We start from the raw sequence: 224,266 nt of genomic DNA, 5'->3' as shown, positions 1-224,266 counted from the left end.
TTTACATTATCCAATCAGCGCAGCCAGTGTCAGACTGTGCAGGTACACACACCCCGGTACCCTTACTGCAGACTGCTAGCAGTTCATTCTTACCTTCTAGAAGGAATAATAAAGGAATGGCCTAGCACACAGTCATAAGAATAGATGCTCCAAAATTGTTATTACATGGGGAATGCAAGCAGTTACTAAATCAGACATCTCAGCAGAGGTGACAGGTCCTCTGTAAGATCAGTTTAGCATTTTGCTTCATCTGCTGCTTGTAGGATCATTGGGAGGGACAGAAATAGGAAGAGGGCACACAATATATGGGGGATTGTTATGTACTTCCATCAAATGAAATAATGGTAATATAACAGTATGTTCTCATAGTTTGTAATAAACACCGTCTAGTACAGAGCCAGTGCAGTTATCACTTCAAACAAGGTCCTAAGTTCTAAGATCAAAAGTCAAATGTCAGAAATTCATTAGTAAAACGAAGCACAGTCTATAAGTGCATGGAAAGCAAGGAAACGTTTCCTTCTAACAACCGTCCACAGTTTGCTGTACCTCTGATCTGATTGTGAGCTGCTTTTTAGACAATGTACAGTTTTATGAATGCTGTTATATTTTTCCTACATATGCTCATGTAATAATAAATACAATAAAAATTCTGACAATAAGCAATAGAAATGAGCGAGAGTGAAGAACTTTGTTTCCACCGGTGCCTAACAGATGTCTGCGGTATTTATGACCTTGATTGATTTTTTTATTTTTATGTTTATAAATGATGATCAATCAAAACTGTTCTTCATCACATCATTGCAGCATTAGAAACTATTACATACATGCAAAATTATTTCCGTAGTTACAAACATCTTTACATGTATGTTTTTATGTAAATGTTAATATAACTACTGTGCTGAGGCTATGCTAGCACTGGGCACAAGACTTGGATTATTGGTTCAGTGCACTGGTTGACCACCTCCTTCCACTGCATCCTCGGGTCACAGAAACAGTTGACTGTAATTAAGGGAGATAAAACTATCAGCTACCTGCTCCGCCATTCATTTTCATAGGCTACAGGCCACTTTGTGCCTACATTCTATGAGACGCTAGGACACGACTCCTCTGGAGGATGGTGCAATGACGCTACTGCATGGTCGGCGCACTCAGCGATCCTGTCCCAGACTCTTATACCTGCAGAGCTAAAGAGAGTGACCAACATAGTTCATAATGGGAACAGGGCTAAGTGACTTTTAGTTTATTTTTTTTATTAGGGCACTATACATACAGTATAAGGGTAATGGTAAAGTGGACACCATTACTGAGTGGGAGACACAAAGGGGGCAACAACCTAACTGGAGGCACTAATGTACACCATAGTTGAAAAGAAGGGAACTAAGGAATCACCATTACCGAGTGGGAGGCACAAAGCGGACTCTATTATTGAGTAGGGGCTTCATTACTGAGTAAGGCCCACTAATGGCGTACCATTACCGAGTGGGAGGCACAAAGCGGACTCTATTATTGAGTAGGGGCTTCATTACTGAGTAAGGCCCACTAATGGCGTACCATTACCGAGTGGGAGGCACAAAGCGGACTCTATTATAGAGTAGGAGCTTCATTACTGAGTAAGGCCCACTATTGGCGTACCATTACCGAGTGGGAGGCACAAAGCGGACTCTATTATTGAGTAGGGGCTTTATTACTGAGTAAGGCCCACTAATGGCGTACCATTACCGAGTGGGAGGCACAAAGCGGACTCTATTATTGAGTAGGGGTTTCATTACTGAGTAAGGCCCACTAATGGTGTACCATTACCAAGTGGGAGGCACAAAGCGGACTCTATTATTGAGTAGGGGCTTCATTACTGAGTAAGGCCCACTAATAGCGTACCATTACCGAGTGGGAGGCACAAAGCGGACTCTATTATAGAGTAGGAGCTTCATTACTGAGTAAGGCCCACTAATGGCGTACCATTACCGAGTGGGAGGCACAAAGCGGACTCTATTATTGAGTAGGGGCTTCATTACTGAGTAAGGCCCACTAATGGCGTACCATTACCGAGTGGGAGGCACAAAGCGGACTCTATTATTGAGTAGGGGCTTCATTACTGAGTAAGGCCCACTAATGGCGTACCATTACCGAGTGGGAGGCACAAAGCGGACTCTATTATTGAGTAGGGGCTTCATTACTGAGTAAGGCCCACTAATGGTGTACCATTACCGAGTGGGAGGCACAAAACGGACTCTATTATTGAGTAGGGGTTTCATTACTGAGTAAGGCCCACTAATGGTGTACCATTACCAAGTGGGAGGCACAAAGCGGACTCTATATTTGGTAGGGGCTTCATTACTGAGTAAGGCCCACTAATGGTGTACCATTACCTTGTGAGATAACACAATTGAGGAGATTTAAATCTCCCCCATATCTTCTGATCCTTAATACTACTATTCGCCCGTTAGATACCTGTGCAGTTATCTTAAAGCCAGGTCACATGATTTTAATCCTATCCAGCTCTCCTATAGATCATAGGACTAAAATGGGCCATCTACTACAGAGATGAGCGAAGTTTTGAAAAATTTGATTTGGCAGTTTTGCCGAATTTTGACAACAAATGTGAACCGCTTTCCATTGTATGGAATGCGTGCAATGATGGGAAATGGTGATTGCATTGCCCCCCTTCATTTAACCCCTCAAATGCCACGTTCATGCTGATTGCGGCATCTGTGGCTCACATTCAGCTGCTCAGGGGTTAAAAAAAATTGTACTCACCTCATCCACTTGATCGCGGAGGCTGCCCGTTCCCATCTTGATTGATGAAAACATGCCAAAGGACCTGCAGCGAGCATGATGACATCACCACTTGATCATGCTGGGGCTCCACACGGTGATGTCATCAGTGATGAGATCACGACGCGCCCAGTGTGATCACATGGTGAGGTCATCGCACTTGCTGCAGGTCTGGAGCTTTTTTTTTTTTACTTTCAGCCAGTATTTTAGGAAAAATTGATTTGTTACCACAAAGTGTGAGGAAATTCAGCTTCATGGTGAATCAAATTTTTCCACTTCAGATACTTAAATTCATTTAACACTAGCTACTACTATATAATAAAGGTCTATGAGCAAAATTGTAAATAGATGCAAGCTAGAAGATTCTTCAACATCCTATTCTCTAAACTAATAAATGAATAAACAAATGTACCTGTAAGGCCTTGATCATACACTCATTTGCCAGCCAAAACCTGCCAGCAGCTGTGCCCAATCTGCTGTCTAATGTTTTCAATGGGAGGCTGCACTGTACAGTAGTTCATGTGGCTGTGGTTTATAGCCGAGACTGTGCCAAGAAAGTACATGTCCTTTCTTGGTACAGTGTCCCAATGGTTGTCCATGCACAGTTTAGCGCCATTTAAATGGGCTAAACCACAAGTGGGTCCACAGCACTGGAACTGCGTCAGAAACTGAAGGGTTAAAAAAAAAAGTCAATAGTCGCTGGAAAACTGATGCACGACTGATCAGGGCAGTAATCTTACCAAGCAGTTCAAATCCAAACAATCCACTAAACTGACCAATCATAACCATCTTATGCTAGCTATGTGATATTTTGCCAAAATAGCCTGTTGTTGAAGGGGTTTTCCAGTACTTCTATCCATTTTTATTTCACTCAAACCCAGGGGCATAGACCTTACAGGGAAATTTCCCGGTGGGCCGATGCCCAGGGGGACACCTGAGCCCTCCCCACGGCCGGCCAGTGGAAGTTTTTGGGGATGTATTTTGTGATGGACTGTGCTATTTGGCTCTGTTGGGGTTGTAGAAATGTGCCACAATATTGTATTGATGGCCCTGCCTTCCATCAATTTGCACCCGACTAAGAAACTTTTAGTATTTTTTTAGTATGTTTTCCAGGGCCTCTTTATGTTTCCAGTCCATCCTTGCTCAAACCCTAATTAAAATCACATGTACATGTCTCCCAACTACCATTTTATTACTGATCTTCCATCATGAGCTGCTGTGGGCCCTGATGTTTTCAAATCACTGGAACGAGCAGCAATGAGCCAAAACTACTTCTCCTCTAAAGTTACCTGCCTACAATGTACATGTCATCAATGATGATGGAAAGGGGTAGTGCGTAAGAATGCTAAAAAAGACCAGGCGGATGGCGCCAAAAACCCTTGTAAACGGATAAGGGATAAAAATGGATCCCTTTAATGGAAACTAAGGATCCTGTGATGTTAACACACTTAGAAAAAGTGTGTGCCCACAGAGTGTGTAAAATCAGATCACATATAAAATCATAATATAGATAAAAAAATATATAAAAAATATATTAATGATGACTCACTTCACCCAGGAGGGTAATGTGGGATAAAGCTCAAGACCTCCTGTGCCTGGGTCGCCCATAGAGATGCCAGAATCGGACCGAAACATACTCAGGAGTCTTTTTCCTTTTTCTTTCCTTTTATTCCAAAGCCAAGGTGGGGGGAGTGGACAGCTCAATGCGTTTCGGGGCCTCTAAATGGATCCCCTTCATCAGGAGCAGATTAGGTGGGGGTGGGGGGGTTTCTAGGTGCAAGGAATGGGACCAAGACTAGGATCTTTAGATGTCAAGGGCTCATCTCTCTGGTTCTGATAACAGAAGCCTTTTAACCGCTGCATGACAATTTTTCTTTGGTGCCACATTAAAAACAACCACTCTAGGTTTGTGTTCCTTATTTTTTTAAGTTTATTTTCACTAAACAATGAAAATTGCATAAGACAATTAATGAACTTTTTCGCTTAAACTAGTAGAAATAGATAAAAAGTGTTATACCACTTCTTTGTCATTGCAATACGACAGTCCCCTGCTATTGGTCTCATCATAGGCATAATGGTCATCATAAGATACACCCATAAATATATACAGGGAACAGGCAACTGTGATTTTAAAATTAACATAATGCTTCTGTATTTATAACGTTATGCCTGACGAAGAGGGCAATTCGCCCTTGAAAGAAGTTACTTTATCTTACCAACAAAGATCACAACAAAGAACACATCATGATCACATTGTGGATTCTTGAAAAATAAACCAGATAGTTGGGAAGACACTGCCACGTATGTTTTGCTTTTTACACTTGGATCCTCCCGGTGTCCCACTTCTGAAGATCCACGGCAGTGCGGCCAGTGTAGAACAGTGGCTGCTGTCACAAGCCCCGACTGGAATATTAAGATGAAATTAAGCTTTCAAAGTGTTTTGGCTCCCACAACACCATAAGGTGAGTAGATCACTGTTTGTCTCTGCTGTCCTTTTACATGATCCACTTTCTCTCTCTAGCAGATTAAAGTAGAAATCTACAATTTGTTTTGCTCACTATAGTTAGCACCTACTTGCCACATTTAACGCCTTTCTTTGTAGCCTCCAAGAGTTTACTAACTGACCAGAAATTTGTGGAACATCTCTGTACACCCTTCTTTAAGGTTCACACAAATCTAAAGTTCTGCCTTGACACTATCTATCTCAAAACAATTTCTCTTATTTCTCCAGACTATGCTTATCATTGAAAAATCTAGCTCTGTGTGAGCATTGATGCATGGAATGGAGAATATTCAGACATTCCCAATGTCTTGAGGGGCTCCTCAGCCTTGGCGTCTGCCCTCAATGTGCCACCACTCTTCCCCTACTGAATATTACCATTCTGCTACTCCGAATGCCAACACTCTGCCCCTAGGAATGCCACCACTCTGCCCCCCCCCCCACACTCTATCTAAATGTCACCACACGCTCTGCCCTTCTAAATCCCACCACTACCTGCTTTAATTGGGCCCAGCTGCTGCTTCTTTTCTGTTACTTTCAGTCAGTCACTAGAGCAGTGATGGTGAACCTTTTACAGACCGAGTGCCCAAACTGCAACCCAAAGCCCACTTATTTATAGCAAAGTGCCAACACGCCAATTTACCCTGAATACTACAGTTCAATATAGTATATCTGCCATGTACTTTATCATTTAGCTATAATAGCCTGCCTACATTCAGTGCGCTGCCTGTGCCGTTCATAGTGTGCTCTGCACTGATGAAAGGCAGGAAAAGTCTAAGGCAGATTGGTGCACCATAGACTTTTTTCAGGGTGCAGGTGCCCACAGAAAGGGCTCTGAGTGTCACCTCTGGCACCCGTGCCATAGGTCCGCCACCAGTGCACTAGAGCAATATCCTGCTCTGTGACTGGCTGAGTGTGATGATACAAGCCGTTCACTCACTGCTGGATTGGCTTAGTAAGTCTGCTGTGAGTGAACAGCTTGTGCAATGTCCCACTACGGCAGGGAGTCACTGCAAACAGGTTTTTTCTGTGTGTTTCCTGTATTTGGCATGCATTTTCTGTGTAAAAGGCAGATAACAGTTAATAGTTAGTAACTTGATGAGCAAAGCGAGCTTGTGATGCTATATCCGAAGTCACTTTGTTCAAAACTTCGAATTAATACTGTAAGGAGATTTGTCTCCTTACGGTATTACTAGCCTATGTGTGGTCCCATGGTTTGAGCCATCAGAGAGGCCTGTACTTTTTCCTATAGTGTGCAAGCATGACCACCACTAATCGATTGCAGGGTGGTCATAACCAGTGGCGGAAATATCACCTATGCAGCTGGTTCAGCTGCACAGGGGCCCAGAGAGGGAGGGGGTCCTTCCCAGCGCCAGCAGAGGTGTTTTTTTCTTTTATTATTTTTTTCTGCAGTGAATCTGCTGCCAGTTTTGCCTATACTCCATAGCTGAAGGGCTTGCAATGACATCATAGTCATGTGACCTTTTCAAGACTGGAAGTGGTTTTAGGACCTGTGATGAGGTCACCATCATGTGACCAGTGCAGAAAAAGGCAGCGCTCAGCAGTGGTGACTTTTAATGCCAAGGAATAAATGTAAGCGCCAAAGGAATGCTGGGAGATGTGGTTCTCCCCATTATACCTCCTCCCTGCTTAGTGGAAGGGAAATATGTATTTTAACTGGGACTGTATGTTAGAGGGGCTAAAGGGAGGGGACGGCTGTTAGTTACATGGGACTGTACGTTACAGAAGATTGGGGGGAGATGACTGGTGTTATTTACATGGGACTGGATATTATAGAGGACTGGAGAGTAAGGAGTGATGTTATTTACATGGGACTATGTGTTGGAGGGGCTAAAGGAGGGGATTTAAGTTATTTACATGGGACTGTATCATATAGAAGACTGGTGGGAGAGCACTGGTATTATTTACATTGGACTGTATCATATAGAAGACTGGTGGAGAGGACTGGTGTTATTTACATGGGGCTGCATGGTATAGAAGACTGGGAAGAGAGGACAGGCATTATAATTTATGGGGGCACTACAAAGAGGATTATTATTCCAGGGGGTATGGCAGGAGGTATTATAATTACAGTGGGCACTGCAGGGAACATGGGCAGTGGTGGCGGGCATCACTACTAATGGACGGGCTTTAGCACTGCCTTAGCCTGTAAAGCCACCCACCAGTGCCGGTGACGTCACCTGGAATACTGCTAGGGCTGTAAACAAAACAGCCCTTGCCCTACGCTTTACAGCTCAGGCCAAGGGAGAGCATCGGAGCATGAAATTTCAGAGGGGCTGAGTGGGGAGAGAAGGGGATATGTCCAGGTTCAGCTCTGAACTCAGACAACTGCTTTAAAGGGCATCTGTCAGCAGTTTTGTACCTATGAAACTGGCTGATCTGTTACATGTGCGCTTGGCAGCTGAAGGCATCTGTGTTGGTCACATGTTCATATGTGCCTGTATTGCTGAGAAGAATGATGTTATAATTTTTTGCAAATGAGCCTCCTTTTTCTTTGCAACTGCCACTCCCTGCCTAATTTGACAGGGCCTGGCAGTGAAAATGTAATTATAACTGGCCATGTCAAAGTGCAGAGGGTGCAGCAGTTACAGAGAGAGCGGAGCCTCTAGGAGTAATTCTGGACATAACTACTGTGAAGAGGGCACATATCTGGACATAACTATTGTGAAGGGGGCACATATTTGAACATAATTACTGTGATAGGCACGTATCTGGGCATAACTACTGTGAAGGGGGCACATATCTGGGCATAACTACTGTGAAAGGGGCACATATGTGGGCATAGCTACTGTAAAGGGGGCACATCTGGGCATAACTACTGTGAAAGGGGCACATATGTGGGCATAGCTACTGTAAAGGGGACACATATCTGGGCATAACTACTGTGAAGGGGACACATCTGGTCATAACTACTGTTAAGGGGGCACATATCTTTATAGCTACTGTGAAGGGGGCACAGTGTGGGCATTAATACTATGTGCAGGTAAAAAGGGTGAATAATTACTATCTGGGGGCATTAAGGGGACTGGTTGGTCAGAGTTAGAGGCGTGACCTAGTATGAAAAAATTATAATTACTCTTACCGGTAATTTGATTTTCAGGAGTCCATGACAGCACCATGAGAGAGGGTCCGCCTCCCAGGACAGGAAACCCACAGGTATAAAAAGGAGGAGCCTCTCCTTTCCGCTTGCTTGACTGAAGGCATATGCTCTCTCCACGTTTAATTATATTCCTTTCTCTTTCTCTCTCTTTTTTTTTTTTGCACACCTCGTGACCATACCCAAGAACTATCACTAACACCGAAGTAAAAAAGGAAGAGGAAATTTAGGGGTGCTGTCATGGACTCCTGAAAATCAAATTACCGGAAAGAGTAATTAGCATTTTTCCCTATCGTCCATGACCGCACCAGGAGAGATCCCAGAGAAAATCTAGGGTGGGACTACGACCTGGAGAACCTTACGACCAAAGGACAAGTCAGAAGAAGAAGAAAGATCCAATCTATAGTGCCTATAGAAGGAGATGACCAAGTTGCGGCTTTGCAGATGTCTTGGATTGAAGCTTCTGCTCTCTCTGTCAAAGAAGTTGCCACCGCTCTTGTTTAGTGAGCCGACCATCCTCGGGGAACCGGCTTCTGTAGGGAAACATAAAAAGCTAAACAGATAGCCTGCCTTATCGACCTGGTTAAGGAACCTTTGCTAGCTGATTTCCCTCTATTAGGGCCTGCAAACTATATAAACAACGAGGTTGTCTCTTTCCACTCCTTGGTAGCCTCTAAATAAGCCAACACACATCTCCTAATGCAGCGACCGAAACGCAGGGGCAATATGTGAGTGTTGGTTGGAAAATGGGGTAGTAGTAGTTTTACTCACTGTTCTCTGAATCTTTTGCCAAATGGTAGACAAAGACGAGGAAAATCTCTCCTCCTTAGGCAAACCAGAGGGAGCCCCTCCCGAGAATGTCCCAAACTGCGGATGGAACCCATATGCACCAAAGAATGGTGACTTATCAGAAGATTCCTGACGACGGTTGTTCAGAGCAAACTCAGCAAGAGGGAGAAATGAACACCAATCCTCCTGGTTCTCTGCCACAAAACAGCGCAAATATGTCTCTAGATTCTGGTTGACGCGTTCAGTCTGACCATTCGACTGCAGGTGAAAAGCAGAAGAGAAGGACAGCCGAACCCCCAGGCAAGAACAGAAAGCCTTCCAGAATCTGGACACAAACTGCGTGCCTCTATCCGAAACAATATCCAAGGGAATGCCATGCAATTTAACAATATGGTCGACAAAAGCTTGCGCCAACGTTTTAGCACTGGGTAAACCAGGGAAGGGTACGAAATGAGCCATCTTGCTAAAACGGTCCACCACCACCAGGATCACCGACTTCCCTGAGGAACGAGGAAGATCCGTGATAAAGTCCATGGAGAGGTGTGTCCAAGGACGGGAAGGTATGGGTAACGGGAGAAGGGGACCTGAAGGCCGTGAACGAGGGACCTTAGCGCGAGCGCACGTCTCACAAGCAGCCACAAAACCCTCCACCGACTTGGACGAAGAGCCGGCCACCAAAATCTCCGAGCAATGAGATCTACCGTGGCTCTACTCCCGGGGTGACCAGCAAGAACAGTATCATGATGCTCCTTGAAGAGTTTGTGACGTAACTCAGGAGGCACAAACAACTTCCCAGGAGGACAACGGGCAGGTACCTCATTCTGGGCAGCCTGGACCTCGGCCTCCAAATCAGAATACAGAGCAGAAACAACCACCCCCTCCGCCAAAATGGGACCCGGGTCCTCAGAGTTTCCTCCTCCCGGAAAACAGCGAGAGAGAGCATCAGCCTTCACATTTTTGATCCCAGGGCGGAATGTAATGACAAAATTGAATCTGGAGAAGAACAGAGACCATCTGGCCTGTCTCAGATTCATACGCCTGGCCGACTCCAAGTACGCCAGATTCTTATGGTCGGTAAAAACGGTCATAGGGTGCCTGGCCCCCTCCAACCAATGGCGCCATTCCTCGAAAGCCAACTTGATGGCCAACAACTCCCTATTTCCCACATCATAGTTTCTCTCTGCCGGGGAGAGTTTTTTAGAGAAAAAGGGTCGCCACTTGGCAGGAGAAGGGCCCTGGGACAAAACTGCACCCACACCCACCTCGGAAGCATCCACCTCAACAATAAAAGGTAAGGAAACATCGGGATGCACCAAGACGGGAGCGGACGCAAAACTCTCTTTAATCTTAGAAAAAGCTGCAAGCGCCTCCGCCGACCAAGAGGAAAAATCCGCCCCCTTTTTTGTCATGTCAGTGAGGGGTTTGACAACAGAGGAATAATTCAAAATGAACTTTCTGTAATAGTTCGCAAAACCCAGAAAGTGCATCAATGCCTTCTGATTCTCAGGAAGCTCCCACTCCAGCACAGCACGGACCTTCTCCGGATCCATGCGAAAACCAGAAGCAGAGAGGAGAAAACCCAGAAATTGAATCTCCGATACCATAAAAACACATTTCTCCAGCTTGGCGTACAATTTATTTTCCCGCAGAATCCGCAGAACCTGAAAAAGATGGGTCTGAACATCAGGGGAAAAAATCAAAATATCATCAAGATACACCAATACAAATTTCCCCATTAAATGATAGAAAATACTGTTAACAAAATGCTGAAAGACGGCCGGAGCATTCATTAGGCCGAAAGGCATAACGAGATTCCCAAAATGCCCGTTAGGGGTATTAAAGGCCGTTTTCCATTCATCCCCCTCTCTGACCCTGACCAGGTTGTACGCGCCTCTCAAATCCAATTTGGAAAAAACCTTGGCCCCAACAATTTGGTTGAAGAGGTCCGGAATCAGAGGAAGGGGATAGGGATCGCGAATCGTGATACGGTTCAGCTCCCTAAAATCCAGGCAAGGGCTCAGAGAGCCATCTTTCTTTTTAACAAAAAAAAAAACAGCGGCAACAGGTGATTTTGAGGGACGAATATGCCCCTTATCGAGACTCTCAGAGATATAAGTTTGCATCGCGATTCTTTCCGGTTGTGAGAGATTGTAGAGGCGTGCTTTTGGCAGCTTGGCGCCGGGAATGAGGTTAATGGGACAGCCAAATCCCGGTGAGGAGGTAGCTCCTGAACACCGCTCTCGGAAAACACGTCCGAGAAATCAGAGAGAAATGATGGCACCGTTTTAGTAGACACCTCTGCAAAAATCGCTGTGAGACAATTCTCTCTACAAAACTCACTCCACTCATTTATTTGCCTTCCTTGCCAATCAATAGTGGGGTTATCATAGAAAGAAAAAGGTAAGCAGGCACACTCTATTTGGGTTCTAATAAATATTTATTTTGAATTAATAATCAGATGTTGGGTAATTAGTGTTTAGGTATACTGTATGTGGTTGTAAGAGTAGTATATGGGTATTATCACTCTATAGTGAGTACCCTAGAAACAAAGTAGCATGAAAAGATTTTTCCATACAATAATAAAGTTCAGATAAAAGGTCTAGAATAAAAAGGCTGCAATAAAAAACGGCTGCAATAAAAAAACTGCTGCAATAAAAAAGTTGGAATGAACGATGAGTCTGTTAGGTCTTTCAAGTGCTATTTTCTTTATCACAGTGGCCGCTGTTCAAAGGATAAAAACAAACTAAGTACAGTTGGTGGGGATATCCTGAATGCTGTGATATTCTTTTGTGGAGATAGTTCATCGATAGATAGTGATGCTGCTTAATCCAGGGTAAGTACTGCGCTGTATCAATATGTTTCTATGTCATTCACATGTATGTATGGTTGCGATACAAGCTGTAGAAGGAAGCGGAGCTCTGTGCCTGGGTGCGGCATCCCGCACTGTCTCTGGCCACAGAGATCACTTACCCTTCCTAGCGCTGGTACTGTTTTCTTCTGCTCCTGGTCGGCACTTCCTGGGAGTGCCGACCAGGAGCAGAAGAAAACAGTACCAGCGCTAGGAAGGGTAAGTGATCTCTGTGGCCAGAGACAGTGCGGGACGCCGCACCCAGGTACAGAGCTCCGCTTCCTTCTACAGCTTGTATCGCAACCATACATACATGTGAATGACATAGAAACATATTGATACAGCGCAGTACTTACCCTGGATTAAGCGGCATCACTATCTATTGATGAACTATCTCCACAAAAGAATATCACAGCATTCAGGATATCCCCACCAACTGTACTTAGTTTGTTTTTATCCTTTGAACAGCGGCCACTGTGATAAAGAAAATAGCACTTGAAAGACCTAACAGACTCATCGTTCATTCCAACTTTTTTATTGCAGCAGTTTTTTTTATTGCAGCCAGTTTTTATTGCAGCCTTTTTATTCTAGACCTTTTATCTGAACTTTATTATTGTATGGAAAAATCTTTTCATGCTACTTTGTTTCTAGGGTACTCACTATAGAGTGATAATACCCATATACTACTCTTACAACCACATATACCTAAACACTAATTACCCAACATCTGATTATTAATTCAAAATAAATATTTATTAGAACCCAAATAGAGTGTGCCTGCTTACCTTTTTCTTTCTATGATTACATGCCCCTGACTGGGTGAGTCAGTTCAAGCAGCTTGCACCTCTAACATTTACCCAAGTAGTAGAGCCGTCTATTCTATCCTATCTGTCCAATAGTGGGGTTATGTCTAGTGAGCCAGGGTAACCCCAAAACTAGAGGAGAAGGCAATCCGTTAAGGACAAAACAAGATATATCCTCCACATGAGTGTCACCTACCGCTAACCGGATATTGTGAACAATGCCCTTTAGGGATCTCTGTGAGAGTGGAGCAGAGTCAATAGCAAAAACAGGTATATCCTTTTCTAATGTGCAAACCTGAAAACCATGCATGGCTACAAATTGAGTATCAATAAGATTGACGGCCGCTCCACTATCGACAAAAATTTCACAAGAAATGACTTTGCTCCCTAGCGCTACCCTGGCAGAAAGGAGAAAACGGGAACTGCAGGTCAGAGGAAAAGCATAAATTCCTACATCAACTTTGCCCAAAGTAGCAGATGAAGCAGAGTTTGATGATTTACCTTTTGAGGTTTTTCTCTTATTATAACTCTTAGTACAGTTCAAGAATTTCCTAGACGGACAAACATTTGCCAAATGACCTATGCCCCCACAACAAAAACACACCATTCTCTGGGGACTAAATCCTCTTTTATCAGGGGCAAGTCGACCTAGCTGCATGGGCTCCTCCGCAGAGGGAACCGAGAGAGGATGAGGCCCCTGCACACTGAATGAGTCCTCACCACTGCCCCTAGACTGACAATGGCTGGACAGAGAGGTCTCGTTTCTTTCTCTTAGACACCTGTCAAGGCGTACCGCCAATGACATGGCAGACTCTAAGGACGTTGGTCTCTCATGGAAAGCAAACGCATCTTTCAATCTCTCTGAGAGACCATGAGAGAACTGACTCCGGAGTGCAGCATCATTCCAACCTGAATCAGCTGCCCATCTCCAAAATTCAGAACAATAAAGCTCCGCAGACAGTTTGTTCTGGCATAAAAAACGTAAGTTAGATTCGGCCAGAGCAACACAATCCGAGTCATCATATATCTGCCCCAGGGCCACAAAAATTTTTCCACAGATCGAAGGGAGGGATCCCCCGATGGCAACGAAAAAGCCCAAGTCTGAGCATTACCCCTGAGCAGGGAGATGACAATCCTTACCCTCTGTTCCTCATTACCAGAGGAATGGGGACACAAGCAAAAATGGAGTTTGCATGCCTCTCTGAAACAAACAAAATTCTCACTGCCCCCGGAGAACGTTTCCGGAAGTGAGACCTTTGGCTCGCAACAGACTCCATGGGCCGGAGCAGAGCCCAATGCTTGAAGCTGAGTCATAGATTGACGGAGATCCGCTACCTCCAAAAAAAGACCCTGCATGCGGTCCACCAGGTCAGAAAGCAGATCCATGTCAAAAAAGGACGGTTAGGTGGATTATAATGTCACGACTGTAAGTGAGCAACAAGAGCCTACACAGTGAATAGCAACTGACCGGACCCAAACTAGGGAGGATAAAGGGTGACCCCTGTCAGACCCTAAAAGCTCTCCCTAAGCTGCTAAGCACATGTCCAGATCCAGATGGTGGATCGAGACATGCCCGCGTACCTAAGGCTGATGACCATTGAAACCCCTACAATAGTGGAAGGGGCACGGCCACCGGTGCCCTGCTCAGTATATGGACGGAACCGGGGTCGCCTCGGATCCAGTCAGCAAACAAACAGAAACACACAATGTCTGAACACTTAACTGAAGGAGCTGCAGCTGCAGTGAAAACAGATCCAAAGTCAGCAGACAATATCCGAAGTACTTGCTTCAGCAGAACACAGATCCAGTGAAAAGGTATCACACAGGTGAAGATACTCAAGCGAGAGATACAGCTCAAATGAAAAGTATAATCCGCACCTCTACAAAGGAGGAGGGGTGATTTAAAGGCAGCGAAATCAAACACAGGAGGGACAGCTGGGAGGAAGGAAACAGAAAGTAAAGACCTCATCACAGGGGTGGAGAAACAGGGCAGAGGGAACTCCTCCAAGCTCTAGTAGTGACATCATCACAGGGGTGGAGAAACAGAGCTGTGAGAACGTCTCAAAGCTCTGGTAGTGATATCCGGCCTGCTCTTTCCCGGTCCGAAAAGATCAGGGCCTTGAGGACTGCCTCATAGAACTGGAGGAATTTCCCTGTGTTGCCAGCGCACTGGAACAGTACAAAAGAGTTGTACATGGCAACCTGCACCAAGTAGACCGCAACTTTTTTGTACCATGTCCACATTTTTCGCATGGCGTTATATGGCTTGAGGACTTGATCAGAGAGATCAACTCCTCCCATATACCGATTGTAGTCGACGATACAATCGGGCTTCAGTACCGTTGCCGTGGTACCTCGCACAGGGACAGGGATGATGCCGTTACCGTGAATTGTGGACAGTACAAGGACATCCCTCTTGTCCTTATATCTGACCAGCAGCAGGTTTCCACTGGTAAGGGCACGGTTCTCACCCCTGGGGATAGGTACCTGGAGGGGGTGGGCAGGGAGGCCGCGTAGATTTTTCAGCACGGTCCCACAAGCGGACATGGATCTGGCGGCGAGGGACTTGAACAAGGGGATACTAGTATAAAAGTTATCCATGTAAGGGTGGTAACTCTTATCTAGCAGTGGGTGCATAAGCTTCCCGCTAACACCCAAGCTTCCCGCTAACACCCAACATTCTGGGGGTTGAATACGAGAATTTCACTCTCGTACACACGAAACTTGTAAATGTACCCTGAGGTACTCTCACAAAGTTTGTATAGCTTCACGCCATACCTTGCCCGCTTTGAGAGAACATATTGGCAGAAAATGAGTCTCCCTTTGAACGCAATGAGAGACTCATCAACCGCGACCTCCCTTCCAGGTACGTAGGCCTCCAAAAATTTGGCCCTGAAGTGATCGATGTCTGGCCTGATTTTGTACAGGCGGTCATAGGCAGGATCACCTCGGGGGGAGGGGAGGACATGCTGCATTAACTGAATAATGCAGGCATTTCCGAATGACCTCAAACCGGGAGCGTGTCATGTCCGTACTGTAGAGTGGGGTCTGGTAGAGGACGTCCCCACTCCAGTACAGCCTGGCACTAGGTTTTTTGACTAGGCCCATGTGCAGCACGAGGCCCCAAAATGTCCTAATCTTGGCTGCACTGACCGGGGTCCAGCCACCGGGCCTAGCCAAAAATGAGCCCGGGTTTTGGGCGACGAACTGTTGGGCGTACAGGTTAGTCTGCTCCACCATTAGATTTACCAGTTGGTCACTGAAAAAAATGACAAAATAAAGTCGCATTCAGTGAAGCCCACTGTGTAAATCTGGATTCCTGGTTGTACAACAAAATCAGGAACCACGGCCTCAAATCGCTCTGGGGTACACCAGCCAAGTTCACCTGCAGGGGCCTCAGGTGGACTGACCTGGTGGACCGGAAAAACTAGTACGAGCCCCAGAGCTGCTCGTACTAGGGTTGGCCACAGGGTCCCTAGCATGGGGGTCCCCTCGATCCGCCGTGGATGCTCATCATTGCTTGATGATGCGGAGGACGCAGATGACAAAAGGAACGTGGGGTCATCCTCGTCCTCACTAGGGTTCTCGGACTCAGAGGCAAGGAGGGCGTATGCCTCCTCGGCCGAGAACGTCCGGTGGGCCATAGGGGAGTGTGTGTTTGCGTGTGTGTGTGCGTGTAAATCTTTATTAGGTGTGCATGTGTGTGATGGCACGGGTCTTCCGGGACTTTTCCCTAAACCTAACAGGGGAAAATAACAAAACAAAAAAATTTTTTAAAAAAAGAGCCCAACAAAATGTGAAAAAGAACAAAAAAAATTCTAACTCGCTGATCAGCCGTCTGAAGCTGATCAGCGGTGGGGTGGGCGATGCACTAACAGTGGCCGGACACTAAAGAGCGCCGGCCACTGTCAGCGTACGCAAAAAAAAAGCTTGCGCCTCCCAAAAAAAAGGGTGAAGGAGCAAGGGGGCAAGCTGCAGCACCCCAGGGGGGGGGGGGGTCTAGGGTCACACAGCTGTGCTGTGGACCTCAGACACCCTAAGAGGATGATGCAACAGTAAAGGGTGATTCTTCTGCAATTGTAGACTCAATACAATGGCGACAAAGTAGCTTAGTATAGGCGTGAGCTAACTTTGCTTTACACAATCCACATTCTTTTTGTTTTAGAGGATGCCTTTTTAGGTTTATCCTGAAAAACAACAAACTGCCATAAGCCTATACTCATAGAACAGCACATATCATAGACCAACCAGGCTGATCCTCCAATTATCATAATAAGACCCCTTCCCGGCTTAGCGTGCCGCATGGGAGCCTGTCTCAACCACCGGAGATGCAATAGCGGGCAGTTCTGCTACCCGGTTAGTAACCCAGTGTGAGGGAAGAGCGAGGACAATTATGGCAGAGATGGAGTCTGGAAGCTGATCGCGCTCACAGTGGCTCAGCCTAGTACAGATGCCTTATTTAACAGTATAGAGCTCGCGTCCTTGCGTCTTCTGGGTGTGTGGAGCGGGGAATTCACCTGGCGCACTTCCCCCCCAGCTGAATAAAACTGTGCAAGGAGAAACTACTCCCCTCTATGACACACACCTGTAGGATCCACTTCCTAGGACAGGAAACCACTGAGGAAGGGAAAGGCTCCTCCTTTTTTACACCTGTGGGTTTCCTGTCCTGGGAGGCGGACCCTCTCTCATGGTGCTGTCATAGACTATAGGGAAAAAATATATATACATATACTGTAAACAGATTGACCCATATTCATAAGATGCTTTTTATTTGCACGTATATATTTATATCTGTATGTGTGGTTTGGTGGGGGGGCAGGTACATTACCTTCACAGGGGCACTCTGCTGTCTGTATCCACCCCTGGTAATAACCATGGTAACGAGCAGTGTATAATGTGATGGAAAAATGAATCCAGCCAGCAAAGAATGCAATATGGACAATCACAATACATTAGTAAGTGCCTTGTATTAACGTTCTCTATTCGCTGAAATGAGACAACCCCTTTAAGGTCAGAATGGCCAACCTGTACTGAATTCAATGCTGGGCATCAACCTCTGTGTGCTATCAACTACTTTAATCCAGGCTGTTAAATTATCTGGTTATTAGTGGATAGATCCCTCATGGAAATCTGTCTGACATTTACATTAGTAAAAGTAGCGTAATGCTAAATTAGTTCTTTATGCACTGTATCCCCATCTAGTGGTGACATCAGGAAGTACAACCATTTACAGCAAAATCACTGGTGACAGGAGGGGAAAGGAAATGCTGACGTAGCCCAGCAGATTGTAGGCCAGTGAGGGAGTAACTGTCCTGTATTCTTGCATTCTCCCAGCCTCCTCTGTCTGAAGAGGAAAACACCATCCAGTGGCTTCCATTTTACAGCCCTGCAGACGTGATTGGTAAATTAACTATTACTGATAATTGTATTTGCTGTATCACATACCCAACTGCATGAAGAAGATATGCTTGTGGTTGTAACACTGTGAAGGCTTCTGCGGTTTCCAGTTCCCAGTTTGTATTATGTGTCTGGATTATTTCCAAGTATTAAGTTTGAAATTTAGTTTTAGTCTACTTTCACACTGGCGTTTTGGCTTTCCGTTTCTGAGATCCGTTCAGGGCTCTCACAAGCGGTCCAAAACGGATCAGTTTGGATTCTAATGCATTCTGAATGGAAAAGGATCCGCTCAGAATGCCTGTTTGCCTCCGATCAGTCTTCATTCCGCCCTGGAGACGGGCACCAAAACACTGCCTGCAGCGTTTTGCTGTCCGCTTGCCGAAACTGAGCCAAACAGATCCGTCCTGACACACAATGTAAGTCAATGGGGACGGACCCGTTTCCTATGACACAATCTGGTACAATAGAAAACAGATCCGTCCTGCATTGACTTTCAATGGTGTTCAAGACGGATCCGTCTTGGCTATGTTAAAGATAATACAAACGGATCCGTTCAGAACGGATGCAGACGGCTATATTATCTGAACGGATCCCTCCATGACGGATCCGCACAAAATGCGAGTGTGAAAGTAGCCTTAAATGGGTCTTATACTTAGAGTTGATACCAAATTTTTTATTCGATTTCGATACCATAAAAAAGTATTGCGATGCTGGATACCATTCGGTACCATGCGTAAAAAGTAAAACACCAAAAAAGCAACGTGCATTCCGCATTTTTAAAAATGGCGAATTGCGCCGTTTTTATTTAAATTTTTTTTCTGTTCCGGCGTTCACCGCAGATTTTTTTAAATATTTTAATACTTTGGACTTTTCGGACGTGGCGATATGTTTATTTATTTATTGTTTATATATAAAATTGGGAAAGGGGGGATTTATACTTTGGTGTTTGTCTGTTTGTAATTTTTATTTTTTTACTTTTTATTTAATAACCATTTCCCCCTTAGGGGCCAGAGCCTGGGATCTTTTAATCCCTTGTCCTATTCACCCTAATAGAGCTCTATCAGGGTGAATAGGACTTCACACACTCCCTGCTGCCCTTTGCTTTGTGCACACGGCAGCAGGGAGCTGACTATGGCAGCCAGGGCTTTAGTAGTGTTCTGGCTGCCATGGTAACCGATCGTAGCCCCAGGATTACACTGCTGGGGCTCTGATCAGAAACTGCCACTGCCACCAATGAGGAGGAGGGGAGGGGACCCTGTGGCCACTGCAACCAATGATTTTAATACTAGGGGGGTTGAGGGGGGCGGGCGCACTGCGCCACCGATGATAATTAACCTTTAATACAGGAGGCAGTTAACCTTTAATACAGGCGGCAGTTAAGCCCTCAGGTGCTGCACCTGAGGGGTTAACTGCCGCTGATCGCAGCTCCCTGTCAGAGGCAGGGTGCCGGCTATGTGATTCTGCTTCCGGCACCTGCCTCCTGTATGAAAAGTTAAAGACGACCTTTAAGTTAGCAGGCTACATACAGCGGCGCCCAGGGATCTACCTGCGCTTACTATTATTCCTGCACGCCGCTCTTTTCACCGCTGTGGCCCGGTACCGTCTCCTGCTCTGTATGCTAATTACTACTATCGGAGCGATGGGGAGGAGACATCAGCTTCTCTCCTGGGCGTTCCTTCTCCCTGACTGTGACGTTCTGCGCTGCGATTGGACAGCGCTACAGCCAGGGAGAAGGAACAGGACACTGTAACGGGGGCACAGCGGGCGAACGGAGCGGCACCCAGGAATAATAGTAAGTGCAGGGAGAGCCCTGGGAGCCGCTCTATGTAGCCTGGTAACTTAACAACATCCGAACCCATGAAAAGTCCTGCTATCATTGGTGGCGCAGTGCGCCCGCCCCTCCTCTGCCCCTCTCTCTTCTTATTGGCAGCGCGGCACAGGGAGGAGGGAGAGACTGCTTCCTTCTCTCCTGTGCTCCTGAGGGAATATGAGCGCGCTGGCAGCAGTGCGCTCATGTTCTGTGATACTAGACTGCGCAACAGCGCAGCCTAGTATCGAGAAAATGGAAATCCCGGTATCATATCGATACCGGGACAAAAGTATCGATTGGGTATCGAAATTTCGATACCCGCAACAACCCTACTTATACTACATGGTTTCATATGCAACGCTTTCTAGGATTTAGCACACTATAGTGGAGATTGCAGGGGGGGGGGTATTTTTTCAATAATGAGCTACAAGAGACAGTAATCACTAAATAATTTTGCTATTTGCTTATTACTGCAGTCATTGCTTGTTACCCCCGACTGGCAGATCTCTGATTCGATGAGAAGATGTGGCAGCGACTAACAAAAATGTTCTAGTCAGGCTGAAACATTTGATCAAGGGAAAACAAATGATTTATCCTCATTCAATCGCTGCATACTATTACAGGCAAGGATATGTTCTCAAATTCGAACGATTATACAATAATTCACCCGATAAATGGCTCCTTCTAATCCACTAAGGCCGCATTCACACAACTGTTTGACGAATATTCCTGTTTTAAGGACCACAAACTGTGGCTCTGCCAAACACGGGCACCGTCTATGTGCACTCTACATAGCGGTGCGGACCCATTGACTTCAACTCGTCTGCCATCCGCACGATGCAGCCAAAGACAGGACATGTCCTAACTTTTGCAGCACAGAGGCACTGACCCAGGAGCACACCAAAGTCAATTGGTCCACACCCCAATGAAGGGTGCATATGGCCGGTGCCCATGTTTTGCGGATCTGCAGTTTGCTGTATGCAAAACAGCCGCGGCCGTCACACAGTTGTGTTAATGCAGCCCAACATGGGTTGAACATCACAGCAGTCCTTAGACTGGGTTCACATCTGCGGTGGAGGTTTCATTAGCGGTCTCCACCACAGAGTCAAATATAAATGCCGGCGCATAACAGAAGCCTTACAACCTCCTTTATATTCACTGGAGTCCATTGTGCGACCATTGGAGTCTGTTGCTGGATCCAACATTTTTGTTTTTCTTTTATGTGTTTTTTTTTTCTTCTGATTTTCTGTTCCTACCCAAGAACCGCAGATGTGAACCTAAACGATGCTTCTTACCTAACCCCCTTCCCATTCAGTCTCTATACAGACAAAACTGAGAAAGGAACCATGCATTAGAAAGTTGCATAGCTCCTAATTCTAGCTGTAAATTTATAGCTGTGATGTGGATTGAGCCGCATGTTGGGAAACAATGCTGCTGCTCACTGACAGTAGGCATCAGGTGACCAAACCACTACCACAAGAGCATATACAATACAGTTGCAAGAAAAAGTATGTGAACCCTTTGGAATGATATAGATTTCTGCACAAATTGGTCATAAAATGTGATCTGATCTTCATCTAAGTCACAACATAAACAATCACAGTCTGCTTAAACTAATAACACACAAAGAAATAAATGTTACCATGTTTTTATTGAACACACCATGTAATCATTCACAGTGCAGGTGGAAAAAGTATATGAACCTCTAGACTAATGACATCTCCAAGAGCTAATTGAAGTGAGGTGTTAGCCAACTGGAGTCCAATCAATGAGATGAGATTGGAGGTGTTGGTTACAGCTGTCCTGCCCTATAAAAAACACACACACCAGTTCTGGGTTTGCTTTTCACAAGAAGCATTGCCTGATGTGAATGATGCCTAGCACAAAAAAGCTCTCGGAAGACCTACGATTAAGAATTGTTGACTTGCATTAAGCTGGAAAGGGTTATAAAAGTATCTCCAAAAGCCTTGCTGTTCAGTCCACGGTAAGACAAATTGTCTATAAATGGAGAAAGTTCAGCACTGCTGCTACTCTCTCTAGGTGTCACGAGGGTGTCAAGAGCCACGTCTGACTCCGTTTTACCTGGGGTCAGGAAGTCGCAGCGGGCGGCTGCGCGCGCTCTATGTCTAAAGATCGCACTCCTTATATTCCCCTCTCCCACTTCACTGGTTGCTAGATATAGAGCTGTGTCGCTGTTATTCCTGGTTGTCGTACCAGAGCATTACCCTCTGGATCCCTGTTGGTCTTTTGTTGTACGCTGTTGTCGCCCACCTGGGATTATATGTTTCGTCAGTATTGTCTGTCCTATGTGCTATGGGTAACCAGGTTGGGCCGGAACCCAAGGTTGTTCTTCCTGACAGATTTTATGGGGGAAGAGACAAATTTGTAACGTTCGGTGAGGCCTGTAAGTTATATTTTAGGCTGCGCCCCTACTCCTCCGGTAATGAAGATCAGCGGGTGGGGGTTGTTATTTCCCTGCTTCAGGGGGACCCGCAATCCTGGAAGTTTTCTTTACCCACTGATTCTCCGGCTCTCCGGTCTGTGGAGGAATTTTTTGGGGCTTTGGGTCTCATATATGATGACCTTGACCGAGTCACCCTGGCTGAGTCGAAGTTACGGAGACTCCTACAGGGAGAGCGGCCAGCAGAGGAGTATTGCTCAGAGTTCCGTAGGTGGGCTACAGATACCCAGTGGAACGATCCATCTCTCAGGAGTCAGTTTTGCTTTGGGTTATCCAAAAGGGTTAAGGATGCGCTTGCGCTGTATGAGACCCCCTTTTCCCTTGATGCTGTTATGTCCCTTTCTATCAGAATAGATAGACGTCTTAGGGACAGATTGAAAGATCCTGAGCAATTATTAACCCTTCCCAAGCAGCAGTTAGTCTGTACGGACCTAGACGAGCCGATGCAGCTAGGAGGAACTACTCGTCAGGACCGTCCTCCTGAGGCTCGCCATAGGCGTGGGGTTTGTTTTTTCTGTGGGGGGAGGGGTCATTTCATTAATGTCTGTCCTTTCATACTCAAAAACAAAAGACCGTCGGAAAACTACTAACCCCAGGCTGTGTGGAGGATGTCAGCCGGGGGGTATACGTTTCCTCCATACGAACATCTCAATTTGTGTTGCCAGCGGTTTTTGTTTTTGGTGTTAAAACGGAGACTATTTCTTTCTTTCTAGACAGTGGAGCTGGAGTAAATTTGATAGATGCCCAGTTTGCCTAGACTATGGGTTTGTCTTTCTGTACGCTACAGAGACCTATTCCCATTTTCGCTATTGACTCTGCTCCTCTTTCTCAGAGAAACCTTACTCACATTGTCCATAACTTACACCTTCGGGTAGGGGACCACCATAACGAGTGTCTATCATGTTATGTTCTGGAGGGCCTTCCCTCTCCTGTGGTATTGGGTCTTTCCTGGTTGGTAGCGCACAATCCAGTGGTGGATTGGCAGGCCAGGGAGATATTGGAGTGGAGTGAGCATTGCAGAGAAAATTGTTTAAATAGCAATTGCTTAGTCGCCTCTATAGCTAATCTACATACATTTGTTTCGGACTTTGAGGACGTTTTCTCTGAAAAGGGATGTCATAAGTCCTTACCGTCCTTATGATTGCCCGGTTAACCTGATTCCCGGTGCAAAATTACCCAAGACCAGGTTATATAATCTTTCGGGTCCCGAGAGACAAGCCATGAAAGATTATATCTCCGAGAGCTTGACTAAGGGACACATCAGACCCTCTTCATCACCCCTGGCTGCAGGGTTTTTCTTTGTTAAAAAGAAAGATGGGGGGCCTGCGTCCTTGCCTAGATTTCCGCGAACTAAACCGGATAACCCATACCCTCTTCCTCTCATTCCTGACCTGTTTTAATCAGATTGCGGGTTCTAAGTGGTTCTCCAAACTTGATCTTAGGGGAGCCTACAATCTGATTTGTATCAAGGAAGGAGATGAGTTGAAGACAGCCTTTAACACCCCGGAGGGGCATTATAAAAATCTAGTCATGCCTTTCGGTCTGACCAATGCTCCCGCTGTCTTCCAACATTTCGTTAATTATATTTTTAGTCATCTTATCGGCAGGTTTGTGGTGATATACCTAGATGATATTTTAATTTACTCGTCTGATCTGAAGACACACGAGGTACATGTCAGACAGGTACTGAAGGTTCTACGGACGAATAAATCATATGCTAAAATTGAAAAGTGTGTTTTCGCCGTTCAGGAAATACAGTTATACAGTAATCTATTATCTGCTTCAGGTTTCCGTATGGATCCTAGGAAAGTCCAGGCAATTTTAAATTAGGATCTTCCTGAGAACCTTAAAGCACTGCAACGGTTCTTGGGTTTCGCAAATTTCTATAGAAAATTCATTAAAAATTATTCTGTGATTGTCAAACCCCTTACTGACATGACTAGGAAGGGGACTGATTTTTCTATATGGTCTGACGCCGCCAAAATGGCATTTTCCTCTCTAAAAGAGAGGTTTACCGCGGCACCTGTACTAATCCAACCTGATGTCTCCCAGTCTTTTTTTGTTGAAGTAGATGTGTCAGAGGTGGGAGTGGGGGTTGTACTGTCTCAGGGTCCGTCTCCTGGCAAATGGCTTTTCTAAAAAACTATCTGCAGCGGAGAAGAACTATGATATTGGCAATAGGGAACTTATTAATATTAAACTAGCGTTTTAAGAATGGCGTCACTTTTTAGAGGGGGCAATCCACCCCGTCACGGTGATTACGGACCACAAAAACCTTCTGTACCTCGAATCAGCTAAGCGTCTCACCCCTAGACAAGCTAGGTGGTCTCTATTTTTTAACAGGTTTAACTTTTTAATCACCTATCATCCTGGGGAAAAAAATACCAAGGCAGACGCATTATCTCGTAGTTTCCCTGGAGGGGGTAATGTGGGTGATCCGGTACCCATTCTACAAAGAGGAGTGGCTGTCTCTGCTGTACACTCTGTTCTGGAGGGGAAGGTGTTATGGGCCCAGGGGGACACCCCGGTCTCTTGTCCCTCAGAGAAATGGTTTGTACCATTAAACCTGCGTCTCGAATTATTAAAGGAACATCATAATTCGACACTTGCTGGGCACCCGGGTAGTAAAGCAACCTTGGAGCTATTGTCTCGTCGTTTTTGGTGGCCAAGGTTGCGTCAGGATGTAATGGATTTTGTCTCTACTTGTTCTACTTGTGCACGCATTAAAGTCTCTCATACACGACCTGCAGGGTCTTTATTGCCACTTGTCATTCCCAATAGGCCATGGACACATCTGTCAATGGATTTCATCACTGACTTACCTTTGTCTGCGGGTAAAACAGTTATCTTGGTAGTAGTGGACAGGTTTAGCAAAATGGTACACTTCATTGCGTTACCCGCACTACCTAATGCTAAGACTCTTGCTCAGGTATTCATCAGTGAAATCGTGAAGCTTCACGGGGTCCCTTCCGATGTTGTTTCGGATCGGGGAACCCAGTTTATTTGTAAGTTTTGGAAAGCTTTTTGTTCCCGTTTGGGGGTACACTTGTCCTTTTCCTCAGCTTTCCATCCTCAGTCGAATGGACAGACTGAGCGTACCAACCAAAACCTTGAGACATACCTAAGGTGTTTTGTGTCTGAAAACCAAGAGGTGTGGTCGTCATATTTACCGTTAGCTGAGTTTGCTATAAATAATCGCCGTCAGGAATCCAGCAAGTCACCATTTCTTGGTGCATATGGTTTTTATCCCCAATTCTGTACTTTCAAAGAGGGGGGTATTCTGGGGTTCCCAAAGAGGAACGGTTTTCGTCATCTCTTTCATCTGTATGGCAGAAAGTGCAAGCTAACTTGAAAAATATGGGAGGTAAATATAAATGCATGGCTGATAAGAAACGGTCACCAGGTCCGGACCTAGGAGTGAATGAATATGTGTGGTTATCTACTAGGAATATTAAGTTAAAGGTTCCCTCTTGGAAACTGGGTTCATTGGTCCTTACAAAATAGTAGCCATCATTAACCCCCTGGATTTTCGCCTGGAGCTACCTCAAGCTCTTAGAATCCATAACGTCTTCCATAAGTCGTTACTCAAAAAGTATATTCCACCTCTAGAACCGTCACCGCTGCCACCCTCTCCTGTTATTGTTGATGGTAATCTAGAGTTTCAAATATCCAAAATTGCATCCCTTTAAATCCCCTCCCATACTGCATCACTTTGTGGTTTATACAACTTCCTGGAGTGTGTACATGCTGGATGCTACAACTGATGCTTCTACAGATAAGTCTGTTCATTTATTTGTGTTTTCCTGTTTGCTTGATCCTAGGTGACCCTGACTCCCTCCATATTAAGTGTAGGGAGCCGGTGGTCATGTCCCCTCACTATAATAGGGTGTTCAGGTGTCATACAGTCGAGGCACGAGGGCATGAAATTTTCTATCATAGAGATCTTTGCATGGGCTGAGAAGACAGGGAGAGTTTCAGGGCTTAAATAGGGGTCACCCTTTTGTTCCTTAGTTTCGGTTCAAGCCAGTCGGATCCTTATTTGTAACTTCTTGTTTTCTGTTACACCATCCGTGACAACAGGACAGGAGAAGTGGTACTGTGCAGAGTCCATATATACAGAATAAGAGCAGATACTGAGGAACTATTTTTAATTTTATACAAAAATACAAAAATTTTGCCATAAAATTTCCAAACAAGATATAAAACAAGTATATACACTTACCCTACTGGCCCAGATCATTCATACCTACTAAAAAGAGAAAATGAAACCTAGCCTAACGTAAACATCCGATCCGGCTGAACCCCGACTATATACAAATTTATACAAATTGTTTCTAACAGAAAATAAATGACAACTTGTCACAATAAATAATCAAAATAACCCCAACAATTTTTTTTCCTATATATATATATATATTTTTTTTTATATATATATATATATATATATATATATCCTTTTTTTTTTTTTTTGTTATACACACACATATATGAGAAAAAACAAACCTATACTAACCCTACCAATCTATCTATCCCATCACCTTCACCCTCACCCAGGGCCAACCTCCGCCTTTTGTCCCTCCATGAGGCCAGCCCTTCCTCCACCACCCACACCCAGCCCCTCGCCTCATGTCCTCCTATGTCCGCATAGTCCAGGGCTGGATGCAGGTCTCCCCACAGGAAAAAAATAATAATATATAATATGAACCCCACCCTATCCCACCCAACCTTACTACACCCCACTTACCCTATCATACAATATATACATCTTATAACAACCATATCAATCTATACAAACCAATATTAAAATCCACCCGAAGGCCCAAGTTCAGTCATTTGCAAACCTTTCTTCAAAAACTCATCTTAAATACAAAACAAAAACCTAATGTGAAAGCCTCAGCCCAACACTAGGAAAAGTGCTACTGAGGCTAAGGCACATCAAAGGTGAAGCCTCTCCAGAGGTAAGAGACCCCATCCGTACCCACCTTCTCGCACTCAAGAGAGCGAACCTTCGCCAGGTCACCTAGAATGTTCCTACACACCTCTTCCACAGGGAGGACTTTCTGATGGGTTGAAACTAAACACCGTGCGTTCCATGTGAAGTACCTGACCACTATGCTAACTACAAAAGCTGTGCATGGGTCCCTTCTTCCCAAACCTTTGAATGCTCCATAAGCCCATTCCGCATAGGAGAGGTTGGCTAGCCTAGGCCAGCCAATGGATGCGCCCACCCGTTTGTATACCTCTGTATTAAACTGAAGCAGGAAGTGCTCCATACTTTCCAGTATGTCGCCACACTCCTCCCGGGGACAACCCCTTTCATCAGAGTTCCTATACCTCAAGTTGCCCCTTACATACAGCTTCCCGTGAAAGCAGCGCCAAGCCAAGTCCAAAAACTTCAAGGGGATCCTTGCCGAATTTAACAACTGTAAACCCCTGTCTAGATCCCGGCTTGGGCAATCCTTAAGGGCCAGGGGCTTTTGGAAGTGGGTCAACAAGACCCTCTCGTCAAGGGATCTCCTTGACTGGGTCTTGATTTCCCTCACTCCCAAACCCCACCGGCGGATCGCCTTCAGAATCGGGGTGACATAAGCCGGAAGATATCCGTGAGGTGTACGCAAATGCTTCACTTGCCCTCCTGTCTCCCACTCCTGGAAGAAAGGCCGAAACCAACCCCTGCAAGAGACTACCCACGGAGGAGCCCTCTCTTTCCAGAGGTTTGCCAGGTTGAGCTTAACAAATATGTTCACAAGGAACACCACTGGGTTGACCATACCCAACCCCCCTAATCTCCTCGTACGGTATGTCACCTCTCTCTTGACTAGGTTCAGCCTATTCCCCTATGACAGTTGAAAGAACAGACTGTAAACCCGAGTCCAGAGAGGTTCTGGCAAGACACATACACTGGCCAAATAGATAAGCAAAGGGAGAAGGTAAGTCTTGATCAGGTTCACCCTTTCCCTGAGGGTCAAAGACCAACCCTTCCACTGGTCAACCTTCAGAGCGGCAATCGTGAGCCTGCTGTCCCAATTTTGGGTGGGATAATCCCCATGGCCGAATTGAACGCCTAGGACTTTGGCTGACGACTGGGTGTCCGGGAGACCGAAAGATGGATCACCCCCTCCCAGCCAGAGACTCTCACACTTATCCCGGTTAATCACGGACCCGGAGACTTCCGAGTAGCGTTCTACCTCCGACATCACGTATTCCGCCTCCCCTCCCGAGGACACGAAAACAGTGACATCATCGGCATACGCCACCACCCTCAGAGTGACTTCTGGCTCCTCCAGATTCATCCTGACTCCCGGCAACGGTCCTCGATCAATCCTCCTAATAAAAGGATCAATCGCAAAAATGTATAAGAGCGGGCTCAATGGACAACCCTGGCAAACTACAGACCCGACCTCAAAAAGGGCTGCCAGACCAACCGTTCACCAGCGGGAAACTCTCTGCCCCTGCATACAAGATCTTTAACCAATCGACAAACCTCCCCGGCAGGCCATATTTCAGAAGGACTGCCCAGAGGTACTCATGGTCAACCCGATCAAAAGCCTTTGCCTGATCTAAAGCCAGCATGTACCCCTTCCAGTTACCCGCCTTACTCTGCTCCACTGCCTCTCGGACACCGAGCACAGCACTAAACGTGCTTCGGCCTGGAACTGAGCAATGTTGGGATTCCGAAAGGAGCCGGGGCGCAAACTGCACCAACTGATTAAACAGTATCTTGGCCAGGATCTTTCTGTCCGTATTGAGAAGCGCTATGGGACGCCAATTCTCAATACGGCTCGGATCTTTACCCTTTGATATAAGCATCAGAGCTGACCTCCTCATTGACTTTGGCAGAGCACCCGAGGAAAGGCACTCATTGAATACCTTAGTCAAGAGGGGAACCAAGGAGTCCTTAAAGGTCTTATAAAACTCGGATGTTAAGCCATCCGGGCCTGGCGACTTCTTTAGGGCAAGCCCTTCGATCACCAGGCTGACTTCCTCTTCTCTGAGTTCTTCTATCAAAACGCCAAGAGAGTGGTCTACTCTTGACTCAGGGATGGTTTCAGCCAGGAAAGCCGAAATCCTGTCCCGATTCAGATCCTTCTTCCTCAAGAGGCACGAGTAGAAGGACTTGACGATTTCCAAGATCCCTGATCTGGACCTATCCAGAGATCCCGTACCATCGACCAGTCCTGTCACCAACTTACTTTTCACTGACATCTTACAGTTTCTGTAAGGGTCAGGCGAGCGGTACTTCTCGAAATCCCTCTCAAAAACCAAAGATGCGTGCCTATCATACTGGCACCTCTTAAGCAAAGATTTCACCCTGGAGATATCCTCTCGGCTACCTCCAGTCAAGACCAGTTGTTCGAGTTTCCTCCTCAGACCCTGATACAAGCGGTACCTGTCCAGGGACCTGAGACTCGAGAGCTGGCGGAAGAATTTTGCCACCCGATCTTTAAATATCTCCCACCACTCAGACTTAGTGTCACAAAGATCCAGCAACTCTACCTGACTCTGAAGGAAGTCCTTAAAGGATTGTCTCACCTCTGCTTCCTCCAGGAGGGCCGAATTTAGCTTCCAATAGCCTCTTCCCATTTGGGGGGATTCTGCAACATTCAAAGAGAACATAATTAGACAGTGATCAGATAATTCCACCTCTACCACCTCTAAAGGTAAAAAAGTAGTCTCCTCCTTTAAATAAAACCTGTATATTCTAGACCTAATCTGACTACCTCTATAATAAGTGAAACCACCGTGGCCTGGGGTGTGCCTAATGTGGACATCCACCAGGCGAGCCTCGCTAGCTATGCTATTCGGGGATACACTATCATAAGCCAGCCGGTTTCTGGCGCCTCCCCGGTCTTGGACCTTGTGACTGTATTAAAGTCCCCGCCGACTCGTAAAAAGGAAAGGTTTGATCCTCATAAAGAGACGCTTCCGATCCCACCTGGTTTGGGGACCATAGATGTATATCAGACGAAGCTCTTGACCCTTCATGAGGACATCTAAAATCAAACACCTCCCCATTTCTAACTCAATCACTCGTCGGCTTTCTACTGGTGCGGTAAAAAGAACCTCTACTCCGCTATACGGCTCAGCCGCAAGAGACCAATATGATGGACCACACCTCCACTCCTTTTTTGCTTTGTACACAGCCGCCAAATCTGGCAGCCTGGTCTCTTGCAAAAATAAAATGTCAGCTTCAACCCGGCTGAGAAAATCAAAGGCTGCAAACCTAGCTGCATCCGATTTAATACTGGCGACATTAATGGTCGCCAGCATCAACGGAGAGAGTGCCGCCATATAGAGTGATTAAATTAGACGCCCTTCTTCCTTCCCTTCCCCTTCTTGTTCTTCTTCTTACCCCTCTTGGGGCTACCCCCTAAGGTGGCACGATCTCTTTTGAGAGAGACAGTGGTGTCCATCTCATTAGTCACCACTGCCTCCCCCTTCGCACCACCCTTGTCATTCCCATTCCCAGTGTCTGGACCCGCCCCACCTCCCGAAGACCTTGCATCCTCACCGGAGGGAGGCGCGGGCCCTTCCAGAGGCTCCTTCTCTTGCTCCTCCGGCTCCCCACCTTCAACCTCCTCCCCGGAAGAAGAGGAGGCGGAGATCTCATCCAAGGTGAGGTACCGGTTGGAAAGATCCAGGGGAAGAGAGTCAGGATTAGAGAGGTCCAGGGGGGAGCTGGCTTTGCCTTCCACAGGCACTCTAGTCGGGCTAGATCTTTTTTTGGTTAGATGTTTCCTTCTTGTTCTTTTAGACTCTGTCTCACTCTCCTCTGTTGCACTCTCGTAGCAAGAGGACAGAGTCACCTTGGAACGGTCTAGTCTCCTGAGTTCCTCATTCACCTCGATATCCCCCAGGGTCTCAGCTCTAGGAGAGGCATTCTCTTGGGAGGGCACAGGCATCACCCCAGGACACGGTTCCACCTGCCCCCTCTCCATTTGACACCTCTCCCTCCGTCTCTGCTGGGACGGGCTTTCTTTTCTCTTCATCGACCCCACTGCCCTGTCGCCTTCGCCAGCACTCGCCTCGGCAGTGGGGGCCTCCCGGCTCGCCTCCGCGCGTGCACGAGCCACGTTGGCGACAGAGCGAGGGCAACGACTGAACGGGTGCCCTAGCTCACCACACAGGTTGCATCTAATCTGCCCACAAGATGCAGCTAGATGGCCTTCACCCCCGCACAACGTGCACCTCTGCACTCGGCAGCTGGCGCTGAAGTGCGAAGGGCTGCCGCACTTGTAACACAGCTTAAGCTGCCCCCTGTAGAACACTATGATCCTATCCCGACCAAGGAAAGCAGATGACGGTATGTGGGAAACCGACCCCCCTGAATGTTTCAACTTAATCAGAAACGTCCAGGCACCCGACCAGATGCCAAACTCATCCAGGTTCTTGCTAGGAAGACCCTGGACGTCCCCGTACCTGCTCAACCAGGTTAAGATCTCAACACAAGAAAGTGACTCATTACGGGTCAGAACGGTCACTTTCTTGACTTCATTCTGGCGGGTTATCGCTTGCACAAAAAAACCCTGCCAGTCCGGCTGGTCTTTTGCCAGTTCATACCCAGACCAGAAAAGTTCAAGACCCTCTGGCCGGGCAAAACTGACATCAAACTCCCGGGTGCCATACGGATGTATCAGGGCAAAGATGTCACATGCCCTGATGCCCATCCGAGAGAGAAGCTCTGCCACCCTCTTCCTGGTAGGGCACGCCAGGGCCGGTTGTGGGTGAGGACCAGGTGGTCTCGCCCCCGCCTTGCTCTCAGAAGGCACGCAGGCCATGTCTGTCTATCCAGAAGGATAGATCCACCTGCTGCCCCCCTACTGTAATGGAATTCTCCCCTCTCCTAAGAGCCTCTAGAAGTTGCCGCTGCAAGTTACCGTCACCAGACATTGGTAATGGGGAGGACAATGGGGACCGCCCCTCCCCCCCTGCGCCGGCGACCACACCAGCATAACTTCTGCCAGGCGTAACCGATGCAGGAGGGGCAGCCGGACCGGGCCCACCCCCACCCCCACCAGACCTATCTACAGCAGGTGTCACTCCAGACCCCTCTGAAGGGGCCACATGAGGCGCACCGGCCACTTGTACAGTGGCCGGCCGACCTCCAACATTCACCCCTCCATCAGGGCCCGGGGCAACACCACTAACATAAACTGCATTTACACAAGTGACCACTTCTTCAGTGGCCACTACCGCACTCTCCCCTCCCCCCCACACACACACTGCTGGGCCAGAGGGGACAGAGGTCACTTTATTCGTTTTGTCCAGCATTTCCTTGCTGGACACATTTTTAACAGTCTTTCCTGATTTTTCGGGCCGGCGGGCTGTAGAACTACTGGTCCCAGCCACGCCGGCCTTATCCACTTGATGGACAGTGCAGGAGGGAGGGGCGGTGCGCACCACACTCGCATCAGGACCGCCCCCTCCCTCTCTGCCTACACACACACAGCTCTGAGCTCCTTTGTGGATATCTGAAGCCCCACCCCTTCCACCCCTGACCACTCCCACTGCGCCCCTACTCCCCGCCATCAAAACAATACCAGCGGAAGGGACCGAAGCGGAGAAGGCCGGGGCAGAGGAGACTGGAACCCCGGCAAGGACTTGGGCATGGGAGGGGCAGAGGCAGCCACCTCGCACCCCCCCCCCCCCTGCAACTCCGGATCGGGACACCTCTGTACCCGCGGCCGCACCCCCTCCACCCAAAGCCCACAGAATAATAGCAGATACTGAGAATTACACCCAGTATACAGGACAGGAGAAGTGGTACTGTGCAGTGGCCATATATACAGAATATGAGCAGATACTGAGAATTACACCCAGTATACAGGGCAGGAGAAGTGGTACTGTGCAGTGTCCATATATATAGAATAATAGCAGATACTGAGAATTACACCCAGTATACGGGACAGGAGAAGTGGTACTGTGCAGTGTCCATATATACAGGATAAGAGCAGACAGTGAGAATTACACCCAGTATACAGGACAGGTGAAGTGAGATTGTAAATGCCTTCCATAATTTTAAGACTATTTAATTTTGTTTTTGCAGATGCAACTATGGACCAATCTATAGCCATCCAAGATACATTGGACAAAGAAGAGAATTGCACTGTAGTATCCTTTTTAGTACCATATCCTTAATGCTTTTGTCTTTACCACCTCAGGCACACTGCCTTGTCACAGGACTGTGTTGTACAAATCTGTAATTCAGCAGACATACCTTCTATGAGCCCATACTGTATCACGGTGTGGCTCTGATTTTAAGTGGCGACACATGGGTCCAGGGGCGTAGCTATAGGGGGTGCAGAGGTAGCAGTCGCTACCGGGCCCAGGAGCCTGAAGGGGCCCAAAAACCCTTGTGCCACATAAGACACTGGCATTATAGAAAGTGCATGCTGGTCAATTTACACCTCTGGCTGGAGGGAAGGGGTTAGGTCAAGAATTTAGATTGAGGGGGTGCCCTTTCAATGTTTGCTTCTGGTAGCAGGAAGGCTATGTGCTCCCCTGCCCCTTGCCAACAAGCACTGAGGGAAGGGGGGCCCAAGCTGAACTCTGGCACTAGGGCCCATGAGCCTTTAGCTACGCCCCTGCATGGGTCCCTTGATTTAAAAAAAAATCATGTCTCACTCCATTGCAAGCCGTATTAAAGAGAATTTGGTTCCTCGTGTTTGACCTGTAAGGACCCTGTGTGACACCATACATAGTTTGTGCATATAGCTTTGCCATAAGCATGATGAGCCTTTAGAAGAATGAAAGGGAACATTCTTTAACATTTGCTTCCCCCAAGTTTGAACACTTCAGTAACACAATGAACAACAGTAAAATAACAGATCTGGAATAGTTTTACAACACAAGACTATGTACTGAGGTGGGGTCTCTATACACTGGGTGGGGTCTCTGGGGTTTACACGACACAATCTCTGTACTTAACTATAACAACACAGTCACTGATATCTTTATTATACTGTTGTTACACCAAGTGCCTCCTGCTTTTTGCAGAACTCCTCTGCTTCTCACACTAACTGCTTCTCTCCCGGTAGTCGCTGGCAGTGATGGCCAGTTTGCCGTGTTTGCCCGCGAACACATGCGGGCTGCCATCTTAAATCACAAGTCCGGCGATGCGCAGGTAAGCCCTTACCTGTGCCTGCGCCGCGAGCCGGTCTGAAACAAATGCGGTCACCGGGAGCAGGCAGTTCCGAAAACAGCCGCCGGGGGCCTTCATCGGGCTGTTCTTGGAAGTGCCTGCTCCCGGTGACCGCATTTGTTTCAGACCGGCTCGTGGTGCAGGCACGGGTAAGAGCATACCTGTGCCTCGCTGGACTTGTAAGTCAAGATGGCAGCCTGCATGTGTTCGCGGGCAAACACGGCGAACTGGCCATCACTGGTCTCTGGCTCTCTGATCTGCTGTAATTTCCTGATTGATCTTGGGTTGATAAAACACACATGCAAGCTCCACTGCTCTGAAGTTAGAGCTATGTTAGAGCTAGAGAGCTACCGCTGTCGGTCACTGGCTACGTTTTCTTGTTCACTTTCCTGCTCTGCACCACACTTTCCTCTGCTCTGCTTGGCACACGCACAGCATGCAGGATCCTACCTAACATGAGTCTTTGTCAACTTCCTGTGCTTAACAAATCTCCTGCACCGGAAACCAGCTTGTCTCAGGTCATGGCTGTTGAATTAGGCTACAGAAAAATCTTACTTATCATTACCTTTTCTGATTTAATTTTAGAAAACAGAACTAGAAGCGACCAGTCAGCATCTTACTCACATAGCCACATCAGTCAAAGACTCGTTTTATGAAACAGACCCAAAGTCCAGACAGTAAAAATTTCATAAAAAAAGCTTTTTACACTTCTAACTAGATGCACATGTATGTTCACATGCTCACATAAATCAGGACTGTTAATGTCGCCCATTTCTTGCATTGATCTCTGCTGTTACATTGCAAGGTTTTAGGGCACGTACTACTCATTTACCCATATTTTCTTGATTGTGGCTTTTCATGTGTAGACAAACACTGCATCCATTGCAGACATGGTCCCAAGGATCACCAATCAGTCACCAAATTAAGCAGAGAGCACAACTTCCGTATTTTTTTCTGTCCAGTTTCAATTCCTTCTTGATGGTGAGACTCACATAGCATGCTAGACTATACTATTCAGTATAAAAAAAAGAAAAAAAAACCACAAAAAAAGAAAAAAGAAAAAACTCAGAAAAATTATAGCCCCATTATGGGTAAATGGATCTGTCAGGATCCATTAAGGTAAGTTACAAAAAAGGATTTTAAGTGTCATCCTTTATATGCTAAGTGCTGTAAAAATGCATTATGCCACTGTTAACAAAGCCTAAGGTATAGCCTATATTAGATTGACTTACAGGAAACCACTTTAAATATCCAGGTGCAAAACATATTTTTTTGCGTCCGTTGCCAGTGATCACTCATACCCAGTAGCGCAGTCCCTTTGCCCAGGTCCTCTTGTACATGAGCAGCAGCAGTGTCGGACTGGAGTGCTTTTGGCCGACCAGAGGAAATTATTGTCAGGGTCCCATCCACTCATGAATGATAGTGACAAGTGACTAAATTAATAGTGGCAAGTGACTGTTTCCAAAGACAGCTCCAAATGGGAATGTTCTCCTGGACCTTTGGGACCCACTATGGCTTAGTAGAATGGGCCCACTGAAGGATCTTCTGGTACTCTGGTTGGCCAATCCAACCCTGAGCAACAGAATGAGAATCGTCCCACTTTTAGCAACTTCTACTCAACAACACTGAACACATTAGGTATCAAAATAAAACCACCATTGGTGCCATAACCCATACATAACAGCAAAATCTAATGTTTCTGATTTAAAAATTGTTATGTTTTGTGTGATCTAAATGTATGGCCACTCATGCAGTTTTTGGAGCCAAAACCAGGAGTAGATTTAAAAAAAATGAATACCTCACCTATTATGAGCCACACCTCATTTTGTCTTCAAAAACTGCATCAGAAAATCTGATTCCTCCTTACAGAGGAATGTAGTTTTTAAAGGGGTATTCGCATCTTCTAGGGTATGCCATCAATGTCCGATAGGTGTGGGTCCCACCTCTGGGACCCACTCCTATTTCCAGAACAGGGTCCCTAAAGTGAAGGAGAGCACACTTTGCATATGTGGCTTTCTCGTCATTTACTGCTATGGGGCTTCCGAAAGTAGCTGAGCAAGTGTGCTCTGCTCTCTTTAGAACTTCCACAGTGGTGAATGGACGGTGGCTGTGCATGCACGGCTGCTCTTTCTTCACTTCAGGGGTCCCATTCTGGAGACAGGAGTAGGTCCTGTAACTGTCTGACATTGATGGCATATTCTAATAATATGCCATCAGTGTCCCAAATTGGAGTACCCCGAGGGCCAACAGACCATTGACCCTGCAGGGAAATTTCCCAGTGGGCCGATGCTCAGTGGGCCGCCTGAGTCCTCCTCACACCACTGGATACATAACGATCAGATGATCTCAGCATTAATTAATGCTAGGAACATCAGGTGGTCATTGATGTCTCTGGGCCTGTGGCCACAGGTTCCCCTCCTGATTTCAACTGTATGGCCATCTTTAGGACAGCAATACTGTATAATATTGCAGCGGAGGCAGTAGTATTTGGTGCTGCACTGTGATATTTGGTTCTGCTGGGGCGATATTTTGTGCTGCACTATGGTATTGCTGGCCCCGTCTACTTGTATTGTCCTGCCTAGTTCTGTTTTCCCTGCCTACTTATGTTGCCCCACCTTCTTTCAACTTGGACCCGCCTACAACATGTGGCCCCTTTAAGGGTTTTTTCCTGGGCCACTTTAAGTTCCCAATCTGTCCCTGAATACCCCTTTAATTGTGAGAAAACCCTATTAATAATAAAAGCAGTCTCTAGTTTGAGAGCTACTAGTCCAGACTTAGATGATGCCATATCAGATATGGCTTTCTTCTCACAAGACTAACAAAAATCCCCATTATAATCCTTGATTCCTTCTATCATGCGGTGCAAGGAGTCTTAATTAACCCTCACAGCAAAGAAAGTAGACTTGTTGGACTGGTGGAAAGCAAAGAGACAGCAGCGTAAGTATAAAAAAAACACATTTATGGGGAAAATTTTAATGAGAAGATTTTTTTTATTTTTTTTTTGCAAAAGTTTGTGTTGGTGTAAGTTGTGCCAAATTTATCAAATGTTGAATGGACCAATAACAAAAATCCCTTAGGATGGGTGTTGGGTTATTATAACAAATATACAATTGCTCCTTATGGCCATCTAATCCTACCCAACTTGTATTCCATAATTCAGAGGATGCAATCATCATTGACTTGTGATCAATATAAATGTGTGTGGAGAAGAAGGGAAAAGTGCTTAAAGACTCACAGGGCTGCTGACTGGTTATTCTATAATGGAATCTATTACTTGTGCTCATATAACATCATTAGTAGATTCTCATAGATTCTATTGGGATTGTTTTTCCCTTCATTCGTAATAAGTCCAGATGAATTTGCTGGGATCTTTTATGCCTATTTGCTTAAGATATCTACTATGATGTGTCCCTATCCATTTTGTGCGCTTGATTCTATGAATGTGTTTCTACAGTCCACAAATTCACAAGACCTCAGCAGCTCAGTGTGGTAAAATCCAGGTACAGTTACCACCCCAACATGTTAAGCCGGTTGGTTCACAGCGTCATCAGGTGTTCTGAGGCAATGCCATGGTAGAACTAACTTCAGGGACTTTTATAACCTATGGTCTGAGGATCATCTGAGACACTATCAAAGACTACACTAAGACCACCTTCCAATGATCTGATGCCACTTCATCTACTACATCATTGGCTCATCACGCCGCATCATCGGTCGTATGTTCTTCGTGTTTGGTAAATTTGGCGTATCTGTAAACATGACACTTTTGCAGTTTTCTACTCCAAGCCCTACTGCAGTAAGATTGCACCTTTTTAAAAAGTGGAAGTCCATAAATCTGAAGTGAAACAAATAAACATAGCTTACCACACAAATTTCCCGTCCATTTTTCAAAACTGGAGTAAAGGGAGTAAAAATTTTAACATTTTACAGTTATCAAAAATGACAAAAGCACCACGTCAATTAAAATCCTCACCTCAAGAAACTTTCAAAGACCTGTGGCTCTATGACCTTTAGTGGTTTAACATGGAAATTTTGTTTTGTTCTGACCTGAGAAAATGTCATTTTGGAAATGTCCACCAACAACTTCCATGTGTAAAGCTACTCGGAAACACTAAAGGGCAGTTCAGTTTCCATGGCTCAATAGGGCAGGTGATTGCCGGGAAGAAAGTATTTCGTCCTGACAATTGCCTGCTCATCAGTGGAGGTGAAGCGCTGCATTTACATGCAGTGATCCCCTCCACTGTATGGGGATGAGTGATGGCTACATTGTTTCTGGGCAGCAGAGTGCGGTTTAGACAGCACAATCTGCTTTCCAGAAACAATGATTTAGGTGTCCGCATGAAAGATTGCTTCACCTGATGAACGTGTGTTTCACTCGTTCATCGGGTGACCGATGGCACATTTATGTAGGCAGATTATTGCAAGCGTTCATCCTAGATAATCTGCCCAGCAATCTGGCAGTGTAAATCCATCTTTAATTACTTTTCTAATACAGTAAAACAACTCTTTTCACTTGATTGACAGGGCCAGGGCAACACTGCTCTCCTCCCGCCGGCCGTGTCTGCCGTGTAAATCTCGTGCCGTTCAGTATTCGGCGCAGATGCTGTGAGGAAGTCATCAGTCGCCGAGCATCCTTCCCTCACTGCGCCTGCGCCGAATACTGAACGGCGTGAGATTTACACTGCAGACACGGCCGGCGGGAGGAGAGCAGCGCTGCCCTGGCCCTGTCAATCAAGAGAAGAAGGGCGTGAAAAGAGGTGGACAAACAGAGCCTCTAGGAGCAGCAGCAACACTCCCCCCCCGCTCCTAGATTCTAATTAGCATATTGTAAACGTTTGTTTTTCTCAATAAAGGCTTTAGGCAGTGAGATGGCACTAATATAGTTATGTTCAGCTTACATTAGTGCATCGTTAGTGTCAGCTGCCTATGCCGCCGCTGCGATCCTCTCCATTGGGGACTCCAAGATGGCACATGCCTCGGGATGTGTAAAAACTCAAGTTCTCGCGAATCTCGAAAGAACTTGAGCTCCTTCTCCCTGGCTAAGAGCGCGGCGCTCTGATTGATGCGCTCTTACCCAGGGAGAAGAAAACCGGGCCCTGTACAAATTCTAGTCACCGCCTACTCGAACCGAATTGCCTCATTAGCATATGAGGCGCCAGAACTACCAGAGACCACAGCAGACGAAAGGGGGGTCATCTAAAAAAATTATAATCAGAAATACATCACTAGGGGCCGCACTGTTAGTTAATGTAACTGTTTCTCTACATGTTTTTTGGTGAAAGTTCCTCTTTAATACCAATTTTTCAGGTGACAGGAACCCTTTAATAATCATGTTATAAATGCCATTTGTTGACATCAACCGACATCTGCAAATTGTTCTTTGCTTGTCCTCACAGAGTGTTTTTATACAAGCACAGAAGAATGGCTATATGTGCGGAGGATGTATTGCTGGATACAATCATCCCACTGGCTAAAGGGATTACCATGGAAGAAGGTAAACTAAGTTGCAGGATGAGTCTTTCCAACTAGAATAGCCCACCAAGGCATCAAGCCCTATGTCCCACTTGGCCATCGGGGACTAGACAGTGCTGCTTGTATCTATTCATAGGAACAGTATGTACCTCTGTGTTCCAGTGAGCTAAACACTATGGGGGTCATTTATTATTCAGAAATATGCCTATATTAGGCGTATTTCTGGTGCAGATTGCGACTTTTTCCCGCTCACGCCAGGTCTAAAAAAGTGAGCATGGCATGAGCAGGGAGGGGAATGGGCCGTCTCATGAAAATGGTCTAAATGTAAGACAGCCAGGAAGCTGTCTTACATTTAGGATTGGCGCTGGATGCGCTGACGTTATGTAGAGGCCTGCCTACAAATTCTATGTGAAAAGGAACATTACATACAGTACAGACCAAAAGTTTGGACACACCTTCTCATTCAAAGAGTTTTCTTTATTTTCATGACTATGAAAATTGTAGATTCACACTGAAGGCATCAAAACTATGAATTAACACATGTGGAATTATATACATAACAAAAAAGTGTGAAACAACTAAAAATATGTCATATTCTAGGTTCGCACACTCTTGGAATTCTCTTGATGAGCTTTAAGAGGTAATCACCTGAAATGGTCTTCCAACAGTCTTGAAGGAGTTCCCAGAGATGCTTAGCACTCGTTTGCCTTCATTCTGCGGTCCAGCTCACCCCAAACCATCTCGATTGGGTTCAGGTCCGGTGACTGTGGAGGCCAGGTCATCTGGCTCAGCACCCCATCACTCTCCTTCATGGTCAAATAGCCCTTACACAGCCTGGAGGTGTGTTTGGGGTCATTGTCCTGTTGAAAAATAAATGATGGTCCAACTAAACGCAAACCGGATGGAATAGCATGCCGCTGCAAGATGCTGTGGTAGCCATGCTGGTTCAGTATGCCTTCAATTTTGAATAAATCCCCAACAGTGTCACCAGCAAAGCACCCCCACACCATCACACCTCCTCCTCCATGCTTCACGGTGGGAACCAGGCATGTAGAGTCCATCCGTTCACCTTTTCTGCGTCGCACAAAGACACAGTGGTTGGAACCAAAGATCTCAAATTTGGACTCATCAGACTAAAGCACAGATTTCCACTGGTCTAATGTCCATTCCTTGTGTTCTTTAGCCCAAACAAGTCTCTTCTGCTTGTTGACTGTCCTTAGCAGTGGTTTCCTAGCAGACATTCTACCACGAAGGCCTGATTCACACAGTCTCCTCTTAACAGTTGTTCTAGAGATGGGTCTGCTGCTAGAACTCTGTGTGGCATTGACCTGGTCTCTAATCTGAGCTGCTGTTAACCTGCGATTTCTGAGGCTGGTGACTCGGATGAACTTATCCTCCGCAGCAGAGGTGACTCGTGGTCTTCCTTTCCTGGGGCGGTCCGCATGTGAGCCAGTTTATTTGTAGCGCTTGATGGTTTTTGTGACTGCACTTGGGGACACTTTCAAAGTTTTCCCAATTTTTCGGACTGACTGACCTTCATTTCTCAAAGTAATGATGGCCACTCGTTTTTCTTTACTTAGCTGCTTTTTTCTTGCCATAATACAAATTCTAACAGTCTATTCAGTAGGACTATCAGCTGTGTATCCACCTGACTTCTCCACAACGCAACTGATGGTCCCAACCCCATTTATAAGGCAAGAAATCCCACTTATTAAACCTGACAGGGCACACCTGTGAAGTGAAAACCATTTCAGGTGACTACCTCCTGAAGCTCATCAAGAGAATGCCAAGAGTGTGCAAAGCAGTAATCAAAGCAAAAGGTGGCTACTTTGAAGAACCTAGAATATGACATATTTTCAGTTGTTTCACACTTTTTTGTTACGTATATAATTCCACATGTGTTAATTCATAGTTTTGATGCCTTCAGTGTAAATCTACAATTTTCATAGTCATGAAAATAAAGAAAACTCTTTAAATGAGAAGGTGTGTCCAAACTTTTGGTCTGTACTGTATATCTGCCTCAAATTCAATGTATCTCCAGTTATTTGTGGGGAAGATAAAAGACTGCTGCTAGAGATTAACTGCAGTTTCTTACAGGGGTTGTTCAATCTGACATTTATGGCTTATCCACAGGATGTGTTCAATAGGAGTAGTTGGTCCTGCTCTCATCTCCAGAACAGGAGTCCATTGTGCGCAGCCTGGAATGGAGAGGTGGCAATGCATGCAAGGCTCTTTCCATTCACTTCAATAGTATTTCCAAAGATGCTATTGAAGTGAATAGAGAGAGCCTCGTATGCATTGCCACCTCTTCATTCCTGGCCTGGTGCAACGAGGTATTGCTCTGGAGATAGATCGTATCATCCAATAGAAATGACCCTTTTGTCTGTAAATCGTTATCATTTCCGATATTATATTGCAGTTGTCTACTGCTGCCAGCAGGTGGCAGATATAATATACACATTACAGTTACCAAATTTCTTACCTTTGAATCTTTGGCTTAATTTGTAGTGACACCACATGAAAACTTCCATGTCATTGGTAAGCAATTTGATTTTCTTGTATCAATGTCATTTTAAGCTTAGAATACAGAGATCACTTTGAACTGATTGTGTGGAAAGCGAAATGATTTATTTTTATGTGGGGGCTTTAGCTGTATTATAAGAGTTATGATACATACACACATATGAGTGTGAGCGTTATAAAGCCCATAATGGAGTAGCCCTCACTATAGATTTACTAGACAGAAACAAAACAATATATGCTGCAGTACCTTTTGGTGCTTGGACCTCAAACTGGATGGTGCCATGGTTTTGGTATTTTATGACATGTCTGAGTATGAGCTATGGATGGTGAATGAGAATTAAAAAAGTAGACATCATGGTGTTCTGCGGAACTGAAATACTAAGGACGGTCTCCTATTGTTGATCTCCGTGATGTTCAACCACTTTACCAGCCAGCAGATGTCTGGAGATGCATCATCATCATGCAGAAGAATGTGAGCAGCGTTCATGGCCTGAGCAAACTTTTGTGAACTAACCCACTATATTCCTATTGGATCTGCGTTAGAACTAAACTGGTATTGGAGTCTGAGGAATTTTGTATATTCACTTTAAACACCACCACTCATGGTGATGTGGAATGTAGCAAATGGAAATTCCCAGCTTATGTGCCTCAACGATTTGTAAAAGGGTTGAAAATACCCTCTCCCCTCTTACAAGAAAAATAAGTCATTTACTGAGTTCCCCTCCTGTAATTTACCATTGGTAAAACCACCTAATTTGAACTGAATAACTATTTTTGAGGACATGCCAGCATTGCAAATGTTTATGCATGCTATTATATCTCCCTGAATTTAAAGATGCCATGTAAACTGCTGATGGTATGTAATGTATGATATATTATGCAGTATGCCTCTAAGCACCTGGAGTATGTCAGCTAAGTAACCAGATGTGATGTGCACTACTGTGGGTGAAATGTCCCGTGAGCCCTGAGGCATGGCAGGGTTACTGCACTACATACATATATTCAATGTACAGCACCTTAACTAGCCTATATTCAGATAAATAGAAACTATTATTAAAGATTATTAAAGAAACTCCCCAGTTTATTATTATAGACATGATCAGATAGCTAAGATGACTTCTAGGTGTGGAGGAAAACTAGCCAGTATTCTCTTCTCCCCAGGAACTACCTTCTCAAAGTTGCTGCAGGGACCCCCATATTCCATCATCTGGTAGCATCTTGCAGCTGTGTGAGCAGGTAACATTTGAATGTATCCGTAAGGATACAAACCCCGATATTTATTACCCTGATTCAACAGTTTACATAAACACCCCATATTTGGTCGTAAACTGTTGTATGTGCACACAGCAACGCTCAGAAAGCAAGGAGTGTCATATAGGGCATATTTTGCTGGAATGGTCTTTGGGTGACATGTTGCATTTGAAAACACCCTGAAGGTCCCCTACAGTGGAAAACCCCCAAAAGTGACCACATTTTGGAAACTACACCACCCAAAAAAAAATTAAGGAGTGTAGTAAGCACTTTGACCCAACAGATGGTTCATAGAATTTATAACACTCAGGGGCAGATTGGCCATAGACCTTACAGGGAAATTTCCCGGTAGACCAATGCCCAGGGGGCCGTCTGAGACCTCCTGATGGCCGGCCAGTCGAAGTTTGTGGGGATGTATTTTTTACTGCTGGCGGCAGTATTATGTGATGGACTGTGGTATTTGGCTCTGTTGGGTTGGTATAATGTGCCACAATATGGTATTGCTGGCCCTGCCTTCCATCAATTTGGACCCGACTACAAAACGGGGCCACTTTTAGTATATTTTCCAGGGCCACTTTAAGTTCCCAGTCCGCCCCTGATAACACTTGGTTGTGAAAATTAAAAATGGCATTTCTTTTTTACAAGAAAATAGTGCTTTAAGCCTAAACTTTCTTTTTCACAAGGGATAATAGGAGAAAATCACCCCACAATTTGCTACTGTCATGGTTTGGAGTTTCTTGCCACTGGTGACTTACCTGCTGTTCCACTCAGCTTCCTCTCCTTGCTGTTAGGCCTGCAGAGATTCCTACACTTCCACATTTAAAAAAAATAAATTATGTTTTTGTGTTGCCATTTTCTTAGAGACATATTTTTGTATTTTTAGACGATGGTCTTGTGTGAGGGCTCATTTTTTGCAGGATGAGGGGATGTTTTCATTGGTAACATTTTAGAGTACATATGACTTTTGACTGCTTGATATTATGATTTTTGGGAGGTGAGGTGACAAAAAAAAATCTGTTTTGGCTTTTTTTTTTACAGCGTTCACCTAATGGGGTAGATCATGTGATATTTTTGTAGAGCCAGTCGTTATGGACACAGTGATACCAAATATGTATATTTTAAATTTTTGTTAAGTTTTACACAACAAGAGCATTTTTGAAATAAAATGGTTGGACTGCCATTTTCTTTGAGATGCATTTTTTGTATATTTTTGATATTTTTGCCAGATGAGGTGATGTTTTCATTGGGAACATTTTGAGTACATATGACTTTTTGATCACTTGATAGTATGTTTTTTTTTGGGTGGGGGGGTGAGGTGATTATAAAATACATGTTTTGGCATTATTTTCTTATTTTATTTTTGTTTACATCGTTCTTCTGATGGGGTAGATCATGGGATATTTTTATAGAGCTAGTCGTTACGGATACGACAATACTAAATATGTCTATTTTTTTTCTATGTTTAACAATTTTTTAATTACTTAATTGTGGAAAAGGGTGCTTTTTTTTACAACTGAAAATTTTATTATTTTTTTAAACACATTTTTTTTTTCACTTTTATTTTACACTTTGTGTCCCCCAAAAGATCATACAATACCTCTGGGTACATATCACATAATATTTTTTTTTTACTATTGATTTCTCCTGTAACTGGGGCTGACATAGTAGCCCTAGTTACAAGGGGAATACAGCCCCCAGAGAGGCTGTACAGACTCAATGCAGGGCTGATCAAGTTCTAAGAAAGACCCAAGAACTACTGCAGTCTCCAGGTGACCGCCCGGACAGAACAGGAAGCTGAATGCATAGCACACGTTCAGCACTGTGTAAGGCGTTTTTAAAACATCCATTCAGAGACAAATCCCGACCCTCAGGACGTTTATAGTCAATGGGTGGTCAGCAAGAGGTTAAAAAAAAGTTGCGCCCTCACTACAGTAAAAGGATGGAGGAGGAAAACTGAATAGCTTTTCTAGACAAAGAGGATCCTTTATTAAGCTGAAATATGCCTATATTAGGAATATTTCAGGCGTAGATTGCGTCTTAATAAATATGCCCCAAAATGTTAGGTTTAAGGATAAGACAAATTTATCAAACAACATTTGATAAATGTGGAATAAAGTACTCCAATGCAGACTCAAGCAAAACTGACTTCAAATATACCGTACTCCTCGTGATAAATTCCCCCCAATGTCAACATTTCTGAAATCTCAATAGCATATGGAGGATATTATAGTTTAGCACTTCCAAAACTAAAATAACAAAAGTAGCTAATTGATATTAAGTATTTGGCTATATACTTCAACAGAAGACTATACTATAAAATTAATTCAGAGCCCCAAACTTAAAAAGGTAGTAGCAAGTTTATGTTATCCCATATCCACAGGAGAATGATTGGAGCGGCAGTGCTCATGGATGGCCTGCAGCTCCATCACAACAGGGGAACCTGCCCCCCGTTTTCATGATCAGTGGGGGTCCCAGCGTTCGAACCCTAAGCAATCAGCTAGTTCTCTCTTATTCTGTGGATAGGAGATAACTTATAAACTTGGCACAACCCCTTTGATATAGCCCCAGTCCATATACCAAAATTAAATCAGACCTCATTCCAGACCTCTAAATTAATCTAGAACACAGATTACACTCCACAATTTACATAGTTGCTATGTAGTTGTAAAACAGCTATGTTTACATTTACTAGAAGTACTGGTAGTGCTTACTGAATAATGTCATTTCTACTCCCGTCTCAGACAAAGTAAGATAACAAGTATTTTCACTTCATTTTTATTCATTGATATAAATAAATCTGGGAGTGACAGCGTTGGAATTTAATATTATGTGATTTAGTCTTTAAGATATTTTTGACATAAGTGAAGCTTAGGCTGGGTCAGCTTTTGCCACAACAGACGTCTCCTAGCTAAAAATTGTAGCATTGCAATGCTACTATAATGCAACATAATAAAAGTGAGCTAGACTGCAATCTTTGGACATGCAAAGTGTGCCACAGCCAATGCTGCCATGTAGCCCAAGCCTTAGAGGGGTTGTCTAATGAAAAGTATTATATTTTTTTCAAACCAGCACTTGGATCTGAATACTTGTCACGAACGCTCCCGTGCCAGGTGCCAGGAGATCAGAGAGACTGGCAACACATGGGTTAATCTGTGTTCCTTGTTCCTTGTGGATCATTTGTGTGTCCTCTTGTTCCTTGTGGATCATTTGTGTCTGTGTTCTTTTGAAAATGACCACACTTCTTGCAGGTGTTGTTGGGTTGGTTATTTGACTCCCCCTTTTTATTACTGCTTACCCCTTCTGGGGGGTGCGGTTTATAGCTTCAGTTTATGGACTCTGGCTTAGCTAGTTGTTGGATCTCGGCTGAGATTCTGGCGTTGCCTTTGCTCCAGGTGAAGTTAAGTGTCATCTTTCCTTTTATATTTTATTTGTTGTATTTCCCTGTCTTTTGTATCTAGGCCTGAGGGAGACTCCTGTTCATCCTTCTGGTGGAGGAATAGGTTGTCTCAAATCCTGTCAATATTCCAGGGCTCTACAGGGTGTGTTAGGGCTCTAGGTTCCTGTGTATGGACTTTCCTACCATCGAGGTCAGTTCATACTGTTAGTGAGTCAGGACTTGGATTAGGGTTGTTCTAGGAGGTGACCTTCTCCTTTACCCTAGTTTCCAGGCCTAGTGAGTTTCCCACCCACACCGCATCCGTGACAATACTTTTGTAATGAAAAATTTAATAAAGCCATTGAGTTATTCAATAAAAGTTATCTGTATAGCTCCAACTACTGTTCTTTTCCTTATTTATCTGTCCACCTTTGTAACATCACCGAGGTGCCACCAGCTACATCTAGCCAGCTACATCTAGAAGCTATGACAGTTATAGGGAGAGAGCTGTAGTGGAAAGGACACACCCTCTACTCTATTATAGTGAGCGAGATGCAGCACCTTGAGCTGTAATAGAAAGAGTCCTACAGCCCTCTTGGAAAAGACACACCCCTGAGCTGCCAGTTTAAAGAAAATCTTGAAAGACAAATTGGAGCAATAAATAAGGAGATAACTGGATCCAATGGATAGACTGCCATGTACTATATGTTTGATTTTAATGTGTTAATCATGGCATAACCCCTTTAAAGGCATACTTCAATATAAATTTGAATTCCACAGTGTAATTATTTATTAGGGAGTCTGTTGGTCAGATGTTGGGTCTACTTTTTAGGAGCTAAGGATGCAGCTCTCTTGTGACAATGCCGGATCCTCATTCTTGTGGAGATGCAGCACTGTCATCCACAACAAATAAAAGACCACATTAGGCCCTGGGTGCCAGGGCTGGCCCTACTTTGTAGGTAAGTTTTCTTTTAATTCCACTTGTTGTTGAATAACCAGAGAAAGGCCAGTCTTTCTTTAAAGGGATTATCCCATGATTAATGTAAAAAATGAAAAATCAGACACCATATAGTACATAATCTTTTTCTAACAAAGGTAGAACCACCCTGTACTGCAGAACCAGGCCTAGATTTATATCAAGCTGGCCGCTCAAGGGGAGTGTCTTTTCTGCTACATCTCAGTAGACGCAGAAGAAAGAAATCAGATCCAGGTGCTAGTTTGAAAACTATTAAGTATTTTTTGTGAGACAACCACTTTAAGGCATGAATAAGTCATGTAAGGTGAACTTTTTGTGTAATGTTGAGTACAAACAGTGGCAGTAATATCTGTAATAAAAATTGTATCTTCTACCTTTTCACTTATGCTTCAGGCTCTGACATCATGGTGAGAATAAAGACTCCAGAGACTATTCTTGAGATTCAACTTCCATTTGGTTCCCACACACAAGAATTTCTACATAAAGTCAGCCAGTCACTTCAGGGTAAGTTGTATTACGGAGGGTTATGGATCCTTCTCCCATACCATGTAGATTGTAAGCCCTCACGGGGAGGGCCCTCTCTCCTTCTGTACCAGTTTGTAACTCGTCTTGTTCATGCTTGGTGCAATTGTCTGCATTATGTATTTATACCCCTTTTCATATGTACAGCGTTATGGAATAAATAATAATAATAGTAAAGGAAAATCCATTCAGTAATTATATAGAGTATTGTATACCTATTATTTTTATCAACTTGATGTTGCCTAGTCATTCTTTTTTTTTACATATTTGATCAGACAAATTAAGCATATTTAGCCACAGTTACCACTATTACCAGGGGTGAAACGCCACAGTAGTAGCCATAGCCAGGCATGGGATTTAGCCAGTTCCCTCCAGTTAGATCCAGTTGTTAAAATTATAACTGGATTGGAGAGCCGCGTTACCAGCTGTGTTCCGATCCGGTGCTCTGGCGGGAACAGGGCAGCTGGAGATGATCATTTCCATTGCTTCGCGCACCGTTGATAGTTTAGCTCCTTAGTTGGGTGGTATATGTGTGTATTGTATACATGGTGTATTTATGTATGTGCAGGGCCGTCTTTACCAAGGGGCAAAAGGGGCAGCTGCCCCGGGCCCAGTTGCTCCTGGGGGGCCCAAGGCAGCTGCCTCTTGAGCCCTGCTAGCCACTACCCCGGGTGTCAGGCTGTCAGCTACACAGGGGGTGCTGCCATGCCATGCCTGCCGGCAATGAGTCCAGGCATCGTACTGTGTTAGAGCTGTGATCTAGGACCTGAGATGACATCATCACCATGTGACCAGTAACCTAGCAATATTACTGGTCACATGGCTATGAGGTCATCACAAGTCCTACCAGGAGTGTTGCAGGAGAAGTTTGCCTTAACTGTGGAGCTTTTTTTGTGAAGATGACATCAGAAAAAGGTAACAGGGGCTGTTATGCTAATATACTGTAAACTACTGTATAGTGGGGTGCTGTATACTGTGTGGGAGCCTGTATACTGTGTGTGGGGGGGTTGTATACTGTGGGGGGGGGCTGTATACTGTGGGGGGGGCTGAATACTGTGTGGGGGGCTGTACAGTGTGGGGGGGCCTGTATAGTGTGGGGGGGGGGGCTGTATACTGTGGGGGGGCCTGTATAGTGTGGGGGGCTGTATACTGTGTGGGGGGCTGTATACTGTGGGGGGCTGTATACTGTGGGGGGCCTGTATAGTGGTGGGGGGCCTGTATAGTGTGGGGGGCTGTATACTGTATACTGTGGGTGCTGTATATTGTGGACTGCTATACTGCTGTACTGTATACTGTGGGGGTCTGTATACTGTATACTGTGGGTGCTGTATAGTGTGGAGTGCTATACTGCTGTACTGTATAGTGTGGGGGGGCTGTATCGTGTATAGTTTGGGGTGCTGTATACGGTGAGGTGCTATACTGCTCTACTGTATACTGTGAGGTGTTGTATACTGTGGGGTGCTGTATACTGTGGGCTGCTATACTGCTCTACTATATACTGTGGGGTACTGTATAGTGTGGGGTGCTATACTGCATGCTGTGTGGTGCTGTATACTATAGGGTGCTATACTGCATACTGTGGGGTGCTGGGGTGCACTGTAACACTAGGGTGAGCCGAGCCCTGGTCTCCTTCCTGCAGAGCGGTGCCCACTTCCAGCCCAGAGCACTGATCCTGAGCCTGGAGTCTTCAGAACTGGAAGTATTTACAGTCATTCACTGTACTCTACCAGATGTGTGGATTTTTTGTGTGTGTGTTGTGGTGGAGGGCGTGATTGCCTGCTAAGGTGCGGGAAGGCGGGATCCAGGGGGCCCAAGTAAATTTTTGCCCAGGGTCCAATCAATATTTAAGACGGCCCTGTGTATGTGTACCATGTATATTGTGTATTTATGTGTATGTGTGTTGTATATATACGATATGGTGTATGTACAGTCAGGTCCATAAATATTGGGACATCAACACAATTCTAACATTTTTGGCTCTATACACCACCAGATTGGATTTGAGATGAAACAAACAAGATGTGCTTTACCTGTACACTGTCAGCTTTTTTTTTGAGGGTATTTACATCCAAATCAGGTGAACGGTGTAGGAATTACAACAGTTTGCATATGTGCCTCCCACTTGTTAAGGGACCAAAAGTAATGGGACAATTGGCTTCTCAGCTGTTCCATGGCCAGGTGTGTGTTATTCCCTCATTATCCCAATTACAATGAGCAGATAAAAGGTCCAGAGTTTATTTCAAGTGTGCCATTTGCATTTGGAATCTGTTGCTGTCAACTCTCAAGATGAGATCCAAAGAGCTGTCACTATCAGTGAAGCAAGCCATCATTAGGCTGAAAAAACACAACAAACCCATCAGAGAGATAGCAAAAACATTAGGCCTGGCCAAAACAACTGACCTGAATCCGATTGAGCATGCATTTCAATTGCTGAAGACAAAACTGAAGGGAAAATGCCCCAAGAACAAGCAGGAACTGAAGACAGTTGCAGTAGAGGCCTGGCAGAGCATCACCAGGGATGAAACCCAGCGTCTGGTGATGTCTATGCATTCCAGACTTCAGGCTGTAATTGACTGCAAAGGATTTGCAACCAAGTATTAAAAAGTGAAATGATTTATGATTATTATTCTATCCTGTTACTTTTGGTCCCTTAACAAGTGGGAGGCACATATGCAAACTGTTGTAATTCCTACACCGTTCACCTGATTTGGGTGTAAGTACCATCAAATTAAAGCTGACAGTCTGCTGTTAAAGCACAACTTAGTTTCATTTCAAATCCACTGTGGTGGTGTATAGAGCCAAAAATGTTAGAATTGTGTTGTGTTGTGCTTTTTCATAAGTGTAAACATTTATATGACAGTTGATGTCCCAATATTTATGGACCTGACTGTATATGTGAATGTGTCGCGATGCCGCTTGTCCAACGTTAAGTAGGAAACCTGTTGTTAATCCCAACCCTGACCATAGTGGCTGCTATTTGGCCTATAGTGGCAGGGAGCCCAGGCCTCCCCTGACAGACTGTATATACCTCCTCTGCAGAGATTGCTCTGTTAATGGCTGAGCTGAAGGACTTGTGATGATGACACCATCATACGATCAGTGCAGGTGGGGGCAGAGCTGAGCAGTGGAGAGAAGTGGTGGGGATGGATGGACACAGCGGGGATGGACCTGTGATGATGTTATGTTACATGAGGGGGTTGAACTTTGTGTGGAGAAAACAGTGGGGAAGCATGGATTCAGTGTGAGAGCCAGGTAAATGCTGGGAGTTGTAGTTCTCTCATATCTCCTACCTGTAATATCCTTTGAAATCACATAATAATAGGCTAGACATGCTGGGACTTCTAGTCTTCTCCTCTTATGCCTCGTCCCTGTAATGTCCTCTTTCTCTTCTGTAGTCTTACTCCCTTGTCCTGTAATGTCCAATAGAAAATTCTTGGAGGCAGCAAGAAAATGAGTTCAATATGACAAGTACTGTAGGTGCCAAGTTTGGTGAATAAAGCAGTGATTTATGTAGTAGATTTGGCTGATGCTGTTATATAGGTTATGGTTTAAATTCTGTGTGTTGTATCGTCACTCACTGTCCTGGGTGTGATGTCCTCCTTTTGGGGGTTATAAAAGTAGCTACCCTACTGCCAGTACACACACACAGTAATAATGACTACTGTGTGTGCACCCAAGCAAGGCTCTGGCCATAGGTGTGATACAGTGACATTGCTTGCTGGACTGAGTAGAAGAGCACATACCCCAGGCCTGTCCTCATCCTAGCAGGTGCGATTACATCACCGCATCACGCCTGCTGGGGAGAGCAGGATGTGCTTTGTTCATCAGGGGAATGGGGCTAGGTGAGGGTTAATGATTTTTATTTTATTTACACCACTGGTGGCCTTCTCTTATATAAGGGGAGCACGACTGTGACGGTGGACTATGGAGTCATAACTGCTATGTGGGGGCACTAACAGGGCATTCTACTGTGTGGGGGTACTAACTGGGCATAACTACTGTATGGGGGCAATAAGGGGGTATAATTAGTTAGGGGGCACTAATAGGACATGATTACTGTGTGGGGGCATAACAAGTGTGGGTTGTCTTCACCAATCGTGAAAGAGGGGGTTTCTGGGAAGTTGCTTGGGGGGGGGGGGGGGGGTTGCTATGGAACCCAGTCTTTTGTAGTTACATTCCTAGCTATTACTATGGTACAAAGTGTTTTCTTCATATGTTTGTTAGATATGTAAGTGGTTTGCCATAAACAAGTCTGTAGGTGTTTCCTAATGTAGCCTTCCACATTCAGTTGCTGCCAGTTAGATTACATTCCTGAATCTGTTAGGGTACTTTCACACTTGCGGCAGGACGGATCCGACAGGCTGTTCACCATGTCGGATCCGTCATGCAGCTATTTCGCCGTGCTGCCGGACCGCCACTCCGTCCCCATTGACTATAATGGGGACGGGGGCGGAGCTCCGGCGCAGCACGGCGGTGCACGGCGAAAGGCCGCCGGACTAAAATTACTGCATGTCAGGCTTTTTAGTCCGGCGGCTTTCGCCGTGGACCGCCGTGCTGCGCCGGAGCTCCGCTCCCGTCCCCATTATAGTCAATGGGGACGGAGCGGCGGTCCGGCGGCACGGCGAAATAGCCGCAGGACGGATCCGACATGGTGAACAGCCTGTCGGATCCGTCCTGCCGCAAGTGTGAAAGTACCCTAACCCATATCAGTTAACTAAAAGCTAGCCTTATTCCACAGCTTAAAAGCCCATCAAACCAACTAGTTTAAGAAAGATAGGTCAAAGATCTTGGATGTGTGTAGGGACTTCCAGACTCTTGTTTGATGACAGATGTCTGGGGACTGGCCATAGGTTTCAGCAGATCCATGTTCTCCACACAAGATGAGCCAGAGGTGCCCAGCTATGTCTTAGTTCTTTCTACATTTGAAACCAACATGAATGCTCAGCGAAATGTGAAGGTTAAGGGCTCTTTCAGACAAGCATGTCCTTTGCGGAAATCAAGCTCCGTGTGTGAGCATGATTTCCTGTTAAGGACAATGCACATTTTGCAGGCGCGCACAGCTTTATACTGATTTATAATGCTGTGTGTCTCTGCCTGACCTTACTGCTACAGAATTATACTGACAGCATTAGGTTAGTATGATTCTGTAGAAGTAAGGTCATGCAGGGACACACAGTATCATAAATCAGTACAATGGCATGTGCTCCAGTTAAATGAGCAGTATCCAAAACAGGGAATCGTGCTCACACGAAGCGTGATTTCCGCACAGGACACACTCGTCTAAAAGAGCCCTTATGAGCATTTTCACATTCAGCCAATAGCTACAGTATATTATGTGTGTAGCCAACTTTAGTGCTCCCTCGTCTATGCAATTTTTTTTTAGCATTTTTAAACAACCATAAAAATGCAATGAATTGCAAGCATTTTTGTGACATTGTTTCAAGTTGTTTTCAGATGTATTTTCTATTTTGTAGATATTTTTTTCTGGTGCTTTTTTTACCTTCCTTTGGGAAAAATGCTTTGGAAAGAAAATGCCACTGACCCTAAAAACACCACAGAACAAAATGCTAAGTACAGTATGTTGACTTTTCAATACTTCACTATAGATGTAAAATAACATTTGGTTGCAGCAATTTTGACAAACAAAATGACACCCATGAAATACCACGAGAAGCAGAAGCAGCCTGAGGCTAAAATATACTATTTCATTGTGCTTTATCCCTCACAACTCTTTTTAAAACTTTTTTACTCACCTATCTGGAGGACTTTCTTTCCTATCTGTGGGTGGGCAGCAGCTCATCAAGCACCTGAGTTTCCCAGCATGCATTGCAATTTGCTCGTTAACACCTGAATAGAAAAAAGTCCTTCACATACAGAGCCAGAGATACTTATGGTATCTAATGCCCCCACAATTTCCTTCTCCACTGTCTAGAGACATATGTAGCTTAAAGCAATGTTCCTCAACTCCAGTCCTCAGGGCCCACCTGCCGGTCATGTTTTCAGGATTTCCTTAGTACCAAGCAGGTGATATAATTAGTGTCCATGCATCAGGACTTACCACAGGTATTCATTCTGTGGGATATTCTCAAATCATGACAAGCAGGTGGGCCGTGAGGACTGGAGTTGAGGAACACTGGCTTAAAGGATAACTGTCACATTTAGACCCTAATTTCAATGTTCATATATGTAGTTACTAATAACAGGATATTCCAGAATCAGTTACTATTAGACTGATTTGCGCCATATTTAATAAGATTCAGCCCTTAGCAACCAGTCTGCATAAAACTGCAATTTCACTAATCAGTTAAGATGGCCGCCACTGCCCTCAACCTGAGGCTAATCCCGCCTGCCCTCAGTAGCCAGTAACAATAGCCCCCCAAAAGTGTCCGTAACCAGAGCCCCCTTCCCCTAAAGGGTTAATCTCCTGCAGCACAAAGGGGTCCTCTTACCACATGTTGCTTTCACTGAGCAGACGGCAGATCTCCCTTCCCTGGTCTGCGCTGCTTCAACCCTGCATTCTCCAGCTCTGCTGAGTGAGGGAGCGTCTGCCAAGCGCAGGGACAGGGAGAAGTGCACACAGCCCAGGCACTGTTATCAGCTGCTGGGGAGGACCTGGCTTTAATCATTTACACACAGTCCCTGGCTGTCAGTAATGTGACCTTGCACGCAGCGTCCTCCGTCCTTACAGATAGACGGACCATGCCTAGCCACCTTATTTTAAGCACAGGTAAAAGTAGGCAGTACAGGAAACAAAACTGTGGAATTAAGGGGTAATTGAATACACAGTGAAAAGTTGAAATAGGGCCACCAAGGAGATATTAATCACCACAATCCAATACTTCAAAAAATATATATACGACAGTTATCCTTTAATTATTCTATGAATTTAGAAGTACGGATGAATGATTAAAAGACATCTGGGCCAATTCCTCTGCTTCTCTATGAGATCACTACAACAGCTTTCAGGAGAAGGAGGGAGTAGGGAAGCTACTAAGCATGTTAGTCTACCTCTGACGGCAGGAGAAGGTGGACCACTAGGATAGACTGCAGGGGGCGCTACCATTTGCTATATTAAGCTTGAGCCATATTCTTCAATAGGCATGTAACCTGATAAATAATATAGCTCATTGCTGCACTGATCCAGAGACTGACGCACAGCTCCTTCAGAAAACTTCCCTCAATATTTCTAGAAAGGATTTGTACAAGCATCTTCAGTGCGTTACGGTCTAGTCTGTTATAAAAATCATTGCTTGTACCCATGTTATCTTAACATCTGCTACTATTTTTGGAGCTGGCAGTCAAAGGTCAGAAATTTCCTTATTAGTTAGGATGGGTGGCCTCAGCTTTATTCCCAAGCTCCCGGGAGGGAGGAACTTCTAAATCTCTTGTGGAAGGTTTTGTAGTAGCTTGAGGAATGCAAAGTGTAACCCTTTCATTGCACACCAAGACTAGTACAACGCACTGCAAATAAATGGTTGTGTGAACACGATATATGGAAAGCTTTTTCTAGCCGGGCTGGGTTTTTGTGTTATTCAGGGTTAAATGCTTTGTAGCTAACATAATATATATATATATATATATATACAGGGGCGTAGCTAATGGCTCATGGGCCCTGGTGCAAGAGTTCAGCTTGGGGCCCCTTTCCCTCAGGAGCAGGGAAGCACAAGGCCTTCGTGCTGCCCGAGGCAAAAATTGAAACGGCACCCCCTTGAGCCAGAGATGTAACTTGACCAGCATGCACTTTCTATAATACTGGTGTCTTCTTATGCACCACGAGGGTCTTTGGGCCCCCTCAGGCTCCTGGGCCTGGTAGCGACTGCTACCTCTGCACCCCCTATAGCTACGCCCCTGTATATATATATATATATATATATATATAAAAAGATTCTAACAATCTACCTAAAGTGCCTTTTACATGGATATCACACCACATGTGGTATTTAACATCACCAAACATAGATAAATGAATATTTCTTATACAGTTTCATATATCTGTCATTTACTGAAAAAAGAGGGTTTCATCCTTTTTTCTTGCGTACAGTATCAAAAAGTGCAACATTTTAATACAGTTGATGCAACTGGATCCCATGCGTCAGCGATTCTCCTAGTGAGTACATATGAAGGTACTCTACAGATGTGTTGGCATTCATGCCTTAAAGGGGTTGTGCAGTGAAAATATATTAATGTTCTATCCTCGGGATAGGTCACCAATTTCAGATCGGCCATCGGGGAGAGACAAGGTGGCTTCTGGCACCCCAGCTGATCAGCTGCTCATTAGGCAGCAGCGCTCATGGGAGCACTGCTTCTGCTTCAAAATGAACCATGGGTCATTTCATTAGAAGCGGCTGCACAGTGTTATTACAACTGCTCATCCCAATTGCTTGAGACAATGCGCAAGTGGAAGCAGCGTTCACATGAACACCGCTAACCCATCAAACAGCTGATCAATGGGGTGGTGGGATTTGGACTGCCGCCGATCTAATATAGATGACCTATTCTGAGGAGTAGTATTGCTCCTGCCAAGTCGGGATTGCTCATTTCTATGTTCATACTTTCCCTGTTGACCAGGTGTGTGCTAGCAAAGCCCCACTGTAATACACTGAGAGGACTCATGAGCCACGAGCACATAATGGAGAGGACTTATGGAACACGTGCTCATGAGTCCTCTCTGTGTATTACAGAAGTACAAAGGTGAAATGGGAGGAGTACGATCATAAAGATTAGCAGCTCTGAGTCGACTCAGCAACGACAGTATGTAGAAGTGCTCCTAAAAGCATCTCAGGTGATATACTCCCTTTGAAGGTGTTTCTGGGACTGGACAACAGTTACTTAGGGGCCTGAAAATGTTGTACAAGTTAAATTTAAAAAGAGAAGTGGCAGGTGAGGTTTAACACTGACAAATGTAAGGTTATGCACATGGGAAGGAATAATGCAAGTCACCTGTACATACTAAATGGTAATACACTGGGTGACACTGACATGGACAAGGACCTTGGAATTTTATTGAACAGTAAACTAAGCTGTAAAAACCAGTGTCAGGCAGCTGCTGCCAAGGCCAATAAGATAATGGGTTGCATCAAAATAGGCATAGATGCCCGTGATGAGAACATAGTGCGGGCCGGTAGGTGACCACGGAGCCATGAGTAATAGCAAGCACTTCACTCCCGCTCCGTGTTCACATGACACAAACTTATTTTTTTGTGTCGAATTACTCGATTTAATCGAGTAATCGTTTCAGTCCTAGCTTGGATAAGTGATCATCTCACAATGGTTGCCTTAGATATGGGGAAATATGTAAATAATCACTTTCTTTTTATTATGGAGAAAAAGGACTATTGTTTGGGGGTATGTTTGTCATTGCATTAGCCTAGCTGATTACGATTGTTCAGGCATGTTCACAGCAGTGCTACTCATTTCTATTAGAGTAGCAGAACAACAAAAATAACAGAAATGCTGCTGGATTCGGCACATAACTGAAATAGAGTAGAATAGAACCAATTGACTATAATGGGGTCTATTTGTTTTCCGTTCACTAATGAAGAACTTTCATGCATGCAGTACTTTTTGTCCGCTCTTTTTGGAAGAATCTGTGATGAAGGCTCCAAATGGAGCCTCTGAAGAAAATGTGAACATGCCCTTAATTTTCATACCGTATATTGTAAAAGGGTTGTGTTATTATTTAGAACTGCTGTAATCCTCACATTTAGAGCTTATCAATGCCAATAATGTCTGGTGGAGGGCCGAGCGCCAAAACCACCTGTGCATACTCTGCTTTTTACTCATTTTTGATAGACTTTAATGGAGAGGAAACAAACATGAGCAGCCATCTCACTAAAGAGAATGGGGGACAGGGCATCCATCTTCTTTTGCTACACAACAGGTAAAAATATCCTCTAGTGTTTCTTAAAGGGGTTGTCCAAGTTATTTTTTGTTCTTTGTATATTTTTGACTAAGCAAATGTAATGGGTTTTCAATTGACTTACTTCATCTACAGTGGCCCTGTTCTCCTTAGTTGAGTGTCACATGACCTATAATATCAGCTTCTTATTCTGCTCTGAGGGAGCAGGTCTGCCTCTGTGCAGGGAACATCACTGTGAAGGCTGTGCTGGTTGGAGTGACAAGCCACGCCCTTGCACTGCCCGATCCACTGGCTGAGCTGGCTGCCCTGTGTCTCCCCTTCCTACTGGATTCTTCTGGAAAGTTTAACTCACTCTACCATCAGCAGCACAGACTCCGGGTTGGAGGCTCTGCCTCGGGTACTGAGCAGCTGCAGGGTTTCCTCTTCTCCAGGCACTGAGGAGATAAATGCTGTGCACAGGATCTCCTCTCCCTCCTTACCCTGCAATCGCAGAGCTGACATAGACTGGAGGAGTTCTCTCATCTGTACTCTTCTGCTGGCTGTAAGGAAGATCCTGTGTGTATCAGCAATGTCATTGTACTTTCCATCTGGGACTTACAGTCTCACACATACACGAGTATCCCAGCTGTCAGACTGCAGACAGGGCAGCACTTTTATTCCCTCCCTTTGCAGAGCAGGGGTAGGAGAGAGGCAGTCTTTGTTGACACCCACAAATATTCATGAGGAAAACCTCAGAGATTGTTGCTACATGCCCCTACAGCTCTGCAACTGCATGTCAACAATGGGCCAGAACAGAACTAGGTACATGAGTAAATATTTTTTTTTCTTAAAATTGCTCATCTTATTTATATATTTCTGACCATCAGATTTACAGTGTTTTTTATTTTTTTTATTTTTTACATAACTTGGAAAACCCCTTTAAAGGGGTTGTCTCATGCGAGTCATTGGTGGCATATTGCTAGGATATGTATGGACCAATAAAGGACCGCGATTTTGCATAAGTGGAGAGTGCCGCTTCTTTCTTTCTTTCTTTCTTCTTATGGAATTAAATATGGATGTAATGGCTGAACACCACCAATGATCACAGGCCCAGAGGCCACTCCAGATGGATTGTTGTGGTGAGAATCGACAGTGGTTAACTTTTTTTCTTTATTTTGAGCACAATATTGGTAGGATATGCCACCAATGTCAGATAGGTGTGGGATTCAGAGGTGGGACCGTTGAAGGCTGCCCTCTATTCATGAGGGTGGGCACTCATGCATGGTGTGCTCTCCTTCACTTTCAGGGGTCCATCATGGAGATAGGTGCGGGTCTCAGAGTTGGGCCAGCATAGACTTCTATTATGACGGAATGCAATATGGAATGCCTGTTATAGAATTCCGTTATGGTCCGAACTGAACGCTGAACTTGCAGATTGCAGGTTAGCTCAAAACTAGACACAACCCCTTTAAGCATAAAAGGCAAATAGAAAGCAGACTCCATAATAAATAAATATAAATCGGAAGCACCATTTACAGAAATCCTTATATCGTTCTGTAAATTAAGTGCTTTAATAATTTCAGTACTGTTGGTGCGGTGGTATAGAAATGCAGGGGTTTTTCCAGGGCGTAGATCTTCATGTTCTACAAGTGCTTGTGGAGTTCTTGAGTAGCTGAGAGGTTAATAGCGTCCTGACTATCTGCAGCAGTTTCCTTTTATTTATCTTCTCTGAGACAGGAGGGTACTGAGCAGTCTCTGTGAAAGTTGTGTACAGTCAAGTGCATACTGTCTTTGCTTTTACGCCCTGGCCCCTAAAAATTGGGGGCCTATTTGAACCTTATGATTTTTTGGTGAAGGCAAGAAAAGTTTTACTTTTACCACAGCTTATGATTTTATAAATCGATCCTGGATTTTTCAACATGGATACAGGTTGGACATCTTCTGAGAGCGTTAAGACCCTTCACGGTAAGTGGAAATGCTATGTACAGTCAGACATTTGAATTACCTACCGTATATGTTTCTGAATATGAAATGCTAGCAAGGGTGTCAAATAAATACCAGTGACACATGGCTGCTAATGTGGTATAGTTAAAGCTATGATTAAAAAACTGTTAAAAATGATTCAAACAAAAGAGTGGAGGATGAGAAAGATCCCATGTATATAACCTGATTACAACCCCCTTGTTAGTAGCTAGCTGCTCTCTCTTTGAACGTCCATGCAATGTTATTTTACCTACAGCATTTTTAGTGGCTGCTTCTCAACAGTAGTATGCCCGTGATCCAAATATCTTTAGGGAAGCAGCTTCAGAACAAAGGTTGTTAAGTATTCATCATTTCTCTTTTCCTGCCTGCAGGCTTAAACCTCCTCAGTCAAAAAAACTGTGCAAGAATATTCCCAAAAATTGGATAAATGTGTGTTGGTAGTGGGGTCATTTTCTCTACAGAAATTCTGTCACTGCCCACACTGGTCTCCACTCCCTGGTCCACTGCCAGGAAATGGCTTGGAGTGTCAAGCACCAGCTGATGCAGTGCAGGTCAGAAGATTTGGTCAAATATAGACATCTCAGAACCCTTATTACTAGGGAAAGGCAAGATTGTCCCCTCTTATTTGTTTGGGTTAGCGATGGAACTGCTGGCAATATGACAATCTGGGCATATACGTGGAATTCCTACAGAAAAAGTCTCATAATATGCTGAGTATACCTTGGTGTATTTTGCGGATAATGGTCCTTCCCTGGCTTTAGTTTTGGCTCTAGTAAAAGATTTCAGATCCTTTTCAGGTATAATTTATCCCCTTTTTGTCAGAGGACTTGTATTTTTAAGGGATTATTTTGAATTTCCACTAATTCTGTCCCCCAATGATATTAAGGGAACCGGATGCATGTGCAAATGACGGTCAGTTTTGATGTTGTAAAATTTGGTGTCAGTGGTTGGATCCATTCATCGGTATGAAGATATTGCTTCTTCTGGGGTAGGTGGACAATTGCATATGTATGACAGTCAGTTGTGATGCATGCTTTACCTGTTGAAAAAATAAATCACACTGACTGGCTTTACTTAGTCCCTGGTTTCCTTTAGTGGCCTTTCGGTCCGTGTCCTGTAAACTTCTTTATGGACAAATGGAGTCAATGACTGGCCTCAGCAGTCACGTGTCCCTTTTAAATCTTTTTGTACACTCCTCAACATTGAATTTGCAACACCAAGAAGGAAAAGTCCTGGAATTATGGAAATCACAGCATTGATAGACATGTTAATGATTTGCAAACGATAAAAAAATGGAAACAAACTATTTGAAACATCTCAGTTTATTCAGTATCGAGTATGAGAGCGGCGCGCCACACACAGAAATACTTTACAGGGCGTTCCCTATGTGGCCTCCAGGCCAATCTCTGGCTATCATTGAATCTTAGACAAAAGCGGGACTCATTGCTGACAAGAACAAACCTCCTTTCCAGCCTCCATTGCAGTTTTGCTGTGCACCATGATAGTCTTTGAAAGCGGTGGTGTGAAGTCAATGGAATATCTGTAGCTAGATGTCTGGCTCATAGCCTAATGTTGTACACATGCCTTCTGATGGTTTCTGTTCTGATGGTTTGTGTATACACTGTTTGCCGCCCTAGGCTTGCGCTGTGACATCCAATTTCACTTGCAGGACAGAATGTATCACTGTGTTCCATTCTTCTAATGAGATGATCCAATCACCTCTTGCGCACCTCTTGTTGATATTCCAGTGTGCCGTTCTCGCAACCACTTGGACACTAAACGTTAAACAGTGCTAACATCCTGGCCTGGGCACATAGCGATCTGCGATAAACCAAAGTCTCTCAGTTTGTGACAAGTGGCAATAACTGTTGGCATGAGCATCAACTGTTGGCATGAGCATCAACAATCATCCCACCACTAGATCCAATTTTTGAGGTTTCATGTGGCTAAAAAAACATTTCTTTCAATACTGCTTTATGCCCCTCCCACATGCCTCATCCAGTTTTTCCACCTAATACAAAATGTGTGAACAACCATATACATAGGAGAAAACCACACAAAAATTCAATTTATGTCCGACATTAAGCCACTAGCTTCCCTAGCAACTGGGGTGAAGGTCTATTGCTGTCACGGACGTTCCCGCGACAGGTGGCAGGATATCGGTGAGACTGGCAACACGTGGTTTGATCTGACAGGTTTTCCCTGTGGATCAATTGGTGTCTGTGTTGTTTCTGGTATGGCCACAGGTGTGCCTCAGGTGTTGCTAATGTGGTCATTTAACCTTCCTTATTTCTAGTTGCTACTCCCACAATGCTGTGTGGTTTATAGCTTCAGTTTCAGTTTTGGTTTGCTGGTGTGTGGAATTCTGTGCTTCCATTGCTCCTTTGAAGTTAAGTCTTTAATTTCCCTTTTGTATTTTGTTTGGGTTCTGTGTGTTGCATTTCCCTATTGTTTGTATCAGACCTGAGGGAGACTTCTGTTTGTCCTTTTGGAGGAACAGGTAGTCTTGTCCCTGCCATTAGTACCAGGATCATATAGGGCTAGATAGGACTCTAGGTATTCCTGTGTATGAACACACCCACCTCTGGGGTCTGTTTATACTGATAGTCAGTCAGGATTTTGATTAGGGTTTTACTAGGAGGTGTCCATCTTCCTTCCCTAGTTCTCAGGCCTGATTCCCTGTTCCCCCCTTCCCTCTTATGCTCGGTGTGGTGTTTCCCTCCCACACCGAAGCGTTACAATTGCCTAGCACCACACTCTGGTTGACATACAAACTGCTGTTATTCCTAGAACTCGTGAATATAGCTTGCTTCTCTTGATCTTTCACCAGACTGGGAGAGCGATATGAGAAGATCACACCCTTCATAGGCTGGTGCTACACATTAGACAGATTCTTTTTCCACATTTTTTTCTGCAATTTTAGAACTGTGGCAAGTCCACTGCAGTCTGTATGAAAACCACAGGAAAAATGTTTTGTGTATACCCAGCTTTCTAGGGAAAGAACAGTTTCTGACATATAGGCATACATTAAAAATGTCACATGCTCACAATTTATGGATGTACTATATTTATATAAAGAGTAAAAGTACGGCTGATTGACATTGGTAGAGCTATTAGCAGAACATATTACTTGATTCATAAATGACACATTTGTTATCTTGACTAGGAAGGCTTCCTGGACTCTCATCTCCACAGTTCATCTGGCTGCGCAAGTATTGGCAAAGAAGCCTTCCAAACCTTAGCAGCTTCTTCTTGAACAGTGTGACTCTGACAGATAATCTTGAAGAAAACAATGTCTCCATAGATCTAAGAACATCTGAGAAAGGTTTGTTATGACTCTGATTTGGAAATATTTTATGTGGAACTAATATCTAGAACTATAATACAGTGATCCCTCAAGATACAGTGGCCTCAGGATACAATATTTTCTGACCCATCCTAAGTTGAAACTAGACTCAACATACAATGCCTCAGACTCAGACCCAACCAATTAAGGCTACTTTTCTGGTAAAATAGCTGTATTAGATGCTAGTTAGCAGCTTTTCCTGACCGTTATATGTAAGGACTTGTTTTATCTGTCTTAGCTATCTGCTTATTTGTATTAAATCTTCATTTTATCTTATCTTGGATGATATTTTGGGGCTTTGGAACCAATTACTCAATATACAATGGTCTTCCTGGAACCAATTAATATTGTAACTTGAGGGACCACTGTAATGAATTACGAGTATACTGAGCAGTAGTCTGTATTAAGGGATACTCTACCGCCCAGTCTGAACAGAAACAACTGCACAATGGGTGGTACAATTGTCAAAGCCACATATGATGGCCAGTAAGTATCATGCATGGGTTCTGTTGTAATTAATGTGACCCATGCAAGTAGTTGCCTTGGCATGCAGTTGTGTCTCTCCATGTTAAAGGGATTCTGTCACCTCCCCTAAGGCAAAAAACGATTTAAAAGCAGCCATGCAGCACAGCTTACCTGGATTAGGCTGTGCTGTTCTATCTTGAAATCCGTCCAGCAGTTACTTCAAAAAACGAGTTTGATCAATAAGGAAATGCGTCCTGAAGGTGCCCAGAGGGGCGTTTTTTTCTTCTGAGAGAGCCCAGTACCGCCCCTCTTTCAGTGCCCAGCCCGCCTTCCTAGTACTTTCTAACCGCCGCCCCCAGCCTGCCACAGCCTCTCCTGCCTCTCCTCCCCCTCCCTCACGCCGAACGAAGTCTCGCACAGGCGCAGTAACCACTGAGGGCTGCGCCTGTGCGATCATCAGGAGACTGAGGGCGGCAGCTTCATCTTCGTCACTGGGCATGCGCCGAGCCCAGTGACGTCCGATATTAGCTCTTTCCCTCAGTCAGTCTTGTAGGAAGCGCAGAGGATTGCCGATCGCTGCTGCACCCTGCGCTTTCTCCAGTCTGCCTGCCACAGTGAAGACGGCCAGCGATTTCTTTCCCCACCCTCCCTTCAGGAAAGAAATAAGTATTTGTTGGGGCGAATTAGGTCTTATTATATTAAGTAAAGGCAGGCAGACTGGAGAAAGCGCAGGGTGCATCAGCCGATCGGCAATCCTCTGCGCTTCCTACCAGGCTGACTGAGGGAAAGAGCTAACATCGGACGTCACTGGGCTCGGCGCATGCCCAGTGACGAAGATGAAGCTGCCGCCCTCAGTCTCCTGATGATCGCACAGGCGCAGCCCTCAGTGGTTACTGCGCCTGTGCGAGACTTCGTTCGGCGTGAGGGAGGGGGAGGAGAGGCAGGAGAGGCTGTGGCAGGCTGGGGGCGGCGGTTAGAAAGTACTAGGAAGGCGGGCTGGGCACTGAAAGAGGGGCGGTACTGGGCTCTCTCAGAAGAAAAAAACGCCCCTCTGGGCACCTTCAGGACGCATTTCCTTATTGATCAAACTCGTTTTTTGAAGTAACTGCTGGACGGATTTCAAGATAGAACAGCACAGCCTAATCCAGGTAAGCTGTGCTGCATGGCTGCTTTTAAATCGTTTTTTGCCTTAGGGGAGGTGACAGAATCCCTTTAAGGTCAGATCGGGTGAGAGAGTAAGTGCAATTTTATGGTGTTGACCAGGTGTACTCCCTAAGCTGCTGCTGCACACTCGCCTGTAGGGTTACCAAGCAACTGACTGATGCCCAAACGATATTGTCCACAGGTCCTGCTAATTAGACTAGTACCAGTGCATGATATTTGCTGGGCATCCCTTTTTCCTTGGCAACCCGACCGATCAGCATGTAGTAGCATTATTTCACAACCGTTGACAGATGGTACGAGAGAGTAGAACTGCGAAGCAGCACTCCAGTATCCAGCACAAAATGGGCAGAGCTGTGTAGTTCTGCCGTTGGAACTACTACAGAACAGCCGATCAGCGGGCATGCAGGGTTTTAGACCACCACTGAGTAGATATTGATGGCCTATCTGGAGGCTACTCTGTCAATATGAAAGTACCAGAAAACCCCTTAAAAGACTTATGCACATGACCATATTTCAGTATGGGTCCTTATTGTACTTTTATATGCTTTCCAAAGATCTGTACAGTGGGGAAAAAAAGTATTTAGTCAGCCACCAATTGTGCAAGTTCTCCCACTAAAAAGATGAGAGAGGCCTGTCATTTTCATCATAGGTACACCTCAACTATGAGAGACAGAATGGGGGGAAAGAATACAGGAAATCATATTGTAGGATTTCTAAAGAATTAATTGTTAAATTCCTCAGTAAAATAAGTATTTGCTCACCTACAAACAAGCAAGATTTCTGGCTCTCATAGACCTGTAACTTCTTTGAGAGGCTCCTCTGTCCTCCACTCGTTGCCTGTATTAATGTCACCTGTTTGAAGTCACACTCCAAACTCTACTATGGCCAAGACCAAAGAGCTGTCGAAGGACACCAGAAACAAAATTGTAGACCTGCACCAGGCTGGGAAGACTGAATCTGCAATAGGCAAGCAGCTTGGTGTAAAATCAACTGTGGGAGCAATTATTAGAAAATGGAAGACATATAAGACCACTGATAATCTCCCTCGATCTGGGACTCTATGCAAGATCTCACCCCGTGGGATCAAAATGATCACAAGAACGGTGAGCAAAAATCCCGGAACCACACGGGGGGACCTAGTGAATGACCTGCAGAGAGCTGGGACCAAAGTAACAAAGGATACCATTAGTAACACACTACGCCGCCAGGGACTCAAATCCTGCAGTTCCAGATGTGTCCCCCTGCTTAAGCCAATACATATCCGGGCCCGTCTGAAGTTTGCTAGAGAGCATTTGGATGATCCAGAAGCGCATTGGGAGAATGTCATATGGTCAGATGAAACCTTGGTAAAAACTCAACTCGTCGTGTTTGGAGGGGAAAGAATGCTGAGTTGCATCCAAAGAACACCATACCTACTGTAAAGCATGGGGGTGGAAACATCATGCTTTGGGGCTGTTTTTCTGCAAAGGGACCAGAATTGAGATTAACTTTTGTTATTGACCAAATACTTATTTTCCCCCATAATTAGCAAATACATTAATTAAAAATCAGACTGTGATTTTCTGGATTTTTTTTTCTCATTAGGTCATAGTTGAGGTATACCTATGATGAAAACTACAGGCCTCTCTCATCTTTTTAAGTGGGAGAACATGCACAATTGGTGGCTGACTAAATACATTTTTGCCCCATTGTATCAGTTTTAACACGGGTCATATGGCCTCTGCAGCCAATGACTGGCCACAGCAGTTAGTTCACTGGTCATCTGAAGCATGGGTGACTCATGACCCCTGTCAAAATGGGTGTTGATGCAGGGACCTGAAGAGCTTGGGGAGCAGCGATGGAGCTGGAACCCAGTCAAGGGGATCAAGTATGATTACCACCATGGGTCTGGCCACGCTGGTGGGGGGGGGTCCTGTTACAAAGGCCCCGGGGTGAACAACCCCTTTAAAGTGACAGGGGGTTGGCAGGGCCGTATCAGCCATGAGCCAAAATGAGAATCTCGCCTCAGGTGGCGGCTGACCTGCCTCTAAGGGGGCAGCAGTTTACGACTCGGCACAGGAGCCTTAGGCCAGACACACGCAAGCGAGTTGAATGCATGTGTCTTCAGGATAGGTCATCAGTATGTGATCGGTGGGGGTTGGACACCCGGGACCCCACCAATCAGCTGTTTGAGAAGGCAGCAGTGCTCGCAGTAGCTCAGCGACCTTCTCTCTGCTTTTCCTAGGCTGAATGGGGCTGAGGACTAGGAGCAGCTCAGCCCCATTCAAGTGAATGAAGCTGAGCAACACCAAGCACGGCCACTATACAATGTACCGCACTGTGCTTGGTGAGCTGTGAGCACCGTTGCTTTCTCAAACAGCTGGTTGGTGGGTGTCCTGGATGTCAGATACTGATGCCCTATCCAGAGGATAAGTCATCAGTAAAAAAAATCCTGGAAAACCCTTTTAATTCACTCCCATCGCTGGGGTTCTTCAAACCTGTTACTGAATAGAAATGACTGCAATGATTGCATGTTGGGGTTCCCTGGGGCGCCTACAAAAAAGTTAAAAAAAAAAGTTTTAATAATATGAAAAAATATATATAAAAAATTCAAATCATCCCCTTTCCACAAAAAAATAAATAATCATAGGCACTACTGTGTCCGAAAATTCCCGTACTATTAAAAGTGTTCAGGGCTGAACCTGGATATAAGCTCTTCTTCATTCATTGACTACATATGAGTGGAGCATCGGAGCATTTGCCATACTATAGTATATCCTAAGGCAGTGCTATAGACCGCCCACCTGTGTCAGTGACATCACCGGCTCACTGCTAGGCGGAAGGCTCCACTGAGCATAGTGCTGGAAGCACAAACACAGCTCCGATGTGGGGATGTAGTCAATGAATGAAGAACAGCTTATATCCAGACGAGACAGAGGGGATATGATAGAAAGTTTTAAATACATAAAGGGAATCAACAAGGTAAAAGAGGAGAGAATATTTAAAAGAAGAAAAACTGCTACAAGAGGACATAGTTTTAAATTAGAGGGGCAAAGGTTTAAAAGTAATATCAGGAAGTATTACTTTACTGAGAGAGTAGTGGATGCATGGAATAGCCTTCCTGCAGAAGTGGTAGCTGCAAATACAGTGAAGGAGTTTAAGCATGCATGGGATAGGCATAAGGCCATCCTTCATATAAGATAGGGCCTGGGGCTATCCATAGTAATTAGTATATTGGGCAGACTAGATGGGCCAAATGGTTCTTATCTGCCGACACATTCTTTGTTTCTATGTTGTGAATGGCGTAGTGGAAATAAAATCTAAATGGCTGATTTGCCTTTTTTTTCGTCGATTTAATTGAATAAAAAGTTTTAAAAGTCCAAAATGGTATCAATAAAAACTACAGATCTTCCCCAAAAAATAAGTCCTCACACAGCTCCGTTATATAAGTTATGGGGGTCAGAATATGGTGATGAAAAAGATTTTATTAATTTTTTCAGTTTTAACTCATTTTTTTCAGTATTAATGATGTAAAACGGGTCAGTTTTACTGCATAGCGAGCGTCATAAACACAAAATTAAGACAACTGTGTGGAATTGTGTTTTTTTTTCCCCCTTTTGAGTTTTTTTTCCCAGCTTCCCACTATATTAGTATTCCGTTAGAAAATACTTGTCTGTCAAAAAGCAAGCTCTACGCTACGTGAGTGGAGGGGGTTAAAAAGCACACTGGTTTGCTGCGGCTTCTTCTCCAGGTTGACCTCCTTCTACACACAGCAGTAATGGCTGTAGGTCTTCTCCAGGTTGACCTCCTTCTACACACAGCAGAAAGGCTGTAGGTCTTCTCCAGGTTGACCTCCTTCTACACACAGCAGTAATGGCTGTAGGTCTTCTCCAGGTTGACCTCCTTCTACACACAGCAGTAATGGCTGTAGGTCTTCTCCAGGTTGACCTCCTTCTACACACAGCAGTAATGGCTGTAGGTCTTCTCCAGGTTGACCTCCTTCTACACACAGCAGTAATGGCTGTAGGTCTTCTTCAGGTTGACCTTCTTCTACACACAGTAGTAATGGCTGTAGGTCTTCTCCAGGTTGACCTCCTTCTACACACAGTAGTAATGGCTGTAGGTCTTCTCCAGGTTGACCTCCTTCTACACACAGCAGTAATGGCTGTAGGTCTTCTCCAGGTTGACCTCCTTCTACACACAGTAGTAATGGCTGTAGGTCTTCTCCAGGTTGACCTCCTTCTACACACAGTAGTAATGGCTGTAGGTCTTCTCCAGGTTGACCTCCTTCTACACACAGCAGTAATGGCTGTAGGTCTTCTTCAGGTTGACCTCCTTCTACACACAGTAGTAATGGCTGTAGGTCTTCTCCAGGTTGACCTCCTTCTAAACACAGCAGTAATGGCTGTAGGTCTTCTTCAGGTTGACCTTCTTCTACACACAGTAGTAATGGCTGTAGGTCTTCTCCAGGTTGACCTCCTTCTACACACAGTAGTAATGGCTGTAGGTCTTCTCCAGGTTGACCTCCTTCTACACACAGCAGTAATGGCTGTAGGTCTTCTCCAGGTTGACCTCCTTCTACACACAGTAGTAATGGCTGTAGGTCTTCTCCAGGTTGACCTCCTTCTACACACAGTAGTAATGGCTGTAGGTCTTCTCCAGGTTGACCTCCTTCTACACACAGCAGTAATGGCTGTAGGTCTTCTTCAGGTTGACCTCCTTCTACACACAGTAGTAATGGCTGTAGGTCTTCTCCAGGTTGACCTCCTTCTACACACAGCAGTAATGGCTGTAGGTCTTCTTCAGGTTGACCTTCTTCTACACACAGTAGTAATGGCTGTAGGTCTTCTCCAGGTTGACCTCCTTCTACACACAGTAGTAATGGCTGTAGGTCTTCTCCAGGTTGACCTCCTTCTACACACAGCAGTAATGGCTGTAGGTCTTCTCCAGGTTGACCTCCTTCTACACACAGTAGTAATGGCTGTAGGTCTTCTCCAGGTTGACCTCCTTCTACACACAGTAGTAATGGCTGTAGGTCTTCTCCAGGTTGACCTCCTTCTACACACAGCAGTAATGGCTGTAGGTCTTCTTCAGGTTGACCTCCTTCTACACACAGTAGTAATGGCTGTAGGTCTTCTCCAGGTTGACCTCCTTCTACACACAGCAGTAATGGCTGTAGGTCACAGGTGTTATTTCGCCAGCACACGCGGAATGTCACAGCAGCGGACGTGTATGTGCTGCGGTTCTGAGCGTCGCCGTCTGCCCTTCCACCGCCTCACCACAAACCTCCCCTTGCTCTGAGCGCGTCGAGCCTCTGTCGCGAGGAGCAGGTGTAATTGGCTGGCGCCTGCAGTGGGCGGAGTCAGACGGTGTGCGGGCGCGGATTGGGCGGATAGGGGTGCTGCGGTAGCGATGGGTGACAGGCAGGGCACACTGACAGCCAGGCAGGAAGAGCCCGGGAGATGTGCGCAGCCCGGGGGACGGAGCTCGGCGCTAAAGGTAGCGGAGCAGAGATGACCGTGTCGCCGGTTTCCCGCTGACGTGAGCTGTGTGGGTTAGGTTTAGTGCTGTGTAATTGGCAGGAGTTATACAGACTGTGCTGGTGGCCGGGGGAGTCCATTACCGCCGTGTTCTTATTACCTGGAGGACATTTTACTGTTTTCATTTAGATTTTTCCAGTCAGGCTTGTGAGCAGTGCTGTGTACTGTGCACTGGCTGCTTCTCACACACAGTGGTGTCTAGGGCGTTGTTCACATTGGCGTTCTTATTCCTGTCAGTGGTGCACGCTAGATTTGGTGCTGCTTTCTTATATTGTGGCAGTAGTGCCCAGCAGAAAAAACCCTGATTAGCGTGGTGTGGTGAGCCTGGTGATTTGGCGTCAATGCATAACATGGGGCAGATTTACTACCGGGGTGGCACCAATACAAGCATTGTGGCTACTTTCACATTAGCGTTAAGATTGTCCGGCGGTGGAACAGCCTGCCGGATCCATACGTGTGCCTCCCTGATGCCCGCACGGCCGCCGCTGCATCGCCCTGGCCTTCCTAGCATCGCAGGGGACGCTGGAGCGGCTGGTAAGCGTCACCACCTGCTATTGGCGGCTCCCCCCGTTGCCTGATGTTTTGATCCGCGTGACAGGGACATGCAGCCGCCGCTATGCGGGTATCAGAAGCTACGCAGCAGCTGGGGAGCGAAAGAAGTACAATCTATGTGAATGGCCTGGGCATTTAGGGGGTTGGATGACCCCTTTTAAGGGATAGTCCAGTTTTGGGATGAAAGTGTACAACCCTTTGGATCAAACTGCAATGAAGTGTCTATAGGTCAGCAGCGGTGAACAGGAAGCGCACGCTATCTCCTCATACAGCACCCCGCTCATCTGATAGGTCATCAATAGCCAGGAGAACCCCTTTAAGTGAATGGGACGAGCAGCTATAATTACTACATTGTAGACAGCGTGCAGGTAAACATTGAAGAGGGCACAACACTCGCGCAGTGCCCATCCTGGCATGTGCTCTCGATCTCCTGAGTAAATACCGCTCTGACCATGTGTGTGGTTGCACAGTGACGTATGAGATTTGTACAGCTGTCAGTCAAGGTCGAGGAGGTGGCACCTACTCAGGAGCATGTGCCAGCTCATTTACATAAAGAATAAACTTCTTTTTTTTGGCAGCCGTGGCAGTTATGGTTCTATATGTATTTAAAGGGATATTCCGGGAGGTAAAAGTTATCCCCTATCCACAGGATAAGGAAAAGCTATCAGATCGGTGGGGGTCCTACTGCTGGGCCCCTCACCGATCACAAAAACGGGTGCCCCGTACCCCTTGCAGTCCCCCTGCTGCTCCCCTGAAATGACTGGAGCGGTTGGTCACATATGCTCGTGCCTGCTAGCTTCATTTCTGTAGGAGTTTCGGGGATAGGAGAACGCTGTACTTGGCTATCTCCAGAACTGCCATAGAAATTAATGGAGTGACTACATGCATGTGCGACCGGCTGCTCCAGTCATTTCAGGGGGGCAGCAGGGGTATGGGGCCCCTGTTCTTGCAGTCGGTGGGGGTCCCAGTGGTAGTTTAGAGGATAACTTTTAACTACTGGAATACCACTTTAAGTGCACCAGGTTGTGATATTAATGGCCATATACTTCATTACAGATCTTGATTAATGGCCATTCTGGAAAACTCCTTTTAGGGTCCATTCACACATCCGTGTGTGTTTTACGGATCCGCAAAACACGGACAGCGGCAATGTGCGCTCTGCATTTTGCAGACCGCACATTGCCGGCACTAAGAGAATATGCCTATTCTTTTCAGCTATTGCGGACAAGAATAGGACATGTTCTATTTTTCCCAGAATTGGAAATGCTGACCCGGAAGTGCGGGGCCGTGCGGCTCCATAGAAATGTATGGGTCTGCAATTCTGTTCCGCAAAATGCGGAATGGAATTGCGGATGTGTGAATGGACCCTTATTTAGTAGGAACTCATTTCCAGGAGAGGTTGCCCTCAGGGTACGGCCACACAGTCGGGTTTCTGCATGCAGTTTTGGAAGCTAGGATCAGGACTGGATTATAAAAGGAGAGCAGGTATACAGGACAGAAACTACGTCTCCTAGCAACCAGGTCACATCCGGATACAATGCGTTTTTCACTGAAGCCCCTTTCACTTCTATGGAGCCAGGGCTGCGTGAAAAAAGCGGAATTTAGAACATGGTTATAAGGGAAAATAATAGCATTCTTAATACAGAATGCTTAGTAAAATGGGGCTGGAGGGGTTAAAAAAACAACAACATTTACTCACCTTAAAGGGAACCTGTCACCGGGATTTTGTGTATAGAGCTGAGGACATGGGTTGCTAGATGGCCACTAGCACATCCGCAATACCCCGTCCCCATAGCTCTGTGTGCTTTTATTGTGTCAAAAAACGATTTGATACATATGCAAATTAACCTGAGAAGAGTCCTGTCCCTGACTCATCTCGCCTACAGGACTCATCTCAGGTTAATTTGCATATGTATCAAATCGTTATTTTTACACAATAAAAGCACACAGAGCTATGGGGACTGGATATTGTGGATGTGCTAGCGGCCATCTAGCAACCCATGTCCTCAGCTCTGTAACCCAAATCTCGGTGACAGGTTCCCTTTAATCCACTTGTTCACGCAGCCCGGCTTCTCTTCTTTCTTCAGGACCTGGGTAAAGGACCTTTGATGACATCACCACACTCATCACATGGTCCATCACATGATCCATCACCATGGTGATGGATCATATGATGGACCATGTGATGAGCGCAGTGACATCACCACAGGTCCTTTTCCTCCTGCACAGCAAAGAAGAAGACAGAAGAGAAGCCGGGAAGTGGATTAAGGCGAGTTAAATTTAATTATAATTTTTTTTTATCCCCTCCAGCCCTATTTTACTAAGAATTCTGTATTAAGAATGCTATTATTTTCCCTTATAACCATGTTATAAGGGAAAATAATAATGATCGGGTCCCCATCCCGATCGTTTCCTAGCAACCATGCGTGAAAATTGCACCGCATCCTCACTTGCTTGCGGGTGCTTGCGATTTTCACGCAGCCCCATCCACTTCTATAGGGCCTGCGTTGCGTGAAAAACGCACAAAAGAGGAGCAAGAGTTACATAGCATCATAAATCAATATAATGGTATCCCTGGCAGTGCTGGGAGGTCAGGCCGGGTGCCTCACTGCAAGTCCACAGCGTGACACTAGCTCATCTGCAAGGGGCCTTAAATGTGCAACCAAACGGCGTGGTTGTACAAGCCGCAGCGGGCTCTAATTAGACTAATGAAGACCGCTTTGTTTAATCGGCGTGCATTGTTAATGACCACAGGGTATTAGGCCTCGTGCACACAAGCATTGACCGTGTGCCCACTGTCCGTAAACACAGACCCATTCACTTGAATAGGGTCCACACTGCTGAAAAGTGGTGCATGCTCTACTTTTTTGCGGTGTAGAGGCACTGCCAGAAAACCCACGAAAGGGCTTCTGATCCGTGCTTCCGTTCTTACGGATTGCAGACCCAGTCAAGTGAATGGGTCCGCATCCGTGGTACCATGTGCACATGGCCGATGCCCGTCTATTGCAGACCTGCTGTTTGCGGGCCACAATACGGGCACGGACCTGCTATGGTCATGTGCATGAGGCCATAAAGGATAACTGTCACACTTAGACCCTAATTTCAATTTTCATATATGTAGTTACTAATAACATGATATTCCAGAATCAGTTACTATTAGACTGACTTAACCCATATTTAACCGCCTCCGGACCACCTAACGCAGATGTGCGGTCCGGAGGCGGCGGCCCTGCGCAGAGTCACGCATATATGCGTCATCTCGCGAGGGCCGGGATTTCCTGTGAACGCGCGCACACAGGAACGGAAGGTAAGCGAGTGGATCTCCAGCCTGCCAGCGGCGATCGCTCGCTGGCAGGCTGGAGATCTGATTTTTTTAACCCCTAACAGGTATATTAGACGCTGTTTTGATAACAGCGTCTAATATACCTGCTACCTGGTCCTAGAGTTGTTGCGATACCAATTTTTTGATTCGGTTTCGATACCATGAAAAAGTATTGCGATACTCGATACCATTCGATACCACGCGAAAAAAATAAACAAAAAAAGCCACGTGCATTCCTCATTTTTAAAAATGGCGAATCGCGCAGTTTTTATTTTATTTTTTCTGTTCCGGCATTCACCGCCTAGATTTTTTTAATATATTTTAATAGTTTGGACTTTTCTGACGTGGCGATGTAATGTGTTTATTATTTATATATTTTATATGTGAAATTGGGAAAAGGGGGTGATTTATACTTCATATTTTAGTGTTTTTTGTTTGTTTTTTTTACACTTTTTATTTAATAACTATTTCCCCCTTAGGGGCTAGAACCTGGGATCTTTCATCCCTTGTCCTATTCACCCTGATAGATCTCTATCAGGGTGAATAGGACTCCACACTGTCCCTGCTGCTCTGTGCTTTGTGCACACAGCATCAGAGATGTTACCATGGCAACCAGGGCTTCTGTAGCGTCCTGGCTGCCATGGTAACCGATCGGAGCCCCAGGCTTACACAGCTGGGGCTACGATCAGAAGCTGCCACTGCACCACCAATGAGGGGGGGGGGGGAGAGGTCCCTGTGGCCACTGCCACCAATGATTTTAATACTGGGGGGTTGATAGGGGCCGGCGCACTGTGCCACCAATGATTTTAATGGGATGGGTGGGTTGAGGGGGGGGGGGGGCAATGATAACTACCTCTTTATACAGGAGGCGGGTACTGGCAGATCAGCGGCAGTTAACTGCCGCTGATCGCAGCTCCCTGTCAGGGGCAGGGTGCCGGCAATGCGATTCTGCTGCCGGCACCCGCCTCCTGTATGTGTTAAAGACTGACTACTGTATATGAGTCCAGACTTTCACTATCAGGCCACACAGAGCGGCGCCCAGCAATGTCTCAGCACTCACCATTAGTCCTGGGCGCCGCTCCGTTCGCCTGCAGTGCCCCATTACTGTCTCCTCTCCTGCTCCACATGCTGCTGATTACTATCGGAGCGATGGGAGGAGACATCAGATTCACTAGTGGGCGTTCCTTCTCCCTGGCTGTAGCGCTGTCCAATCGCAGCGCAGGGAGAAGGAACGCCCACTAGTGAAGCTGATGTCTCCTCCCATCGCTCCGATAGTAATCAGCAGCATGTGGAGCAGGAGAGGAGACAGTAATGGGGCACTGCAGGCGAACGGAGCGGCGCCCAGGACTAATGGTGAGTGCTCGGACATCGCTGGGCGCCGCCTCCGATTCTGCTGCCGGCACCCGCCTCCTGTATGTGTTAAAGACTGACTACTGTATATGAGTCCAGACTTTCACTATCAGGCCACACAGAGCAATGTCTCAGCACTCACCATTAGTCCTGGGCGCCGCTCCGTTCGCCTGCAGTGCCCCATTACTGTCTCCTCTCCTGCTCCACATGCTGCTGATTACTATCGGAGCGATGGGAGGAGACATCAGATTCACTAGTGGGCGTTCCTTCTCCCTGGCTGTAGCGCTGTCCAATCGCAGCGCAGGGAGAAGGAACGCCCACTAGTGAAGCTGATGTCTCCTCCCATCGCTCCGATAGTAATCAGCAGCATGTGGAGCAGGAGAGGAGACAGTAATGGGGCACTGCAGGCGAACGGAGCGGCGCCCAGGACTAATGGTGAGTGCTCGGACATCGCTGGGCGCCGCCTCCGATTCTGCTGCCGGCACCCGCCTCCTGTATGTGTTAAAGACTGACTACTGTATATGAGTCCAGACTTTCACTATCAGGCCACACAGAGCGGCGCCCAGCAATGTCTCAGCACTCACCATTAGTCCTGGGCGCCGCTCCGTTCGCCTGCAGTGCCCCATTACTGTCTCCTCTCCTGCTCCACATGCTGCTGATTACTATCGGAGCGATGGGAGGAGACATCAGATTCACTAGTGGGCGTTCCTTCTCCCTGGCTGTAGCGCTGTCCAATCGCAGCGCAGGGAGAAGGAACGCCCACTAGTGAAGCTGATGTCTCCTCCCATCGCTCCGATAGTAATCAGCAGCATGTGGAGCAGGAGAGGAGACAGTAATGGGGCACTGCAGGCGAACGGAGCGGCGCCCAGGACTAATGGTGAGTGCTCGGACATCGCTGGGCGCCGCTCTGTGTGGAAATAATCCTATCATTGGTGGCGCAGTGCGCCCGCCCCTCCTCCGCCCCTCTCTTCTCATTGCCGCCCCTCCTCCGCCCCTCGCTTCTCATTGGTGGCAGCGGCAGCAGCACAGGGGGAGGGAGGACAGCTTCCTTCTCCCCGTGCTGCTAAGAGAACATGAGCGCGCCGATAGCAGCGCGCTCATGTTCAGAGATACTAGACTGCGCAGAAGTCCAGTATCGAAAAAACGGAAATCCCGGTATCGTATCGATACCGGGACAAAAGTATTGATTGGGTATCGAAATTTCGATACCCGCAACAACCCTACCTGGTCCTCTGGTGGTCCCTTTTGTTAGGATCGACCACCAGAGGACACAGGTAGGTCAGTAAAGTCGCACCAAACACCACACTACACTACACCCCCCCCGTCACTTATTAACCCCTGATCACCCCATATAAACTCCCTGATCACCCCGCTGTCATTGATCACCCCCCTGTCAGGCTCCGTTCAGACGTCCGTATGATTTTTACGGATCCACGGATACATGGATCGGATCTGCAAAACACATGCGGACGTCTGAATGGAGCCTTACAGGGGGGTGATCAATGACAGGCGGGTGATCACCCATATAGATTCCCTGATCACCCCCTGTCATTGATCACCCCCCTGTAAGGCTCCATTCAGACGTCCGCATGTGTTTTGCGGATCCAATCCCTGGATCCGTAAAAATCATACGGACGTCTGAATGGAGCCTTACAGGGGGGTGATCACCCATATACACTCCCTGATCACCCCCTGTCATTGATAACCCCCCTGTAAGGCTCCATTCAGACGTCCGCATGTGTTTTGCGGATCCGATCCATGTATCCATGGATCCGTAAAAATCATACGGACGTCTGAATGGAGCCTTACAGAGGGGGTGATCAATGACAGGGGGGTGATCACCCCCCCTGTAAGGCTCCATTCAGACGTCCACATGTGTTTTGCGGATCCGATCCATGGATCCGTAAAAATCATACGGACGTCTGAATGGAGCCTTACAGAGGGGGTGATCAATGACAGGGGGGTGATCACCCTGATCACCCCCCTGTAAGGCTCCATTCAGACGTCCACATGTGTTTTGCGGATCCGATCCATGGATCCGTAAAAATCATACGGATGTCTGAATGGAGCCTTACAGGGGGGGTGATCACCCATATACACTCCCTGATCACCCCCTGTCATTGATCTCCCCCCTGTAAGGCTCCATTCAGACGTCTGCATGTGTTTTGCGGATCCGATCCATGGATCCGTAAAAATCATACGGACGTCTTAATGGAGCCTTACCAGGGGGGTGATCAGGGAGTCTATATGGGTGATCACCCCCCCTGTCATTGATCACCCCCCTGTAAGGCTCCATTCAGACGTCCGTATGATTTTTACGGATCCATGGATACATGGATCGGATCCGCAAAACACATGCGGACGTCCATTCAGACATTTTTTTGGCCCAAGTTAGCGGAAATATGTATATTTTTTTGTTTGTTTTTTCTTACAAAGTCTCATATTCCACTAACTTGTGTCAAAAAATAAAATCTCACATGGACTCACCATACCCCTCACGGAATCCAAATGCGTAAACATTTTTAGACATTTATATTCCAGACTTCTTCTCACGCTTTAGGGCCCCTAAAAAGCCAGGGCAGTATAAATACCCCACATGTGACCCCATTTCGGAAAGAAGACACCCCAAGGTATTCCGTGAGGGGCATATTGAGTCCATGAAAGATTGAAATTTTTGTCCTAAGTTAGCGGAAAGTGAGACTTTGTGAGAAAAAAACAAAAAAAATCAATTTCCGCTAACTTATGCAAAAAAAATAAAAAATTCTATGAACTCGCCAGGCCCCTCATTGAATACCTTGGGGTGTCTTCTTTCCAAAGTGGGGTCACATGTGGGGTATTTATACTGCCCTGGCTTTTTAGGGGCCCGAAAGTGTGAGAAGAAGTCTGGGATCCAAATGTCTAAAAATGCCCCCCATAAAGGAATTTGGGCCGCTTTGCGCATCTAGGCTGCAAAAAAGTGTCACACATGTGGTATCGCCGTACTCGGGAGAAGTTGGGGAATGTGTTTTGGGGTGTCATTTTACATATACCCATGCTGGGTGAGATAAATATCTTGGTCAAATGCCAACTTTGTTTAAAAAAATGGGAAAAGTTATCTTTTGCCAAGATATTTCTCTCACCCAGCATGGTTATATGTAAAATGACACCCCAAAACACATTCCCCAACTTCTCCTGAGTACGGCGATACCAGATGTGTGACACTTTTTTGCAGCCAAGGTGGGCAATGGGGCACATATTCCAAAGAGCACCTTTCGGATTTCACCGGCCATTTTTTACAGATTTTGATTGCAAGGTACTTCTCACACATTTGGGCCCCTAAATTGCCAGGGCAGTATAACTACGCCACAAGTGACCTCATTTTGGAAAGAAGACACCCCAAGGTATTCCGAGAGGGGCACGGCGAGTTCCTAGAATTTTTTTTTTTTTTGTCACAAGTTAGTGGAATATGATTTTTCTTTTTTTTTCTTTTTTCCTTACAAAGTCTCATATTCCACTAACTTGCGACAAAAAATAAAAAATTCTAGGAACTCGCCATGCCCCTCACGGAATACCTTGGGGTGTCTTCTTTCCAAAATGGGGTCACTTGTGGCGTAGTTATACTGCCGTGGCAATTTAGGGGCCCAAATGTGTGAGAAGTACTTTGCAATCAAAATGTGTAAAAAATGGCCTGCGAAATCCGAAAGGTGCACTTTGGAATATGTGCCCCTTTGCCCACCTTGGCTGCAAAAAAGTGTCACACATCTGGTATCGCCGTACTCAGGAGAAGTTGGGGAATGTGTTTTGGGGTGTCATTTTACATATACCCATGCTGGGTGAGAAAAATATCTTGGTCAAATGCCAACTTTGTATAAAAAAATTGGAAAAGTTGTCTTTTGCCAAGATATTTCTCTCACCCAGCATGGGTATATGGGAACACATTCACAGAACACAGCATGGGAACACATTCCCCAACTTCTCTTGAGTACGGCGATACCAGATGTGTGACACTTTTTTGCAGCCAAGGTGGGCAAAGGGGCACATATTCCAAAGTGCACCTTTCGGATTCCGCAGGCCATTTTTTACACATTTTGATTGCAAAGTACTTCTCACACATTTGGGCCCCTAAATTGCCAGGGCAGTATAACTACCCCACAAGTGACCCCATTTTGGAAAGAAGACACCCCAAGGTATTCCGTGAGGGGCATGGCGAGTTCCTAGTATTTTCTTATTTTTTGTCGCAAGTTAGTGGAATATGAGACTTTGTACGAAAAAAAAATAATTAAAATAAAATCATCATTTTCCGCTAACTTGTGACAAAAAATAAAAAGTTCTATGAACTCACTATGCCCATCAGCGAATACCTTAGGGTGTCTACTTTCCGAAATGGGGTCATTTGTGGGGGTTTTCTACTGTTTGGGCATTGTAGAACCTCAGGAATCATGACAGGTGCTCAGAAAGTCAGAGCTGCTTCAAAAAGCGGAAATTCACATTTTTGTACCATAGTTTGTAAACGCTATAACTTTTACCCAAACCATTTTTTATTTTTTTTTAATCAAAGACATGTAGAACAATAAATTTAGCGAAAAATTTAAATATGGATGTCGTTTTTTTTGCAAAATTTTACAGCTGAAAGTGAAAAATGTCATTTTTTTGCAAAAAAAATCGTTAAATTTCGTTTAATAACAAAAAAAGTAAAAATGTCAGCAGCAATAAAATACCACCAAATGAAAGCTCTATTAGTGAGAAGAAAAGGAGGTAAAATTCATTTGGGTGGTAAGTTGCATGACCGAGCGATAAACGGTGAAAGTAGTGTAGTGCACAAGTGTAAAAAGTGGCCTGGTCATTAAGGGGGTTTTAGCTAGCGGGGCTGAAGTGGTTAATAAGATTCAGCCCTTAGCAACCAGTCTGCATAAAACTGCAATTTCACTATTCAGTTAAGATGGCCGCCACTGCCCTCACCCTGAGGCTAATCCCGCCTGCCCTCACTAGCCAGTAACAATAGCCCCCCAAAAGTGTCAGTAACCACAGCCCTCCCCCCTAAAGGGTTAATCTCCGGCAGCACACAGGGGTCCTCTTACCACATGTTGCTTTCATTTATACACTGAGCAGATGGCTGATCTCCCTTCCCTGCTCTGCGCTGCTTCAACTCTGCATTCTCCAGCTCTGCTGAGTGAGGGAGCGTCTGCCAAGCGCAGGGACAGGGAGAAGTGCACACAGCCCAGGCACTGTTATCAGCTGCTGGGGAGGACCTGGCTTTAATCATTTACTTACAGTCCCTGGCTGTCAGTAATCTGACCTTGCAGGCTGCGTCCTCCATCCTTTAACACATAGATGGACCATGCCTAGCAACCTGATTTTAAGCACAGGTAAAAGTAGGCAGTACAGGGAACAAAAATGTGGAATTAAGGGGTAATTGAATACACAGTAAAAAATTGAAATAGGGCCACCAAGGAGATATTAATCACCACAATCCAATACTCCAAAAAATATATTACGACAGTTATCCTTTAAAGGTGCCATTAACGACGCAGACCGACTAAACTGTGCCGTCTTCATTAGTTTACTTACCATGTGGTACTCGTCCACAGCTCAGCCGCATCAAATACGAGCGCGCTGTGTGGTCTTAGCTTTAGCCATACGTTGGGGAGATTTATCAAACTGGTGTAAAGGAAAACTGGCTTAGTTGCCCATAGCAACCAATCAGATTCCACCTTTAATTTTCTCAGGAGCTCTGAAACATGAAAGGTGAAATCTGATTGGTTGCTATGGGCAACTAAGCCAGTTTTATTTTACACCAGTCCTGATAAATCTCCCCCGTTATGTTCAGCCATAACTGAAGTATTCAGCTTTTGTATAAAGTTTTGATCAGTCTCTCACCCCTCAACTTTCAGTTGATTAGCAGTCCCTTAGGGTGCGGCCACACGTAGCGATTCCGCTGCAGATTTTCAACATCTGAAATGTAAAACCTGCAGAATGAGGCCTAGTTCACACCAGTGAGTTCTATCAGTGATTGTGAGCCAAGACTAGGAGTGGAGCCTCCTCAAAGATGAGGTATAAGGGAAAGGGCTGCACCTGGTTTTGGCTCAGAATCACTGATGGAAGTCGCTGACCAAATCGCTGACGTGTGAGCGAGGCCTAAATTGACATGCTGTGGATTTAATACCCACAGGGCAAGTCAGTTTAGACCGCGAGCGGTCCGTGGTATCCGGGCCTGGCATCCTGCTGAGAGCAGGAGCGCAGGGCGTCATTGGTTGCTATGACGCCGTGCGCTTCAAGCTGCCGCTGCACTACAGTAATACACTCGTATATATCTACTGTAGTGCAGCGGCGTCAAAAAGCGCACCGCGTCATAGCAACCAATGACGCCCTGCGCTCCTGCTCTCAGCAGGATGCCAGGCCGGCATACCACGGACCGCTCACGGCCGTGTGCATTCGGCCTTACACTGCAGGTTTTCTCCACATCGCGTGGATGATATTTCATCCATCAGTCTCAGAATGTACACCAGGTCCTACTGTAACTGCTTGTCCTCTTCACCTACCAGAAGTGGCATCCCATAGATGTGGCTTCACCCACAGTCCCTGCCACTTATTGTCTGAGGGCTCATGCACACGACTGTATGTATTAATACAGATCCACAAAAAAACCAGATGACATCTGTTGCATCGTTTTTTTTCGTGGACCCATTGTAACAATGCCTTTTCTTGTCAACATAACTGCCAACAATAGGACATGCAGACATACGGACACAGTCATTTCTTATTTTATTTTATTTTTTATCAAGCCCCTTTGAAATGAATGGTTCTGTATATGGACCTGTACAAAACTGAAGAAAAATGAGTTTGTGCATGAGCCCTAATAGGTAGCCAATATGGTGAGCTCTCACTAGAAATAATTCCTCACAGAATCTGCATGTAAAAATGTGTCTTAATTCTTAGCTGTGGATTTGCCTTTTCAGGTTTTGGGGGTCATTTATCAAAGTCCTTTTTTTTTTTTTTTTACAGGCCGTGCGACAATGACAATATTCAGTCGCATGGCTGTGTTTGACAGGACGAGGATATGTCTGGGGGCCAGGCCGGGACCCCTGCCCTGGTAAATTTATATTTATGCCTGGAAACACCTGGAAATGTTGGCAAAAAACTACAATGATGCTGTGCACGTCGGGCACTCAGATCATATGAGTGTGGGAAAATAGGCCCGCGGGCGGCCCAGCGCGCTCATTATCACAGTAACCTATGATGCTGTGCACTCCCCTGCACAGGATCGATGCCGCTCTAGGATATGTCTCAGAGGGCATACGCAGGGCTGTGGAGTCGGTAGATAAATGCTCCGACTCCTCCGTTTTTGGTACTTCCGACTCAGACTCCTCTGTATTTAATATGCGAATGTATTTTATACATTCCTTGAAGGAAAGAAAGGCAACATACATGTCATTACCACAGAACTACTGGCGAGGAAGCTGCTGCCTTCTCCTTTGTGTGCTGATCTTCTGCTGAAGATAGGGCAGTGGGAGGATCCAAGAAGGGGCAGGGGAAGGGGCATTTATTGTAAAACATGATTTCCCTAGTAGAATCCCATAGTCATGTTTAAAGTTTAAGCTAACAATCTGAGTTTACAAGCTTTTATAGCCTTAGCGGAATGACAGCAGTTTTTAAAATGGTTTACAGCTTCAGTCTTGAGCTATTGACTATCCATTCCCTTCACTTATACAAGTGTCTAGTCCTGCAAAAAACATATTTACTTAATCAGTTATCAGTGAGAGGCTAGGTTAACCGTGGGCGTTGCGTTCCCTGGAACAGCGGAACACAACACAATGGAAACTATAAGTATTGCCGCTCCTTAACTGTGCATTGCGTGCCATATAGTGAAGCATATGAAAAGCATGCTTCTTCATGGTCACTTAACGTGTTCGTTTTGCGGTAACGGTAGAGAAGTACCGTATTTTTCGCAAAAGTGGGGGAAAAATAGCAGTGCGTCTTATGGGGCAAATGCTGCGACCGTCCGGTGAATAGGCTGAGAGGGAGGAGGGGCTGGGGGCCAGCATCTGTTTCTGTAATCGCAGCGGGGCCCGGTGCAGTCACTGCATTCTACTACACCGGGCCCCGCTCACTGTAGTATACGGTAATCATATCTAACTTGTGGGTATTGTTAAAGTATTCCAATCATCTTAAACCTAGCGCTGTACTACTTACTACTAACTTCTTGGCAGTCAGGAGGCCGGGTGGGCGCTCGTAGCGTAGCTCACTACGTCACACGCCTGCTCCGTCCACTTTATAAATGAAGCAGGCACCGGGCCCCGCTGCCATTACAGAAACAGATGCCAGCCCCCATTCACTACACAAGGACACTGTTATGGGGGGGGATCTGTGGATGATGCATAAAATAAGATGCTGTATATGTGTAAAAAAAACTGTAATACTCATCCAGCCCCATTCCCCCTGATGAAGAGGCCACATCCTGCTCTTCCCAGCACATACATTGTGGTTATGGCGGTAGTTCCACCCCTTGTTCCGGTGCTGAGTTCTAGAAGTGGAGGTACAATGAAACTGCTGATCACACCCCTGCCACATTCACTAACATTTAAAGCTGATGTTTTTACTGCAAAAAAACACCACTAAAAGTGCGGGAAAACACCAGGAAAAAAAAACCATGTAAAAGTTCCCTAATAGAGAGAGGACGCAATAAATGCTCCATATGGAATACAGTTACTTACTATAACAGGTTTATCAGGAGAGGTAATCCACTTTAAGCCCCCTGCCGCTCCAGCAGTGACACTCTGGCATGTATACTTCAGTGATTCATTCCCTGTAGGCTGTTTTCTTTTTACTTTGGGGTTTATAGTCTTTGCTTTGTGATACTATGTATTGTTAGGCAAGCTCCACAAGCTGAACACATAAAACCGCGTTGTTTGTGTTTAGGTTTCCTCCATGTTTTCTGATTAAGTACGTTACTTTATATCCAGTACATGTGCCTCATGGAGTTGTCACAATTGCTGTAAAAAAGTCATACCTCATCAATTCCCTGCCGTTGCGATGTTTTTCAGTTCCCAGTTTCCTGGCCGCTATCAGTATGCAGAAAATAACTACTCAGCCGATTACAGCAGCATAGCCCATATTAGTCAGGAAAGCCGGGTTCACACCCCCGTTTCATTTTCCATTCTTCTGATCCGTCGATTTGGCATCCATATGATTTTTTTATTTTTTTTTCTAGCGGAGTATGAGCCCGATCAGCTGGACAACCCCTTTAAAACTTGTTTGTCAGCAAACCTTCAGCACGCTCTATTAGACGCTCCTCCAGAGCTCATATGCAGTTGTTCTCGCCCTGGCAGACTAAGGGAAATAAGCAGCTAGCTACATATTGCGCTTGGCAAATTTCCTTGTTTGCCGGGGGTACTTGGAGCTGGATAAAGTCGCGTTGAGGGCAATGGAGGTTATTTACGAAGACCGGCTTTTTACGCCAGTCTTAGAATTTACCCTGCGCTGCAATAAGATTCTGCTAGTTTATGACTAGGTGTGCGCCTGGTCATAAATTAGGCGAACCTAAGGCAGTCCGTGCACCTGGAGAAAAAACTACTCCAGCCCTGGCTGAAGTAGTTTATTGCCAACATTTATGGCTGTTTCCAGGTGTAAGACGTGTGCTGACCGGGCCCGTGCTGCTGACCACAAATTGTGGTCCGCAATGCATGGGCACCGACCGTAGGGCAGCTGCATGCGAATCGCGGACCCATTCACTTGAATGGGGTCCACGATCCACAACCTACGGTCCGTGCATGCACTTCTTTTTTGTGGTGTTGAGGCACGGAGAGAAAAAACACTTCCGCACCGCATCTGAATTCTTCCAGAAACAGCTCCACTCCTGTCCGTAGGTCATGTGTGGTATTGCAGCTCAGCCTCTTTCCTTTGAATGGCGGTGATCTGCAATACTAGACACAACCCATGAAGAGGTGTGGTGTTGATTTAGGAAGAAAGCAGCCATGTTTTTCTGTCCGTGACAACCCTTATTAAAGGGGTATTCTGGTTAGAGTAAGTATTCCTGTGGATAGGGGATAACTTAAATAAAATTGGTGGGGGTCCTACCGCTGGGCCCCACAACAGATCACGAGGACCCCCTGCAGCTCCATTAATTGTACGGGCTTGCGATCGGTGGGGGGGCCCCAGAAGGATAGCGGCTAAGATAATCTAACCAGAATTAGGCTGATATAGCTATTCTTAGACCGTTGTTGTGTTCCGTTCTGCAAAATGGGGTTCCGTGATCCGTTTCCGTGTGTCTTCCTTTATTTTTGGAGGACCACCAGACATAAAGGAATGTAAAATAAAGTCTCACAGGTTTGCCATGCAAATGATAGGAAAAAAACTGACGCGGACGTGGATGACAATCTTGTGTGCCATTGACTTGAATGGGTCCGCGAACCATTTTCCGCAAAAATAATAGGACAGGTTATATTTTTTTGACGGACTGGAACCACTGATCACAGACGCGGATGGAAAACGGTGCATTAGCCGAGTTTTCAACTGACCCGTTGAAAATCAATGGGTCCGCAGAAAATCACAAAAAACGGCGCAACGGACACGGAATAAAACAACGGTTGTGTGCATGAGGCCTTACCCGTACAACTGATAGTTACCTGTGACTACGGTTTTAGTATAGTGTGACTATATTATTTTTGTCCTCACAGAAAAGTTGGGGACAGACAAGCCAGCTATCGGGCTACGAGACGTCAGTGTGGGGGGAAGGGACATGTATGTATTTTATTTGACTTGTGATGTTTTCCTATGCGTTTTGTTCTCCACATCCAGTCGTGGTACTTTCCATGGTGCTTGTAGTTGTCTTTCCACATACACCTTGTCTACCACCACTGATGTCTTTTCCATGCCTCTGTTAGCTGAAGGATTTCTTCTAGTAAATGATGCGTAGAAGACTTGAAGACGTGTACTAAATGAGACATACTAGAATCCTGTTCTGAGGAGGTTGAGGCTTTGCCTTCCAGCAGAAGCATTGGCGGATACCTGAAACCAAATCTACATATATAAATGGCTGTAGAGCATCCTTAGGCCTCATTCCCATTTCCGTCTTTGTTTGATGTCTGAGAAAAAAATCTGTATGTGTTTGGTCCGTGTGTCCGTTTTTAGCCCTTTGTGTGTCATCTGTATTCCACAGACACTGCTCAGCTGGAAATTATGTTTCAGAGCATCTCCTATTAGTGGTCAGTGAAAAACAGACAAATACGGATGCCATCTGTGTGGTGTCCATGTTTTTTCACGGACCCATAGACTATAATGGGCGTGTTTGGTCCACATCACAGACAAAAGTAGTGCGTGTGTCTCAGATTTTTTTTTTCCCACAGAACCACGATCAGTAAAAAAAAAATGACTGTTGTGTGAACGGACACATTAAAATCAATGGGTATGTGTGCCGTCCGTGGAAAACGGACATGTAAATAAGGCCTTAGGAAGGACATTATTCAATATATTACCCACAGGACTGCTGTCACACGATGCAGATTTTCTGCATGGACGTCCACACACGGTACGCGCTGTTATTCAGGGTTTTTAGTTCTAATTCCCACATTCTGCCTCGGGGCTACAGAGGCCGCACATTTCGCTACTCAATGCATATCCAGAGCAGCTCCAGTCTTCACAGATGACATGCTAGAAATGGTCCTCAGCATCCAACACCAAATCGTTTCTTTTTTTTAATTTTTTTTTATGGTCTTTAGAGCTAAAAAGAGAGATTTTTTGTTTCTTATTATTGGCCATACATATTAGATCAATAGGCCTGCACATATTCCTCTTAAAGGGGTTGTCTCACTTCAGCAAGTGGCATTTATCATGTAGATAAGGTTAACACAAGGCACTTACTAATGTATTGTGATTGTCCATATTGCTTCCTTTGCTGAGTTGGTTAATTTTTCTATCACATTATACACTGCTCACATCCTGGGGTTACAATCACCCTGCAACCCAGTAGTAGTGGTCGTGCTTGCACATATAGGAAAAATCATCAGCCTCTCTGGTGCCTTGGATTGTAGGAGTGCACATTAGCTGGCGCTTTTTCCTATAGTGTGCAAGCATGACCACCACTACTGGATTGCACGGTGGTCGTAATCCCTGTATACAAGGAGTGTATAATGTGATAGAAAACGAATGAAGCTAGCAGAGTAAGCAATATGGACAATACCATACAATACGGCGATACCAGATGTGTGACACTTTTTTGCTGCCAAGGTGGGCAAAGGGGCACATATTCCAAAGTGCACCTTTTGGATTTCACCGGTCATTTTTTACACATTTTGATTGCAAAGTTCTTCTCACACATTTGGGCCCCTAAATTGCCAGGGCAGTATAACTACGCCACAAGTGACCCCATTTTGGAAAGAAGACACCCCAAGGTATTCCGTAAGGGGCATGGCGAGTTCCTAGAATTTTTTATTTTTTGTCGCAAGTTAGTGGAATATGAGACTTTGTAAGAAAAAAATAAAAAAATAAAATCATCATCATTTTCCGCTAACTTGTGACAAAAAATAAAAAGTTCTATGAACTCACTATGCCCATCAGCGAATACCTTAGGGTGTCTACTTTCCGAAATGGGGTCATTTGTGGGGGTTTTCTACTGTTTGGGCATTGTAGAACCTCAATAATCATGACAGGTCAAAAAGCGGAAATTCACATTTTTGTACCATAGTTTGTAAACGCTATAACTTTTACCCAAACCATTTTTTTTTTTGCCCAAACATTTTTTTTTTTATCAAAGACATGTAGAACAATAAATTTGGCGAAAAATTTATATATGGATGTCGGGTTTTTTTGCAAACTTTTACAGCTGAAAGTGAAAAATGTCATTTTTTTGCAAAAAAATCGTTACATTTTGATTAATAACAAAAAAAGTAAAAATGTCAGCAGCAATAAAATACCACCAAATGAAAGCTCCATTAGTGAGAAGAAAAGGAGGTAAAATTCATTTGGGTGGTAAGTTGCATGACCGAGCGATAAACGGTGAAAGGAGTGTAGTGCCGAAGTGTAAAAAGTGCTCTGGTCATGAAGGGGGTTTCACCTAGCGGGGCTGAAGTGGTTAATCAGCTGAGCCGGGACTCGGACCCCTGCTGATGTGATAATGATGATAAATCATAATTATATTCTTCCGAATAACCCCTTTAATTTCCTCCATAGAAGACAGCCAATCAGTATCCCAATAATTGATCAGTCTGTAATCACATTAGCAGGAAATGAACTTCCATAGGTGGGGCTGTCTGGTGAACCTGACACCTTTTTGTTTATTGCTGCTTCATGCAAATAAGAAAGGGGTGGGTGATATGGCTGTAAAGGTTTCCTTCAGTGCCAGTCTGGCCTGCAGGGCATCATGTTCATTGCACATTCAAGGCCTTTCTGTTCCTTCACAGAGCACAGCGCTGAATACCTCCAGCAGAATGGGCCGTGGCTGAGGACTTCCCAGAAACAAGACCCTTCACGCTCTCCGCACTCTCTACCCAGGTAAAGGACATTTTTGGATTTTTATTTATTTTTGCATATTTAGTACATTACTTATTTTGTGCAATTATTGATCGCGCAACACTGCATTAACAATCGCTCTCTTCAGAGCTGAACTCCTCAGGCATTCCTTGCCGGATCAGTGTACAGTTATACAGGAAGAAATAACTGCCTCCCTGTCTGTCGAGATTGGCGTCTGCTTTAAGTTTTCATGTTGGTTTACTCAGGATTGATTCAAAACATGCAAAGAATGATAAAGTTGCTGAACTAGTTGTATAGACTTGATGGTTGGTGTAAACACATGCTGCTGAAACTTCACTCAAGCAACGTTTGCCTCCTTTTTTATGTTTATCAATTGCTTCTTCTTTAAACAGTTAAGACTATGAACATACGGGCACTCTGCATTTATCTCTGCAGGGATGTTTCTGAGATGGCAGCTGCACGATGGCACGTCAGTGAGAGCGGGCTCTGCACAGGAAAAGCAGAGACAGTTCTTACAGCCCCTGCCTTCCCCATCACTGTGCATACAGATGATGAGATAAGGGTACTTTCACACTTGCGTTATTCTTTTCCAGTATTGAGTTCTGTCCTAGGGGCTCAATACCGGAAAAGAACTGATCAGTCTTATCCTAATGCATTCTGAATGGAGAGCAATCAGTTCAGGATGCATCAGTTCAGTCCATCTTACGTTTTTTGGCTGGAGAAAATACCGCAGCATGCTGCAGTTTTATCTCCAGCCAAAAATCCTGATCACTTGCCAGATCTGGCATTAATTTCCATTGAAATGTATTAATGCCCTAAGTGTTCCAGAAAAACGGATCTGGTTTTGCAGTCTGTGCAGACCTTTACAGGGTTTCTACCACCTAGTTTTCACATAATTAACTTTCAGACACTAGCGATCCGCTAGTGTCTGCTCTGCCAAGCAATCCTAATATAATAGCTTTTGGGGCAGCCGTTTTGCTAAAAAAAGAACTTAAATTGATATGCTACTGACCCTCTAGGTGCTATGGAGGCGTCATTAGCACCTAGAGGATCGGTCTACCTTCACAAGATGCCTCCGCCCAGCGCGTCCCTCCAGCCCGCCCATCTCCTCCGTAATGCGATCAAGCGGACGACTTCTCGCGCATGCGCCGTGCGCGTCTGTATTCGGCGCATGCGCAGTTAATGTCCGACCGCTTCCCTGCTCAGACATCTCCACTGCGCCTGCGCCGATGGAGCACTATGACGTCATCGGCGCAGGCGCTGTGGAGATGTCTGAGCAGGGAAGCGGTCGGACATTAACTGCGCATGCGCCGAATACAGACGCGCATGCGCGAGAAGTCGTCCGCTTGATCGCATTACGGAGGCATCTTGTGAAGGTAGACCGATCCTCTAGGTGCTAATGACGCCCCCATAGCACCTAGAGGGCCATTAGCATATCAATATAAGTTCTTTTTTTAGCGAAACGGCTGCCCCAAAAGCTATTATATTAGGATTGTTTGGCAGAGCAGACACTAGCAGATCGCTAGTGTCTGAAAGCTAAATATGTGAAAACGAAGTGGTAGAAACCCTTTAAAAAAGAGACAAAAATAAATACCAGATCTGTTTTTCCAGATGACAACCAGAAAGATGGATCTGGTATTGCAATGCATTTGTGAGACGGATCCGCATCAGGATCCATCTCGCAAATGCGTCCGGATTGCCGGAACTGCCTGCTGGAATTCTCTGCCGCAAGTGTGAAAGTACCCTAGGATAGATAAGATGCCTTTATTGTCACTGTACAATACAATGCACAATACAATGAAATGTTGCTTCGAGCAATCCTAGATGCCATGGACAGAGGAATTATTATATATTATAAATATAAAAAAAAATATATATATATATATATATATATATATATATATATATATATATATATATATATATATATATAGAAACAAAATGCGGGTCTCAGCAGCACAAGACAAAAAACCGGTGCACGTCCTCACAGCCGTGGGCTCAGGCGGCTATATATAGATGAGCATCAAAAGGATAAGGCAGCACTCCAGGTAAAGTGAAAAAAGGTGGATCTTTATTCCCTCTGCTCCACCTTTTTTCACTTTACCTGGAGTGCTGCCTTATCCTTTTGATGCTCATCTATATATAGCCGCCTGAGCCCACGGCTGTGAGGACGTGCACCGGTTTTTTGTCTTGTGCTGCTGAGACCCGCATTTTGTTTCTATATATATATATATATATATATATATATAGAAACAAAATGCGGGTCTCAGCAGCACAAGACAAAAAACCGGTGCACGTCCTCACAGCCGTGGGCTCAGGCGGCTATATATAGATGAGCATCAAAAGGATAAGGCAGCACTCCAGGTAAAGTGAAAAAAGGTGGAGCAGAGGGAATAAAGATCCACCTTTTTTCACTTTACCTGGAGTGCTGCCTTATCCTTTTGATGCATATATATATATATAATATATATATATATATATATATATATACATACACACAGTACAGACCAAAAGTTTGGACACACCTTCTTATTCAAAGAGTTTTCTTTATTTTCATGACTATGAAAATTGAAGATTCACACTGAAGGCATCAAAACTATGAATTAACACATGTGGAATTATATACATAACAAAAAAGTGAAACAACTGAAAATGTCATATTCTAGGTTCTTCAAAGTAGCCACCTTTTGCTTTGATTACTGCTTTGCACACTCTTGGAATTCTCTTGATGAGCTTCAAGAGGTAGTCACCTGAAATGGTTTTCACTTCACAGGTGTGCCCTGTCAGGTTTAATAAGTGGGATTTCTTGCCTTATAAATGGGGTTGGGACCATCAGTTGCGTTGTGGAGAAGTCAGGTGGATACACAGCTGATAGTCCTACTGAATAGACTGTTAGAATTTGTATTATGGCAAGAAAAAAGCAGCTAACAGTCTATTCAGTAGGACTATCAGCTGTGTATCCACCTGACTTCTCCACAACGCAACTGATGGTCCCAACCCTGCCCAATGGGCATTGCAAATGTGAAGGAGGCCCAATGGGCATTACTAGCACAGAGGGCAATACTACTATTAAGGGGGGCATAATGGAGATTTCTACAATGGAGGGGGCACAATGGGCATTATTACTGTGAAGGGGCACAATGGGCATTATTACTGTGAAGGGGCACAATGGGCATTATTACTGTGAAGGGGCACAATGGGCATTATTACTGTGAAGGGGCACAATGGGCATTATTACTGTGAGGGGGCACAATGGGCATTATTACTGTGAGGGGGCACAATGGTCATTATTACTTTGAAGGGGGCACAATGGTCATTATTACTTTGAAGGGGGCACAATGGGCATTAATTTGAAGGGGGCACAGTGGGCATTATTACTACGAAGGGGACACAATGGAGATTATTACTGTAAAAGGGGCACAATTGGAATTATTACTGTGAAGGGGGCACAAAGAGGGCATTACTACTGTGAGGGGGCACTTAGGGTATTCATACTCTGTGGGGAGGAACTAAGGAGGCATTGCAATGTGTCAGGGGCACCCTGCTGTGATGGTGCTCTTAGGGGTATCATATTGTCTGAGGGGCATTAAAGGGGCATCGTTATTGTAAGGGGGCACTGAAAGGATATTCTTAGTGTTTGGTGGGCAGAAAGGAGATTAGGTGGGCTTGGAGGTGTGGATTATTGTAAAAAAAGAATAATGCAGCGCTACACGCCAATGGTGTTGTCCCTCCTTTTATATTTTTTTGTTTTACAATTCGGACCTTCATCCTATAGCAGACTCGAGTATGTTGACCTTTAAAAAAGTACTTGAGTACCCCTGCCCTATATTATATATCCCCTGTATTTTTTATTTTATTTTCTCGCCCAATTTCCTTGGGGGACACAGAAGACCTTGGGTATAGCTCATCTCCATAGGAGGCGTGACACTAAGTGAGAACTGTTAAGCCCCTCCTCACAGCTATACCCTCAGCCTGGAGAGAGAGACTGCCAGTTTTTTGCTTAGTGTCCAAGGAGGCAAGACACTCCCTGCTCTGCAGGGCTGTTTTTCTCCTGTTTGGTTTTTTAGTTTTGATTTTTGCTTTGTTTTTTTCTTCAGATCATCAGGGACAACAGAGACGCACTAGACCTCTCTGTTTCTCCCGGGGTCGAGCTGCGCCAGTGCCGGTCATCCGCACTGCTGCCTCCCCCACAGAAGGCAAGGTGGACCAGGGCAGCCCAGCTCTCCTGCATCCCGCCAGCGCAAGGGTCGTCCGCACGCCAAGTCCCTCTTCCAGCGTCCTGCCACTACGGTGCCAGTAGCTGAAGGGGCGACCCTGCTGGAACGGACCGAGGGTGAAGACGGCTGTGGTAAGAGAGAGGCTTCTCCAGCCCTACGTTCCCCTCAGTCCCTCCCCGGTCTCCTGCGTGCTGGACCCCCATACTGGTCCCTGCTGGACCTAGGCTGGCCCCTGAGGTTCCCAATAATCATATAGCCCCACACCACCACCATACTGGTGACCGCGGGGCGACTATACACTGCCCCTCCATAGGGCATTGCACATGGAGGAGTTCTGCTTTAGGGCCGGAGACCCGCTCCTAGCTGCCCCTGACACAGGGGTTATGCCGGCCCTCCCCCTTACCGGTCGCAGATTAAGTGCAGGGGGCCCGCGCTGGCTGCCCTGTCCCTCCTCCACGGGCGCCTGGTCCGTTAGGGCAGGGGGTGCAGTGCTGGACTTCAGGTCCCCCCCCCCCCCGGCATGTTGCGCTCCTCGGCTGCGGTTCTGGCCAGCTACATGTTCCCCTTCTAGGCGAACCCTTGCCATCTTCCGGGATACGGCGCTGACCAAAGGTAGGCGGAACGTCGCCTTTCCAGTTACAGGCTGGCCATGTGCATGACCCCCTTCTTAGGCGGAGTGCTACATTCACCGGATCGGTGCTGCCAATGTGCTCGCCCCCCTTTCATAGGCGGAATGCTGCGCTCTCACTGGATTTAATGCCGGACAGGTGCATGACCCCCTTCTGGGGCAGAATAATTGCACTCTCACCGGATACGGTGCTGGCCATGTGCATGACCCCCCTTCTTGAAGAGCGCGGCACTCTCGCTGGATTCCTGCCGGCCATGTGCACGACCCCCCTTCTTGCGGAGCGCGGCATTCTCGCTGGATTCCTGCCGGCCATGTGTGTAACCCCCTTCTATGGCGGTACGCTGCACTCTCACTGGGTTCGCTGTCGGCCATGGGTATGAAACATGTGCACGTCCCCCTTCCATACGCGGAACACTGCACTCACTGGATTCACTGCCGGCCATGTGCACGTCCCCCTTCCATAAGCGGAACGCTGCACTCTCACTGGATTCGCTGCCAGCCTTGTGCATTACTCCCTTCCATAAGCGGTAGGCTGCACTCTCATTGGTTTTGCTGCCGGCCTTGAGCATGCCTCCTTCTCTCCGGCGGCATACATACTCTTCCTGGCTGGGGTTGTTCTCTCGCGGTAGGTTGCTGGCCACGTGCTTGACCCCCTTCCATGGCGGGGTGCTTGCACTCTCACCGGATCCGCTGCCAGCCATATGCATGGCCCCCCCCCCCTTCCTTGGGCGGTGTACCGCACTCTCGCTGGCTTTGCTGCCGGCGTGGGCATGCCTCCTCTCCTCAGGCGACATACATGCACCTTCACTGACGGTGTTTGTTCTTGCGCCAGTACGTTGCTGGCCATGTGCATGGCCCCATCCGTGGCGGGTTGCTCGCGCTCTCCTGGGATGCGATGCTGCCGTGTGCGGTTCATTGCACCCTCACCGAATACGTTGCTGGCCAGGAGCATGGCCCTCTAAACATGGGTGCGCTGCTTGCACTCCTTTTGGAAACGGTGCTGGCCTTGTGCATGACCACTTCGCATTCCATGGGCGGTATTTTGCGCGCTCATGAGATTCACGGCTGTCCTTCTGTATGCTGTACTGGACGTTCCCCTTTCATTGGCGAACTACTCGTTGCACTCTCACAAAATTCGGTATTGGGTGGATTATTGCACAATCATTTGGTGCTAGGATAATCCTGTGCATACCCTTCCCCCTTCACTAGGTCCTTTTGGTGCGGGCCTTTGCACTCTTGCCGTCTGCAGAGTTTGCCAGGTGCCTTTCTCTCCCCTTTTCCGGGCGGACTGCTTGCGTTCCATAGCATGCCTCCTGTACTAGCCTTGTGCATAACTCCCTTTCGGGTTGCACTTTGCACTTCCATGGATACTGTGGGATGCTGTGGCTGTGCGCTCTGTGCGTTGTTTGGGCCGTGTTTGCCTTCTCCTCCAGTGGGTGGGTTGGCCTTCTCGCTGCCTGCGGTTTCCTAGTACGTATGCCTCCCTTCCTCCTGCGACATACTTTTTTCTCTTGGGGTGAGGCTGATTGTCGCTAGCTTTGCACTCTTTTCTGAGGAGGTCATTCTGTCCACCTGTATGAGCCTAAGGTGTTGTCCAACACACAACAATTGAATGCCCAATGTATTCACCGCTGTATACCTTGTATATATGTAGACGGGCTCTGCTGGCTCGCTACTGCACCGAGCTGGGTGGCACTCATTCTCTGGTGTGGTCCCGTTGTGACTGCACCAGCCATGTTCATTGGCCCTTCCACCTGGGGAGTGTTCGGGGTCCCTTGATGCGTACCCGTTCATCCTCCCGTGACATTGCTTCCCCGCGCAAGCAGTCGGGGTCGAGAGTGTTGTCTTTGGCGCCTTCTGCACTTCAATCTGATCTGCTACCAGGAACTGACCGCTCCTCTCGGGTAGGTCACCCAACTTCTCTTGGGTGCTCGTCTATCCAGGTCTGAGGGACCTCCACTTTGGGTTCTTCAGGGTATTCGCCTTCTGCGAGGCGATGTGCAGGTCGTCTCACAGGGTAGCCGGTATTCGGCTTTTGGACTGTCCTGTGGCTTCCCTGTTTACCATTCCTCCTTTCGGTTTGGAGGGTGTTATGCCGGCCTCTGTCTCGGCTGCTTCTCCTCGCCGGCTCGGTTTTTTTGGCTTCCTCTCTGAAGTTTGTCACTCCGAGGTGGCTTCTGCAGCGGCCAGGCCTCAGAGGCTGTTTCGTCATTGCCCCCTCCCCCTCGGGGGTGAGCATGGTTGTTCACTTGGATGTTTCTGGCGTTACTTGTGGTCTCGTACCGTCTCCCTCGTTTTCGCTGGCAGTACTAGCTGTGTGCCTGTTGCCGGGCCTATTGCATTCTGTCCTCCCGCTGGGTGCAGATTGCCTTTCCATTCTGGGCATATGGTCCTGCTGGACTTACCTTTTCGGTAACTTGGGAGGACTACCCTTCGGTCACGTTGGTCCTTTGATCCCACCAGGACTGTAGAACTCCTTCCTGTGGTGGCTACGTCGACTTGGCCTGTCTTGTCCTGGCATCTGTTGGCTGCTGGGCGGACCCTTCCGGTTTCTTCCGTCTGTCCTTCTGCTCCCCCACTCCGGTTGGATACGGGACTATGTTGTTCAGGGGCCGACGAGACAGTTTTTTTTTTCCGACCCTTGGGCCATGTTACTGGTCTGCGCCTGATCACATTGGGTTTTCTCCCGCTTGCCAGGCGATTCCTGCGAGCGCGCTAGTGTTCGCTCCCGACTGTGCTTCGTCCAGGTTCGGTTGTCGGACTTGGGGTTCTTGCCTGGGTTTGTGGTGAGCGGGGCATTCCCCCACTCTGCTTTTCTCTCCCTTTGGTTCTGTCTTTCTCTAGTCCGGCCTGACCCTGGGACTGGGACTCTGTTACTTGAAGTGTCAAGTGTCGGCGCTGTCCTTCCCCTTGCAGCGTTTTTTCTGGCCCTCCTGGGCCTGTCATGACCTTCTTCCACAGAGTGGCTCTTTGGTTCCTCTGTACCGTTCCCTGGTACCGTCCTGGGAATTACACACTGAGCTCTTGGCGCTCCACTCTTTCCCTTGGTGCCGTTGTAGAAGTTCTCCCTACTCCTTCTGTCCTGTACAGTTGTGTTTGCTGTTGCCATCATGTCTGGCGGGTGCCTGAGGGGTGGCCCTTCGTGTTCTGTGCCTTCTGTCCTTTTCCAGGACAGGGCTGTTTCTCCATCCCGTCCTTTCCTTCTGAGGGTGGTATCTGCCTTCTTATCTACGAGGCTTGGTCATCCCCTTCCCGTCTCCGGGAACGGGCGCTTCACCGCTTGGAGATTGTTTGTTTGGGTTTGCAGTTGTTCCTTGGAGATCTCCGACTCTAGTCGGCGTTCGGTCTCTTGTGTTTCCGGGATGTCCTCGCAAAGGGTTGACGGCCTCCAGGGTGGCTTTCCTTCGCTCTCTGAGTGTCTATTGCTGTGGTTACCGCACCACGGGCAGGGTTCTGCTTTTGGTGTCACCGTTCATTTCACCAGAGTGGTCGGTGCCTCCTGGGCCGGAGGCATAAGGCTTCGGCCATGCATTTGTGCAAGGCGGTCACTGGTCTTCCTTGCACACCTTACCAAGTTCTACAGGGTGCGCACTGGGGCTTCGGCGTATGCTGCCTTGGGCCGCCTGGTCTGCAGGCGGCGGTTTCTTGATGCCTTCGGGTGCCTTGCCTTGGTGCTGTGGTCCCTCCCCTCTTGGACTGCTATTGAACGTCCCAAGGTCTTGTGTGTCCCCCAAGGAAATTGGGCGAGAAAACGAGATTTTTGTATAACTTACCAGTAAAATCTCTTTCTCGCTCTTTCCTTGGGGGACACAGCACCCACCCATTCTTTGTTTTTCTCTGCACGGTTTCCGAGTTTGTTTTACCCGTTGGGTAGTTGGCTTGTTGGTTCCACTTTTGGACTTTGCCTTTTCTCACTGCTTGGACACGCAACTGGCAGTCTCTCTCTCCAGGCTGAGGGTATAGCTGTGGAGGAGGGGCTTAACAGTTCTCACTTAGTGTCACGCCTCCTATGGAGATGAGCTATACCCAAGGTCTTCTGTGTCCCCCAAGGAAAGAGCGAGAAAGAGATTTTACTGGTAAGTTATACAAAAATCTCGTTTTTTTACATTTTCCCTGGCATAAATCATAAAAGCAAAAAAAATACTAAAATAAAAATGGTGTAAAAAAAAAATAATTTTAAAAACATTTCAGCTTTCGATACTGCATGAATTAAATTAAAACGAAAATGTGTTTGGTCAGGATGCGGCCTTGTTACCTTTCTCAGTTTTTTTTCTTAAAGGGTTTCTACCACCAGATTTTGAGATTTTTCGCTGACTAACACTAGCGATCTGCTAGTGTCTGCACTACCTAAGGCCTCTTTCACACGGGCGTCATGTTTTTTGCCCGGATAAGAGGCGGGTGCGTTGCGGGAAAGTGCGCGATTTTTCCGCGCGAGTGCAAAACATTGTAATGCGTTTTGCACTCGCGTGAGAAAAATCGCGCATGTTTGGTACCCAAACCCGAACTTCTTCACAGAAGTTCGGGCTTGGGATTGATGTTCTGAAGATTGTATTATTTTCCCTTATAACATGGTTATAAGGGAAAATAATAGCATTCTGACTACAGAATGCATAGTATAATAGTGCTGGAAGGGTTAAAAAAATAAAAAAGTTAACTTACCTTCTCCTCTTGTTAGCGTCTGTTCTTTGCTAGCTGTGGGCTGAATGACCTGTGGTGACGTCAGATCACATGCTCCAATCACATGGTCCATCACCATGGTGATGGAGCATGTGATCTGACATCACCACAGGTCCTTTAGCCCAAGCCCACAGCTAGCAAAGAACAGACCGGGAACTACGCGAACAAGAGGAGAAGGTGAGTCAACTTTTTTATTTTTTTTAACCCTTCCAGCACTATTATACTATGCATTCTGTAGTCAGAATGCTATTATTTTCCCTTATAACCATGTTATAAGGGAAAATAATACAGTGAATAGACTGTCACCTAGAACCCATGCGTGAAAATCGCACCGATTTTCTTGCAACCCCATTCATATCTATGGGGCCTGCGTTGCGTGGATTATTGCACTGCAACGCACAAAGAGGGGCATGCTGCGATTTTCACGCAACGCATAAGTGATGCGTGAAAATCACCGCTCATGTGAACAGCCCCATAGAAATGAATGGGTCAGGATTCAGTGCGGGTGCAATGCGTTCAACTCGCGCATCGCACCCGCGCGGAATACTCGCTCGTGTGAAAGGGGCCTAACAGTGCTCTTGTATCACCTTTTGTCTGCTGCCGTTAAGCTTAAAAACATACTTTTATTGATATGCAAATGAGCCTCTAGGTGCTATGGGGGCGTCTTTTCAGCACCTAAAGGCTCCGTCTACTCACTACTTCTGCCGTCCACCGCGTCCCTCCAGCCCACCCCGCTCCTCTTGATTGACAGCCAACCTCGCTCCATCTCAAATTCCAGCACCTGCGCCTTTGTGCTTCTGTATTCGGCGCAGGCGCAGTGACTGTCGGACCGCAGTGAAGATGCCGTTGCAGGGAGCGGTCTGACATTCACTGCACCTGCGCCGAATACAGAAGCGCAAGGCGCAGGTGCTGGAATTTGAGATGGAGCGAGGTTGGCCGTCAATCAAGAGGAGCGGGGCGGGCTGGAAGGACGTGGTGGGCGGCAGAAATAGTGAGTAGACGGAGCCTCTAGGTGCTGAAAAGACGCCCCACATAGCACCTAGAGGCTCATTTGCATATCAATAAAAGTATGTTTTTAAGCTTAACGTCAGCAGACAAAAGGTGATACAAGAGCACTGTTAGGCCCCTTTCACACGGGCGTTGCGGAAAAATGTGCGGGTGCGTTGCGGAAACACCCGCGATTTTTCCGCGCGAGTGCAAAACATTGTAATGCGTTTTGCACTCGCGTGAGCAAAATCGCGCATGTTTGGTACCCAAACCCGAACTTCTTCACAGAAGTTCGGGCTTGGGATTGATGTTCTGAAGATTCTATTATTTTCCCTTATAACATGGTTATAAGGGAAAATAATAGCATTCTGAATACAGAATGCTTAGTATAATAGCGCTGGAAGGGTTAAAAAAAAAATAAAAACGTTAACTCACCTTATCCCCATGATCGTGTAGTTCCCGGTCGGTCTCTTCTTTAGCTGTGGGCTTGGGCTGAATGACCTTTGGTGATGTCAGATCACATGCTCCAATCACATGGTCCATCACCGTGGTGATGGAGCATGTGATCTGACGTCACCACAGGTCCTTTAGTCACAGCTAAAGAAGAGACCGGCCGGGAACTAGGCGATCATGGGGATAAGGTGAGTTAACTTTTTTATTTTTTTTAACCCTCCCAGCACTATTATACTATGCATTCTGTATTCAGAATGCTATTATTTTCCCTTATAACCATGTTATAAGGGAAAATAATACAGTGAATAGACTGTCACCTAGCAACCGTGCGTGAAAATCGCACCGCATCCGCACTTGCTTGCGGATGCTTGCGATTTTCACGCAACCCCATTCATTTCTATGGGGCCTGCGTTACGTGAAAAACGCAGAATATAGAACATGCTGCGATTTTCACGCAACGCATAAGTGATGCGTGAAAATCACCGCTCATGTGAACAGCCCCATAGAAATGAATGGGTCAGGATTCAGTGCGGGTGCAATGCGTTCAACTCACGCATCGCACCCGCACGGAAATCTCGCCCGTGTGAAAGGGGCCTTAGGTAGTGCAGACACTAGCAGATCGCTAGTGTCAGTCAGCGAAAATTCTCAAAATCTGGTGGTAGAAACCCGTTAAAGACATAGCTATAAGGAACTAGAGTAGAGGATGTGGATAAAACCTTGAAAGGTGAGGCAGGTTGTGAGTTTCAGATCAATATTCAGCACTGGGATCCTGCAGTCCTGGAAAGCAAATGTTACCCACAGTTAGAAGTCTGGCAGACTTCACAGATTATTTGCATTGCAGATCACTGGTCTTAAGGGCAAACCCTAGTTAAACAAATGCTAAAGCAGAGTACATAAGGTGTGTATTGGTGTCTGGGATGATTGATATTTAAATGACCAGCTCTTTCTGTGGCCACATATCACTGCACATGAATACAGTGTAATAAAAAGGTAATGTACAGATGCACATGGGGCCTCAAAACTGTATTGATTATCAATCAGATCTTTTAAAGACCGCTTTGGTTTGTAAAAGAAGGTAACAATAGTACATCTGACTACTGCAATGTCACTTCAGCAAGTGGCATTTATCATGTAGAGAATAGGCAAAATGGACAATTATAATACATTAGTGAGTGTCTTCTATTATTTTGTCTACATAATAAATGCCATTTGCTGAAGTGAGACAGACCCTTAAATTGATTTACAATATTCCATAACACATGGAATACATTTAGGCCAAGTGTTCTTGTTTGTACCACTGACAAATTGTAGTTTGTGTTAGGCTCTGTATAACAGGCTTAAGTCATGAGCTGATGTAACCAGATTACCGGCAGTTTAGCTATGGAGTGACCGGGGAGAGGTATAATATTCGTACGTCTGGGCTCTTATGCACTGGCCTCGTTACACAGGCCGATGTCAACTAAATGAGGAAGTGTCCTATTACACCTACAGATTTGGCAGGCGATTGTCTGGAGGGAAGCGTTCCTTCCCGGCAATCGCCTGCTCGTCAGTGGAGAGGACCTCTGCTACTACATGCAGCAATCTCTTCCTCAGTATGGAGCAAGCGATCGCTAATGCCATCGCTGTTTGCCGGAAGGCAGCAGAGTGCTGATTACACGGCACAATCTGCCGCCGACTAAGGATGATTTTTTAAACATGTTGAAAGACTCTGGTTACCCAGTGAATGAGGTAATCTGGTAATCAGCAGCAATATTACACTGCCACACCATCGTACGAACGCTTGTTAGCGATGATCTTAGCAATTATCTGGAGGTGTAATAGGACCTAAAGGAATGATCTTTCCTCCCTCATTCAGTCCTGTTGATTGTCCGCAGTACATCCCTGATTACAACAGCGATGAAAAATGCCCATCAGCTATGAATGAGCGTTTGCTGCAGCTGTGTATAGAACAGGTAATACAAGTAGAGAAGGACGGGGAGAATTAAGATTAATTATACCATTTTATTTATCTTCATCATGCTGAGACGTTTCAAATACATTTTTTCCATGGAAATCCCTTTATCTGGATCCAGTGGATTTTGACTTGATCTAATGACAGTCTTTGTCGAGTAGTCCCTCGATGTTTCTGTGATCAGTAGGACAAGAATGGACTGAAAGACGTTGTAATCCCCAGTTATTTTTGAATGTTCTTGTCTTGTACACACCTCTTAGGTTTTCTACATGAAAGAAATGAGCATCAGCTAAAATAGAAGCCAGTCTGATGGTGCTTGTGGCTTCATCAGAGCTAGAATTGTATTCTTAGGGTGGGTTCACATCCCATACGTTTAGTGTAAACCTCAGACTGATGCCGTACAGTGGCATCCATTCACCATAGAGTTCCTTTGTAAAAAAAAAAAATTATGAAATGTTTTTTTTTTTTTTTAAACCAGACTTTGCAGGATGCAAGAATGTGCGGTGTTATCCTTTTTGTCTCTAACGTATATGTCAAATGGAGGCATAAAATGTGATGTGAACCCACCCTTAGGCTACTTTCACACTGGCGTTTTGGCTTTCCGTTTGTGAGGTCCGTTCAGGACTCTCTCACAAGCGGTCCAAAACGGATCCGTTTTGCCCTAATGCATTCTGAATGGAAAAGGATCCCCTCAGAATGCATGAGTTTGCCTCCGATCCGTCTCCATTCTGCTCTGGAGGCAGACACCATAACCCTGCTTGTAGCGTTTTTTTGTCCGTCTGACGAAACTGAGCCAAACGGATCCTGGCACACAATGTAAGTCAATGAGGACGGATCCGTTTTCTCTGACACAATCTGGCACAATATAAAACAGATCAGTATCCCATTGACTTTCAATGGAGTTCATGACGGATCCGTCTTGGCTATGTTACAGATAATACAAACGGATCCGTTCAGGACAGATGCATGCGGTTGTATTATTGTAACAAATCTGTTTGTTTTTGCAGATTCATGACGGATCCGCCCAAAAAGCGAGTGTGAAAGTAGCCTTATTTGTACTAGCTTTCATACATTTCGTTGTCTGAATTCTACCAATGACGTTATCCCTCGTGTTTAATCTTTTCTATTTACAGACTCCATAAAACGAAATCGGACATTACCAACATGGTTCGAACAGCAGATGTGATCTCTACTAACAAAGTAGGAATGCTACCTTTTCCCAAATTTGGGCTCCGAGATAATTTAATAAAGTCTGAACTCTTGAAGAAAGAACCGACCTACACATCCATTCAAGACTTCAGGTACTGTAACATTAAAAAAAGTTCTGTCAGACAATACAAAAAAACCTGAAAATGAGCGTTGATAGTTCTCCAGTAATTCCAAAGTGCCCTGTATAGCGTATAGTGCCTTCTAGAACTTTTGTTACCTCTGGTGTTAATTCCAGCGTCCATGGCCAGAGACCATGTAAAACTATTGACTTCAATATGCATTACAGATAGTGACACAGTCCCCAAGGCCTGTCCCCAAGGGGGCACGTTTTATTAGAAATTTAAATCAAAATGTTTCACCCTAAAAGACAGATATTTCTCTATCATAAGATATATGATATACTACACTTAACAAGATCTTAAAAATGTTTATCCTCAGGTTTTTTGTTGGAACATACAACGTCAATGGGCAGTCCCCAAAAGAGAATTTACAACCCTGGTTCAGTATTGATCCCAAACCCCCCGATGTGTATTGTATTGGGTATGTAAATATGTATATTTATATCATTAGTCGGTATCTGAATTTGCTTGGTATTGCAGCTTAGCCACATTCACTTTGATGGGACTGAGCTGCACCTAGACCATGTGACCCATGAATGTGATGTTGCTGTTCTAGGAAGAGCCCGCATTAGCAGGGGGGCCGTGAGTTGGACCCCCACAATCAGGTATTGGTGACCTATCATAAACATAGGTCATTAATTTTAAAGACCATGACAACCCCTTTAAGATAGTAAATGTTGTGCTGCCTGTCGTACCTAATGCTGGTAAATGTGGTTGCACAGAAATGTGGTTGCACATTTTCATCTCATGTTGCATGAATACAAATGCCGTTTAGCCCTACACTATATCTGGACTTGCTTATAGACTTGATTAAAGGGATTGTCTGAGTTCAACAAAAATATATATACAAAAACATATAGGTCACCTCTGCAGCCAATCACTGACTTCAGCAGCGACATCCCATGTACTTCTGAGGACAGAGATTAGCTGCATAGTGACCTGTGTGTGTCAAATGTAACCACTGCAGCCAGAAAGATGACATCAGCGGTGGAGGGGGACCAGAGCACATTGTCTGAGTGACAGATAGTGTAGTCACTCAGCTTTCCTGGACTCCTGCATTAGTCTATAAGTAGGTTATAGATTTGAGATGAATTTAGCTTGTATTTATTTGTTGCATTACCTACCAGATAGTTCTAAAAGCAATGATCAAATGCAAAGCAGCTTAATCTCCTAATTAAAACTTTATATTAAAATATATTCTTTATTTTCTGATAGTATATATTTTTTTCATTTTCTGTATGTGATTATGGGAGCAGACATCTAACCTGAGCTGTGAACAGCAGTTCAGAGATTTATTTTCCATCAGCTATGGAACAGTGTGGTAGACATGCTCTGTGACCTGTGCAGGGAGGGGGAGAAGGTGAGCTGTCCCTATCACCTTCTGTTAGTGGTGTGATCCCATTATCGTTCTCTGGCTAAATGTACCCATTTGCTTCAGTTTTTCAAAATCTTCTTTCAATATCTGTAGAATGCGACATAAACATAAAAAAAACCATGAAATCTTAATTTAACCATTTGTTCATTGTCTGACAGTACACACCCTTTTTCCGTGTAATCTCTACATGCTAGTCTTTAACTGTAATTGTTTTTGTAATATGAAAGTCAAAGCTTCCTTTCCCTCCCAGATTTCAAGAGCTTGACTTAAGCAAGGAAGCATTTTTCTTCAATGATACACCCAAAGAAGAAGAATGGTTTAAAGCAGTTTCCGAGGGGCTACACCCAGGAGCCAAATATGCAAAGGTACAAGAAATTATATATCTATATATATATTTCAATTTGTATGCGTGTGTGTGTTAGTTTCTCAGTGTTTCTCAAATAACAGTGTCCGTCATCCACAGATCCCCGTGTTGTAAATTGATCCACATTTCTTTCTTTTTTTATTCTCTTATACGTTAATAAGGAAACAGTGTTATGCAGAGGTGTACTTATTAATTATAACAATTTTATAGACAAATTATACTATTTACAGTCGCGCGGGGGGCGCGAAATGTTTTCTTCTTCCTAGGGGGGGCATGACAGAAAATAATTGAGAAGCACTGGTTTATCTACAGTACGTTGTTTTTAAAAGTGTTGAGAGAAAAAGGTTGGTTAAGTGAGTGGCATCTTAAATTTCAAGAGGATGTGACCCAGTTTATGCAAATTATTGGGGTGTGCCAGACTTTCAGTTGCATAAGGGAAAGGAATGTGTCTAGTGAGCTGTGCCAGGTGCATTCTGCCATTTTGATTTGTTGCAATGGTTAAAGAGGCTGTCCGAGCTCTATATATTGATGATCTATCCTTAGGATACCTCATCAATATCTGATCGGTAGGGGATTGACCCCCCCCCCCCCAACCCCCCGATCAGCTGCGTGCACCACAAATAACACTGGGGGAAGCAAACAGCTCCATCCACTGTGCTGCCGACATGCGGATTACTGCAGCCCCGCTCCCATTCATATTTTCTCATAACTATGTGTTGTGCTGTTCCTCTACTATGGGTCCTGAATGTTTATGTATAAATAAAAAAATGGGAGAATGCCATTCCCATTCTCAAAGGGGTGTGTCCCTGTACAGCCTGATACTGTACCACCCACATCTAAACAAAATTATTCATACATTTTTAAGTGGAATGAGTGAGAAATGGGACAAAAAAGAGTTCTAAGAAAAGATGCCACAAAATTGTTATTTTATGGAAAGTATTTGCTAAAACAGACCAGTCGAGGGATGCCTGGCTCTCTAACGTCCACAATCAGTCCCCTGTTTTTTAGCGTGTTTCTAATACAAATAAGAACTGAAAGGGAAGGATCTGGAAATGTTCCTAAAAGCAATGTGTTCCTTCCAATCCTTATTGTTTCTGTAGATTAAGTTGATCCGACTCGTAGGAATAATGCTGCTGCTGTATGTCAGGAAGGATCTGGCAGGTCATGTCTCGGAGGTGGAAGCAGAGACTGTGGGCACAGGAATCATGGGAAGGATGGTGAGTTTATAGCAGATGGAAAGTAGGTTTTTTTTCTTCTTGTTTCAGTATTGGGATTATACCATTGAGCTGGGGCTTCCCTAGCAGACCTTCAGTTATATATGCAAGTCTTAAATACATAAATCTGTATTTTAATCTTATAAATCCTCTTATATTACAAAGTATAATAGCAGTAGTTTCAGGCATAACACACAGTATATGTTTTATTACATTACTAAATGCTGTCTGCTGATGGCAAGTGGCTGTGCGATCAGCACATCTGGGGAACCTGTCGCATTTTGTAGGGAGTGTCCAAACCGGACAACCTATTTAAGAGCGCACGTATATAGTCACAGTAGCAATGTAATGTCACCTTTTTTATTTAAATTAATTCAAAAAACAGTTTGTTAGTTTAAGGTGGCCCTGTCAGCATGATCAAACTTACTAATCAGGCAGACTGCCTGGACAGGTTAATCAGGTTAAAGGAACCTGTCTTCAACTTTATGCTGACCTCACTGGGGACATCATATAATAGTGACAGAAATGCTGATTTCAGCGGTGTGTCACTCATGAGCTAAAAGTAAGTGGTTGCTGAGAACCAGCATCATAATCACTGCAGCCCAGGCCTTGAGAAGAGTCAGATATATTTGAGAAGAGTCCTGGTTATTCATAATCTCCTGCTCTCCCGTCCATCTGCTGATGTTTGGCAGTTCTCTCCTAGAGAGAAAAGGAGAAAACTAGGTAGAAGACTGTCAGTCATCAGCAGGTGGGCAGGAATTCACGAATAACCAGGACTCTTCTCAGGTGGCTATATTTTATAGCTATTAATATATATATCTGCGTTCCTCAGTAAACAGCACCAGATGTGTAGCTCAGGTCCCGACTTTTGGAGGCAGTACGCAGGGTGCAAAAGATAGGGCAGGATGAGATATCTTGGCCTGGCTATTAGATGTCAGGGTGGGAATTACATAGCTACAGTGTGGCCCTCGGTGCTCCAACTAAGCAATTTGCATATATATATAGATAGATATATATATCCATAGAAAAAGTCAGGCAGCACTCCCTTGACGTGCAGCTGTAGCTGTAAGGTGCCCGCGGTGGTCCCTCGATTTAGGACGTAAACAGCAAACAAAATCCGCAGCACTCCTTGAAGTATAAAAAATTTGTAATTTTATTCACACAATAATTTTGACATGTGTGAATAAAATTACAATTTTTTTTATACTTCAAGGAGTGCTGCGGATTTTGTTTGCTATATATATATATATATATATATATATATATATATATATATACACACACTGAACAAAAATATAAATGCAACACTTGGTTTTGCTTCCATTTTGCATGAGCTGAACTCGAAGATCTGAAGCATTTTCTACATACACAAGACCCATTACTCTCAAATATTGTTCACAAATCTGTGTTAGTGAGCACTTTGAGATAATCCATCCCACCTCACAGGTGTGGCATATTAAGGTGCTGATTATACAACATGAATATTGCACAGGTGTGCCTTAGACTTCCCATAATAAAAGGCCACTCTGAAATGTGCACAGTTTTGCCTTACTGGTGGGGGGAGGAGTCAGAAAACCAGTCAGTATCTGGTGTGGCCACCATTTGCCTCACGCAGTGCAACACATCTCTGTTGCATAGAGTTGATCAGGTTGCTGATTGTGGCCTGTGGAATGTTGGTCCACTCCTCTTCAATAGCTGTGCAAAGTTGCAGAATATTAGCAGGAACTGGAACACACTGTCGTATACGCCGATCCAGAGCATCCCAAACAGGCTCAATGGGCGACATGTCCGGTGAGTATGCTGGCCATGCAAGAACTGGGATGTTTCTAGCTTCCAGAAATTGTGTACAGATCCTTGCAATATGGGGCCGTGCATTATCATGCTGCAACATGAGGTGATGGTCGTGGATGAATGGCACAACAATGGCCCTGAGGATCTCGTCACGGTATCGCTGTGCATTCAAAATGAATGCCATCAATAAAATACACCTGTGTTCGTTGTCCATAACATACGCCTGCCCATACCATAACCCCACCGCCACCATGGGCCACTTGATCCACAACGTTGACACCAGCAACTGCTCACCCACACGACGCCACACACGCTGTCTGCCATCTGCCCTGAACAGTGAAAACCGGGACTCATCCGTGAACCGAACTCCTCTCCAACGTGCCAGATGCCATCGAATGTGAGCATTTGCCCACTTAAGTTGGTTATGACGACACACTGCAGTCAGGTCCAGACCCCGATGAGGAGGACTAGCATACAGATAAGCTTCCCTGAGACAGTTTATGACCGTTTGTGCAGAATTTTTTTGGTTATGCAAACTGATTGTTGCTGCAGCTGTCCGGGTGGCTGGTCTCGTACAATCATGGAGGTTAACATGCTGGATGTGGAGGTCCTGGGCTGGTGTGGTTACACGTAGTCTGCGGTTGTGAGGCCGGTTGGATGTACTGCCAAATTCTCTGAAACACCTTTGGAGATGGCTTATGGTAGAGAAATGAACATTCATTGCACGGGCAACAGCTCTGGTAGACATTCCTGCAGTCAGCATGCCAATTGCACGCTCCCTCAAATGTTGCGACATCTGTGGCATTGTGCCATGTGATCAAACTGCACATTTCAGAGTGGTCTTTTATTCTTTTATTGTGGGCAGTCTAAGGTTCACCTGTGCAATATTCATACTGTCTAATCAGCACCTTGATATACCACACCTGTGAGGTGCGATGGATTATCTCAGTAAAGGAGAAGTGCTCACTAACACAGATTTAGACAGATTTGTGAACAATATTTGAGAGTAATGTGTCTTTTGTGTATGTAGAAAATGTTTCAGATCTTTGAGTTCAGCTCATGCAAAATGGGAGCAAAACCGAAAGTGTTGCGTTTATATTTTTGTTCAGTGTGTGTGTGTGTGTGTGTGTGTGTGTGTATATATATATATATATATATATATATATATATATATATATATATATATATATATTAAATGTGTGTGTGTGTGTGTGTGTAAAGCCTCATGCACATGGCCCGTATTGCAGACTGCAAACAGCAGGCCCGCAATATGCGTGCACTGGCCGTGTGCTCCCCACTTCACGGATGTGGACCCATTCCCTTAAATGGGTCGGCAATCCGGACCTGTGAAACGGAGGTATGGAACCCCACGGAAACACTACGGAGTGCTTCCGTAGTGTTTCTGTCCGTGCCTTCGCACCTCAAAAAAGGTTGAACTTGTTCTATTTTTTTACAGTTCGGACGGATCAAGTTAAATGGGTCTGGATCTGGTACGGCAGCTGCACGGATGGTGCCCGTGTATTGGGGACCACAAATTGCTGCCCCCAATGCACGGAATGGCCGCATAACGGCCGTGTGCAAGATGCTTAAAAGTAATTTCTCTGCATTAGTGATACACATAAAAGAAAGAAATATATCATTTTTATCAGCCCAACTACTATCCTGCTTTTAGTAGGGTTAATCATGCTGACAGGGCCTCTTTAATCATTTGCCTCAATCTGTTTTCTGTGGCTCCCCCTGCAGGGTAACAAAGGAGGTGTGGCAGTTCGTTTCCGCTTCCATAACACTCACATTTGTGTTGTTAACTCCCATCTGGCTGCTCATGTTGATGACTATGAGAGGAGGAACCAGGACTTCAGAGACATCTGCTCCAGGATGCTATTTCCGCAGGTGGACCCAACACTTCCCCCACTGACTATTCACAAGCATGAGTACGTCTCCCACTTATAACTTTACTTCTAGTGGTGATGTTTAGTTATTACAGCAAAAATTAAAAACTGTGTTCTGACTGGTTGAGCAGTTGGAACCAATCATATTCGATTAGACAAAATGGTTATTTTTAATGGTAAAATTATTTGGCTGGTTAATATTAATTATTAAATTAGTGGCCTGCTCTAGTACCTAAAAGGTTCACTAAGTGCACTATAACATGTACGGCAACTTGAAACCTCTGACTGCAACTTGAAACCTTTGACAGTACAGTGCAGTTGAATAATTGGCAGTAAAATATCTGTAGTTAGCACGGCTCTGACACGGATGTATAATAGCACTATTAAATGTTGTAGTCACTGAGAAGTAGCGCGTAGGTGTAACTGAAACTAAAAATGACAGCAAATAGCGATATAAGCACACATGTGTTTTCTGTGCAGGACATTACGGCACCACAGCTGCTATGTGTGACACCATGGCTAGCAGGTACACGGGTTACCCGAGCAAATGTCTGCAAATGGCAGGTTGTGCTGTAGTGTTACTGGACCCCAACACTGTTGCCTCACATTCTGTAAAAGGTGTTGAATAAGGTTTCAGCGCATTGTTTTTTTTAAAGGGATCTGTCACCAGTGACCTCTCTATCCAGCTGTCTGCATAGACACATAGCTGTGGTTCACCTGATTAACACGCTGTTGCTCTGAGGCTCAGTTTCCAAGTTATACTGTTTCTTAATATGCACATTAGGCCTTTGGTGCAATGAGGCTTGACCATTGCTGTTGTTGCACCCATGCCCGCTTCTTTCTGCAGCCAGTCCTTTCGTGGCTGCTTTGCCACTGCCTGGCCCTGTCAATCAAAACTGCTAAATAGCATCCTGCAAGTATCTTGTATATGTTTTGGAATTGCCCCAAATTAGAAAGATACTGGAAGGACGTGGTCAGACTCATTAATTCTGTATACAGTGAGTTAACACCCCCCTTTATGCATTCTTGGCTAGAAACAGATCTTGGGATATGTGAAGGGGAAAAGATAGCCACAGCTAGGCTGCCCTATATGGCTCAAAAAGTAATTGTGCAGCGATGAAAAACCTCCATCCATACAGGAATTTATATGCAAAGTGAACTTGAAAAGAAATACTACATTATAGTGCAAATGGCTGGATACTTCAGTTTAGCCCTTATGCTTCTAATTTCTAATAACTACTGAATGATTTGACTAGTTCAAGTCTCGTTTAGTACTTTTTTACTGAAGAACTCTGGCACAACCCATAACTTGGGAACGGAGCCTCGGATTAACAAAAGAGAGACTGTGCTTTAGTCGGGTGAACCACAGATATGCGTCCATGTAGACAGTTGGATAGGGAGGACACTGGTGACAGATTAGTCACTGATGTCAGGAGGCACTGCAGGCAGGGCATTGGTGTCTGCCTTGCCTCCCTTGCAACGTCTTCAGTGGTCAATACTAAACTTCAAGTGACAGATCTGACATGCTAAGGGCTCATTCAGACGGCCGTATGCTGTCCGCAAAAATGCAGATCCGTTTTTTTTGCGGACAGTTCGGCATGTCCACAAAAAAACGGATTGCATTCCGTTTTTTTGCAGATCCATAGACTTTAATAGGGCCGTGTCCTGATTTTCACTGACAAGTATAGGACATGTTTCATTTTTTTTTTTTAGCTGAGCCGTGCAATGGAAGAAAAGGGCCCCATAGAAGTGAATAGGATAGCATCTAATCTGAAAAAAATAAAATATATAAGGATCCGCATTTTTGCGGGCAGCATACAGCCGTCTGAATGAGCCCTTAAAGTCTGTGATGGCTAACCTCCGGCACTCCAAGATTTTCTCAGAACTCCATAGAAATGAATAGAGAATGCTGGGAGTTGTAGTTTCACCACAGCTGGAGTGCCGGAGGTTAGCCATCACTGTCCTAAGTCACTGGAGCATCACACTAATTTTGCCCTTATTTTGCAGAGTTAAGGAATTGTGCATTTCACTTAAAGGGGTTGTCCCATCTCGCTAAGTTGCTTTCACTCGGTTCTTTTTAGTGTAATAATAATCTTGCCCTAGACATGTTATTTTCACCATAGCTTTCTTCTCTCCCTATTCATAATTTTTGGTTCCCTTTGTTTATTGCTCGTTGTCAGGGGTTACGGCCACCGTTGCAATACTGCATCGGTGGTTGCGCTTTCATAGTGTCTTTGTTACCTTATTCTTGCCTGTGCTGGCCAGGACCACAGGAGCAGGCACAGCATCTCCCGACCTAGCAGTATACAATCGAACAGAATGCACAGTACCTGGACAGACCAGGACACACAAATGTTTGTATTGCTTTATTGTCAAAATGCATCAATAAAAAAGATTGAACCATAAAGCAATGCAGAGTACAGGCAAGTGACGGCAGCAGAAGTTCACTTGCTTGTACTATCAAAGTTCCCACACAAAGCACAGAAAGTGGCGCGGAAAGGAGGCGAGAATGAGAGACGGAACAACCCCTTTAATTATTGGAATTACAATTACAAATATGGCACCGTACATGTGTTTTACAGTGTTGTATTATGGCTTGGAGACCTAAACTACAGATTAAAGGAAGTTGAGATGGAGAGAGCGAAGAAACTCATTGAATCCAAGGACTACCAGACACTCTACAATTTTGATCAGGTATGAGTTGCAAAATGTCTTCCCTAGTTCGTAGCCCCTTTAATGCCATGTTAGCAACCACTGCATGGAGAGGAAAGTGGTTGGCATAGCAGTCAAGGACCTAAAAGAGCCCTGCAGGCTGGAATGCATGTGAATAACCAAATAAACTAATACATTAGCTTTAAACAAATTTCCCTTTATGACCTAAAAACAAATGATCTAAATACAAAGTTGGTGATCAGGGTTTCATTCAATAATAGTATAGAGAGGGGGGGGGGGGGGGGGCATATCCAAAATGCACAATAAAGACCACCCCAAGTGGGGAACAGAAAGTTAAAAAAAATATATGGATGAATAAATAACGCAGAGAAAGTGCACCATAGTACACAAGTTCCCACATTAATATCTGACCATCAGATGACCACCTCCACTGACTCCAAGGTGTTGGTGGGAGAGCACAACATTCTCAGCAGCCAGTCTCATTTGCACACACACTGTAATGTTTCCAGAAAGAGGAAAATTTACACGCCTCTAGTCAGTGAGTGCAGTGGGCAAACCTTTTTCTCCAAAAGTGGCACTGCCACTAGCAAGCCTGTCAGCTCTAGCATCTGGAAGGCATAGAGGGTGCACGACTATTGTACAGTCCGCATCACTACGGGGAGCCTGGATGATAATCGCACAACAGTGGCCATCTCCCAAAGGAGATTGTATATAATGAATGTATTGAGACAAATTTATACCAATGTATTTTATTACAAAAGGGCTAAATTGACAGGATAATGGGAATAGATATAGCTAGTGGAAATGAAGTCCCACCATAATGGGAAAAAAAAAAAGCACACGCATTTCATTACTGTAAAACATGGCAAATATTAAAAATTTGGCAATTTGGCACCACTAAGCATTGAAATGTACAACAAATTAAATAAAAAATATCTATTATATAAAATGACGTTTTTTTTTGTAGACTTGGTCATTAGTACAAAAGAGCAAAGTGTACAATTAAAGGGGTTTTCTGGGAGTACAATACTGAGGTGAGGACCTATCCCCAGGCTCTAATTCCCATCACCCCCACTGTTCAGCTGTTTGAAGAGACCTCGACCGCCTTACAACATACCAGGCACAGTGCCGTCCATTGTATGCTTCATATGTAAATGCTTATGCCCATTCACCTGAGTGACATAGGCCATGTGACGGACGTGACATCACTGGCTGAGGAAGGTGACAGTGCTCATTGGACCTCCACAGCCTCGGGGTGCCAGGAGTCGGATAGGTCATAAATACTATACTCCTGGAAACCCCTTTAATCAAAGTGCTAACTGCAATGAAAGGTGTAAATGGTGAACTGAAAAAAATGTGATGTCATATTAAATACTAATATGTGAAACAAATAATAAAGATCTAAAAGTATAAATTTGAAACTTGATAATATATTATCATTTTACAAGAAAAATGTGAAAATAATGAAACACATGGCATGCACTGAAAGTGACATGCGGTACATTCAGAGAATGTAGGTAAGGGGGGAATAAGGTTTTTTTGTATACAGTCTGTGCCCGTTTTTTTTAAGATAATCTGTACACTTTCCAAGGTGTAGGAAATGCTGTAGTGTTCTGAGATCTGATCATCATATCTTCTGTTTAGCTGAAACAGCAGATGGAGGCAAAGACAGTGTTTGATGGCTTCACAGAGGGAGAAATACAGTTTCAGCCTACTTACAAGTATGACACTGGCTCTGATGAATGGGATACAAGGTAGGCGATGGAAAGTGGATTAAGAATAAGAAAAAAGGTAGTGATGTCACATACTTTGTTTTTAGATTGCTGAAAAAGAAATTCAGTCAGCATTTTGTGCGGTTTCAGATGGCCATTCCAATTTCCATCTGCAATACATGGTAGAAAGTGGACGCTCCATTGCGTCCGTGTATTTTTCCAGACCCAGTCACGTAAATGAATGAGTCTTGGACAGAAAACGGACAAGAATGCTGCATACAACTAGTTTCTCTGCATGGACTACTGGTCCAGGACAGAAGTGTCAATTGCACCATGTACTTTATATGTATATGTACTGTGCAAGTGCAGTCCAGATAGCACACAGACGGAAAATATCATCGTTTGAATCCTTTCCCTCCTGAAGCATGTATGGCATTCACACAAGATATGGTAGAAATTCTCCGTGTTGAGGCGCCACCCCCAGTGTTATGGAAAGCCACAAAAGCAGTCTCAATCTCCCTATATGGGCCCTCGCCTTGCAAGCAGACATGGTATATGCTGTAGATATGCTATAAATGCTTCAGATGGGAATACCTATTTTGGAGGAGTTGGCTCACAGTTACGCTTTTTTAATTGGGGGCAGCATGCTGTGTCCACCAGTAGCAGTAGGCTATGGTGATGTTTTCATCCCAAGGGACATGATGTCCATGGCTGCTATTGGATGATACTGCATCATGATGTTACATATCACAGAAGCTTTAAAGGAACCTGTCAGCAGATTTTTACTTCTGAAACTGGCTGATCCATTACACGTGCACTTGGCAGCTGAAGACATCTGTGTTGGTCCCAAGTTCGTATGTGCCCACATTGCTGAGAAATGATGTTTTATATATGCATATTAACCTCTAGGAGCAACGGGGGCGTAGCTGTTACACCTAGAGGCTCTACTCTCTGCAACTGCTGCACCCTCTGTGCTTTGAGAGGGAAAACACCACACCTGGTCCCGTCAATCAAAGAGCATAGCAATTACAGAGAGAGCAGAGCCTCTAGGTGTAACAGCAACGCCCCTGTTGCTCTTAGAGGTTAATATGCATATATAAAACATCATTTCTCAGCAATGCAGGCACATATGAACTTGGGACCAACACAGATGCCTTCAGCTGCCAAGTGCACATGTAATGGATCAGCCAGTTTCATAGGAACAAATCTGCTGACAGATGCCCTTTTAAGAAGTGTGTGTTATTCTCATAGATTATTACTAGACACTGAACTCCACTTTATATTTTGGGTAAACAGAGGACCAGACATGTTAAAATCCAACCAGTACAACATTGACAGGAAGACTTAAGTGGGCACATAGGCTGTCCCCATTCATATATATCTAATAAATATGTCCAGCTTTAGACACACAACATGTAGTTATTAGATTGATTGGAATTTAATGCTGTGCAATTCACAGTATGCGAAAATTCATTATAAATGAGATAAGATCCACAGTTTTAGAGGAACATATCAAACCTGGTTATTTTCTCCTTTTTTTTTTTTTTCTTAGAGGCTCTTTGAAACGTTAAAGGGGTTGTCTGGGTTCAGCTCTGAACTCCTTCACCCCTCCAGCCCTTCTGAGTTGACAGAGGGCTTGTTCTTCATATCTGGTGACGTATCAGTATTTCTCACAGTCTAGGTTTCCACCGAGCAGTGAGCCAGATGACGTCACCGACACTAATGGGCGGTCTTTAGCGCTGTCTTAGCCTTTAAAACACCCTAGGGCAGAGCTGAAGACCACCCATTAATGCCGGTGACGTCACCGGGAACACTGCTAGGCAGAAGCCTCCACCTAGCAGTGTAAAATGTAAACAAAACAGGCCTTGCCCTGTGTGATGCAGCGCAAGGGCGAGCATCAGAGCATGAAATGCTCAGATGCTTCACTCAGAGGGGCTTGAGGGGTGAAGCAGGGGTTATGTCGTGACAACCCCTTTAAAGCAGTGATCTGCGATACTCTGCTTTTCTTTTGCACCCGTGTTGATTGAATTTGCTGTGAATTACATAATTTTATATATCTCCTCAGTTTACACGATAGATTTGTCCTTAAAGTCTGTCAATATGTATCCAATATAATTATGTAATTGTATTATGTCACAAATCCCGCACCAAAATGTTTGCCCTGAAAGACCATTGTTGAGCGGCTTCCTGTGCGGTTGGAGGAAGTACACACAGGGTAGAAAAGTTTTGCTTGGTCACTTTCCCACTGATTTTCTTTTTTTTTTTTCTTTTCTTTTATGCTTCTTACTGTTCCACCCAAATAACATTTTTAAATTGATAATTTTGGCTAATGCATCAAAAGTCAGTATTACTGTTTTTTCAAACCTGCTCTGGAAAAGTGTAATGAGCCCCAATATCTTCAGAGCATTGTGGGAGTCTCTCACAGATATCTTCAGGACACCAAGTTTTAGGTCCAAACGTGGTGCTTTATTGCGGCACATCCACGTAAACAAACAATAATACAAAATAATAAACACTCGCCCGGCTGGGCTCTAACTAAACAAACAGATCCCTGACTCACCTAAGTCGCAGTTCACATGCTGTGAACCCATGCTGCTTTGTCAGCCAATGTCCCACAGCCTCCTGGCTGTACAGAGCACAGTTCGCCCACTGTCTCCAGTTCACTGTTTCTTGTGGGGGATTGGGGCTTAGTGGTCCGTCTGACTATAGCCCTGCGACCCTCCCAGGCGTCGCTTTGTCCCCCAACTCCAGGCTATCTCCCAGCCTTGTGGTCCCTCAGCCTTGCCCAGCTGAGACCACACAGACAAAGCCTCCAGGCCTCTATCCACAGGTGACACACTCCCCCCTTGCTGACACTCTGGGAGGTGCTTTATGCCAGGCTGAGTACCTCCAGCTGGTCTCACCTGTGGTGGAACAGGGTGTGGACCACACTATCCACCCCTTCCTTGCCTCCAACCTGCGTGAGACCTGTCACTGTCTCACAGCATTAATAGTTTCAAAATGCACAACCTCTGATATCATTCAAGAACATGAAGTACATTATAAAAGGCTGCAATCATTATATATTAGACAGTCACTTGCTTTGTAATTAAATTGAGCTGCAGTGTAAAGCTTTAAAGGAAGCCATTTGCCTGACACTCCTCTAAAAAGCCACTAAACAAAGAACAAAGACCAATTAACAAAACATAACCTAATCTCCTTATGTGTTTTTGTTATTTACTCTTGTTTTGGCAGATATCACAATGGCAGACCATGAGAAATGCAATAGAAAAGCAGTGGTTTGTCCTCTGCCATTTCTTATAGCCTCTGCCCCTTCCGATGTTAGTGTGTGTGAGATGGGCAGTGGGGAGTCAGTCAAGAGACTGGCAGAGGAGAAATGAGGAGAGAGGTGGATTAACCAGACAGCAGAGTTGTGATTAGATTGGAGGGGAGCAAGAGTGCTGGATGGGAGGCCACACAGGAGGATGTTGCAGTAGTCCAGGCAGGAGATGATGAGGACATGCACTAGTATTTTAGTTGACTCGGGTGAGGAAGGCGCGAATACGAGAGGTGTTCCTAAGTTGGAAACGACAGGTGGAGCTGAGGGATTGGTCATTCAAGGTCGCGGGATAGCTGAGTATCACGTTATGTGGAGTTGTCATAGGGACTGCTAAATACTAAGTGTACCAGCTTTGCTTTTCAGGGTCCTGGGAAAGCTGGGTTACCACTATGTGGAACTATAATAGACCGCAGAATATTAAATCTACTAAGACGATTCACCCTTTTCACTTCTAAATAGTGCCACAGGTAGGCAGGTTGGGTTCTGGGAAAATTGTATTACTATTATGTGGAACTGTAATAGACTATGGAATACAATATTTACCAACATAAATCCTGTTCCCCATTCCTAAATAGTGCCATAGCTTGACAGAATTGCTTTCTTGGGGTTCTGGTAAAGCTGGATTTTTACCATATGGAACTGTAATAAAGAATGCAAAATACAAAATCTAACGGGACAAATTCTCCTCCTCACTCCTAAATAGTGCCATAACTTAGCAGATTTGCCTTCCAGGGTCCTGGAAAAGGTGGGTTAATTATGTAAGGGTACCATTATCTGGATAGTGTGTACAGATCCACAAAATCTTGTAATCTAGCTTTCCCACACTGATGGATGTCAGATTTGACTTGACAGACAATGAGAAATCCTTCCAGCCTATATAGGCTAACTTGACATTTAGGCACCTGGGAAAGCTGGGCAGCACTTTTAGACCTCTTTCAGATTGCGTTGCATTATTTTTATTTATTTTTTTAACCCCTCCAGCGCTATTTTACTATGCATTCTGTATTCAGAATGCTATTATTTTCCCTTATAACCATGTAATAAGGGAAAATAATAATGATCGGGTCTCCATCCCGTTCGTCTCCTAGTAACTGTGCGTGAAAATCGCACCGCATCCGCACTTGCTTGCGGATGCTTGGGATTTTCACGCAACCCCATTAATTTCTATGGGGCCTGCGTTATGTGAAAAACGCACAAAATAGAGCATGCTGCGATTTTCATGCAACGCACAAGTAATGCGTGAAAATCACCGCTCAGGTGAACAGCCCCATAGAAATGAATGGGTCCGGATTCAGTGCAGGTGCAATGCGTTCAACTCGCGCATCGCATCCGCGCTGAATACTCGCCCGTGTGAAAGGGGCCTTACTGTACTGTCTAGTATCCCTGCACACACAGGAGGAGAGAAAGAAGCTGTAAGAAGCTACTAAGTTTCCAGGGCTTTTACAGTGCTCCATACATGGCGGGTGCTGGCTGTATCATACAGCCGGCATCTCCCCGCACTGACAGGAAGCGGAGATAGCGCCACAATCGATGCTGATTGCGGCACCTGTGAGTGAAGGCAGAGGGATGCGGCTCCCTCTGCCTTCTGAATGGAGCCCCGGCAGTGAAATTGTGGGTTCCGATCGGTTGTCATGGCAGCCTGGATGCTGCTGAAGAGATCCAGGCCTGCCATTGTGTTCTCAATACTGAGCTATGCATGGCATAGCTCAGAATGGACAGTGTGAAAATCCTATTCACCCTATTAGAGATCTATTGGGATGGATAGGAGAGGGGATCAAAAGATCCCATGTACTAGGTAGAGCGATATAGAAAATAAATTATGGCTGTCAAAATATGGCAAAGGAGGTTTTATACAATGTAAGTCAATGGGAACGGATCCGCTTGAAGATGTCACCCTATGGCTCAATCTTCAAGCGGATCCGTCCCCCATTGACTTTACATTGAAAGTCTGAACGGATCCGCTCAGGCTGCTTTCACACTTAGAATTTTTTCTAAGTTATTAATGCAGACGGATCCGTACTGAACGGAGCCTCCGTCTGCATTAATATGATCGGATCCGTTCAGAACGGATCCGATCAAGCGCAAGTGTGAAAGTAGCCTAACGCAGTTGGTGCTTTACCCATATCCAGACAGGTTCATCTTACAGATCCCATTAGGCGTCTCTCCATATGGACTACTTCTAATCCTGTGGCTTACCTCTGGATTTTTGGTTGCCTTGTGATTGTACTTGTGTTTAATTGATATCAATGCGTTGTCTTTTTTTTTTTTTTCTCCTTGTAGTGAAAAATGCCGTGCCCCTGCCTGGTGCGATCGCATTCTCTGGAAAGGCAAACATGTAACACAGCTAGATTATCAAAGCGTCATGAGTCTAAAAACAAGTGACCATAAACCAGTCAGCTCGGTTTTTAATATTGGGGTAAGTCATTTGTGTACAGTGTGCTACATCCCATTCACTTCTGTGGGACAGTTGCCAAAATCCTCATACAGGTAAAAAGATTGTCTCATCTTAAAGGGGTTGTGTGAGCTAAAAAAAAAAAAAGGAAAGGGAAAAAAAACTCAGGAAGTGAGTGGTTTAAAATAGCAATACAATCCCTTCTTCCTGCACTGTGCTCCTGTCCTCCCTGCTGCTGTTCGTTTTCCTGGCTGCAGCAGTACGTTCCATGCACACAGGTCACCTCTGCAGCCAATCGCTAGCCTCAGCAGTGATGTCCCTTATATTACTGAGGCTATTGATTGGCTGCACGATTACCTATACTCACGGAACGTCACTACTGTAGCCAGGAATATGAGGTCAGTGGTGGGGAGGACCAAACTGCAGGCTTGAAGAAGCAGAAAGAAGGGAGAAAGGGAAGGGGGCTATTTATTTTATACTATTTATAGGGGCGGACATATTTTTCATTTAACTCAGAAAGCACCATGCTGCTTAGTCTACACTCTGCTTTTTCTGTAGGCCAGATGGATCACTGTGTATGCCACTTCATTCTAGTGATTTAGTGAAAGTCACAACAGACGGACACTGATATGCCGAAATTAGTCCTAGGACGTCTGCTCTGTAAGAAAAACATACCACCGGCCTTTAATAGACCAAATGGAGAACATGCGCATGGCTTCCTCCCCATTGTATTCTATGAGACTTACAGAAACAGCCGATCAGAGATGGGACAACATTTATGGCATATTCTATGGAAATACTGTGAAACTCTGACATCGGAAATCCCATTTAGCACATTTTTGGACAGCAAATGTTCGTTCTTTTACTTATTTTTTTATTGATCCATCTGAACCAAAAGGGGAGTTTTATGAAGTATGAGGAAATGCAAAGTAGCAACCAGGCAAATTGTAGCTGAAATTGAAGGACCTTGGTTAGCATCTCTATACATGTCCGGTTCACTACTAATAAATATGTGAAGTAATATACTGAAATGTAATAATTTACTAAATATAAAATACTATTTATTATACTATTTGCTATAATATGCAAAAATTATAGTATATAATTATTCTATCATAGATTATTATTAGAGAAACATAATCAGTATATTTATGACTTATATCTGGGCAGATAAAAGTGGTTAATGAAGAGCTGTATAGAAAAACGTTTGAAGAAATAGTCCGTTCTTTGGACAAGATGGAAAATGACTGCATTCCTTCAGCTACGCTATCTCAGCGAGAGGTATAGTTGTCGGCAACATTGTGCTTTTGTTTGTTAAAATGGGACCCCTCAAAAGGACTTCATCTATTGTTGGTTTTTCATATGCTTTTGGACCATGTTCAGATGTGGTAGGTTTGTGGCAGATTTTTGGTGTGGTTCCTGCACTATAAATCTGTGACAACTGCAAAAAAAAAACATCAACATGTGGTGAAATGTTTTGTGCAGCATTAAAGACCATGGACACCTTCAGGGAATTTTTATATGATTTGTATTTTACTTATTTTGGGCTAAAAATAATTTCTCCAATGGGTCTGATAAGAATATGGCTTCAGTAAGGCCCCTTTCACACGAGCGAGTATTCCGCGCGGGTGCGATGCGTGAGTTGAACGCATTGCACCCGCACTGAATCCTGACCCATTCATTTCTATGGGGCTGTTCACATGAGCGGTGATTTTCACGCATCACTTATGCGTTGCGTGAAAATCGCAGCATGCTCCTCTTTGTGCGTTGCGGTGCGATAATCCACGCAACGCAGGCCCCATAGAAGTGAATGGGGTTGCGTGAAAATCGCAAGCATCCGCAAGCAAGTGCGGATGCGGTGCGATTTTCACGCATGGGTTCTAGGTGACAGTCTATTCACTGTATTATTTTCCCTTATAACATGGTTATAAGGTAAAATAATAGCATTCTGACTACAGAATGCATAGTATAATAGTGCTGGAAGGGTTAAAAAAATAAAAAAGTTAACTCGCCTTATCCTCTTGTTCGCGTAGTTCGTTCCCGGTCTGTAGTTTGCTAGCTGTGGGCTTGGGCTAAAGGACCTTTGATGACGTCAGATCACATGCTCCATCACCACGGTGATGGACCATGTGATTGGAGCATGTGATCTGACGTCATCAAAGGTCCTTTAGCCCAAGCCCACAGCTAGCAAACTACAGACCGGGAACGAACTACGCGAACAAGAGGATAAGGTGAGTTAACTTTTTTATTTTTTTAACCCTTCCAGCACTATTATACTATGTATTCTGTTGTCAGAATGCTATTATTTTCCCTTATAACCATGTTATAAGGGAAAATAATACAATCTTCAGAACATCAATCCCAAGCCCGAACTTCTGTGAAGAAGTTCGGGTTTGGGTACCAAACATGCGTGATTTTTCTCACGCGAGTGCAAAACGCATGACAATGTTTTGCACTCGCGCGGGAAAATTGCGCATTTTACCGCAACGCACCCGGCTCTTATCCGGGCAAAAAACATGACGCCCGTGTGAAAGAGGCCTAAGGGTACTTTCACACTTGCGTTGTTTGATTCCGGCAGGCAGTTCCGTTGCCTGAACTGACTGCCTGATCAGGCAAACTGTATGCAAACGGATGTCATTTTTTCTGACTGATCAGGCATTTTTCTGACTGATCAGGATCCTGATCAGTCAGAAAAATGCCTGATCAGTCAGAAAAATGCATAGCAATACCGGATCCGTTTTTCCGGTGTCATCAGGCAAAACGGATCCGTTTTTTTTTTTTTTTTTTTTTTTCATTTTTAAAGGTCTGCGCATGCGCAGACCGGAAGGACGGATCCGGCATTCAGGCAAGTCTTCAGTTTTTTTCGCCGGAGATAAAACCGTAGCATGCTACGGTTTTCTCTTTTGCCTGATCAGTCAAAACGACTGAACTGAAGACCTCCTGATGCAAACTGAACGGATTACTCTCCATTCAGAATGCATGGGGATATGCCTGATCAGTTATTTTCCGGTATAGAGCCCCTGTGACGGAACTCTATGCCGGAAAAGAAAAACGCAAGTGTGAAAGTACCCTCAGTGTTTTGAGGTCAGGAGATCAGGGATGAGAGCTGCACATGAGCTATAAGATGACTGGATTCAATGAGAACAGAAACTGACAGCTTGTAAACAGACAGATTTTTATATATTTTTTTTTAAAGGATATGGACACCTTTTTGTAAAAAAAAAAAAATAATAATAATTTTTACACTAATTTATTTTGAGTTTACAGAGAATCCGTTATCTGGCAGATTTTCTGTAACTCCTCCTGTGTGCACACAGGAGCGCTCACGGTCTCCCTCTCCCCACAGCAGTTCTATCTGTGTAATGGACATGTAGCAGAGCTGTGTGTGCAATGTGTATATAGTAAACTATCTGTGTAATGGGCATGTGGTAGAGCTGTGTATGTAATATGTATATAGTAGTGTCAGGTGGGCGTTGTGTATGGCAGCATCAAGTGGGCACTGTGTATGGCAGCATCAGGTGGGCACCGATGTTGGCCATTTAACCGCTTCCATGCCGCGGTCCTTAGGGACCACTGCATGGAGGGGAAAACCATCGGGCCGCTGCTCTGCTGTGGCAGTGGCCCGATGCTTGAAGGGTAAACTGAGGGAGGGAGCTCCCTCCCCCATTTGGCTGCTGCGCTGCTGTGGCAGCATCCCTATAGTTACCATGGCAACCGGATGCCTTCACAGTCATCCGGATTGCCATGGTATAGCTAAGCCTGATCGGGCTTACTGTGAATGACAATACACTGCAGTACACTATACAGTGTATTGTAGAGGCATCAGACCCACTGGAACTTGTCTCAGAACCAAGTGGGTCTCAGTAAAAAAAAGTGAAAAAAAAATTTACTTCTTCCTATATCCGCACATAGAATTGGTTAAAAATGTAAAAAATACAAAATACTAAGCATGTTTGGTATCGCCGCGTCAGTAAAGGCCTGATCTATAAAAGGATCATGTACTTTTACCGCATGGTGAACGCCATAAAATAAATAAATAAATGGTATAAAAAGTGATCAAAAGAGTCATATGCCCCCCAAAATAGTACCAATCAAACCATCATCTCATCCCGCAAAAAGTGAGCCCCTACCTAAGACAATTGCCCAAAAAATAAAAAAGATATGGCTTTCAGAAAATGGAGACACTAAAACATGATTTTTTTGTTTCAAAAATGCTTTTATTGTGTAAAACCAAATTATATTTAAAAAAAAAACAGACATATTAGGTATCTCCGCTTCCGTAACAACCTGTTCTATAAAAATATCACATGCGCTAACCCGTCTGGTGAATGCCGTAAAAAAAAAAAAAATAAATGTGGCAAAAAAGCAATTTTTTTTATCACCTGACATCACAAAAAGTATAATACCAAGCGATCAAAAAGTCATGTGTGCCCCAAAATGGTACCAATCAAACCATCATCTCATCCCGCAAAAAATGAGATCCTACCTATAAATGGCTTTCAGAAAATAGAAACCTAAAAACATGATTTTTTTTCCCACAAAATTTTTTATTGTGTAAATCCAAAATAAAATTAATCAAATAGACATATTAGGTATCGCCGCATTGTTACGACCTGCTCTATAAAAATATCCCGTCAGCTACTTTGTCAGGTGAACATTGTAAACAAAACAAAAAATAGAAACTGCCAGAACAGCGATTTTTAGGTTACCTTTCCTCACAAAAAGAGTATGTATGTGTGTGTGTATAAATATATATATATATATATATTTTTACACACACACACACACAATGCACAACTACCTCTAGCAAAAGATTTATATACTGCAGGAATAACCCTAATATATATATAAGAAAAGAAGCAGCACACAAAAAGTATATATGGGTGCAAAAATCCTCCTAAGGGACCTGAGACCAAGGCCCCAAGTGTAGATAAAAGGCAAAAGAGAAGGCAGCACTCCAAGTAGTGAAAAAAGTGGACGGTTTATTCACCCAACCAGCAGCCAAATATCAATATGACGGTGCAGGCCAATGTATCCGGCAACAAATCCAGAACAGTTTAAGAATTTTAAAAAATGGCATCACTCTCACAAAAAATGAGTGAAAAGAAAAACATTTTATTCACCCCTGTGGTCGCAACTAGGGATGAGCGAACTTGTGTTTCAAGTTTGGCGTACAAGGTTCAGGTTTGGGTTATGTAAGAATTCCGTTATGGATTCTGCAACCACGGGCCATAACTAAGGGTCCATTCACACGTCTGCACAATGGGTCCGGATCCGTTCTGCAATTTTACGGAAGGGGTGCAGACCCATTCATTTTCAATGGGGCCACAAAAGATGCGGACAGCACACAGTGTGCTGTCCACATCTGCACTTCCATTCCGCGGCTCCGCAAAAAAAAATTTGAGGATGTCCTATTCTTGTCCGCATTACGGACAAGGAGAGTACTGTGCTATTAGGGGCCAGCTGTTCCATTCCGCAAAATACGGAATGCACATGGATGTCATCCGGATTTTTTGCAGATCTGTTTTTTGCAAACCGCAAAATACATACAGTGGTGTGCAAGAGGCCTAATACATATGCTATTTTTGCCATGCAGTTCTTGGCTGCCTGGCAAAACCCACGGCACAAGCACATCATGTGATTACACACTGGCATTAGAGTTCCATACGGCTTATATTTTTAGTTGCATTTACTACTGAAATTGCACCTGCTTAGGAGGCTTTTGCGCCTCATTCACCTATTTAGATTTTTTAGACTAATTCAGATTTCTAACCTTTACCACATTGTTCTGACCTATTTATGTAGATGTGCCTGAGTTATTGTGCCTGAATTTGTTGCAAAACCCATCTCATTTCCACTCCACTTCAGGGCTGGAGTACCAGCAGTATTCTTTATCTGTTTTCAGTGCTGACTTTTTTTGCAATAAATGTCGCACTTTTCAAGAGACATGCAACTATTTTTTCTTGCGCAAATAAATTAGACAAGTGAATATGAAACTGACAAACAGCTACCAGAAGTCAGACTAAGGCCGAATGCACACGGCCGTGTTCCGTGGCCGAGAGCAGTCCGTGGTATGCCGGGCTGGATTTCTGTTCAGAGCAGGAGCGCACAGCGTCATTGGTCGCTATGACGCCGTGCGCTTCATGTCGCCGCTGCACTACAGTAATACGGCCTAATAAAAATACACCTAGTCTAATTCACCAACAGCTGTGTGACTTTTAATATATACTCTGCAAAAGCCTGACAACCTAATGAAATACACCAGTCTAGTTTTACAGCTAAAAATAGGCGAGCTTGATAAATGGGCCCCATTATATTTTTCCAAACTTTGCCATGGATAGCTTAATGATAAATACAATAGAAATATACTGTACATATACTAAAGTGAATGAAGTCTGCCTCTTCATTGGGTGTATGGACACAAGCTCCAGCTGGTAAACAGCCAGTTGTCAATGTATCCATAAGTTTCTAGTAGGGATAACCGAGGAATGGCACAATGCAGAGGGGTAAGATTCTCTAGCAGTGTTATATTATAGGGAATACAAGCATTTAGTTAGACAAGTCAGAAGAGGCCAGAGACCGGTCCTGTTTAAATACAGAATATAATTCCAGGCTGTGAATGGTTGGTGGTACTTGTAGATTTATATTATATATGTTGTGTTTGTCCTCTATTCTATAACCAAACAGAGTTTTAGATGTTTGCGATAAAGGAAGCTACAAATGCTGATGTGTTGTCTACTCCACAGTTTCACTTCAAGGATGTAAAGTACATGCAGCTGCAAGTCCAGACATTCACTATTCACAATGATGGACAGGTGGCGTGTCAGTATGAATTCATCAGTAAGCTGGATGAGCCATCGTATAGCAAACAATGGCTCAGAGCGAATCCAAGCAAAGGGTTTCTTACACCAGGTACATGCACGTTCCACTACTTGCTGACACACCCAGTGTTCATGTTCTTCCCACAAGTTAATATGGGTTTGTTTGTTTTTATGTAATTTGTGCATAATTAAATGCACTTTGTGATAATCTTTTTTTTTTTCTAGACCTGTTTTAATTTTATAATATTTTTCGTCCTATTAAGGGAATTCTTTTTTACATCTATACTTATGAGCATACTCCTATGTGCTATTTCATCATGCTCTGTCTAACAATAATACAAGCTAATCTTAGAGCAACAGTTAGTGTGCCCCAACAGCAGGCTTATTACCTTGGCTCCTTGGATTTGATTGCAGGGGGGTCCTCTAGACATGATCAAGTCATTGGGTAACCCCCGTTGAGAGACCCAATTGATTATGCCGCTGATTAAATAGCAGGCATCAGAGGCTCCTTTGAGCCTGGCTATGCAGCAGGAAGCCAGAATCTGGTAACTCATGGAGCAGGGGAGAACAGGGAGTCCCCCCTAAACAATAGTAGACTGAGGACTTTCCGTGGTCAGAAGATCGTGAGGTGTTAATTACAGATAGAAGGACACACAGCATGGGAGTCTGCTATATGCGGTAACTTTGTAATGAGGAAGAATCAATTAATACACTCAGGCCCCTTTTACACGGGCGAGAATTCCGCATGGGTGCAGTGCGTGAGGTGAATGCATTGCACCCGCACTAAATCCGGACCCATCACTTTTGCATTGCGTGAAAATCGCAGCATGTTCTATATTAAGCATTTTTGCCGCAACTCGGGCCCCATAGAAATGAATAGGGCTGCGTGAAAATCGCAAGCATCTGCAAGCAAGTGCGGATGCGGTGTGATTTTCACGCATGGTTGCTAGAAGATGATAGGGATGAGCAACCCCGGACCCCATTAATGTAAATTCACTTTATTATTTTCCTTTATAAAATGGTTATAAGGGAAAATAATAGCATTCTTAATACAGAATGCTTAGTAAAATAGGGATGGAGGGGTTAAAAAATTAAAGCAATTAACTCACCTCATCCACTTGTTCACGCAGCCGGCAGTCTTCTTCCTTCTTCTTTCAGGACCTACAAAAGGACCTTTTGATAATCCTTCTATCTTCATTAAGCAAGACCTGTGCTGACGTCATCAAAGGTCCTTTTGCAGGTCCTGAAAGAAGACTATGCCGGCTGCGCAAACAAGTGGATGAGGTAAGTTAATTGCTTTTATTTTTGAACCACTCAATCGACATTTTAGTAAGCATTCTGTATTAAGAATAAAATTATTTTCCTTTATAACCATGTTATACGGGAAAATAATAAAATCTACACAACACCTAACCCAAACCCAAACTTCAGTGAAGAAGTTCGGGTCTGGGTACCACATTCAGTTTTTTATCACGCGCGTGCAAAACTCATTGCACCCGCGCGATAAAAACTGAACAACACCATCGCAGTCAAAACTGACTGCAATTGCGTGCGCACTTGCGCAGGTTTCCCGCAATGCACACGCGACGCATCCAGAGCAAATCTGGGACGCCCGTGTGAAAGAAGCCTTAGGGAGTCATTTTCCATCCCCTGTGCATCAGAAAACTGATACATTTCATGGTTGCACAAAAGTTTGTGACTTTTTGGGAGATTTCAAACCCTGCTCCCCACTTTTCAAAAAAAAGTGGGCACAGTGGGGAATAGGCAGTGTAAAGGCGGCTATAGCCAGCCCAACACATTGGCATAGTTTATAGCTCCCTTGCTGGTGTAGATTTCCGTTATGACACATGGTCTTGTACAGATGCCCTTTTTAAACTGAAGACTATCACTCAATCTCCAAGCAACCATCAGTGAAAATTGGACAGTGGTTCTGGTTCTTTACTGACCCAATGGGGAGAATTCATCAGGCAGTATGGGGAGTTCAGTGTCTATCCATGACTGTATAAAGGCTCCTGTATATGGGGTCAGTAGCTTGCCTATGGGAGCCCTAAGTAACTGCAAGGAATTTGAATTTCCCATAACTTCTTTTGATCTCTTCTACTGCCCAAATTAATGGCTATTTGTTTAGTGCCCTAATATTTTACGTAATGGTGCCCGGTGTTTCACATCCCTCAAAATACCAATCCATTCTCTTACCTTTTTAGGCTCCGAAGTAGAAATAGAACTGGAGTTATTTGTTAATAATCAAACGGCTGCCCTATTAAATTCTGGTGAAGAAAACTTGGAAGACATTTTAATCCTGCACCTGGACAGAGGAAAAGACTTCTTCTTGTCTGTGACTGGAGACTATCTGCACAGCTGCTTTGGATCCTCCATCCAGATGTTATGTAACATGAGAGAACCCATCAGAGACATGTCTCCAGATGCCATCAGAGAACTGGTATGATCATCCTATCAATCCGCTGCATTGTACATGCTGTGATGCTAGACATATCATAACATGTAAACTCTACATGCTTTTTATGCCACTCTAGGCACGCATACCTCTTCAGATGAAGGAGGATTTTGTTGGTGCAGAGAAACCTTTAGATGTGCCTAAAGAGCTCTCGATGATGGTTGACCACTTGTACCGTAATGCATCCCTGCAGGTCAGACTCCACTCTCATATTCCACTGAACTAGAGCTTTTATCGATGGGTTTGCAGGTGGATGAATGTGTGTTATCCAGTTACCTCGCCTCCCATGCATATTATATAGTGGATTGCAGCAGAATTTCTACCTCGACTCCATTACACATATCTCTGCTGTGCTGCAATCCCACATTGTAGTGGATTCAAGTTAAAGGGGTTGTCACTGCTGAGATTGTCCTCGCCAACATCCATCTTTATTCCTTTTCTTGTCCTTTTATTGTTCCTGTATGCAGTGCCCAGGGGCGTAACTACCATAGCGGCAGACCATGCGACTGCTATGGGGCCCTCTCCTCTTCTCCTCTTCTACTGGGGGTGAAAATTTGGTCAGGAATCTACCCTCTAAACTAAAGCAGGGTTAGGCAACCTCCGGCACTCCAGCTGTTGTAAAACTACAGTTCCCATCATGCATACTTGCTCTGCTCTTCTAAAAAAAATATCATAGGAATGAATAGAGCATGCTGGGAATTGTAGTTTCTCGCCCAATTTCCTTGGGGGACACAGAAGACCTTGGGTATAGCTCATCTCCATAGGAGGCGTGACACTAAGTGAGAACTGTTAAGCCCCTCCTCCACAGCTATACCCTCAGCCTGGAGAGAGAGACTGCCAGTTTTTTGCTTAGTGTCCAAGGAGGCAAGACACTCCCTGCTCTGCAGGGCTGTTTTTCTCCTGTTTGGTTTTTTAGTTTTGATTTTTGCTTTGTTTTTTTCTTCAGATCATCAGGGACAACAGAGACGCACTAGACCTCTCTGTTTCTCCCGGGGTCGAGCTGCGCCAGTGCCGGTCATCCGCACTGCTGCCTCCCCCACAGAAGGCAAGGTGGACCAGGGCAGCCCAGCTCTCCTGCATCCCGCCAGCGCAAGGGTCGTCCGCACGCCAAGTCCCTCTTCCAGCGTCCTGCCACTACGGTGCCAGTAGCTGAAGGGGCGACCCTGCTGGAACGGACCGAGGGTGAAGACGGCTGTGGTAAGAGAGAGGCTTCTCCAGCCCTACGTTCCCCTCAGTCCCTCCCCGGTCTCCTGCGTGCTGGACCCCCATACTGGTCCCTGCTGGACCTAGGCTGGCCCCTGAGGTTCCCAATAATCATATAGCCCCACACCACCACCATACTGGTGACCGCGGGGCGACTATACACTGCCCCTCCATAGGGCATTGCACATGGAGGAGTTCTGCTTTAGGGCCAGAGACCCGCTCCTAGCTGCCCCTGACACAGGGGTTATGCCGGCCCTCCCCCTTACCGGTCGCAGATTAAGTGCAGGGGGCCCGCGCTGGCTGCCCTGTCCCTCCTCCACGGGCGCCTGGTCCGTTAGGGCAGGGGGTGCAGTGCTGGACTTCAGGTCCCCCCCCCCTCGCCCTCCTTACCGGTGTCTAGGGCCAGGGGCCCGCTCCAGAAGCTGCCGGACGCAAGGCCCTCACGGCCTGCATGTACTGAGCGCGATGCTCCAGCGGGCCCCGGCTGACTGTTGAGGCTTCCGGTCGGCCGGGTGCCGCGAACTTTTGACCCAGGCTTCGGCCTGCTCGGCCGCAATCCGGCCGTTTGTCTCTGCCGGCACGCGGGGTGGGCACCCGCGGCCGTTAGTCCAGGCGTCAGCCGGCTCCCTCCCGGTCCCGGCCGACCGCTGGTACTCCCGGTCGGCCGGGCGCCGCAAAAATCTAGGCCCCGGCTTCACGGCCTACTAGGCCGCAAACTTCCAGCCTCGGTTGGAGGGGACGGGAACTTCTCGCGGTGCGAATTCTTACCGCCTGGAGGTCCCCCGCCCCCAGGGGTTCGCAGCGCCGCCCCCTAGGCCGGATGTTTGTTAACCCGTTGGGTACCGGCCATCTCCAGGGGCCGGCTCCCATCTAGAGGACACCCTCTCTGTTCTGGGCTTCCTAGCTGGCCTGTACGTGACTGTGCCATGTATGGTGGCCCCTTTTTTGCCTCAGAGTGGCTGTGTTTTAAAAAAAAAAATATATATATATAAAATAAATAAGGTTAATAAATAACGGAATGGCTGCGCAGGACGCTGCAGCCTGATGCAGTAGTGCTGGCCGCACGCTATGCCCCCCTTCCGTGGGCGGCATGTTGCGCTCCTCGGCTGCGGTTCTGGCCAGCTACATGTTCCCCTTCTAGACGAACCCTTGCCATCTTCCGGGATACGGCGCTGACCAAAGGTAGGCGCCCCGTCTATAGGCGGAACGTCGCCTTTCCAGTTACAGGCTGGCCATGTGCATGGCCCCCTTCTTAGGCGGAGTGCTACATTCACCGGATCGGTGCTGCCAATGTGCTCGCCCCCCTTTCATAGGCGGAATGCTGCGCTCTCACTGGATTTAATGCCGGACAGGTGCATGACCCCCTTCTGGGGCAGAATAATTGCACTCTCACCGGATACGGTGCTGGCCATGTGCACTACCCCCCTTCTTGAAGAGCGCGGCACTCTCGCTGGATTCCTGCCGGCCATGTGCACGACTCCCCTTCTTGCGGAGCGCGGCACTCTCGCTGGATTCCTGCCGGCCATGTGTGTAACCCCCTTCTATGGCGGTACGCTGCACTCTCACTGGGTTCGCTGTCGGCCATGGGTATGAAACATGTGCACGTCCCCCTTCCATATGCGGAACACTGCACTCACTGGATTCACTGCCGGCCATGTGCACGTCCCCATTCCATAAGCGGAACGCTGCACTCTCACTGGATTCGCTGCCGGCCTTGTGCATGACTCCCTTCCATAAGCGGTAGGCTGCACTCTCATTGGTTTCGCTGCCGGCCTTGAGCATGCCTCCTTCTCTCCGGCGGCATACATACTCTTCCTGGCTGGGGTTGTTCTCTCGCGGTAGGTTGCTGGCCACGTGCTTGACCCCCTTCCATGGCGGGGTGCTTGCACTCTCACCGGATCCGCTGCCAGCCATATGCATGGCCCCCCCCCCCTTCCTTGGGCGGTGTACCGCACTCTCGCTGGCTTTGCTGCCGGCGTGGGCATGCCTCCTCTCCTCAGGCGACATACATGCACCTTCACTGACGGTGTTTGTTCTTGCGCCAGTACGTTGCTGGCCATGTGCATGGCCCCATCCGTGGCGGGGTGCTCGCGCTCTCCTGGGATGCGATGCTGCCGTGTGCGGTTCATTGCACCCTCACCGAATACGTTGCTGGCCAGGAGCATGGCCCTCTAAACATGGGTGCGCTGCTTGCACTCCTTTTGGAAACGGTGCTGGCCTTGTGCATGACCACTTAGCATTCCATGGGCGGTATTTTGCGCGCTCATGAGATTCACGGCTGTCCTTCTGTATGCTGTACTGGACGTTCCCCTTTCATTGGCGAACTACTCGTTGCACTCTCACAAAATTCGGTATTGGGTGGATTATTGCACAATCATTTGGTGCTAGGATAATCCTGTGCATACCCTTCCCCCTTCACTAGGTCCTTTTGGTGCGGGCCTTTGCACTCTTGCCGTCTGCAGAGTTTGCCAGGTGCCTTTCTCTCCCCTTTTCCGGGCGGACTGCTTGCGTTCCATAGCATGCCTCCTGTACTAGCCTTGTGCATAACTCCCTTTCGGGTTGCACTTTGCACTTCCATGGATACTGTGGGATGCTGTGGCTGTGCGCTCTGTGCGTTGTTTGGGCCGTGTTTGCCTTCTCCTCCAGTGGGTGGGTTGGCCTTCTCGCTGCCTGCGGTTTCCTAGTACGTATGCCTCCCTTCCTCCTGCGACATACTTTTTTCTCTTGGGGTGAGGCTGATTGTCGCTAGCTTTGCACTCTTTTCTGAGGAGGTCATTCTGTCCACCTGTATGAGCCTAAGGTGTTGTCCAACACACAACAATTGAATGCCCAATGTATTCACCGCTGTATACCTTGTATATATGTAGACGGGCTCTGCTGGCTCGCTACTGCACCGAGCTGGGTGGCACTCATTCTCTGGTGTGGTCCCGTTGTGACTGCACCAGCCATGTTCATTGGCCCTTCCACCTGGGGAGTGTTCGGGGTCCCTTGATGCGTACCCGTTCGTCCTCCCGTGACATTGCTTCCCCGCGCAAGCCGTCGGGGTCGAGAGTGTTGTCTTTGGCGCCTTCTGCACTTCAATCTGATCTGCTACCAGGAACTGACCGCTCCTCTCGGGTAGGTCACCCAACTTCTCTTGGGTGCTCGTCTATCCAGGTCTGAGGGACCTCCACTTTGGGTTCTCCAGGGTATTCGCCTTCTGCGAGGCGATGTGCAGGTCGTCTCACAGGGTAGCCGGTATTCGGCTTTTGGACTGTCCTGTGGCTTCCCTGTTTGCCATTCCTCCTTTCGGTTTGGAGGGTGTTATGCCGGCCTCTGTCTCGGCTGCTTTTCCTCGCCGGCTCGGTTTTTTTTTGGCTTCCTCTCTGAGTTTGTCACTCCGAGGTGGCTTCTGCACCGGCCAGGCCTCAGAGACTGTTTCGTCATTGCCCCCTCCCCCTCGGGGGTGAGCATGGTTGTTCACTTGGATGTTTCTGGCGTTACTTAGTGGTCTCGTACCGTCTCCCTCGTTTTCGCTGGCAGTACTAGCTGTGTGCCTGTTGCCGGGCCTATTGCAATTCTGTCCTCCCGCTGGGTGCAGATTGTCCTTTCCATTCTGGGCATATGGTCCTGCTGGACTTACCTTTTCGGTAACTTGGGAGGACTACCCTTCGGTCACGTTTGTCCTTTGATCCCACCAGGACTGTAGAACTCCTTCCTGTGGTGGCTACGTCGACTTGGACTTGGCCTGTCTTGTCCTGGCATCTGTTGGCTGCTGGGCGGACCCTTCCGGTTTCTTCCGTCTGTCCTTCTGCTCCCCCACTCCGGTTGGATACGGGACTATGTTGTTCAGGGGCCGACGAGACAGTTTTTTTCCGACCCTTGGGCCACGTTACTGGTCTGCGCCTGATCACTTTGGGTTTTCTCCCGCTTGCCAGGCGATTCCTGCGAGCGCGCTAGTGTTCGCTCCCGACTGTGCTTCGTCCAGGTTCGGTTGTCGGACTTAGGGTTCTTGCCTGGGTTTGTGGTGAGCGGGGCATTCCCCCACTCTGCTTTTCTCTCCCTTTTGGTTCTGTCTTTCTCTAGTCCGGCCTGACCCTGGGACTGGGACTCTGTTACTTGAAGTGTCAAGTGTCGGCGCTGTCCTTCCCCTTGCAGCGTTTTTTCTGGCCCTCCTGGGCCTGTCATGACCTTCTTCCACAGAGTGGCTCTTTGGTTCCTCTGTACCGTTCCCTGGTACCGTCCTGGGAATTACACACTGAGCTCTTGGCGCTCCACTCTTTCCCTTGGTGCCGTTGTAGAAGTTCTCCCTACTCCTTCTGTCCTGTACAGTTGTGTTTCCTGTTGCCATCATGTCTGGCGGGTGCCTGAGGGGTGGCCCTTCGTGTTCTGTGCCTTCTGTCCTTTCCAGGACAGGGCTGTTTCTCCATCCCGTCCCTTCCTTCTGAGGGTGGTATCTGCCTTCTTATCTACGAGGCTTGGTCATCCCCTTCCCGTCTCCGGGAACGGGCGCTTCACCGCTTGGAGATTGTTTGGGTTTGCAGTTGTTCCTTGGAGATCTCCGACTCTAGTCGGCGTTCGGTCTCTTGTGTTTCCGGGATGTCCGTGCAAAGGGTTGACGGCCTCCAGCGTGGCTTTCCTTCGCTCTCTGAGTGTCTATTGCTGTGGTTACCGCACCACGGGCAGGGTTCTGCTTTTGGTGTCACCGTTCATTTCACCAGAGCGGTCGGTGCCTCCTGGGCCGGAGGCATAAGGCTTCGGCCATGCATTTGTGCAAGGCGGTCACTGGTCTTCCTTGCACACCTTACCAAGTTCTACAGGGTGCGCACTGGGGCTTCGGCGTATGCTGCCTTGGGCCGCCTGGTCTGCAGGCGGCGGTTTCTTGATGCCTTCGGGTGCCTTGCCTTGGTGCTGTGGTCCCTCCCCTCTTGGACTGCTATTGAACGTTCCAAGGTCTTCTGTGTCCCCCAAGGAAATTGGGCGAGAAAACGAGATTTTTGTATAACTTACCAGTAAAATCTCTTTCTCGCTCTTTCCTTGGGGGACACAGCACCCACCCATTCTTTGTTTTTCTCTGCACGGTTTCCGAGTTTGTTTTACCCGTTGGGTAGTTGGCTTGTTGGTTCCACTTTTGGACTTTGCCTTTTCTCACTGCTTGGACACGCAACTGGCAGTCTCTCTCTCCAGGCTGAGGGTATAGCTGTGGAGGAGGGGCTTAACAGTTCTCACTTAGTGTCACGCCTCCTATGGAGATGAGCTATACCCAAGGTCTTCTGTGTCCCCCAAGGAAAGAGCGAGAAAGAGATTTTACTGGTAAGTTATACAAAAATCTCGTTTTTTGACAACAGCTGGAGTGCCACAGGTTGTGCACCCCTGCTCCAAAGGAACAACTTTTAGCAAATGAGGCAGTGGAAAAATGGCCATGGGGTAATTGAAAGGCGTTTAAGCTTAAACCCTTCTGTCCTGTGTGGGGGGCCTGGTTTGATCGGTGCTATGGGGCCCTTACTTCTCTATGTACGCCTCTGGCAGTGCCTCTGCATTGTTTCTGTAATTATGGCCCCCATATATGACGACATAGAAAATGGCTCCCCCGTCCTGCTGGCAGTGCTCATTCCCGTCCTGTTTTCTACTGCGCAGACTCCACATTAAGTATTCAGCGTCTGCACAGTACAAACAATTCTTGTGTGTGCTCCGACACCAGGACACTGGAGGCATCCTCACTCCACCCCTTTCACTTTTTTTCTTACTTTAAATATTTTAATACTTTCCCAATCATCTCGGACAACCCCTTTAATGGGGTATTCCAATCTCACGTATCCTATTGAATATGATAGCTATTGTAAAAATATTAATTTCAGCAAATAAATTCATATTTCAGAAATGTACTGTTTCTCAGATATCCTGTCCTTTTCCACAGTTGTCCATGAGTACGGGCACTGCTGCAGTCCGGCACTTGTGCAGTTCTGTGTGGTAATTTTACACTGAGGGCGGACAGGTTCTCATAAGCTCCTATTCACAGTAGCTCACAGGCCGGCCACCTCTCAGCAGGACAGCTGTGGCGCATGCTCAGTAGAGCCTGGGCATCCTAATCTTCTTGCAGGTTACCATCGCCTGAGAGACAAGCTAACGAAGTCCTTATCAGAACTGTCATAGAACACTGTTGTGATTTCAGTGTGTACTGAAAGCTATAGTAACGGGGACAGTAGCCGGAGCAACGCTCTGCAGCATTCCTAAGACTGGGGCTACAATACAGAAGGGCTGAGCTTTCCACACACACACAGATGTTGGGGGTTATCTCTAAATAGGTAGATTGGTATCCAGATGACAGTCCTCTGACCTCACTATTATGAAACAGCTTTGTTTTAACACTTTCCCTGCCAAGGGAGGTAGAAACACACAAATATTAAAAAGCGCTCACCATACAGTATGATTGGTTTACATGGTATCCTGTATGTGCCCAGGGTTGCCAACCTGATTTTATTTATTTTTTTCCTTTCTTCCTTTCTGGACAACTTTTTTAACCGCTTGCCGCCACGCTAACGCCGAAAGGCGTCATCGCGGCGGCTCTCCCAGGCTACGCTAACGCCAATAGGCGTCATCTCGCGTGAGCCGAGATTTCCTGTGAACGCGCGCACGCAGGCGCGCGCGTTCACAGGAACGGAAGGTAAGCGAGTGGATCTCCAGCCTGCCAGCGGCGATCGCTCGCTGGCAGGCTGGAGATGTGATTTTTTTAACCCCTAACAGGTATATTAGACGCTGTTTTGATAACAGCGTCTAATATACCTGCTACCTGGTCCTCTGGTGGTCCCTTTTGTTAGGATCGACCACCAGAGGACTCGGGTAGCTCACTAAAGTAGCACCAAACACCACTACACTACACCCCCCCCCCCCTTTCACTTATTAACCCTTTATAAACCACTGATCAGCCCATATAGACTCCCTGATCACCCCCCTGTCATTGATCACCCCCCTGTCATTGATCACCCCCCTGTAAGGCTCCATTCAGAGGTCCGTATGATTTTTACGGATCCACGGATACATGGATCGGATCCGCAAAACACATGTGGACGTCTGAATGGAGCCTTATAGGGGGGTGATGAATGACAGAGGAGTGATCACCCATATAGACTCCCTGATCACCTCCGTCATTGATCACCCCCCTGTAAGGCTCCATTCAGACGTCCGTATGATTTTTACGGATCCACGGATACATGGATCGGATCCGCAAAACGCATACGGACGTCTGAATGGAGCCTTACAGGGGGGTGATCAATGACAAGGGGGTGATCACGCATATAGACTTCCTGATCACTTCCCTGTCATTGATCACCCCCCTGTCATTGATCACCCCCCTGTAAGGCTCCATTCAGACGTCCGTATGATTTTTACGGATCCACTGATACATGGATCGGATCCGCAAAACACATGCGGACGTCTGAATGGAGCCTTACAGGGGGGTGATTAATGACAGAGGGGCGATCACCCAAATAGACTCCCTTATCACCTCCGTCATTGATCACCTCCCTGTAAGGCTCCATTCAGACGTCCGCATGTGTTTTGCGGATCCGATCCATGTATCCATGGATCTGTAAAAAATCATACGGACGTCTGAATGGAGCCTTACAGGGGGGTGATCAATGACGGAGGTGATCAGGGAGTCTATATGGGTGATCACCCCTCTGTCATTGATCACCCCCCTGTAAGGCTCCATTCAGACGTCCACATGTGTTTTGCGGATCCGATCCATGTATCCATGGATCCGTAAAAAATCATACGGACGTCTGAATGGAGCCTTACAGGGGGGTGATCAATGACAGGGGGGTGATCACCCCATATAGATTCCCTGATCACCCCCCTGTCATTGATCACCCCCTGTAAGGCTCCATTTAGACATTTTTTTGGCCACAAGTTAGCGGAAATTTTTTGTTTGTTTTGTTTTTTTCTTACAAAGTCTCATATTCCACTAACTTGTGTCAAAAAATAAAATCTCACATGAACTCACCATACCCCTCACGGAATCCAAATGCGTAAATTTTTTTAGACATTTATATTCCAGACTTCTTCTGACGCTGTAGGGCCCCTAAAATGCCAGGGCAGTATAAGTATCCCACATGTGACCCCATTCCGGAACGAAGACACCCCAAGGTATTCCATGAGGGGCATATTGAGTCCATGAAAGATTGAAATTTTTGTCCCAAGTTAGCGGAAAGGGAGACTTTGTGACAAAATACAAAAAAAATCAATTTCCGCTAACTTGTGCCAAAAAAAAAAAATTTGAGGAACTCGCCATGCCCCTCACGGAATACCTTAGGGTGTCTTCTTTCCAAAATGGGGTCACATGTGGGGTATTTATACTGCCCTGGCATGTTAGGGGCCCGAAAGCGTGAGAAGAAGTCTGGGATCCAAATGTCTAAAAATGCCCTCCTAAAAGGAATTTGGGCCGCTTTGCGCATCTAGGCTGCAAAAAAGTGTCACACATGTGGTATCGCCGTACTCAGGAGAAGTTGGGGAATGTGTTTTGGGGTGTCATTTTACATATACCCATGCTGGGTGAGAAAAATATCTTGGTCAAATGCCAACTTTGTATAAAAAAAATGGGAAAAGTTGTCTTTTGCAGAGATATTTCTCTCACCCAGCATGGGTATATGTAAAATGACACCCCAAAACACATTCCCCAACTTCTCCTGAGTACGGCGATACCAGATGTGTGTCACTTTTTTGCCGCCTAGGTGGGCAAAGGGGCCCACATTCCAAAGAGCACCTTTCAGATTTCACAGGTCCTTTTTTACACATTTTGATTTCAAACTACTTACCACACATTAGGGCCCCTAGAATGCCAGGGCAGTATAACTACCCCACAAGTGACCCCATTTTGGAAAGAAGACACCCCAAGGTATTCAGTGAGGGGCATGGCGAGTCCCTAGAATTTTTTATTTTTTGTCACAAGTTAGCGGAAAATGATGATTTTTTTTTTTTCTTTTTTTTCCTTACAAAGTCTCATATTCCACTAACTTGTGACAAAAAATAAAAAATTCCAGGAACTCGCCATGCCCCTCACGGAATACCTTGGGGTGTCTTCTTTCCAAAATGGGGTCACTTGTGGGGTAGTTATACTGCCCTGGCAATTTAGGGGCCCTAATGTGTGCGAAGTAGTTTAAAATCAAAATCTGTAAAAAATGGCCGGTGAAATCCTAAAGGTGCTCTTTGGAATGTGGGCCCCTTTGCCCACCTAGGCTGCAAAAAAGTGTCACACATCTGGTATCGCCGTACTCAGGAGAAGTTGGGCAATGTGTTTTGGGGTGTCATTTTACATATACCCATGCTAGGTGATATAAATATCTTGGTCAAATGCCAACTGTGTATAAAAAAAATGGGAAAAGTTGTCTTTTGCCAAGATATTTCTCTCACCCAGCATGGGTATATGTAAAATGACACCCCAAAACACATTCCCCAACTTCTCCTGAGTACGGCGATACCAGATGTGTGTCACTTTTTTGCCGCCTAGGTGGGCAAAGGGGCACACATTCCAAAGAGCACCTTTCGGATTTCACAGGCCATTTTTTACACATTTTGATTTCAAACTACTAACCACACATTAGGGCCCCTAGAATGCCAGGGCAGTATAACTACCCCACAAGTGACCCCATTTTGGAAAGAAGACACCCCAAGGTATTCAGTGAGGGGCATGGCGAGTCCCTAGAATTTTTTATTTTTTGTCACAAGTTAGCGGAAAATGATGATTTTTTTTTTTTTTTCTTTTTTTTTCCTTACAAAGTCTCATATTCCACTAACTTGTGACAAAAAATAAAAAATTCCAGGAACTCGCCATGCCCCTCACGGAATACCTTGGGGTGTCTTCTTTCCAAAATGGGGTCACTTGTGGGGTAGTTATACTGCCCTGGCAATTTAGGGGCCCTAATGTGTGCGAAGTAGTTTAAAATCAAAATCTGTAAAAAAATGGCCGGTGAAATCCTAAAGGTGCTCTTTGGAATGTGGGCCCCTTTGCCCACCTAGGCTGCAAAAAAGTGTCACACATCTGGTATCGCCGTACTCAGGAGAAGTTGGGCAATGTGTTTTGGGGTGTCATTTTACATATATTCATGCTAGGTGATATAAATATCTTGGTCAAATGCCAACTGTGTATAAAAAAAATGGGAAAAGTTGTCTTTTGCCAAGATATTTCTCTCACCCAGCATGGGTATATGTAAAATGACACCCCAAAACACATTCCCCAACTTCTCCTGAGTACGGCGATACCAGATGTGTGTCACTTTTTTGCCGCCTAGGTGGGCAAAGGGGCACACATTCCAAAGAGCACCTTTCGGATTTCACAGGCCATTTTTTACACATTTTGATTTCAAACTACTAACCACACATTAGGGCCCCTAGAATGCCAGGGCAGTATAACTACCCCACAAGTGACCCCATTGAAAGAAGACACCCCAAGGTATTTCGTGATGGGCATAGTGAGTTCATGGAAGTTTTTATTTTTTGTCACAAGTTAGTGGAATATGAGACTTTGTAAGAAAAATAAAATTATAAATCATCATTTTCCGCTAACTTGTGACAAAAAATAAAAAGTTCTATGAACTCACTATGCCCATCAGCGAATACCTTAGGGTGTCTACTTTCCGAAATGGGGTCATTTGTGGGGGTTTTCTACTGTTTGGGCATTGTAGAACCTCAGGAAACATGACAGGTGCTCAGAAAGTCAGAGCTGCTTCAAAAAGCTGAAATTCACATTTTTGTACCATAGTTTGTAAACGCTATAACTTTTACCCAAACCATTTTTTTTTTACCCAAACATTTTTTTTTAATCAAAGACATGTAGAACAATAAATTTAGCGAAAAATTTATATACGGATGTCGTTTTTTTTTTTGGGAAAATTTTACAACTGAAAGTGAAAAATTTCATTTTTTTGCAAAAAAATCGTTAAATTTCGATTAATAACAAAAAAAGTAAAAATGTCAGCAGCATTGAAATACCATCAAATGAAAGCTCTATTAGTGAGAAGAAAAGGAGGTAAAATTAATTTGGGTGGTAAGTTGCATGACCGAGCAATAAACCGCTAAAGTTGTGGAGTGCCGATTTGTAAAAAAGGGCCTGGTCACTAGGGGGGTATAAACCTGTGGTCCTTAAGTGGTTAAACATCACGGACAGTCAACATTTTTACGGACAAATTGGAAAAACCACAATTAATGATAAAGCTTATAAGTAATGCAGGTCTACAGCTCGATATACTGATAATGCATTAGCAGTCTTTAGTGTGAGCCTCAAAATAAATCAAACGGATGCTGGAAAAAAGTGCATTATTTTTAGCCTGCCCAAGAATTTCTGGATGGTTGTCAAGAATGGATGTATTGTTGGAGACTGATTTATCAGCAGAATAAATGTTCTATAAAGGTTATAAACATGGCTATACTTTTTGATTTCAGGAAGATTTGTTTCAGCAGCCCGGGTTAAGATCTGAATTTGAAGCTATTAGAGACTGCTTAGATACCGGATTTCCAGAATCTATCCGTATCCTTTAAGAGTCCAAATCTAAGCTTGGCATGATCGTCTGCTGCTGTAGATAAGCTGTGTGTATTAGGATGTCCACCCAATGAGCTTGCAATGACCAGAATCCCTCCAGACACGCTGAATATTTGTACTGTGTATTACTGCACTTTTACTTTGCCATATGATAACTTATTCAACCATTTGCTTAGGAACCACTGGGCCTCAACATTCAGCTTTTTCAGCCATAGCCAGGAGTGGATTCCCTTACATGTGTCTTCCATTCACAATCTGTTCCTGGCTTATTCGTGAAAAACTGCATCAAAGAAACGAAATCTGGAAACAGTAGTTTTGACCGATGGACCAAATTTCTGTTTGTTAAAGCCAATTGTTTTTGTCCCATAAATATAATTGTCATTGATATTTTCGTGGAGCAATCGTTATCTTTTATTTGTGTTCGGCCAACTTTACTTCTATCCAGGACATTATAGTCAAGTAATGAGTGGCCTTTGATTACTCAGCGGACACGTTACAATTTCCGCAACCATACAAAAGGCAGTAGGCTGTCCTTCCGTACTGGTTCACGAACTATACCGGTATATAAATAGTATTTGCGTCTTCCGTGCTTACACTTCAGCACCTCACTAACTGACATTTTAGTTTGGTTGTTATGATTTTTTATTTTTTTACAATTATTAGAATATGTATAAGATCTTATTAAGACGACCACCCACAATTCCATCTAGAGGGGTAGTCTTTTGGAACGAGAACCCGATGAGCACAGCAAAACATAGGATACAGGGGGACTGAAAATAAGTCCTAAAACATCTAGTCTTATTAACCACCTCCGGACCGCCTAACGCACATGTGCGTTCCGGAGGTGGCAGGCTGGCGCACAGTCACGCATATATGCGTCATCTCGCGAGACGCGAGATTTCCTGTGAACGCGCGCACACAGGCGCGCGCGCTCACAGGAACGGAAGGTAAGCGAGTGGATCTCCAGCCTGCCAGCGGCGATCGTTCGCTGGCAGGCTGGAGATCCGAATTTTTTAACCCCTAACAGGTATATTAGACGCTGTTTTCATAACAGCGTCTAATATACCTCCTACCTGGTCCTCTGGTGGTCCCTTTTGTTAGGATCGAACACCAGAGGACTCAGGTAGGTCAGTACAGTCGCACCAAACACCACACTACACTACCCCCCCCCCCCCCCGTCACTTATTAACCCCTTATAAACCCCTGATCACCCATGATCACCCCATATAAACTCCCTGATCACCCCCCTGTCATTGATCACCGCCCTGTCATTGATCACCCCCCTGTCAGGCTCCGTTCAGACGTCCGTATGATTTTTACGGATCCACGGATACATGGATCGGATCCGCAAAAAGCATACGGACGTCTGAATGGAGCCTTACAGGGGGGTGATCAATGACAGGCGGGTGATCACCCATATACACTCCCTGATCACCCCCTGTCATTGATCACCCCCCTGTCATTGATCACTCCCCTGTAAGGCTCCATTCAGACGTCCGCATGCGTTTTGTGGATCCGATCCATGTATCCATGGATCCGTAAAAAATCATGCGGATGTCTGAATGGAACCTTACAGGGGGGGTGATCAGTGACAGGGGGGTGATTACCCTGATCACCCCCTGTCATTGATAACCCCCCTGTAAGGCTCCATTCAGACGTCCGCATGCGTTTTGTGGATCCGATCCATGTATCCATGGATCCGTAAAAAATCATGCGGATGTCTGAATGGAGCCTTACAGGGGGGGTGATCAGTGACAGGGGGGTGATCAGGGAGTCTATATGGGTGATCACCCCCCTGTCATTGATCACAACCCCCCCCACCCCCCCCCACCCCCCCCTGGTAAGGCTCCATTCAGACATTTTTTTTTGGCACAAGTTAGCGGAAATTTTTTGTTTGTTTTTGTTTTTGTTTTTTCTTACAAAGTCTCATATTCTACTAACTTGTGTCAAAAAATAAAATCTCACATGGACGCACCGTACCCCTCACGGAATCCAAATGCGTAAACATTTTTAGACATTTATATTCCAGACTTCTTCTCACGCTTTAGGGCCCCTAAAAAGCCAGGGCAGTATAAATACCCCACATGTGACCCCATTTCGGAAAGAAGACACCCCAAGGTATTCCGTGAGGGGCATATTGAGTCCATGAAAGATTGAAATTTTTGTCCTAAGTTAGCGGAAAGTGAGACTTTGTGAGAAAAAAACAAAAAAAAAATCAATATCCGCTAACTTATGCAAAAAAAAAAAAAAATTCTATGAACTCGCCAGGCCCCTCATTGAATACCTTGGGGTGTCTTCTTTCCAAAGTGGGGTCACATGTGGGGTATTTATACTGCCCTGGCTTTTTTGGGGCCCGAAAGTGTGAGAAGAAGTCTGGGATCCAAATGTCTAAAAATGCCCTCCTAGAAGGAATTTGGGCCCCCTTGCGCATCTAGGCTGCAAAAAAGTGTCACACATGTGTTTTGGGGTGTCATTTTACATATACCCATGCTGGGTGAGAAAAATATCTTGGTCAAATGCCAACTTTGTATAAAAAAATGGGAAAAGTTGTCTTTTGCCAAGATATTTCTCTCACCCAGCATGGGTATATGTAAAATGACACCCCAAAACACATTGCCCAACTTCTCCTGAGTACGGCGATACCAGATGTGTGACACTTTTTTGCAGCCAAGGTGGGCAAAGGGGCACATATTCCAAAGTGCACCTTTCGGATTTCGCAGGCCATTTTTTACACATTTTGATTGCAAGGTACTTCTTACACATTTGGGCCCCTAAATTGCCAGGGCAGTATAACTACGCCACAAGTAACCCCATTTTGGAAAGAAGACACCCCAAGGTATTCCGTGAGGGGCACGGCGAGTTCCTAGAATTTTTTATTTTTTGTCACAAGTTAGCGGAAAATGATGATGATTTTTTTTTTTTCCTTACAAAGTCTCATATTCCACTAACTTGCGACAAAAAATAAAAAATTCTAGGAACTCGCCATGCCCCTCACGGAATACCTTGGGGTGTCTTCTTTCCAAAAGTGTAAAAAGTGCTCTGGTCATGAAGGGGGTTTCACCTAGCGGGGCTGAAGTGGTTAAAGAGGTGGTCTTCTCAAAGAGGTGAAATCTTTATAAAAGATGGCCTTCTAGAACAGGGATCAGCAGCCTTCGGGCACTCCAGCTGCTCTGAAACTACAACTCCCAGCATGCACACTTTCTTGGCTGCTTTTGTAACTCCCATAGACATGAAAGGAGGATTCTGGGAGTTGTAGTTTCAGAACAGCTGGGGTGCCGGAGGTTGCTGACCCCTGGTCTAGAAGCATAATGTGCAGAGCTAACGATTATATGGTGAAGTAATTCTGGTAAACCCTTGCATTTCTGTGAGATATTTTCCTTAAACCTTCCACAAGCTGGATGCAACCACTCCGTCGTTGAGGCGTTACTGCTCTTCCTGGAAGGCCTCCCAGAGCCCGTGATCTGCTACAGCTATTACAGCAGATGCTTGGAGTGCGCTGGACATTATAACAGCGGTAAAGAGGTAATGCTTTACATGCATCTTACATAAAGAGAAAGCAGGATTACTTAGTAATCATAGAAAGACATGTCTTGCTGCGCAGAGCAGCCATTTCAGATTTAGTGGTCTCGGCTCCCCTGGGAAATTGAAATATGAATGGCTGTTAGGACCAGCAGGCCACCTTTTCATATAGAAGGAGAGGGAGGGACTGACAGGAAGAGTAAGGGTGCACAGAGTGGCTCGGGTCCGCCCCCTGTGCACCTTGGTGAATGAATTGCTCTCTAAGATAAATCATTGGAATCAAAGGGCAGTGGCCGGTCACCAATTGACTTTCTCGTGCATGGCATTGGGGGACACAGCACCATGGGTATATGTCCAACTACCACTAGGAGGCACTAGACACAAAAAGTGTTGGCTCCTCCCAGGTGGGCTATACCCTCTCCACAGGCACGAGGCTATTCAGTTTTAGTCTAGTGTCCGTAGGAGGCAGACCTGTCCTGCTTTTTTGCAGGTTCTGCTGTTTATTTTTATTCTTTTTCTTTTTTTCTCTCTTCCGCAGGTCGGTTTTTTTCCACCGTTATACCTGCTGCAGGCTGGGGCTCCATCGTGTTCCACTTTAGTTGCCCCCCCTGCGGGCGCGTACTTCGGTACCATCGCCGGTCACCCAGTCCCCACGGACTGCATCCGCAGTGGCTTGCCGGCATTCCCACGGTTCCCGTGTTGAGTCTGCCGAAGGGGTGACCGTGCTGCGCCCGAAGACATCGGATGGTGAGTATATCGGATGGTGAGTATACTCCCCTGTCCCTGTGTCCCTGCCCCAGGGTTAGGTTCCCTTCTGTGGCCAGGGGGATGGGTTCCACCTTAGCTGGGGGTCCTGGGGAGCCTCTTCTTTCCTCCTAGCCAACCTCCCCCCCCTCTCCCCCTCCTGGGGGGGTTTATATTCATGGTTTTTCCTCCCTTCTTTTCCCCCTCGGTTGGTCTTTTCTCTCCTCCCTGGCCACACAGTCTCTCCCTGGCTTCCCCGCTACTTTAGTCCCCGGCTTCTGCCGGGACTAGGCCTCATCTTCTATGGCCTGTCCCCGGCTCCCAGGTGCTCCGTTTGCCCTGATCTGCCTATCCCCAGGTGTCGCTTCTCCCCCCCTACCCTACTCACCTATTTTTATGGTCCGGTGGGCCCTCTGTCGGCCGCGGTTCACCCCGCCCCCCTTGCTCCATTCCCGGCCGCCTCATAAATCGAGGCCCCGGCTTTTGGGCCTGCTAGGCCGCAATCTTCCCGGCCCCTCCCCCTTGCTTCCCGGGCTTTTCTGAGCTCCGCCCGGCCCTCGGGAGGAGCTATCTCCTCTCCCTTTCCTGGGCTAACGTGTTTTTTCTGTTGGAGGGGGTGGTTAACCCCTCGATTGCTTCATGTCCCCTGCAGCCCTACTGACCACCTCTTTTTAGGAAACAGGCTGCTGCTGCACCTCTTTGGGGGAACACTGCGTCCGGGTCAGGATAGACAGCCTCTGCTGGCTGCTTTTTGACCATCTCTTCTCCCAACAGCTCCTCGGTCGCCACGTGTTTTCACGTGCGTTCGCTGTCTACAATGGCTGCCATGTGGTCAGCCTGTCCCTGCTGGTGTGCAGTACCTCTTCCCAGATCCCATTGTTTTTCCCTGAACAATCTTTTTGTGTAGGTTCCCCATGAATGGGTCCCTCCGTGTCAATGCCATGGGAACCTTGGCCGACTCTCCCTAGCAGTGTCGCTGGCACGCTACCAACCCATATTGCGGCCACCTCTGCCCTCCAGGGTCCTCCCTGCAGATGGGGCATGCTCAGTTAGGGGTACCTGCACCCGGGTTCGGCGAGGGGTAGCTCACAGTACACCCTCGGGTGGTCTCAACGGGGTCCCACCCCTCCTCGGCATCCTCGGATCCCCCCCAGGACAGGCCTGAGGCTGGTGACGAATCCTTCCTGTCACCCCATCCGTTGCCTCTGGGGACACCTCTGCACCGATTCCCTCGGAACAGAGCATCAGGCGGTCTTCCTCCATATAGAAGCCCTCTGGGAGGTCAAGACTACGTGCACAGAGGAACCTCTCCTACCTAAACAGGGTTGGTATCACCTCTAGTGGATTTTCGGATGGTGCTCCCCTGACCGCACAGGTATTCAACCGCACAGGTAAGGCAGCCGTCCCCGTGTTTAGCATACTGAGTCACCTACCCGGTGTCTGATACGTACGCCTTCTCCTTAACAGGGTGGTTCCTGCACCACTGCCATAGGCTGTCCCTGACAAGCCTTCCTGGTTCCCCTATACCAGGGGTTATCCTCTACACATTTGAGAGTGTTTCCGTGGGGTCCCCATCCTGGTGTTGGTGTTCGCCACTCTACCTCATTACAGGGAGTTCCTGTTCTGGGCAAGCGGTTAGCTCGGCTATCGCCTCCTGTAGGTTGGTGAGTTCAGAGCACTTGTACAGCCGCCTTGCCCCTTTGCTTAGGTAGTGTACCTACAGAAGCCATTACTCCTGGCTGGCTCTATGGTGTTCCATACAGCACTATTTCTCCCTTCCGGGTGAGATATACAGGCCGCTTCAATTGCCGTTGCAATTGCACCTGTCTGTTCCCAGCCACTTTGCTCCTGTCATAGGTGGAGTACCTACACCATCTCCTGATGCTGTAGCCGATTCCCCTGGCTGGCGCTATGGTGTTCCATGCGACACTATTTCTCCCTTCCTGGCGAGAGATACAGGCTGCCTTTAATTGCCGCTGCAATTGCGCCTGTCTGTTCCCAGCCAATTTGCTCCCTTCACAGGTAGAGTACCTACGCCATCTCCGGTGCTGTAGCCGATACCCCTGGCGGGCTCTGTTGTGTTCCATGCGGCAACATTTCTCCCTACGGGCAGAATGTAGAGGCCACTTTCAATTGCCTTAGAATTGCCCCTGTCCGGTTCAGTTACCTGTCTGTTCCCTGCCGCCTTGATCCCTTAACAGGTGGAGTACCTGAGCCGTCTCCGGATGCGGTAGCCGTTCCTCCTGTCCGGCTTTATGGTGTTCCATGTGGCATTTTCTTTCCTTACAGGACGAGATATTGAGGCCTCCTCCAATTGCCGTGGCCATTGCACCTACCTCATCATAGTGTGCACCAAACGGCCATCTTACTCCCTTCATGGGTAGAGTCCCTGAACCGTCTCCGATGCTGCAGCCGTTCAACCTGTCTGGCTTCTAGGGTGTACTATGCGGCCCTGTTTCTGTTGCCATTGCACCTACCTGATTGTGGTGTGCACCTGTCTTGTTCTTTGTGGTACCGTGCGGCCCTACTGGGTTCCATTCTTAACGCGGTTGCTGTTGCACCTCTCTGGGTCTAGGGTGCACCATGCGGCCACATTGCTTCGATCTTAAATGTAGTTCCTCTAACACAGCCATATTTCTACTTTCTCGCCCAATTCCTTGGGGGACACAGGAACTCTTGGGTATAGCTTATCTCCATAGGAGGCGTGACACTAAGTAAAAGACTGTTAAGCCCCTCCTCCAGCAGCTATACCCTCAGCCTGGAGAGAGAGACTTCCAGTTTTTTGCTTAGTGTCAAGGAGGCAAGACACTCTCTGCACTGCAGAGTTGTCTTGTGAAGACTTAGAGTTTTTAATTTTTTTATTTTTACTTTTTTTCACTTGGATTTTTCCACAGGGACAACAGAGTCGCAGTAGACTTCTCTGTTTTCCCGGGGTTGAGCTGCACCAGGGCCGGTTATCCGCCCTGCTGCCTCCCCCACAGAAGAAAAGGAGGACCAGGGCAGCTCATGCTCCCCTGTATCCCGCCAGCACTGGGTCGCCCACCTGCAAGCCCCTCTCCAGCTACTGTCACTCTGTGCCAGTGGCTGAAGGGGCGTCCCAGCTGGATGGACTAGAGGGTGAAGACGTCGCAGGTGAGGTGGCTAGTGCAGCCGTTCCGCTCCCCTCCCCCCCCCCCCCCTCCCTCTCTCCCCTCTCCGGAGGGTTCGGTGCTCCTCTCTGACTCCCCTTTACTGATGGCCTTGTTGCAGGCGCGATTCGGCGGCCGGGCGCCCTGCTTTGTCTGGAGCGGCGCGGCGGCGATGATTCATGGGGGAGACTTGTTTGAGGGCGGCCGGGTATGCGACCGCTGTGCCGTTGCATGGCAGGACGCCGACTCCCGGCCCTCCTCCTTGGGCTCCTACCTTGCTTCCGCTCGGCGGGGGCCATTCGGGGGTCCTGTGATGGTGGAGCGCGGGTTTTGAATCGCGCGCGCGCGCGCGATAATTTTTTCGGCGGGGGGCGGAGTTTCGGACCGGCCAGCGCTGGCTTGATCTTCATTCAGAGGCCGCACGACTTTCTTCCCGCGCCTCTTTAGTCCCGCCCACTCTCGTGCCGGCGTGCTTCTGGGAGCTCACTGCAGGACGGACCGTTGCTCTGATTGCACACCGCTGCTCTTCTGCTGCTGCAGCTTCCTTCTGTGACCTGGTAGGACTGTTGACCCTTCCTCACTGTAGCCCCCTGGCCTGGACTCGGGTTTTTTTCTTTGCTTCTACCAACATGTCTGACCCCTTAGTGCCAGTGGGACCTTGGTACCATACCTGCACCGCATGTAAGGCGCCCTTTCCTCAAGGGCAGTCTGATCCGCATTGCTCGCTTTGCAAAGACCCATCGCAGGGTCCGCCATCTGTTGTGTCACCCCCTGGCCTCTTGGATCCCCCTGACTGGGCTAGATCCCTCTCCCAGGCTGTGGTTAGTCTCACTAGCGTTGTGGGCCGACTTGCAGATGCGTTGCCCTTGTCGCAGCCGGATGATTCCCCTGCTGGGCCCTCCGGGTCCGCTGTCCTGGCCGACCCGTCTGAGTCTCTCTCTGCAGGCGATTCCTCTAGAGCCCGCCAATCCCAGAAGCGGCCTAGGGTGGATCACCGGTCATCCTCGGATGCCTCGGTATCCCCCCCAAGGGTGCGTTCTCAGTCGGGCCCTTCCTCCTTGCAGGATTTGCCCTCTGAAGGGGAGCTGGTTGATTCCGATTGGGATATGGATTCGGCGCTGCCTTCAAAGCTGGCTTCCGCTGTGGGCCACCTTATAAACAGTATCCGTGATACCTTTAAAATTCGCGATGATCCTCCTGATCCTGAGAAAACCAGTGTTTCCTTCTTTCGCCAGAAACAGGCTTCGGCGGTTTTTCCCCTCCATGCTGACTTTTCGTCAGTGGTTTCTAAGGCCTGGGCCCGTCCTGATGCACGGTTTACCCCGCCAAAAAAGTTGGATGTTTGTTATCCGTTTCCGGCGGATTGCATCACAAACTGGGCGTCTCCTCCCAAGGTCGACCCCCCTGTGGCCCGTTTGTCCAAGAGCACGGCTATTCCCGTCGCAGATGGTTCTTCATTACAATCCACTGAAGACCGCCGTGTAGAGACCCTTACAAAGGGTATCTTTTCGGCCTCCGGATCCGCACTTCGGCCAGTCTTTGCTTCCGCTTGGGCGGGTAAAGCGGTTTCAGAATGGGCATCTCAGCTGGATCTGGAGCTTGAATCTGACGTCCCTATTCAAGACCTCCGTGCCCTGACTCAACTTATAGTTCAGGCTGGAAAATTTGTATGCGAAGCATCCCTGGATGCAGGAGCTCTTATTGCCCGTTCATCTGCTCTGGCCGTGTCGGCTAGGAGAGAGCTTTGGTTAAAGGTTTGGTCGGCGGACGCCGCGTCTAAGCGGTCTCTTACTAGCCTTCCTTTCTCTGGTGCTCGTTTGTTCGGAACCCGTTTGGATGAAATCATCTCGGAAGCCACGGGGGGGAAGAGTACTCATCTTCCCCAATCCAAAGCTAGGAGCTCCACTCGTGGTCGTCCCTCGTTCCCCCGTTTCAGGTCTTCTCGTAGGGCTTCCGCTCCTCGCTCCGCTTCTGGTCCGTCCACTAATCCTGTCCAGGACAGGCGTAAGAAACCCTTTTTTCGGACCCAGCCCTCCTGGCGCAAATCTCAACCTGCTCGCGCTCCCGCGACCAAGCAGCCCCCCGCCTGAAGGTGCGCCCCCACCCACCCGGGTGGGGGGACGTCTCCTCCTGTTCAGGGACTTCTGGCAGGCGCACGTCTCCGACGCCTGGGCTCTCGAGGTTGTGTCTTCCGGATACAAACTCGAGCTTGCGTCCCTTCCCCCAGTTCGGTTCTTTCGCTCTCGGGTTCCCCGGGATTCCCGAGGGGCGGCCGATTTCTTTGCTGCCGTTCAGATTCTTCTAGACAAAGGGGTCATCATCCCGGTTCCCATGGGAGACAGGTTCAAGGGGTTCTATTCGAACCTTTTTGTGGTCCCCAAGAAGGAGGGTTCGGTGCGACCCATTCTGGATCTGAAACGACTGAACCGCTTCCTTCGTCTTCAGCGGTTCCGGATGGAGTCGCTCAGGTCGGTGGTGGCCTCTCTGGAACAGGGGGAGTTCCTGGCCTCCATCGACATCCAGGACGCCTACCTTCACATTCCAATCGCACGGTGTCATCAGTGCTTTCTGCGTTTTGCAGTGGGGTCCGAACACTACCAGTTCGTTTGCCCTTCCCTTCGGGCTGGCGACGGCCCCTCGTGTTTTCACGAAGATCCTGGCCCCGGTCCTCGCCTTACTTCGTTCCAGGGGAGTTTTTCTGCTTCCATATCTGGACGATCTCCTGATCAAGGCGCCTTCTCTGTCACTGACTTCAGCCAGCGTGGATCTCTCGCTGCAGACCTTGCGCCAGTTTGGTTGGGTTATCAACCTACCCAAATCCTCTCTGGTTCCCTCCCGGCAATTGGTCTTTCTGGGGATGCTGCTGGATACCGATTCAGCGGTGGTTCGTCTTCCGTTGGAGAAGCGCCTGCTCCTCCATCGGTCGGTTCGGAGCCTTCTGTCCCACCGCCGTCCTTCTTTCCGGTTCAGCATGCGGGTCCTGGGTCAGATGGTGTCCTGCTTCGAGGCGATTCCTTACGCGCAGTACCACTCCCGCACCTTTCAGACGGCCATTCTGTCCGCTTGGGACAAGTCCCAGGAGAGTCTGGATCGGCATTTTCCCCTTTCCCCCCAGGTTCGTTCCTCTCTCCTCTGGTGGCTGCGGACCCCTCTTCAGGGGAAGTCCTTCCTGCCAATGACTTGGCTGGTGATTACCACCGATGCCAGTCTGCGGGGGTGGGGGGGAGTGTTTCCTCCCCGGTCCGTCCAGGGCACTTGGTCTCCGTCGGAGTCCAGACTGCCGATCAATGTTCTGGAGCTGAGAGCCATTCTTTTCTCGCTCCGACACTGGACTTCGTTGCTGCAGGGTCGCCCTGTTCGGGTCCAGTCGGACAATGCCACGGCTGTGGCGTACATAAATCACCAGGGGGGCACTCGCAGCGCGGCGGCGATGAGGGAAGTGTCTCTGATCCTTCGCTGGGCGGAGGTTCATGTTCCGGCCCTTTCGGCCGTATACATTCCGGGGGTGGACAATTGGGCGGCGGATTTCCTCAGTCGGACGACGATCGACCCGGGGGAGTGGTCTCTGCACCCCGACGTCTTCGAGTCTCTTTGTCTCCGTTGGGGTCGTCCGGACGTGGATCTCATGGCCTCCAGATTCAACTACAAACTTCCCATCTACGTGGCCAGGGCCAAAGATCCGGACGCTTACGGCGCGGACGCGCTCGTCCTCCCCTGGACGGAGTTTTCGCTCCTCTACGTGTTTCCGCCCCTGCCTCTTCTTCCGCGGGTCCTTCGGAAGATTGCGGCGGAGGGCACGCCAGCTATCCTGATCGCCCCGGACTGGCCGCGTCGTCCGTGGTACGCCGACCTTATGTTGCTTCTGGCAGACGCTCCCTTGCCTCTGCCTCTCAGAGAGGACCTCCTCTCTCAGGGGCCGATCTTCCACCAGCATTTAGGGTCGCTACGTTTGACGGCGTGGCTATTGAAACCGCGGTCCTGACGCGGCGGGGGTTTTCGGCTGACGTGGTCCGTACCATGATTCGTGCACGAAAACCGGCCTCGGCCAGGATTTATTATCGTACCTGGCGGGCCTATTTGGTTTTCTGTGAGGCCTTGGGGACTCCCCCTCTGAGGTTTTCCCTTCCTACGGTTTTATCCTTTTTGCAGTCTGGTCTGGCTCTGGGCTTGGGTCTCAGTACCCTGAAGGGTCAGATTTCGGCTCTTTCGGTCCTTTTTCAGCGTCCGCTGGCTCCGCTCGGTCCGGTTAAGACCTTTCTTCAGGGGGTTGCTCACTGTGCTCCCCCCTATCGCCCTCCTGTTCCTGCTTGGGATCTCAACATTGTGTTGGCGGCTCTCCAATCTTCCCCTTTCGAGCCTCTGCGCAAGGTTTCCCCTCGCTTGTTGTCTTGCAAGGTTTTCTTTCTCGTCGCTATCACGTCCCTTCGGCGTGTGTCTGAGTTGGCGGCTCTTTCTTGCGTGGAGCCCTTCTTGGTTTTTCACCAGGACAAGGTGGTTCTCCGTCCTGTTCCGGAATTTCTTCCGAAGGTGGTGTCCGCCTTTCACCTGAATGAGGATATTGTCCTTCCTTCTCTGTGTCCGGCCCCGTCGCATCCCCGGGAGCGGGAGCTTCACCGTCTGGATGTTGTTCGGGCTCTCAGGATCTACCTGGATGTGACCAGACCCTTTCGGCGTACGGATTCTCTGTTTGTGGTTCCGGAGGGTCCGCGCAGGGGACTGGCGGCGTCTAAGGTGGTTGTTGCCCGCTTTCTCAAGATGGCTATCATTGAGGCTTACCGTGCTCGGGGCAGGGATCCGCCCTTTGGTGTTACCGCTCATTCTACCAGAGCGGTCGGGGCTTCCTGGGCTCAGCGTAATCGTGCCTCGGCTGAACAGCTGTGCAAGGCGGCCACCTGGTCTTCTTTGCACACGTTCACCAAGTTTTACAGGGTGAACACTTATGCCTCGGCGGATGCTGCTTTGGGCCGCTTGGTCTTGCAGGCGGCGGTGCCTTGATGTTTACGGTGCCTGGTTCGCGTTTGATTGTGGTCCCTCCCTGTTTGTGGACTGCTTTTGAACGTCCCAAGAGTTCCTGTGTCCCCCAAGGAATTGGGCGAGAAAACGAGATTTTTGTATAACTTACCAGTAAAATCTCTTTCTCGCTCTTCCTTGGGGGACACAGCGCCCGCCCATTGTTTTTTTGTTGGCCTTCGGGTGTTTTTTTCTGGCTTGTTGGTATTGGTTTTGGTTACTCCTTGCCTTTGTCTTGCACTACTTGGGCACATAACTGGAAGTCTCTCTCTCCAGGCTGAGGGTATAGCTGCTGGAGGAGGGGCTTAACAGTCTTTTACTTAGTGTCACGCCTCCTATGGAGATAAGCTATACCCAAGAGTTCCTGTGTCCCCCAAGGAAGAGCGAGAAAGAGATTTTACTGGTAAGTTATACAAAAATCTCGTTTTACAGGTTGTGTACCTGTACCCTCCGAATGCTGTCTCATTCCCAGATGCTGTGGCTATGTTTCCACTCTCCTTAGTTGGCAACATGCAGCCACTTTACCCATATTTTAGGCGTGTGTTTGTAGTACCCCAAGCGCTGGGCCCTGTGGTGCGGTCTGTAGCTCAGACAGTTTCTGTATTACTGGGTGTTTTCTGCCCACGAGTTCTAATCTGTGCTGCGGTTGTTGGTTCCATCCATTTGGTTCTTCCATACATCTGCCACTCCTTTACTGTCGCGCTCATTGGTCTCCTTGTACCTCTCAAGGCACTGTCTGCACCAGGCCCCCTTCGTTCAGCATGTGCATGGTTACCATGTCTGGCAGGTGTGGGCCAGCCCAACCCCCACCTTGTCGGTCTACTGCTACTTCTGGTAGCTCCAGTATATGACCGATCTGTCTGATCCGGCGGGTGGTCCTCATTCAACCACGCTCCCTACTCCGTGGCCAGGTGGTTGTTGGCCTTTGTGCTGTAGTTGCTCTTGCCTTCTCTTTACGGTACTACGGTATGCTGTGCTCCGCGTTACCCCATGTTATAGGGGAGTACTCGCGTTGTTTCCTAATTGCTGAGCGGCCCATTCCTGGTGAAGTACAAGGATCTCCACTGGATCTTCTACCTTGTTTGGACACGTAGCTGGTGGCATCGGCCGCGGTTGCGGTTTTCTGTCATCGCTGGATGTCCGCCACACGGAATCCTTCTGGGTCCACGGCTTTTATCATTGCTGGACGTCCTCCCTGACGGGTCAAGGACAGGACCTCTGAGCGCCACACACACCTGTCTGAATTTTCAGCTGATTGCTCTGGTATCGGACAGGGCCCCGTAGTTCCTTCTGGGTCCAGGTGTTTTCGGTATTCCCTTGTATTTTCTGCTTAGTTGTGCTACATGGCGAAGGGGCAGTCCTCTTGGACCTTGCCGTCGTCTGCACCTGTCTGGTACTTTCTCCCCCCTGGAAGTTTTCTGTATGCCGGTCGCAGCTGGTTTCTACATTTCTATGTAGGCTACCCCGGTTTTTTCATGGCGACTTCTGCATTCCTTATGCATATGGATGTCTGTCGTTTTGTGGTACATCCCGAGCTGCTGTTCTTGCCCTCTCTGGGACAATGTTTAAGGTTTGCTGGTCAATATTCTTGGTACGGCTAGTTGTCCATGGCCAATGCCCCTTCCCCTATGGTGGTTTCTTTTCGCCTTTCCTGGATATTCTGGCTTGCGTTGTCTTCTGGTGGTTCAGCTCCTGGTTCCTTGTGAGCCCGTACTGGGTACTCCTTTCGGGAGTCCCTGTTCATTTGAGGTCCTCTTGGATTTGTGTCTCTTTTTTTCCATCCTCCCACGTCAAGTACCTGGTATTGAGTGGTTTAGTGCTGCGGTTTGCAGTTCCACCGTATGGTCTCCTTCGGGAGGGACCTCCTCCTGTTGTAGGACCTTTCCTCTTTAGGTTTTTTGGAGTGCTCTCCTTCTACTCCCATGTCTCTCAGTCCAGTGTGTCCTGCCGAGGTTGCCTGGCCTGTATCTGGCTTCTTTTTTCCATGATACTTCACATGCCCAGAGTTTCCTCTGGTCTTACGCTTCACGGTGATATCTTGTTTCGGAGGCTTCTGCCTCGTCTCCTGTTTTTGGGGACGCAGGAGCTATCGTTCTTTTCCTGGTTTTTTACCTACAACCCCCTCCTTCTCCAGGGTTGGCGGTTTCCTCTAGCAGCCTTGGGTTCACCTTTACATGGGGCGCTTAGCTTCTTTCCTGGCCTTGCGGTGAGGGGAGTCCCCTCCCTTCACATGTGAGCCTTGCTATGGCTTCCCCCACTCGTTTGGTTTTCAGTGCTTCCCTGTTTCTTTTCTCCCCTGGCCTTTCAGGGGATGGCCACAGGTTTTTTGGGTCTGAGACAATGTAGAGCGTTGGGTAGTTTCACCACGCGGTGCTGTCCTAATTTTTTCTCCAGCCCTTGGCTGCGCTCTGTTTCCTTTTGCCACCTTCTTGCATTTGGGATTTTCTTCCAGTCATTTGTCCTGGGGTGCTGGCAGTCTTCCCTGCTTCTTCTGAGGTTTCTTCCTTGTTATGGAACCTCTTGCCCATCTCGTGTTTTTTCCCGTTGGGTCACATGGTTCTCCTGCACCTGTATGCCCAACCGGTGGCGCGTCTCTTCTTTTCCCTCCCTCAGGGACTGCTTTGGGACGTCCCATGGTGCTGTGTCCCCCAATGCCATGCACGAGAAAATTGGATTTTTTGTACTCACCGTAAAATCCTTTTCTCGTAGTAGGCATTGGGGGACACAGATCCCACCCTATGTTTTTTCTTCCGCTTCTCCGGGCTGGTCTTTTGATCTTTCCCGGTTCGGGAGTTGTTGGTTCCTTGCTTTTCTTCTCTCTCCTACTGCTTTTGGTACAAACTGAATAGCCTCGTGCCTGTGGAGAGGGTATAGCCCACCTGGGAGGAGCCAACACTTTTTGTGTCTAGTGCCTCCTAGTGGTAGTTGGACATATACCCATGGTGCTGTGTCCCCCAATGCCTACTACGAGAAAAGGATTTTACGGTGAGTACAAAAAATCCAATTTTTGCATCTTCTTTGATCCATATACGTTGTGGCAACTGCAGGCGCCATTACCTGTCCTATAGCGTCTAGTTATGTAGTTCTAGAGATGGGGATACTTCCATAGGGATCTCTCCATGTATCCCATCCATTAAGCAAAATGTCTAGTTTTGCTTTCTACTTTCATGCAGTGCTGGATCCATTTCTGCACACAGCAGTGTTCTTCTGTCACATCTGTATACTTACTGAAATATAGACAGAGTGAACCCAGACAGCAAACCTCGGCTATAGAGATCCTCGTCAATTACAATCATCAAATTACTTAATCAGAAGTTTCTTGTTTAAAGAGGACCTTTCACTCGTATACAAACTAAAAACTAACTATCTGTGGGCAGAGCGGCGCCCAGGGGTCCCCCTGCACTTACTAGTATTTTCAGCCGGTTATATCTTTTTGGAATACCTGGGTTACAACTTATATGGTCACCATTAAGGTCCATTTGCATGTCCGTATTTCTGGCTCTGCATGCATTCCTCAATTTTGCAGAACAGGTGCAGACCCATGCATTCCCGAAGTTCCGCTCTGCGGCCCCACAAAATATTTTTGTCCGCGGACAAGAATAGGCATTTCTACCATAGGGCTGGCCATGGGCAGTCCGCAAAATGCGTAACACACACACGGCCGGTATCTGTATTTTGCAGATCCGCAAAACACTGACGTCTGAATGGACCCTAACAGCGTAAAAACCTAGTGGCCTGGATTCCAAATCTACCAAAAGAAGTTGAGGAACAGGTGATATGTCCCTGCATAAGCTATAGAGGCTGAGAAATAAAGTAACATATTGGTCGCCACAGAGCTCTTCTATATATGGGAGAGGACAGATGATGCATACAGTAGACTGAAGGCGCTTTACCAGTACTAAATCCACACCTTTACTGGATCCCTTACTGGAAACTCAGAACAAGAACTGCAGATAGACATGTAGCTGTTCCTTTACTGTCCAGGAATGAGATGTGTTACTGTATAGCTATATACGGCTAGCTCTGTCATTCAGCATTTTAGAAAGTGAGACACTGGGAGAGACACCTGTCTACGGGATGTGTCTAGTATGGTAGGTGAGTCCCCATGGACTGGTGTGGCACAGCTACAGTATGTGCTTCTAGTCTTGCTCATCCACAGATTAGGCCTGTTTCACACTTGCATTGTTGTTTTCCGGTATTCGGATCTCAATACCAGAAAAAAAACTAAAAACGTTTCCGTTTAGTCCTCATGCATTCTGAATGGAAAGAGATACCTTCAGGATGTCTTCTGTTCCGTCAGCATTCTGTTTTGTGACCGGACACAAAACCGATGCAAGCTGCGGTTTTCTGTCCGGTCTTTAAAAACTGGAAAAAAATGGATCGCTAAAAACAAAGTCAATGGTGACGGATCCGTTTTTTTTAGGAGCCTAAAAAAACGGATCCGTCACCCGTTGACTTTCAATGTATTTAGTGACGGATCCGTTTTTCAGTTTTTGATTTCACACAAAGACATCCTAACGGATCGGATGCATCCCGATGTGCAAAATCAAAACAGATCAGTTTAATTCCGGTATTGAGATCCTCTGCCAGATTTCAATACCGGAATTAACAACGCAAGTGTGAAACAGGCCTTAGAGGATAAGTGTCTATTTGGCAGGGGTCTGACTGCTGAGGCCCCTCCTGGTCAGAAGAAGAGGAGCCCCACTTTCCTTCATTTTGATGGGGGGAGTGCCCTCACCATACCTCCTTAACTTTTGAAAATGACAAGTAGAGACCATAGCAGAGAAGCATGTAGCATACTGCTTCAAACTTATTATTAAGCCACTGCTCTAACTCCACCTAACGTATAACTGTACATACCTAATCCTGCCCAGTCCCCTCCGTGCCTCCACCTTATTATCCATGACATAATTCTGGAATATGTTTACTTTGTGTTGTGACGTTTCTCGCTTATTCCTCCTGGAAATGCATGAATAAGACATTGCTTATGTAGACTTTTTGTGATGTAGCCAACTGATTTTAAAAGGGTCCCCCAAAAGCATTTTACGGTTTTCAAACCAGCACCTGGATCTGAATACTTTCGTAACTGGATGTAATTAAATAGTAACACCCAATTGTCAAATTATACATTCCCTTCCAGGAGGAATAACAGAGAAACTACAAGAAAAGGTGCTCCAGAATTGTTATTACATGGGAAATACAAGTATTTACTAAAACATCTATGTCAGGAGAGGTGACAGATCCTCTAATTGTTACATATTCTGCCTCTGATCAGTGCGGTACTATGTTGTACAGTCTGCAGTGCAGTAATACTCTGCAGAACGCCCATGGGCTGGTGGGGTTTGTGTGCCAGGGCTGCTTTTTGGTCTGACTGTCACTGAGGTTACAAACAGCTGAATTTTATTCCATTTGTTTCTTGCAAAATGGAAGGAAAGGTTTTAAATATGGTGCGATCGCAGACGTTTAACCCTTTAGATGCTGTGCTCAGATGTGACCACAGCATCTAAATGTGGAAAAAACGTAAACGCGCTCTTCCGGGTCAGGAATGGCCCCCCATACAGCAATCAGGGGAGCCATTCCTTCGCTCTGATGCACTGGGTCTCTCTGAAGAGCTATAGTTCCCATGGAGGCTTGCAGTTGGCAGGGCTGCATAGGATAACCACGAATGAGGCTTAGACTGTAGTTCTTTTGAACTACTGTCTAAGCCAAAAGTGATCTAAAGATTGCATATTCTAACCTCCTAGGAGGGGGGCAAAAAAAAGTTTAATAAAGGTTTTCAAAAATGTCAAAATAATATAAAAATTAAAATCCACCCCCTCTCCTCAGAATTAAAAGTAAATAATAAAAAAAAACATAAATTGATGGGTATTGCCGTTTCCCAAAGTACCTGAAGCATAAAAATATTTATCCCGTATGGGATCAGAACATGGCAATAAAAAGAAAAAAAAGAAAAATATTTTTAAGGTGTGTCTTTAATTTTTTATTTATTTTTTTGTAATAAAATACAAGAAGTTTTACTGCATAGGGAATGCTGTAGAGACAAAACCCATAAAATGGGGCGGAATTGCATTTTTTTCCTATTCCACGCCATTTAGAATTATTTTCCCACTTCCCACTGCATCGTATGCAATATTAAATGGTGACAATAGAAAGTGCAACTTGTCCTGCAAAAACACAAGCCCTCATACGGCTTTGTGAATGGAAACATTAAAAATGTACGGCTCCGGGAAGGCTGGATGTAAAAGGCAAAAATATTTTAAAAAATCCTCCGGGGTTAAGTCTGATTGCTTAACTCAACAAGCCAGCATAACATACATGTATGTCATGTGTATGTAGTTTTGTATTAAAGGCAGTTTGTCACCAGGAAATTCAGTGTTGTATCAGGCAAAATGACTTGTAGGGCTACCTCAGCTGAATGTAATGATACCTTTCACTTAGCAATCTGTTGCTTCATTCTGAAGAAAATGCACCTTTAAATCATTATGCAAATGAGCAATTAAGTGCACCAAGGGCGGGCCCAAGCCACTGTGTGCATCCTTGTTCTTCCAGTCCCTCCCTCTCCTTCTTTATTGACAGGGTCATCTCGCCTGGCCCTGTCCATCAAAAAGGAGAGGGAGGGACTGACAGGAAGAGTAAGGGTGCACAGAGTGGCTCGGGTCCGCCCCCTGTGCACCTAAGTACTTATCTGCATATGGAATAAAAGTACTTTCTTTCCAGAATGAAGCAATGGATCTCCAAGTGAAAGACACCTTTACATTCAGCTTAGCTAGCCCTACTAGGCAGTGTGCCCGATTTCAGTTTCCTGGTGACCTAAGAACTAAAATCAATGGGTCACAACCGTCTAGGCCCAGTTTTGAGATCCTCTGCTGTTTTTTTTTTTTTTTTTTCAAAACCGGAATTCCACTACGCAAGTATGAAACAGGCCTTGTGCTTGAACATACAATGACCATTGCTCTTTATGTCTTTCAGGTTATTTCATTGTTGCCGCTGCATCATAAAAATGTCTTCAATTACTTGATCTCCTTTTTACGGGAGCTGCTGAGTAACTCATTAAAGAATCACCTGGATGTCAACATTTTAGGTAATTTCTTTCTTCTCCACACTACATTTCCTGGACATTTTAGGATATTAATACATCTTTCTGCATTACTCTGGGGGAGATTTATCAAACTGGTGTAAAGTAGAACTGGCTTAGTTTACACCAGTTTGATAGGTCTCCTGGACACATTGGGGGAGATTTATCAAGCTGGTGTAAAGTAGAACTGGCTTAGTTTACACTAGTTAGATATGTCTCCTGGACACATTGGGGGAGATTTAAGTTGGCTTTTCAGTAATGTGTTATTATACTGATTGATATATAGTTTTCTGGGAAAAGATTCAGCACAGAGTGGAATATATGGCTTAAATCTCAGCTGACGTCTCGCTGATTAAAAGCTTCCCCCCTGTGTGTGCATACAGATGTAGCTGCTAATCATTGAGCTGGATAGTCCACTGGACTTGTAAAACCCAGAGGAGGAAGGATTTCCAGATCAATACATTCCTATGATTTTTTTTCTCAGAAAACATCCATCAATCAGCAGTGTGACATGCCGCCTGCAGATGGGACAATTTCACTATATTACAGTACAATGGCAGGGAACGTTTTTCCTGCGTTAACACATTTGTTTTATTCACAGCAAGCATATTTGGAAACCTGTTACTCCGACCTCCGCCTGATCAGTCATCACCCAGCAACTTGGACAAGAGAAGGTGTCAGGAGTTTGTTCAGCAGTTCCTCATTGTGCCAGAAAGTTCTTAGTACCTGGATCTTGTCTGATTAACTATCCGTCTCCCAGAAGCTGGCTTCTCACATATCTGTTCTGGTTGTAAATATCTGTATTTATGGGATCTGATGCAAATTACAGATTTTATTTTCTTATATTGTAGATTTTCATGCTTCCTGAGAGGGATGTGCATTCCTGTGCTAACCAATGCCACTGTGCCTTAAAAAGGACCTGTCTATGTGAAATGCAGTGCAATCTGCAGGCAGTTTGTAATAGAGCAAGAGGAGCTGAAAAGACTGATATATAGTTTTGTGAGGAAAGATTCAGTAAAAGCCTGCCCCCGTGTACAGTCAATAACTGACTGCTATCTGTGTATACAGACTTAAGGCTCATGCACACAAATGTATTTTTTTTGCGGACCGTATGCGGAACCATTAATTTCAATGGGTCCGCAAAAAAACTAAAGGTACTCCGTGTGCATTCCATTTCCGTAGGTCCATATTTCCGTTCCACAAGTCCTATTATTGTCCGCATTATGGACAAGAATAGTACTGTTCTGTTAGGGACCAGCTGTTCAGTTACGCAAAATACGAATGCACACGGACATCATCCGTATTTTTTGAGGACCACAAAATACATATGTTTGTCTGCATGAGCCCTTACACATAGAATGCTATCAATCACTGATAAGACCTCCCCTGTGTACAACTATCAGTGATTGACAGTGGTCTCTGTATAAACACACAGAATGCTATCAATCGCTGATAAGACCTTCCCTGTGTACAACTATCAGTGATTGACAGTGGTCTCTGTATAAACACACAGAATGCTATCAATCGCTGATAAGACCTTCCCTGTGTACAACTATCAGTGATTGACAGCTGCCTCTATGTAAACACTTACACAGAATGATATCAATCACTGATAAGACCTCCCCCGTGTACAACTATCAGTGACTGACAGATATCTATGTATACACACTTACACAGAATGCTATCAATCACTGAGAACACCTCCCCTGTGTACAGCAATCAGTGACTGACAGCTATATGTGTATACGCACTTACACAGAATGCTATCAATCACCCATAACACCTCCCAGTGTACAACTATCAGTGACTGACAGGTATCTCTCCGTACACTCTTACACAGTGAATGCTATCAATCACTGTTAACACATCCCCATGTACAGGTATCAGTGACTGACGGCTATCTCTCTATACACACCTACACAGGGAATGCTATCTATCACTTCCCTGTGTACAACTATCAGTGACAAGCAGCTATCAATGTATACACACTTAAACAATCTGCTCAGCTCCTCCGGCTCTATAACATACTGCCTGCAGACTGCATTGCAATTTCTGGTGATGGGTTAAATAACCTGTACTGTGTTATAAGATCTGCGATGATGTACCTGGATGAAGTACTGTTAATAATATATTGTCACTACAACACATTCCATTTTAATTTGCCTAGGTTACCTCAAAAAAGTATTTTGTGGTCACAACTAAATTTGTTAAGGTTACTATAACGTCATTTTCTGCCTTTTGAATGTACTGATAAGACTCTGCTTGAAGGGGTTCGCTGGGCATTGCAGCTAATCCGTGGTTGGTACTATCCTGTGAATGGAAGAGGTTTTAGATAGTACTTACCCATTGATGCATGCTGCAGGTTCTTCCGGCTGGGCCCTGACCGGATGTGTTTTACTTTTCCTATTCATCTGCATCTACCACAATACAGCTAAATGGGAAAAGAAGAAAAATTCTTGTCAACTTCCTGCATTTTGTCAAGAATCTGTTGTCTTTTCAGTGATCTAAAGGTAATTTTGCAGCGTGTTTATGCTGCCCTATATGAGGGAAGTATAAATGGCAGACACGCTGATTTCAGCAGCCTGTCCCTTATCTCTGAATATGCAGGAGGTTTGTTAAACTCACAGTTTAAGGCTCCATTCACACGTCCGTGGTGTGTTGCGGATCCGCAACACACCCTCCCGGCACCCCTATAGAAATGCCTATTCTTGTCCGCAAGCTGCGGACAAGAATAGAACATGTTCTATCTTTTGCAGAGCTGCGAAACCGAAGATTGGGACCGCGCATCCATTCCGTCCCCGTAGAAAATAACTGGGGCCGCACCCGTTCCGCAAAATTGCGGAACGGATGCGGACCCATTTGCAGACGTGTGAATGGAGCCTAATAGTTGCAGTGCGCTGTGACCTAGGTGTCTGTAATATGTATCAGATGCAAGAGCCTTCTACTGATTGACAGATTTCTCCCTGTTAGGCCTCATGCACACAACCGTTTTTCGGGTCCGCATCCTTTGCTCTGTTCCGTGGCCCCGCAAGAAAAAAAAAAAGAAAAAAAAAACATGTCCTATTCTTGTCAGTTTTGCAAACAAGAAAAGGCATTTCTACAAATTGCGGAAGGCACCCGGGCGGCTTCCGTTTTTTTGTGGATCCGCGGTTTGCGTGCCGCAAAAAACGGAACGGTTGTGTGCATGAGCCCTTACTGTGCATAGGGAGAGAACAGCCAAAGGTGTATGGTGGGAGCCTGCAGCTTATACATACATCGGCCCGCTAGATCGCAGCGCACTGCATATATTAGACAGAGTCAAACCAAACTACTGTACTTTGTAGTTCGCCATTAACATATATAGGATGTAAAGTGTATTGAAGCTCGATAAAAATGTCTTACCTAGCAATGCAGAAAACTATGAAAGTATTACTGCTTGTGTTCTCTGTTGCCTGTCATGGTGAGCGGCAGGAGGCTGACCCTCACTGGAGCAAGAAATCTGCTTGGGTCAGTTCTTCTACTCAGACCTAGATATGGCAAATCCCTCATATTTTCACCCATGTGGCTTTGCCATCAGAGGAGTCTGGCAGCTGCTTTCTTCCCTCATCCTGTTCAAAATACATGCATGCCCAGCGGGTGTCCATGTGTATGGACGGGTCTGGAAAGATAACTATCCAGTATGCATGACAAGTCTTACAGTTATTAAACAGAATATATTTGCAGTACGGATCTACACTGTTCAGGCAATATTACCATAATCATTCCTGTTAGGGCTCATTCAGACAGCTGTATTTCTGGGTCCACACCATTCATTTCAGTGGGGCCGCAAAAGATGCAGACAGCATACTGTGTGCTGTCCACATCCGTAGTTCCATTACAATGCTCCTCAAATAAAATAGAGCATGTCCTGTTCTTGTCCGCAAGAATAGGCATTTCTATATAGGGCTGGCCCTGTGCATTCTGCAAAATGTGGAATGCACATGGCGGTATCCATGTTTCGCGGATCCGCAAAAAACAGATACAGTCATGTGAATGAGCCCTTAGCTATGGTAGCTGCATCAGTATTGATAAAGATGTGTGTGACATTAATCTAAATATTAATTACACAATATCTGATCTTACGTTTGCTTCCTAAGAATCTATCTCCTTGGAGCATTTTCTTAATATATATATCCTGTGTTTCTCTATTCACCTACACACATGTTCAGCTTAAAGAGGTTGTCTCTCTTCAGCAAATAGCATTTATTATGTAGAGGAAGTTAATTTAGGACACTTACTAATGTATTGTTATTGTCCATATTGCCTCTTTTGCTGGCTTGATTCATATTTCCATCATATTATTCACTGCTCGTTTCCATGGTTATGACCACCCTGCAATCCACCAGTGGTGGTCGTGCTTGCACACTATAGGAAAAAGCACTAGCCTATCTGTGCTGTCATATTTCCTGGCACCAGAGAGGCTGGCGCTTTTTTCTATAGTGTGCAAGCACAGCCACCACTGGTGGATTGCAGGGTGGTCGTAACCATGGAAACAACCAACCACCAAAAGATGCAAAATGGATAATAACAATACATTAGTAAGCGCCTGGTATTAACTTCCTCTACATAATAAATGCTATTTGCTGATGTGAGACAATTTCTTGTAACTGCCACTGGGGGGCGTTCCTCAGACAACTACAGTATATATGACTCTACTGGGGGTAATCGCTGCTGAAATGAATGTGTGGTCGTGATCCAGCCTGAAATTGAGCTGGCATGCAGGTTTAGCGTAAATGGGCATGGTTCTCAAATGCTTGCATGCAATGAGCAGGTGAAAATGGGCATGTGTGTGGCAGCAGAGGAATGACTAAAGAAAAGGATGAGTCTTACTTTACCTCCCGATCAAGGGCTTGAAGCAATACCTACACTGTATTCCATTGCTAATTCTTACACCAGGATTACATGTATTAGTGACGGGTGGCTGCCAGCTAAATACTGTATATCTCTTATTGTCCATGCTGGATAACTGAACTGCATGACATATATTATACTATGTATTTTTAGACTGTTAAAGGGAACCTGTCACCGGGATTTTGTGTATAGAGCGGAGGACATGGGTTGCTAGATGGCCACTAGCACATCTGCAATACCCAGTCCCCATAGCTCTGTGTGCCTTTATTGTGTAAAAAAATGATTTGATACATATGCAAATTAACCTGAGATGTGTCCTGTCCCTGAGATGAGTCCAGCGTGAAGAAGCCCAGCATCTCCCCGCAACCTCAGAATCTCCTCCTTGCTCCCCGACGTCAGAAAGCTAGAGCGCTGTAATCTCACGATGCGCGAGCTAGCGCATGCGCAGTGTCCTCATAGTGTTCCTTCTCTGTGCTGGCATCAGCCTTATGGAAGAAACTGCACATGCGCTAGCTCGCGCATCCCAAGATTAGGGCGCTCTAGCTTTCTGACGTTGGGGAGCAAGGAGGAGATTCTGAGGATGCGGGGCGGTGCTGGGCTCCTTCACGCTGGACTGATCTCAGGTTAATTTGCATATGTATCAAATCCCCTTATTTATTTTTTTTACAAAATTAAAGAACACGGAGCTTGGCAACCCATGTCCTCAGCTCTATACACAAAATCCTGGTGACAGGTTCCTTTTAAGTTTGTTTGACAAATTTTAATTTTTTTATTTTATTTTTTTTAAGCTAAATTGTGCCACTTTTGATAGAAATCCACCTGTTTGTTCTGGATTGTAATCTGTTCTGCTGAAGAGGTTTGTACAGACGTTTTCTATCTTGTATCTGCAAGATACTGACGATGTTTTAATAATTTTTATTGAATGTTTTTTGTATTAATAAAAAGGTGAAACTATTTTGAAACATGGGCTAAACTACCGCCCCTGTAAGATACTAATAGAGAATAAATATTTCATTATGAATATACGCCTTATTGATTCATATTTTCTACTCATTTAATGGACTTTTTTTCTCAGGTCTCCCACTGTGCTGGTGTAACCAAAGCCCGGTTCAGATGACAAGTATACAGTGTTCATTTTAGGACATGGTATCAGAATAATGCCAGTGTGACACCTGACTCTGACTTTGATATTTGACTCTGAAATCTGAGTTTGACTTATCGTCTTCATAGGTCAGGTTCAAAGTGAGTTATAGATATACTGTCTATTTGTATGCTAAATCACACAACCAAAGAAAGTCTACAGCTGAGCTTGTAGATCTGTGCCTGAACTGCTATAAGCTGACATACAAGCCTGATCAAAAGTTTAAAGGGCTTCTGTCACCCCACTAAAGTCATAATATTTTTTTGGGGATACTTAAATTCCTTATACTGCGATATATCAATATATAATACTCTTGCTCATTTAAGGGCTCTTTCACACCTGCGTTCTTTTCTTCCGGCATAGAGTTCCGTCGTCGGGGCTCTATGCCGGAAGAATTCTGATCAGTTTTATCCTAATGCATTCTGAATGGAGTGAAATCCGTTCAGGATGCATCAGGATGTCTTCAGTTCCGGAACGGAACGTTTTTTGGCCAGAGAAACTACCGCAGCATGCTGCGCTTTTTGCTCCGGCCAAAAATCCTGAAGACTTGCCGCAAGGCCGGATCCGGAATTAATGCCCATTGAAAGGCATTGATCCGGATCCGGCCTTAAGCTAAACGTCGTTTTGGCGCATTGCCGGATCCGACGTTTAGCTTTTTCTGAATGGTTACCATGGCTGCCGGGACGCTAAAGTCCTGGCAGCCATGGTAAAGTGGAGCGGGGGAGCAGCATACTTACCGTCCGTGCGGCTCCCGGGGCGCTCCAGAGTGACGTCAGGGTGCCCCACGCGCATGGATGACGTGATCGCATGGCACGTCATCCATGCGCATGGGGCGCTCTGACGTCATTCTGGAGCGCCCCGGGAGCCGCGCGGACTGTAAGTATACCGCTCCCCGCTCCTACTATGGCAACCAGGACTTTAATAGCATCCTGGCTGCCATAGTAACACTGAAAGCATTTTGAAGACGGATCCGTCTTCAAATGCTTTCAGTACACTTGCGTTTTTCCGGATCCGGCGTGTAATTCCGGCAAGTGGAGTACACGCCGGATCCGGACAACACAAGTGTGAAAGAGGCCTAAGTTCAGCAGTTTCTTAAAAAAAAAACTGGCTTTTATAATATGTAAATTACCTCTCTACCAGCAAGTAGGGCGGCTACTTGCTGGTAGCAGCCGCATCCTCCTTTCATAAAGACGCCCCCTCCTCATGTTGATTGACAGGGCCAGCGAACGCACTCGTCCTCTGGCTAGCCCTGTCTGTGTTTAAAATATGGCGCCTGCACCGTACCGGTCTTCAGTCGGCGCAGGCGCACTGAGAGGAGGCCGCTCGCTCGGCCGCTCCTTCCTCAGTGCACTTGCGCCGGGTGTAGATGTGACGAGCGAGCGTCCTCCTCTCAGTGAGCCTTACTATGGCTTCCCTCACTCGTTTGGCCTTCAGTGATTCCATGTTTCCTTGCTGCCCTGGCCTGTCAAGGGTTGGCCACATGGTGTTTGTGCTTTGGCCTGAGATAATTAGAATGTTAGGTAGCTCCAATACGCGGTGCTGTCCTACTTTCCCTCCAGCCTTTGGCTGAGCTGGTTGTTCCCCTTTGCCTTCTTCTTGCATTTGGGACTTTCTCCCAGGCATTTGTCCTGGGGTGCTGGCAGTCGTCACGGTGGCTTCCTTGGGGTTTCTCCCTTGTTATGAGGCTTCTTGCCTTTTCCGTGCTTTTCTCCTGTTGGGTCACATGGTTCTCCTGCACCTGTATGCCCAACCGGTGGCATGGCTGTTCATTTCCCACCCTCGTGGACTGCTTTGGGACGTCCCATGCTACTGTGTCCCCCAATGCCATGCACGAGAAAATTGGATTTTTTGTACTCACTGTAAAATCCTTTTCTCGTAGTAGGCATTGGGGGACACAGATCCCACCCTATGTTATTTACTTCCGCTTCTTCGGGCTGGTCTCTTGATAAGGGAGTTGTTGGTTCCTTGCCTTTCTTCTCTCTCCTACTGCTTTTGGTACAAACTGATCAGCCTAGTGCCTGTGGAGAGGGTATAGCCCAACGGGGAGGAGCCAACACTTTTTATGTCTAGTGTCGCCTCCTAGTAGTAGTTGGACATATACCCATGGTGCTGTGTCCCCCAATGCCTACTACAAGAAAAGGATTTTACGGTGAGAACGAAGAATCCAATTTTTTTACCTAAAACATATGACAAAGAATACTGTAAGTAGTCCTTTATTTTATTAAAGAGTACACGGGCACCACTATAGTAAGGGGGGCACTAATTTACTGTATCTTCATCTAATTACAGGTGACTGAAGGCTATTTTGTTTTCTGTTGTCTTGAAACAGTCACTGTACAATAAAATAATGTATTCTTATTTCTTAGGAAGGGGTCTAATTATCAGATCTGTAAATCACTTTATTGAAATTATTTGTCGGCATCCACCCAAACATAAGCTGCAAAGATATGACCACTAGGGGTCTCACTAGTCCACTGTGGTTAGGCATGGTCCAGCTCTCCCAGCATATATAAGCAGGAGGAAGTGTGGGTGTGTTCTGGAATAGCTGATGAGGAGACTTGCCAGATTCACTGCCTCTTCACTCACAGCAAACCAAATTTTCTTACTGTAAGTCTGCTCTCCCTCTGCTATCTTACATGGCTTATACATTGATTCACCTCTCTCAAGTGTGTATGCAGTTCCATATTAGCTAGAATCACAATTTTTCCGGGACCCCTGAAAAAGTTGATTAGTCACTGTATACAGAGCTGTGTCCTAAATTATAGAAATCTACTGTATATATGTGTATTATACACACAGTGTGCTAAAGCTTTTTCACACAGATTTACGGAACGCAAAAAACAGAACGTAAATGGGGGAAAAAAAAAAACATTTGTGTGCAGGAGGCCTTATAGCTTAGAGGTTACACTAATGGTTTTGCATGTAGACATCCCAGGTTGAAGTCCCCAGAAAGACGTATGTTTTCCTTCTATTATTTTTTTAAAATTAAAGACCATATTAATAGGATATACTATAATAAATAACATCTTATTAACCCGTAGGATACCAGCTCTGTACATGTACGTCACTGGAAACACGGTCACAAATCCCAGCGCCGTACAGCTACAGGTGCTACGCCCGCCCGATCAGCTGCAGGGGTCCGCCAGTCACTGATAGTTGGACCCCTGCTATGCACCGGCATCGGTGAAAACACTGATGCCGGTGCATTAACCCTTGCACTGCCACGGTCAGTGCTGACCGCGGCACATGCGGTATCCTGCCAGGTCCGGGGTGTCCATCGGGTCCCCGCGCTGCTGTGACAGGGACCCGATTCCTTCCTTAGGCATCGTGGCTGCCATCCCTGAGAGCCTGTGAGATCTAGCCCCCTGGATCTCACAGGCAGAAAGCTGTAAGTGTATTACACTGGTACACAGCCAATGCATTACAATAGAGAAGTATTGTACTGCATTGTAAAGGGGATCAGACCCCCAAAAGTCGAAGTCCCAGAGTGGGGCAAAAAAAAAAAGTTAAAAAAGAAGTAATAAAAATAAAGTTTTACAAAAAAATTTAAAGTTTCAAGTAAAAAAAAAAGCGTCCTTTTCACAAAATAAAGTTAGAAAAAATAGGGGAAAAGTAGACATATTAGGTTTCACCGCGTCTGTATCGACCGGTTCTATAAACATATATCACATGATCCACCCCGTCAGGTGAACGCTGTAAAAATAAAATATATATAAAAACAGTATCGCCTTACCTCACACAAAGTGTAACAGCAAACAATCAAAAAGGTGTATTTAGCCCAAAATGGTAACAATTAAACCATCTCATCCCGCAAAAAAATGAGACCCTACTTAATATAACAATGGTGGTGTTTATTGCATCAGGCAAAAAAAATATTTAGTTTGATGGTTTTTGGGTATGATTTTTAGCAACATTTTTTTTTTAAGATAGTTTACGATGCATTATTAAATGCAATAAAAATGTCTTGCTTTCTGTGGAATTATGTTGTATGGCACTTGTGCTTTATTATGGTTTCTCGCTGTGTGTTAAATGGGTTCTCCAGGTTTAGGGCTGAACCCAGATATAAGCTTTTCTCGCCCATATTCATTGGGGGACACAGAAACCGTGGCATAGCTATGTCCTCTAGTTGTGTCTAGCTATGTCCACTAGTTGTGTCTAGCTATGTCCACTAGTTGACACTAGTAAAAGCTGTTAGCTCCTCCCCTGGCAGCTATACCCCCTCCAGCCTGGAGAGAGAGCTTCAGTTTGTTCTAGTGTCAATAGGAGGCAAGACCTTTTTTTTCCTTCTTTTTCAGATGAGAAAACAGTGGACGCCTCGCCTCTCTGTTCTTCCGAGCGCCGGTCACCCGCAATGCTGCCTCCCCCACAGAAGACAAGGTGGAAAAGGGCAGCCTCACTCCCCTGCATCCCGCCAGGCAAGGGGTCACCCATCCAAGCCCCCCTTTTTCCAGCGTCCTGCCACTACGGTGCCAGTAGCTGAAGGGGTGACCCTGCTGGACCAGAGGAGGGGCGAAGATGGCGGCAGGTGACTAGGTGAGCATGTTTACCCCTCTGGTTGGTCTCCCCCTTCCTCGTGGTGGCAATAGTCTGCGAACAGACAGGGCTTCAGCATAGCCCAGCACCTGCAGCCATTCCAGCACCCCTAAAGCATTCCCCTCTGGCACAGGCCATTTGGTTGATGATTTGAGTGGAGGAGGGGGTTAATGTCCGCTGGGTCCCTATTAATATGCAGGGAGCGGAGCGCAGCTCCCGCTCCCCGACAAGGCGGCATCTACCCTTCTCCACCCCTTCGGGAGGGGGTTAACCGCCCTGCGTTTGGCCAGCACCGCTTCGGTGCTCCGGCCGGGATTTTTACTGCCCTGCTCAAAATATGGCGACCAGCAGGGCATACGGGGACCTAGCGCACCGCTGGTCCGAGGCGCTCGGTCACACATGCGGAGGAGACTTCCGCTCCCCGACATCTCCTACATTTACACCCCTTGGAGCGGACGCCGACGCGCCGCTCCGGTAGGGGTTAACTGCAGCGCGATCGTCCGTGCACCCCTTCGGTGTTCCAACCCGCGCTATCAACTGCCCGGCCAGCAGGGTGAACACCCCCAGTCAGTCCGGCCGCTCTGTGATACGGCCGTTGCAGCATTCGGTGGGGGCACTCTGAAAAGACGTGCAGCGGCTTGCTGGGCCGCAGCCTTCATCCCTGAGGGGGGCACTCTGGCGCAAATTATTCCCACCCTTCTCTCCCTCCCCCAGTAATCTGCTGAACCACCAGTCTTGAGACTGCCTTAACCCTTCATGGCCACCCACCATTCTTAGGCCGGCACCTGATTATCTGGGGCTCTACCCCTAAGTACACAGTGCATGAGTGGAGGATTTAACCCCTTCCTGCCTCTTGTCATTGAAGCCGGCTTCCTAGTTTTCAAAATTAAATAAATAATAATAAAGGAAATGTGCGTCCCTCCGGGGCCGTTTGGTTGATGATTCTCCACCTGTGCAATCCAGTGACGGACCACTGCAGGATCCCAATCCATCCTTCGGGGCCGTTTGGTTGATGATTTTCCACCTGCGCAATCCAGTGAAGGACCACTGGAGGATCCCAATCCGTCCTCCGGGGCCGTTTGGTTGATGATTCTCCACCTGCGGTGTCTACGTTGGGGGTGCTCTCTTGCAAGTTCCCCTACATGGTTCTTCCAAGGCTAAGGCGGTTCTCCGGCCCATTCCTTCTTCTCCCGAAGGTGGTCTCTGACTTCCATATCAATGAAGTAATTGTCCTTCCTTCGCACCCTACGGAAAGGAGTTACATTATGGATGTTGTCAGTGCTCTAATCATTATTAGCAGCCTCCAGTCCCTCTCGACGTACGGACCCCCCTTTTTCTCTCAGGAGGATCCTCGCTGGGGATTGGCGGCCTCCAAAGGGCGATTGCACGTTGGATTCGGTCTGCAATTGCTGCAGCTTACCGTGCTCAGTGCAGGGTTCCGCCCTTAGGTGTCACGGCTCACTCTCCCAAAGCGATGGGCGCTTCTTGGGCTAGGAGGAATCGCGCTTCGGCTGCACAGTTGTGTAAGGTGGCTCCCGGTCCTCCTTACACATGTTCACAAGAAATTACCAGGTGCATACTTATGCATCGACGGTCGCTGCGTGGTCTTGCAGGCGACAGTTCTCAGTTGCCTGCAGGGGCGCTTGCTCCATCGGTCTGTGGTTTTCCCTCTCTGTGGACTGCTCTCGGATGTCCCATGGTTTCTGTGTCCCCCAATGAATATGGGAGAGAAAATGAGATTTTTGTAAAACTTATTAGTAAAATCTCTTTCTCGCTCTTCATTGGGGGGGACACAGCACCCACCCAGTATTGTTGTTTGGCCACAGTTGTGGCTGTTGCTGGTTAGAACCTGGTTTGGTGTTACACGTTTTTTCGTTGGTTTACTTGCTTCTCCTACTGCTTGTACACAAACTGAAGCTCTCTCTCCAGGCTGGAGGGGGTATAGCTGCCAGGGGAGGAGCTAACAGCTTTTACTAGTGTCAATGCCTCCTAGAGAACATACAGTGGAGGAAATAATTATTTGACCCCTCACTGATTTTGTAAGTTTGTCCAATGACAAAGAAATGAAAAGTCTCAGAACAGTATCATTTCAATGGTAGGTTTATTGTAACAGTGGCAGATAGCACATCAAAAGGAAAATCGAAAAAATAACTTTAAATAAAAGATAGCAACTGATTTGCATTTCATTGAGTGAAATAAGTATTTGAACCCCTACCAACCATTAAGAGTTCTGGCTCCCACAGAGTGGTTAGACACTTCTACTCAATTAGTCACCCTCATTAAGGACACCTGGCTTAACTAGTCACCTGTATAAAAGACACCTGTCCACAGAATCAATCAATCAAGCAGACTCCAAACTCTCCAACATGGGAAAGACCAAAGAGCTGTCCAAGGATGTCAGAGACAAAATTGTAGACCTGCACAAGGCTGGAATGGGCTACAAAACCATTAGCAAGAAGCTGGGAGAGAAGGTGACAACTGTTGGTGCGATTGTTCGAAAATGGAAGGAGCACAAAATGACCATCAATCGACCTCGCTCTGGGGCTCCACGCAAGATCTCACCTCGTGGGGTGTCAATGGTTCTGAGAAAGGTGAAAAAGCATCCTAGAACTACACGGGAGGAGTTAGTTAATGACCTCAAATTAGCAGGGACCACAGTCACCAAGAAAACCATTGGAAACACATTACACCGCAATGGATTAAAATCCTGCAGGGCTCGCAAGGTCCCCCTGCTCAGGAAGGCACATGTGCAGGCCCGTCTGAAGTTTGCCAATGAACACCTGAATGATTCAGAGAGTGACTGGGAGAAGGTGCTGTGGTCTGATGAGACCAAAATAGAGCTCTTTGGCATTAACTCAACTCGCTGTGTTTGGAGGAAGAAAAATGCTGCCTACGACCCCCAAAACACCGTCCCCACCGTCAAGCATGGGGGTGGAAACATTTTGCTTTGGGGGTGTTTTTCTGCTAAGGGCACAGGACAACTTATTCGCATAAACGGGAAAATGGACGGAGCCATGTATCGTGGAATCCTGAGCGACAACCTCCTTCCCTCTGCCAGGAAACTGAAAATGGGTCGTGGATGGGTGTTCCAGCACGACAATGACCCAAAACATACAGCAAAGGCAACAAAGGAGTGGCTCAAGAAGAAGCACATTAAGGTCATGGAGTGGCCTAGTCAGTCTCCGGACCTTAATCCAATCGAAAACCTATGGAGGGAGCTCAAGCTCAGAGTTGCACAGAGACAGCCTCGAAACCTTAGGGATTTAGAGATGATCTGCAAAGAGGAGTGGACCAACATTCCTCCTAAAATGTGCGCAAACTTGGTCATCAATTACAAGAAACGTTTGACCTCTGTGCTTGCAAACAAGGGTTTTTCCACCAAGTATTAAGTCTTTTTTTGTTAGAGGGTTCAAATACTTATTTCACTCAATGAAATGCAAATCAGTTGCTATCTTTTATTTAAAGTTATTTTTTCGATTTTCCTTTTGATGTGCTATCTGCCACTGTTACAATAAACCTACCATTGAAATGATACTGTTCTGAGACTTTTCATTTCTTTGTCATTGGACAAACTTACAAAATCAGTGAGGGGTCAAATAATTATTTCCTCCACTGTAGCTATACCCACGGTTTCTGTATCCCCTAATGAAGAGAGAGAAAGAGATTTTACTGGTAAGTTTTACAAAAATCTAGTTTTTTTTATTCTTTTACTATATATATTAGAGCAGCATCGGAGCATTTGCAAACCTGTGTTTGTTTTGAGCCGGTTATGTACCTTGCTTCACATCACTATGCTAGGCAGAGACTTCCACCTAGCAGTGGACCTGGTGACATCACTAGCACAAATGGGTAGTCTATAGAACTGCGCTAGGCTGCTTTGGTGCAGATTTTAAAAGCTGCACCGCAGGTCAAAATCTGCACAGAAAAAATACTTATCGTGTGCATGAGAATGTACTTGACCTACGGTGCAGATTTTCCACATGCAAATCGGCACAGAAAATCCTTATGCAAACATGATAGTGTGCATTTACCCTTAGGGTGTTGCTACACATCACATCAATGCTGCTTCACAATACAACAAAAATCAAAAAACCATAAGGGATATTTACTGCCATTTTACACACAGGTCTTAAAGAGGACCTTTCATTACAATAAAAAATCTAAACTAAGTATGCTGACATGGAGAGCGGCGCCCAGGGATCTCCCTGCACTTACTGTTATCCCTGGGCGCCGCTCCGTTCTCCCGGTATAGGCTCCAGTATCTTCAGATTTTCGGCTCAACCGGGAGGAGCCTGCTTTTGTTCTCCTGGGCGTCTCCAGGCTATGAGCTGAGCTCTGCAATTGGCCAGCGCTACAGCCTTCCCGGTTAAAGCAGGCTCTTCCCGGTTGAGCCGAAAATCTGAATATACCGGAGCCAATACCGGGAGAACGGGGCGGCGCCCAGGGATAATAGTAAGTGCAGGGAGAACCCTGGGCGCCGCTCTCCATGTCAGCATACTTAGTTTAGATTTTTTATCGTAATGAAAGGTCCTTTTAAAGGGCTTTCACTTGAGTATGCTAGGTAGAGATTTCTGACTAGCAGTGAGCCCGGTGATGCCACGAGGCTCTTAAACAGCCTAGTGTCACGACCATGGTCATGGTCGTGACTCCTGTAACCGCATGCAGTTGCCTGCGGTCTTGGTTTTGTTGTCAATCACAGGTGAGGGCTAAAGTATGTTGCCTCACGTGTGGTTGCCTCTGGCAACATTGTTTATGTGGCAGCAGAGCAGCCTGAGCGTTGCTAGGCAGCTTGCTGCAATCTGCATGCGGTTACACTTGGCAGCGTGTGTTTATATGTGTGCACTTTCCTTGTCTGGTGTGCACGGGGTTTATTGTGTGTATTCCCCTTTTAGTTGCTGTCTTCCCTTCCCTGGTGTGTGAAGGGTTAATTCCCTTCCTAGTGTGTGAGCACTGGGTGTGTCTGCGTGGGTGTGGCTACATGGGCTATTTAACCCCAGTTGAGACCTGAGTTCTGAGGGGTACTCCAGCCTTGTAGTAAGCTGGAGGCACTCTCCTGGTCCCATATACCATCTGCCAGTGAGGGCCACCCTTGTGGTCATAAATTGTGATGCTATATGTTTATGTGATGTTAAGTTTATGTGATGTCTGTTATTATTGCAGCTATGGTTCTGGGTCCCTGTGTGTTTGTGTGCTGTGTCATTTTATGTTTGTGTGTGGACAGCCAGCACTGGTATCCAGGGATCCAGTCAGTGTGTCTGTGGCAGGTAGAGGTGGAAGTCTTTCACTCTCCTGCCATATCCATAGTCTGTTTATGGTTACATCCCATTGCAGCTCGGCCAGTTTTAGACTCCTGTTTCTCCGCATCCAGAAGGAACAGGTGGTCTACCCAGCTCCTAGTTCAGGGATCGGCGGAGGGTGAGTAGGGATCCGAGGTTCCTGAGCATGGGCCCTCCTACCTTCAAGGTCGGCTCATGCAGCTAGGAGTTAGGGTCGGATTAGGGGTGCGTTAGGAGGTGACCTGCTCCCTTATTGTGTTGTCCTGGCCGAGCAGCGACTAACATCACGTGGCATCGCATGGCTGAGGGTTTTCCCCATCCTCAGCCGTGACACCTAGGGCAGCGCTGTAGATTGCCTATTTGTGACAGTGACATCACTGGGCTCACTGCTAGTACGTCACCAGTAGTAAAGAAAAAGCCCTTGTCCTGCGCTATGCAGTGCAGGGCAAGGGGGAGCTCTGATGCTCCACTTATACAGGCTATATGAGTGAATACAGGGGCTCAGAGCTGAACTCGGACAACTTTTTTACATTGCAAAAAATGATAGAGGGACTTTGGTAGAAAAGAGGGACAGTAGGTAGGCATGCTGTATCTCCTAACTGGTAAAAAAAAATGTGGCTTATATGATGCCTAAAATGCCTATTATTGCAGCTGCACAACAAATTAGAGGAAGCTATACAGTAAAAACAGCATGACTAGACAGTTTTCCAAACTACCAGAAAAATTGTGATTCTTGCTAATATGGAACTGCATACACACTTGAGAGAGGTGAATCAATGTATAAGCCATGTAAGATAGCGGAGGGAGAGCAGACTTACAGTAAGATAATTTGGTTTGCTGTGAAGAGGCAGTGAATCTGGCAAGTCTTCTACAGCATCAGCTATTCCAGAACACGCCCAAACTTTCTCCTGCTTGTATTTGCTGGGAGAGCTGGACCATGCCTAACCACAGTGGACTAGTGAGACCCCTAGTGGTCATATCTTTGCAGCTTATGTTTGGGTGGATGCCGACAAATCTATCTATATATAAAAAAAAGGACGTGTATGTGTGTGTGTGTGTGTGTGTGTGTGTATATATATATGTGTGTATATATGTGTGTATATATATATGTATATATATATATATATGTATATATATATATATATATGTATATATATATATGTATATATATATATATATATATATATATATATATATATATACTCACCTAAAGAATTATTAGGAACACCATACTAATATGGTGTTGGACCCCCTTTTGCCTTCAGAACTGCCTTAATTCTACGTGGCATTGATTCAACAAGGTGCTGATAGCATTCTTTAGAAATGTTGGCCCATATTGATAGGATAGCATCTTGCAGTTGATGGAGATTTGAGGGATGCACATCCAGGGCACGAAGCTCCCGTTCCACCACATCCCAAAGATGCTCTATTGGGTTGAGATCTGGTGACTGTGGGGGCCATTTTAATACAGTGAACTCATTGTCATGTTCAAGAAACCAATTTGAAATGATTCGAGCTTTGTGACATGGTGCATTATCCTGCTGGACGTAGCCATCAGAGGATGGGTACATAGTGGTCATGAAGGGATGGACATGGTCATAAACAATGCTCAGGTAGCCCGTGGCATTTAAACGATGGCCAATTGGCACTAAGGGGCCTAAAATGTGCCCAGAAAACATCCCCCACACCATTACACCACCACCACCAGCCTGCACAAGGCATGATGGATACATGTTCTCATTCTGTTTACGCCAAATTCGGACTCTACCATTTGAATGTCTCAACAGAAATTGAGACTCATCAGACCAGCCAACATTTTTCCAGTCTTCAACAGTCCAATATTGGTGAGCTCACGCAAATTGTAGCCTCTTTTTCCTATTTGTAGTGGAGATGAGTGGTACCCGGTGGGGTCTTCTGCTGTTGTAGCCCATCCGCCTCAAGGTTGTGCGTGTTGTGGCTTCACAAATGCTTTGCTGCATACCTCGGTTGTAACGAGTGGTTATTTCAGTCAACGTTGCTCTTCTATCAGCTTGAATCAGTCGGCCCATTCTCCTCTCACCTCTAGCATCAACAAGGCATTTTCGCCCACAGGACTGCCGCATACTGGATGTTTTTCCCTTTTCACACCATTCTTTGTAAACCCTAGAAATGGTTGTGCATGAAAATCCCAGTAACTGAGCAGATTGTGAAATACTCAGACCGGCCCGTCTGGCACCAACAACCATGCCACGCTCAAAATAGCTTAAATCACCTTTCTTTCCCATTCTGACATTCAGTTTGGAGTTCAGGAGATTGTCTTGACCAGGACCACAACCCTACATGCATTGAAGCAACTGCCATGTGATTGGTTGACTAGATAATCCCATTAATGAGAAATAGAACAGGTGTTCCTAATAATTCTTTAGGTGAGTGTATATATATGTGTGTATGTTCCGCAAAAACTAAAAAACGCAACCATCCATTTCAGTGAAACTTGGTATACACATCCCTTGCTACCAGGAAAGAATTATTGCGGGGTCCCAGCTCTCTAGGATGTACCGTTCCCGAGATATTCCCAAAAAATGACCTGCATTAGCCAATGCAAGTCTTTCTCTTCATAGCCCAACTGCCATACACATGGTCACATGTCCCTTATCAGCCAATAGAAGCTTGCAGGTCCTACTCCAGGTTGCCATAACAACTGATCACAGGTTTTAGCAGTTCGCAGGTCCTGAAATATTCAGTCATATGACGAATAACGGCACTGCTACGTGCATGGGGGGGCAGGGGCCACTATTAAACGGACGGTCCCTGTGGAGTACACTGTTAAAAGGGCGGGCACCGTGGAGTTCACTGTTAAAGGGGCGGTCACTGTTAGTCACTATTAAAGGGGCGGTCACTGTTAGTCACTGTTAAAGGGGTGGTCACCGTTAAAGGGGCAGCCATTGTGAAAGTCACTGTTATTTAATATAAAATTGCAATAAATAAATACCCGAGCAACGCCAGGTCATCACTTAGTACAAAATAATAATCACATGGCCTGCACAGTACAATATTGGGGGGATTCCTGGCACCATGTCGTAGCCAAGGCTGACACCCCATGCAAGATAGAGACCGTACAATATCCTACCTGGATGATGTTCTCAAAGGAGTTCCAATGAACTGTCTTTTGTGCACCAGGTTTATACCTTTTCAGCCCCTCCTCCTAAGGATATCCATATGTCTCTTAGATAATCACTCAGCAATGTGGCCTTCTCAGCACAATGGGGGGTTTGTGTTACCTAACTACCCTTTAAGAGGTTTTCCCATCTCAGACAATGGGGGCATATCGCTAGGATATGCCTCCATTGATAGGTGCAGATCACACCTTTGGGACCCGCACTTGTGGCTGCCCTCCATTCATTTCTGTGGGGCCACCGTAAATAGCTGAGCACTGGCTCAACTATTTCTGTTGGCCCCATAGACGCGAATTGAAGCGGTAGCTGTGCAAGCTTGGTGCACTCCCATTTATTTCTATGGGGATTCCGAAAAAAAGCCGAGGGCGTAGCTCGGCTATTTTTGGTGGGTCAACATGCTTCCTGGTGGCTGGACCTGGCACTGCCCCACCACTTAGCTGGCTTTATTTTCAGCTGCTTTTACGTAATAGGTGCAGGTCCTGGCAAAATGTAATTAAAATATAAAAATTCAAATCACCTCCCTACATAAACCTGTAAAAAAATTAAACATCATGGATATCTCCACGTGCAAAAATGTCTGTACTATTAAAATATAAAAATATTTATCGTAAACGGCGAAACAGAAAAAAAGTCAAAATGACTGGCTGTTTTTGGTTGCTTCAGCTCCAACTAAAAAATTGAACAAAAAGTCATACACACCCCAAAATGGTATCAATGAAATTAACAGATCACCCTGCAAAAAATGTGCCCACACATTTCCATATACATAAACAAAGTTATTTTCCAGTTTTTATTATTTTTTTTCCAATATCAAAACCCAAGAAAGCTATACATGTGGGGTATCGTTGTAACCGCACTTTTGCCACATATGAAGCGCTGTAAAAACAAAACCCATAAAACTGTGGTTGAATATTTTTTATTTTTCTAATTCCACCCCAATTTTTTTTCCTGCTTCCCACCACTTTGTATGCGACCGTAAATGGTGCAATTACAAAGTACAACTTGTCCCGCAAAAAACAAACTCTCATAAGGCTATGTGAATGGAAAAATAAAAAAAAGTCTGGCTTTAGGAAGGCTGGGAGTAAAAAAATAAATAAATAAAGGTAACATTTCCTGTTCATTAAGTGGTTAAAGGGGACAAAACCAATCAGTAGTTAAGTATGTAAAATACCCTTACAACACAGCTTGTATCAACACCCTATTAACAGCAGGCGGGGGCACACGTGACCTCTGCAGCCAATAGCTGGCCCCAGTGGAGACCTGCTCCCCTTGCATCTTGTGACCATTTGTTGTGACGCAAGGGGAGCAGGTCACAGCTTCAGCCAGCAGTCATGTGTACTGGAAAATGAGGGGAAAAATTATTTGTGGGGTGAAATTGAGATAAAAAAACAACACAATTCTGTCATGGTGTTTTGAGTTTTCAGTGCTCTAAAAATGACATGACAAACTTTTTCTGCAGGTCAGTAGGACTATGGCGATACCAAATGTATATAGTTTTTATTATGTTTTACTCCTGTAATAACAGCCATTACTCTATTTTTAATAATAATCTTTATTTATATAGCGCCAACATGAGGAGATAGAAAAGGTAAGGGCTCATGCACATAGCCGTTGCCCGGCCGCGGCTGTATTGCAGCCTGCATACAGCGGGTCTGCAATACACTGGGCACCAGCCGTGTGCACCCCGCCTCACGGATGCGGACCCATTCACTTGAATGGGTCCGCAATCCGGGAGGTGCGGTGCGGAAAGGAGACACGGATCGGAAGCACTATGGAGTGCTTCCGTGGGTTTTCTCTCTGTGCTTCCGCACCGCAAAAAAGTAGTGCATGCACTACTTTTTTGCAGTGTGGACCGCCGGATGCGGGTCGCAGACCCCATTCAAGTGAATGGGTCTGCGATGTGGCTGCCCTACAGTCGGTGCCCATGCATTGCGGTCCACAGCACGGGCCCGGCCAGCACATGGTCCTGTGAATGAGCCCTTACAAGTACTTGATTTGTACAATGATTCAGCCATCTTAACTCAATATGGGAGTAAATATAAGGCTGCATGAGCCAGTCACAAGCCGATATGTGTAGTGCTTCTGAGTGCATAGGGTGTGGATATTTGATGATGGACCAGATTCAGAAGAAGGATGATGGGGGGGAGTGAATGGAGAGAAAGTAAGATTAGGTTATGTGATAGGCTAATCTAAAAAGATGTAGGGTGCACCTAGTGGATGTTATGAATTAACCTTATTAGGCCTCCTGCACGCGACCGTTTTTTTCCCCCCTTTTTTATTGGCCGTTTTTTGGCATTACGTATACGGTGCGTATACGGAACCATTCATTTCAATGGTTCCGCAAAAAAAAACTGAATGTACTCCGTACGCATTCCGTTTCCGTATTTCCGTTCCGTTGAACGATAGAACATGTCCTATTATTACCCGCAAATCACGTTCCGTGGCTCCATTCAAGTCAATGGGTCCGCAAAAAAAAGGAACACATACGGAAATGCATCTGTATGTCTTCCGTATCTGTTCCGTTTTTTGCGGAACCATCTATTGAAAATGTTATGCCCAGCCCAATTTTTTCTATGTAATTACTGTATGTGCATACGGAAAAACGGAACAGAAACGGAAACGGAACAACGGATCCGTGAAAAACAGACTGCAAAACACTGAAAAAGCCATACGGTCGTGTGCAGGAGGCCTTACTAGGAGTAGCGCCTTCCAGAGAACTGGTGCAGCTCAGAAGAATTTTTGGAAATGGAAGTGGAAGTGGAAGGTTCGGATTATGGTGGATGTCACTTGGCTGAACGGAGAGCACGGGTAGGGTGGCAGACAGAAATGAGGAAGATGTAGGTGACTGCAGCACTGTAGGGAGCTGTGTGTGAAAATGAGCAGTTTAAATTGAATCCTATGGGCAACCAGTGCAATGACTGGCACAGGGCAGAGGCTTCGGAGTAGCGGTTAGACAGATCAAATGGAGCGGAGGGCGCACATGTGCACCACTGCTCCTTTCTCATGGGGCCGTTTAGCTGCACTTGCAGACCCCAGTTCTTGTGATTGTCGGAGGCCCCAGAGGTCGGACCCCCAGCAATCAAACACTTATCCCATGTCCTGTGGATATGAAATAAATGTGCGCCGTCTCCTCATACAGCTGATCGGCGGGGCGAGGATAGGTCATCAACAGTAAAAGCCTGGACAACCATTTTAAGGATCCAACCAACCGTGCAGTTTTGCGGGTGCTACGTGGCTATTAAGTAAGATTTCTTCACAACTGCAGCACAGCCACTGTGTGTGGCCGTACCGCAATAATGAGCGCTGAGTAAACAGTTACTGAGTTAATTGAATACCACGTGGCTTGCGTGACCACGTGGTTCTCCCCACAGTGTGGCTGTGCCCTGAAAGGGGCATGGTTTATACCCAATATTTTTTTTTTGTTGTGCATAACTTTCAATAGTCTGTCAAATCTCCCTGAAGCAGGGGTGGATTGGCCATAGACCTTACAGGGAAATTTCCCAGGGGGCCGTCTGAACCCTCATGGCCGGCCAGTGGAAGCTTTTGGGGATGTATTCTGTGCTGCTGGCAGTATTTTGTGATGGACTGTGGTATTTGGCTCTGTTGGGGTGGTATAATGTGCCACAATATGGTATTGCTGGCCCTGCCTTCCATTAGTTTGCAACCGACTACAAAATGGGGCCACTTTTAGTATTTTTTTCCAGGGCCGCTTTATGTTCTCTGTCCGCCCTTGCCCTGATGACAACTTTGCAAAGAGGTATCTCCCAGGGAAAGAGAACCATCTCGCTAGCGCCACCTTTTGGAAGTGGCTCCCTACAAGTCAAGTCTGACTTTTTAACAAGCCTTGGGACATGACAAGGGTCTACTTGCCAACAGTTTAGTTCGTACAATCAAGGCATCTAAGCCCTGCCGCTGGGAACGCCCTGTCCTGAAATGCCCACTTATGGGTGGGATTTATGTTTACCCTGCCCATTTTCAGCCGGGACAGCCTGAATTTGCCGGAACTGTCTCTGAAAATCAGGAACAAGGAAAAAGATGGCGCTAGTGAGAGGGGTCTCCATACACAGCCGAAATATTAGCATTAGTGTTGAGCGAACTTGTGTTTTAAGTTCGGCTTCTAAAGTTTGGGTTATCGAAGAATCGCGTTATGGATTCCGCTACCACGGACCATCGATAACCCGAATTTTAGACGCCGAACTTAAAACACTAGTTCGCTCAACACTAATTAGCACGTATCCTATAGTTATACTAAAGTTCTAATTTTACAAGTTCAGTTTAAAAAACTTCAGAAGAGACTGATCTGGTTGTTACTTCAGGCTGTAGAACGGTTGCCACAGCAATAACGTGATACACTAAGCACTTCCTTTTGCCTCTGTCACGTGATCGCGTGTAGGCAACGCGTTCATTCCTGTTTGTCCCTCTCGGCGTTCCGTCTTTTCCTAGCAGCCAGAAGAAGAAAACGGATCAGGAAGTGGCGCTGTTCCGGCATGAACTGAGGGCACCGGGGCACGGCCAGGGAGCAGTGGCAGGTTTGACTGTCAGTTTCGCTTTCTAGTGGTAGAAGCCGTTGCTGGGGGCTGAAAAGAAGAAGCGCCGCTCTTTTCTATGAGGCTGTGCGGATAGAGGAGCCTGCGGTGATCGCCTGCTGGACCCTGGGCCCTAAAGTCCTCTGTTCGCTACAGGCAGAAGTATCTCCATAGAGTTCCTGGATAGACCCTCCATGGGCTGGAAGTGGTCATGTCAGAAGGTCCCTGCCTGTCTCCATGTGGAGGATCTAGCCTGAGCTGCTCATCATCTCCATTGGGGATCGTTCTTCCTGTAGCATGTGGCGTGGCCGAGGATGTGAATGTGGCAGTGTGTCCTGCAGCTGATGCCCCTTTGAAACCTCCACAACTTGTTGCTTCTGCTCCCTGGTGGTAGAGTATTGTATCCTCCGCAGAAGATAGATTTCCAAAATGGGCGAAAACAGCCCAGAACTGGCCCTTATGTCTATGGAGGAGGATGACATCTGCCCAGATGACAAGATGAGGAAGTGGTTCCTGGATAAAGGAGGGCGAGAAGGGACCCCGGTGTACGATACCACCACTGTCCTCATAGAGCAGGACCGGCACCCCACAGATGAGGACGATGAAGAAGAGGAGGACGACGACGATAGTAACGTTGGCACTAACTTACCATTCCTTGATGCTGCTAATGAGGAAGGATTATTACTTATGTCTGACCAGGACGCCATGACACAAGGCTATGTTCAGCACATCATTTCTCCAGATCAGATTCACTTTACTATTAACCCTGGTTCTACCCCTATGCCTAGGAATATTGAGGGGGCCACGCTGACTATACACTCCGAGTGCCCAGAAACCAAGCAAAAGGAGGTAAGCTGCTGCATCCATAACAGTAACTATGTGAATCACTCCCTTTAAATGCACCTTTAAGGCTCTTTTCCGATCTTTGCAGATTCTGTCAAGGATGGTAAAAAAAAAAAAAAAAAAAAAAAATAGCACATCTTGCCGGTAAAACTACAGGAACATTATGGCTCCTTTTATAGTCAGTAGGTTCATCAGGGCTGGAGCTGCTACTGCTGTTATTTCCATTGGGCAGCTATAATTGATAGACTGTGGAACACTGGGTATCATTTTGGCAGCAGTACCCACAGTAGGAGTATGTATGGCTTGGCCGATTAGGGATGGGATTGCTGTTGTGCAGGACTGTGGCAGTCTGCTACCTCCCTGTGGTAGGACTTCAGCGTCTCTATATCCACGGTCCCTGTGGTAGTATCCGCGATAGTGATATTCGGACCCTAACTCGCCAGACCTCCAGAGCTACAGTCCGACTGTGGGATCTGACTCTGGCTAAACGCTATCTCCAATGCTCACGTTGATCTCGCTGCTCATTAGGATTAACCCCTATGCTCTACGCGTTTCACCGCATCTAGGCTCATCAGAGCCGTATCTTTTGAGTGGAAGAGACACACAAACATAAACCGCCGTCCAGCTGTGGCAGAGTCCCTGGCGCTCACGTGGGCATAAAGCAGCCCCTGGATTCACATGTATATAAAGGGGTAGCTCATCCCCTTTTCCGGATCAATCCTGAAAATTGCACACAGTGTATCTGACAGTGGACATTGTTCGACAGTGTATCAGTTACTTGATACCAGTGTTGTCGGGAACGGATATACTGTGTCTTAAGGGTAGCTACTTAGCGTCACCTGTGATGCTAGGGAGGCTCGTTCCTGTCGCGGCCTGCTATTGGCTGCCCCCCGACGCCGGATGTTTTCATCTGCACAACGGGGAGAAGAAGCGGTGCCCGTACCGGCATAGGAAGCGACACCGAGGTAAGTACATTCTGTATGAGGGGCCCAGGCATTTGAGGGGGCATTATAGGTCTTGGATAACCCCTTTACATTTCACCCATAGAATGATCTTTGTGGTTCGATCTACTGGGGAGTAATGTATATGGCGTTTTATGGCCTTCATTTATAGAGCGCTGACTCTTCTGAAGTGATGAATGTCGGTATAACCTGTTTAACCAGCCGCAAAGCAGCCATTTCACTCCAATTCTGGGGAGCCTTTAAACACCCCTTTAACCCTTTATGGTTGCCAAGCTGTCAATGGTGATGTACCATTCACTAAGCAAGTATTCCTTTAATTGCTGGGGTACTAATAGATCCAGGTCCTTTCCAGAGTGTGAGGCCGCGGTAGTATGGATCCCTAATACTTCAGGACAGATATCCTAATCCTATAGATGGCATAAGGTTACGGTCACATCCCCATATGTCCGCATCCCGCAGGCTATTCTGGCCGAGAACAGCCGAAGTTCACCTGATCCAGCAGTGGCGAATACTACTGTTCACTGCCGGACCCCATATACTATAATGCGGTCCGGCGGTGATCCGACTGTTTTCCAGCATCAGTACCGGGTTTCGCCAGACAAAAAATGCATGCAGCTGTTTTTTGTCCTGATGAAAGCTGGCATTTCACTGGAAAGCGGCCAGATCCCATTATAGCCTGTGGTCCGGCGGTGAAAGGTAGTATCCTGCACTGCTGGATCAGGTGAACTCCGGCACTAGTAACGGTAGTATCCGGCTGAATGTAGCCTCGCCTTCCCTGCATGCACACATGCTTGGCTGTTCCTGTAACTCCCATAAAAGTGAAAGGAGGATTCTGGGAGTTGTAGTTTCAGAACTGCTGGAGTGCCGGAGGTGGCTGATCCCCCAGCTACTGGCTGGCTCAGGTTGTAAGAATTGCGTCGCAGAATGTTGCATGTTAGGCCCATCCCTTTGTGCTTGGGATCATTTTTTCTGTCTTATCCATCCAGATTACATCTGTTTGTCTTCCGCTTTTTCACCTGTATGAATTTAATTTTTGGGAAAAATGACAGACAGCATCTCCTTGCAATCGTCATTTGAAAAGATGGACTACACAGGGAGGCCTTTTGTGTACCAATGATAACTACATCTCATTTAGCAAAAAAGCCCCACAAAAACAAGCCAACATATGGCAAGTCGCAGATAAGGCTACTTTCACACTAGCGTTCGATCGGATCCGTTCTAAGTGTGAAAATAGCCTCGGACGGATCCGTCCAGACTTTCAATGTAAAGTCAATGGGGGACGGATCCGCCTGAAGATTGAGCCATATTGTGGCATCTTCAAACGGATCCGTCCCCATTGACTTACATTGTAAGTCTGGACGGATCCGCGCGGCCAGGCGGACACCCGAACGCTGCAAGCAGCGTTCAGCTGTCCACCTGTCCGTGCGGAGGCGAGCGGAGCGGAGGCTGAACGCCGCCAGACTGATGCAGTCTGAGCGGATCCGCTCCATTCAGACTGCATCAAGGCTGGACGGAGGCGTTCGGGTCCGCTCCATTCAGACTGCATCAGGGCTGGACGGAGGCGTTCGGGTCCACTCGTGAGCCCCTTCAAACGGAGCTCACGAGCGGACCAGCGAACGCTAGTGTGAAAGGAGCCTAAGTTATGGCTCTCGGAACGTTTTCATTTGTGAAGTAAATACTAATATTATGCAAAAGTTGCAAAAGACAAACAAAGATAAACCTATAGATATTTGGTATCGCTCCAATCATAATTGCCCATAAAAGATATTTGGTAATCGTACTGACCCATAAAAGAGAAGATTCGTGCTAGTTATGTCACCCAGTGAACATCGTAAATTTAAAGTGCGAAGGACAGAATTGCATTTAGTAAATGTTAACAAACCAGGCCCTCATACGGCTGTGTCAATGGAAAATAATGTAATGGCTAGGGGGTAAGTAACTAATTGGAGAGGTCTGACCCTTGGCACGAGAATGGGGTCCCTGTTCCCCCGACAGGTTGAACGGGGGGCGCTCCATTCATTGCCCAGGCCAATTTCACAGACAAGATTCCATCCAGAGCACATCTCTGCAGTGGTGGGTCTCAGCATAGTGAAGGGGCTTGTCTGACCGTGTTGGGCTATTGGTGTCCTGTATCCTTAGGTGATGGTTCGGTCACTCCAACACAGTACTATGGGCCCAATTTATCCCCTAACCAATTAAAAATCTCAGACGAGCCCCCCCAATAGCCTGAAATTAAAAATGATCTTATTCTCGGCTAAAAAAGCGTTGGTCTGCACCTCCTGCACTGCTTCGGCCGTGGTTGTGTTCCAGTACATCACAGCTGCAGCCAATCGGCTTCCTCAGCAGTCTACCGGTGAGAACAGTGATTGGCTGCGGCAGTGACACTCCATTCACCACACGTCACTGCTGCAGCCAATCGCCGTCCTCAGTGGGAGACACTGTAAACGAGCAGAAAAGGGATAAGTATAGGATGATTTTGTATTTTAAGATATTGTCTGATATTTTCAATGACCACAGACGACCCCTTTTAAGGATCAGTGAGATCAGCAGCTGCTAAGCTCCGGTCGTACCGTGCCGGCTTTATTCAGATGGGCATATGAGGATCTGATCCCATTTTCATAAAGGCCTGTGTATTAGGGCTCATGCACGCGACCGTTGTTTTGAAGATATTAGAACAGCCCTATCCTATATAATATATTATTTTGCGGAACAGACATACGAACATGGAACGCACACGGGGTCATTTCTGTTTTTTTGCGGCCCCATTGAAGTGAGTGGTTCTGCATATGGGCCACAAAAAAAAAAAAATGGAACGGATACGAACAAAAAATCAGTTTGTGTGCATGAGCCCTTAGGGGCAGAGGTTAGACTTTTTCAGCAGGGTAAACATGCTCAGTGTGAGCTCAGTATGTACGTGTGCATACTTCATCTGCGGGGATTTTCTGGGACTTGCATATTGATGAGCTGTCCTCAGGCTAGGGATGGGTGCGGGTCTGACTCCTGGCTTCCCCTGGGGCACTGGTATTTTCATACTCATGGTTGACTCTGCTTGGCATTGCATCTGAATGGGACTAAGCTGCACATAGGCCATGTGACGTCACTGGGCCGCCTTAGTGCTGCAGCCCCTTCCAACATCTGCTTGGCTGGGGGGCTGGACCTCCACTAATCAGATATTCCTGATGTCTCCTGAGGATAGGCCATCTATATTTAACTCCTTGGAGACTCAACCCGAGGCAAATGTGCAAGATAGACCGCGACCCCTTTCATTTCAATGGCTGCCCTGCCACACGGTGATACTTGGGCACGACGCCTTATTAAAGGGAGTTTCTGATGAAGATCGCCCCGCGGACACATGTATAGGCCCTTCATTCCGTTTCCTCTGCAGACAGACCAGGCTTTCCCCGGCAGAATTGGCTGTTTGGTGGGAAGAAATATTGTTTCTGATGAGACAGCCCATTCGATAGCAGATTGGAAATATCATTTGTCTCATTTAAAAATGTTGAAGGACACGTCTTAAGTTTTTCTTACCTAACTTGGGCTACTTTCACACGAGTGTTGTTTGAATCCGTCGTTGAATTCAGTCACCGGACCTGCCCGCCGGATCCAGAAAAAACGTGTGAAAACTGATTACATTTGAATCCTGATCAGGATTTTGATCACAATGAAAAAATGCATTAGAAAAAAACGGATCCGCCATTTATGGACTTTAACTTTTTTTTTCACATTTTTCGGTTTTAACATGCAAAAGCCGGAACACTTGGCGCCGGATCCGGCGTTAATGCAAGTCAATGGGAAAAAGGCCGGATCCGGCGTTCAGTCCAAGTGTTCCGGATTTTTGGCCGGAGGTAAAAATACAAAATGCTACGATTTTCTGAAAAGCCTGATCAGTCAAAAAGACTGAACTGAAGACATCCTGATTAGTGTTGAGCGATCTTGTGTTTAAAGTTCGGCGTCTAAAGTTCGGGTTATCGAAGAATCGCGTTATGGATTCCGCTACCACGGACCATAAGTTATAACGCGATTCTTCGATGACGCCGAACTTTAAACACAAGTTCGCTCAACACTAACCCTGATGCATCCTGAACGGATTACTCTCTATTCAGAATGCATGGGAATAAAACTCAGTTCTTTTCCGGATTTGAGCCCCTAGGACGGAAAACGCTAGTGTGAAAGTAGCCTTAAATGATCTCTGAGTTTTAAAAAAACGTTTGATATGTCATAAAAGTTTTGATTGGTTGGAGTGCTGAGATCCCACCGATCCCTAAACGAGGAGAGAGAAGTGCTCACGCATTGCTCTCTCTCTGCAGGAGACGGCCTCATTGGGAGTCTATGCACCCATCTCCATTCCGTCATATGGTAGCGCTTCTAGAGATCGGTGGGATCTCAGCACTCAGAACCCCAGGATCAAAACTTCTATGACATATCAAAGTTTTTTTTGAAAACTCAGGAACCCTTTAACCCATATGGTGGTTTACACATAGTTCCCAGGGTGCTTTCCACCTCTTCTACAGAGGGGAACCTCACACCACGCATGGACTTCACCCCTATTAGCCGTGCGAATGTTCTCCTGAGAAGTCTTGATCCTTCAGCTTGTTTCCGCACCTCCAGAGTCAGGATCAGGAAAATGGTGATAGAAAATCCTGCTGGTGGGAAGACACCAGTTCCTAAGTGTAAAGGCTATTGGGTAGCCTGCGGAAGCAGTCCTTAGCCAGTGGGTTTGTGGTTGTCAGATGTATATGACTTTATTACGTAACCGGCCTGCAGCAATCTGTTATGAAAGCCTCTCCTTATGGTTTTTTTCCAGTTGTGACATTGCAGTTTTTCCAAGTGTTACACAACAGGAGGATGGCTCATTAATGATAAGCCCGGCAGCATGTCAGCTGTATAAGAGACTGACATCTGCTTTAGGCTACATGCACACGACCGTATGTGTTTTGCGGTCCGCAAAAAAAAACGGATGTCCAATCAGTTTTTTTTTTTTTTTTTTTTTTTGCGGATCCATTGTAACAATGCCTAAAACGGACAAGAATAGGACATATGGGGCTACGGAATGGACAAACGGTGTGCTGTCCGCATTTTTTGCGGACCCGTTGAAATGAATGGGTCTGCATCCTATCCGCCCCCCAAAAAATGAAACGGAAACAAAATACGTTCGTGTGCATGAGGCCTTATCTCTAACTTTTTCTCTAACTTTACATGTTTTTTTTTTTTTAGTTTGTTTTTAAAAGAGGAAATTTAGGGTGCGTTCACATCACCGTTTTGTTTGATCTGTCAAAAGAACAGAATAAAAAAAACCGGATCCATTATTTTGAGCTCATTTATGCCCAGTTACCATCAGTTTGCACTAAGGCTACTTTTACACTAGCGGCAGGACGGATCTGACAGGCTGTTTACCCTGTCGGATCCGTCCTGCCGCTATTTCACCGTGCCGCCGGACCGCCGCTCCGTCCCCATTGACTTTGTGTCCCATGTCAAATAACGGAACTCTAACAGAACTGACAAAAATCGATGCAAACTGATCACAACTGATGCTCAAAAAATGCATCAATCAGTTTTAGTGCAAATTGAATCCAATAGCACCTGCTGAAAGAGGCCACCGAATATTGTTACAATGAAGGGGTGTACTGTCCCTTTAACAATGTCTGGCAGGGGGTACTTGTTCAAGTAAGGCTACTTTCACACTTGCGGCAGAGTGATCAGGCAGGCAGTTCCGTTGCTGGAGTGATCTGGCAATCTGCATGCAAACGGACAGCATTTGTAGACTGATCCGGATGCGGATCCGTCTTATAAATGCATTGCAAGAACATCCGTCTCTCCGGATGTCATCCGGAGAAATGGATCCGTTATATATTTTTTTCACATTTTTACTGGTCTGCGCAGACTGGAAGGACAGATCCGGCATTGCGGTATTTTTAATGTAAATTAATGCCGGATCCAGCATTCCGGCAACTGATACGGAATTTGGGGTGGAGATAATACCGTAGCATGCTGCCATTTTATCTTTTGCCTGATCAGTCAAAAAGACTGAACTGAAGACATCCTGATGCATCCTGAACGGATTGCTCTCCATTCAGAATGCATGGGGATATGCCTGATCAGTTCTTTTCCGGTATTGAGCCCCTAGGACGGAACTCTATGCCGGAAAAGAAAAACAGTGCAAAAGTACCCTAAGAACCACGTAACTGTCAGGACCGGTGGTTTCCCAGTGGTGGAATAGTGCCCGGAGCGTCACACTGCCTCCACCGACACACACCCAGCCAACCACCTTTTCTCCATGGTCTCGATTTCATGCTCATATGGCCATTGGTGGTGATGGAAAAGGATCAGCATGGGCGCTCTGACCGGTCTGTGAGAATGCGGCAAGCTACAGCGCACTGCGTGTGACGCCTCTCTCCTAGCCAGCAGTTACATAGCTCCTTGGGGGATTGGACCAGACGGCTGTCCTTCACTCCCCACACACAGCCCCTTTACCAGTTGGTCGGTGGTCTTTCCTTAGACCACTTTTAGTGGGTACTAACCACTACATTCCAGAGACCCCCTACAAGGCTCTCACCCAGTGACTTAGCCATCACCATTTGTTCCTCACATCCTTACGCCTGCCCATCTTCAAGAACTGACTGCTCACTTGCTGCTATATACATCCCACTAGGGCTGAAACCATTACTCAAATTAACTCTACACAGAAAAATCCTTGTTGAAAAATTGTTTGCATCAATGATTCGTTTGTGCCATGTGACCACAGAGTGAAGAGCTTGCTATTACACCCGCTCCGTGGTCACCCGCCTGCCCGCACATCGCTGCGGAGGTACACACATCGTCAGGCCGCGGTGCATGTAAGCGCACACTATGAGCTGATGCTGTGTGATGACTGGTGGCACTGCTGGAGGAGCTAATTGCATTGGAGGGGGAACTGGGGGGGGGGGGCAGCTGATGGCACTGGGAGAAACTAATGGCACTGGAGGGGGAACTGATGGCACAAGGGATGGATAGACTGGTGGCAGGGGGCTGATTAGTTTTTATAGAAAACATTCTTTTAATTAGTTTCTTTCTTATTAGAGTACTCAATTAATCGTTAAATTAAGGGTCCATTCACACGTCCGCAATTCTGTTCCGCATTTTCTATGTGCTGCCCAGATCCGGAAATGCGGACCCGCACTTCCGGGTCCGCAATTCCAATTCCGAAAAAATGGAACGCACATTGCCGGTGTCCGTGTTTTATGGATGTGTGAGTGGGCCCTTATCGGTAGAATACTTGATTACTAAAATAACTGCTAGCTGCAGCCCTGCATCCCACCCCTTGACAGCGTACCACTATCACGAGATAATCCGTCTGATTTACTTCACCTGTCAGTGTTCTTTTCATTTCTGACCTGTCTGATACAATGACAGTTGTTGTGCCTGTTTTTAAGGAAACGAGAACAGGAAGTGATCTTGCGTAGTACGCAAAAAATTGCCATTAAGGAAGTGTGTTTTTGCTGAGGCATCTTGTAATTTTCCATCTCCAAGGAGAATTATGGAATGTTACATGGCATATGACTAATTAAAGCTTTTCAAGAACCAAGATACCCTAGACTACCTCGTGCCCGTCATATCATTCTATTATGCCTACAAGGCCAGTAAAGCTGGTGAATCCTACCGAAATTTGAACTCTTTATCTGATGTGTACAGCTGCTTCAGGGCTCATGCACACGACTGTATGTATTTTGCAGTCCAAAAAAAAATACGGATGGCATCCGTAAGCATTCCGTATTTTGCGGAACAGAGCAGCTGGCCCCTAATAGAACAGTACTATCCTTGTCCGTAATGCAGACAAGAATAGGACATGTTCTATTTTTTTTTTTTTTTTTGCAGAACAGAAACACGGACATACGGAAACGGAATGCACACGGAATAACAGTTTTTTTTTTGCGGAACCAATTAAATTAATGGTTCCGCTTACGGTACGGAACGGACACAGAAAGTAAATAAATTTGTGTGCATGAGCCCTCAGTTAATCCGTGAATGTGTCCGCACCCGTTCTGCAATTCTGCGGAATGGGTGCGGACCCATTCATTCTCTATGGGGCAGCAATGGATGCGGACAGCACACAGTCTGCTATCCGCATTTCCAGAGCGCGGCCCCGATCTCCCAGTCCGGGACTCCGGAAAAAAATAGAACATTGTGGACAAGAATAGGCAGTTCTGTGGGGGTGTCGGCTGGTCCGCAATATATTACGGACGTGTGAATGGACCCTTAGCCTGTTGATGCTGCCATGGCAACTCCAGAGCACGCGCAACATTTACACTGAGTGACTGGGAAATAAGTCCATTATAATTATAACGTCCATAGTTATAGTTTGGAGAAGAGAAACACTTGTCCATCAATACTAAACTCGGACATGTGAAAAATACCCAGAAAGCAACCTAAAAATGTCTTTTGTTGTAAATAGTGATTATTATGTGGGTACATACGTTAAAATAAGCTGTGTGATTGGTGTAATGACTGGAACTGAAAAGTATGGCCATTTTAAAGTGGTTTTCTGGGAGAAGAATATTGGTATCCTCAGGATAGGTCATCAATATCTGATCAGTGGAGGTCCGACACCTGGCACCCCTGCCGCTTAGGGGCTGCGGTGCTCTGGTGAGTTCTGCCACGCCATCACAGTATAGCAGGCACAGTGCCATGCATTGTTAGTGGCTGAACTTGGTATTGCAGACAAGGCCTAGTCAGTTGAACGGGACCAAGATGCACCTAGGCCATGCGACCAATGGGCCTAGGAAGAGGCTGATTGGTACAGGGACGAATTCCAGAACTCCACCGATCAGATATTGCTGACCTATCCTGAGGATACGTCATTGTTATCAAACCCCCGGAAAACTTCAGACATGAAGAATGGAGGTCATTGCTGCACATGGAGGCGATCTGTCATTTTAGGAGAGACTTCTTTCCTCCCTCTATGGGACAAACCCCCAACACATGTATCCAAAACCTTACCTGTGAACCTCCTTAGCAGACACCCTTCTTAAATAGTCACATGTGTCATGATCTTGTATTGCAGGTGAAGCGCTATCAGTGTACATTTGAAGGCTGCCTTCGTACGTACAGCACACCCGGCAATCTGCGCACCCACCAGAAAACCCATCGAGGGGAATACACTTTTGTATGCAACCAGGAGGGCTGTGGGAAGGCATTTCTTACCTCGTACAGCCTCAAGATCCACGTTCGTGTACACACTAAAGAGAAGCCTTTTGAATGTGATGTACAAGGCTGTGAAAAGGCTTTTAATACCCTCTACAGGTGAGAATCTCGTGAGGGACCCGGCGAAGTTTCTTTAAACGGAAAGGATGATTCTTTGAAGAAGTCTTGTATCTTAAAACTGGTCTTCAAGGGGTTTTCCAAGCTTTTTTTTTTTTGTTGCTAAGGCTACTTTCACACTCTCATTTTGTATCTGCACAGACGGATCCGCACAAATAATGCAAACGCTTGTATCCATTAATAACGGATTTGTTTGCATTATTTTTTTTTTTTTAAAAGGATCCGTCTTCACTTACATTGAAAGTCAATGGGGGACAGATCAGTTTTTAATTGCACCATATTGTGTCAGTGAAAAACGGATCCGTCCCCATTGACTTACATTGTAAGTAGACGGATCCATTTGCCACCACATCGTCAGACGGTCACGAAAACGATGCAAGCTGCGTTTTAGTGACAGTCTAAAAAACACAACGGAGACCAAACGCAGCCAAGTTGATGCATTCTGAACAGATCCTTATCCATTCAGAATGCATTGTGGCTGAACTGATTCGTTTTTGGACGCTTGTGAGAGCCCTGAACCGTATCTCGCAAGCGGACCCAGAAACGCCAGTGTGAAAGTAGCCTAAACTGTAGGTGGTTTTTAATAGAGCGGGTACCTACCATGTATGCGTGATCAGCCCCTGAGCCCTCTCCATACCTTCTCTAGTGACCAATGATGTACATGTACCTCATTGGTCGATAAGGGTTAAATTCATTATTCTCAGCGCACATAGAACAAACAAAGTTGAGATCTGCCCTCACATATACTGTGTGTGTGTGTGTGTGTCTGTGGGGGGGGCACAGGACTTTTGATAGATTTGGCGCATCTTCTGGTTGCCCATGAACCAGAAACTGTAATCTAGCTTTATAGCTGGCAGACATTTCATTTATAGTTTACCATAAACGATTGTATATCTGTCAGACCGCAGGAAGCCACGCCCTGTCTACTTTTCATTTTGAAACTTGGTACTAATTAGACAAAATAGAAAATGATTTCAGAAATATAGCGTGCGCTAGGGGTGGGCGATATAGACGATATGCGATATAAACTATATAAATCTGGCCAACGATAGAGATTTCGTTTATATCGCCATATCGCAGTAGAACATGGCATGCGCCGCTCTCGGCACTCACCATGTTCTGAGCCAGCACAGTGGAGAAGGAGAGAGAGGGACTGTGGCCACTGCGCCACCAATGAGAACAGAGAGGAGGAGGGGTTAATTGCGGCGGATCACGGCGCGCAGTAATAGAGGCCAGGTATGGGATATCGCCAGCATATGCAGGTAGCTAAGTTTGTATTCGGGCATATTAACTATATTCATTGGTGGCGCAGTGGCCACAGCCCCTCCCTTCTACTCCCCCTCTTCAAAGTATTACATTAATTGCGGGCCCCCTCCTTCTACACGATTAAATCATTGGTGGCAGTGGCCCCAGGGTGGTAGCTTCTGATCGGAGCCCCAGCAGTGTAATCGCGGGGCTACGATCGGTTACCATGGCAGCCAGGACGCTACTGAAGCCCTGGCTGCCATAGTCAACTCCCTGCTGCTGTGTGTACTATGCACAGAGCAGCAGGGAGAGTGTGAAGTCCTATTCACCCTAATAGAGCTCTATTAGGGTGAGTAGGACAAGGGTTCTAGCCCCTTAGGAGGCTAATAGTTATTAAATAAAAAGTTTAAACCCCACGAAATATAGAATATATTGCGATATATATCGCACATGCTTAAAATTATATCGCCATATCGCCCACCCCTAGCATGCGCCATAATTTGCAACTTCTTTTGTGGCATTAAAGCATTGATAACTCGGACCCTTTGTTTGCCTGCTGTTTATTTCCTAATTTTAGATCCCTGTGATATTAAATTACAGCCGCGTGGTTAAGGTAATGGATGTGTAGAAGAACAGCGAGACAAACTCATTGCCCTTTTCATCTCAGGTTAAAGGATGTAGTCACCTGGTGGACAATAGGTCCTGAAGCCTCCTGTTCCTCCTTGCCCACAGATTTTTGTCTCTTCTAGTCTCCCTGATCTAGATTAAAGGCTGTTCTCGGCCTCCTTTAACCATTTTTTGCTGCCTGGGTTTATGGACATATTGCCCATCTTCTACCCTTCTCAAGTCGTCACCTTCTACCCACCTCCTGAAAATTAAAGTTCACAATGTGCAGAGTTCATGGATGCCACCTATGTCTTTTGTCTACATCCACAAGTCTTCAAAAAGTCATCAGAACTATAGAAATAAAAAACCTGGTTTTAAGTCGGCTCGGGCAAGATTCATGGCTCTAAAGCAAGCCCAACCAAAAATGTCCTCCTAAATGTTTCTTTTCTTTTGGTCTGCTCATTGTACTCCAGAGCAACTCTTTCTTCTGTTACTCGGGGCAGAACGTTGTAGCTTTTCTGGAGGCCATGGTCCATGACAGCCCACATGTGCAAGCAGTGCAAGTTCTTCTTCTTAAGGGGAATCTGACAGCTTCAAAACGCCCCTCCCCAAACTAGAGTAATCAGTGTATAGTGTAAGTGATGCCGATCCAGTTATGTAATTTTTATCTTCATACTCATTTGCCGATGCAGCACTCCTACAAACCAGCTGTAAACTGCATTGAGAGGACTCCAGAGCTCACACTTATAAGGGATAGGACCTAAGGAGGAGTCCCCTCAATGCATGTAACTGCTGGGTTGTAGGAGCGTAGCGTCAGAATGCAAGTTAGTATGAAGATAAAAAATACACCCCTTACACTACACACTGCTTACTCTAGTTTGGGGGGTACTTTGGAGCTGACAATTAAAGGGAATCTGTCTCCATTTTTCTTTCTTGCCCTATGTGCAGAATAAACTAGTGACCAATCCCCTAGCAAAATGCCAGGCCACTTTCTTTAACTGACCTAGCCGTTGTGCTGTATATGTCGTCCCTTTTATTTATTCGTCGGGGAGGATGGTTGGAGACACGAAGGGCTAAGGAGTTCCCTCCCATTCGTGTCCCATTGGCTGCGCGTCTTCCTGCTTCCCCGGGGGGGGGGCGTGTCTTAACTCCCTTTATATGCCGGCGGTTTGCACGGCCGCCACAGTGCCGGTTTACGCCGTCGCACACCACCAGAGTGGCAGCGTTTGTTATTGTCTCCACTACAAGCTTTTGTATCTTGCTTAATGAATTGCTCCTGATGAGTCTGCTGTGATGAAACGCGTCGAGCCCTAGACGTTGCATGTGGGAGCGATAGTTAGTGGTGGGTAGGAGGTTAGGGGTTCTGAGAGGCTTCTTTTGAGCTGGTGACGAATCCTAATCACCAATTCATTATAAAGATGCACAAAAGGTCAGATCTTGCCAGCTGGTAAAATTCCAGTATATGTGGTGCCCTGACCACTTGGTCTCTCAGACTCATGTATTTAATTATATGCATATCTCCTACCTGGTTCCTTTTATTCGACTTGGTTAGACACTAAAAATCCAGTCGAGGTATCCGGCAGTATTGTCCCGTTTTAGACGAATACCAATAAAATATATTAGTTTTAGCGCCTCTAATTGTCCGTGATAGTAGTTATAGTTGAGACGTTTACCATTATAAATGAGCAGTGAATGTTCTGTGTATGAAGATGTTCCATACACAGTGCTTGCTGCTGAATCCTCATGAGGTCCTGGCCCCTGATTGCGATAGGAAAAATATGTAAATTAAAAATTAAAAACTGGGTGAAAATTGCTAGAATAATCTGTTATATAACCATTTCCTTTCCGTAGGTTAAGAGCACATAAAAGACTCCACACAGGAGAAACTTTCAATTGTGTGACAGAAGGCTGCAGCAAGTATTTCACTACCCACAGCGACTTACGGAAGCACATTCGCACGCACACGAGGGAGAAACCATTCCGGTATGATTATGTCCATTCACATTCTTCTTAACATTATGATGCTAGCTTCAGCTGGATAACATCTCCTAAATATTCTTATTCCCACCACAAGTACAGAAATGTTAAGGGGGCTATCGCACATAGCGACCACTGTACGGCAGACTACTAGTGAAAGAAGTGCTAACTTCCTGCTGTTTGTTAATGGCCACTCAGTTTTCGGCAAGCCATGTGATCAGGATATTGACGACGTATCCTCAGGATAGGTCATGAATATTAGATCAGTAGAGTTCTGAATCTTGAAGGGGTTTGAGCACTACATCCTTTTTCAATGGGTAAGCTTGTAGACGTGGTGCGGTGTAGCTACAATTGCTCGTCCCGTTCAAGTGCATGGGCCGCACAGTAAAGCTAGACTGTGTGCAGATGAGAAGAGCGTGGTGATTCTCACCGATCTGATATTGGTGACCTATCCTGACACTGTACAACCCCTGTAACAATAGGAATCTGTGTGGGCTTGTGGCTGTATCGCAGCTGCCGCTCAATGGGCCGGGCTCTACATGTGACAGTCCTCAGCCACCGTCTGACCACATGTGAACGTGGAGTACTGTTGAGAGAAGTGAAAACTCCTTGCTCTTTGCTAATAGCGCGCAGTTTGCCCAATGCTTACCTATATGTACCTCAAAATGGTACCTATAGAAATCCAACAAATCCATATTGATAACGAAATAACTTTAGCTCTGAACTCGAAGGTGAAAAAAATCTGTGTTCCTAATGGCCCAAAATGACTTGGGGGGCTAAAACGATGTAAATTTTCCTTTCATCTGCAGAAGTCAAGGTAATTAATGTTTTCTTCTCTTTCCATGTCTAAAGCTAAATTTGAGATTCTCTTAGGCTACTTTCACACTAGCGTTGTTTTAATCCGGCGTTCAATTCCGACACTGGAACTGCCCGCCGGATCCGGAAAAACGTGTGAAAACGGATTACATTTGAATCCTGATCAGGCTTTCGATCACAATGGAAAAATGCATTGGAAAAAACGGATCCGCCATTTATGGACTTTAACTTTTTTTTCACATTTTTCGGGTTTAACATGCAAAAGCCGGATCCGTTTTGACTGAACACACGGGGCCGGATCCGGCGTTAATGCAAGTCAATGGGAAAAAAGCCTGATCAGGCGTTCAGTCAAAGTGTTCAGGCTTTTTGGCCGGAGGTAAAAATACTGCATGCTACGTTTTTCTGAAAAGCCTGATCAGTCAAAAAGACTGAACAGAAGACATCCTGATGCATCCTGAAGGACTGACTCTCCATTCAGAATGCATTAGGATAAAACTGATCAGTTCTTTTCCGGATTTGAGCCCCTAGGACGGAACTCAGCGCCGGAAAAGAAAAACGCTAGTGTGAAAGTACCCTAAGTTTCCTGTTACTGAAGTGCAGTGGTACTGCCTCAGACAGTGTGAGTTACAGGTCACCTATATCCCTGAAAGACTGCCAGACTCGGAGTGTGAATGGAGAAAACATTGGATGTAGATTTAAATTGACAAAATTGGTACAGATGTTGTTTCTAGGAAGACTTTCTTACTTTGTTTCGGTGAATTCATGTCTGTTTTAAAACTTTTAATTTTGTCTTATCTAATGATGCAGATGTGACCATGATGGATGTGGCAAAGCATTTGCAGCCAGCCACCACCTAAAAACGCATGCCAGGAAGCATATGGGTGAGTGGTACTTTCTGTGCCAACGTGTGTACAAAGATTATCGAGGCTTCTCCGATTAAGATGATCGTTTCTTCTCCGTTTCCAGGAGAAAAACCATTTGTTTGCACCAGTGATGGATGCGAGAAAACCTTCAGCACACAGTTCAGCTTGAAAAGTCACATAAAAGATCACGATCTTACTGGTGTGGATGATCAGTTTGCCAGCAATGCAGAGGTACGAAATGAAACTATATTCACCCCTTCTAGGTTTGTGTATATCAAATTGATGAGCTAACTACAAAAAATTTGACTATTACAACAGGTTAGTGTTGCCCCCTCCCCCAAGTTAGGCAGATATAAGTATCTGACATGGCTTAAAATTATATCGCAATATAGATTTTAGGCCATATTGCCCACCCCTAGATGGCCTATTCCCAGGGTAGGCCATTAGTATTAAAATCCTGAACATCCCCTTTAAAGGGATTGTCTCACTTCAGCAAATGGCATTTATCAGGGGTTATGGTCACTGCTGCAGCACAAATGCGAGGGGGCCGAGACAGATGCTTCTGTGCATTCATGCCTATGTGCGCTCCTACAGAGAGGCTGGTGCTACTTACTATAATGTTCTGGATTGCAGGGTGGTCGTAACCCCTGTATACAAGCAGTGTATAATGTGATAGAAAAATGAATCAAGCCAGCAAAGGAAGCAATATGGGTAATAACAATACATTAGTAAGTGTCTTGTATTAACTTTGTCTTCATGATAATAACATTTACGGAAGTGAGAAAGACATGTCAAATCTGGTCAGCCCTCTGCTCTTATGTATTTAAAAAAAAATATGAAAATGACTGAAGGAGCCCAGTACCACCCCTTCCAGCTTCTGACTAGGAACCATGGTCTTACATTTTACACATTAGTAGTCATTTTGTCACCAAAATTATCGTATAACATATTGATACAAAGCTTTGTTCCACAGTTTTAGGGCTATTATGTTTATGGGTTATGCAAAAAAAAAATGCAAACTTAGGGATCAAACATGACCAGACCATAAGCAGTAATATTGCTCAAACTCATCAATTTTTTTATTCCTTTATGCAGGACACAAACCATTGGCTCTGCCTCAGTGATTTGAGTACTTTATCCACTGATTCAGAACTGCGGGAAAATGCAGATGGAGTAAGTAATTTAGCTAAGTAAGAATAATTATAGGGACACCACTTCCATTAGAAAGGGGTATTTTTTAACTCCATATTAGTAGAAAACTTTTTTTTACTATCTTTGGCTGTTTTTCATTTTGACAGTACTATACCATTGAAAATTAAATGCACTGTCCTTCCTTGGCAGTCAACACAAATGATAAGACCTCATGTATAGATAGATAATCCATATTTAGTTTACTGGTACTGTGAGGGAAGATGTTATGTCAGGGTAATCCTCGTGATAATAGTAGGTGTAGAATCTTTAGTTAGCTTTTTCCAGAGGGCACAAAAACTGCCAATGAATCTCATAAGCGGATCATCCAGCCTCTGACCCCAACAGAGGACACATAGCTCCTCTGGCTCTTTGTTGTAGAGATTGGTGAGGGTCACAGTGTGTGGACCCCCAGCTAACATCCGAGATAATCCCTTTAATAAATTGTAGCAATGTTTTGTCTTCCTAGGTTCTTACTGGCTTTCGAGTTTTTATCATACATGTGCATGCAGGTAGAAAGCAGCATACAGTTCATTGATTCTGAGTGTGTGTGTGTGTGTGTGTGTGTATATATATATATATATATATATATAGTTTTCCCCTCAGATATGAAAGGATCCTTGCCAGAAAGAAGGCAATGCTTGGAGAGGGAAGGGGGAGTATCCTGTAAGTTTTATAACATTGTTCTTTTCCGGTTTAGACTGCTGGACAAGCCCTGGGTTCATTATTATCACCAAACCTATTTCAGTCCATGTTTCAGAGTCCGGAGAACACAGAAGACAACGAGTACACACATCACACAGGTATAAAGAAATGTTACATATACTTTGTATTTACTCCGGCACCTTCTTTGGAATCTCTGGTCTATATGTATTCTAGGTCATTAAACAGGTATTGGTCTGGGTCTAGCTGAGACCTACACCTATCTGGGAATGGACCATGTTAGTTCTGACTGCTGCCAAGAGCAGGATGGTCATGAATTGTCACCCTCCTTACAAGTGAATGGGAGTTAATGTCTCTTCTCACTGTTACTGAGATGAGTAATGGCGAATCCCGGCCGGAACACAGCAGAATACTCTGGTTCTCGCTGTTTCAGTAGCTCCCATTGCTGTGCAAGAGAGCTATGGAAACGGCGTAGCACAGAAAGCTATGCAAATTCCCTAACTAAGAAACTGAACATGTAGAGCTGCTATTCACTTATTGGAAAGTGACAGGCGCACATGTATAACCCAGCGTGGAAAAGACCTTAGGCCTCATGCACACTCCATACTTTTGGTTAGTCTTTTGCATCCAATTTTGAAGCCAACATAGAATTGGATGCATATGTGTTTAACCTTCACTTCTGGTGTTGGCCTAAAACACTGATGCAAGATACTGTGCATGAGGTCCTGCTAATTTTCATTTTCCTCCATGGACTGTGCCCTCTCATGGCGAGTATGTTGATTTACGGGTTTCCTTATTGCAGGGATGCTCAACCTGCGGCCCTCCAGCTGTTGCAAAACTACAACTCCCAGCAAGCTCAAACAGCCTACAGCTATCAGCCTACAGCAGGGCATTGCGGGAGTTGTAGTTTTACAACAGCTGGAGGGCCACAGGTTGAGCATGCCTACCTTATTGTATTCCTTAGAGCACGGGTGCCAGAGGCGGCACTCAGAGCCCTCTCTGTGGGCACCCATACCCTGGAAAAAGTCTGTGGTGTACCAATATACCTTAGACTTTTCCTGCCATTCATCAGCGTAGGACGCACTATGAACAGCACAGGCCGCGCACTGAATGTAGGCAGGCTGTTAAAGTACATGGAAAATATACTATATTGGTATTCAGGGTAAATTGCTGTGTTGGCACTTTGCGATAAATAAGTGAGTTTTTGGTTGCAGTTTGGGCACTGGGTCTGTAAAAGGTTCTCCATCACTGCCTTAGAGGGACACTTCACCAAGGAGTGGTTAGGGTGGTGACTCCGAGTGCCACAACTCTACTATTCCTCCTTTGCTTGTGGAGTGATCGGAGATTCCCTGCATTCCCCAGATGCTTTTCAAATCTGTTTGCCAGAGACACTAGTGAGATATTTAGTGCCATTAGGAAGCATAGGAACCTAGTACAGGGGCTGAGGGCTTCTTGCATTATACTAATGTAATGCACTGTACCTTGGGGTGGAGGTTCCTATATATGAGACCGAGGACCCTCAAGGGGCAGAGCAATAGTTTAGTAAGAAGCCTTGAGCGTAGTATAATGTAAGGCGTCCCAGCATCGCTCCCATGCAAAGCGTACATCTTCTGTACTCTAGACAGTCTGGTTGTTCTTATATAAACTTAAAGGGTTGGACCACAGCTTTTAAACCTTCTGTATAATTTCTGTACACATATATCCCCTGCCTATTTTGCCCAACCATATGAAGGGATTCTGTTAATGAGAATGACCCATTGACATTGCAGCCAATGCATTCTGTGTAAAGTTACTCCAGGGCTCCATACCCTAAAAAAGAGCCTGATGGTATACAGTCACTCAAACAGAAAAAATATATACTTGTCTACTGAATATGATGTTATACAACAGTTATGTATCTATCGGTAATTGTCTGGTTTTGACTCTCTTCGAGAGTCTTTGAATTCTTTACACTTGTTCTTGGTCCTGTATGTCTACACTGGATGATGCAACCTTGGTGACACGGAGATCTACTGCTGTAACTTTGGGTGGTTCTTGACAGCTACTTGATATCGAGTTCTGACAGGATTATGAGAGTAAATGGGGTGAAAGTTTGATATATTTGCCTCAGGTTGTCTAAAAGTCTGCTAAACCAAAAAACTTACTTTGTATTACAGCCACACCTGTAAACCCCAATTTTGTGCAAAAACCACAATTCCCAGCATTCTCTCAAGTTCTGCAGCTGTTAGGGCATGCTGGAAGTTGCAGTTTCCCAGAAGAAACTGTAGAGGACCACAGGTACCGGAATATCTGGTAAACCATACTGACTGAAGACACTGATAAGGCTGTGAGGTCCTTGTGACATCCATATTTCCCAGACCATGTAAGCCGAGCTGTACGCATCAAAGTGATGCTGGGATTACAGGATAATAGACCTTTGGTTGGGTTGGAACTCATGCTGGGAATTGTAGTTTTGCAACAACTGGAGGGCCACAGGTTGGTCATCCCTGCTTTAGACCATTTTTGTGGCCGTGCATACAAGAGTTATAAAGTGGACTTACCAAACTTTTTTTTTACTGTTCCACAGAAGTGTTCTTAAAAAGTTGGACTAAAGAAACGCAGCCGGTAGACCCTGCAGAGGGCAGCACGTCTGATCCTCCATCGCTAGTCATCCCTGCCTGTAACCCAAACGCCGTCTCTGAGGCTTCCCTGCAGACTTCCCCTAGCACAACAACCGTGCCTTTACCGTCTGGCACCATGGGATGTGGAACTCAGTCAGCACCCGCTGTGTCCACCACAGCACCACCATCTCTGGAAGTGCCTATTCCTAGTGGAAGTCATTTCACAGTCACTCAGGATACCTTCATAACGCCACAGACCTCACAGCCCTTAGTAGAGGGATTGACTGTGGTTGCAGGACCTTCTCTGCCGCTAGGAGCCCCTTCAGACACTGTTTTACCAACGCTGGTACAGGCTGCGGTTTCCACTGCCAGTACAGTGCTGGGCAGCAACCCCTCAATAACGCTAACACAGACTCCTAATGCTGCCATTTTGCAACCTAGTCTGGTGATGGATGAGCAAAATATTCAGTGGATTTTGAATGGAACTTCACAGAACCATGAGCAATCTGTAAGTATTCCTACAGAAGTACAGAATAATGACAGATGAAAATGAAAACACAAACAAATTGTAATTAAAGGGATTGGCCGGGCTACAGATATTGATGATCTGTCCTCAGGATAGGTGATCAGTATCAGATTGGTGGAGGTCCAAATCCTGGCACCCCTGCCGATTAGCTGTTTAAAGGGGCCGAGTACTTACCTGCACGCCGTCTCACTTGAAGTGGTGGTGCAGTGTAATTACAGCAATTTTTTTTTTTAGCTTTTGGTAGTAATACCTTCTCTCTTTGTCTAATAAAAATGCAATTTTCCAATGTAGTTTATTAATTCATTACTGGTTTCAAGATCTCTGCTTGCTGTCAAATTAATCAGAACCTTTATTGATTATAAATCTGTCCGTGTCATGTGACTGATTACAGTTACAATATATGCATAGGAGCTCTGTGTGTCCCTCCCCTGACCAGGACAGATTGTTATTCCCTCTGTTCCTATTGAATGACAACAAGCAGAGATCTTGGAAACCACAAGGAATTAGAGCAGGAAGTATATTGGAAAATTGTGTAATACAAAGAATAACTTTCGATCACTGAAAATGGAATACCCTGTGTGCATCAGGAAATGCTGTATGATGTGTATCACACCAGTTAGTACACTCATTGACAAAAAAACATATAATGCACCAAGAAGTTGTTGGAGTAAAACTTTCTATGTGTGAATGTAATGATTGATTACAATATTACAGCAATAGGATAGAAGCTCTAGTACCCTGTTGGGCCACCTCTAGCCTGGATACAAGATGAGATACGGTGAGGCATACAGGTTCCCTATGGTATCCTGCGGCACATTTGCCCACAGATGTTGCAACTGGTCCTGCACACTCATAGGTTTCCAAAGCTGGTGTCCTAGCTGTTCCCATAAATGCTATACTGGCAATAAATCTGGTGGCCGGACAGGCCAAGGAAGTGTTCCAGTCTGGTGGAGACATTCCTGGGAAACCCTTGCTGTTTGCGGGTGAGCTGGAAGCTCTGCCATACGAAGCAACACACTTGGCTGCAGGATGTCCTGCACATATCGCTGAGCTGTTAGTGTCCCTCTTCTAACTACTAGGAGTGACCGACTATCATATCAGATCCTCACACCAGTAGTTTGGGCCACAGCAAAGGCAGGATGGAAGCTCTCACCATGAGGTCTCCATAACTGTCATAGAAGTGAACGGGGTTACAAAAACATTATAGCACGGCAAGCAACATGGTTTCAAGAACGTGTGGGGACCTTCAAAGGTAAATATGTTAGAATATTTAGTATTTCATTATGGAGGAGTTTCAGGAAATTCCCTTATTCTTGGAAATCCTCTTTAAGTACAAATTCATGTATTTGTTGAATACATTTAAATACAGTTACAGTGGTGTTTAAAAGTTTGTGAACCCTTCAGAGTTTTCTATTTTTCTGCATAAATTTGACCTACATCAGATTTTCACACAAGTCCAAAAAATGGGTCAGAAATAAGATATAATTTATTTATTCAGGAAAATGTTCCAGTATCACATATCTGTGAGTGGCAAAAGTAGATGAACCTTTACTTTTAGTATCTAGTGTGAACCCTTTGTGCAGCAATAACTGCAACTAAACATTTCCAGTAATTATTGATTAGTCCTGTACATTGGCTTGGAGGAACTTTAGCTCCATGCTTCAACTTTGGTTCCTCCCATGAGCTGCTTCCTTCAGGTTCTTCCACATTTCTATTGGATTAAGGTCAGGACTTTAATTTGGCCATTCCAAACTTTATTCTTTAAACATTCTTTGGTAGAACGACTTGTGAACTCAGATTGTTGTCTTGCTACATGGCCCACGTTTTCTTGAGATTCCACTCATGGACCGATGTCCTAACTATTCCTTTAGAATTTGCTGGTATAATTCAGAATTCATTGTTCTGTCTATGATGGCCCAGATGCAGCAAAACAGGCCCAGACCATGATACCACCACCGTGTTCACAAATGGGATTATGTTTTTATGCTGGAATGTCATTTTTTTTTAATTTATTTTTGTCTCCAAACATAATGCTTCACATTTAAACCAAGAAATTATATTTTGACTTCATCCATCCACATAACATTATTCCAATAGTCTTCTGGCTTGTCCAGGGGATCTGTAGCAAACTGTAGATGGGCAGCAAGGTTGTTTTTGGAAAGCAGCAGCTTTCTACTTGCAATCCTGTCATGCATGCCACTGTTGTACAGTGCCCTTTTTAATTGTGGACTTATCAACATTAACATTATCTAATGTGAGAAAGGCCTCTAGTTGGTTTTAGAGGTTACCTTGGGTTGATTTGTGACCTTGCAGTCTATTACACACTTTGCTTTTGGCGTAGTCTGGATTGTGGAGTCCAAATTCAGTCCAATGGAGTCCAGATCTTTTTTTAAACTTTTTGCAGCTAGATGAGCATCAACAACTCTTCTTCAGAAGCCTTCAAAATCTGCCTTGTTGATACACTTCCACAAACATGTGTTGTGAAGATCAGACTTTGATAGATGTCTCAGCCAAAATATACAAATAGGAGCTCACTCACAAAAAGTATGGACTCCTAGATATACCGAATGTTACAACCAGGCTGCTGAACCCAAGAGCAACCCAAGAGCCCAAAAAAGGATAAAAGACAATTGCCAAAACGGTTAGCACTTAAGGTATACTAAATCTGTCAATAATAATAATATAAAAAGGATCAAAATAAAATACTGGCGACTAATGGTTAGATCCAAATAACACATAATATAAAACAACATTTAAGAAATCATAAAAGGCACATGGATGGTATCTCGAATATGAATGATGTTTCAATATATTTTTGAATACCTTATCCTGAGTTCTCATCTGCGAGGGCTGTTTCTCCTGCGTCTTTCTTGATTCTCTAGATTTTCCTTTTTTCTTAAAGAGGACCTTTCACTTGTATAAACTATGTGAACTGAGTATGCTGCCATATAGAGCGGCGTCCGGGGATCTCACTGCACTTACTATTATCCCCGGGCGCCGCTCCGTTCTCCCGTTATAGACTCCGGTACCTTTGCTTCTTAAGTTATAGTAGGCGGGTCTTCCCTTGTCCTGTGGGCGTCTCCTTCTCCTAGGCTGCAGCGCTGGCCAATCGCAGCTCACAGCCTGGGAGTAACCAGCGCTTCGTTGGAGTAACTCTAGTCCACCGTAGCTTCTGCCGTGACGTCACGCGGCGCGCCGTGCGAGCGCGAAAAAGCGTTTTTTTCAAACAACGAGCTGTGCCACCAGCCGGGGCAAGCTCTGGAGTTTACAAAAAATCTCCAATACCTACTAGGGTCCAGCCCCCTACACCTTTCCCCATCCCGAACGGCACAAAAGAAAAAAGGAAAATCTAGAAAATCAAGAAAGACGCAGGAGAAACAGCCCTCGCAGATGACAACCCAGGATAAGGTATTCAAAAACCTGTGAGTTTCTGTATTTACACACTGCAGACCTTTCAAGTGCCAATAGGCAGGGAAAATAAAGGGGGTATACGTCGCGCAGTACCTAACATACATATTGCATACATCATTTATTTGATTCTCAACGGTGGCGATACCGTTGCGGTACCGCAGCGTCAGTCCATTTTTTGTGCGAGTGCCGGTGTATTATCAATGTTTCAATATATACTGTCTCAGTAGACTCCAATATATACCATAGTACTGTTGACGTTAATTACATTTCTATATCACAGACTTGGTAGGTTGTGCTGCAGCACACGTTGCAGTCTGTGGATATACAGTACTCACTCTCCTGGAACAACTAGACTTATCTTCTGCTGCTTAGCATTCACCAGGCTGTAGCACAACTGCACACAACTAAAAGGACGTTGCCAGGGAAGGTGATAAGTGCACCTAACTGCAATGTCTTGCTTGCCTGTCAACTGAGCTCCTTGATGTCAAGAGACGTCTGTAATGGAGAGCAGGAAACAGTGCTAGGGCCCACTTCAAATGCAGGAGTCATCAATGCCTTTTCTTCTTTACTGTATGAAACAGCAGATCGACAGAGATTATGCTTTTCGGTGTCTCTAACCCCCTCCTCAGTAGTACAGATCAATGTAAAGATCAGACCTTATCCAGCCTGATGAGCATCAACAACTCTTCTTCTGAGGTCCTCAGAAATCTCCTTTGTTCGTGCCATGATACACTTCCTCAAACATGTTGTGAATATCAAACTTTGATAGATTCACGTTCTTTAAATAAAACGGGTCACCAGCTCAAAACTGCCATCTTATTGATTGAAAACACCTGACTCTTATTTAACCTTCGAATTATCTGATAATCCTAAAGGTTTACATACTTTTGGCACTCGCGAATGTTATATTGGATAATTTTCAATTTTTCCTCAATAAATAACTGGCCAAGTCTAATATTTCTCACTCATTTGTTTGATTCGGCTATCTTTATCTACTGTAAGGACTTGTGTGAAAATCTGATGAAAAACTAAGTCATATTTCTGGAGAAATATTGAAATTTTTGAAGGGTTCACAAACTTTCCAGCACCGCTATAAAAGAACAAACGCCGTACAGCACAAAGAGTCACGACTTCTATCCCTTCTGTCTGAATGAAGTCTGTGACCAAAATAGATGTAACTAAACCTTTGATGAAAACACAAAGTAGCAGCAGCTCTGCTCAGAGCGTGCTACCCATTTGACTTTCATCGCCTCAGCTTAGATCATACAGAGTGCGGATCCCCTAGACTATGTATGGATTCGTACTTTGCATGTTCCAAAAGCAAAGCAGAGTCTATGGAAGCCGAAGCGCTTTGAGCAGATCTGCTGCCGCTTCATTTTTTCATCATAGGTTACCCTTTTAAGAGACGTTTAATGTTATTTGATAGTTATGTTTACTCTGTATGAACTTCTTTTGTAAAATGGACAAAAAAATAGTTGGGTGCTTGATCCACTTATGTTCCCCCGCTTTAAGTAATTAACTTTATTTCTTTACACAGCAGCAAGCTCCAAAGGTAGAGAAGGTATACTTCACCACTACAGTCCCACTTACTAGCACTGGAGGTACGTCTCTCATCAAAGTTGGTAGACAAAGGATGTTACCATTGTTTATATACTCAAAAAAACTGCATGCGACTCTCGAGGCTGGGACCACACGTGGATTTTTTGATGCGCCAATGCCAGAAGTGATTTCAAAAGAAATGGGAAATATAAAGGAAGTATATACATCTCTTGCCTTATGGATCCACTTCTGACAGAAAAAGCTGCATCAAGAATTGCACCTGAAACTGCATCAAAAACGGGTTTTGTGATTCCAGCCTCCAAAGATGCTACATGCCAGATGTAGAGAAAAGGTCCTTTTAGACGGGATGATATTACAGCAGATTATTGGGAAGGAAGTGTTCCGTCCTGACAATATGATGCTTGCTGGTGGAGGATACGGGTGCATTTACATGGAGCGATCTCTAATGACATCGCTCGTCCCCCATACAGACTCGTTTTTCCCGGCAGTAGATTGTGTTTACACAGCATAATCTGCTGTTAGGAAATTAGGATTTCTCGCCCATTTTCCTTGGGGGACACAGACCTTGGGTATAGCTCAGCTCCCTAGGAGGCGTGACACTAAGTAAAACTGTTAAGCCCCTCCTCCATCAGCTATACCCTCAGCCTGGAGATAGAGGCTACCAGTTTTAGCTTAGTGTCCAAGGAGGCAAGACACTCCCTGCTACTGCAGGGCTGTTTTCTCCTTGTTATTTTTACTTTTTCTTCTAATTTTGTTATTTTATTTTTTCCTAGGGATACCAGAGGCGCATTAGACCTCTCTGCTCTCCCGGGGTTGAGCTGCGCCAGTGCCAACTTATCTGCACTGCTGCCTCCCCCACAGAAGCAATAGGAGGATCTGGGCAGCAATGGCTCCCCTACATCCCGCCAGCTAGGGGGTCGCCCGCACGCCAAGCCCCTCTTCCAGCTTCCTGCCACTGCGGTGCCAGTGGCTGAAGGGGCGACCCTGCTGGAAAGGACTGAGGGTGAAGACGTCGGACGGTGAGATGGCTATTCCAGCCCATACCCCGTCCCTATCTGCAGCATCTACCCCTCTGGGTAAGGGGGGCACCCGTGGTCGCTCATTCTGAGCGCTCATCTGCAGGACAATGCAGCACAGCAGCATCCTCAGCACCCCCACGCCGTTCCTCCCCACGCTGCTATCTTTCTCCCCCCCCCTCCCCCTCATTCGGGGCTGACTCCATTTTTCTCTTCTCTCTCTCCCCCTTCCCGCCGAGAACGGGGGGCGGGGCTTAGCGGTCCCGGCAGGGGGCGGGGCTTACGCGCGCGTCATTTTGGGGGCGGAGCTACGTTCTCCTTCACGGGAGACATTTCAAGCGCTGGAGGGGGCGGAGCTTGTTCCCCGTGCTTTCTGCTGAGGTTACCCGCGCTTCCTCACTCCTGACAGGAAGCTGGGACACGGTGGGGGGACTCTAACCTCCTGTGTACATCGCTCGGCTTCTGTGGGCGCTCTCTGCTGCTCACTGCTGTTCACTGCTTCTCTGCTGCTGCTGATCTGGGCCATCTCCTGACGTTCTTCTGAGGCACTGGTAGGACAGTTAACCCTCTCCTAACCCTCCTGGTCATAGCTGCTATAACCCTTTGTGGTCTCTATATTAGAGTACAACCACACTTCAGCATGTCAGATCCCACAGGTGCCCCCAAACCCTGGTACCATGCCTGTACCGCCTGTAAGGAACTTTTTCCGCGGGGGCAATCTGAGCCGCATTGCCTTGCATGTCAGGCCCCGGTGCAGGGCCCGCTTCCCGCTGCGCCCCCCGGTGCCTCTGAACCCCCTGACTGGGCTAGGTCTCTGTCTCAGGCGGTGGAAAGCCTTACACACGTAGTGGGCCGTCTCGTGGATAGACCGCCTCTCCCGCAGGCTGCCACAATCCCTGTCGCACCCGCTGGGACTACCGTTTCTGCCGCCCCCACTGGTTCCCTGCCTCCCAGCGAATCTTCCAGGGTCCGGCATACTCAGAAACGTTCAAGGGTTGAGCGCACATCTTCTCCAGATGCTTCGCTCTCTCCGCCATGCGTGCGAGCTCAGTCAAGTCTATCCTCTCAAAACGATACGCTTTCTGAGGGAGAACTGGCGGATTCGGACGTGGACATGGACTCAGAGCTTCCGTCCAAATTGGCGTCCGCGGTGGGGCATCTTGTCACTAGCATCCGTGATACCTTTCAGCTACACGATGACCCCCCCAGCTCTGAACAGGCCGGCGTGTCCTTTCTCCGCCCCAAACAGGCCTCCAAGGTTTTTCCCATACACGCTGATTTTTCTTCTGTGGTATCCAAGGCTTGGACTCGGCCTAACGTCCGCTTTATTACACCCAAAAAGCTGGACATTTGTTATCCCTTTCCAGCGGATTCTGTGACCACGTGGACATCCCCGCCTAAGGTTGATCCTCCCGTGGCTCGCCTGTCCAAAAGCACTACTATTCCTGTACAGGACGGATCTTCCCTCCAGTCTGTTGAGGACCGTCGTACGGAATCCCTCTCCAAGGCCATATTTACTGCCTCTGGTTCGGCCCTTAGACCGGTCTTTGCCTCCGCCTGGGTTGGCAAAGCGGTCTCTGAATGGGGTTTGCAACTGGAACGGGAGTTAGGGTCGGACGTCCCTGTTCAGGACCTCCGTTCCTTAGCCCAACTAATTGTTCAGGCCGGAAAATTCGTCTGTGAGGCCTCCCTTGATGCGGGTGCCCTCATTGCCCGTTCCTCTGCCCTGGCAGTTTCTGTCAGGAGGGAACTCTGGCTGAAGGTTTGGGCGGCGGACGCCGCTTCCAAACGCTCTTTGGCCGGCCTACCATTCACGGGTTCCCGCCTGTTCGGAACCCGTCTGGACGAACTTATATCAGAGGCCACGGGTGGGAAGAGTACTCACCTCCCCCAGTCCAGGCCAATGGGCGCCCCCCGTGGTCGCGCTGGTTCGTCCCATTTTCGGTCCTTTCGCAAGCCCACCGGGTCTAGACCCGCGGCCAGTTCTTCTTCCTCTGGCCCAGCCCAGGATAGACGCAAGAAGCCGTTTTTTCGGACGCAACCTACCTGGCGCAAGTCCCAGCCTGCACGGGCTCCCACAGGCCAGCAGCCCTCTGCCTGAAGGTGCGCCCCCACCCACCCGGGTGGGGGGCCGCCTTCTCCTATTCAGGAACGTATGGCGGGCCCACATCTCAGACGCATGGGCGCTCGAGATTGTATCTTGCGGATACAAAATCGAATTTGCGTCCATTCCGCCAGACCGTTTCTTCCGATCCCGTCCTCCGCGAGATCCCGTGCGAGTGGCCGCCTTCTTCGCGGCCATTCACTCTCTAATGGACAAGGGTGTCGTCGCCCCCGTGCCTCCGACGGAAAGGTTCAGGGGGTTCTACTCGAACCTCTTTGTGGTTCCCAAGAAGGAAGGCTCAGTGCGTCCGATCTTGGACCTAAAACGCCTGAACCGTTGTCTCCGACTGCAGAGATTCCGGATGGAGTCTCTCAGGTCCGCAGTGGCCTCCCTGGAAAGAGGGGATTTCATGGCCTCAATCGACATTCAGGATGCATACCTCCACATTCCGGTTGCTCCATGTCATCACCGCTTCCTGCGCTTCGCGGTGGGGGACGATCACTTCCAATTCGTCGCCCTTCCCTTTGGTCTGGTGACGGCTCCTCGAGTGTTCACCAAGGTCCTGGCCCCTGTCTTGGCCCTTCTACGTTCAAGAAGTGTTTTTCTTCTCCCATACTTGGACGACATCCTGGTCAAGGCACCCTCCTTCTCTCAGACATCCCGCAGTGTGGAACTCACTCTGGAGACCCTGACGCGGTTCGGTTGGATTATCAACCACCCCAAATCTTCCCTTACCCCCTCCAGACGGCTGATCTTCCTGGGGATGCTCCTGGATACAGAGTTGGCGGAGGTCCGCCTTCCGTCGGACAAGCGTCTGGCCCTTCGCGGGTCGGTTCGCAGTCTCCTCCGTCATCACCGCCCTTCCCTCAGATCCAGCATGCGGTTGTTGGGAAAGATGGTTGCCTGTTTCGAAGCGGTGCCGTTCGCACAATTCCGATCCCGCACCTTTCAGAGGGCAATTCTGTCGGCCTGGGACAAATCACCGAGGAGTCTGGACAGGACCTTTCTTCTGCCTCCCCTGGCTCGGGCTTCCCTCGGCTGGTGGTTGCATATCCCTCTAAGGGGGAAGTCCTTCCGTCCACTGAACTGGCTGGTGATTACCACAGATGCCAGCTTACGGGGGTGGGGGGGGGTTTTCCCTCCCCGGTCCGTCCAGGGCGTTTGGTCTCTATCGGAGTCCAGACTTCCAATCAATATTCTGGAACTGAGGGCGATTCTTCTGTCCCTCAGACACTGGACCCATCTGCTGAGGGGCCACCCTGTTCGGATCCAATCGGACAATGCCACGGCTGTGGCATACATAAACCATCAGGGAGGCACTCGCAGCGCTGCAGCGATGCAAGAGGTGACCCTCATTCTCCTCTGGGCGGAGACGCACGTGCCGGCCTTATCTGCTATTTACATCCCGGGGGTGGACAACTGGGCGGCGGATTTCCTCAGCCGGTCCACCATCGACCCGGGAGAATGGTCCCTGCACCCAGAGGTGTTCGAAGCCCTTTGTCTTCGCTGGGGTCGCCCCGACGTGGACCTCATGGCCTCCAAATTCAACCACAAGGTCCCCCTATACCTGGCCAGGGCACGGGACCCGAAGGCATACGGCGCCGACGCGCTCGTCCTTCCGTGGCGCGAATTCTCCCTTCTGTACGTCTTTCCTCCTTTTCCCCTCCTGCCACGGGTTCTTCGGAGGATCGCGGCAGAGGGCGTCCCCGCGATTCTAATCGCCCCGGATTGGCCCCGCCGGTCTTGGTACGCCGACCTAATGTTGCTGTTGGCAGACGCACCGTGGCCACTGCCCTCCAGGGAAGACCTTCTCTCTCAGGGACCGATCTTCCACGAGCATTTAGGCTCGCTACGTTTGACGGCGTGGCTATTGAGACCGCCGTCTTAACGCGACGGGGTTTCTCCGCGGACGTAGTCCGCACCATGATCCGGGCTCGTAAGCCCGTATCCTCTAGGATCTACTATCGGGTTTGGAGGTCCTATCTGGGGTTCTGTGAGTCCCGGAGCATCCCACCTCTCCGGTTTTCTCTTCCCACAATCCTGTCCTTCCTCCAGTCGGGTCTGGACCTGGGGCTGTGCCTCAGTTCTCTGAAGGGTCAGATTTCGGCGCTGTCTATTCTTCTCCAGCGTCCCCTGGCCCCTCTAGGGCCAATTAAGACCTTTTTACAAGGGGTGGCTCACTCTGTTCCGCCGTACCGCCCTCCAGTTCCTTCCTGGGACCTGAATGTGGTGCTCTCGGCGCTCCAATCAGCCCCCTTCGAGCCTTTACGGGAGGTCTCCCTTCGCCTTCTGTCCTGCAAGGTCATCTTTCTTGTGGCCGTCACGTCTCTCCGACGGGTGTCGGAGTTAGCGGCTCTTTCTTGCTCCGAACCTTTCCTGATCTTCCACCAGGATAAGGTTGTGCTTCGGCCTGTCCCGACTTTCCTGCCAAAGGTGGTCTCCGCCTTTCACATCAATGAGGACATCGTCCTTCCGTCGCTCTGTCCCTCTCCTTCCCACCCCAGAGAACGGGAACTGCACCGTCTGGATGTGGTCAGGGCGTTGAGGATTTACTTGGAGGTCACCGGGTCCTTTCGGCGCACGGACTCCCTGTTTGTGGTTCCGGAGGGTTCGCGCAAAGGGTTGGCGGTCTCCAAGGTGGCTATTGCCCGTTTCATTAAACTGGCGGTGTCTGAGGCTTATCGAGCCAAGGGCAGACCTCCGCCTTTCGGCGTCACTGCTCATTCCACCAGAGCAGTCGGAGCTTCCTGGGCGCAGAGGCATCGGGCCTCGGCTGAACAGTTGTGCAAAGCAGCCACTTGGTCCTCTCTGCACACTTTCACAAAGTTCTATAGGGTGCATACGCATGCATCAGCGGATGCTGCTTTGGGCCGCCTGGTTTTGCAGGCAGCGGTTTCCTGATGCTCTGGTGGTGTTCCGCCTTGGGTTTGTGGTCCCTCCCTTCTTGGACTGCTCTTGAACGTCCCAAGGTCTGTGTCCCCCAAGGAAAATGGGCGAGAAAAGGAGATTTTTGTATAACTTACCAGTTAAATCTCTTTCTCGCTCTTCCTTGGGGGACACAGCACCCACCCTTCTGTGTTTGGTTACAGGGTTATGGTCTGGCGCCCCGTTGGGTTGCTGGCTGGTTGTTTCCGTTATTGGTTGTTATCCTTTCACTACTTGGACACGCAACTGGTAGCCTCTATCTCCAGGCTGAGGGTATAGCTGATGGAGGAGGGGCTTAACAGTTTTACTTAGTGTCACGCCTCCTAGGGAGCTGAGCTATACCCAAGGTCTGTGTCCCCCAAGGAAGAGCGAGAAAGAGATTTAACTGGTAAGTTATACAAAAATCTCCTTTTTTGTGTTCGCACAAACGGTCCAATTACCCGGTGAACGAGCGTTTTGGTCGTTCATCAGGTAATCAGCGGTACATTTACACCGACTATGAACGCACGTTGGCAATGATCTATGCAATTCTCGGCAGTAAAAAGGTTATTATGTAAAGAAGGCTACAGGTGAGGGGTGTATCTGAAAACTTTTATAATGTTATTATAATGATTTAGCCTAGACCCTACTAATTATTTTTATTGGAGCCAAAGTGTACCTCCAATTATATAGAGAATTGATTATAGTGTAGGAAGAGTGCACTGGCATGATGGACCGCTGCCAGCCTTTTTCGTTCTCCCTCGTTCTCAGTGCTCATCAGGATTTGAACTGAGAAATCATCTCTAAAACACAGTTGCTTTTGATACACATGGTGAACTGAGTAGGGCACCTTGCCCTTGGCACCTTGTCTCAGATTGTTCAAGTTTTCATCTTAAGGCCAAATTGGGCATATCTATGTTGTGGGCTGAAATGGATCAAGGAGCTGTTAAAGATATTTAGGTTAGAGCTACCAGGTGCTTGCAACTTGTTTAATCTTTTGTGAGCCTTTCTGCCTTTCCCCCCAAACATACGCACACACACATCACCGCAGTTTACCCACCACTGGGGTCCAGCTCCTTCGGGCCACCACTGCCTTGCTCTGGTCAGATGCATGGGTGACAAGTCACAGCTGCAGCAGCCGCATGACCCATAGACACCAATAGAGTCAAAACCACACCACTAAATAACAAAATCTTTATTGTTACACATCAATAATATAAATATGATAAAATCAGTCACAAAAGCGTCATACATATACAGAAAAAGGAGGATACAATGGTCCTGTAGTAAATAGCTTCATATATCACATGGGCTTAATACATCCAAATCAGGTGCCCAAACCTATCATCAAATCACATAGGTATATATAGATAAATAATGTGCATAGTGAAAACCAGAAGGTTAATATGAGTAACGAATATCACCAGATAATAAGAAATAAAAGGCAACCATATAAATAAACATACACTGAGCAAAAATATAAATGCAACACTTTCGCTCCCATTTTGCATTAGCTGAACTCAAAGATCTGAAACATTTTTTACATATACACAAGACCCATAACTCTCACAAATCTGTCTAAATCTGTGTTAGTGAGCACTTCTCCTTTGCCGAGATAATCCATCGCACCTCACAGGTGTGGCATATCAAGGTGCTGATTAGACAGCATGAATATTGCACAGGTGTACCTTAGACTGCCCACAATCAAAGCCCACTCTGAAATGTGCAGTTTGATCATACAACACAATGCCACAGATGTCACAATGTTTGAGGGAGCGTGCAATTGGCATGCTGACTGCAGGAATGATTACCAGAGCTGTTGCCAGTGCAATGAATGTTCATTTCTTCACCATAAGCCGTCTCCAAAAGGTGTTTCAGAGAATTTGGCAGTACATCCCATCGGCCTCACAACCGCAGACCACGTGTAACCACACCAGCCCAGGACCTCCACATCCAGCATGTTCACCTCCATGATTGTATAAGACCAGCCACCCGGACAGCTGCAGCAACAATCAGTTTGCATAACCAAATAATTTCTGCACAAACTGTCAGAAACTGTCTCAGGGAAGCTCATCTGTATGCTCGTCCTCCTCATCGGGGTCTGGACCTGACTGCAGTTCGTCCTCGTAACCGAGTGGGCAAATGCTCACATTCGATGGAGTCTGGCACGTTGGAGAGAAGTTCGGTTCACGTATAAGTTCCGGTTTTCACTGTTTAGGGCAGATGGCAGACAGCGTGTGGCGTTGTGTGGGTGAGCGGTTTGCCGACGTCAACGTTGTGGATCGAGTGGCCCATGGTGGTGGTGGGGTTATGGTATGGGCAGGCGTATGTTATGGACAACGAAGACAGGTGCATTTTATTGATGGCATTTTGAATGCACAGAGATACCGTGACGAGATCCTGAGGCCCATTGTGGTGCCATTCATCCACGACCATCACCGTGGCAGCATGATGATGCACGGCCCCATAATGCAAGGATCTGTACACGATTCCTGGAAGCTGAAAACATCCCAGTTCTTGCATGGCCAGCATACTCACCGGACATGTCACCCATTGAGCATGTTTGGGATGCTCTGGATCGGCGTATACGACAGCGTGTTCCAGTTCCTGCCAACATTCTGCAACTTAGCACAGCTAATGAAGAGGAGTGGACCGACATTCCACAGGCCACAATCAGCAACCTGATCAACTCTATGCGACGGAGATGTGTTGCACTGCGTGAGGCAAATGGTGGCCACACCAGATACTGACTGGTTTTTCTCCTGTGAGGTGGGATGGATTACCTCGGCAAAGGAGAAGTGCTCACCAACACAGATTTAGACAGATTTGTGAACACTATTTGAGAGTAATGGGTCTTGTGTATGTAGAAAATGTTTCAGATGTTTGAGTTCAGCTCATGCAAAATGGGAGCAAAACCGAAAGTGTTGCGTTTATATTCTTTCTCAGTGTATATTACAGGGACAAGCCATAGCCCATAATGATTGTAAATACAGACCAGTGTGCCTCCAACCCCGACGTATACAAACTTCCTCAGGGGAAGTTGACATGTGGAGACTGGAGTGAGACAGCAGCAACAAGGGACTGAAGGAGCCAGGACCAGGTAAGTATGCTTCCTTCCGCAGATTCAGCGACGTAGGGGGCGGTCTGGCAGAAAGGCCTCCAAAGGTGAACAAGCCCTTTAAGGTTTATCATTGTTCTGTAACATCTATAACATAACTCTGTTGTAATTTGTCACGATTATTTGGTGGGCACCTGCCAATAATTGAGCTGAACCACATACATACGAGGGCAAAATTGTTGGTACCCTTCTGTTAAAGAAAAACAACCCACAATGGTCACTGAAATAACTTGAAACTGAAGACAAAGAAAGCTAAGAAGAGAATTTTATAAGGAGATTAGAAAGAAAATTATAGAAAAGCATCTTAAAAGTAAAGGTTATAAGACCATCTTCAAACAGCTTGATGTTAATGTTAGTAGCATATGTTATTCTGAAGTTTAAGGTCTACAGGACCGTAGTCAACCTTCCTGGACGTGGCTGCAAGAGGAAAACTGTGACCGAGCAGTAGGCTCCCGAGGAGTAGGCCATAATACCTGTGGACAGGTGCAGAAGTCTCATTGAGAGTTATAGAAATCGCATGCCTCAAATGGTTGTGCCAAAAAATATTAAGTTTTAGGGGTTCATCAGCTATCAGATCGGCGGGAGGGCTGACTCCCAGCACACCCGCCAATCAGCTGTTTGGAGAGAAACCAGCGGTGAGAGAGGGCTGCCTTCCCTTCACTGTGTACCTGTTCGCCACTGTAATTTCACCTCAGGGGTCCCATTCACATCTATGGTACTTTCCCATTCATTTGAACAGGAAGGCGACGTCCCATAGAAGTGAATGGGACGCCATTGCTGTAATTGCACTGTTCACCGCTGCAGTTGTGACGGCGAGCAGGTAAACAATGAAGAGAAGGCCGTGATCATACCCCCGCTGCTTTCTCTTCAAACTGCTGATCTAATATTTATCACCTATCCTCAGGTCACCAATATAAAATAAAGTGGACAACCCCTTTAAGGCTACCATCATTTTTGTCCAGGCCAATTTTATTAGTTATTTATACATTTCATAAATTATTCTGTTGAACCACAATGCAAAAGCAATGTCTGATTTTCATTAGTTGATTTTAACAAAATTTTTATTTATTATTACTTTTGTCAATTTAAGTTTATTTTAGTGACCATTGTGGGTTTTTCTTTCTTGAAAGGGGTTGTCTGGGTTCAGAGCTGAACCCGAACATACCCACATTCTCACCCAGGCATCCCCCTTATATGAACATCGGAGAATTTCATGCTTCCGCCTAGCAGTGTTCCTGGTGACGTCAACGGCTCTAATGGGCGGGTTTTACGCTGCCATGGCCGTTTTACAGGCTAGGGCATAGCTGAAGCCGGCCTATTAGTGTCGGTGACGTCACCGGGCTCACTGCTGGGTGGAAGCCTCTGCCTAGCAGTCCCTATGGAGAGATCATTCAGCAATTCAGCGCATGGCAAAGGAGAGCATCGGAGCATGAAATACTCCAATGCTCATATTAGGGGAGTTGCCTGGGTGAAAATGTGGGTATGTCTGGATTCAGCTTCTTTAACGGAAGGGTACAATTGTGTCAACGTGTGTATGTATAGACCTTCCATATCCATTTGTGATTCTGTGCTGCAGATGCTTAGCCTCCTAACATTGTGTGTTTTTCAGGTACCACTATGCAGCAGATTGGTTTGAGCCTTCCTGTTATCATCATAAAACAAGAAGAGTCCTGTCAGTGTCAGTGTGCCTGCAGAGACTCTGTTAAAGAGACATCTGCAAACCGCAAAAGATGTCCCACCCCAGACTCGAACAATGACCCAAAACCAGCAGCTGAGCCATCCCCTCCTTATTCTGTTCCCCTTCCACCATCACCCTGTGAAGGAAGCAGTGGACACTTAATGAACTCTACAGACTCTCAACCATGGACACCTTCTTCTATAGACCTCTCAGACTTCTTGTCCCTCCGAAGTCCAGAGAAGTCCTCCTCTCTGGTTCCTATGGAAGCCTTACTGCAAGATGACATCAGCCTTAGCGGTTTTTCCAAGTAGACTGGAAAATCAGCCAATGGACTGGAAATTGTTTCGGATATTTTTGTAGTCTTCTTACTTGCAATACACAGTATCCATCTCTGGCTACATAACTGACATCTCTACATTCAAACCATTTTATTATGTGATAGATGAACAGAGTCTTTTTATTGTATGGATAGAAAGGTAGCAGCTTTACCCTGTGGCACTGAGAAGGGTTGTTAGCCAGGATACACAGTAACCCATTGCTTTATTGCACTTTAAGTCACTTTGTGGAATTTCAGGGGGTGTATATATTTAATGTAACTCATGACATAGGTAAGTCACTGGAGTTTGTTTTATGAGGTATTATTGTTACTAGACATTTTACAATGGGACAGCTATATAAAAGATCATGTTTTAATATTGGCTTTATTTGCATCATTTCATGGAGGGATGCTGAAAGCCTACTTATGATCACGTTGCATTCTTGAAGTGACATCCCAGTTACTTTTAAGTTCCAGTTGCTAATCTTTTGCCATTAAAGGGCATCTGTCAGCAGATTTGTACCTATGACACTTCCTGACCTGTTACATGTGCACTTTGTAGCTGAAGGCATCTGTGTTGGTCCCATGTTCATATGTGCCCGCATTACTGAGAAAAATGATGTTTTAATATATGCAAATAACCCTTTAGGAGCAACGGGGGCGTTGCCATTACACCTAAAGGCTCTGCTCTCTCTACAACTGCCATTCTCCCTCTCCACTTTTACTTTAGGAGAAGTCAGGGCCAGGTGTGATGACTCTGAAAATCAAAGTACAGAGGACGTGGCAGTTGTAGAAAGAGCAGAGCCTCTAGGTGTAACGGAAACACCCCCATTGCTCCTAGAGGCTCATTTGCATATATTAAAATTGCATTTTTTTTGTCCCAGCACTATGAACATG

At 46.2% G+C, this 224,266-nt stretch overlaps 2 protein-coding genes across 6 annotated transcripts; both read left to right on the top strand.

The window, feature by feature from the left end:
- Positions 1–18,108: 18,108 nt before the first annotated feature.
- Positions 18,109–163,372, top strand: INPP5B (inositol polyphosphate-5-phosphatase B). Of its 4 annotated transcripts, XM_044287054.1 has the most exons (24): positions 18,109–18,231; positions 33,546–33,610; positions 37,498–37,577; positions 40,037–40,134; positions 42,621–42,650; positions 48,632–48,742; positions 63,748–63,906; positions 89,673–89,763; positions 103,789–103,956; positions 104,303–104,404; positions 105,609–105,723; positions 106,823–106,939; positions 110,471–110,658; positions 113,199–113,310; positions 114,934–115,043; positions 120,601–120,736; positions 121,883–121,993; positions 127,459–127,624; positions 129,738–129,973; positions 130,068–130,181; positions 142,607–142,691; positions 146,098–146,225; positions 162,074–162,185; positions 162,781–163,372. In XM_044287054.1, the coding sequence occupies exons 2-24, from the start codon at positions 33,554–33,556 to the stop codon at positions 162,900–162,902; spliced, it is 2,748 nt and encodes a 915-aa protein (XP_044142989.1). In that variant the 5' UTR covers positions 18,109–18,231; positions 33,546–33,553; the 3' UTR covers positions 162,903–163,372. The 4 variants fall into 4 exon arrangements, with proteins under 4 accessions (XP_044142989.1, XP_044142990.1, XP_044142991.1 ...); XM_044287055.1 differs by lacking the exons at positions 18,109–18,231; positions 33,546–33,610; positions 37,498–37,577; ... (1 more) ...; positions 42,621–42,650; positions 48,632–48,742 and adding an exon at positions 60,331–60,563; XM_044287056.1 differs by lacking the exons at positions 18,109–18,231; positions 33,546–33,610; positions 37,498–37,577; ... (2 more) ...; positions 48,632–48,742; positions 63,748–63,906 and adding an exon at positions 70,914–71,034.
- Positions 163,373–185,604: 22,232 nt separating this feature from the next.
- MTF1 (metal regulatory transcription factor 1) lies at positions 185,605–223,746 on the top strand. Of its 2 annotated transcripts, none has more exons than XM_044284817.1 (10): positions 185,605–186,528; positions 196,522–196,760; positions 200,481–200,612; positions 202,230–202,303; positions 202,389–202,516; positions 203,381–203,458; positions 204,174–204,276; positions 206,703–207,244; positions 212,214–212,274; positions 222,985–223,746. In XM_044284817.1, the coding sequence occupies exons 1-10, from the start codon at positions 186,109–186,111 to the stop codon at positions 223,362–223,364; spliced, it is 2,157 nt and encodes a 718-aa protein (XP_044140752.1). In that variant the 5' UTR covers positions 185,605–186,108; the 3' UTR covers positions 223,365–223,746. The 2 variants fall into 2 exon arrangements, with proteins under 2 accessions (XP_044140752.1, XP_044140751.1); XM_044284816.1 differs by having other exon boundaries at positions 212,211–212,274.
- Positions 223,747–224,266: the final 520 nt, after the last annotated feature.

Source organism: Bufo gargarizans, chromosome 3, assembly GCF_014858855.1.
Source record: "Bufo gargarizans isolate SCDJY-AF-19 chromosome 3, ASM1485885v1, whole genome shotgun sequence".
NCBI classification, from domain to species: domain Eukaryota; kingdom Metazoa; phylum Chordata; class Amphibia; order Anura; family Bufonidae; genus Bufo; species Bufo gargarizans.
Note: the sequence above shows the minus strand (reverse complement) of the source record. Positions and strands in the feature narration are given on the sequence as shown.

Coding starts and splice junctions, on each gene's coding strand:
- INPP5B (XM_044287054.1), top strand. CDS start 33,554: ATGGACCAATCTATAGCCATCCAAGATACATTGGACAAAGAAGAGAAT. Junction 104,405..105,608: donor CCCGATGTGTATTGTATTGG/GTATGTAAATAT, acceptor TTTCCCTCCCAG/ATTTCAAGAGCTTGACTTAA. Junction 130,182..142,606: donor ACCGTAATGCATCCCTGCAG/GTCAGACTCCAC, acceptor TTTTGATTTCAG/GAAGATTTGTTTCAGCAGCC.
- MTF1 (XM_044284816.1), top strand. CDS start 186,109: ATGGGCGAAAACAGCCCAGAACTGGCCCTTATGTCTATGGAGGAGGAT. Junction 196,761..200,480: donor GCTTTTAATACCCTCTACAG/GTGAGAATCTCG, acceptor TCCTTTCCGTAG/GTTAAGAGCACATAAAAGAC. Junction 212,275..222,984: donor CCCACTTACTAGCACTGGAG/GTACGTCTCTCA, acceptor TGTGTTTTTCAG/GTACCACTATGCAGCAGATT.